Here is a 243793-nt window from a genome sequence, read left to right as displayed (position 1 = left end):
GCCCACAACGCTCCCCGAGCGAGCGCCTCCGAGGACAGGCTGTGCCTGGGTGCAGGGAGCCGGTCCAGGAGCAGAAGCACAGATGGGGAGCCAGTGCACCCCATCTCACATCAGCCTGTGAGCCGGGCTTTCGTCGTCCACACTTTCTAGATGAGGAGAGAAGGGCAGGAAGGCCGGTGACCCACTCAAGTTCAGTCACGGCTCTGCGGGGGCTGGGCCCTCAGGGCCCGGCCGCCGCCTCCGGGAACCCCTCCAGCCGTCCTCCCTGAGAGCCCGGAGCTGCCCCCTGAACCAAGTCTCCCCTCCCTGCCTCCCCCGGCCCTCACAGAGCAGACCCCGACCGAGGCCCCCAGGGACTGCTTCTGTCGAAGTGTTGGCAGGAGAGACCTGCTCGTCTTGCCAACGTGTGTGAAGAATTACAGATCAGCAAATCTGTTAGCGTGTAGTTGGTTTATTAGGGACCCGTTCCCAGGGAAGAGAACGGGCCTAGTTAGAGCGAGGGGTGAAGGGCAGAGTTTCTGGGCAAAGCAGGGCGGCTGAAGACCAGGGTGGCAGGCCGCTGGGTGGCCTGGGGCTGGGTGGCCCGAGAGCCAAGAGCGTCAAGAGCACCCCGACACCCCGAGTCCTTTGTTCTGAGGACTCACACAGTTGGTGGGACAGGAGGGGAAATTCATATTGACTAACGGGTATCTGCGGTGCCAGCTTTCCTGGGGGGACGTGACTACCTAAACTCAGGTATGTGTGGGGGTCTGTTAGCCAGAATCCTTATCTTGCTCCAGACCCCATTTGTCCATCTTGTTGTAAAACAGACATGTGACAGGAGGCAGTTAATTAAAATTGGGGCACTTTCCAAAGTTATTTATGGGCTCTTTCTGTGAGCACCAGGGCCTCTCTGGTAAAACAGACAGTGACCAGAGGCAGGCAATTCACCAAAGTGGTTTTATGGGCTCCTTCTTTGGGCACCGGGGACCCTCTCCCACATTCAGGCCCTGGGAAGAAAGCGCAGTTTCAAGACTTCTTCCCCAGATGGTGGAGATGCCAGGACTTCCCATCTTTCTTGCTAACGCGGTGTTTCTTGTGACGTAGGACATCTGGAGTATTATCAGACCAGGAGTTATCGTGTGAGACTTGTCTCCCTCCTCCTCCCTGCCTCGGTTTACTGTTCACTCTACCTAAGTGCTAAAGGCTGGGCTGGGGACTGCTGGGCCGAGGACTTCGCCTGCCCCACTGTCCCCTGCTCTGGAGATCTTTCCTGGCAACCAGGACACCAGATGCTGGCCGGTAACAGCAGCACAGTCTCCGAGTCCCTCGGCGGCTGGCTCCTGCCTCAAAAGGAAACACCCGTCCCTCCCTTATCGCCGTGTCTGAGTGTGTGTGAGGGCACTGTGTGCCAGCAAGCACGAGCACCAGTGGTGAGAGTGTCAGCGAGGGTGGGGCTCTCCTCTGTACAACCCCACCCCCACCCCAGGAGCCACGGGCACGGGAAGTGGGGGGGGGGTGCTGAAGCGCAGGTGCCAGACTCCCCGAGGCCCTAGCTGTGGACAGCAAGACCAATACAGGGGCGCTGGCCGGGTCAAGACGGCACAAAGCGCACGAAACAAAGTAGAGTCGCCTGTGTCGGCCAAGACGCCTGCCAGTCAGCCGTGCGCCCTAGTTTGAGAGAAACTAGTTCAAGCCAGAGCGGACACATCTGGCAAGGAGACACGCCTACAATACCTGCACATGTGACGAGGTCTGCAGAGCAGGGCCACCCACAGATGGGCTCCTGGGGAGACTCCCCACCCGCTATCAGGGGTGCCAAGACATTTATCAAAAAGGCCCAGAATGGTGGAGTCCACCACTTCCCAGGTACAACTGAGGCAGGCTCCCGACTGCTGCGGAGACAGCCGAGCCCCACGCCCCAGAGTGCGCTCCACACCATGCTGGTGGCCTTTGGCATCAGCTGCCGGAGACTCTGCCCCGATGTCCACCCCCACCCGCAGATCTGTCCTTGCAGGATGCTGACGGCTCCCCCGGCCACCACGTTGTCTCCTGCAGACCGAGACTCTGGGGCTCGGTTCGCTGTCCCCCACTGTTGGCTGTGTGTGTTACACTTGTCTTGGGCTGTCAAGAGCACGAGCAGGACGATGACGCACTTTGCTCCACTCTGAGTGACCCTGCGCTCAGTAAAGGCTGAGGAGCAGCAGCTACCGTGAGTGACTCTCGTCTGTTCCCCGGTGCCAGGCTGCTCCTCGGGCAGCTTGCCAAGCACTGGCCTGGCTGCCTTACAGAAGAGACTATCACAAACCTACGCTGGTGGCACTAGCTCTTTGCTATGTGTGACCTTCGCAGTGACAGTGCTGTGAGACCGTTTCCTGCTCGGTAGCAGGGGTCACACCGCCACCCACGCACCTGTGCTGGGGGCAAAGGCACATCTGCAGCACACCTGGCACTTGAGGCTCAACGAGCAGCATGAGTGACAGGGGCACTGAGAGACCCTTCCTGTGGGCCAGTGGGGGCTGAGCACGTCGCCGCTACGAACCCATTAGCCCTCCCAGGACCCACTGGCACTAGAAACCGCTCTTGTCCGTGCACCAGAAAAGGAAACCGAGGTAGAGAGCTTGTGTCTGAGTCCACGTGGACAGAGCGGGGCCACCGGGGTTCAAGCTCAGGCTCCGGGCCCGTGCGCATAGCTGCTGCCCCAATGGGTCCCTGGTGCTGCTCTGGGCCCCTCCACAGTGAGGGGACACTCAGGAGATGGCCAGCGGCACTTGAAGCCCAATCGGCTCTGGGGTCTGATCCAGGCCCACCCCACAGGGACTGGGCAGAGTCAGCCGGGACTCTGGTTGCCAAGGAGGCACCCCTGGTCTGCAGCAGGAGCAGCAAGGGTCCCCGCCCTGCCTCTGGGGTCAGAGGGGCTGGACACACTGTGCTCCCTGTGCTTGCACACCCGCTGAGCACCCTGTAAAGGCTGTTGTTTTTTAAGGTAGTACCAAAAATACTTCAGTGTCTGCGGTGTTGCAGGGCCCCGTTTGTCAATGGGACATCCAAGGAGAGCGGCGAGCGGCCTCAGGACCTGCTGCCTGGGAGGGAGGTCCAGGCAGCGGGAGGCTTCGAGGGCCCTTGAATTTTGCACGAAGTCCCAGGAGGGACTTCGCTAGTCAGCAGAGCTGCGCCAGCACTGCGGGCTCAGCGTGTCACAACTGCTCAAACCTGCTGCTGCTGCTGCAGCGGCAGCGTGTCCATAACTGTGGTCACCGCCCTGGGCTGCTGTGACATTTAAGGAACGATGGAAGTGTCACAATGCCAAAGTGTCGATCCCATGCGAGGCAGCAGTTCCACTGAGGTCTCCGGACAAACGGGGCAGGCGCGCGCACACACACAGCGTGGTGAGCGGGACACGCGCAGCAGATTATTGCACGAAAAAGCGAACAGGGCAGAGTCGCCCTGAACCGCGGAAACACGTCCTGGGGAGGGTGGGCTGAACCCGGGCCTTCCACGATGGACACGGTGCAGCAGCAGAGGCAGCAGCCGTCCGAAATGACCAGCTGGGTGGCGGTCAGAGCGCGGGCACCGCGCGGACCTGAGGGACCCAGGCGGGTCGGTGGACAACCGGGTGACACTCGCTCCGGGCAAGGAGGTCACGCCCGGGAAGAACAGGTGTGATTCTAGTAACTTCACCCCTCGACCCGGACCCAACAAGTATGAATCCTCGTTCAGCCCCTGATGCTGTGACCTCGGCCGCGACTAGGTCGGCTCCCCGGCGGGAAAGCGCGAGAGGCGTCTGGAAATCCGGGGCGGTCCGTTTACTGGAAAGGTGCTTCCGCAACCAACCTCCCCGTCTCCCTGGCAACTGGCCTCGATCCCGCCCCTCTCGGGCTCGTAAACAGGAAGTTGGAGTGCGCTTCCGGCGTGAGAGGGGCGGGAACTATTGTGAACGGCGGCGAGACGGGCCAGTCGTGGAAGGCGGTTTGGCAAAAAGCCAATCATAAGGGCCGGAGGGGGCGGTACCCGAGGCGGGGCTGCTGATGCGAAGCCAATCGCGGCGGCCCGCGGAGCAGCGTGGGGTGGGCCAGGCCCAAGCCTGGTAGGGCCGGGCCTGAGGGGTGGCGGCGTCGTCTGGGTCGGGTCCTGGTCCGGGTGCGCGGTGGGCGGCTAGCGCGACGATGCTGCAGCTGCGGGACTCGGTGGACTCGGCAGGAACGAGCCCCACGGCGCTGCTGGCAGCCGGCGAAGAGGTCGGGGCCAGCGGCGGCGCGGGTGGGAGGCGGCCGGGCACCCCGCTGCGACAGACGCTGTGGCCGCTCAACGTCCACGACCCCACGCGCCGCGCCCGCGTCAAGGAGTACTTCGTGTTCCGGGTGAGGCCGGGGCCGGCCCGGGGAAGGGGCTGGGGGTGGGGACGGGGGAGCAGGGACGGAGAGTGAGCCCAGCCCTGTGCCCGCGTGCAGCCCGGCACCATCGAGCAGGCAGTGGACGAGATCCGCGTGGTGGTCCGGCCGGTGGAGGACGGTGACATCCAGGGGGTGTGGCTGCTGACCGAGTAAGCGGAGCGTGTCCTGGGTGGGCGACCGGTCCCTGATCCCGCCCTAGCGCTCTGGCGGTCCGGGGCGGAGGCGCGCAGGTGACGCATCCCGGTGCTGCAGGGTGGATCATTGGAACAACGAGAAGGAGCGCCTGGTGCTCATCACTGACCAGTCGCTACTCATCTGCAAGTACGACTTCATCAGTCTGCAGTGCCAGCAGGTGGTCCGGGTGGCCCTCACTGCCGTGGACACCATCTCCTGCGGAGAGTTCCAGTTCCCCCCGAAATCGCTGAACAAGTAAGTTTGGTCGGCAGAGGGCGCGGCACCTGCGCTTCTAAAACCAGCCCCTGCCTTGTCTTGTGTCCTCCGTTACTTGAAAACAGGAAAGCTTCAGCTCCAAAATCAGTTTTTCAGAACGGAAGCTAGTGACTTTGGGCAGCCCATGCGCCAAAAGGAATTCAGGCACAAAAACAGCTTTTAGGTTTGTAGTGGAGACGATCCAGCATGCGTGGAAATAGGCCCGACCCGGACAGTCTCACATGAGGACCAAACAGCATTTTCTCTCTGGCCAGGAATACATGGGTCACGTCAGTTCTGCCGTTTATTTATTTATATTTTTTATTGATGAAAAGACTCAATGCATTTCCCAATTCTTGTCCATTACTCTGTAAAAGCAATTTTGGAAGCCTCTCTACCCCACACTGAAGTCACCTATCTCCTTAACGCAGCACTCACCCAGGGTGTGCAGCATGAGCGCCCGTCGGGTGCAGATGCTGTGACTCGGAGAAGTGCAGTGGTAATGCCTAGGTTGCTGCAGAAGCCACCGTAAATGCTCACCTTGGAGCAGAAAACGGCAGTGTGCCACTGTGACTTACAGACGTTCCTGAAGGGAGGCCAGGGAAGTCGGAAATCGTGGGGTGGCCCACTTTGCAGAGCTGGTCCTCGTGCCCCAGGGGAGTTTCCCGAAGTACCAGAAACCAGGACACTGACACAGCCCCCTGACTGGACAGCTTATGTCTAAGTGCCGGCTTCAGGACAGGGCAGGAGTCGGGGAAGTGCGGGCGTGCAGCAGGCGAAGCCAGGCAAAGCCTCTGGCGCTCGGGGAGATGGACTCACGGTTACCCAAGTGCTGGTCGTTTCGCAGGCCCCTTGGCATGTCTTCCTGCTACCTGTGCATTTCAGGAGCCATGTAAAGGCCAAGTTCAGCTTGACCACGCCATCGTGTTCAGTTTGTCCTATCTCAGAGCACTCAAGACAGCTTCTCTCATGGGGCAGGGCTCTCAGCACTGGGACTTGGCCCCTCTTCCGTTGTGATGCGTTGTCACAGGTCTTGCATCACTCACGGACTAGCTTTTCCACACCACACTTTGTCACTGGGCAGGCCAAGTGGGAGGCCGTGGCCTGCCGGGTGAAGTTCGTTCACTTTTCTGACAGACGGGAAGGCCTGGGGGTTCGAGTCCAGTGGGACAAGCGGAGCCGGCCGGCCTTCATTGACAGGTGGAACCCCTGGTCCACCAGCGTGCCCTATACCACGTTCGTCGAGCACCCTATGGCTGGCGCGGATGAGAAGACGGCCTCTCTGTGCCAAGTAAGACAACCCGCGACAGCAGCGCCACCCCACGGTGACAGAGCTGTCCTGGGCCTGTGCTGCCCAGCACAGTGGGGGAATGTGGCTGCTGAGCACTTGAAGAGTGGCTAGGAAAACAGGAAATGAACTTTTAGTGTTTAATAACTTGTTTATTAAAATATCCCCACATGGCTAGTGGTTCCTGGTCAGTGTAGCTTTGTAACGTGGGCCTTGTGGCCATCACTGTCTTCAAGGGGGTGCTGGGGCCCGGCAGGCGAGCCTGGCCAGTGCCACAGTTGCATTCTGCACGCTCGCCAGGAGAGGGCATCTGGGGCCAGTGGGGAGAGCAGAGTCTGGGCCTGGGGCAGGTCCCCTGCCAGCCAGCCCTGAGAGCCAGCTGTGTGCCGGGCCTGATGCCTGGCTTGGCAGTGGTAAGGGTCAGGCGGTTGACTGTGGCGAGACCACTCAGATCTCCGCAGAGTGGGGCCCCGAGGGCCAACTGGGAGGGTCACACCGCATGGGAGCACGGGTGCTTCCGGAGGGCCCCATGAGGAGGGGCGCTGAGGACTGCTGGGATGTGGCTGCAGAGTGCCCTGGGCCGGCCAGAAAGGGGTTTCCTTCCCTGGAGCCCTCTGACCAGCTCTGCGTTTTCTCTTTCAAGTTGGAAAGCTTCAGGTCTTTGCTGATCCAGGCTGTCAAGAAAGCCCAGAAGGAGGGCCCTGTGCTGGGACAAGCCACCGGCGTGCTGGTCCTGGAGCAGCCCCTCCTCATAGAGACCTACGTGGGGCTCATGTCCTTCATCAACAACGAGGCCAAGCTGGGCTACTCCATGACCAGGGGCAAGATAGGCTTCTAGAGGCCGAGCTGGGCGCCTCCCGGAGGGGCCGGCTCCTCCCCACACTCGGGCAGGGCCATTTCCCTTTACGGGTCCGAGCGCGATGAGGACACAGCCAAATGACCGTGCACTTAGGTGGCTGGGGACATCTGCTCCTGAGCTCCAGGCAGACACAGAACGGACCTGCTGTCACCGGCGGTGGCTCTTCCTCCTTCTGGGGCACCAGGTGCCATCCTCCGCCCTTCCCGCCCTCGAGCATGTCAATAAACCTCGTGCGTGTGCTTGCTCTTGAGTGTCCCCGCTGGCCCTGAGCCTGTCCTCTCACTCGTCCCCTAGGAGCCCCACCTCAGTGCCCACAGTCACAGATGGGCTCACCCTCGGGGTCCAGTGTTGTTTGGGAACCCGATCCCTTTGTAAATACAAAGGAAGCCAGCGGCCTAGTGAGGCCAGCGGCCTCGTCAGCTCCTGAATGAATGGCCACTTTGGTGTCAGTCCAAAGCCAGGCTTTCTCTGTATTACGTCGGTATTAACGTGGCATCCTTCCCAGGCCCAGAAGGTTTGGAGAAAGCAATTTTAAGGCCACTCACTGATTGGACAAAGTCACCGTAGCAGTGCTCCGCCCACGTTCTTCCTGACGGCGCGTCTCGGTCAGAACCGTGTTCATGTTTGAAGAGGGGGCTGCTTGGTCTGCGTGTGAGGAGTGCATGTCTTTGGCTGGAGGAGCCGTGTTGGTTCCCACAAAGCAGCTCCTGCCGTAACCATGCCTGGGCCTGGTGCCCAGGGAGCTCGTCCCCATGGGGACCACTGCCAGCCACGTTGGGCAGTTTCTCCATCGGCTCCAAGAGCCGGTGCTCGGTCCCCTCTTACCCTGGCCTGGTGCGGCTGTGGCCTGTGCAGGACCGGCCACTCCGTCCTGAGCTGTGTTCAGGGCTCCTTGTAGACGTTCAGAAGTGACCGGCCAGGCCCCTTTGGGAGGTGGTGACTGAAACAGGTGGGACAACCGAGAAAGCCGCCTCCTGCAGGGGCGGGTGTGTTTCGAACCTTGAGCTGTTTTGTCCTCCCTTTCTTTGGGGGCCTGTCACCTGCCATCCAGCGCAGTGACAAGGGCCCCGAGGTCCTTGCCTGGCCAGCTTCGACATGACACCCCAGTGGCGCACCCTCCTGCTCTGGCAGGACAAGGAGTCCTGGGTCTGGACCCCACCCACTGTCCGTAGACTCCCAGAGCCACAGGCAGGGCGGCGCCTCCCCAGGAAGCCCACTAGGCAGGTGGGGGCCGACCTGCGGGGGGCCCTCTGTGCACACACCCTGAGGGGCCGAGCTGCTTCCTGCTCCCCAGTGCGGATGCCACGGTCTGGAGACCAGCAGTGACAGGGCGGGGTCTGGGAGCGGGGGTGGGGTGTCTGTCTGGGGTACTGGCTACTGGGGGCTCAGTTCTAAAATTTGGCTGTGACCCAAACCTTTCAAGAAAAGCAGCATCAGCCTTTTAATGAATTAACACATATTTAAATACAAAGATTCTCAGACCATACGTATTTACAAGAACACCTTGCTATGGAAAAATAAATGTAAACCCCTTCACTGGACCATGGCGGTTGGAGCGCGGTCCCGAGGAGCTGGCTCCTTTCTCAGGGCCGCCCCGGCCAAGCTCGCCCCTACCTGCCAGGCCACTCACTCAGCCCTACGTGAGGCTGCCCAGCTGCCCGAAAGCGTTGCCACTCCCACCCTCCGCCTCCAGGAAACACAGGCAGAAGTGGTCCTTGCTGAGGAGGGCCAGCGAGTCCCCATTTGAATGCCAACAGAGGGACAGCACCTGGAAGTCACCTGGAGGAAAGCAGGTGGCCTGAGGTGAGAACAGGAGGCTGGGGCCCCAGAGCCAGCATAGCCCCAGACCCCGTGGGTACAGGGAGGGACCCGGCTAGGGCCCCAAACCGCCTCCAGCCGGGTGGGCCTCCACCCAGTGGAGCTCAGAGCCCCAGGCTCACCTTCCCCGGGCACCTGCACGGACACACAGCCCGCCGGCGACCACAGGTACACCTTGCTGCCTCCTGTGCAGACAGCCAGACGGGGCTGCTGCGGGTCCCACTGGAAGGCACGCACGGGGCCCAGCTGCTCAAGCACCACGAACAGCCTCAGCTTCCGGACGTCCCAGATCCACACGGCGTTGGGGATGTTGTCTGGGGGGAGACACGGACGGGTGTGTGATTGGTCACCCTGTGTGGTCGGTCTCTCAGCCCCACCCTGGCTGGGACACTGGCCTCCGACGGCCGACACCAGGACGGGCACCAAGAGTGAGCCGAGGCGGACACCGCAGTGTGGGCGCCGGCGCTCACCGTTCCTCGTGGCCAGGAAGCAGCTGTCGGGACTGAAGGCCAGCGCGCTGATGCCGATCTTCGGGTTCGCTCGGTCAGCAGCCGGCTTCAGGGTCTGCAGGGACACTGGCACCTCGGCAATCTCGTCTGCAGCGGGAATGGGGGCCCCACACAGCTGCGTCTCGGCACACGCCGGTGCACCCGAGACCCTGCAGTCCCCCGGCCCTTTCCCTCGGTTCAGATGGAGGGACGTGCAACTGGGCCTTGAAAACACGAGGGCAACTGTCCCAAAACCAGGGGGGACCAGAGGTTGGTCACGGTGCTGAAGGCCTGCCTGGGGTGATGTCACCCTCCCCCTCCCCAGCGGGGACTTGGCAGCTCTGGTGCCCTGGTGCTCCCTGTCTCCTCCCACTCCTGGTGCCCGGGGCTAGACCTGACAGCTGCAGGATGCGTGTGCAGCCCTCGGGACACTGGGGGAAGCGCCCTGTGCTGCCCGTGACTGCGTCTGGGCTTCTACTTCAATGTCTGTGTCCCAGGGGAGAGGCACACACAAGGGACTTGCCCGGGCCACACGGCTCAACCCCAAGGGAGCTTCACTACTAAAGTGAGGCCTCGGAGTGCTGGCTGTCAGATTTGGGTCTCCAGGGCTGCTGTTCCGTCAGCAGTAGCCACACCCAGGCGCTGGGGGACTCGCAGAGGAGGGCAGGCAGGCCGGCGGCTGTGGCGCACGCCATGGAAGGAGAGAAGGGCGTCTGAAACCCACATGGACCTAGCGGCCCCTTTTCACAGAATAGGCAAAGGGCTCACATCTGCTCTCGGGGGCCCTGGGTGCAGGGCAGGCAGGGCGGCCCAGTGACCCCCGTGGGCTCTTCTCTGCTTCCTTATACACCACCTGGAAGACAGGGGCGCGCAGGCATAGCGGTGACGCCCGACCCGGACACGGAATGCTGCCTCTGCAGGTCCAAGGGGGTCATGGGGACCCGCGCTCTCTGGGGCTCTTGGTGTGGGTGCCACCTGCGAGGCTGCTCCCTAAGACCGGCAGCGATGGCAGGTGGTGACTGCGTGTTCCCTGGGCCAGTGAGCCAAGGCCAGCCTTTCCGTGGTGGCAGAGACGGGCTCAGGGGACACGGCCTGGGACCTGGAGCCCAACAGGGAAAGGGCCAGCATCCAGGAGCGAAGTCCTCCGAGGCCCACGGGCAGCGCTGCCGCCTGATGCAAGGCTCCCCAGAGGCTGGCGCAGCCCTGCCCCCTCCTCCTGACTTTACTTCCCCACCTGGCCTCCCGGCCCCTGGCCTCACGCTGTGCCCGCCAGCTCCCTCCCTCCTCGCCGCACCTGCCCTATCTCTTACTCAGCTTGCCCACCGTGGGAAAACTTCCCAAGACCAGGGCTTCTGTCTGGGTCCCCTGCTGTCCCCCGGCACCTGCGGAAGATGCACATCCACACCTCAGGACCCTTGCACTTGCCATTCCCGCTGCCGAAAGCACTGCCCCCAGATCCCGCACTGCTCCCTGCCGGCCGGGGCCCCAGCCATCCCTGGGCCGGTGACATCCCTGCTGCCCTGGGGAGACCCCCAGCCCTCGCCCCCTACTCCACAGGGCAGGGGTCCGTCTGCTCCCCGCGTGACCCAGCACACAGCACCTCGCCCTGCCATGGCTGCTCGGTGCTGGCCGGCAGGAGGCCCATAGGGTGTGTAGTGTGCAGGACAGATCTGCAGTGAGCTGTCAGGAAGGGCGGCGGGGATGGGACAGGGGCCCCAGCAGTGTGTCGGGGGACACGGCCAGTCACTTGTGTACAGTGAGCGGAGCTCCTGCGCCAGCCCAGACGACACTGCGAGGGGAAGCACGGCCTGCCCCACCCCCCGCCCCCCTGGACACAGGCAGGGGGACTTACTACTCTGGAGTCGCCGACGGAGGCGGGGTGCCCGAGCTCCACGAGCACCTTCCAGGTCACGTGATTGAGAATGCGCACCTGGGGGACAGCACAGTGAGACCCACGGCAGGGGACATCGCCCGCACCCGTCCTCGGGGCTCCCCACGGGCGAGCGGGTGCCCTGGCCCACCTTCCCGTCGTAGCTGCCGACCGCCAGGAACTGGCTGCTGGGGCTCCAGGCCGCCGCCTTGACACCTAGGGACCACTCATACGCGCAGTAGGCTGCCAGCAGCCGGCCGTCCAGCGAGTAGAGCAGGACCTTGTACTGCAGGCGGGACGCAGCCGTCGTCAGCTGAGGTCCCACCAGGCTGGGCGAGGGCGACGCAGGGACAGGCGGGCGCAGGGGGAGCCCTGTGGCAGGCGCCGCCCTCTGTGGCACGGGCACATGGGGACACTCGCTGGAACTGAGGTCTCACTAGGTGAGCCGAGCGGTGAGACTCAGGGACAAGCAGCACTGGGGCTGCCCAGGGCACCACCGCCTTCGGGAAGCACCAGGGGACACGGGAAGGGCCTCTCCTACCTCCAAACAGGTGTCCCACACCGCCAGCACACAGCCGTTGGGGGCCCACTCGATGCCGGCGAGGTCCTGGGTGCCTGTGTCAAAGTGCTGCCGGCGGGGGGGGGGGGGGGGGGGGGGGTGNGGGGGGGGGGGGGGGGGGGGGGGGGGGGGGGGCGGCGAGACACAGCCATCAGAAAGGGCTGTCCCGGCCAGATGCATGCCTACGCGTGGCTGACGCTCTGAACACTTCCGGAGAGGAGCAGGTGTCTTACACAGAAATGGACAAAGGGCAGGGGTCCGTCCCCCCTGGATGCTGCTGGCCAGAGTGTCAGGGCTTCCGGGGCAGCACTCAGCGTGGCCAGCCCAGTGGACGCTGCCTGTGGCTCCTGCCCACGCACCCTTCTCCCCAGCCCGTGCCTGGTGAAGCCCCCCATGCTCTGACCGCATTCCAGAGGCCTCTCTGCCTCCACCCTGCCGTGCCTGCACCGCCCCCCCCCCGCTGGCATCCATGTGCTCCTTGCAGCGGGCTCTGAGCCTGGTCCCCGGCACCTGGAGGAGCCGCACCAGCACAGGTGCTTAGGGTCAAAGCCAAGTCCGCCACTCTTCCTGACAGATTGACACGGCACAAGGGGGCTGGGGGTGCTGGCTCTGGACACACAGGCCGGGCCCCCACCATTTCCACCAAACGCTTCACCGCTGGTGCTCCCGGAAGCCCCAGGCGGCACGCCGCCCTGGGAGCCCTGAAGTCAGTCACGTGTCCCCACATGACCCGGGAGGGCCCTGAGAGCTTGGAGAAGAGGCACCGCCACACCCTGTCCACCCGGCAGGACGATGGTCCCAGCGGGAGGGGCGCTCACCCGCAGCAGCTGCCAGTCGCTGCAGACAAAGATGCTGACGTAGTCCTTGCAGTCCCGCCTCTCGGCCAAGGCCAGGTAGCGGCCGTCCCGGGAGAAGGTGGTTCCTGCCAGGAGAGGAGAGGGCCTGGCACCGAGGAGCTGAACGGGAGGCCGGCCGGCGGCAGTTCTGCACCTCAACGCAGGGGCGAGGGCAGCGACACCGCTGGGAACCTGAGAGCAACGGGCAGTCACCTGCCCCGACGCCCCACAGACTGTCACTGCGGAACGGAGCACCTCACGGAGCGGCCACTCCTCGAGAGCAGGCACATCACAGGGCAGGCGGCCAGTGGCACGCGTTCACCTTGTGCTCCCATCACGGGGAAGGAGAGGTTCGCCGTGAGGCCAGGGGGGCACTGGACTGTGTGCTCCGGTCTGCACGTGCCTGCCAGGCGCCCACACGTGTGCACGGCACACCCGAGTCACGGAAGGGCCGTCCCCACGCAGGAAACGCACACACCTCCCAGGGACACGCCCCCAGAGTGCAGAAGTGCAGGACCCACGTCAACCACGAGCCCGTGACGCCCGCGTAGGGGACGTGCTCTGGATGCCCAGGCCTTTGGCGCCTACCCCTCGGATGCCCCCACTCAGCTGCGGGAACTCGTGTCATGGGGCCCTGTCTCCTGAGCCGCCAGGGCGTGTGCGCAGACAGAACCTGGGTCTGGAGTGCGCTGCACGGTGACCCGGGGTTCAGGGAACGACCGGCTGGGAGCCGGCGTGCCTGCTCGGTGGTTTCCCAGGAGGAAACGGCCGGCAGACCCAAAGCAACTGCAGAGGACGGACTTCTCGTGTCCCCGCGGACTCACCCTGCTGGCAGGCCTTGGGGTACTTGATGTACGAGACGGACTTTGTGCACAGGGACCAGACTGTCATCCGCAGCTGTCAGGCCAAGGGGCAAGAGTGGGGAAGGAAATGTCACAGCGTCAGATTTTCAGAGACGGTCCCCAGCTGTGAGCCAAGCCAGTGGCCTGAGGAGGCAGGGGCTCTCCTTGGAGGGTCCCGAGACCGCCCCCCCACGCCGCTGCAGCCACTTCAGCATCGATTCGGCACGCTCTGGAGCGCTGTCACGTGGTAACAGGGTTACTTGAGCGACACAAAGTGAAAGGAATAAACAGGTACACGTAAGTGCCCTTTAGTCCAAAGGAGGCATTTCCACGCTGTGAGCAAGGAGAGCGGCTGCCAGCCAGAGAAACACTGTCAGGCAGAAAAGCAGACAGGATGTTCGCTCGGCTGCTCCGGGGCTGGGGGCGGGGGGGAGCGGCAGCCCCGCCCGACCCGGGGGGTGTGCCCTGGCCCTGAAACCTCCAGACGCTGCCCCTTCGGCCACAAGCCCCCCGCGGAGTGTGGTCCACCGTTCACTCCTCCCTCTCGTACCCAGTCACAAGGGGACAGAAAACCTGTCGGGGTCGTGACGGACACCTGCACCTCTGTGTGGGGATGCCCGCCTTGGCCTTCCAACCTCCACCCTTTGACTCAAAACAGCGGCAGCATTTGCACCCAACACCCGGAAGTTCTGGGCCAGGTGTGATCTGCTCAGAAGCCAGTCCTGCCCGTGCTTGCATCGTCTCCCTCGGACCCGAGAGACTCGGGTTTGACCACGTGGGTCTGGCACGAAAGGGCTGTCGGGGCAAGAACCGGAGGGGGGCACTGAGGCACTTTCCCATGAACATCTCGGTCAGAAATGACTGACCTCGACGAGACGCGTGTGAGAACGGAGGCCGCCCCGCCCCCGTCCTTGCGGAGCCGGCGCACACGGTCACCCGTGACCGGCGCTGCTCCACTTCCGTGTCTCGGGCCCTCCCCGTTCCGCCCACCTGTGGCGGCCCCAGAGCCCCGTGCTGCAGCTGCCCCACCAGGTGCAGGGGGAGGCCCCACAGCTGCTCCAGAGGACCTGCTGTGTCAGGGCGGTGACAGTGGCCCGAGACATGACCGATGACAAAGCTGTGACATAGGCTCCGCTGCAGGGGACGAACGCAGGCCGCAGAGCTGCTCTCGGTCAGTCGGGCAGGACGCGCTAGGATAGCAGACGAGGGGCCCCCGCCCGGCACCAGGGTGCTGCCTGCACAGGACGCCCCATGAGGGAGGTGAGGTGGCACTGACCCGTCCTTCTCACACGAGGAACTGAGTCCGGGGACTGTCACTGCCTCTCTGCGCGGCGCACGTGGCACTGGGGGAGAAGGTCTGGAATCACCACCAGCTGCTGCCACAGCCATGTGGCCCCAAGGGCCGGGGCACTGCACTCATGGGGCCGGCCCTGCCTCTGAACGGGGCTCACTGTGGCTTCCGAGCGTAACTGAGAGGCAACGACCCCTGCCCCCAGACCTGTCACTCAGGGCTTACCTGTGACACCCACCCCAGCACCCCCGGTCTGCTGGCCCCATCTCAGCGCTGGTCCACACGGCCGGCCCACGGGGCAGGCACAACACCCAGGAAGCCGGTTCCCGAGACGGGGGCTCCACAGCGGGGCCTGGGTGCAGTAGGGGCACACCGGGCTGTCTCCGCTGCTCTTGTGGCAGAGGAGACACGGAGCACTAATAGCTTGGTTTTTACCCGCCTGCCCCCATCACAGAAGATTTTTAAAAAACTGACTGTTTGTAACTTGAACCAAGAGGCGGAAATTCCAGTAACCCCAGATGCACGACACAGGTGGGGCGCGCTCCCACGAGGACGGGCCCCGCGCTGGAGAGGAGCGCGGCAGGCTCACGCGGCGGGCATGGGCCCAGCGCTGTCTCCGCGGCCCCGGTTAAAGCGGCGCCGCTGTGCTAACGCGGCCGCTCTGCTCGGGGAGCATGAAGGGCACCCGGGGGCCCTGACCTGGCCCGCCTGCCGGGGGGACGCCACCCCCCCCTCTGTCACCTGCTCTCCCAGGCCTCTCCACAGCCAACTGTGAGAGACCGCTTTTTAAGAAGCTAATTTTCTCCACGACACTTTCAAGGCTGCTTGACACTGAAGACTGTACCTCTTTACTGTCCTGTCATCACTGCTGGCAAAGTGGAAGGTCCCCTGCACGTGGGCAGAACTACTTAAAAGGACGTTTTCAACGCACAGTGTTTGGGAAATCAACAGAAATCTGGCGAACTGAGCGCAGCCCCGGGGGGTGTGTACCACGACGAGTGTGAGTGGTCTCGTGTTCTGCTGCAGGGCGTGGCAGGGTGGGGGAGACGGGACGCAGACTGAGAGGCCGCCACGGAGCGGAGCGGAGCCGAGCGGGACGTTTGGTTGAGTGCGTGCGAGCCCTCCACAGCGAACACGCTGTCGGAGACACGCTGAAGACTCCAGCGGAAAGACGCCCGCGTTCACCGGCCCAAAGACTCGATTCTGGCCGACAACAGCCGCAGCTGGAAATTCCGGGAGGGGCCGGGAAGCGCGCACCGGTTTTGGGCGTGGAGACAGACAAGCGGACCACTGGAGCGAGGCGGGGCCCAGACAGAGGGCCCCACACGGACGGCGACGGCCCCGCACCGCGGTGCAGAGTGTGAGGAGGGCACAGTTCACAGCAGCTCACGCGTCTCAATGCAGGAGCCAAACCACCAACTCACAGGAATAAAACAGAGTAACTGTGACTGGGTGTGGCTGGGGTTTCTTTTCTGGGCCTTTAAAAATTTTTTACCTTTGGCCCGGGGGGAGGGAGGGGGGAGGGGACAGTGACGTGAGAACACGGATTGGCTGTCTTCTGTCCCCGTGCCGAATGGCGACAACCTGCATCCCAGGCTTGTGCCCCTACTGGGTGTCCAACCGGCGACCTCTAGGTCTGTGGGACGACACCCCACCAAGGCACCCTGGTGGGGGCGGCTAGGGACACCCCGCCACGTGTCAGGATCTGGCCCAGAGAACTCTGAGAACCGAGGCTACATGCAAAGCTGCCACAGTCTTCTCCGAAGACATTAGTCGAGGGCACCTTCTGCGTGTCATGTCCCACCTTGCCCCCACCGCCCATGCCGGTGGACAGGGGTTCCACGTGTCTAAGGACCCAGATGGGGACAGTGTGAAGCCAGAGCTGCCTGAAGCCATTCACATGCCAACCCCTCACAGCTGGATAGAGAACCTGTCACGGGGTGACTCCCAGGGCCCCCCAGGAATCACCGCGCCCCCGCAGAGCCCTTGGTCAGGCCACCACCATGCAGCCCGCAGCCCTGAGTGCCGACAGCGCTTCGGGTTTCTGCCGGAACCACGGGGGCCCGCGTGGCGCCTCAGAAGGCACCCGGAAGGGACTCGTGTGGGTCTCTTCACTTGAAAACCCGCCGTGGGCACCAAGGACCCTCCCATGGGCCTTGCGTGTGCGGCAGACGCACACCGGCCCAGCCACGGCACCTGGCGGACTCACCCAATGTCAGTCATGAGTCCCCAGACTTCGCGCTCCCGCCCGAGCCCACAGGCCAGTGAGCACGAGCGTGTGAAAGACGAGCAGATGATGGCCGCCCTTGCCCACACCAGAGAGACATGGATCGGCTCAAATCAAAGCACATTTGCAGCTGTTGAATCACAGGAGCCGTTTCACCCTAACGTGTAACGTGGTGCTTTTCAGAGACCTATTCGCTGTCCTCCCAAACGGGACAGAAAGAGTGTGACGCACGCAGGGCTGACGGGGCCCCGACGACCCACAGGAGCAAACCCCGTCTACAGACCATCTGCTTTCGGCCCCCGAATCTCAGGTTCGGGGCGCACAGAGTCACCTCCCTGGATTAAGGGGGGCTGAGGGGCCACTTGCACAAACTCGGTGCATCTCCAGGTTGGAGGGCAAGGCCCCCCCCCCCGGGACGAGGGGGCTGGGCTGGGCATCACTTACATGGAACTCAGTGGTGTTGAGGATGTGGCGTCCGTCGGGGCTCCAGCAGGAAGCCACCAGCCCTGCGGAGCCCTCGTCGATCCTGCAGTGCCACTCGGGCTGCTCCAGGGACCACACCTGGACGACAGAACAGATACGCGGGACAGCCCCTGGTCAGGGGGGCAGTGAGCCTTAATGACAGCGGAGTGCCAAGTGTGGAGGGAAACAGGCCCTGCCCCTCCACCCGTCTATCCACGACGCCTGGTGCCCAGGCCCCGCACAGGGCCCCACACTGCTGGGGTCATTCTGTCTGGTTCTGAGAGGCGTCGCTACCCCTCTGCAGTCCCCAGAGCCTCAGTTGGTCAGGCCCCGCCACACACCCTGCAGCCCAGCGCTGCCCTGCCTGCCGGCAAGTGGCACGCTGGGGCTGTCTGCAAACACTCCCTGTGCCGAGCTGCATCTGCTCACGGACTGAGAGCCCTGAGTGTTCTCCCATCTGTAAAGTGCTACAGCCATGAGAGCACAACTGCTATTTTCAAAGGGAGCCCCAGGGGCCGCCCTCTGCAACCGGGATGGAGGTCAACGACACGCCGTCAGGCTCCCTCTCGGGACGCTGCCCGGCCCGGCCCCGGCAGCGCACCTGCACCAGCCCCCGTTTGTACATGGCGCACAGGAGAAAGAGGGAGTCGGCCGACCACTCGACGTGCTGGATCTGGTCCACGCAGGTGTACAGCTGAAGGATCTGGAGGCTGCTGGCATCCCGCACCACGAGGCGGTACTGCACGCAGGAGGCCTGAGCAGGGGAGGAGCCGTGAGACAGGGGCCGGCCCGTCAGCGCCTGCCCCACACCCCCACCCGATTCAGGGACTCTGCTTCCTCTCCTCTCCGACACGCTTTCTACCTGGACGGCTCCCTGTTCACCACCAAATTTATAGCCCATTCTGAAAAATGAGTTAATAAAAAGGTAAAGTTGAAACATACAACCTAGGTGTTGAAACTGTTACAGTCCAGCACAAAGCAGTTTGAAAACTCTAAGTAACCGCCTGCTCCTGCCGTAACTGCACAACTACCCCGAGTGGGCAGAGCCCGCCCTCTCCGGGCGGCGGCGCACACAGCCAGTGAACGGGGGCTGGCTCCAGGCCGGGCGGCCACTGCTGCGGATGACTGCCAGGACGGCTGTTCTCTTTTTTATTCTTTAAAGATTTTATTTATCTGTTTTTAGAGAGCGGGAAGGGGGGAAGAAAAGGAGAGAAACATCAGTGTGTAGTTGCCTCTGGAACGCCCCCAACTGGGGACCTGGCCCAAAAACCCAGGCAAGTGCCCTGACTGGGAACAGAACCAGTGACCTTTTGGCTTGTAGGCCGGCACGCAGTCCACTGAGCCACACCAGCCAGGGCCAACAGTTCCTTTTCGTACAAAACCTACTTGGAGTCTTTAAACCCACTGGAGTCAAAATGTGTTTTACAGTTTACGAATGGAAAGGTGCTTCATAAATGCTCATTCACCTCCTGGGACAAAGTAGAAAACAGACACTTGTCCCTGCCCCTGCAGTCCTGGTCCCTTGTAACCCCCTGGTGGTAGGAGCACCTTTTGTCCTAATGAGGAGACTGGGGCTCCGGGTGAGGGCTGGTCCCTAGAAAGACCAAGCCCTTAGAAGCTGGGGGCTTGTAGCCCTGCCCCCAACTCCCTTGCAAAGGAAGAGGCTGAGAATGGATTTAACAACCAGACGTGAGAAAACCTCCAGGAGAACTGCAGTGACGCGGGTTCAGAGAGCAGCAGGTGGGTGAACACATCCGCAGAGTGAGAGCCGGGCTCCCCGACCACACGGGGACAGACGCCCCTGCACTGGGGACCCTCTGACCTCACCCCGTCTTCCTTCGGCGGGCTGTGCACCTGTGTCCTTCCTCGTTCCCTTTAACAAAGCGGCGACATAAGCCTACATTTCCCTGAGTTCCGGGAGCTGCTGAGCAACTTAACCAAACCTGCAGAGGGGTTGTGGGAACCCCCACTTGTGGTCAAGTCAGAGAGCCTCTGGGGGTAACCCGGGCCCCTGCTGTTTGGGACCGGCATCTGAAGGGGGCACTGTTGCGGGACCAGGCCCCAGGCGGGCAGCACCCAGTGCTCCCCAGGAAGGGTGCCAGGATCAGGGGGAAGGGCAGGACGCAGAGCTGCTTGGTGGGGGGGACGCCACGTTTGGTGCCTGGACGTGCTGAGTGTGGGTGGCCGTGTGGCCACGAGTAGAGGACAGGAGGCATTCCATACACACGCTGACTGACCCCTGGTAGGGACAGTAAAGCTGCTTGTGCCCCTGGGGTCCCCGAGACATGCGTCTCCCCACGCCCAGTCCGGGTCCACGTGTGAGCCCACAGTTTCCGCCTGGACACGCAAATACGCTGGCTCGTCCGCTGGCTGCGGGCTCCAGCGCAGTGCGGGGCCAGGAGCTGCTTTCTGGCTGTAACTCCTTCACGTCTGTGCTTCTCAGGGCTAGACGCGATGGCTGGTTTGTTTTACGAGTTCCCACTGAGAAGAGCCACACGAGTTCTCCGTGGAAAATGGAGGAGGGCGGGCCCCTGCAGACTGGAACAGGCGTGTGTCTGTCTCTTCACACTGTAGCTCTTTGTCAGTTACAAGGAGTTCCCATGAGATGGAATACTGGAGAAAAGGCACCAAATCTGGGCAAGATACTAAAAATGGCCACAAGGCCCTGCCTCCCCCGACAGGTAAGACGGGGCCCTGAAGAACAGGATTGCACGAACATGACCACCAGGTGTCTCACAATATTTTGACCAGAGTGTAAAAATCAAAGAAATACCAAAATTAAGCAAGGAAATACAATTTCCCTCTTTATGATTCACTGGAATTTTCATAAATGATTTTTTAAGAACTAATTTATAGAGGACACTTTGAAAAANTGGCCACAAGACCTTCCTCCCCCGACAGGTAAGACGGGGCCCTGAAGAACAGGATTGCACGAACATGACCACCAGGTGTCTCACAATATTTTGACCAGAGTGTAAAAATCAAAGAAATACCAAAATTAAGCAAGGAAATACAATTTCCCTCTTTATGATTCACTGGAATTTTCATAAATGATTTTTTAAGAACTAATTTATAGAGGACACTTTGAAAAATGGTCACTTCAGGGGTTTTGGAGTGACCCCCTTTTTAATCCTAAAATGAGGATAGGTGTATTGATTTTAGAGTGAGAGGAAAGGGGGGGTGGGGAGAGAGAGAGAATCAGGGATCAGTTGCCTCCCGTTCACGCCCCAACTGGGGATCGAACCAGAAACCTCGGCATGCGCCCTGACCAGAAATCCAACCCGCAGTCTTCTGATGGGCAGGACGACGCTCCAACCAACAGAGCCACTCGGCAGAGACGTGCCATGTAAGGTAAAAACGTGTTGCCTGTTGTAGCTGAATGCTATTGTATGTGATGTTGAGTGATGCTTCCAAAAATAAGGCAAACATGTAACTTGGGAGATATATTTTCAAAGACCTAGATGAGAATAAAAGGATTGGTAACAGCCCAAACTGAAAAAAGAACCAGAAGTGTCAGTCAGGAGAAGTTTAAGGGACCTAGGAACACTGTTCAGGCCTGGCGGGTGTGGCTCAGTGGCCTGAGTGCCAGGCGGTGATAGGAAGGGTCTCCGGTTTGATTCCCAGTTGGGGCACAGGCCTGGGTTGCTGGCCAGGTCCCAGTGGGGGGCGCTGAGAGGGAACCACACATTGATGTTTCTCTCCCTCCCTTCCCACTTTAAAAGTAAATAAACAAAACCTCTTTTTTAAAAAAGAACACTTTTTGTAAAGCATGATTTTTTTTAACAGGCTGTGCCACGGAAGTTAGCTGCGACCCGCCACCTGACACCCCCCAACCCCTCGGCCTCGGGGACAGGCACTGGCCTTATCCCTGAGTTTTGCACATCACCAGTCCGCTGCACAGGGCAGCCCCGCGAAGTCCGCACCGCTCTGCCACCCTGGAATGACCAGCTCAAGTCCCCGCAGCGCGGGCAACTCACTCCATCTGGACCGGGAACGCTGGTTAGTTAGGCCAGTTACTGGGCACGGGATTAGAACCGGCGTCGAGGCCGGGGAAAGGTGTCCGGACCCAGCGGCCCCGCTGTCCCCGTTCCCAGACGACAGAACTGCGTCTTCGCCTTTTGGCGACAAAGTGACAACCTCGAGGAGCAGACGTCTCCTGCGTCCTCGAATGAGTCAACATAGCACTGCTCGGCTCTGCCGTCGACTGATGGAAGCCCAGGCGCAGGGAAGCCGGCCCCGCGCAGGGCCCCCGCCCGCGTCCCGCCCCCGCGGACCCCCAAGCCGCCTGCAGCCCGGGCTCCGTGGCGAGGTCTCCGCCGCCCATCGCATCCCGCGAGGGCCCGCCCTCCGCCCAGCCCCCGCGGCCGCTCACCAGGTACTTGCCGTCCGGGGAGAACTTGCACAGCTGGCTGGAGAGCTTGAACACCTCAGAGAAGTTCATGGCGACCGCCGCCCGCCGCGCCGGACCCCGCGCAGCAGGGCTCTCGGGCTCGGCCCCAACCGCCTGAGCCGCGCCCGGAAGTGACGGACGGCTGGAAACAAGCTGCAACTTATCAGGACCAGGTCTCTCCCGCGCGGCATTATGGGACTTGTAGTTCGCGCTGGAGGCCCACCCGGCTTCTTGCGACCCGGGATTTCCGTGGTGCGTCCCTCCAGCCTGGGTGGAAAGATAAAACGCCGGACGCGCGCTTATACCTCAGATAAACAACGAACCCTTGGCATAAATATGTTTGGTATAAATATGTTCCCAAGGACTGCACGGGACATACCTACACTAAAGAATTACCTGCTTATCTGAAATTTCAATTTTAACTGGGCGTCCTCTGCGCTGGGTATTTATAGAAGTATTTACACTTACTGTGAACGCGTTTATGCGTAAATGAACTGACGCAAAACATGGATGTGCATGTAAATATATAATACCGTATTGCATGCGCATATATTTTGTGCGCGGTGTATAAACATTCGTTTCTCTCTCTCTTTTTCTTTTGGCTGAGTCGGGCTGCCCGCCGGCAGCGAGTCCCCGCCTGGCGCGCGGGTGCCGCGGAGATCCGCGGAGAACGAAATTGACGCTCACTCGGCAGGAAGAGCGCGTGGACCGCGCTCACTGGCCCGGCCACCGCACTGGCGCCCCTGAGCTGGGACAGCGCCCGCCTGCCTTTGCCGACTTTGTGACCCACTCCTCTCCTCTCGTCTGTCCACTCGGGCGATTTACCCCCGGCCCCCACCGGAGCGCGTCCCCGGAGAGGCCCAGACAGAACCTCGGAAGCCTGCCAGACCGCGCCCACCGCGACTCCGCGCCCCACCTTGCGGCCTGCGAACCGAGACCCGTCCGCGTCCTCCAGGCCTTCGCGCGGCCACCTGCTCCCACCCTCAGCTTCTCGGAATGAACGCGGGTAGGGGACGCTTGCTAGCGTTGTGCACCGCAGTGCCGACCTCCTCTGTCCCCGACCTTATGCACATGTGTGTGACATTCGTTTTTGTGTCCCCACCCTCCGCGCCTCGCGAAGAGTAGGTGAACAATAAAGGTGTGTAGAAGCCAGCCAGGCACACTAGGTGAGGTGCAGACCTCATGCGGCGGCTAGAGAGCTCGCTCTGTGCCAGCCGAGCGCGCACGCAGTTCCACCCGGGACACTGCCGTGAGCGTCACCTTAGCCTGGGGGCATCGGTTCAGAGGCAGAAAACGGGCCACAGGAGCACCAGAAGTCAGTGCACCGCAGGTGCCCGCTGCCGAGGGTTGCTGGAAACTAGCTGTACTTGTGGGGCTACTTGCCCTACGGGGTGGGGGTGGGGGGCGGGAAGAGAGGGTCTCAGCCTTGAAACCGCAGGCGTGGTGGGCCTAGGGAAGCCTTGGCCTGAGGCGGTTTCTGCAGGCAGAGAGCAATTCCGGGTGCCCGACCCACGTGTCGCGGTGGACGCAGCGTGCACCTGCGGAAACACAACAGAAACCTACAACCCCAGCCAGGAGGGGTTGCCCCGGGGAGGGAGCAAAGTGCAGGATGTGACAAATGAGCATTGGCGTAGGAAGTCACTTTGTAGGTGCCACGGGGCACAACCCCCACCCGGGAAGAGCTGAGACTGGGGCGGAGAGAGTTGTGCCCGGAGGGTCGCCGGCATCCGCAATGCCTCGCAGGGCGGCGGCTCCGCCATGCCCTCGGCTCCGTGAGCTGTGTGGGTGGCGCGTTCTCCTCGGCAGAGGAGACCCGCTGGGGCCACCCTGGCGAAAAACGAGTTCCCTCAACTCCCGGCGTTGGGGCCTGGACCCTCACCCCTGTGTCCAGCAGGCTACAGACAGGGGGCCACTGCGAGGACCGGGGTAGTACCTCCTCCCCAGGCGCAGCGCGTCCCCTGCCCGTGGACTCCAAGCGCCGCGAGTGCAGAGGAGCCCAGCACTGCCAGGGGCAGAGAGGAGAGACGGCGTCTCCGGGAAAGAAGGGCGTCGCGACGCGGAGTCTGCATCTCCGCCTCCCTCCCCGGCTTTGCCTCGGCCTCCAAGCCGAGGAGGGTCCAGTCTCACCAGCTGGAGGACCCCGCGCCCGACCTTAGTCCAGCCTGGTGTCCAGGGCCCTGCAGGGGTGACACGCGCCAAAAGGCGGCGGGAAGGCGGCGGGGAGGAGCCGGCCCCAGGACCCCTACTCCGACGCGGCCAGCTGGGGGGGCGGAGCGCCGGTAGGCAACCCTGGCCCGGGCCAGGCCCCGCCGCCCCGCGCTCCTCCCGCTCAGTCGGCCGAGGAAGGCGCTAACGCCCGCGGCCGCCCTCCCCGCGCCCATATAACCCTCCTCGACGGGTCCGCTGCCCGCCCTACCTCCTCGCTTTGCGCCCCGCGCCTGGTGGGCTCACCGAGGAGTTACGTGGCGGCAAAGCCTGGGCCAGCGCCGGGTAGACTTGGGTGTAGATGCCCCGGGCTCCGACGGCACCAGGTAGGCAGTTCAGGACCTGGGGGTCACCAGGGGGACCTGGTGCGCGTTCGGCTCAGCCTGCGGGGATCGAAACGCAGGACGGCAGGCGCTTCAGCTCGCGGCTCTGAACCTGGGAGTTGGTGGCGTGAAGGCTGGGCATGAACTAGGGGAGAGGGTGCCGGGTATTATCCCACCGCCTCCTGGAACTTGGCTCAGGGGCAGGGAGCCAGAGTCAAGCCTTGGAGTGGAGGAGGGCTGGGGCCCCAGTGGGGTCCCGATGGCGGGGGGTGGGGTGGGGCGGTGGTTCTTGGGTTCAGGAGCGGCCTCACTGAGGTTCGGGAGGGCCTTCATCACCCCAGCTTCTGAGGCAAGATTCCTAATGTGCTCAGAGAGGCGGGGCGGGGTGCAGGGGCAGGTGGAAGTTGGGAGCCTGCCATCCCTGACAAGCTCCTCCCCGCAGCGGGTCCCCACTCACTGCATCCGAGAGCATTGCTGTTTCCCCGCCCCCCCACCATGTGGAGGCCTTCGCCCCACCCCCAACGCTGGGGAGGCCCAGGTGTTGGGTCCTGGGGAGCCGGGCATGACCACCCACAGGCTTGATCCCGGCCTGGTTACTAAGGAGCTGGGTTCCAGAGGGACGCCTGCGGTGGCTCCAAGTTGGCCTGCAGGGGGAGGTGGTCTGCTCCTGGTGGAGAAAGGACAGGCCTGTCTCCGGGTGGGAGGCAACCCCTTTTTCCAGGCTCCCTCCCGTCCTGCCCTCCCGCTCCCCACCCCAACCTGGGTCAGGGTCCTTTTAGCCTTGAAACCAAGGGGAGCTATTATTACCTTCCCACTCAGCCTGTCTTTCCGTCTGGTCCCTGAGCCTGCATAAACAGATGGGTGACAGGTAGAACACCGTCCACCATCAAGGGGCTGGGACACAGGGCTTACGGTCTGACCAGAGGCTGTGGGCTTGCAGGTGCTGGGGTCTGTGTGCCCCATGCCCGGGGCTCGGAGATCCTCGGCGCCGTGGCAGTGGTTGGGTCGGCACGCTGCTGTTGTCGCCGTTCATGGGTTTAGCCTTCGCGACTAGCCTTGGGGAACAGGCGCTCTGTAAGCCCAAATAAAATCCATCACCTCTCTCACGCCTGCAGCAGCCCAGCCGCCCCTCCTCAGATTTCTTCAATAAAAGATTTTAAAAAGCAGTGCATTGGGAACAAGAGGACAGTGTGCTTGAAAATCTGCAACAACACGAGATTCTGTGGACTGTGCGTTACCCTTTTAAAAAGAGATAAGCCCCGACCCGTGAGGCTCCGTGGGTCGGGCGTCATCCCACGAGGTGAAAGGTCACGGGTTTGATCCCGGGTCCCGGCGCCTGCCTGGGTTTCGGGCCAGGTCCTCCTTCGGCGGGGCGCATGCAAGAGGCACCTGATAGGTTTCTCTCACCCGTCGATGTTTCTCTCCCTTTCTTTCTTCCTCCCTTCCCTGCTTTCTGAGAATAAATATATAAAATCTTTTTAAAATAAAAATGAAGTAAAAGGCGGGAACCAGAGCTGTAAAGTCCTGTCCGTGTGCCAGTGGGGGCTCCGGAGGTGACGGAGAGGCAGGCCTGGCTGCGGGCACTTGTGGAACGACACAGGTGCTTAGCGCCATCTTGCAGACCCTCCAGTGAAGGCTCTGGGACCAGGGTAGCTGTCCCCAGGTTCTGCAGGGTGGCGCCATGGAAAAGCCCGCCTGGTGTGGTGGTTCATGCAATAGATGTGGCGTCAGACGCTAGGGTTCAAGCCCTTCTTCCCCACTGACTAGGCGTGGCTAAGTTACTCAACCTCTCCAAGCCTCAGTTTACCCATCTGCAAGGAAGGGCGACAATAGTCCCTGCCCCGGAGGGTCGGGAGAACAGCGAAGAGAGGGCATATCTGAAGTGCTCTTTGCACAGTGCCTGGCGCCCCCAAAGTGGGCCCCAGAGGGATGGTGGCTGGTCCTCGCTGCCCCTGCGTCGTCTGCAGAGGTGGGAGCCCTTGGTGGGGAGGGGCGGGGGGGGGCCACAGCCCCAGGTCGCAAGCAGGTGTCCGCAGGGGCTGGAGGGAGGGAGCCTTAGTTTCGTGTTTATTTATAGAGTATGCCCCACCCACAACCAAGAAAGGACTTGTCTCACGGAACACAGGCAAACAGCACAGTCGAAGCAGAGATGAAAAGGAGACCGAGGACTTAACGGAGAGAGACACACATGTGGGACCCGGCGGAGGTCCTGCCCACGGCCGCGGGTGGCACCCACCAGAGAGGCCAACACCCAGAGGCACGCGTTTCACGGGTGGGTCCCATCTTCGTGTCGACGGGAGGCAGCTTCCGGTCACCGAGTTCAAGGGGGATTTATCATCCAGATACATCTATACAAGGCATGAACTTGGGCTTGCAGAAAGACAGAAACGCTCCTCAGAAGTGTGTTCCTGCCCCCCCAGAAGGGGGGCGGCACGCCCCTTGTTTTCCAATGTGGGCATTTCTGCAGGCACGCCGAGGGGCTGTTTTAAAGAGTGTTGCTCTCTGAGGACTCGGCTTCATAGAGGAAAGAGAAGGAAGAAGCTGAGATGAGTGGACGAGTCACTCCAGCGATGCTTCTATCTGGACGACGCACGCCTCGTCCCTGGGCCCGACTCTGCCCCGCCGCATAGGGTGAGAATCTCAAAGGCTGCCGGGCCCTGCCCACAAAACACAGAAAACAGGCCCGGAACTCGTAGCCCCCATGGGTGTCAGCAAAACGCATTGTCCTTTTTTTAAAAGCTCGCCTTTTCTAGCAGGTTACAGGGCAGAGCTGGGAAACCCCTTCTTTGTGTGACATGCAGAGAAAAAGTGGCTCCGACTTACGGGAAAGCCCCCCTCGCCCCCCGGCTCACTGAGGTTCCGCTTCAGGACAGCTGACACGGAAGCCAGCTCTGAGACACGCCTGACGGTCCCCAGCCTCCCCTCTGTCCCCCACCCTGTCTACCACTCTCGGGCCGGTATTCCGCTGCAGGGCAGGCCGTCGCTCGGGAGAGGTGCCCTGTCGTCCTGGACCTGCTGCCCCACATCAGACACCCAGAGGAGGAAAGTTCAGCCACCCGGGTGTGCACCAAACGCCTCTGAGAGCTAATGCGCCGTCGGTGGGGGCTCAGCTGAATCGTTTTCCCCCCCTGTGATCGTTACAACAGCCCACGGAAGGAGAACCTGCAAGCAGACCCAGTTACAGAGGGGAAACTGAGGCTTCACCAGTTGGCCCAAGTTCACACGCTTGGGAAAGGAGAATAGCCTGGACTCGGAGCTGTTGGGGTCCCCTCTCCCCTGGGCGTGGTGTGAACACCAGACACAGTTTGAGACCCCCAGTACACAGACCATTCCTGGGCAGGGGGGCGCCCTTGGAGACCACCTAAGCCAGGGGTGTAGAATTCAGGGGTGCCATGAACGTGGAGGGGGGAAACGGCGTCTTTCTCTGTGTACCCCTCAAAGGGAATTTCAGTGTTTGTTCCAGCGCCAGCTGCAGGCGACAGACTAGCCTGGTGTGTGCCACTCTGGGGACTTCCCCAGTAGGAGTAGCCCGTGCTCACGGCGCACAGCGGGCACCGCGGGAGCCGCAGGCTCTCGTGGTTACTTGATGCCCGCTCGAATTTGTCGGTGCCGAGGCCTGGCATGGGGCCTCTCACCGAAGGAGTGGACGCAGAGGCGTGTGCTGGCAATTGGCACAAACTCTCTTTTTCAAATGTTACTGTAACCGTTAGCTCTCTGGGGCCGCCCGAGCAGGCGGGCTCGGGCGGGGTGCGGGGCGGCATCCGCTTGGGCCTTCGGAGGCGCCTTGAGAGACTGGGACTGGGAGAGGAGAGCAGAGAGCACCGAAGGCAGGTCTCAGGCCGAGGAGGGGACACTGGGGGCGGGCACTACAGGATCAGTGGTGGGGGACGGCGTGGGCCTTGGAGACCGGATCAGATTTCCCCAAAACGGAGCCAGGGATGAGGCAGCTGGATCTTCCAGGGGCGCTGGGCAAGAAGGGGCAGCCCCACCCACCACTGCTGTCTGCCTTCGGTGTTTGGGGTGTGGGGGCGAGTCAGGCCAGGAGGCGTCCCCACGTGCCTCCCCCCAGGCACTTGCTTGGAGATCCAGGCATCTGGGAGCTCACCCCCACCCACAGAGAGGCGCTGAGGCCAGGAAGCACCACCGATGTGACAGGTCAGGTGTCAGCAAGGCTGCCCACGTCTGACGCCACCGTGGCCATGGTCAAGTCCCAGGCTCTTTCCTCCATGGTTGGGGGAGGGGAGGGGTGGGGGCTGCCTTCCTGTGTTCTGGGACCCCTGTCACCTCTCTCTGGGGAGGCCCCAGACCTTCCCTCAGAGAGTGGCCGTCAGGAGCACACCTGACAGCCTGAGGGTGGCCCTGAGGTACCCAGGAGAGGCTAGGCCCGGCCCCTCTCCCTCCAGGCGGGACCCAAGATCATGGGCATTGCCAATACCCGCCCCACCAGCCAGGGTGCAGGGCTGACCAGCAGGGCCAGGTGTCCTGTGCAGCCTGCGTCACTCTTGTCCCTCACCCAGGGGAAGCACCCGTCCTTGCAGTCCCCGCCCGGTGCCAGCTGGTGAATCGCCCCCAGAGACTACCAGTGTGTGGGGGGAGGGGAACGGGGGCACTAATTGCTGGCCTGATGCTCCGAGGCAGCAGGCCCTGGGGGGGTGGGGCAGGTGTGCCAGGAAGCCTGTGGCTAACTGGGCATGTGGCTTCTCCCAGGGAGAGGGACGCCTGGGTGGCACTGCGTTCTTCAAAGTGGGCAGGGAAGACACCCTTACCACTCCCACCGATTTCCTGGGACTTCAGGGGTGACATCTTGGGCTACATTTTCTCTGTTGGGCTGAAACACGGGAGGAATACCCGGGGTTTCTCTTTTTCAGGCTCTGGCCTCGGGGCTCCCCTGGTCGGTGCCCGCCTGCCAGACAGGCTGCTCCCTCCTGCCCTCCTGTGCGGGACGTGGAGGCGGGCGGTGTCTGCGGCCAGAGAGAGCTTCCACGGAGAACACAGAGGGGGCAGCCCTCCCTAGATGCCCTCGGGCTACCAAAGGGACGGGAGTGCCCCAGGCAGGACCGAGATTTCATAAACGGGTCCCCTCCGGGGCCCTGCTTCCCCGGCTGCCCCCCGCTGCGCCCCAGTCACTGACGCTGCAGGATGCAAGCGCAGGAGGAGGGGCTGCTGATCCTGGCCGGCGAGTGGGGAGGACCGCCTGGGTCTTTAAAGGGCTGAGACCCACTCCCCCTGCTTCCCACGGTCAGTGAGGGCCAACAGCGGCTGCCGACAGGGGTCTCCCACTACTTCCCTTTTTCGGAGGAAGGCGTGCTCCGGCTTGCTCCCCAGCCCATCGTTTTTGATCCGGACCGCCCCTCGCCTGCTTATTTGGCAGTCATGAGGAAGGTGTGACCAAGTTGCAAATGCCTCCCCGAGCTCTTAGAAGGAAGCTGCAAATTAAAGAACCGGGTATGGGTAAACAGGACCTTAGTTGGATTAACATGAAATAATGGATTCTGGTGCAAATAGCAAAATGGCCGAAACCAGGACTGTGAAAATGCCAATCCGAGAGAGAGCCGCACCCCGGGTCAGGTTGGCGGTGTCTTGCTCAGTTCCCTCTCAGGTCTCAGGTCTCGGTTCTCAGTTCTCGGTTCTCGGTTCCCCGGGCAAGGAGCAGAGTGTGCTATGCGGCTGGCCGTTGGTGAACGGGCTGCTTGTCTTCGTGTGCAATTGCATAACCGTCGGTCCCAGTCTCAGGGCAGGGCGGGAACGTACCTAGTACATCCCGGCCGGGGCCCCTGGGAGCGCACCCCAGACCCCGAAGTTCCCGCCCCCCTTTCTTTCCTCTGCTGTCTTAGAACTTTGTTTATCTCCCGACAAACCCACTCTCAGTGGACTTGGGGACAGTGGGGCCTCCTGGGAGGGAGCCAGGGTCGGGGGACATCGGTGGGGTGACACCTGCTTCTCTCTACCTGAACCTTTTTGTGCCTGTTGAGACTTACGCTCTTCAACGACATTCTGCTGACAAAAGTCCACGGTCACTCGGTTAAGAGTGACCGAGTTGTGGTGAGGGTGGCCGATGGCAGGGTCAGCTGAAGGTGGGTGCAGACCCGCCCCAGACCTGCCCCTTATTTGTGGGACCTTTTAAAGCGTGGCTCCCAGAGATGAGGGGAAATGTCTCCCCTGGAAAGAGAGGTTGGGGACGGAGGAGAGCCCAGCACGCAGCTGCGCTGTGGGCCTATGAGGGGTCAGGTGGGGGCCTGCCCCCACCTCAGGGTCCAAACTACCCACAGGCCCACCATCCCTTGTCTCGGGTTTAAAAAAAATACATTTTACCTACTTATTTGTAGACAGAGGGGAAAGGAGGGAGAAAGAGAGGGAGAGAAACATCAGTGTGTGGTTGCCTCTCACATGCTCCCTGTCCTGGGACCGAACCCGCGCAACCCAGGTGTGTGCCCTGACTGGGAATAGAACCAGCAACCCCTTGGTTCTCAGTGTTCAATCCACTCAGTCCACTGAGATACACCAGCCAGGGCTAAATTCAGATTTTTAAAAAGTATTTTAGGCCCTGGCTGGATGTCTCGGTTGGAGCGTCGTCCTGTGCACCAAAAGGTTGTGGGTTCGATCCCAGAGTTCCTGCCTCCGTTCTCTCTCTCAACCCTGCCTTCCTCTCTCTCTAAAATTAATAAACTTATCCTTGGGTGAGAATTAAAAAGTCACTTTTGAAAAGTAATATAGCTCTGGAACCCTGCCTTTTACAATACCCCAAGGCGTCTGGTAGGAGCACCCCACAACCAGGCGCTCCCCCATGTCAGTGGCCACGAATGTGGACCTTACGTGAAATCGGTCACAGGCCATGCTAAGCCTCGAGGAAGGAAATGCCCTGGGAGCTCTGAGCTTTTCCCGTTTCAAAATCCAGAGACGGGGTGAGGAGCTGAGCTAAGGACTTGGTCACTTGCTCCTCATTCCCTCCCAGGCACCCGCAGTCTCCCAGTCCCTGTTCTGGGCGCCCGAGGCCATCAGCCTCGCCTTCAGTGACCTCAGGGCCCAGACAGCCGGAGGGTGAGGCCGCTCGGCAGAGGGCAAGTCCCCCCTGCTGGGGGCTGGGAGCAAGCAGTCGCTAAGTGTGTGTTTGGTTTGGGACCAGGGCTGGGGACAAGTCATGACCACCAAGCTGAATGGACAGTGCTCCGACCTGAGACGGCAGGGCCATCCAAAACCGGGGCACAGCGTTTGGGAGCAGCCAGAAAGCGGGGCGACAGACACCCCGCCGGCACGCCACAAGGAGCTGATGTTTGGGCGGAAGGCGGCTGGCGTTGCCGGGACGTGGTGCCGAGGGCGGTTCAGGGAGGCGTTTCATGCTGTCGGCCGTGGCCGCAGGGTTCTCTGTCTTTATCCGGCCGGGCAGCTACCTGCTGCCTGTGCTTCCTTCCGTGCTCTCGCCTTGGAGATCCAGGCGCGGTTTTCCTCACAGGTGCACTCGGTGGCTGTGCTGCCGGCGGAGGTGCCGAAACTAGTGCCCGGCGCACAATAAGCAGTATTGGCGGTGGGGGGAATGATGGAGGGTTCGCCTGTCTGTGGAGACCGGTCTGCTGTCGGACTGACAAACACATCTTCAGGGACTCATCATTGCTAATGGGGGGCTGCTGGTAAATACCGCGGTGTGGAGGGAGAGCGGCCCCGGGGATGGAACAGTGAGGGGTGGGGTGGCCCCCCACCCTCGCTGTCAGCCAGGAAGACTCCCCAGTCACCAGGCAGGAGCAGGGTCTGAGATGGGCGATGACCCAGGAGCATCTGGGGACCCACCATCTTCACGAAGGTCCTTCGAAGAGGGAGTGAGGGGGGCAGAGGCAGAGGGTGGCGGAGGGGTCTGCCCCGAGGTTTCGGGCGGATGCTGGCGGAGGCGGGGGAATAGCTGCGATCCTGGAGAGTCCAGACAGAATCGGCCCCGCCCACACCCCCGGTCACGGTCCCTGAGCCTCCCACGGGACAGCGGGCCTCCACAGCTGTGGGGGAATAAACGTGGGCTTCCTAAGCCGCTGACCCTGTGGTCATCTGTCACAGCAGCAACAGGGATCGTAGGTGACACACCTCTCTGCCTAGCACCCCTTCAGCTGCCGCCCCATCAGAGAAGCCAGGCCTCACCTGAAGGTCACACCCAGACTTCCCAGCTTAGCCTTGGCGGACCCTGGCCTGGGAGCGGGCTGGTGGGAACTCCGAGCGTTTAGGGCGGCGTCTCTGCCGCCCTCCCAGTGGCAGGGTCAGCCTCCAGCCTCGCTGAGCCCGGCCTTCCTCTCTCTCGGGGGAGAGGGTGGCAGTGGGCGTGCCAGGAGGCACCCCCAGAGGATGCATCCAGTCACTTGAGATGGGCAGTGGGGGCCCCTTTTAGAGGACGGAGCCCCCATCCTGGGTACAGCCTCATTCCAAGTGTGCGCACACGAGGGCCGCGCGTGGCACGGGCTCTCTGCACAGGCCCGTCTGCGTGGTGCCCACAGCTGCCACCTGACACTTTCACCCCGAGCGGCCCCTGAGGAAGAGCCACTTTCCCCAGGTGACGGCACGACATCGACCTCCCCTGGCCACCCCAGGGCGTCGTGGGGGCAGCCCAAGCCTCCTGCCCGCTCCCCCTGGGAGTGCGTGCCCATGTGGCACGTGTGTGTGGGCGGGACACAAGCAGCTGAGTGTCAGCTGCTCCTTGGCTGAAAAGACCAGTCCCAGTTCATGAGAAGCCCTGTGGCCGAGTGACAGGGGAAGGACCCACAGGCCGGAGCCCGGGCTGGGTCAGACTCTCTGCACCCGTGTCTCTCCTTCCATGTGTTTGAAAATTTCTAGGGGGTGGGCAGAAGGAAAGCATGCAGACGGGGGCGGGGGTGGCAACGGCTCCAGCCCCAGCCCCCCGCCTGCAGCTCGTCCCTTCTCAGGGACAGGGCGTCACCACCACCATGGGAGGGCACGGCTCTGGAGCAGGAGCACAGCCAGCCACCAGCCTCGGGCTCCAGGCCACGCTCCGCCCCGCCTGCCCCAGCTCAGCCGGCCACGCGGCTCCAATGTCATCACCTAGGCTACCGGACGCCGCTGCCTCCTCCCGCCAGCCCAGCCACGAGCTGCAGCGGCCGGCCTCCTGGCCCCTTCCCTCGGCTCAGACCCTCCTGGCCCCGTCTCCACCAAGGTAGGCTTGGGTTTGGCCTGGCCCTCTGGTGCCAGGCACCAGCTTGAGGTCCTGCCCTCCTTGCGGCCACCCAGGGTGCAGACCCCTCTCCCCGCTGCCTGCCCCTGGGGCAGTGGCAGCCTGCAGTGGCAGGCTGGTGGCCAGGCCAATTCTGGGAGGCCGGGCCGGCGAGTGTCCGGATAGGACTTGGGTGAGGAAGACCAGCCCCTGCTTCACGGCACTCTGGGGACCCATCTGCCCCCAGGGGGTGCAGGGGCAGCCCACATGGTCCTGGGCTGGGTGCCAACTAGGCACTCAGGTGCCCTGGGGGCAGACGGGCTCTGAGTCTGTGGCCTACGGCCCTTGGACCCAGCAGAGCGCTCCCTGTTTCCTGCCCGGGGGGACCCCGCAATGTCCAGACCCACAGGTCCAGTCTGGGCTGTCCGGGACCCTGGCTTCCCCCGGCTGCCTGCAGGGCACCCGAGTCCTGGACATCGGAAGTCCATGCCCGGCAACTGCCACTGCGGTGCCATCCCCATGGCTGAACTCCTGAGGCCAGAGGTTGTCTGGCCTCTCGCCCTCCAGGGGAGGAGCTGGCACGGGGAATTCGCTGTGAGGGAGGCAGGGGGTGTGTGCACTGGTGTGAGCTTGTGGGCGTGCCTGTGTGTGCAGGTAGGTGAGGGCGGGGCAGAGGGGAAATTGGCTGGCTGGCTCCTGTCCCCGCCCGATGCCCCTCCCGCAGAATGGAAAGCGAGGAAACTGTCCGAGAGGGGATTAAATCTCGAGCTTGCGAATGGGGCCGGCAGACAGGCAGGCAGCCATGCTTGCTCGGTGCCTGAGTTCGCCCAGAAATCCTGCCGGTGGCTTTTGCCCAGATCAGTCCTGAGTGATACATGTGGCCTTCCTGACGCTACAAGCCAGGCAACAGAGCCCCCAACACGCACACAGCCCGCAGGGGGCTGAGGGCGCCCAAACCCGTGGCTGGTGGGAGACCCTCACTCGAAAGTGCACCAGCCAACCTGCTTCGCCGGGGAAGGGGTCCTGAGGCAGGACTCGCACCCTCCCCTATGTCCGAGCCTGTCTCCCTGGTTATTCCCCAACCTCACCCGGACTTGCTGATGCCTGCCCACTCTGGGCTCACCAGGCCCACGGCGTGAGCTCCACAGAACCCACTGCATCTCTCTGGGAACCCAGCCCTCAACTGGCTCCCTGTGGCCCACAGATTCAGAGCCCACCATGGCCGAGACCTCCCGGCCGCCCCCTGACCCGAGGGCCATTGGTGCTTCTGGAAGAACAACTGGGTGGCGCAGCATGGCTGTGGCTTCTTCCCTGGGTGCCTTGGAGGGCCGACGAAGCCACAGAGGGCTCTGGGCTGGGCTGACACAGCAGGGGCACTGTAGATTCTGGGTGACATTCTCGGGAAGACCATCCCAGGGCTGGGGGCCAGGGGTCATGAGCCAGAGAGAGGGCTGGGGTGAGGTCACTCTCTGGACCGCTGACGGATGCTCCTGGAGTGAGGGAGGGGCGCCTGCACCACAGTCACGGCCGCTTGACTTCGGAGCAAGGAAGGAACGCGGTTCAGGGGGCCAGACTGAACATCGGGAAGAAGCATGGCCTCCTGGCTGGGAGTGGGGCTGCGGGGAGCCCAGAGCATGGGGGGATGTCTGTGCAGGGTGGGCACACCTAGGAATGGGGTGCTCCTGTCAAGGGATGTGAGGTGTCCCGGGGAGGGCAGCCAGGTGAGAGCGATGGGCGGGGAAGGAGCACACAGGCCTCTCTGGACAAGAGAAGGTTCCAGAGGCGGAGGGGCCCCTCCCAAGCTGGCTGCTGGCACGTAGAAGTGTGACCCCCTTGGGCAGAAGGAGGGCCAGGCGGGCGGCTGGTGGAGACCGATGGAGGGGTAGGGGTGTCTGGCAACCAGGCGGGCCGGACAAGGCCCCACGGTGACCCCTGCCCCTGTCCACTGCTTGTCCTCCGTCTGCGTGCCCGCCACTCTTGGGCCCTGGGGATGCGCTGTCGACCGAGCCCTCGGGGACTGGCCTGCAGTAGAGGGAGATGGCAGGAAGCAGGGGTCCATCCAAGGCTGACGAGGGCTCCCCAGGGCTTCTCCTGCAGGGGCGCTGGCCCCACACTTGCTGCCCGCGCAGGGGCCAGGGAGGGGCCTGCCCGTGGGTGTTCCAGTGCAGAGCCGAAGCTGGTGGTGGGGGTGGGAGAGCGGAACTGGGGGCTTCATGGGCCAGGACACTGCTTTCTGATTCAGTGCTGGCTGAGGTAGAGCAGGAGGTCCCCAGGGTTAGGGACACGATCCCGCCCAGTCTGGAGTTGTGCTGGGGACAGAAAGCCAGTACAGAGCAGGGGGCCAGGGCCAAGAGGGCTGGGACTGAGGTGGCCCTCCCGGTGGGAGCCCAGGGTTCCTGAGCGGTGCGGAGGCGGGGACGGGGCAGCCTAGGGCGTAGCAGGCGGCCATCGCCCCCGGGGCCACACTGGAGCCCCACCCTCAGCCCCCACCAGGAGGAGCGCACCAAGCCGGGAGCTCAGGCACCGACACCCACTCGGACCTCAAGCTGCTCTCCCGAAACTCCCGCTGTGACTGCCCCTCGTCCCAGCCCCGTTTCCCATTTCCCGCTTCCCGCGCTGATCTGAGCCTCCCTCACCGACACCCACACTTGTGCTCCCATCCCTTCTGCCCCACCGGGGGCCGGGGCTGCTGTGGAAGCCGCCTGAGCGCGTGGTGCTGCTGGCTCCCGGCACCGGGCCATCCACCCTTGACCTGCCCCTGCTCTGCCCCCTTCCTAGACCTGGGACCCTCCGACCAGCATCACGCTCCCCGTTCACCCCACCGCCCCCTTCCTGGAGAGTTTACCTTCACTTACCTTCGTCAGGAGCCTCTTGCCTCTGACCCTGCTTCCCTCCCTCCTTCTCACCTGCCCCAGCTTTCCTCCACCACCCGTGCTCAGGCAGGGGTTGGGGGTCCGGACCTCCGTCCGCTGGGCCCCTCCTCCTCGGGTCCAGCCCTTGAAGCCCAAGCAGGCAGGTCAATACCGCGCTTGGGTGGGCGGCTGGTCATCACCCACTTTGGCAAGGCCCTGGAGTGGCGCATGGGGTTTCTGCTGTGATGGGGTGCTGGGTCCCCGTCATTCTGCAGCTACGTCGCTCCTGGTGGAACTGGGGACGGGGCAGGGGGGGGCCCTTCACAGGAGCCGGTGGCAGTGCAGCCACCAGACTTGGCCTCCCCGCTGTCCTGGGGCTGGGGGCTGGTTTATCCCCCTCAGCGGCTGGCCACCCTGATACTAAGTAACTCTCGGTCCGTGACAACTGGCTACTGTTTCCCGAGCGCGACCCAGATGGGCACCCTGCGGTGTGCACCTCAGGAGACAGGGGCTCAGAACGGGCAGCACAGCTGTGCAGGGTGCCGCGGTGGCAGCGGTGGGCGGTTTGCACAGAGGGGGAGAGGGAGCTGGGGGTTGTGCCGGGCAGCGCCGACCTGGGCAGGAGGCCACGGGACAGGACTGGCGCGCGCGGGACGCGACCGGCACGCTTGGGGAGCGAGGAGGCGAGGAGGTCCGTTATGGCGAGGTCGGCAGAGGGCGGGATGTGGACTGGGCCTTGATGCGTGTAGGTGTCAAGACGGGCGGGCAAGGGACTTCCGGGTCGCGGCGCAGTCGTACAGGTAGGAAGGCAGCCTGGGCAGGGGGGTGGCTCCCGGCTCGCCTCCGGGAGAGAGGGCCAGGTGGAGTGCGGGGGTCAAGAGTAAGGGTTTCGCCCTCTGCCCAGACCCCCTGTGTGCTCTTGGGCAGATGATGTGACTTCTCGGTGCAGTAAAAAGAGACGTAGGGAGTGTTCTCGAGCAGGAAGGGCCGCCAGCCCTCCAGGAGTTAGCGTTTCTTTGTTTCATTTGGCTGCCTATTCATTTCTCTACTGCAGAGCCGTCTGGGGCAGCCCCTGGCACGTCCTCAAGCTTCTGCTCAGCCAAGCGCCTCTCCCAGCAAGGACCCTCATAGCCCCTGTAGCCCCGAAGGTTTGTTGAACCCTTGCTTCTTTCTAGAAGGCTGTGACGCTTGCATGGGCTCTAAGCCAACTGTACGATTAAGGCAGAAACGGCCGGGAAACTTCCGAGTCCTCTAGACAGGGCCGACCCAGGTGCCGGAGGGGACTGCCCACCCTGGGCCGGTGGTGGGGGGAGGCCCTTTGCCTTCTGGAGTCTGGATCCCAGGGTAAGAGGCTGGAGCCCGGGGTAAGAGGCCAGCAGGATGGGTGGCAGCTGGGCTGGGGGGTCCTGGGGCCGCCCCACTCTGCCCCCATTCTGATGGGCTGTGCCCAGAAAGGAGAGAGGGCAGCTGAATCGGGCACCCCCAGCTGTTTTCAGATCTCCCCGCCCCAGGGTGGGGAGGCTATGTTTGTCTCTCGTGGCCTGTGCTGGCTGCCCCCCACCCCCGCCCGGTGCAGGGCCCAGCGAGTGGGCTGCCACCGGAGGGTGCTGGGCGGCCTCAGCCACAGGCCCCTGCCGGCCCTGCAGGCCCCAGTCTCTCCCCAGGACGTGCAGGGCACAGTTCTGGCCCAGGGGCCTGCCCATCCCCACCCGATTGGCCAGCGGCACAGAGGGCGGCCCAGCACTTCCCTGGGAGAAGGCAGGAAGGGTGGATCACGAGGGGCACTGTCCTGCATCCAGGAGGGAGGCCTGGCCCCACCCCATGGGCGAGAGCCACCGCCATTTTGGGGGCCGCAGAGTCCTCTCAGCAGCGAGGGCCCCCGGGAGGTGGCCCCGAGCCTCCCGATGGACATGGGCTGGGCACGGCCCAGGGAAGGTGGCTGCCCACCACGGTGGCCGTTCGACATGCCCACCCAGGTAGGGGACTTCTGGGCACTGTGGGCCCCTCGGGACAGGGCCACAGGGGTGATAGGAAGGCCCTGGGGTCCCCTCCTGTGGTGATACCATTTCCCTGCCACCTTGGCTTTGAGGCCACTGGGGTCTCACTGGAAGAAAGAAAAGTGAGCAGGACCTCTAGCCGGGGCACAGCGGTTGCTTGGCTCAGAAACCCTGACCGCTGGTGTGGGGGTTGCAGGGCCGGGTGGGGCCTCTGGGTCTCTTCTCCGCTGGCCCGACACACCCGGCCCTCCCCGAACGCTGGCGCCCCAGTGGCCAGGGTGGACAGGCGTGCATCTGCCCTCCGTGTCAGGGCTTGACCGGAGGTGTTGTCCCCATGGATGGGGTATCTCTTGGGAGCCCTGGGGAGGGACAGGCACGGGGACAAAGAAACAGAAAGCCCGGAAACCCTGCCTTGTGGGTCACACAGCCAAAGGGGTACCTGTGACAGGGGCAACACAGGGGCTTCCTAAGCCAGAGTCAGGGAGGAAGGAAGGACAGCAGCCCCCCTAGAGGAGGCTGTGGCCCCGCCTGGCCTAGAAGGACCAGGGTGGGGCAGGCGGAGGGGGCGGACCAGGGGTGAGGTGGTCCCCAGCTGAGGTACATGGGGACAGGGAAGGAAAACAGGGAGGAGGCATGTGGGGACAGGGCAGGAGAGCCACCGGAGAACAGGGGGCACATGGGGACAGGGCAGAGGTATAGTGAGGGGACATGTGGGGACAGGGCCGTGGTCCCAGGAGGTGCTGGCTCTGGCCGGGAGGCTGTGGGTGACAAGCTCGGAGGGTGGGGCAGAGCGGTGGAGGAAGGTCCTCAGGTCCTTCAAGGTCTCTGACCCACGGCCCGGAGCTGAGGGACCCAGGGGTTTGGGGGGACGAGCAGCGCGCCCTCCCCGAACAGGGGTGACCTTGGAAGGTGGATCTATCGGAAGCTGTTGGGCCGGGACTTCCTCTCAGACACCCTGAGTCACCGGGGAAGCAGTGGAGTGTGAATCCATGTGCAGGCTGGCGCCACGCCCCCCAGCCCTGCCTGAGCTCTCTGGGTCCTGGTGGCCACAGCGGCTGGGCAGGGAGGACCCTCTGGCTGCCAACCCCAGGACGCTCCCCAAGTGACAAACACGGGCTGGAAATTCCTTGAGTTGAAGTGGGTCGGAGGCCCCGCCCTGGGGACTTGGGGACAGACGGGGGCAGGGTTGGTGGCGCAGCGGCAGAAGCCACAGGACCTGTGAACAGTCTGCTGACCCCATGGAGTCTGGCCACCCCGGGCCGTCCCACCCTCACCAGAGCCCCAGAGGCCGGCTCCACCTCAGCTCCCGCACCCGCCTGCGGGCCTGGCCAGCAGGTGTGCCCCGCCCCTGAGCCAGCAGCTGGGGCGAGGCCAGGCTGTGTGGAATGTGGGGCTTGCCCTCCCCCCCCTCCCCCCACACAGGGGGGCCGCCGCCNGCCCCCCCCCCCCCCCCCCCCCCCCCGCTCTGGTGGGCAGCCGCAGGGCCGGAGCGTGGGGGCAGGGCGGGGCCCCGGGTCTGCGGTCTGCGGGGACATTCCCAGAGCTGGTGGCGGAGGCTGCTGGGAGCCAGGGCTGGGGAGGCATGGGCACGGGATTTTTTAGGCTGAGCGAGTACACGAGGCACGTGCTTTGTGGCCCCGAGATCCCCCTGTGCCGCCCCGGGCTCTCATTTGTAAAAAATGAAAGAGAAGTTTTCGTTGAGGTGAAAGTCACAAGGGATAAAAATCGGCCCTTCTCAGGCGATCAATTTGGTGACATTTAGCACGCTCATGATCACCCCCACCTCCCCGTGCCCCAGCCCCTGGCCGTCACCATCTGCCCCCTGTCCTTTCGGCTTTGCCCACTTGAGACATTTCTGATGGACGAAGGCACAGGACAAGGGGTCCTTGGCGTGTGGCTTCTCTCGCCGGGCGTCCCGTCTCTGAGAGCCGTCGACGGTGCAGCGTGTGCTGGCGCTTCCCTCCTTTTCTCGGGCGAGCAGCGTTCTGCCCCGTGCACCTGCCGGCCTTTGCTTCTCCCTGGTGCGCGCTGGGGCTGTTTCCTGTCCTTAGGAACAGTGTGACCAGGGTGGGATGTCGCCGTCCACTCAGGGTGTGACGCCGAGGGGCTGTCCTGACTAGCTGCTGCTCTCCCCAGAGGTCCAGCCCGGGCGAGGCGGGGTGGCCCAGCCTCACTGCCTCCCCAGTCCGCCCCACTCTGGATTCCCCGGGGCCCAGTCCCTGCCCCACACTCAGCCCCACCGGGTTGTGGACAGCCTGGGCCAGTGTGGGGAGACTGCCCAGCACAGGGGTGCCTGTGGGTGCCAGCCAGCCCCTCAGGAAAGCCTTCTGTGGGTCTGTTGGCTTGGGGGTCAGGCACGACTAAGTCAGTTTCCACTCTGAGAAAACCACGTGGCCGTTTCTGCACGCAGAGCCCTGCTGTGTGACCTGGTCAGGCTGCTCAACCTCTCTGAGCCTGCAGGGGAGTTGGTGTGTGGCCCGCCCTGTCTAGGCTGCTTGTCCTGGGCCTCCTCGATTAGCCACGCCTTATTAGTCCTTGAGCCTCCCTTCACCTGTGCCCACCGGGGCCACGTGGTGGCCCTCAGGGCTCGTGCCACCTGGCCAGGGACTGGACGCCCAGCACGTGGCGGCCCTGGGGGCAAGCCGCAGGACTCCCTTGGCGCCTGCCTGCATGGGGACAAAGTGACAGGTTGCGGGGGCTCTCTCCCTCTCCCGATGGCTCCGGGCAGGCCCAGGCCTGCCTGCTCGGGCACTGCCAGGCTGTAGCTGGACTGATTCCCACAGCCCTGCGCCAAGGACCAGGGCATGTCACCTTGGCCTGGGCAGGGGCAGCCGTTTCCTGCCCTCCCCCCACCCTCACTGCGGGGCAAGGGGCTCCAGCTGAGCCCGGCCTGGTGCCTGGTGGCAAAGGCAGCTCCAAGGTGGGATCAGGGTGCGGAAGATCCTGGAAGAGGCACTGGTGGGGACAAAGGCTAGCAGAGCCCTGGGTCAGGGGCCCCAACCCCCCAGGCATCTCCTAGGATGGGGGAGCCGCCAGGGGTTCTTGGCCTTGGTGGGCTTCTTTGTAGGCCCAGCGCTGTGTCCGTATCCGTGTCTTGGGGTGGCCCCCCTCAGAGGGGAAAGGCTGTCTGCAAAAGGGAACAGAAAGACCCCAACCCAGAGCTGGGCTCCCCCCCGTGTGCCCCCACACGCTGCCCCCCACATCCTGGGGCAGCAGGGCCCCCAGGCCTGGCTCCCGACCTGGGCTAAACCTGGAGGCAAGTTCACAGCTACAGTGACCACGTGCCTCCGAGTGCTGACGATGACCAGACCCCTCCCAGGCTGAGGGCCCTGTGGCAGCCCCACGGGGGAGGCTGCTGTCACCCCCACCTTGCGCGTGGCACTCTGAGAAGGCGTCCAGGGCACCCTGGCTGCATTGGAAGCTAGGCCTGTGCTCTGCAAGGCTGAGCTCCCGCCCACTTATCTGAACTGGGAGGCGGGCAGGTAGGGGGTGAGCGCAGGGCTTGCGTGGTGTCCTCAAGTGTCACTGGTGGCCCTGCCTGCCCGCCCCTGAGGATGCTGGGAGAGGAGCACACAGGTGTCTTCCCAAAGCACTCACTGTCCCCCTTTCTCCTCCCAGAGCCAGCCACTCTCGAGGCCGGGTGCGGGGATGATGTCCCGGCCCACCGCCGCCGATGAGGGGGCCACATTCGAGAACCTCTGGAGCTCTCTGTGAGTGTTTCCCAGAGCCCGCTCCGGCCGGCATGGGGGGGAGGAGGCGGCAGGAGGGGCAGCCGAGGCTGCTGAGCACGGACTGAGGACTTGCTGGGGGCAGGAGAGGGAGGCCCCTGCAGTGGGCGGGGGCTGGGCCTGGGCTCTGGGCTGGACACACTGGGGCTGACGACCCGGTCCCCTCCCCCAGGGAGCCCGACAGCACCTACTTTGACCTTCCCCAGTCGGGCCGAGGGAGGCATGAGGAGGCGGGCGGCACGGAGGACAGCATGGATGTCTTCCCCCTGCAGGGCATGGCCGCCTCGTCCGTCATGGTGAGTGGGGTGCCTCTGGGGAGGACTTGGGGGGGAGCAAACGTGGCCTGTCCAGACCTGGGGGCCCATGGAGCTGGGAGCGGGGTGTCGGCGCACAGCTGCCTCTGCATGCTTGCCGGCACATTCCAGTCGCAAAAGAGACAATGTACTGGTGCGAGGTCAGTCCAGGGGCGGGGGTGTGTTCAGGCACAGCTGGATCCAGGTGTCTGAGCAGCTGTGGGCCTTGCCCTGCCTTCCCCATGGTGGTTCTGCTCTAAGGCGGCCCCCTCCTGCACTGAGGGGTACAGGGTCCACCAGCACCCGCTCCAGAGGGGGCAGGACCCCCCCCCGGGCCCGTCATCCAGCAGGGCTGCCCCTCATTGGTCTGAACTTGGTCGTGTGCCCATCTCTGAGCACCCCTGTGTCTCTGGTGGGCCTGGGTCCCCGGGAACAAGTCGGAATGGAATGGTTCAGAGGGCACTGGGCCTGTCCCCCCTCCCTGAAGCCCCCCTCCAGAAATCGGAGCCTCCCCCCGCAACACACACCCTTCCGAGGCACCTTGGGCATCTGGGCTGCGGGGCTCCAGCCGCGTGGACGAGCCAGGGTGGAGCAAGGCTGGGGGGAGGAGGCAGGAGGGTCACACCATGGGGCTGGCAGAGGGGAGCCGCTGGGGCAGGCAAGCCCAGGCCAGGGGGCTCTGGTGGGCAGCGAACCCCCGTGACGTCCAGTCCTCTGAGGACCCTCAGACTAGCCCTGAGGCTTCTGACCTCCTGGCCCGGCCTCCGGCCCCTGCTCAGGGGCCATCGCAGTGGAAAGAGCTTGTCCCGATGGAGCGCCCGCTGTATGTCCATTTTGCAGGCGAAGAAACCGAGGCAGGTGCTAGGCGAGGACTGGCCTTGTTTGTCCCAGAGCGGGGAGGGAAGGGGGGAGTGGCGCCCCCTCCCTCGGGGACATTCTCTGTGCTGCCGACTGCTTCCCAGGGGCCAAGGGTCCTCACCCGCCCGCCCCTCCTGGGCACGGGCCTCCCGAGTGTTCCTGTCACTCTCGGCCTGTGGGTGGTGGTGCTGCCGGCCTGGGAGACACCCTGCGGACCTCTCCCCTTGCGGAGCCACGTTGGTGCTGGGCCCGCCCTTGGGGTCCTCTGATGATGCCACGGCCGGAAAACGTCAGCGAGCTCCAAGAACAGGGCTGTCACTCACGGCGCCTGGCGGGTTCAGGGTTCGCTCCGCACTGCTTTATCTGACTCGTCAGGCCTGGAGGGGGCAAGCAGGGCCACTCAAGCGGGCGGTCGTCTGGGTGACCCCAGGCATTGGGAAAGGGGACCCTGTGGGAGAGGCGGCCTGGCTGTCTACTTGGGCAGCTGGCCGTGTGTGTGTGTGGTTTGTAAAAAGATTTTATTTGTTTATTTTTAAAGAGAGGGGAGTGGAGGCAGAAGGAGAGGGAGAGAAATATTGATGTGTGGTTGCCTCTCGTGAGGCCCCCAGGGTTGTGGGGACCTGGCCCACAACCCAGGCGTGTGCCCTGAGTGGGAATCGAACTGTCTGTGACCCTTTGGTTCACAGGCTGGTGCTCGACCCACTGAGCCACACCAGCCAGGGCAGGCAGTGTGTTCGGGGGATGGATGTCTTTGCAAGATCACAGGCTTAAGGTTAGGCACTTACCTTACAATCAAAAAAGTCAGTTGTCAGCCACTCCCCCTGTGTCCCCTCTGTGGGACATGCTGCGGGACAGGAGCTGCCACGGAGGGGGGCCCCTGAGCGTGGCCTCCTGGGAGGTCTGTCACCAGAGCCCTGCAAGGCGCTCCCACCCAGCCACCTGGCTCACCACAGGGAGGGCAGATGGAGGTCACAGGGGGGTGACCCAGGGTCCAGAGGGGTCCTGCGTTGGGGGAGGCAGAGGAGCGGGGCGCTAGGACCCAGTGGGTGGGGTGCACTCCCCCCGCCCCCGGGGGCGGGGAAGCCGGGGGGAGGCCACACCTCCTCTCACCAGCCCTTGAGGGAGGAGGGTGGGGCTTCCACCTCTGGGAACAGCAGGGGAACACACCCACCAGGCAGCCACACTGCGTGCAGAGTCGGTCACAGAGGTGGGGGGAACCACGCTGCCCCTGCCCTGCCCATTGTAGGAACGTTGTGAGCTCACCACTCTCGGCCCCTTGGGTGGCCCCCCCACGCCAACTCAGAGACTCGCCCGGCGTGGGCCGCTGGCAGCAATGCCTCAGGGACTCTGCCTGCTGCACCCAGGGGCCTGGGAGGGGCTCGGGCAGGCACAGTCCAGGGGTGGGGACACTGGTCCTCTGGGGTGGTGCCTTCACTGGTCTAGGGGCCTTGGGTCAGCACCCTGCTCTGCTGGGAGCCGCAGGCTCCCTCCCGGCTCCAGAGCACTCAGGGTGCGGGCCGCAGGTGTTGGGCGAGGCTCCGCCCCGGCCTTCCAGTGGAGGCTGAGCTCAGGGCGTCCTTCTCTCCCTCCCCCCACTCCTCCAGAGTCCCCGCCGTCCCCGGGCTCCTTCCCGCCTCTCCTGGCGCCTTTCTCTGGTGACAGCTGGTGTGGGCAGGTGGGCCACTTAGGGGCAGGGCTGCAGCCAGCAGGGGCCGCCCACCACCCCTCCTCAGGTGCTAACGGCAAGCTGCTACTACGCAGGGCAGCAGATGAGGAGCTCAGAGACGCCTGCGGCCCCCCAGGGCAACCTTCCTGGCTGGGGAGGGGCCTTTCTGGGCCAGCCCCCAGGCAGGAGACAGGGGCGCAGAGGAACGGAAAGGTGTTCGTGCTCAAGGAGGGTCTGTGGTCCGAGGGAGGGCGGGGGTGGGGCTGGGGGCTGGTGTGGGCCCTGCTCTCCGCGGTCCGACCCAGGCACCTCCGCCGCCCCGGCAGTGAGCCCTTCGTTGGACAGGCCTTGCAGAAAGGGTCTCTGGGCTTCACGGAGCAGAGCCCCCGCCGGCCACCACACCACAGAGCCGCCTGTCTGTGGGTGGTCAAGAGGCTACTGTGAGTGTGGAGGAGGCGGCACACGGGGGATCCCCAGTGAGAAAGGAGGAAAGCCGTGGGTGACGGACGAGGGCAGTGGGAGGTGAGCTGGAGGAGCAGCTGGGAGGAGGCCAGTCCCTGGGAACAGCCCCGGCTCCCCCATCACCGTCCCCAGGGGGCCAGGAGAAATGCACAGGAGGTGGTGCTGCCCTGGTGGCGCTGGACACGTGTGCTTGGTGACCCTGGGGTCCCAGGTGGCCCAGGCTCACTGTGGGGACAGTGCTGGCACTCAGGCCCCAGGGACCCAGCACTGTCCCCTCCGCTGTGCAGGTGGCTGTGGCCCCTCTGCTCTCACCAGGGCTGCAGGGAGGAGGCCTTTCCGGCCTGACACCACCTCCCTCCCGGCAGCCGCCAGTCCAGAGCTCCGGTGCGGCCGGCTCACCCGGGGCCCAGCCTTGTCCCCTGTCCCTGGCAGGCTTGAGCCTCAGAGCCCAGGCAGAGGCCCAGGCCACCCCACGGGGCCCTGGCTCCTGGTCTGACTCCTCACGGTCCTGGTGTGTGAGTCAGCTGTTGCTGCGTAAGAAAGCGCCATATGAAAGCACCCATTGGTTGTCTCACAGCCTCGCTCATCAGAGACCCCGTCCTGGGTTCCCTCGGTGTCATCCAAGAGGACTACCGTCTCCTGCGAGGCTGGCTGACCTCTGCCAGGCTGGCTGATGGAGAGTTCAGTCCCCGGCGGCCGTGGAAAGGAGGTCCCTGTTTCCCGCTGCTGTGGGCTGAGGACCACCATTCTCCGCTACTAGAGGTCACCTGCCATCCCAGGCCATGAGGGCCCTTCACAGCCTGGCCGTTCCTCCCGTGAGGCCATTAGGGGGACGTCGCCTGGCCCCTTTGAGGGGCCCACCTGATTAGGGCAGGCCCACCAAGTTGACCGGCTTGTGGCCCAATCACAGGTGCTGTCCTCCCCTCATAGCCCCTGGCAGCAGGGGCGGGGCGAGCAGGGCCGGCAGCTGGGCAGAGTCCTGGAGGCCGCCCTGGGATCGACCCCTCCCCTGGGCCTCCCCTGGGCCCCCTGGGCCCCCGTGTCCACTCCTGGTGTCTTTCGCCCCGAACTCTTCTTCCTTAGGCTTCCTCCTTCTGCTGCTCTTGAAGGGAAGAGGGGCCGGGCGGGCTCCTTCCCAACCACATGCTCCTGGCAGGAGTGGCAGCAGCTCTCAGGGGCCCGGGAGTTTGCCCCGGATTGCGCATCGCCCTCCAGGGCGTGGGACTTGGACCCGGGGCCCTGCCCCCACTCTTGGACCTGGCTCCACGTCCCCCCTGCCCGTCTGCCCCGCCCCACCCCACAGGAAGCTCAGTGAAGGACAGGCCTGCCCCGGGTGGCATGAGGGGCCCCCGCCCTGGGCCTTGCCCTTGGAGCATCCGGGAGTCCCCACGTGCCTACCTGGGCCCCCACCCCACAGCCCTCCCTTTCCCTGGGGTGTCTGCAGAGACCTGTGTGCTGCGAGCCTACAGCAGTGGCCACTCAGAGTCACTGCAGCGATGGTGGGGCCAGTGCCTGGGGGACTCGTCCCATGCCCAGTTCTCTCTCCCGTCAGCCCAGACGGAGGAGCGGCCCCTCCCAGCTCCCGGGAAACGACAGGTGGTCAGGGACTTGGGGACAACAGGCCTGGGGACGAGGGTGTCCGTCTGTGTTTCTGGCAGCCCGCAGGCTTTGAAGCTCTTGTTGTGGGGTGGCGGGGAGTGGGCATCGAGGCTGAGGGCAGAAGTGGCTGTGCTTGGGGGCTTGGAAAGCTGAGGGTGGCCGTCCACCTCCCTGTCACTGCTGGTGCCTAATAGATGCCCTGGAGGACCCCGGCGAAGCCCCTGCACCAGGGGCAACCTTGTGCTGGAGACGGTTCATCACAGTGGAAACAGACTCTCCAGGAGGGGCGTGGCCGTGACCATCTTGAAGCCCCTGCTAGGCGGACCACCACAGTGGGACCCCCTGTCTGCGCTCAGGGTCTCATGGTCAGCTCACTGACTTGGGCCCCAGGGGTCCTCCTGCTGCACCACTTCCCTCTGTTTCAAAGCAACAGGAACGAGGCCAGCGGCAGCGGGCAGCCTGAAGTGCATAGGCTCTGGGTTCTCTTGCTCAGTCTGCTGCCCGGGTAGCGCCAGCCGCTCGCGCCTTCGCCAGGCTCCCTTGGGGTGCTGGGAGGGGCGCATGGTCTCCTCCAGTGTCTCTCCTCTGTGTTGGGCCTTCAGCGGTACCCCCGGCGCACCACCAGTTCCCTGGGTAGGCGGGAGATGGCTCCGCCCAGGGCGCCAGGGCCTTGGCACATGCCTTTACTTTGGGGGGGCCCGGCCTTGCCTCCTGAGGTTTCGGGGCCACGCTGGCCACCTTGCTCGGCATGGAGGCCGTGGCCCTCAGGGCCTCCCGTGGGTGGCGCCTCAGGGGGAGCGGGCGTGGCTTCCTNCTCCTCTGTGTTCGGCCTTCAGCGGTACCCCGGCGCACCACCAGTTCCCTGGGTAGGCGGGAGATGGCTCCGCCCAGGGCGCCAGGGCCTTGGCACATGCCTTTACTTTGGGGGGGCCGGCCTCGCCTCCTGAGGTTTCGGGGCCACGCTGGCCACCTTGCTCGACATGGAGGCCGTGGCCCTCAGGGCCTCCCGTGGGTGGCGCCTCAGGGGGAGCGGGCGTGGCTTCCTTACGGAGCTGGCCCCCGCCCGGCCGGCGCCCCCTCCGGGCCGCCTCCGTGGTGCGGTCCAGTGTGGCAGTGGGCAAGCCGGGGCCTGCCTGGGCCCTGATGAATAGTCATGAGGAGCGGGGGTGGGCGCTCGTTTTGTTGTTGGATGCAGCGAGTTGACAGGACTCGGGGAGCGGAGAGAGGGAGGATGCCCACGCACTGCCCGCCGGCCCCGCACCCTGGGCTCCTGCCCCCCTAGCCTCGGAGCCTCTGTGCCAGGCCCGGCCCACCAGGCGACCGCCACTCTGCCCCTGGCCCGCCGGCCGCCCAGACCCATGCCTCGTCCAGCCGCACGCCAGCCCCCCCGCGCGTGTGGTCCCCCTGGCGCCCACCATGCTCTACGTCAGTGACTCTGTGCAGCAGCAGCTGGTCACGGTAGGTGCGCCGCCCTTACCCCACAGCTCTGCACGGAGACCTCGTCTCCATCCTTCTCAGGGGGCTTCCACCACGGTGGAGGGCTCAGCGGGGCATTCTCCTGCTGTAGCTCTGGTTGGGCACCTGCTGAGGGCTGGGGCGCCGCCCTCCAGGGTGTGCAGAGGCTGGCAGGAGGCACTGAGGGGCAGGGCAGGTGCTGGGCGTGGAGGCAGATGCCTGCCCTTCCTGCGGTGCCCTGGGGCCCGGGGCCCCACAGGCTGAGCAGGACCAGCCTCTGGGGAGAGGAGGGGTCTGGTCGGAGCCCGGCAGCCCGGCAGCCGCTTCTTGGCGTAGTTTCCAGCCCTGCTCGGCTTGGTGTGGGAGCCCTGTCCCAGGCTTAGGGTCCAAGAGCTGCCCTGCCTGGCCATCCCCTGGAGCCCTGGAGCTCATCTTCTCCTTGGGGCTTGGGCCAGAGGCGGCCACGCCTATCCCCAGCCACGGGCATCCTCACCAGGGAATCTGCTCATTTAATCGCCGAGGCAGGAGGGCACCTCTCTGGCCGAGGGCTGGCGAGGTGGAGGTCCAAGCTCCGGGTCGAGGACCTGCAGCCAGCTGGCCTCTCGGAGGAACAGCCGGCCCGACAGAGGAAAGGGAAGGGACTGCAGCTAGCAGGTGGCCCCTGGGGCCCGATGTGGCTGGAGCCCTGGGGACCTGAGCCCATTTCTAGACCTGTCGGGTCCCCAGGGCCAGGCAGGCACCTGGCTGCTAACTGAGCAGGTGGAGGGCGGGGATCAGCTTAACCGGGGCAGTTTCCCCGCCAGGGAGGCAGACAGAGGGGGGCCATTCGCACCAAGGCCCTGGGGACACGGGATTCTCTGGGGTAACCTTCCCCCTGCACACAGTGAAGTGGGCGTCACAGTGTGAGCCAGGCCAGGCTGCCCAGGCGGCCTCGAGGTGCCTCTTGGGGCCGGAGTGGGAGGTAGGAACCGGGGCTCTGGGCCTTGGCGCATCACCTCCTGCGGGAGCCGCGGGTGGCAGAACGCCGCTGGAGTCCACCCTGCCACCGCCGCCTGTGCTGGGGACGCGCGATGGCGTGAGGCTGCCCTGTAGGGCAGCTTCAGCTTTGCTGTGCTCATTCATTCCCCCTGCAAGTGTCTGGGGAACCCTGGGTGGGGGCGGGGGTGTGTGGGTGGGGGGGGGCCTGGGCCAGGCTGGACTGAGGGGCTCAGATACCCTCCTGTCCTGTTTCTGTCCCAGAGTGCGGACCTGTCCCAGAGAGGCAGTGGCATGGGCCCCCAACACCTTAAGCCCCAAATAGAGAAGCAGGTTGGACTTGAGATAATTGTCTGTCCCCCTTGCTGCCTTGGAGAGCCCGTGGGGCCGGCTGACGGGAAGGCAGCGCGGAGCTGCAAGGTGCTTGCCCCGCGTTCGTGTCCGCTTGTGCTGGAGCAGCCCAGGGGAGGCGGGGGGCACAGTGCTTTGCTCCCGTGCAGCGCCCTCCGCGGGCCACCCTCTGCGCCCAGACAGGGCTTACAGGGCTCCCGGTAGGAAAGCCGGGGACTATTTCCCCGAGCGCCTGCTGCATCCAGAGCCTCCAGAGGGAGGAGGGCCAGGATTTACGGTTAGGAGCCCTCTGCTGCAGTGCTGAGAGCTGGCCACGAGGGGGCAGGGCGGAGGCCGGGAGCCACACCCCGGACCTGATGGGAGCAGAGGCTCCGAGAGCCGTCATCGTTGTACTGGGTGCTTTGCCGGGGGCTGGGTGTGAGGGTGAGGGACTGCAGCCTGTAGGTGGCCCCTGGGGCCCAGTGTGGCTTGCGTCCTGGGGACCTGAGCTCATTTCCTGAGGGTGAGGGTGACCGAGGTTTTGACCTAAGTGGTTGGGTGAAGGGAGTTGACATTTATTCAGATGGGTCCCTGCAGGGGGAGTGTCCGTCGTTTTGAAAAGTGAGCGTTCAGGGTCAGCCGTCACAGGGGTGGTGAAGCACTGCGGGCAGGGAGGAAGGGGGAGGGGAGGTCCGGAGCTGCCGCCGGCACAGCAAAGTGGGCAGGGGGTGGGCTGCGGTCAGAGCAAGGAGGGGGTTTGGAGGTGACGCGCAGATTGAGGGTGGAGAGGGGTTGGAAAACATCGGGGTTTCTTGTCTTGAGCCTTGTAGGGAGGGGAGGAGTCGGGGCCCCACTGGCTGGGCAGCAGGGGTGTGCGGGGCAGGAGGGCTGGGTGGAGGAGACCAGGGGGGAGTCCTGGCATGCATGGGTGCTGTTTACTGCCTGATCTGGGGGTGGGGGCTGCTCAGAGAGAGACCAGAGGAGAGCAGCAGGCCTGGGTCCCGCGGGGGCTCCCCAAGCAGAGGGAGACATGCTGAGAGACCAGGAGAGGGGCAGGCGGGGCTGCCTGGGGAGGGCGGGGGTGGGGCAGGGGATGGGGAAGGGCTGGCTGGGAGGGCGCTGCTGAGAGGTGGGGCACGTGGAGGACAGAAAAGGCACGGGGCCCTTGGGACCCTGCAGGAGTCCAAGGACAGGACTGGACANGGCTGGGTGGAGGAGACCAGGGGGGAGTCCGGCATGCATGGGTGCTGTTTACTGCCTGATCTGGGGGTGGGGGCTGCTCAGAGAGAGACCAGAGGAGAGCAGCAGGCCTGGGTCCCGCGGGGGCTCCCCGAGCAGAGGGAGACATGCTGAGAGACCAGGAGAGGGGCAGGCGGGGCTGCCTGGGGAGGGCGGGGGTGGGGCAGGGGATGGGGAAGGGCTGGCTGGGAGGGCGCTGCTGAGAGGTGGGACACGTGGAGGACAGAAAAGGCACGGGGCCCTTGGGACCCTGCAGGAGTCCAAGGACAGGACTGGACAGCGCTGGGCTGGGGATGACCCAGGGGTGCTGGGCTGAGGAGTGGACACAGGCACAGGGCATCCTGTCCCCACCCTTGTGCCACGGGGGCCAGCCCCAGGGGGCCTTGCAGGAGCCGTGCCTCCCCCTCAGCTGCCCTGGCCTGCTCCAGTGGGGCGGGGTTGACCCTCTGCCAGGGTCCTGCGCAGACCCTGCCCCTCAGCCCTCTCCCTCTGACCACAGGCCCTCCAGCCTGGAGCCTTCACAGGCACCCATGGTGGTGGCATGTCTCCCCTAGGGTGGGTGTCTGCTGCCGTCCTGAAAGCCCACTGCCCTGGGTGCCCGTTGCCTTGTCTTCAACCAGATCTGAAGCCCCTGCCCCGCCCCCTGGAGACTGCTGGCTTGTGGTCTTGGAGAGATGCGCAGGGAGGCTTGGGCTTCATCTGCCAGGTGGGAGGGCTGGCAGGGGCAGCCTGTCTGTCCACCCCAGAGCCCCGAATTGGGGAGAAAATGAGCAAAGCAGGGACTCAGGGCCCGTTAAGTGCAGGGCCACCCCTCCAGCTCCTGCCCTCGCTGCTTCCGCCCACAGGTCCCGCCCCTGGCTCTCTGAGCTGCTCTTTGGGTCCCGGCTCCGTGGTCCCCTTCGCAGAGGGCCATCAGCAGTGGCTGCCAGTGACGCCCGCCTCCCCCTCACCCGCCCTATATCCACTGGTCAGCATCCAAAGCCTCCCTCCAGCCGCCCACTCTCACTGTCGCCCAGAGAGCAGGGCACCACCCAGACCGCCAGACCCCTCGGTGTCCCAAGTCGCATCGGCAGGATGGACAGGCTGATGGACGAGGGAAGGATGGACAGATGAAGGACGTCAGGGTGACGCCCGGGTTGCACGTAGGGATGGAAAGGCTGGCTGCGCATGAGCAGTGCTCATGGGGAGTGGGAGTCGGCACCCGCGCCCCGCGGTGCTCTGCAAGCCGGGCCCTCTCCCACGGCCCGACCCGGAGCGCCTGCCTTCATTCCTCTGCGCCGAGAGGCAGGCTCTGGCCTGGGCCCTTTTCCCGGTGGCTCAGGAACAGCTGTGCATCCCCCGGCCACGGGTACCCCCAGGAGGCTCCACCCGGACCCTGGATGCCCTGGGGCCTCGCGTCTCAGCAGCGCCACCTGTAGGCACAGGTGGGCAGAGCAGCTGCCGTCTGGCTGTTCCTGCCCTGCAGGCGCACGACTGGGGGGGCCCGGGCTTCTGGGGGCGCGTCTCTCCGGGGTGCGGTGTGGAAAGTTCCACATGGTCCTGGCATGGGCTTGGGCGAGGCCTGCCTCAGCCTCGGGTGGGAGGGGAGAGCGTGTGCGCACACTCTCCGGCGGAGCGGGAGTCTTTCCCCGGCACATGTAGGGTCTTGTCAGCATTTCCATCCGTTTAATCACAGGCTCGGAGACGTTGTGGGGACACCCGCGGACGGAGGTCTCGCTCCGAGCGGGACGGGTTAGCTCCCAGCCGAAGCCAGACGGCGTGTCAGTCACTTGCCTCTGGGTGAGGCCGGACCCAAGCCCAGGCATGCCTGCGGGAGGGGATCTGGGAGTTCGAAGTCATGCTCTCCGTCTGGAAAGCGTCTGGTCTCAGTGTTCTCCTGGGCACATGGGGGGCTGGGGGTCAGGCAGACACACGGGGGAGACCCTGGCTGACCCTCCCCGAGAGGCGCCAGGAGGACCCCTCAAGATCAGACCCTGGTTTCCGCCACACAACATGCAATGCCCGACAAGGGGATGCGACAGGCGTGTGTCTGCGCCACTCAGAGCTCCTGCCCGAGCACGGGGAGTGGGTGACGGGGAACACCTGGGGTCCATGCTGGGAGTGGGGGGTGCTGGGCTGGGGCCTCACCCCAGGAGTCCCCACCTGAGCACCTAGCAGGAGGAGGGGAAGTCTGTGGAGGGGCATCTTGGCTTCCAGGGCACCCTCTGTGCCAGGCGCCATGGAGGCCCTTGCCCTCAGCGCCCCCATTCAGATCCACACTCTGATCCCGAGCGGAAGCAATGGCCGAAGCTGTTCACCCTGGTTCCCACAGAGAAGGGGACCACATGGCCAGGCCGCAGTGGAGCGGGGGCTCGAACACCCATCTTCTGGCCTGCGCCTTGCAGCATGGGCTCGGCCCCAGCCCCCAGCCCAGCCCAGAGGGGCCAGTCAGGTCTGGCTGCTGGAGGAGGCTTCCCAGCTCTAGCGGGGCCTGGAGGGAGGCCGGGGGTCGAGTCCAGTGGAGGGAGTGAGAAGGGGCCAGGGTGGCAAGGCCAGGCAGCAAGGGACATGTGGAGAGCCGAGCTGGGGGAGGCCTCGGCTGGGTCTGCAGTGGCGGCCCAGGTGCGGAGAGCACAGAGGCTGGCCTAGGACGGGAGCCAAGAAGACTGTCTGTGGAGACTGTCCCTCGGGGCTGTAATGGGGGCGCATCGGCAAGGCCCTCAAGCAGCACTGGACACACATAGATGCTGCAAGCTGGTGGAGCAGGGGACAGGGCAGACGGGTCTGCAGGGGGCCTGGCGCCAGGACCCAAGGGGGTTAGGAGGGACGGAGAGAGGGGAGGAGCCTGTGGCAGCTGGTGGGTCCCTGGGAGGGTCAGGGTGGGTTTTGCCTGGGGCCGCGTTTGGGCCTCTTTGGCTTGGCTTTGGGTGCCCTCGGTCTACTCTGCAGCTTTGTCAGGGGTCTCTGAAAGGGTGGAGTGCTGGGTCCTGGGGGTCCCGTGTGCTCCTCTGAGCCTGGCTGAGGTCACAAAGCGAGAGGGGACTGGCAGGAGCCCAGGCGGGTGTCCCCTGCTGGGTCACAGGACCTGGATGAAAAGAAACCTGCTTGCCAGGACCTCGTACCTCTGACCTTAGAGATGCCTGAGCCAAATGGTGCCCAGACTCCGGGCTGGGGGCCACTTTCTCTCTCCTCACGTGGGCATGCGTCTCCCCTTCCCCGAAGGATGGAATCCCAGAATCCCAGGCCTTGTCCTAGGTCCCTGGCCACGCCGGTTGCCCGCCACCTGCCCTGGCCATGGGACAGGATCCTTGCTGCTCATTTGAGTCGGTTTCTCACATCCGTCCCGACTGAGGCCCTTTCTCCTGTCTGGGTGTGTGAGGGAGAGTGCATGCCGCCACCAGCCAGCATCAGGAAGACCCACAGAGGGCTTGTGGCCCCCCAAAAGGCCAAGGTGCCCCAGAGGTCAAGGTCTCGTGGAGTCAAAGCCCGAGAACCCGCTCGGAGGGGTTCCCCAGGGCCCTTGGCTGGGGCAGGTGTGTGGCAGGTTTGACACACTAACCACGTGCAAGAACAGTACGAATACTGTGGGTGTCGAATGCAAATGAGAGCAGGGTGAGTGAGCTGGCCACCCCCCCCCACAAAGGGGGAACCAGAGCCCGCCTGTTTCCTCGATAGCCGGCTCTGACGTGGCTCCTGGCGGTGGCCACACGGCCCTCGCCCTCCTGGGGTGGGGCGGGGAGGGAAGGGGGGGCCGGCAGCAGGCGGGACAGACAGGCTCTGCCGGGGTGTGCTCCCGCTGCCCTCAGCTCTTGAGCGGAGTAACTCCCGGACCCTCACAGAAGCCCCTGCAGGGGCAGGAGCCCACGGGGTTTGGTGTGACAGTCGTCACTTAGAGAGGCGGGGGCGGCAGCCCAGGGACATGGAGACAGGTGGAGGGAGCCTGAAGGCTTCTGGGAGGAGGTGAGTAAGGACCAGCATGAGCCAGAGCCCCGGGGAACAGACCTGTAGTGCCCAAGGGAGGCAGGAAATGGGGGCTGGGGGGCAGCTCTCACTGCCCAAAGGTGCAGAACGTCTGTGTCCTTGAGGCAGGGACATGCTGGTGTCTGAGCCCCGTGTTCCCTGGCTGCCCCTGCTCTGTCCCCTCAAGTTCCCTCCACTGGGTGAGCAGGCCCGAAACTGTGCCTCTGGGGACATAACCAGGTCAAGTTAAATTTCATTGACAAGTGTTCCTGTGACTGCCACACCCGGCCCCAACCGAAGGCCCCTGGGCCAGTCCCTGAGCAGGTGGCCTGGGAGGTTTGACCCAAAGGACCTTGACCTTTGTGGGCAGCTTGACCTGCTCAGGCCTCGTGGCAAAACAGGTTCTGGAGTGCAGCCCCGAACAGACGTGGCTCACTCAGAGCCTGGCTTCACTTTCTCAGTCTGTGTCTTCGGAGCGAGGGCTGTGGCTGTGCAGGCGGGGACGCAGGTGATCTGGAGGGAGCTGGTGCACAGATGTCAAACAATGAATCTTCCACCTACACCCCCAAATCACTTGAGATGGTCTGCAGATTTTAAGGAGCTGAACTCATAGAGGGTCAGGCAGCTCACGGTGGGAGGGCCAGCCTAGGGGGCAGGAAGGCTGCTTCCTGAGAGCTCACTGGTGGCGAGGATGGGGCAGGAGAGGGGGCGGGGGTGCCCCACCCTCACAGGGAGGTGGCCTGACCCCGGGGTGCCCAGAGCAGGCGTGGGCATGGTGGGTCCTCATGACTTTCAGGGTCTATTTGAGTTTTGGGGTATACTTGAGTTTTGGAGTGTTTCCTTCAGCCCCGAGTTTCTGAGTGTCCAGTGAGATACTGGCTGCAACATGACAGGTGGGAAGTGACTGTCCCAGGGCCCTTGGCCTCTGCTCTCCTACCCCTGTGCTCTGCTCGCTGCTCGGCGGCTGTCCTCTGCATGCCTGCCCGGGGGCCAGGTCTCCTACCTGCTTCTCTCCGAGGAGACTCTGGCCCGGCCTCAGATTCCTCACCTGCGCCCCTCGTCGAGTTGGGCTTTTGTGCGATGAGGCGAGACGCGTCCGTCGTGCAAGGTGGGTTTCCTGGATCCAGGGGGTCTCCAGGGCAAGGGGCCCTCCTCCTGATGAAAAGTCCCAGATTACAGTGTTTCTGGGCCCTCTTGTCCCCACAGGAGACCCCAAATGCAAGGCACAGCTGCAGGGTTGGCGTGGGATGGGAGCCGGGATGGATCCCCAGGGTGGCACCCTTGGTCCTCCCCCACAGCCCCTGCTGCTCCTGGGGCAGCGTCCTCGGCAGAGGCCAGCTCCCTCGCTTCCTGGAGGGGGGATGCCCAGACACCCCTGTGGGGGCCGGCCTCTGCCCACGGGCTGCACCCAGCAGCCTCCTCCCTCCAGCCCCATCCTTCGTGCATCCAGCCCTGTGTGTGAACACGTGCGTGCACGCTGCTCTGGGGAGACAGCGGTGAGTGCCCTTGGCTGACAGGCAGCAGATATGGCTGCCCTGTGAATCGGCTGAGGAGCGCTGACCCGGGGCACAGGCCTGGGTGCCCTGAGCATAAGCTCGGTGCACAGGCTGCCCACACGGGGGGCGGTTCTGACCCTCTTTGCCTCCACCTGGTGTCACTCTTCCAGCCCGCAGGGGCCACCGGGTGCAGGTGTGGGGAGGAGCGGTTGGGTGGGACGCCTTGTGGGGGCTGCCTGGCCCTGGTCCTGGTGGGAGCGGGGGGGAGTCAGGGGCATCGTCCTGCTCTTGGCAGGACCTGTCGGCCCGGCCCCTCCCAGGGCTGCTGCCCACCCCCCACCTGGCCTCAGAGGCAGGCCTGGTGCAAGTCCGCTCCCTGGACCCTGCTGGGGAGGCCACCCGCTGGCTTCCTCACCCCGACCGCTCCAGGCCCTCCTCGGGTCGGGCGCAGGAGCCCTGCACGCACATGCAGGCACACGTGGGCGCCGCGGGCCGGGCGTGTCCTAATTAGCCCGCTCTCTGAGGAGTTCTTACCGAAAACAAAACAAACCGAAAAAGTCCTGGTTTTGCCTGGCTCCCTGCCTGCTGCCAAGTGGGTATTGCCCGGGGCTTCTGGGGCTCCTGGCTCTGCAGGACCCCCCACCCCACCCAGGGCTCTCCTGTGGCCCTGCCGAGCCTCTGCCCTAGGTCCGGCCCAGCTTCAGTCTGCGGTCCAGTCAGGGCGGGCGCATCAAAGCCCCCAGCCGCCAGGGAGGAAGTGTGGGGAGCTCCCTGTGGGCAGGGGTGGACTGGATAGGCCTCCACGCTCCCCAATCGGTGGGCCCCCCACTGGGCTGGAGCCCCGGCCACACAGACAGGACAGGGATCTGTGCCACCTCCTGGGAAGCAGGACCCACAGAGGGAGCGGTGTCCCCCCTGGACGGTACCTCCTCAGGGTGCCGGTGCCAGGCTCGATTCTGGGCACCGGGACCGCAAAGCACTACAGTGGAGCCCTCCACGGGGAGGGGCTGCAGGGCTGCTGTCGGGGGCACTGTGCACGGTGCTTTGGGCTGTCTCACCAGGCCTGCCAGCTGGGGGGAGCCGCTGCCTCCCACTTCGGGGGCCGCTGGGCGTAGGGATCCCATCCGCCTCTCGGTACAGTGACTAATTCCCTGGCACCCACCTCGGATGGTAAAGAATGTGGACAAGTTAAAATCTGAACAGCGCTGTTGCGAGGCTGCCTCCCGGCTTCTTCTGAACAGAGTGGTGGGGGCCGGGCGGGGGCGGACAGACGTGGAGCCCCCCACTGGGCTATCCCGCATTGGGGGTGCATCCGAGGTCAGGATGCCCAAAGACTACCCGAAGCTCTCTGGCAGCCCAGGACCTCACCCAGCAGGGGCTGGGCTGTCAGCGGGAAGTCAGACTCCAGGGGGAGGTGGTGGGCAGGCTGGGACCCCCACCTTCCCCACCCCAGCACCCGCCAGGCTCTCAGGCCTGTTGGGGTGGGGGCAGGGCCAGCACACAGCTGGTCCTCGGCCCTGGGGGACCTCATGGGGGCGAGCTGTCCTGCGCGCTCACACTCACCTTCACCGTTCACTCAGTCCTTCCTCCGCCGGCTGGACCACTGGCTCGGCAGGCCCCTCACACAGGCACGCAGTAGGGAGTAAGGCATGTTGTGAACCCTCCTACAGGGCACAAACCACGGCGACAATGCGGGGGCTGCCATCCACGCTGGCCTGCGGACACCGGGACCCGGCCCAGCCTGCCCGGGGGAGACGGAGTCGGAGCCTCGTGGCTGGGTTTGCATGTTCTGTAGCCACATTGAAAAGGGGGGAAAGAAACAGGTGGAAAGAATTGACCTGATCTATTCCGAACCACGCTCGTTTCAGTACGTAACCGGCATGAAATGGTGAACAGGAGCCTGTATTTTACGTTCGTTTTGTGGACCAAGGCCCTGGAATCGGGGCGCCCCCACCCCCACCATAGCTCCATTCACACTGGCCCCGTTTAACATGTCTGTGTGGCCGGCCTGCGGCTGCCAGATGGGATGGTCCCAGTGTGGGGACGGTCCCAGTGTGGGGACAGTCAGTGCCAGCAGCGTTCTCGTGGGGCCCGCAGTCCCGCCAGGCAGACAGAAACCGCAGGGCCAAAGAAGCAGGGGGCTCCCCACCCGGGGCTGGGGGACATGGGGCCCCGCCTGCATCTTCTGGGAGGGGTGTGTGGTCCCTGTCACAGTGGCCAGGCTGGGACAGGGAGGACCATCCTCTGCTCCGTGGAAAACGGCTTCATTGAGTCGTTGGTTTTGCGTCTCGCACACAATTTGCCCATTTCACGCACAGACTCCGGGGTTTTCAGTCTGTTCCCGGATCTGTGTGCCCAGCCTGGTGTCCGTTTCAGAGCATCTCAGCACCCCCAAAGGAAACCCTGCACCCCTTGGCCGTCAGCCGCAGCCCCCAGCCCACAGCCACCTGCCGTCTGTGCCTGGCTCTGCGGACCTGCCCTCCCAGGCCCCAGGGGCCCGAGCAGTGCCCGAGCTATGGTCGGCTTCCCCCTCTGGACAGCGTCCGCGGGTCCCCAGACCTCAGCCTGCGCTGGTTATTTGTTTTGTTTTCATGGTGAGGGAAGGATGTTCCATCAAAACCCGCCGTACTTTGCCCCTTCGCCCCTTGGTGTGTGCTCCGCCCGGTTCTACAGGCCAAGGCACAGGAAGGCAGGAGGGCTGTGAGGGGGTCCGCCAGAGTGAGGGCCCCTGTTCCCACTGGTGGACGGGTCCCTGGGTTTACGGCACCGAGATCCATGCTGGGAGGCAGTGGGCCATCCCGGGAGCTGGGTCCTTGGAGGGAAGCCCCTGCCTGGGCTCCAGGAGGCACGGGGGGGTCGTGGCCTTGGGAGCAACCGGTCACCTGGCACCTGCCTCCCCCTCTGCACCCCCCGTTTCCTTTGGGCTGGGAGTGCTCTGGCGGACCATTGTCCCCACTGAAAAACTCCCTCCCCAGGCCAGGTGTGGGTGTGGGCTCTGAGGACCTTGTCAGGGACACGCGGGGATGTGTGCCCTCGGTGGGCTGAGGTGTGGGGGCTCAGGGTAGGAAGCCCAGTCCCCCTTGGATGGAGAAAGACTGGGGTGCAGAGAGGGCAGAGTCCGGGCTGGGCGAGGCCCAGAGGGGCTCTCTTTTGTCTCTGCATCTGGGGGAGGCAGGGAGAGCGCCACCTTCTCCGAAGAGGGTGCGGGGCGACGGGGCCTGCTCTTGCTGCCCAGTCTGGCTCTGCCCCCCGATGGGGACCCCGGTCCCTGTGCCTGCCAGACTAAAGCCCCCCATCTCCATGGGCCCCGAGGTCCCTGCTCACCACCCCATGGGTGGCTGGTCCCCCCGGTGGTCCCCCAGGGCCACTGTCACTGTCACTGCCTCAGTTGCCTCATCAGTCAGACCCCAGGCCAGCAGAGACAGTCCACTCGGACCTGGGGGCCATCCAGGAGCAGCTCTGTCAGCATCTTCGGTCAGTGGCCACCTGCTCGGCCACGCTGTGTTGCCCTACACACCTGCCGCTGCCCGGAGCTTCCAGATCGGGGTGGGGGGTGGGGTCTTCCTGCTGGCCCCCCAGGTGCGGTCTGATCTGTCCCTGGTCCCTGGACCCCACCTGGAGTGAGCCAGGGGACACAGCCACATAGTACAGCCCCTTTTCCTTTGGTGTGTGGCCTGGGGGGGCACTGGTGCCAGTGTCCGGGGTGGGCAGAGGGTGTGGACGGCCACTGAGCACTCGGCAGCCACAGTGGAGGCCACTCTGCTGCAGAAGGAGGCAGCCCGCCGATAGAGCCCGGCCATTGGCCCCCATCCCAGCCCCACCACCCAACATGGGTGGACCTCGGAGCCAGACCTGGTCCCCCAGGGCCTTGGGCGGCCCCTGCATTTGCCCTGCAGGAGGGCGGGGGCACCCTCTGCCCCAGCCCTGTGGCTCCCACTGCCCAGACCCGCAGGCTGGGGTCTCCCCGCCTGAGCTGTTTTGGGGGAGGCTGTCCTGGCAGGCGATGCCCCTAGACAGTCCGGCCAAAGTAAAAGGGGCATCAGTGCGGGGGGCCAGCCCGCGGGCAGCTGCCTCCAGGTGTGGGCCCGGAGCCCCGGAGCCCTGGCGCTGGAAGGCTGACGGAGGGAGGGCGAGGTGAATATGTCAGCTCATCCCCGCACAAGCAGTGACCTGTCGGGGTGGGGGGGCACCGACGAAACGTTTGGGATGACGGAGCGGCTGGCCCTTTAAGGCTGTCCTGTAACAGGACACCTCCCCATCGGGCCGGGCTCCCCTCTCCAGGCTGACTGTGGGTCTGTCTCCCCTCTCTCCTCCCACTTCCCCGCCAGGCCCAGTTCAATCTGCTGAGCAGCACCATGGACCAGATGAGCGGCCGGGCGGCCTCGGCCAGCCCCTACACCCCAGAGCACGCGGCCAGCGTGCCCACTCACTCCCCGTACGCGCAGCCCAGCTCCACCTTCGACGCCATGTCACCTGCCCCCGTCATCCCCTCCAACGCCGACTACCCCGGTCCCCACCACTTCGACGTCACCTTCCAGCAGTCCAGCACAGCCAAGTCGGCCACCTGGACGGTGAGTCGGGGCCCCACCCCTGCACTGGCAGGCACCTGTGGGGCGCGGGACAGGGGGCAGGCACGTCCTGGGCTCGAGCGAGGCCGAGCTGCCCGGCTGTCCAGCTGTCCACACTGGGCTCCCCTGGCCCCGGGCCGCCCCACCGGGAGGAGCATCGGGCAGGAGGCGTGTCTCGGGCTGGGCAGTCCGTGCGTGCCCACCCCTCAGACGTGTGGCCAGAGTGGGCCAGCCTCCTGCGGGGCCCCAGAGGAGATGGACGTGGCTCTCCGGTGTGGTCCACAGGGCAGGGGCTGACTGTCCTCATCAAGACTGCCAGGCTGGCACTCCGGCGGTCAGATGGGGGCTCTGGTCTGAATGCCGTCTTGGGTGGGCAGGTGGCGTGCGGCTCTGCCGCCCGGAGTCGTCTGAGGCGCAGTCCGCAGAGGCCGCCTCCCCCGGGTGGGGTGCGAGGCTGGCCATGATCTTCTGGTGGTTGGTGGGAGTGGGCTTGGCCCTCTTGCATGGTCACTTGGCTGTCACCTCCGAGCACGGATGTGAGACGGGAGCCAGGGAGAGCCGCAGCTCTGAGGATCTGAGGTCCGGCCGTGGGGCTCATGTCCACTCGGGTGGCGCCCCTTGGGCCTGTGGCCGCTGAGGGTCAGGATCTGGGCACAGTCCCATTTCACAGCCAAGGAACCTGAGTCTCGGGGAGGGAAAGTGGTTCGCGTGGAGGGGTGTGGATGGTGGGTGAGGTGCTTGCACGGGAAGCCCGGGGCTGGGCTGCGGCTTGGCGTTCCTCACCGCAGAGCCGCACTGCACCTACTGAAGCTCGGGGAGGAGGGGACTGCCAGCCACACCCGCCGGTGTGAAGGCCGCAGGGACGCGGAGACCTCCAGAGAGACTCGGTGCACCTCCCAGGGTAGGGCACCCAGGGCGTTGGTGGGAGAGGCAGCCCCCAGACCCTCTGGGTCTCCTGCCTGCCTGCAAAAGGAGACCCCTTTTGGAGTCTGGGAGTGGGACAGTGAGCCCCGCCATGGCTCCCACCCTGAGGACAGCTGGCGGTCCCATGGGGCAGCACCGCTGCCTCTAGGGGGCAGCCCACACTTACCCCCACCCGGATATAGGACTCAGAGCAAGAGAGTCCATTTAGGGTGACTGTTCTGCCCCGAGGGGAGCAGTGAGCAGGTAACCTCAGTTCTCTACCACTTTAAGAACCCACTGCCCTGCTGGCCGGGGCTGAGGTTTTTCCCACGCTCCTGGGAGGTGGGGAGATGGGAGGGGGTGGAGCCACAAGTACCCTGAGTCAGGCTCTGCAGGGGGTCAGTCTGGGGCCGGGCCAGACCACGGTGGCCCTGTGGCTGCCTCTGGTCCCTGCTCAGGCGGTGTTCTCCCTCAGGGGCTGGCCCCTGGCTGAGTTAAGGAGGAGAGGGGCAGGGACCCTGGTGGCCCCGGTCTTCCCCGTCTGTAAGTGACCACTCCCTCACTCCTTACAGAGGGTGACAGTCAGGCTTAAAGGAGATGGGTCGGGTAGTACACGGTGTCGGGTGCAGTGCCATCAAGCCAGAGAGTTGTCTTCATTTTTCCCCTTGGCCAGCGGGGCCGGACCTGCGGGTGGGTTGTCTCAGCTCTCTGTTGCCTGTGGGGTCCGGGTCCTCACACCCCAACTCTGAGGTCTGGCTGGGTGATGGGTAGCCAGGTCAGGAGGCCCCCATGGCATCCCGACACTTACACACCTCTGGTGACGACGGGCTCACTACCGCTCTGATTCCACATTCAGACTTGTCTCTCCCTGAACCTTTCTCTCCCCTGCAAGCAGAAGGGTCATGGTCCCTGCCACACTGAATTCTGTCATCAGGGCCTGATGCAGGCACTTTGGGGGTCCTGGCTCCCTTCCTGTCCTCTGCTTGAGGATGCCGGCGGGGTCTCTGCATGTCGGGGGCTCCAAAAGCCTCAGGTGGCCTGAGCCAGTCCCAGGAGGGACAGGACCTGCCTCTCTGCTGGCTGCTTCTGCCATCTGGAGCCCTCTGCCACCCCCCCAGTTGCCTCTGCCACCACCGCCAGCTGTGGGGCTGCGGAGCTTATGGCTTGGTCACAGGTCTCTTGGCCATAAGTGTCCTTGTAGGGGGGTCTGCTCAGAATGGGAGCAGCCCACCAACCACACCAGGGGCAGGGGAGGCTCACCTGTGTGTGTGGGCTCTGCCTCCACACAGCACCCCCACCCAGACTCCCGAGCAAGGGGTCCCTACCGTCCCTCCCTGCCGGGGCCTTCGGAGGCTTCTCTGCTGCAGCAGCTGGGCTGAGGGGGGTGCTGCAGCCGCCGGGGCCCTGGCGCCCCCCCTAGCCCTCATCCAAGCAGGGGGTGGGAGTGGGACAAACATCGATAATGAGATTTTTGGCACCTCGGGCGCCTGGGAGCGGACCCCCTGCAGGCCCCTCTCCTGGCCCAGGAGGGGTGGGCAGGACAGGACTGCCAGGCCGCCCACCGGCTCACGGGTCCGGGGGCTGACTGCGTGGGCGCTGCCCAGGCTTGCTGCCGGGCTGCGCGCCGGCGGGTGGTAACTGATAGGTAACTCACATTTTTCTCAAGTACAATTCCAAGTGGACCGCCGCCTTTGCTCCTCTTCCCACTCAAGAAACACACCCACGCCGGTCCCCAGGGGCCCACAGCTGTTAATGGGGTCTTTGGCCTCTGCCCTGCCGGCCCTGCTGGCTGCCCCGCTGAGTGGAGCGAGTGCCCTGCCGGCTTCCCTCAGCCTTCACATCTCCCGCCCGCGTTCCTGGGTGCTGGGGCCCTTGGATCTCAGATGTGCGCGTGCATGGGCGCACCTGCACACACCACACCACGGGCATGTGCAGCGGGGTGTGCACACACACACTCGTGTGACAAGCAGTGTACACACGTGCATGCACAGGCACACACGGTGCATAACACACATGTGCGTGCACACACATGCACACACACCCATGCAGGCCCCTCTGGTCTCTGCCCAGGATCCTGACTGCCCCCCACAGAGGCAGGAGAAAGGTCTCAGGCCACAGGTGTTGGAGAAGCGGTTTGTGCTCCGGCTCAAGGAGAGAGCCCGCCAGGGCCGGGGCCGGGCTGGGCTGGAGCCGCTGTCCAGGTGGCTGCATGGGGGGTGGGGGTGGAGCACCCTCTATGAGCAGCGCTGGCTGAGGCTTGTCTGTTTCGGGGCCCATCTGGGCTAAGGGGGGACAGACCCTGTGAAAGACCGAGGTTTCAAGCGAAGCCCTTGGGCACTGCTGTTTCTTGGACCCGTGGGTGGTGGAGCCAGGTGTCTTTGTCCCTGTCCCACACTCTCCCTGGGATCCCCCCCCCCGCCGGGGCTGGCAATGATGGGGATGGTGGTGACGGGCTCCAGGGAGCAGAGAGGGGAGCAGCACGGGGGACGGGTGTCTGGCAGCGGTCCAGCCCGGCTCAGCCCCTGCCCGCTCCCAGGGCTATGCTTGGGGTTCAGGAGGTTTGGGGACAGGGCTTGGAGGTCCGGCAGGAAGGCTCAGTGGGGCTGGAGTCCTAGGGGACTTGGGGACCCCTCTGGTGCTCCAACCAGCCCTGCTGACAGCACGCAGGGGCAGGCAGCGCCGGGCACAGTGGTGAGGTCCTGCACCGAGTGACGGCGCAGCCAGCCCTGGGGGTCCAGTATGGACACAGCCCCCCGACCTCCAGCTGCCCCCGACCTGGCATGTGTGCACACATGTCTGTATGTGTGTGCACGTGTGTGTGTCCATCCACGGTGCAGCGCTGCGCGCCCGGCTGCGGGAGGAACACGTGAAAAGCGGCGGGAACCCGGCGGCCGGGATTCCTGGGTGGAAGGTAGCTGAGTCAACGCTAATGGATTCCGGAGGAAACTTTCCAGCCCCTCGGAGGTGCGCAGGCAGGAGAGCAACCGCGGAGGTGCCCCAACACGACCGCGGTATCAGCTGCCCCGTCCTCACAGTCTGTGGAATGCGGGAGTGGAATTAATGCCTTTTACTGGCACTGGGAGCAACTGGGGAAGCATCCTCGAAGTGTTTACTGTGGAGATGAAACGTGGATTGTTGGGGGGAGCAGGCGCACCCCGGGAGAAGTCGCCAAAGTCGTGGGCATTGTCTGAAGCTCTGTGGGCCGGATGAGCTTCCTGCAGGCGCCCCGGGCTGGGATCCGAGCCCCGGGGCTCCTCGTGGCCTGAGCCGGGGGGTCACCCCTCCTCTCTCCACCCTCTGCCACAGCTGGGGCAGCCCCTGGGCCTGGAGGTCACAGAACTTAGCCTTGGAGCCTTGAGTGGGGCCGGGACACCTCAGACCCAGTCCCAGGGGGGTGGCCCCACCTCACACCCCTAGTCCCTGCGGGGGACACAAGGGCCGTCCCCTGGGAGAGAGGAGTCAGTTCCACAGGTTTGGGGCTGTGGGTGGGGTGCTGCAGGGGGGAGAGGGTCGCAGTGTTGACGGCAGCGTGGCAGAACACCCCCACGCCTCCACAGTGGGGACCGCGCCCGGAGCGCCCTGGCCGACTGCCGCCGGAGGTGGAGTTCGCTCCACTTTACGGATGAAGAAACTGGGGCTCACAGGGGGCAGGTCCCTGCACAAGGTCACCATCAGCAGTGGGTGGGGCCACACTCTGTGGGTCAGGTCCTGGCTCAGCAGCCACGCTCTCCACAGGGGTCCCGGGTTTAGAAGCCAGAACTCTGCCTGCCCAGGGCTCTGCTGGGCACTGAGAAGGTTCAGAGAAAACCCCGATTCACCCCATGGGGATTAAAAGCTGAGAAACGACCACCCCGACCCATCTGGGGCACGCAGGCCCTGAGCTCAGGGTGAACTTGGGGCTCCTCTCTCCCTGGACGGGGGTGGAGCGTATTTAAGGTGAGGCAGCAGCTCCCACTGCTTCCTGAACAGAGGGCGGGTCCTGACCTGGGTCCTGACCTGCATCTACCGGGGCAGGAAGGTGGGAGGCGGGGGGCAGGAGGGCCCCCTGCCCAGGGCTCCCCACTGGAGCCCACCTGAGAGCGCTCCGGAGAGACCGCCCTGTGCATCTGCCATGGCTGGCGCCGAGGCCTGGCCTCCCTCCCTCCCTCCCCTCCCCTGGCCCGTGCAGCTGGCCCAGCTCCAGCCGTGAGGCCGTCTGTCCGGGAAGCAGCAGCACGCAGGGAAGGGGCTGGCCCTGCAGTGCCTGTCGCCCTGGACCCGAGGCCGGGCCAGAGTGGTGTGCCACGGTCAGAGGCTCCGGGACTGTCCTGCAAGCAGAGGGTGCTGCTGACCCCAGCACCCTGCCAGGTGGGCGGACCCTCCAGATCACCAGGGCAGACAAGGCCAGGCCAGCTCAGGGGACAGGACTGAGGTGGCCGCGAGGGCTGGGAGCCCGTTCCCCAACCCCTGCCTGCGGCGGACAGGCAGGTCGCCAGCCCGGTGCAGGGCAGTCCTGTGGCCTGGCCCTCAGTCCAGCTCACCGATCCTTGCCAGAGTTTCCCCCACAAGGCCGGAGGCAGACAGGGACCTCTGCCCTGCCCAGGAGAGCTCTGCAGGTCTCCCTGGCAGTCAGGAATGCCTTTCGTGGGCCGTGAGCTATCTTAGGGCCTGACTGAGGCTGAGGGTGGAATCGCCACCTGTGCCCTTGGGGTGGGAGGGGTGGTTGCTGGTGGGGGTTCTGGGGCTTTCTGCCAGCTCCGCGCCACCCCCAGGACACAGATCACACTCAGTCACCCCTTTGTCCTCCCCGGGGAAGCCACAGGATGGGCCTGGGTTACAGAGTAAGGGCCGCTGGAGGCCGTGACCCTGCTGACCAGCACAGCCTCCAGCTGCTGGCCCCACCGCAGCCCCTGCCCCCTCCTCTGAGCCAGGTGGCCACCTACTGCCCAGGCTGCTGCAGTGGGCCTCCGCCCCGCCCCATTGGCACCCTGGGCCTTCGCTCCCCACCACCGACCTGGGCCCAGGGCCTCTCTCCTGGGTCAGTGAAGCACACAGGTCTTAGCCCAGGACTCAGCCCCACAGGTGCTCTTTGCCAGCGTGGCCCCGTGGGACAAGCCAGCCAAGGACAGGTGCTGCCAGGCCCTGGGGACCCCATGGCTCCTGCTCGCCTGTTTGGGGCCTGGCTGGAGGGAGCCTTGGGGTAGGCTGCCTGGCTCCCCAGGCCTGCCTCTCCCCAGTGGGCAGTTTCTTGTCCATCGCCTCTGGGGGCTCCACTGGACAGGGACTGTGGTTGATCAGCCCGTTTCTGCTTCCTGTTCACCCTCCTCTGGGCTTCTGGTCAGGGGACCCCCGACCCTCAGCCTGCATGGGGGTGTCGGCAGACATATCCGTCCCTCCCCCGGCCAGGTGCTCCTGAGGAGTCCCTGCCACCTCTCAGGTCCCGCACGTCCATCGTCAGGCGGGCGCTGGCTCCACAGGCGTGCACGGCCCAGGGCCGGTTTGGGGCGCTGCCTGTGGGTTTCCTTGTACATGCTCTGAGGCGGGACAAGGTGGTTGTCGCAGAATCCCCACATCCTCTCTGGGCTGCGACCCTGACCCCGTGCTCCCAGCAGCTCCCTGCTGTGGGAGGAGACAAGGATGGGGCAGCCAGCCTGGGCAGCCCAGGGTGAGAGTCCCTGGGAAGGGCTGAAGGGGGTCTCCTGCGGGTTTCATCACCTCGGGACCCCTCCTGACCGGGGAGGAGGAGAAGGGCCCCTCACCCGGGGGAGGCAGGGAGCTGGCGATCTGGGCTCCCTGTGTGTCTCGGGTGGCTCTCTGAACTCACGGAGCCAGGGGGTCCCGTGGAGCAGCCGTGGCCCTGTCCCCGGGCGAGCCGGCCTATGCCCTGGGGCAGGGAGGAACATGGCTCTGAACACGCGGGCACACGCACGCGCACGCGCACACACACACACACACGCAGCAGATGGAAGTTGGCTCTGAAAAAATCATTTAAAAATAGGCGCCCCCCGCCACAGCCCCATCTTCCAGAATCTGTTGTAACAGATTCGCCCGAGCTGGTTAACGGTATTTGCGGTTTGCAAGATGCTACACGTCCCTGGAAAATGACAGACACGTTATTATCACCTCTCCACTCTCCTCCTGCCCGAACCTGCCCGCGCCAGGCACCCAGCTGCTGAGCAGTGGGCGCGGGGAAATTAACAGCCGCCGCCGCGCCTCCCGCCACCCTCTCGCCCACCGCCCCTGCTCAGCCCCAGCAGACCTGGGGCTCCCAGCCAGGCCGGGCCCATCGTGAACTTGGGAGGGAGGGGGTCGGAGGAGGGAAGTGGGTGGGGGAGGGCAGGGTGGGCATACCCCAGTGTGTGGCGGGGCAGGCAAGTCTAGACGGCTCTGTGTCAACAGCCGAGGATAAATAAGATTTTATCGGCTCAGAATATGTTGAAACACATCCATCTAGCGGTTCCGGGGAAGGAGAGGCGGATTGGAGGGTTGGGGAGGGAGTGTCTCCACGTGACCTTTTCTCTAGAACAGGCGAGGACCCCGGGCTCCTTCCTGCCAGGCTCCCTGAGCACCCAACCCCAAGCCCGGGGGCTCTGGGAGGAGGGGGCCCCGGCGGGTGGGTGAGAGCTCAGGCCTGCCTCTCGGGGCCGCTACGGGTCACACCCTGCCCCTGCCCCGGGCTTGGCCCTCCCCGCCTCCCCGACTTCCCCCACAGCCGCCTGTGCTCACACCCAAGGCTCGGGGCAGGTATGAGAACAGCAGGCACCTCTGCCCTGGCCTGGGTGGGGGCTGGCAGCTGTCAGTGCCCGAGGGCCACTCCAGCAGGCAGCTGGGGCAGCACCGGCCTGGAGAGCCACCCTGGGGAGTGGGGCCAGGCCCAAGGTTGGTGGTGGCGTCAGGCAGGAAGCAGGAGGGGGTCCTGGGCCACCAAGTGCCCAGGTGTGGACCTGCCCACCCGGGCAGCTCCAGGCTTTCTTCCTCGAGGCTCCCGGAGAGGCAGACTCCACCGGGCGGGCAGTACCAGGGACAGCTCCCCGCGGCTCCTGCCTGAGCCAGGCCTCTGGAGTGCGCCCCACTGCCCTCTGACTGCAGCTGGGCTGCCATGCCTGTCCTGCATTTTCCTGAGGCCTCAGCTGGGGAGTCCAGACCCCACAACACCGCTGGGCCCCCACCCCACCTGGGCTCAGCAGGCGGCGGCCCCGAGTCCCGTCCCTGCTCCTCTCTGCCTGACTGCGGCTGCCTGGGAAGTAGGACCCGGGCTTCCGAGGGGGCAGCAGCGGGCTGGAGGGGCTTCAAAGCAGTGGCCACTGTTCAGATCCCGGCCCGTCAGGGAGCTGCAGGGAGGGCCGCTTAGGGCACCGTCACTCAGCCGCACCTGGGACCCGGCCCAGCCCTGGAGGAACCGGCTAAGGAGCCCAGGCGGCCTCCTGCCCTGGGCCACCCTGTGAGTTGTGTTGGGGCTGCCCAGGAATCGGCCGGCCAGGACCCTGTTCACTCCTGGCCTGGGACGCACCTTGGTGGGCGTAATGACCCCACCCAGGTCATGCCCCCCCACTGGGTGACAGGGCTGATGGGGCTTGTGGGTCGTTAGCGAGAGGAGACTGCCGGCCCACATGCTACTGGGCACCCATTGGCTCCTGATCCCCGTTCTTGGCCAGGGTCCTCTGCACGCCTGTTTCCCTGCTGAGGCGACCTCACTTATGGGACACCTCCCTGGGGGCATCCAATTCCCACCAGTGATGGGGTCTCAAGGGGCACGCCCTCAGCAGGCTCCCAATTTGCCAAGGAGGGGAGACCCTGCCCACTTGTCCCTAACCCCCACTGGACCCCGCCCCAGAGATGGCGATACTTCAGGCAGGGAAGGACCGTCACACTGCCCGGCCCGAGGGCTGGGAGAGACCTGGGGACCCCCGTTCCTGCTCCCAGGTTGGCTCCACCTCCCCAGGTCTCCCCTGCCGTTCTTTCCTGCAGTTGGAGGTGCAGAGGGTATGAGGCCCTGGAGGTCTACCTGATGGCCGGAGAAGCCGCTCTGGTGGCCAGTGGGGGCCTTATGTTTCGGGGTCAGGGTGTCAGGCCACCACTTCCTGGGCAAAGATTAGCCGGGACCTGCTCCTTCTTGGTTCTGCCTGCGGCCCCCTCTTTCGGGTCTCAGTTTCCCTATGGTGATGTGTGACAGGGCACTCTCTGGGGCTGTGGCCGGGGTCACTCTGGGCTGCTGGGGGTTTGTGGGGGTGTGGGGGCATGGGGACATGGGGACAGGAAGTATCCTGTGACTCTCAGACCTGGAATGCCCCCCCCATGGTCCCCTCCCAGGGAGGTGGGCGGGCACTCCATCTGCCCTTAGTCTGAACTGCCGAGAGCCGTCCTGGGTCCTCTCAGGGTACCCTGGACCCCCGGGAGCTGTGTACGGGGGCAGGATGGCCGTCACTGATTCTTTCGACAGGGTCTCAGCAGGTGGCGTCTGGGGCTTCATGGTCAGTGACCCCCACACCCCAGTGGCCAAAACCGAGCCACTGCGTAAAGGCCCTCAGCCTCCATGGCCAGGGTCTCACTCCCAGTGGGCGAGCGCCCAGAGGCCCTGGCCTGTCTAGAAGTGGTGTGTGTCCTGGGAGCTGATGTCAGAGAAGCCTTACTCTGGACTTTTAAACCGGGGCTCTGTGCTGTGAACCTCTGTGGTCGGGGCGGGGTGGGGGCAGGCAGGGGCCTGCAGTGCGGCGGGCTGAAGTTCATAGCAGAAAGAGCCCGACTCGGGGAGCTGGGGGGGCCCGGCTCCCCGCCCCCACCCTCCAACAGCAACTTTTCCCTCCCGGGCTTTCTGGTCCTTGTCCCAAAGAGAGATGTGAAGGAACCTACCCCTCCATGGTGAGACCCACACAGAAAGTGTCTTGGTCTGGCTGCTGTGGGCACAGGGGCTAGTGGCTGTCACTGCGCACAAACCCGTCACCCAGCTGCTGCACGGGTGCCCTGAGGTAGAGGCACTCCCAGGGAAGATGCTCCGAGGGGCGGGCACATGGGGGCTGCCATCAGAGAGCTGGGGGAAGGGACTCCTGACCCCGTGGACAGCCTGGCACTCCCGGCACGGGCCAGCCTGCGAGGGTGTGGCCGGGCCTTCGGCCTCATCCCCGCCCTCTCCCGTCCAGTACTCCCCACTGCTGAAGAAACTGTACTGCCAAATCGCCAAGACCTGCCCCATCCAGATCACAGTGGCCACCCCGCCGCCCCCGGGCACCGCCGTCCGCGCCATGCCCATCTACAAGAAGGCGGAGCACGTGACCGAGGTGGTGAAGCGCTGCCCCAACCATGAGCTCGGGCGCGACTTCAACGAAGGTGAGGCCGCCTGGTCCCAGGTGGGCGGGCAGTGCCCTGGGCGCCAGCAGGGGCCGTGGGGGTGCTGGCGGTGCACTCGGCCTCCCCCTCCCTTGCACCCCCATCTCCCCCAGCTTGTCCTGGGCCCCAAGTGCAGGTGCCGAGCAGAGCGGCACAGCCTGACCTTGAGGCTGGTGGGGGGCAGGGGCAGGCCTGTGGTTCCCAGTCTGCATGTGGCCCCAGCACCCGGGGGACCAGCACCTCTCTGAGGCGGCGCCCCCTCCTGGCAGGACAGCCTGCCCCGGCCAGCCACCTCATCCGAGTGGAGGGCAACAACCTCTCGCAGTATGTGGATGACCCCGTCACGGGCAGGCAGAGCGTCATGGTGCCCTATGAGCCCCCACAGGTAGGCCTGGCCGGGGACCCCCTGTCTTCGCTTGCCCTGGAGGCCCCGCCCCTGCCTCACCCCTGGCCTTGGGCTCTCTCCGGGCACGGGCTCCCCGTCTGCGGTGGATGGGGGCTGACAGCCTCTGAGCTCAGCCCTCACCTGTCCCCTCTTCCGACCTCTGTTCCCACTCATGGGACTCGAGGGAGGAGGGGGGCTGAGGCCCAGAGGACTGGAATTCGGGGTGGGGGTGGAGTGGGTGGGCAAGGGGGTGGAGAAGAGGCAGACGGTCAGGGGGTGAGGGGTGACCGGTGCAAGTGGGGGGGCCTGCCAGAGATGGGCAGAGTGGAGGGACCCTGGGAGGTCCGCTCCTGACCTGAGCGGGGCAGCAGGCCTGGGAGCGCAGCTGGGGGCAGAAGCAGGGGAGGGGCCGGGACAGGGGGTGCTCACTGAGCCCTCCCCTTTCCTCCACCTGGTTCTGAAACCACCCCCTGGACCCCTGAAGCTAGGCCCAGCTCCCCAGGACCCCCCGGGGCCCAAGATCAGCCCTTACCTCAGTGAGACCAGGGCATTGGAGGGGTGGGGCCATCCTGCCCTGCCCTCCTCCTCCTCCAAACAGGCCTGCCTTCACCTGCCTGGACAGCCAGGAAAGCAGGGCTCCTCCGCCCCCTGCTGGCTGTTCTGTGAAAGGCGAGGCTTTCCTGAGCGAGTGTGGGACTTTTACCTCCAGACTTGGGGAGCCCATGGCAACCGCCCCTTATGCAGTGCCCCGTGGTCAGGAGTCCTCCACGCACCCCTGGGAAATGGGTGTGTGGGGGGCTGGGGTCGAGCAGGGCAGGGCTCCCTCCTGCCCAGGAGAGACCGTGCTGGGTGGACCCCCACCCACGCCCCGTCCTCTGGGGCTGGGGAGCCACCGGCAACCAGACGGCCTGCGCCCCCTGCCCCCCAGGGGCAGAGGCCAGCCGGAGCTCACTCAGCCCCCAGGCTCAGTGTTCTGCACGTGTGAACAGATGCCTGGGGGGTGGATGGACAGACGCACGGACGATGGGAGACGGATGGGTGGGTGGGTGCAGAGTGGGTGTGGCGATGAAAAGGACCACAGAGCATGGCCCAGCCCCCCAAGCCTACCCAGAGGCAGGACCTGATGTAAGAGACGGGGGCTTGGAGGGTCAGGAGCCCCCACCGTCGTGGGCTGGGCCCACACGCTGACACCACAGCTCCCCCCCCCGCAGGTGGGGACGGAGTTCACCACCATCCTCTACAACTTCATGTGCAACAGCAGCTGCGTGGGGGGCATGAACCGCCGGCCCATCCTCATCATCATCACCCTGGAGACCCGGGAGTGAGTCCGCGGTTGGTGGGGTGCGGGGCAAAGACCCGGGCTGGGGGCATGGTGTGGAGACCGGGAGGCCGAGGGCAGGGCGTGCTGCGGCCCTGGGCAGGAGGAGGGGGCCTTGCCAAGTGAGCTGCTGGGAGGGTGCGGCCTCCTGGGCTACAGCGGCCGCCAGAGCAGAGCTGGGCCTTGGGGGGACTGGGGGGGACACTCTGCCTGGTCCCTCATCGTGTCACAGCCGGAGGTGGGCGGGGAGGTGGGGAGGGAGGGCAGGGTGGTGGGGGGGCGGAGGCTCAGGGCTCTGGCTATGCTCCCGGACAGTGGGCAGGTGCTGGGCCGCCGGTCCTTTGAGGGCCGCATCTGTGCCTGTCCTGGCCGAGACCGCAAAGCTGACGAGGACCACTACCGCGAGCAGCAGGCCCTGAATGAGAGCGCGGCGAAGAGCGGGGCCCCCAGCAAGCGCGGTGAGAGCGCGGGCGTGGAGGGCGGCCCCAGAGGGTCGGTGCCGGCTGCCCTGCAGGACGTGGGTGAAACGCTGGCGGGGTGCATCGCCTGCCCGTGTCCAGGGCGGAGAGGCCGCCTCACCCACCTGGCCACCCCGGGGTCCACTCCGTGCAGCATGGGGACAGCCAGGTCTCTCGTTGGCTCACATGGGGCGGTGGGTGCCCGCTGGCTTTATCTGCGCTGTCCCGCCTCCTCCCCGTCGCTCACCCGGCCTTCCCCGCCCGGCCTTCCAGCCTTCAAGCAGAGCCCCCCTGCCATTCCTGCCCTGGGCACCAGTGTGAAGAAGAGGCGGCACGGGGACGAGGACATGTACTACATGCATGTGAGTGTCCCGGGTCTGCAGGGCCCAGGCCGGCACCACTGGGAGCGGGCGGGCTGCCCATCACACCCGAGACCTGAGCCCTGAGCCTCTGGCCCTGCAGGTGGCAGGGCCACAGAGGGAGAGCCGGGTCCCAGAGAGCTGGCCCGATGGGCCGGACGGCAGGGAGGCGGGGCTGTGCTGAGTCAGGGGCTCCCCACGCCCCCCGCTCGGCGTTCACACAGCATGCGGGACCACGTAGGTCCTGGTGGTGGGGGTGGGCCGGGGGCGGGGTGGACATCAGGAACCCCACTTCTGGAGTCTGGCGGGCCACCTCCCTGTCACGGGATGTGACCTCGGCAGTCAGTGGACCAAACCACCGTGTGCATGGCCAGGACTGGTCTTCCATTATGTGAGCTTTTTATATTTGAGTCAGAATGAGCTCCTCATTCTAAAACCCCCTATTTGTTGAATTTCTTGTCCCTGAACCCTGAGTGCTGGGGAGGGGAGGGGGGAGGCTCAGAGGCTGGGAGGGGTGGGCATGGGCGTGTGGACAGAGGACACCTGCCCCCCACTCTGGAGAAAGAGGAAAGGAGGGGCTGCGGGTGCCAGGGAACCCACGAGGCTGTGGGCCCAGGGGCCCCCAGGCAGAGGTCCGCCTCCCTGTGCTCAGGTGCGGGGCCGGGAGAACTTCGAGATCCTGATGAAGGTCAAGGAGAGCCTGGAGCTGATGGAGCTGGTGCCTCAGCAGGTGGTGGACTCCTACCGGCAGCAGCAGCAGCAGCAGCTCCTCCAGAGGCCGTGAGTGCCGCCCCTCCGCCCAGGACACGGGGCCCCGTGTGGCGTCCCCTCCTGTGGGAAGCCTTCCTTAACTGCCGCGGTCACGACCATCGCTATGACTTTTTCTCCCACCAAGGGGTTCCCCGAAACATCTCCCCAATGGAGGCCAAGGAGGGGGCCTGCAGTAGCATGAGTGCCCTGCCCCCCACCTGCGGTCCCTGAGAGCAGGCCTGGGAGCTGGGTGGTCGGCTGGGTGAGGGGGGAGGTGCTCCGACACCTCAGCTCAGGGTCAGGAGCCCCACCCGCTGCAGCGGGGTCCACGTGGAGGGGGGGGGGCTGCCTCCTGGGCCCTCTCCAATCCAGCTGTCACTGTCCCAGCAGGAGCCACCTGCAGCCACCGTCCTATGGGCCGGTCCTCTCGCCCATGAACAAGGTGCACGGGGGCGTCAACAAGCTGCCCTCAGTCAACCAGCTGGTGGGCCAGCCGCCCCCGCACAGCTCGGCGGCCGGGCCCAACGTGGGGCCCATGGGTGAGTCGTGGTGGGACCGTGGTGGGGACCAGGGTGGGCAGGGGAGGCCCAGATGCTGGGCTGGGCTCCAGACACATCTGCCCACTCAAGACCCACACAAGGGGCTCGCGGTGGCTGCCTCCCTCCCTCCGTCCCAAAGCCCTGGCCCACGGCCGGAAGGGCCCCTCTGCGGTTTCCACTCCTGCGGGGGCGTGCCTTGCCTCTGACGGTCCTGCCCGACTCTTGGCAGGCCCCGGGGTTCTACCCAACCACGGCCACGCCCTGCCGGCCAACGGGGAGATGAATGGCAGCCACGGCTCCCAGCCCCTGGTCCCAGGGTCCCACTGCACCCCACCTCCCCCCTACCACGCCGACCCCAGCCTGGTCAGGTATGTGGGCTGCAGGCAGGCCATGCCCCTAATCCACTGGCCTCGGCCCCTTTGTGGCTGAGGGTCCACAGGCCAGAGGCTGGGGGCAGTCTCCACCAGCTGCCCGGCCTGTCCCGCCGGTCACTGTACTGCCCCCTGGGGGTGGACAGAGGCAGGGGAACTGTCAGGAGGGGATGTGCGGCTGATGCTGGGAGGCGGGGGAGCACCAAAGCCGGGGGTCCCTTGGAGGCCTCGCCGTGGTGGCCACATGGGCAGGGGTGGCCCAGGAGTCACCCTTCGGGACACGGCGCCCACCCTGCCAGGCCACACGGCCGCCCGTTAGACGTGGGTGCTGTGTCATCTGGTGAACTCTCCCCACAGTTTTTTAACAGGACTGGGGTGTCCCAACTGCATCGAGCACTTCACCTCCCAGGGGCTGCAGAGCATCTACCACCTGCAGAACCTGACCATGGAGGTAGGGTCCCCGCGCCACCCGCCCGCTCCCGTCTGCAGGCGCTGGTGCTCCTCCCTGCGGGTGGCTCTCTGGTCGGCGCCTGTTCTCAGGGCTTGAGGAGGCCGCTGTGACATTGGGGAAACCCTTCTTCCCAAGCCCACCCACATCCTCACCTCTGGCGTTTGTGCCGAAGTCCCCTCCTGAGGGTGGGCAAGCCCGGCTGCGCAGGCCCGGGCAGCTGCACTGGCCACGTGATGTCTGGCCCCCAGCGGCCAGGCTGCCTGCGATGTGAGGGGGGACGGACTCAGTCTAAGGCACACAGAGTTTCGGAAGGCAGAGGCCGGAGGGCCTTGGAGCTGCCGGTCTAGCTCAGTGCCGATCACCAGGGAGGAAGGGAGGGAGGCTCCTACGGGACGTGGGCATGGCCGTGGGTGAAACAGGAACGGGCGCTGGGCCCACTCTGGAGTGCCCTGGGTGGGCAGGCGCCGTCAGCCGGGGGACCCTCAGGCTTCGGGCCCGGGAGACACAGCTGCGGCCTGGATCCTGGGGGTGGGGGTGCGGAGATGCTGTTCAGTGGCCTGGAGCCCTCTGCAGGACCTGCCCCCTGCCCAGTGCCACAGACAAACAGGCCATGGGCTCAGAGGGTGGCCCTGACAGTGTCTGTGTGTCCACTAATGCCAACCCGATGCTGGGCTGGCTCCGTGTTAACCCTCACCTCGCCAGCATGACATGTGCTCTCGGGGCATGCTGGGAGCGTGGGTTGGGGGTAGGAACCGGGTCATCAGCTCCAGCCTCAAAGGGCTTTGGGGCAGGCGTCAGGTCCTCCAGGGCTGGGTGTGGAGGGGCTCCATGGGTCACTGTGACAGTGGACAGGGCCCAGGCCCCACGCAGCCCAGCAGTGACCCCTCTTGCAGTAGCAGATGGGTCACCTCTCCGCTCTCCCGACACGGTCGGGGCCACCAGGCGGGATGTGTCCAGATCAGCCGCACAGGGCGGGCACAGACTCCTGTCCTTGGAGCCCCTCCGAGCTGCTTTATTGCCCCCCCTGTCGAGTTCCAGGATCAGGACAGGCAGTGGCTCCACATACCAGGCTGTCCCTAGGCTCCCTGGTGGTCCTGGGGGCTCCGCAGGAGCGGGTGGCCCCCCAGTCAGGTGCCCAGTGGGAGAAGAGGGGGCAGGGCCTGCGGCTCCACCTTTAACGGGGCTGTGGGGCTCCCGCCGCTTCTGCAGGATCTCGGGGCCCTGAAGATCCCGGACCAGTACCGGATGACCATCTGGAGAGGCCTGCAGGACCTGAAGCAAGGCCACGACTGCGGCGCTCAGCAGCTGATCCGCTCCAGCAGCAACGCTGCCACCATCTCCATCGGCAGCTCCGGGGAGCTGCAGCGGCAGCGCGTGATGGAGGCCGTGCACTTCCGCGTGCGCCACACCATCACCATCCCCAACCGCGGCATCCCGGGCGGCCCAGGGGGCGCGGGCCCCGACGAGTGGGCGGACTTTGGCTTCGACCTCCCGGACTGCAAGTCCCGCAGACAGTCCATCAAGGAGGAGTTCACGGAGGGGGAGGCCAACTGACCGCGGGAGGGCGCACGGGAGCGCGGGGAGCCGCGCCTGCGCCCTTGCCGGCTGCGGCCAGAGAAGCCTGGCTTTACCTCTTCCCTTTTGTCAAAAGCTGCCCCCGGGGCTGTGCCAGGGAAAGGCCAAGTCCAGCCTTCCAGGGCCAGAGAGTCCGTGCAGGGAGCAGCTTGCGCGCAGAGCGTGCGCAGAGCGTGCGCTGAGGGCCAGCGTCGCCCGACCAGCCTGCGGACCCACCTCCTCTCTGCCTCGTCTTCCCCCGGGACTCTGCTGCTCAGACGAGAGCCTTGGGAACAACAGGACGGCCTCTGCTGACGGACCGCCCAATAGTATTCTTTGGTGTCTTCCCCTCTGGGAAGCAACGAGCGGCTTGGGGATTGTGTCCGAAATACTGACTTTCAGGGCAGTGCTCCAGACAGGCCCTGTGCAAGGCTGGACCCTCGGCTGGACTTGAGGGTCAGCTCGTCCCTCACACACCTGACAACCAGTTCCACCCCCAGGGCAGCTGCCCTCCACCTCCTGGGCTTGGAGAAGACAGGGGGGAGGTGTGGCCAAGGACTGGGTCCCTCCTAGGGGGCTTTTGGGCAGTGCCCACCCGCCAAGGCCCCTGCCAGCTCGGTGGGCCAGTCACTGCTCATCTCGGCACACACGCAGTAACACCCTTCAATGACAGGAAGTTGTCGATATTTGATAAAATGATACCCTTTTCTACACGGTGGGTCAGCTTTTTAAAAAAAAACATTTTAAAAATCCCCTTCAAGATTCAACCTCGGGGTGTCCCAGGTCTATGGAAACAAACTGGGCTATGAAAGCTGGGGTGCAAACCCAGGTGGGGGTCCTGGTGTGGCTGGGTGGGATGAGACCCCCACTGAGGGGCTGTCATGGGAGGGCACTGGGTGGGCCGGGAAACTCTCCTGTTCAAACAGCACCCTTGTAAAGCTGGGGGAGGAGCCACGGGAGAGCCCCTCCCCAGTGGAGGGGGCAGTGGGCTGAAAGGTCCACCTCTGGGCCTCAGAGGCGGGCTCTGTGCTGGGAGGGGCCTCCGGGCCCCCATGGGGCTGCACTGAGGCAGGGGGTGGGGTCTGGCCTCTATGAGGGACCCCAAGCCACCGTGGGCTTGGAGCAGACAGCTTTTGCCGCCCACTGATGGGGCCCTTAGGAGCTTGGCCGCAGGGCAGCGAAGAGAAGGCCACAGGGAACGCGGGTGGCAGGGCTGAAGCAGGCAGGACAGGGGTCCTCTCCACCGTGGGGGCTGAGACCCCACCCTGTGGGCAGGTGCCTGGTGTTCCCCAATCGGCTGTTCTGTCCTTTTGCCGGGGTTCTGATGCATTGAGCCTTCAAATCTGGGTGCCCCTTACTGCCACCCCAGAATCAGGGAAGGCCCCCCCAGGCCAGGGGAAGGTGGACCCAGGGTCCGGAGTGCCCCTGGGGTTTGTTGGTGGCAGGACACCCTCCGCCTCCGGCCCCGGAAGGGGCCCTTCTGTGGGGAGCCAGGGAAGGTGTGCTCAGGAGTTGCGCTCCAGCCCTCTCCTTGTGGAGGGGGGGAGGGGGGAGTGGGGTTAAAGTGCCCATTTGTTACATTTTCAGGGCCTTGGGAAGGCTGCTGGGGGGGCGGGCAGCGTCACTGGGGCAAGGTTGACCTCCAGGGCCCAGGGCTGTCCTGACGGGAATGACCCAGGCCAGAGCCACCCCTGTCCCAGACCCTCCAGCAGGGTCGTCTGCAGACCAGGACGTCATCGCAGGTGGTTGCCCGCGCAGACATTGAGAGTCCCGACCTGTCCAACAGCAGCGCTCTGGTGTCGACACTAGGAGTGGCTTCCTTCCCCGTGCGCTCCCCGGGCATCACGTATCGGGGTGGCCAGAACCGGGAGCCTCAGGGCAACAGAACCAGCTCGTCCCAGCTGGCACCGAGCTTTGCCAGTTAGTGGCAAGCGCTCCACTGGGGGTNGCCACCCCAGAATCAGGGAAGGCCCCCCCAGGCCAGGGGAAGGTGGACCCAGGGTCCGGAGTGCCCCTGGGGTTTGTTGGTGGCAGGACACCCTCCGCCTCCGGCCCCGGAAGGGGCCCTTCTGTGGGGAGCCAGGGAAGGTGTGCTCAGGAGTTGCGCTCCAGCCCTCTCCTTGTGGAGGGGGGGAGGGGGGAGTGGGGTTAAAGTGCCCATTTGTTACATTTTCAGGGCCTTGGGAAGGCTCTTGGGGGGGGGGGCAGCGTCACTGGGGCAAGGTTGACCTCCAGGGCCCAGGGCTGTCCTGACGGGAATGACCCAGGCCAGAGCCACCCTTGTCCCAGACCCTCCAGCAGGGTCGTCTGCAGACCAGGATGTCATTGCAGGTGGTTGCCCGCGCAGACATTGCGAGTCCCGACCTGTCCAACAGCAGCGCTCTGGTGTCGACACTAGGAGTGGCTTCCTTCCCCGTGCGCTCCCCGGGCATCACGTATTGGGTGGCCAGAGCCAGGAGCCTCAGGGCAACAGAACCAGCTCGTCCCAGCTGGCACCGAGCTTTGCCAGTTAGTGGCAAGCGCTCCACTGGGGGGGGGGGGCTGCTGTCTGCCCAGGGCACACCACGCCCACAGCTCAGTCCCAAGGCTGAAAGTCAGTTATGACCAGACCCAGGCCGAGGGCTCCTGGGGGCTGGGCACAGTGCCTCCCCATCCTGCACTCACAAGGCCCAGGGCACCTGCTCCCGCCTTTTCCCAGATGGAGAAACTGAGGCAGGGGGTGCTTTCGGGCGGCAAAGAGGTGGGTGGGCCACTGCCCGCCAGGTCCTGAGGACAGCCAGACAGAGAAGGCCTGCCCCCTGAGAAGGTCCCTGTCAGTGAACCAGTCCGTGAGGTTCCCCCCGGGCTGTTCGTGACCGGCTTTGGCTGGGTTCCCCCGTGGGCCGTGGGACTGGGCTGCTGGGGAGCCGCCACCTCATGCGGGTTTGGTTGGCCCCCCAACCCAGGACCTTGACACGCATGGATAGGGACATCGTGTGTAAACTGTCTCTAAGAACATGCCACGCAGACACCGCCACTCTGTTTCGGCCACCGAGGCCCTGTGGTGCTATGGTGTTGGAGAGAGCCCGCCCGTCCGCGCGGAACGCTCCTCCCATGGTGTTCACACTCCGCATCAGCTTCTCTGGGTGCTGTCGTCTCGGGGAAATGGGTTAGTTTTAGCTGATTTGGTGGGGATTTTCATTTTTGTGATTTAATAAAGCACATGACCTGTGGCTGCCCCCTGAGTCAGTCAGACATGAAGACACGTTGGCTCCTAAGAGGTTGGAGGGACCGCAGTGCCCACGCTGGCCTGGGCCACCCCCTTTGGGTTCTCTGTGTTTTCGGCGAGGGGATGAACCCTGGCAACCCCCTCCCCCATGGGGGTGAGGGCTGTCCTTTCCCAGCAGGGCCGGCTAACCACCCTGGACTGACCTTGGCCTTGGCGTGGCCGACCATGCCTCCAGGGGTTCGGGCCATAGCCCGCTTCCAAGCCCCTGAGGCCCCTAGAAAGGCCACAGGTGCTGCCCCGGGGGTGAGATCACAAAGCCCCCTGTGCTGGGCAGAGTTGAGTCAACTCAGGAAAACAAAGGGGGCGGGGCTCTCCCAGGTGCCCTCTCCCAGAGCTGCCCCCAGCGACCCACCGTGGGGGGCTGAGCCCGACCTGCCCCATCCCCATCACAGTGACAGGAACCCAAACCACACGTGGGCCAACAGCTCAGACCTGGACAGGAATCAGGGACTCTGGATGCTCGGCCAGAAAGGCACCGCCACACACAACCCAGAAAACAAGGACCTTAAAAACGCCCTCCAGTGGCCGGTGTGGCTGAGCTGGTTGGAATGTTGTGACCTGGAAGGTCACTGGTTCGATTCCCAGTCGGGGCGCATGCCTGGTTAGGGGCCAGGTCCCTGGCTGAGGGCGTGCAAGAGGCAACCCACCAATTCTCTCCCTCTCTCCCTACCTGCTCCTCTGTGCAGAGTCAGTAACAGAAAGTTAATGCCCTCAAGGAACGAACTCAGTGACACTGAGTCCAAGGGCAGCCTCAGCACCTCCAGCAAAGCCTTTTTAAAAGCAGGATGCAAGCAATGCAGACAGATATTTTCAAACACATAATAGCATCTCCACCAGGTTTGATGAAACCCTGAGCAGAACCTGGGGTGAGGGTGGGTCTGCCACTTTGCCAGACCGTCCCCAGCATGTCACTGCCAAGAACAGAAGATGAGGTCTGCTTCTGACCTTGCTCTGTGGGGGTCGCCGGCCTCATGCCCCCTCGGGAGGAGAGCAGCGTCTCCCTCTTCCTGTCCCCAGGCTCCCACAGAGCAAGGCTGTGCTCAGCCCAGAACAAAAGTGGTTTGTTAATCTGCAATATTTACCGTATTTCTTAGGGAACGGTGCTGCATGGTGTTCTTGTGCAACACAGTCAGAGTCAAGAGAAAATCGTTTGACTTTGAAACACTGTCCTAACGGCCTGAAGGCCAGCGACCCCCACAGCCTGCTCCACACTCGAGGCACCGGTACACCGAGCCCACCCCCCACCCCCGCTCTAACCGCCTCTGGGGGGAGCTGCAGATCCAGGCCCTGCCCCCGGCCTGCGTTCTCCCAAGGACCTCTGCCGAGGGACCTCAGAAGGATGGGCGCCCCCCTTACCAGGCCCAGCTCTGCCCCCTGGCTCGGATGTGGCCCCCAAAACCCTGTTCCGACATTAAAGACACAGACTGAATTTCCTGTGGCACCTCCTCCCTAGGCCCCCAGGACGACAGCATCATAACAGGTCCGCCTCTCGGGAACGGGCACAGAGGGACGGGCCAGCAGCATCTCACAGGTCCTCTGCCTTGACCAGAGGCTGCGGTGGCTGTGTGTCCTGGGCCACCTGCCCCTTAGTGACCGTGGGAGGTTCTTTCCCTGGACAGACTGTTTACAGATTCAGGGCAAAAAACCAAGCCCCCAGCCGGAGCCATAGATGTCACCCCTTCGGGGGGGGGGCGTGCAGAGAGGCCACAGGCCTCCGGGGCTGGTCCCCAGGGGGCGACAGAGGCAGCCCACCCACCTCCAACCTGGCCAGCGCTACTGCCTGCTGGTGTCCAGCCTCCCCCGCCACCCCCTCTGAGGCCGCGGGAGACTCCCCAGCTGGCAGGGATTCCGAAGGAGCCCTCGCTTTGCCCACATCGGGACTAGAGGCGCTTCCTACACTTCACCCAGTGGGGCAGTGTCCCCCAGCCCTGGGGACACATTCACCGGCCGTGGCTGAAGCACGTAGGATGCAGACAATGCTCACACAACCCAGACACATGGAAGGCGCGTCCGAAGTGATGTTCTTGGAAAAGTCGGCACATGCCCAGTTCTTCCTCAGAACTTCGCCCACCTCTAAGGGGCCCGGCAAAGAACTCTTCTCTACAAGCCCGCCGGTGGTGCCCAGCCTGGGTCTGGGGGTCCAGGCAGACGCTGGCTGTGACTGTCCAGTGGAAGGGCCTGGGGAACCACGGCCCGAGGCAGCCGGGGCCAGACGCACCTGTGAGGACAGTGACTGGGCATGCAGCCAGTGGGCGGTGACTCGGAATGGGGGACCACGACCCGCTGCGTCAAGGCCTGTTTCAATCCTGTGCCACAGTGCGCTGTGACCACAGGGGTCTGAAATGGCACCTGGCGTGAAGGAGGTCACCCTGAGGAAGGCCGTGTCCACAGAATGCATGGTTGTCATCTAGTGTGGAGATCTGGGCTCTCGCCGAGAGAGTGAAAGTAAGTAAGGAGTAAGGAACTAGTCACTTGGTGCCTTCTGCCCACCAGGCCTCATGGAGAGGAAGAGCAGTGACAGGCTGTGACCCAGAGGCAGGGGGGCCAGCCAGCCCCAGTCATGCAGGGTAAGCCAGCTGGGACATGTGAAGTACCCACTGTCCGAGTGGTGATGCCCCGCAGGGCTCAGGGGACAGGTGTGGGCACCAAGATGTGGACAGGGGCAGCCAGTCCCACTGGCTGATGGGAAAGGCAGGGGTCTGGTGGGGTCGTCCTGGAGTTCCAGGAGCTATGTCCCCTCCACATGGACACCCGAGGACTGGGACCTAAGGTGGGAGGTGCCCAGAAGATGGGGTGAGGGGTAGGGTGGCAGCTGACGTGCGCCGACAGCACCCTGCAGGGCAGAGCAAGAGCCCAGGTGCAGAGCTGATGTCTGACGGGGGGGTGGCCCGGACCTGGGCGGTCAGCATGCCGGGTCACCAGGATGAGGAAGCAGAGCCTGGGGGGAAGAGGGGACCACGAGGACAGACAGCTCAAGGGTGCTGCTGTAAGGACAAGGCAGGCAGCTGAAGGTCAGAGGCACAAGTGAGGAGGGACCCCTTGTTGAGATGGAGACACCAGCAAGTCCCCACGTGGTGACCTTCCTCTGCCAGAGTCTGGGGTCACTGTCCCAGTGGGCTCCCACACATGCAGCTCCCCCCACCCCAGCTGAGGAAGCCGAGGAGCTGGGGTCCATTCCCTCCTGGTCGCCAACTCCAGTCACTACTCAGGACCTGTGGCTGCCGCCCCCCAAGTGCTTTCCCAGTGAGCGCTGGAGGCCAAGCCTCCCTTCTCCCCTGCAGGGGGCAGAAAGGGGCCCGCGAGCACGTCCGGCCAGCTGAGCTCCCGGGCCAAGTTCAGCTTCAGAGTCGCTTCCAGGCCGCGCCCTGCAAAGCCCTGCTTGCTAACAGAGACAGGGTACAGGGCACGTGTGGGGCACTGGGCAGCACCCTAGACAGTAGACAGGGGGCTTGAGCCTCACTCCTCACTGGCGTCCCGGCTGGTTCCCCTGCCCCAAAGCTGGAGCTCAGCACACACCTGCACATCCTCAGTTCCACCAGCACCTGCCCCCCGGCTGCTTTCTGTCCACTGGAGATGAGCCTCGGGCCTCCTGCACCTTCTGAAAGCAACTGCAGGCTTCTCCAGCTGGTAGCAGTGCCCACTCCAAGCCACAGGAACAGGGCCCTCCTACAATTGGAGATGGCAAGTTCTTGTGCTTTCCAAGAGGCCAACTTTACTCTCACACCCGCACTAGACACACAATTGGTACTCCTCCCCTGAGACTGCAGCCTTGACCAGGGACTGCGATTGTGACTCCTGAACCGTGACCTCGGTGCACAAAGCAGGCCTCCCGGTGCAGACCGTGACTGACCAGCACAGGAAAGTTTAGAGCCTGTGTCGCCCACTCCGCAGTCCTTACGGGGCCAGTTGTGCCCGACGAGGCCCAGTCCCACCCTGGAGGACACCCTCCCTGCCGTGAACACAATGGGGGGAAGCCCCCCTGGAGCCACTCGTGGGTGAAGGGCGCCCCCCACCCAGGCCCGAGTCGAACGGTGGGCCCCCTCAGTCCAAATGCGTGAACGAAGCCCACCAACCGAGGGTCCCGTACCTAAAGCCAATACAAATAAAGCATTCAAGATGTCCCCAAACAGTGGGGTGTCTTGGACCTGAGAGGCCTCTAGCGCCACAGGGAGACAACAGGAGCACAGAGGGCGTGCAGGCGCCAGGCCAGGTGGCTTCAGGACTGTCCCAGGAATCGGGTTGTCACCTCAGAGGCCCACACTGGGCGCGATGGGACGTCAGCTGCTCAGGGTTGGTGCTAAACCAACACTGGCAACAGTCCCCACCTCGGGGTTTGGTGAGGGAGGGACCCTCACTTGGGGCGATGCAGCCTCAGTGCCCCCACCCCCAGCAGGTTCTACCAGACAACTCTGTTTCAGAGTTGTCCCCCAAGTTGGGACTGCCAGCCCTGTCCCCCCAAGCCAGCTCTGCTTCAAGACCAGGCCCCAAGCCCATTAAGCGGGTCCACTCTTCCCCTCCAGGCAGCCTCCACAGAGGGGAGTGATGAAAAAATCCCCCTGCGCTTCAGCTCAACCAAATACCACCACCCCCAACAGCAAAGAGGGTTCCAAATCCTCGAAGTTTGGTTGGCCCAAAAGACACTGTCCTGATTGGTCAGACTACTCAGAGCTGCACAGCTCTGATCGGTTGTGGAAAGCCTCGGCCCTATTGGTGGAAACAGGACTCCCAGAAGTCCTCTATCAGGGCTGCTCAGCTGGTAGGACACCTGCCGGCAGGTGGCTCTGTACAGGCTGCTCCCAGGCGTGCAGTTTGTACGAGACGCCCCTGTGCAGAGATGGCTGTTAGGCTCTGTTTATTTTTTAAATATTTTATTTATTTTTAGAGGGAGGGGAAGGGAAAAGAAAGGGAGGGAGGGAAACATCGATGTGCAAGAGACAAATGGATCGGTTGCCTCTCGCATATTCTCTAACTGGAGACGTGGCCTGCAACCCAGGCCTGTGCCGTGGCTGGGAATCGAACCGGCGACCCTTTGGTTCACAGGCCGGCGCTTAGTCCACTGAGCCACCCAGCCAGGACTGGGCTGTTTTTTAAAAATCCAAGCCCAGTCAGTCACCTGGAACCTTTCTTAGTAGGTGTCTTGTTTTCTCGAGGTTCAGACTATAAGAGTAGTTAAGGACTTCAGACAGAGTCAGGGGTGGGGTATGCAAGCTTGGTCACCCTCAAAGTCAGCCAGCTCTGCTCTGGCACAGCTGGCCGTGGCCACCCCCGACCCAGGTGGGACCACTGCCTGGCCAGTCCGTCTAAGTACTGAGTGGAGACACTGTAACCCGAGCATGAGAGGCTGTGTCCGGCTTGGCTGTGCGTCAGGAAGGAAGCTGGTGCCGAGGGACTCAGCAGGTCTCGGAGGCTCTCTCCTCAGAATCTCCCAAATCTGACCACCCCCCCGCCACCCGGCCTTTCTGGTTCAGGTCTGAATCATAGGCAGGCCCCTATTCTCTAACTGGAGACGTGGCCTGCAACCCAGGCCTGTGCCGTGGCTGGGAATCGAACCGGCGACCCTTTGGTTCACAGGCCGGCGCTTAGTCCACTGAGCCACCCAGCCAGGACTGGGCTGTTTTTTAAAAATCCAAGCCCAGTCAGTCACCTGGAACCTTTCTTAGTAGGTGTCTTGTTTTCTCGAGGTTCAGACTATAAGAGTAGTTAAGGATTTCAGACAGAGTCAGGGGTGGGGTATGCAAGCTTGGTCACCCTCAAAGTCAGCCAGCTCTGCTCTGGCACAGCTGGCCGTGGCCACCCCCGACCCAGGTGGGACCACTGCCCGGCCAGTCCGTCTAAGCACTGAGTGGAGATACTGTAACCCGAGCGCGAGAGGCTGTGTCCGGCTTGGCTGTGCGTCAGGAAGGAAGCTGGTGCCGAGGGACTCAGCAGGTCTCGGAGGCTCTCTCCTCAGAATCTCCCAAATCTGACCACCCCCCCGCCACCCGGCCTTTCTGGTTCAGGTCTGAATCATAGGCAGGCCCCTTCTGCTGTTCTCTGCTTTACTGAGCTCACAGGTGCTGCTTGTTTTTATTTTATTTTATTTTTTTACAAGTTGAAGGCCAGATGTTCCACCAGCAAAACAATTCTGACTCACATTTTCATGATTTGATTCATCGAGAAGGTCAGGAACCGAGCATGCCACACCTTAGGCCTGCCAGTGCTGTGACGCCCCCACCCCCCCCGCCCTGCCCCTAACCTGTGGTCTCTGGCACAGGGGAGGACCTGCTGGAGCCACACGCCCCACACCTGAGTCAGATGCCTCAGCCTTCTGCTCACAGGCCCAGTGGCTTCCCCAGGCTCCAGGCCTGCGACCCGGCCGCCACTCTGACCTCCGGGTCTCCCCCTCAGCCCAGGTCCTCCGCATCCCTGCTAGTCCTGGAGCAAGCCACGCAGGTCACTGCTTCAGAGCCTATGACACTGAGTGTCCTCTCTGCCCAGAGCGGTTGTCCTCAGGCACCCGCATGGCCAGGCCGGCTCATTCAGGTCGCTGGTGAAGCTTGCCCCTCCTCAGGGCTCTCCTCCACCGTCTGTCTCCACCAAATTCAGCCGCATGGCGTTTTAGGTCATGCCCGCCCGCAGCAGTGATACACAGACATCTGCAGGGGACCGAAACCTGCCCCTGGAAACTGGGGACGGTGTCCCAGTCCCGCTCTGGACCCGCCTGCACGCTGGCCAAACCCTGGGGCCCCAGGCTCTCTCCACGCCCCACACCGACCCTCAGCCACGGGGAGCAAGCAGGAGCTGCCGTCCCTTAAACTCCGGACCAGGGTTTGGCTGCTGTGCCCCGCCCCGAACACTGAGGACAGCCAGCTAAGGCTGCTGCCCCGCCGCGATGTCATGGAACCCTCTCATGCCACCTCCCAACGCTGTGGTACTGGAAGCTTCTGAGAGAACTCTCCAGTTGGCCTGCTTGGAGGGGACTGATGGCCTTTTCATCCGGAGGGCGGGAGAGGCTTCGAAGTGGCTGGGCAGAGGTCACAGGCAATAGAGCTGCCTGCCTCTCCCCAGGGTTGGGGGCAGGGAGCTCAAACCTGTGGCAGCGGGAGGGGAGGCTCCAAGGTGCAGACGCTGCGGGGGCGGGCGGGGGGCTGCCCGGGAAGGCGAGTGGTGGCTGCAGTGGCAGGCAAGGCCTGCGCAGCAAGCTCTGGGGCTGCCAGCTGGACGACAGACCCATCCCACACGCAAATATGGCCCCTCTCCGCGTTCCCAGCCCCGCGTTGTCTCTGGCCGCTCACTCTATGACATCGTCAGCACGTGACATAAGGCACTGGTCAGGGAGCTCATCACAGTTCAACAAAACGGACCGCCCACGGCTGGGTTTACTCCCCCAATTAATGAGCGAAACTGAGCAATGATGGGGCCGCCTGTGCACCCAGCAAGTACTCCCCTGCAGGGCACGGAATCCGAAAGCGATAACACGTCCTCGGCCCACTGGGATCTCAGGAAATACTGGTGTCGTGGCGGGGGGGGGGGGTGTGGAGTGCCCGTCCAGGCTGCGGGGCTTCTTACCGGAGACCCGTGTCCAGACTGCCTCTGGAGGAGGGCCCGGGCGCGGGGTGGGGCGGGGCTCTGGAGGCGGGGCGCAGGGCGGGGCCTGGGGGGGTGTCCACCTAGGATTGGCTTCAGCTGCATCTGTCTCTGGGTGCCGGCCGCCCCACACTTCTGGACTTTCTCTGAGCTTGCTGTCCCCACGTGGAGCCCCGCCTACCACCAGACTTCCCGGATCCGAGCACTCCCTGCACTTACAATTGTGGACAGCGGGTGGCGCTATGGGTTGAATTGTGTCTCCCCAAAATTTGCTTCCAAAAGTTTTAACCCGCTTGCGAAATGACCTTATCTGGAAATAGGGTTGTTGTGAATGTAATTGATGAAGATGAGGTCATAGCCCAGTAGGATGGGCCCTAATCCCATATGACGAGTGACCTTATATAAGAAGAATTTGCACGCACGCAAGGAGAATGCCATGTGAAGACAGCGCAGGTGGAGTAATGGGTCCAAAGCCAAGGAACACCAAGGATGCAGCAGCCACCAGGAGCTGGGGGCGGCCTGAGGCGGGTTCTCCCTCCCAGCCTCCTTAGGTTCAAGCCCCGCCAGCACCTCCATCTTGGACTTCTGGCCTCCAGAACTGGCAGAGGAGAACTCTGCTGTGTTTGCCCGGCCCGCGGTGTGTGTTACGGCAGCCCGCCCGGGAACCAGAGCAGTAACAGTCCCCCTTAGGGACCTCGCTGCCTCCAGGAGGCCTCACACCTTCCTAAAGGCTGGCCCCATCACAGGCCCCAAAGAAGTGGCTGCGGCTGCTCTTTGGGCAAGCCGGGCTCAGGCCCACCCCACCTGACGCGCTTGCTCCCGGTGCTAGGAGCGCCCTCCTTCCCCCCATTACTTTTCCTCCCTGTGTCTGCCACACGTCCTCACGGAAGTGGAACCACGCCGTATTTGTCGTCTTGTGTCTGGCCTATTTCCCTTGGCACCGTGCCCTCAACGTTCACCCACATTGTAGCAAGCGTCAAAATTTCTTTTCTTTTAAAGGCGGCGTCACCTCCCCTTGCGAGTCTATCTACCACGTCTGGTTGACCCATCCGTCCATCCTCCACAGCAGGTGCGCTGCTGCCACCTTTTGGCGACTGTGAAGAATGCAGCTGAATCATCGCCGTCGCGCAAGTATCTTCTGTATCTTTGCAACGCCCTCCCGGAGGGGTTGCAGTTATGTAGGGAATGCAACATTACCAAAGAGCCGATCCTTCCGTCCCCCTTCTCCTGCGGTCCCTGGAGCGCAGGCAGGGTCCGTGAGGAGCGGAGGGACCCAGAGGGTGTGAGTTTCGGTGAATCCGGCTGGGACACCGGCGTCGTGGGGAAGGAAGGAGGGAAGGAAAGCTGTCGAAGGCTCGCACGGGCGAGGAGAAACGTTGAGTGTTAAGCACTTCACTGCGTCTTTTCTCGGTCAGTTTTCACGAAGACACTCTTCCAGCGCGACGGCGTGGGAAGGACGCCCGAGACACTGTGCTCCCAGCCACGCTGGGGTGGGGGGGTGGGGGGCTCGCAGGGCTGAAGGCGGATGAGTGAGCCCGTGAGACCGCTTCCCTTCATTTCGCCGAAGTCCCATTAAAAGCCCAGAGTAGCACGTGGCAGGTGTGTGTGGTACTATGACAATTGTTGTTTCTTGTTATTAACATAAAACCCGCCATTGCGAAGTGTGTGATCAGCGGCGGCTGCGCGGCCTGCACCGCCACCTAGCGCCCCGGCGTTCCCCTCCCCGCAAAGGGAGCTGCGTCCGCAGGGGCGCTCGCGGCTGCCCTCCCTCCACCGGCCCCGGCCCGCGTGGGTCTGTCGCTGCGGACTTGCCTGCCCCGGACATGTCACATCGATGTAATCCCACACGGCGGGGCCTTTTGTGCCTGGTTTTGTTTTTTTCTCTTTCACTGCAGTTTGAAAACCGTGGAGTGGCCGTAAAGACACTTCTCAGCGGCCACCCCCCACCCCCCATGCAGAGACTCGCCAGACCGCCTCCTTCCGCCCTTCAGAGCCCGGCGCCTGAGTGCCCGGCGCCTGTGTGTCCGGGCATCCGAGACAGGGAGGGTTTCACAAAATCGCAAGGAGTGTTTCTCAAGAGGCTGTCTCCCCCCTTTCCATCCCCAGTTCTAAATTCTATTTATTTTTTATTATTTTAAAAATCTCACCCGAGGATGCATTTCCTGATTTTAGAGGCAGAGAGAGAGGCATGGACGTGAGAGAGAAACGTGGACGGTCACCTCCACACGCGCCCTGAATGAAGTCCAAATCTGCAGCCGGGGTATCAGGCCTGGACTGGGGATCAAACCCACAGCTTTTTGGTACACGGGATGGCGCCCCAGCCACCCAAGCCACACTGGCCAGGGCCCAATTCTATTGTTCCTAAAAAAAGAGTTACAATATCAGATATTAAAAAACGCTTCTAACTTGTGGGTTTTAACCAGGACATCTAATTTTCATATCCCAGCTGCTGACCCGGTGTCGGGCTTTAAACAAGGTGAAATACTGTTGATGGAAACACAAGAAAAACTCAGGAGAGGGCTGTCAGCGCCTTGGGCCACTCCCGTGCTGGGACCGTCGGCACGCGTCCAGGGGAAGCAGATTCCAGGGCCCCGCCCAGTAGAAAATGAAGATGAGACTCAGGGAATGAAGACGAGTGTCCTGCCCCGTTTCCATGGAGACATCTGTGATGCCATCCACTTCTTCCCAAGCTTCTTCCCAGAGCTTGGGAAGCAGGTCTGGTCGGAGCCCCGCCCAGGGTTCGGCCCCCACTGGGGCCACGTCCCTCTCGACGCCCGCAGGAGCCACCCGCTAACTGGTCTCGCCGGTGGCAAAGCTTTGTCCTCTGTCCCACCCTCCTAGTACTGTCTCTGGGGGCCGGCCGAGGCCCCTGCCAGCTTCATGGAGAGGGGACTGATGATCCTCCGGAGCATGGGCGGCCAAGCCCCAGAATGGAAACTCCACCCCAAAGGGCAATCACTCAACAAGCTGGGCCAGGCCGTCACCTGGTACCACTGGAGGAAGGTACGGGGAGGGGAGGAGACTTGGAGACGACCTCCGGCCTGAGGAAGGCCTCGGGCGGCCTGCCACAGAGCGCTCCGCGTGAGTCCTGGTGAGAAGGTGCGGTGCTGGCCAGAGCCTTCCGTGGGGGCGCCTTGAAAAGGGGCGAAGGGGACAGAAGAGGACGCAGGAAGGGAGCACCCAGGGTCCGTGCGTCTGCCATGAGCTGAGGGAGACTGGGGGTCCCCCGGTTCCTGGGGGCCTTCTAAGTGGACAGTCACTGGGCTTGGCTGCTACAGGTTCTAGAGCCGGGTTCGTCTGTGGGGCTGGCTGTCAGCAAGCTTTCGGTCTGCAGGGCGAGGGGACAGACCGCGGCTGTGGGCATGCGTGACAAGGCCCTGGGTGCCCCAATCTCTTCTCTCCCACCGTGCAGAGTGAGGCCACGCAGGGTGCCTCCCCGGAGGGTAGGAGCTTCGCGTCAGAAGTGGAGGGCCTGCGCGGAATGTTTCTCAGGCGCCCAGACTGCCCTCAGTTCTGCTCCCGGGCCACGTCCGTGTCCAATTACGGTAGGAGCCGCCCCCGAGGGCCCCGGAGAAAACACCCACCTCTCTGTTGGAGTCGGGACCTTCCTGGAAGGTCCACTTCTGAAATCACCGTGTTCATCACTGCACACGGAATAGGGGGTGGGAGGAAAGGACCGCCTGCCCCCGTCACTATCCATTATTATTCCTCTCCCAGCCTCTTGCTTCTCCGTGTCTCGTTCACCAGGGATTCAGCAGGGTTAGAGGTGGGAGAGATGGAGCAGGTGGAAGGTTCTGGAAGCTTCAGGAAAGAGGTCTGTAAGGCCAAACATAACCCATGATGAACCATCCCCTGTGAAATGCAGAACCGAGGATGTCAGGCCCCCAGTCGGCCCTGCTGGGAGCCTCTGCCACAGCCCGATCTGGCCCACGCACTCAGAGGCCTGGTCTGGGCTCCGAGGCACCGTGTCTCGAGAGGGCCAGCCAGGCTGGGCGTCACCCCAGGCTCGCCGGCTCCCACACACGACGCCATCCTGAGAGACGGGGGTGACGAGAGTGATGCCCAGGACCGCACCCACACACCCAGGCCCTGAGCTGTGCCCTGAGGGCCAGGCCTTGGGGAGTGGCCAGTGCTCCAGGACCGTGACCTGTGGGCAGGTCTCAGGGGAGGGCGGGGGCCATGCCCCGGGTGCGGGCTCTGTGCCTGCACAGGCTCACGGGGCTCGGCGGCTGGGGGGTGGGGCTTCTGAAAGGCTTTGAGGAGGAGCCATTTTTACAGAAGGGGGCTCGGTCCGTCCTTCCTGGAAGGGGGTGCACCGATGCGCAGAGATCAGTTGCACCTGGTGTGTTTTGGCGGGCACGCTGGGGGTGGGTAGCAGTCACAGCCATGTTTCCGTTGAGTTCCCAGGGCTCATGCAGCCACTGAGAAGTCACCTTTCACCCTACCTGATGTTTAAAAAGAAAAAAAGAAAGTGCCTGTCCCAGAAGTTTTGGGAAGGTGCGACCAGTCATCCGCCGGCACTGTGACGTCCGCAGGGTCAGCCTCCAGTGTCGCCTTGCCCGGGGTGGCGTGCCTGGGCTCCGAGGCCTGGAAGATGCCCAAGGACTCCCCCTCCAGCCAGCAGGGACTGGATGCGAAGGTGGACGGTGAGGGCAGGGCCCGCTGGGCACCAGGGGCCCTTCCTTGGCACCCAAGCCCTGAGGGCCTTGGCTTGCGCCTACCCAGGCCCTGCTCCCCAGGGCAACCTGCTCCCACTCCATGGATCCCCTCTCCCGGGACCCCCTGCCAGGCCCCACATCCCCCACACAGGGGGCCCTGGGATGCATCCCTCCTGGAGCCGAGAGGCCAATAGGCACCATTCCTACAGACAAATACACTTACTCTCATTATCCAAACACAAAATCCACACCTACCCTGGATGCGAAAACCCCTGGGCAAGTGTCCAGGGCCACCTGTGCACAGGCAGCATCAGGACGGCCATGTCACGCCAACTCCCGGGCTCTGGGAGCCTGGCCGGGGGCTTCGTGCTTCCCTCCACTTTGTCAGCAGACGCACAGGGCACAGGGGATGGAGGGCCGTGTGCAGCCTGGAGACGGAAGGAGGGCTCTCCTCTGGGCTTGCCAGCTGGGCGAGGGAGGGCCTCGGAGGGGTTCTCGGAGGCGGGGGAGGGTGGGTACCGGGGAAGACAGCCGCCAGGGCCGCTCCGCCTGGAAGAGACTGGCGCCCTGCTTCTGCACAGGGTCCCTCCTTCCCGTCAGTAAGAGCGCCTGTGAGTTCAATTACTTGCGGAAGAAGAGCGAGTCCCCAACGTTGAGCCCGGTCCCCAGCAGCCTCGTCCCCGGGCAGAGCCACCTGAGGAAGCGGGTCCCCTGGTACATCTCCGTCATCCATGAGAAGGTACCACCCGCCGACCCCGGCCTGGATACCGGGCCCAGCGGCCTGTGGGAGAGGCTGCCCTGCTGTGCCCGGGGCTCTGTTTTAGAACCCGGTTTAGCCGGGCCCTCAGGGCTCCCAGGTGTGGTCTAAACTGACCTCGGGCCCTTCTTTCTATGTCTGTGAATCAGACCTTTACACACCTCTGGCCCCTGTCCACCATCAGCCCAGAGGGTGGCACTGAGACTGGGGGGACTCAGCCACAGGCATGCAGCCATCTGTACAGCTTGGGCCGGTCATTCCACACGGGAGAAATGGTGATGATCAGCTCGGTGAGATCGGCCGAGGGGTCACGAGGCAGGCCAGGGGATGAGTCCTACCTTCTCCCTGGCCATGTTGGGATCCCTTTGATTTTGGTGTCCGGTATTCCGACCTCGTGGCCAGGAGAAGGTGGGACGCAGCTCCCTCCCGTCTCTCTGTGCCTCTGAGCGAGTCTGCGTGCGGTTGGGGTGGCTTTTGGTTCAGTCCCGAAGAACTCGTCCCTGGGGCATCCGTGTCTGGAGGCCTCTTACGGGGTCAGATTTTACGGTGACAAATTTCATTCTTTTCACGATACTCAGATTTCCTCTCTCCTCTTGCTGCCGTTTGGGTAAGCCATGTTATTTTGGAAATGTGTCCATTCCAGGTAAATTTTCAGACGGGTCCACCTAACCCTGGGCAGACCGGGCTCTTGCTTTCCTCCCCACATGTGCGGGAGGCTCGGCCAAAGATGCCTCTTTTCGGCTCCTGGCGTTGCTGACTCACACCTTCTCTCTTTTTCTCTCCATCCGTCTTGCTCGACGTTTATGGCCTCACAGTCTTTTCTTAGAGTTAGCTTCTGTTTTGTTTTTTTAAAGTGGTGAAGATTTGATGACAAATTGGTGGGTGGCAGCTGGGTCCCCAGGGGACGCTGACCAGGCCGGAGAGTGTGGGTCCGTGAGCACTGGTTTTACGTTGATTCTGTAAAGGCCACCCCTACATTTTGGGGTGGACGGAGTGATTGCAGGAGTGTTGATTGCCCTGGGCCAGCAATGCGACTTTGGGGAGAGAGCCTGCATTGTGGTCAGGCAGAGCCACACCGACACCGTGAAAGGGCGTTCTTTGCAGTACCGACTCACAAGGACTGCAGAATGTGGCCCTCGGCTCCTGTCGGTGAGCCCTCAGAGCTCAAGTGGTGCCCTAGGGTTCTCCTCCCATCCAGGCTGCCTACTCTGAGCTGCAGTTACAGGTGTGGGTGTCTCCCCTGGGGGCAAGAGCGCCATCTGCCGCACTGCACGGGTGTTGCGCCAACTCTGTAGCCCCCATGGAAGCGAGCACCCTCTTCGCGGTGATCACTGTCGGGTTCGTGACACATGCGTGTGTGAGTTGCCATGGCCAGGTGAAGGCGTGATGTCTGCGTGACCATTGTTCACTCTGATCTAATCGTACAGATAATTCCACACACCCTGCAGATTCTCTAAATGTTACAGCATTGCCGTGTGCGCTCTTTCCTCTCCCCTCCCTCCGAGCCGCGCTGTATCACTCATTCTTGCCTGTCTCTGTACTATTGTCTTCCCTCTTTGCTCTCTAAGTTTAATTTGCAGTCTTTTTCTGAATTCTACAGGTGGATACTTACATAATTGTTTTTCATTGCTTTCCCTAATAGATGCACTTTTAAGGCTATCAATGTGTCCTTAGTCACAGCTTTAGCTGCACCCTGCAAATCCCAATGTGTCCAGGTGTTCATCGCTGCTCGGTTTAAGACATTCCCTAGCTTCCTTTGTGATTTCTTCTTTGACTCGTGGCCTGTGTGGGGGCCGTCACGGAATCTGCAAACTTTGGAGGAATTTCTAGTTATCTCTCTTTCCAGAATTCTGTCTGGGACCCTCTGCCTGAAGAATGCTCTTCAGTTTCTCCAAGTCCAAGTCTGCCAGGGACACATCCTTTCTGCCTCTTGTGTGTCCAACCCCCACCTCCCCCATCTGCATTGTGTCTCCAAGTCTGAAGACTCGAGGGCAGTGAGATGCTGAGCACAGAAGGCCGAGGGTCAGAAGGCCCCTAGTTTTGGCCCTCAGAGGGCGTTACTGGTCAGGCGTGGGGCTGCACAGGGGACTGGCGTCCTCAGTCCCAATGGGCAGCTAAGGGGAGGCTGCTGGGAATCTCCCTGGGCGAGGCTGTGAGACCTGTCCTAGTCAGGGTGTGGCTGCATTAAGAGGTTCTGGTCCTGGGCCCGGGATCTGGGGGTCCCTGGGCAGTGGGGGTGCTCCCCCCGGCCTGGGGCTGCTGTCCTGCTGGGGCTGGGGGTGCGGGCGAGGGGGCTGCCGGCACACAGGCTGCCCCCGTTTCCTGCCCAGGACCACTGCCTGTCCACGCTGGGGGCAGAAGTGCAGCGCCTCTTGGAGCTGGAGGTGCAGGTCCGGAGGAAAGACGAGGAGATCTCGGCACTGCAGGAGGAGCGCGAGGCCCTGCGCAAGCAGCTGAGAGACCTCAGCAAGGGCAAGGTCTCTGAGGCGCCCGCGAGCCAGGGCACGAAGGTGAGCAGAGCGTGCGAGCGCCCCCTGGGCCCGGCGAGATGCGGACGCTGCTTCCAGAGTGTCCAAACTTCCCGGCGACCCTCAGGACCCCGGTGTGTGCCCCTGCCCCCAACACCACCCTGGGTATCCTGGAAGGCTGCCAGGCCCTTGGGGGAGCTCGGGCTGGGCCTCAGGGTTTTGAGGCCAGGACCTGAGGAGGGGAGATGGGAATGATACAGAGAAAGAGCACAGACCCGGCCCTGGGAGGGCAGAGTATGGTCCTGCTGTGCCAAGGCTGCAGGTTCGATCCCTGGTCAGGGCACATACAAGAATGAATCAACAAATGCATGGAGAAGTGGAACAGCAACGTTTCTCTCTTTCTTCCTCCCTCTGCCTGCCTTAAATCAGTGAGTAAAATAATTTTAAAGAAGAACCATAAACGAGACAGCTCGTCCTGCACTCTGCCGAGGCTTGCTGTCTCCCCAGGACAGGCTGTGGCTCTCTCTGGCCTGTTTCCTTTCCTGTAAGATGAGGGCCAGCTCCGTCATTGGAGGGAAGGCCCCCTACAGGTGGAGTCCCCAGGCCTGGCTTGGCCGTGTCCCGAGGGCGGCAGTGACTTGGGTTGGCTGCCCTGTTCTGCTGGATGCGGAGCATCCGTGTCCTTGCCTGTCAGGGGGGCTTGGGGACGCTGACTTCCCCAGGCCTGGATGGGGAGTGGAACGAAGCGAGTCTGAGTTGGGGCCCGGTACGCAGTCCCTGGTCTTTCTAAGACCCGATGTTTTCATGCCTGAGGCTACAGCCCGACTTTGTGCTGGGGACACACACGAGTGTGTGTGTGTGGGGGGGTGCTTCAGACCATTGCCGAAGCCCACGGGTGTCTCCACGGAAAATGGCCCAGAAGCTGCTGATTGGGGGGGGGGGCGGTGTTCGGTGGACGGGGCAGCAGGAGTCTGGCAGCCCGACGCTGTCCCGCCTGCGAGGGCTGTGAGTCGACAGAGTGGGGCAGGGACAGACACGCGGGGTGGGCATGTCCCAGGCTGCGACCTCAACCCTTCCCAACAACGGAGCTCACTGAGGCAAGGCTGCCGCCGGCTGCCACCTGCAGTCACCGACCCTGCCTCCCAATGTGGAGCAGCTTCAGTCCCCGCCCCCTGGGGTGGCAGGTCTGCAGGTGTGTCTCCTAGAGAGCCAGGAGAGCCTTGCGAAACCCTGAGGCCCACTCGGGCTCTTGCAGGAGCGGACCTCCGATCTCCTAATGAAGCCCTGGGACAGGCAGAGCTTCCTGCAAACCTGCGTCAGAGACGAGGAGGAGGAGCTGCGGCAGTGGAGGCAGGTGCGGGCTGCCCCCCCCCCACGGTGCACCCCCAGGTGCAGCCCTCGGCTGCCCTGCCCCTCGAGGGAGCCAGTGGTGGGGCCGCTCCCCACAGAGAAGCAGCTCCAGCCACCACCACCCGCCCCTCTGCGCGTCCGGGCTGGGGAGGGTGCTCCCTGACCCTGCACCGCCCCGGGGAACCCACAGCCCAGTGTCCCCTTCCATCCCCAGATGCAGGAGGAGTACGTCAAGGGGCATGGAGCCCGGGGCGTGGAGGCTGCCGGAGAGGAGGAATGGGGCCTGGAAGGGGCAGATGAGGGGGCCCAGAAGGGGGCCGAGCGGGAGGGGGGAGGTGAGGAGGGGGTGGAAGAGGAGGAGGTGGAGCTGGAACTGGACCAGGAGCAGGAGCCGGAGGGCCGGGCGGGCGGCCGGAGAATGGCCTGCTTCCCGGACGAGGACTTCGAGGAGGAGCTGATGGCTCAGCTGCAGGAGTACGAGCAGGTGATCCAGGAGTTCCAGTTCGAGCTCGAAGTCGCCAGGACCAGACTCTCTCTGGCAACGGGTAGGAGGCCACGGGACTCGGAGGCGGGACCGGCCCCACCCCCCAGGCTGGGCAGTGGGGTGCCCGGCCCCGCCCCGGGGCAGCGAACCGAGTGGGGGCGGGTGGCTGGGGTGGGAGTCAGAGCCCTCCGGCCGCCCCAGGTGACCCCAGGCCCCTGCCGGTCTGCGCCCCCCACCCCCTGCTGTTCACCCAGGGGCCTGCATATCTTTACAACGACAAGTGGATCACCAGCAGACCCAGCTGCAGAAGGCCGACACGGAGAGCCAGCTGCTGCAGAGGGAGCTTCGAGAGCGGCAGCGGCAGTTACAGGCCATGACCGACAAGGTGGCTGCCCCCGCCCACTGCTGGGGGTGCCGAACCTGGGGAGCAGCGGTGACTCGCCCAAGGTTGCGTGGCAGACGGAGGCAGGGTGGACTGCCCAGCAGGCTCCCCATAGTCACCCTGCCTCCTGGGCCTCTGGCCACTTCCCAAGCACCTGCTGGCCCCCGAGTCCTGGGGAGAAGGCCCCACCCACGCTTAGAGAGGTCCCCACTCTGCTGAGCCCACCCCCCAGGCATTGTAGTCCATGTTTTTACCGGACTTTTTCACCACAGTAGCTTGAAGAGCCAGACATCCTCAGTCTCATGCGAACAGGAGGGTCCTCTCCTCCCCGCACTGGTCCCTCCCCAAGGCGACCTGCTCTTTAGGAGTCCCTGGCCCTGTGGCCCCTCTCCCCCCCGGGGCAGTGTGGGTGAGTTGACCCTGCACTTACACCCTGGGGCAGGTGTTGGCAGCACACTGGCAGCTGGAACTGGTTTGTGAGACATCACTGTTCATAAACCGCATGTTAACGCTGCCTGGCCCACACCTCCCTCTTTCTCGTCCACACGTATGTTCTCTGAGTGCGTCCTCCAGGCATGTTTGGAGGACAGGTGAGTGGGGGTGAGTCTGGGGGTCGCCGTGTGTCTCCAGTGTCTTTGTTCTATGTGTTAGCGGTTTGGCTGGAGGCAGAATTCCAGCTTGGAAAGTGCTCCCACACCAGGGGTGATGTCCCTGCTCCCTGTCTCCCCAAGTCCAGGGTTGCTGGTGGGAAGCCCAGGGTCACCCCAATTCCTGTGCCGTCCCACGACTTCTTGGTGGCAGCTGCTTCCCCGCTGGAAGGGCACGAGACCCCGTGTTTGTCCCAGCCGTTTGGAAACTTCACGAAGTCCTGCCTTACTGAGGGCTCACTTCCACTGTCGGGGCCCTCGGGGGCCAGCTGGGGACCCTGTCCCTCCGTTCCTTCTGGGGTTTTCTCTGTTCACGCTGCCTTTCACCTCCTCTCCGGCCTCCCTGCCACCCGGGGCTAGCGAGCCCCGCCCCTCTGGCCCTCGCCTTCCCTTCCTCCATCTTCCTCCCACACCTCACGCCTTTGCCACCTGTTTAGGGGCTTCCCTTGGCTGACCCGCAGCCCCTCCCAAGCTGGATTTTGTGATAACATTTGTGATGTCCGAGGTCTCTCTCTTTCTCTCTGAGCGTTCCCTTTTTTCCTCTTTCTCCTGAAAGACCAACCCTCTATTTCTCCGTTAGAGCACCTTCTCTTCCCCCGCCCCCACCCACCGTGCTCCTGGTGTTCATGGTCGTCCTTGGTGTTAACCTCTTGAGTCGTTTCTATTTCCTAGGAGTTCCCTTTGCCAGCTTGTCTGGGTCTCTGTCATTCATGGGAGGACTTGGCTCCCATGTCAGGGCACCTGGTGGCCATTCCGTGCTTTGTGGCATGAGGGTGCCTGTAGGCATTTCAACCGAGAGTTCAGACAGAATTTATGGGTCTTTCTCTTGGCTGGTCAGATTCCCCTGGAATCTGGGAAACTGGAAGAATTTCTGGCCTGGATGTGAGGGCCTCACTGCCCCTGCCCCGGGACCCCAGTGGGGAAGGGGGGGTGTGGCTTTCACCATCAGCACCCACATCCCCCACCTCGGGTCTGGGGTCTCCCAGATCAGACACCCCCTGAGCACCCTGGGCCCCTCGGCCTCCAGGCTCGGGCCAGGTGGGAAAGGAGTGGGCTCCTGGCAGCTCGGCTGGAGGGGGATGTGTCCCAAACTTCCCCCCTCCCAGCTCCGCCTTGGAGCCCCTGGGTCCAATCCTGAGCTCTTGGGGCTGGGGGTGGTGCACAGCCTGCCCTCAGCCCCCGTGCTGTGCGGCTGTCAAGGGTCCCGTCCTGGGATCTGCTTTCCAGTACCTGGGGTCGCGGGGCTCTCCGTCCTCCACCCTCACCAGAAACGGGCCCCAAGGAGGGAGAGGTCTGACTCCGGTGTCTGTGACCCTCCGCGGCCTCCGCCTGCCGTCCCCCGAGCGACCCTGTCTGCGTTCCTTCCAGTTCTCCAGCCTCCGGGAAGAAAAGAAGTGGGAGGAGGTGAAGGGGCTCATTGAGAAGGACAACCTCCTCCTTCGACAGGTGACTGCGGGCCAACCCCTGGGGGGGCAGAGTCGGGGTGGGGGGCACTCATTTTTGGCAGCACCCCACCGTCACTGGGTTCAGGTGTGACTTAGGGAATTCAGAGAGAGTTGGCTGCCTTTGGGGGGGGGCGGGGGGCAGACAGGTGGGCCTACGCCCCCGTGCCCCCGCTGCGTCCCCAGCAAGTGTTGGAGCTGGAGCGTGAACTCCTGAATCGCGAGCGCGCCCTCGCCGAGTCCGACGCCCAGGTCAGCCAGCTGCAGGCCCAGGTGGCCCAGAGCGAGAAGCGACAGCAGACCTGGCAGCAGCTGCAGGAGGTGACTCGGGACAAGGTGGAGGCGGTGCAGCAGGCCGAGCAGCAGACCCGCGTGGCCCTGGAGAGCGCCCAGTCCCGGGTTCGCGCCCCTCCCCGCCCCTCCCCCAGGGCCTGGGGCGGCAGGGCCCGCCTGCCTCGAGTCCAGCGGGGTTCAATGGGGTTCAGGGGGAGGGGGGCCGCCAGGAGTTTCCTTAAATGCCCACTCGAGGGTTGGCCCAGCTCGGCTGGGTCAGGGAGGGTCTTCCTGGGAGGGGGCGGCGCCCAAAGCTCCTGTGGGGAGGGGAGGGTGGCCTGGGGGTCGCTCTGAGTTTTCATGCATTCTTTTTAAAAAACCATGTTCAAGTTCTACTCTTTCACTTAAACAAGTTGGTGAGGCAGAAAGCCCTTCATGTTAGGCACCCCCACCCCCGGCCCCTTCCAGCCTGTGGGCAGATGGCGACCCTCTGCCTCCATCCCTGGTCCCCAAAGCTGGGAGGTGAGGCGGAGGCCACCTACCCGCCTCTGTGAACCCCGGGCCGGGCGGCAGGTGGGCACCTCCACCAAGAGAGGCTGCGGCCACCCACCTTGCCACCAAGGCCAGTGCCAGCATCTGCTGCCCTCCTGCAGCTGGAACGCCTGAGGAACAGGATCATCCAGGCCACCTTCGGGGCCTCAGGGGCCAAGTCCGTGAGCACAGAGATCTCCGACAGCGACATCCTGGAAGCCTTGCAGGTCTGGCCAGGACGCGCCACCCGGGGCCCCAGGTCTCTGGCCACACCCATCTGCAGCCTGGGGCTGAGCAAGGAGCCTAGATTGGGACTGGGGGGGCCCCTGCAGGTCCTAGGCGCATCATTGCTCTGTGACCCCAGGACTGTCCTCTCTCTGCTCAGGCAGAGGGGACCAGGCCCCCCATGGGGCAGTGGGGTCACTGGGCTGGGGAGGCCAGGCTGCTCAGCACCAAGTGACCAAGTGACCAGCCAGGGAAGCAAACCCTCCCAGGGGCGCTGGGCAGGGGCCCCGCTGCGGGCTCCTGGAGCAGGAGCCTGTCCTCAGCTCTGTGCAGCTCAGCATCCTGTGGGTGCTTCCCTTCCCTTCCGGAGCCCCTTCCGTGGCCTTGGCCATGCCAGCCCCTCGCTGACTCCAAGCAGAGGACTCAGAGGGCAGGGGGCAGGGTCTTGTGGGGAGACACTGTGGGCAGCTGCTTGGCTGTGCTGAACCCCAGGGCGCCCTCCACATGGGGAGACAGCGTGCCTGCCCTCAGTGCCTGGGCCAATGCTCGGGGTGGGGTGGGGAAAGAGCACCTGGCTGACTGGGGGTCTGGGATGGCCTGTGTCCTTGTCACCAGAGGCCATTGTGCCCCTGGCCTTCTCTGAAGGATTGGCCCTGTGACCCCTGCAGGGGCCCACAGGCTTCGAGTGCCCGCATTTCCCCTACCCCTGGTTCCTTTCCTCTGGGTACTGGGCGGACCCATCCCTGTTGCCCCTGTGAGGTGGCAGTGGTCCACAGAGGAGAGGCGGACCCCTGCCCGGTGCTGCCTGGCTGCCGTTTGGGCTGAGAGAGGGGCGGGGGAGAGGTGGGGGGAGGGGGAGGGGGAGGGGGCTCGATGGAGGGCAGGTGTTGTCCGGGGCCCAGGAAGGAGACCTAGGTACAGGATGACACAGCCTCCAGGTGTGGATGGACCTCGGGGGACAGACCTGAGGCCCAGGGGCCTCTCTGACTCACAGTGGACAGACAGCTTCAGGGCTGAGCTGCCCCGGAGCCCGCTGCCTGGGGTGGGGGCGCTCAGCACAGACGTAGGCAAAGGCTGCAGACTCTAGCGTACAGCCACTCCCCGTCCCCCGTCCCCCCTCCCCCGGGCTGGGGGGTCTGGCCGGGCCAGTGCAGCTGGACAGCGGTGCTCCTTCCCCCCCGCAGAGGCTGGTCTTGGAGAGGGCGGAGTACTACAGCCAGCTGAAGCAGCGGGGTTTCAAAGGCCCCGCCCCGCCGCAGTCCGAGCTATCCTCGCAGGGCCGGGCCAAGAAGGTGGCCTCCTCCAAGTAGGCCCCCACGCCGTCCGTGTGCCGGCTCTGTGCACCGAGTCCGAATTAAACCTTGTTGTTGACCTCGGCCGTCACCTTCTCCTCCCTGGGGATTCACACCAGGCTGGGGCGGGGGTGGGCTACACCCACACCCCCTTTCCAAAACTCACTCTTTAGGGTCGTCAGCACACCAGCCGGCATCACCGGCTCCATCCTCGGGGGACCTCAATGGAACAGGGTCCCCTCCCGCAGCCCGGGGTTTGGGAGGACCCCCACCTCACTCATGGACCCCACATGGGTCCTTCCTCCCCTGCAGCACCCCTTTGAGGGCCCTGCTCCCCAGCCCCCTGCCTGGGCTCCGGGTGCCATGGCTTCGGAGGAAGGTGGGTAGGAATGGGCCAGTGACAGAGCCCCAGCAGGGCACCGGGTCTAGGCACAGGAGCGCGTGCTGTGTGCGGCGGCTGGGGACCTTTCTCTCCTCTCGGGGCCCCGCCAGCCTACCGACGCTCCTTACCTGTGGGCAGCACCCGTGTGGAGTTCTGCCGCCGCGGCCTCCGGCCCCTCGCAGCCGGGAACCAGGATGGCCGCCCAAGCCACGCAGGCCCCCGGGCGCCCCAGCCCAACTCCTTGTCTTTCCGCTCAAAACCGGGAGCCCCAGAAGCTCCCGGAGCCCTGCTCCAAGCTCGCGCCTGTGCTGGCGGGGTTGGAGAAGGTTGGGCGCCAGCATGGGGCTGCAACAGCAGGGAGGGGGCTCAAAGATCCTGCCAAATCTGGGTCCCGAGGAGCAGTGTGCAGCGGCCCTGAAGCCTGCCCGCAGCCCCACTTGCCCCGCCCCCGCCCCGCCCCCGCCCCGCCCCCTGCAGGGCCCTGCCCCCAGGTCCTCTTCTGGCCAGGACCTCCCCTGCTAGTTCTACACTCCCGACCTGCCCTCGCCCCTCCCTAGACCAGCTCTACTTTCGGAAGCCTTGAGTCTCCCTGGCTCTGCGCGCCCCTCTGTGACGGACAAGTCTGCACCAGGTGAGACGCAAGGTCGAGGTACAGCCTCCCCGTGTATCCGGGGGCTGGGGGCGTTGGAGCCGGTAGGGGTGGTCTTGGCTGCTGGGCCCTCCAAGACCCTGGCCTCCCTGGCCTGGGGGACGGTGGGATTGGTGGGGTGGGGGTGGGGTTGGGGCGTGGGGGCAATCCGCTGTCCCATTCAACAGATCCCTGGGCCTGACCCCCAGGGGTGGCCAGATGGGCGCCACTTGGAGACACTGCAGGGTTGTTTCCTTCCCGACCTCCTGCAGAGTCACTTCTCTTCACCCTTTTTTCCTTTTCTGTCGTTTAAGGTTGGACCGTCTGTGGCACCTCAGACACTGAGCTGCAGGCAGAAAGGGGGTGAAACCCACCAGCTGGCCAGGCTCTGACCACCTGCCTGGGCCCCAGAAGCTCTGCCAGCCCGTCTCCTGGCCAGGGCTCCCCCTCTGTGAGTTATGGGCTCCTCGGAGGAGCTTTGGGGGGAAGGAGTCTGAGGTCCGGAGAGCCCCTGTCCTCACAGGCTCCCAGGAAGCGGTGCCCCGGAGGATCCCAGGGCAAGTGTCTGCTGCCATGCGGCACAGCCCTAGGCCTCTGGGTCACAGGGTGGCCATTGTGCTAGGCTGGACAGTCACCGAGCTGGTGGAGCTTCTAGGAGCTCAGTTCTAGGCACGTCACTAACCCCCTGTGGCTCTGTCCAACTGGGTGGACCGGAGAGCCGCATCTGCCTCAGTTCGGAACTTCAGTTTGGAACAAGTTCCCTGCAGATGATGAGAACCGCTGCCCCACGCTTGGCCAGATCGGGGCTCACCCTCCTTACACTGAGAAGCCTGCAGCGGGGCAGCTGGTGTGGGTTCAGAGGCAGCACCATCGGGCTGGCGTTGCAGGACACTCTGGTGACAAGGGAGCTGCTGCAGCGCCGGCCATCACATCAAGGCAGGAAAGAGGGGATGGCTGCTGTTTCTCTTCTGAGAGTAAAAGCCTCCTCACACCCCACTGCACCCTCCATGTGTCCCCCAGCACCCTGACTGCCTCTGGGCAGCACAGGAAGGCAGGGACCAGGGCTTAAGCTGCTGTCAGCATGAGGCTACTGCTTGGGGCTGGCACACTGCTTCCTGCCTGTGGAACCAGAGGGGTGGGTGTGGGGTCGGGAGTGAGCAGCGCTGGCCCCTCTCCTGGATGCCCCCTGGGGAAGGGGACCCCATACTCTCCCAGCGCGGGCTCCCTCAGGCCCAGGAACTGTTCTGCGTGGCTGCCAGGGAGCAAGGGCCCCACTAGAAGGACAGGCTTTGTGGCCTAGGGGCGGGCTCCCTTCCTCCTCCCCTCCCCTCCCCCCAGACTGGGACATGGCACCCTGGGAGGCCTGGCAGGGGGCTGAGGACAGTGGGGCTGTGACTTCCTGGGCTGGCTTCCTGAAGCTTGGGGCTCTCTGTGCCCCTGTGCCTGAGGTGACCCTGGACCGAGGTCCGAGTTTCTGAGGCTGATGGTGGCTGACCACGACTCGGACCCTAGAAGTGAGGGACCTACTGCCTGCCTCCCACGCCCCAGACCCTCTGAAGACCCAGCTGCCCAACCCCCAGCCCTGGCCTCTTCCCTGCCAGGGTGGTGGGACAGGGACCAGAGTGCCAGAGGACAATGCACAGGGGGTGGGCAGGCCTCCTCCCCCCAGACAGGCTGCCCCAGCCCCCCATCCCAGTCCTTCCAAACCTCCCGGCCCACCCCAGGGCCTTATCTGCAAGCAGTGGGTGGAAGGAGGGAGTTATCGGCCCAGCCAGCACAGCCGGCTGGGAGGCCCCGGGGCCACAGCCTCTCACATTCCTGCGCCAGGTTCTTGGACTTTCAGCCTCCGGGGGTTGGAATTCCCACTCTGACCCCTCCCGTGGGACTCTGGTCCAGGTCACCTCTGGGAACATGGAGGACCAGCCCACTTTACTGCCTCTCTGCCCCCCCAGCCCCCAGGGCGGCCTCAAGCTCAAAGAACCCCCCCTGTTGCCATCCTCCCAAGGGCCTGCGGGCTGTGAGGTCCAGCCCAGAGGAGGCCCCGCCCCCGAGCCAGCATGCAGCCCCAGGACCTCAGCGTGCAGTACAGCAGGTGGGAGGAAGTCAGCGTGGGGGCTGCGTCCAGTACCGGCACGGAGGAGGCCTCGAGCTGGGAGGGGTGAGCAGCCCCCCTGGGCTCTGCCCCTGCGGACTGGGTGCCCACCCCCCACCCCTGCCCTCCTTTCGGGTTCACCTGCCCCCAGCAGCGCCTCCCCCTCCCCACTGAGCTCAGGGCGCTCCTGGGGCTCACGTGCTGGCCCGTCTCACCCTAGGCTCTCCCCGAAGCTGTGCTCGGGCAAGCTGGGTGTCGCCATGAAGGTCCTGGGAGGAGTGGCCCTCTTCTGGGTCGTCTTCATCCTGGGCTACGTCGCCGGCTACTTCATCCATAAATGCAAATGAGTGCTGGCCATAGGCCAGCGGGGGCATGGGCTGGAGGGACATGGGTGTATGAGAGCCCCTTTGTACACCCCCCATATACACAGTCCCTCCCCACAGCCCCAGACCCCAGGGACACACCCAACATGCAGGACACCCGCAGGCACCTGGGTGCACAGTCACAGGCCCCTCCACGGGTACACTGCCAGGGACGTCTGTGTGCAAGGGCACTCGCCCATGACCAGCACAGGCACGCCTTGCCTGGGGCACCGGTGGCCTGGAGACCTGGGACCAGCCCGAGCTGGGGCTGCAGCCGGGGCCCCTGGGACTGGGTGGCTGTTGTCCCCCTGGGGTGGGGTCCTCCCTGAGTGGGCGTAGTGTGGGGCTGGACAGGCCCCTGATCTCTCTGGCCTGGTGACTCCCGTGTGCAAGGACGGCTCTGAGGGAGGCTGAGTGTGACCCTTTGCCCTCCCTCTCAGGGCCTCCACCCCCCTTCCTGGGCTGTGCCTCGTGCAGGGATGCCTTGGGGGGGGGGCATGGGTGCTTGGGAACAGTCATTAAATGTCTGTTGAATGAACATGGATGACGGCCTCTCCCATGGGTCCCCCAGGCCAGGTGTGGCTCAGGTGCTTTGGGAGGCCCGGTGGAGGGAGGGCACTGGACAGCTGCCAGGAGGCCTGTGGGAAGGGCCTGCCTCTCTCGCTTGACCATGGAAGGGTTCCTCCTGGCAGGGCCTGAGGGCCAGGATGTGGCAGGACCTGTTCCTGCCTCGTCTGGCCGCACAGACCAGGCCTGTGGCCCCGCCCCACTCCTGGTCTCCGAGGTGCCCTCCTGGGCCTCTGGCTCAGCCCTGGCCTCTTGCAGACAGATGTCTCAGGCCCTGCAGACCCCTGCCAGCGATAGCTGAGGGCTGAGGGCGGGGAGGAGGGGCAGCCACTGTCCTGGTGGGCCCCGTGTCAAGACCCGGTGTCATGCCAAGCTGGTGGAGGTGGGCAGGGGACAGAGAGCCCACCGGGCTGGTCTGTGGGTGTGGCTGGGCCAGGAGGACATGAGGTGAGGGAGGCCACACTGCCCAGTGACCTCTGGGAGGGAAGCCAGCCCTAGTTCTAGGTCTCAGCACCTGCCTCCAAGGAGACCCTGTCCCCACCTTCTGGCCCATCTGGGGAGGGAGGGGTGGAGCTGGGCCACCTCCATTGGCCACACCCTGCTAGAGGCCCTCCCAGGACAGGCTGCGTGTGGCGGCTGTGGCGAGCCGGCAGGGGCCGCGCCTAGGCAGTAGGCAGCATCCCCCAGAGGTGCAGGGCCCAGGCCCCTCAGGCCTTCGGCAGCCTGGGCTGGGTGGGGGTGTTGGGGGAGTGGTGGCCTGGTTGCCCCTGCCCACCATTCCTCCGACTTCTCTGCCGCCCTTCGGGCTTCGAGGCCGTGGTCCCTGCACAGCTATTGACTATTGGGCTGCTGGGTGCAGCTGGGCCCACCCAAGTGACTACTGGCCTAGAGCAAGGTGGGGCAGGGGGCGGCCCTAGGGAGGTGGGCGGGCAGGGAGGGGAGGCGAGTGGGTGTGGTCCTTGGTAAGGCCCAGAGCTAGGAGCCTGAGGAGGAGGCCGACCCCAAGGTCTCTGCTGCAAAGCCCAGTGGTCCAATGTGGCATGGAGACATGAGGGTGCGCGTGAAAGCCACCTCCCTGGGGCCACCACAGATGTCAGAGGCCAGCACTGGCTCTGGCCAGAGCGGGCTGGTCACACCTCGTGCACCCCACGGTCTGTCCAGTGTTGGGATGGAGGTGGAGGGCAACCTGGTAGGTGTGTACTGCCCGCTTCCTGTGGGCTGTCGGTGCCCTGGCCCGGTCTGCTGGGGGAGCCAGGGGAGCAAGGGGCACACGCAGTCTCTCTGAGGTATGGCCCTTGGGTCCCCAGCTGCACCCGAGTGGCTTCAGTCCCATTGTCCCCAGGGCCATGTACTTATGGCCCTGAGGAGCCCTGCAGCCCTGGCTTCCTGATGGGTTTGGGAAGGAAAGACTTGTAGGGTGTGGGGGGGCTGCAGGGCAGGAAGAGGGGCTGCAATCTGTTACGGAGCAGGTCCTGGACCTGCTTCCTCCCAGACACCTCCACCCCCACCTGCAGAAACCCAGGGAACTGGCGCCGACTGTTTACTAGGTGGTGGACGGGTACACGCCGCCCCAGAGGGGCGGCCGCCCACGAACTCCATTTCCAGCCCCACAGAGTCGAGCTGCTGCCTCCACCAGCATCCAGGTTACTGAGATGATCCAATGTGGCACTGGCCTTGATGGCCCAGGAGCCAAGGCAGCTCGGCTGCCCGCTCTGACCCGAGTGGGCCCCACGCCAGCCACATCGTCAACAGCTGTGCTGATGCCCGAGGGCCCCAAAATGACACCCACACGTGGATGTCGGGGGGGGGGCTGGGGGGCAGCTGTCATTGGCACGTCTCCATGAGCCCAGGCACGAGGATGGGAAGGCTTGGTGGTGACGAGAGGACCGGGCCAGGGTCCGGCCCCACCCCCCACCCTGCAGAGTAAGTGGGCTGGGCTCGGGGAACCACGGTGCTCTGCTCACAGACCCCCACGTGCAGTCCCGGGCCTCACGGTTCTGATGGACAACGACCCCTGCGCCCCAATTGAAAAAACACAACAGTCACCCTTTGCAGGTTACAGACACTGCGTGCACAGCGCCACTGGACAACAGGGGCTGCAGCCCTCTCCTGCCCTCCAGCCAGGCTGTGACCAGCAGCCGCCTGTGCGGCTGCTGGCTCCCTGAGCGGCTGCTGGCTCCCTGACTCCGACCCCAAGGACGCTCTGGCTCCGGGTGTGTGCACGCCCACACCACACGCACGCAGACACAGAGGGTCTGCGGCTGTGAAGCCCAACCCTGGAAGCACCTACAGTGGGACACGCCCTCCACAGTCCCCACTGCTGTCCCTGGTCCTTCACAGGTGGGCCCTGGAGCCTCTCCTGGGACAGAAACCTGCCTCCTCCCCTCCAGACGCCCATCCTGATGTCACCACAGGCTCCTTTGCAAAGTTTTGAAGGGCCAGCCCAGCGGGCACCACGCTGGTGCTCAGGTGACCAGCTGCTTCTGGAAGGCCCCGCACAGCCCTCCCCCGCACCAGGTAGCCACAGCGACAGGCAGCTTACTGAGGGGACGAGTGTTTATGAAGGACCAGAGACGGGGCTGGCACGCTCTGCGGTGGGACGGGGAAAGGTGCGACAGTGCAGGGCGGCCCCATGCAGCCGATGACATGGGCACTGTGCCGCGTGCTCAGCTAGGCGCCCGGCACCAAACCCGGTCTTTTCTATCTAGTGTCTGGTGGGGCCACCTGACTTCAGAACGTTCTCAACAGGGGGCCCTGCCACTCCAAACAACTTCGTCAAAAGCCGTAGTCAGAGCTGCAGACAGAAGAATTTAAGCACGTGACCACATGGCACGCCTTTATGGCAGAATCTTCTGGAAATGGACAGAGAACGCAGAGGGTTGACAGGACGGGGGGCGGGGGGGGGGCAGTGCAGTGGGTGAGCTGCCACCACACCTGGCCCCACGGGAGGCAGAGTTGGCTGTGTCAGCGGAGCACCGTGACGAGGGCGGCAGGGAGGTCCAGGTCCGACTTGGACGGGTACACCACCTTCAGGCGTCCCTCCTCGTCCACCACCCGCACCTGCTCCACCAGCAGGGGTGCAGGCCCGCCCTCCTCGGCGCCGGGGTCTGTCTTGGCGTCCGGATGCTGCCCAGGGAGGGCATCGGTTTCTGTGTCCGAGACCGCTCCCTCCTCTTTACTCTCTAAAGCGTGTTTGTTGATCTCTGCCATTTTCTGCAAATGAAAAATACCTTCTCAACCGGAGATCAGAGGCGACCCAGGGAAGCCGCTCCTGGGTCCCGGACGGCTGCGGGAGGCAGGTGTGGGGAGCGGGGGCAGCCAGCACCGGCGGGGCCCCCAGCGGCCGGCCGCTCGGAGGGTGCCAGGGTCACGCACCAGAATGAGGGCGTCCATGGCGTCTTTGCAGATTTGCAGACTTGTCGCACTCGTTACTTCCAAAAACAGATCGGAAGTCGTTTTCTTAATCTGAAAGGGAGACCAGGAAGACTTCAGAAAAGAGCAAGTTTATCAAACTCAGATGCCAGCAACGATGCATCCGAGGAAAACCTCAGGAAACAGTGTCCCTCGGCCCAGACTGCCACCTTCCCGTGGACGGGCACAGCCCAGAAGGCTGTGCACAGGCTGACGGTGTGGCCCCAGGCCTGGACACCAGACACGCGGACGTTCCCACGTGGCCCACCTTCGTCTTCTCGCTGTTCGTTATGGGAGGGAAGGAAATGACGTCGCCCTCCGCATCCAGCAGGCAAGGGTACTGCTCCTTCCCGTCCAGCAGGTGGAGGTACCTGTGTGGGGAGACCCATCCTGGTGGGGCTACAGCAGCGCGCCCCAGGTCGGACCAGCAAACCCAGGCTCTTTCCGCCGGGACGGTGTGGGGTCCAGGGCACACCCAGTGGGCTCCAGGGAGCAGCGTGCCCTGCACGCTCCGTGCGCTAGGGCAGTCCCAGGGCCTCCAGGCATGTTCCCCGGCTGGGTGAGACCTAGGCCACACGCTGTGGGCTCGGTGGTTCGCCTTCCTGGGGCTGGTGGGTGATGTGGCTGCCTCCCCCCGGACCCCGCGGGAGTAGCATCCACTCCCCGCACGTCCACGACCCGTGGTCTCAGAGTCCTGCCTTCTCCCTCACACAGGAGGGCCTGACTGCAGAGCGAGCAACCTCGGGGGGCTCATGGACGGCAGTTAGGGCAAGGGGGGCCCGTGTCGGACCCCACCTGTGCAGGCCTGACACAGTCTGCCTCTTCCTCTGCTTCCGGTGCTCCTCTGCCTCCAGCTGCAGCTGCCGGACCAGGTCCCTGGCCTTGACTTCTTTACGCCCCAGGGGGACGATCTTTGGGGTGAACACTTCCGGTCAGCCCGTGTGGACACACCCTCGCAGCTACCAGCCCCCGCCCCCGCCCCCCCCGCCCCCCCTCCGGGCCTCTCACTCCCTCTGGTGGTGGCACCAGAGACGCGCCCAACTCTCCCACAGCTGACAGCTCTCCTGCGGCACATGAGGTCACTACGGAAGCCAAACACCCAAACACACTTTTGAAACTGAGCTTGACCCTGAACCTGCTGCCCACACAGCGGCACTTCCAAGGCCCTGGGCTGGAAGGTGGAGGGGGAACGCAGCCGGTGGTGGGATGGTGGGGGGTGTGTGCACAAAGCGCCCGCACAGGACACTGGGACCCTCTGCACCCAGGACCTGCGCTGCACAGAGGCCATCAGCACCAGGCAGGGCCGTGCCCCTGGGACACGAACCACACACTTCCGGTTCCGGGTCAGCGCACGAAGAAAACCCCTTTCCAGGCCCCACCGGCCCAGAAGAGCACGCTTCCGAAGGCGAACGTGACCCCTCCCCGCCCCGTGGTGTCACCAGGGGTGTGCTGGGGGCAGCCTCTGGCTCGTGCGCTTTTTTGAAAACACAAAGGAACACTGCAACCTGCAGACGCAGCAGGACACAGGTCACCTTGAGGTCCTGCGGCGGGCGGGCGGTGTACAGCAGGGGCCCTCGGACGGCTCGGAGCTCGTGGCTGGCGACGGTGGCCGCTGTCCGCTTTCCGCAGAGTTCCTCATGCAGCTTCGTCTGCAACGGGGAGCGGGGGCCCGGAGGGCTGGGGGGGGCGGCTCCCAGCCCACCACTCTCTTTCGGGGGACATTCCCACCGGCTCCCATAGGGGCCGCTCCTTCCCCGAACCCTAGGGCACCACCCGGGAGGCCTCGGGAACCCCTCCTGAACGAGGACGTGTGACTGAGAGAACACGAGTGGGACCTGAAGGGAATGGTGACCCCAGCATGCTTTCTTCTAGAACCCGGGTCTCCGGTTCTACGCCCCAGGCTCTGCTGCTCCCCCTGCTCCGGGGAACACGCTCAGGGGTCCCCCCACGTCAAACACCTGGCTTTTGTTGTAAAGCTGGGCTCACTGCACAGAAACCTGCCAGGCAGGAAGTCTCTGGCTAAAACCTAAACAAATGGTGAGCAGCTCACAGCAGAGCAGGCTGGTGAGAGCTGATTCACTTTTTAACACTCACCTGAGTCCACGCCTACCGATTTTCCAGAGGGGAAGGGGTGGGGAGAGGAACGGCGACGTGAGACACAGCCATTGCTGCCTCTCATACACGCCCCGACCAGGGACCGACCCTGAGACCCAGCCCTGGGCCCTCAGAGGCACTGAACCTGTGATCTCTGCGTGTGGGATGATGCCCACCCGATGGGCCACCAGCCAGAGCTGGAGTTGATGATTCTGGTCCCACCCCGTGGGAGCCTGAGAGTGTAGATCCTCAGAGAAAGGAGAAACTCTGCCCAGACGCAGCAACTGCCGGCACAGGGCTCCCAGTGGCAGCAAAGCCGTCCTCAGAGGTGCGGCTGGGCTGTGAGCGCTGCGGGGGAGGGCAGGAGGGCGGGCCCCTGGCCCAGGCCTGGCCGGGCTCACAGGGTTCTGTCTGCGTGAGGTATCCGCGACACGCCTGGCACACTCTATCTACTGCCGGGCTGCCCCAGGCACTGAGACCAGGTCCCTGCAGCCCGTGGCACGCACACTTCGGGGGCATGCTCACCAACACCCAGAGCCAGGGCCTGCTGTGTGCCCACTTACCAGGGAGGGACCTAGGGCAGGCAGAAGGGACAGGCCTAGGTCTCAGGGCCCTCGGCCTCTCCCTGCCCAGGACCAGCTTTGGGCGATACCCACTGCGTGCACCCCATGCTCTCTCCTGCCCGCCTGCACCCACCTGAGAGGTGAGGAAGCGCTTGAGCGCATTCCCAGCCTGCAGGTCCATGCCCCTCACGACAGCCCCCACGATGTACGGCCGGACATCCCTGACCTCGGGGCTGACCGTGACGGTCAGCGGGGCCGGGTTCTCGGAGACGTGCAGCACCCTGAGCAGCAGTCGGCCGGCCTCGTCCACCTCCTCCTCCTCGCCCTCGCCACTTTCCCTCTTCCTCCTCTCCCTCTTCCTCCTCCGGCTCTCTTCCTTCTCCAGGTCGGCCTTGCCTTTGCCCCTGCCGCCGCCCCGGCCCCCCACCCGCAAGTACTCCAGGATGGACTTGGTCTGGCAGCTGCCGACCATCTTCTCCAGGCGCCGGTCCTTCAGCTGGTTCCCACGCAGGTTGACGTCCTTGAGCCTGGGGCAGTCGGCCAGCTCCGCCGGGATTTCGCTCAGCTGGTTGTTGGAGAGGTCCAGGGTCTGAAAGGGAGAGAGTGCGTCAGACTCCTGGGCTGGGCCTGGCTCTGGGATGGGGACGGGAGGGCACCTGTCAGTCTGCCAGTCCCAGCGACCCGTGTGCCGGCTGGCCAGCACCCCCCCAGCCCCGGACGGGGCTGTCCTCAGCAACCCAGCGGCTTCTTGAGGGGATGGGGCTGGCGATGCTGCCGTGGTCACCACAAGACACGTGTCGTGACCCTCAGCTGCCTTGGCTCACGACTACAGCAACGTTGCAGAAGGACGGTTAGGCCAGAGAGACAGGAGGTGGCCAGAGACAGGGGAGAAGCCATGTGGTCACGAGATGAGTACTTCAGGTGACAAGCAGGCGCCCACAGGCCGGTGTGGAGACGTCTGTAAGTTAAAGGAACTGACTGTTTACGCCTGGAGTCAGCGTGCTCGCCCCAAACTGAAGTGTGGCGCACGCAGGCAGTGCGTGGGCAGGCGTCCCGCACAGGGTCCCCAGGCTCTTGCCAAGACCTGGAAGAGGCATGGGCGTTGCTCAGCACTCTGAACAGGGGCGGGGAGGAAGTGGCCTGGAGGAGGCCAGGCTCCGTCCACAGTCACCAGTGGGCTGCGGGCAGTGGGAGGGGCGGTGGGTGCTCAGAGCCCCACTCAGGCAGGACTGGATAGGGTGGGACCCATGGGCAGGACCGCACTCTCCAAAGGGCCTGGAAGCTTCTCTCATAAGAGGCGGAGCCTGCACCCAGTCCCCAAGCCCCAAAAGGCAGGGGTGGGGCAGTGCGCACTTGGTCCCCAGCCCAGGCGTGTGGCCGGCATGCTGGGCTGCTGCCACCAGCTGCCACTGTGTGCCTCCTGCCCACCCCGAGCCCGGCGGGGAGTGAGGGGCTGATCTGTTGGCTTTGCAGTCCCCTGCACGGTCCAAAGTGGCTTTGGCCAACCAGCCCCCCAGCTCTGCTGCCGTCACCCTCATGGTTGCACCCGAACAGGGCTGGCTGGGGGCTGGGACGTGTCTACCCCCAGAATGAAAGGGCCCAGCCCCAGCAGCAAAGAAGAGCTAGCCGGGGAGGCCGAGGGGAGGAGCCTCAGTGGGGGGCCCTGACTGGAGGTGCCTTTGGGTCTCCTGAGCGTGCTCTGCAGGGGCAGGGGGCTGAGCAGGGCGTCCTCCCAGGAAGCCGAGTCTGGGTCATGTGCAGTGACACTCAGGGCGTGACGCCCCAACTCGCTCCCAGGAACGAGCGCCCGGGGTGACCCACAAAGGACCAGGGCTTGCTCCCTTTTGGCCGCTGGCAACCCTGACAGCAACGCAGGCCAGTCTCTGACCACAGACCACAGTGCCTCCTGGGAACATCGCTTCTGCAGGGGACATGTTGTTGAGAAAGGGACCGCGAACTCTTGGTTGTGTGACCCTGAGACAGCCCCCTGCTCTGGAGGGGTGTAAGGGGCCATCTTCATCCCTGCGGGTGGTGGCTTCTCCCCCTCAAACCCTCTCATCACTGGACAAAAGGTTTTCCCTCGAACATTTTAACTTTCCCGTGTGTGAGGTCTCCCATGCGTGAGTGACACTGGGTGACATAAGTGGGCATGTTGCCTGGCAGGAAAGAGGGAACTTCTGGAAGGTGCTGTCCTGGCCCGTTCCAGCAATTTGGGGGCACATCTGTCTGTCACCCCTCCATCAGACTCCTGACGTGCTACAGCTTGGATGGGGCCCAGCAGCAGCAGGACCCTGTGCCGGGACAGACGCCACCGGGAGGAGCCCACTCGCCTCTCGGGTCTCCCCAGGGGACAGCAAGATGACCGGGCCAGAGGCTGGCGATTGCAAAGCCAGGGCCACCAAAGGCAGGGAGGACTGCGCGGTGAGGGGAGGCAGCCCAGTGTGGCCATCTCTCAGCTTCCTCACCCGAGGCCCCGCAGTGCAGACAGCTCCCCGAGGGTGGGCACCAGGCGGGGGCCCGGGCGGCCTCCCCACACAGGGGCGGGGGAGTGGCAGAGGCTCGTGTGCTGTCACTTCACTGGGGGACGCCTGCCCCCAACTCGGACCGGGCTTTCGGTATTTAACCAAGAGGAAGGGCGCGGTACTGGGGCAGGGGAGATGTCAGAGGCCTGGGAGTCCCGAGCTACCACCAGGGAGGGAGGGGTCCTGAGCTGACAGGGAGAGGAGCCCAGCCACCTGGCTCCCCAGACGAACTGGCCACGCGTGTGTGATCCCCAGCAAGGCAGTGGCCGCCAGTGGAGTCTGAGGCCCGGAACAGAGAACTGTTAGTAAGTGAAATGACTGTGGTCTCAGCACAGTCTAGGGTGGGGATGCGGCCAGGACCTGCCCAGCCCCACCCACTGCTGCCTTCCTGTCTCCCAGGTGGGGGGACTGAGCGAAAACCCTTGCTTTCTGCTTCCCATCTCCTCCACTCCAGCTGGTCTTGGGGAAGGACGGACGCCCCTCTCCGCCAAGCCCCAGCGTGCGCGCAGTAGCGTGGCTCTGCATGGCACGTCTCCAAAAGCCTCCCCCGCCTGAGGGACACCCAAGCCCCAGTGGGGTGCCGCGTAGTCCCTGCACAAGGCTCTTTGAGACACAGGTCTGTTCACGGGACGGAGTCCAATGGAGGTCTAACTGAACTGCAAGGAGCGGACCAGGTGAGGGAGCCCGGCGAATGAGACACGCCCTCTGCAGCGAAGAAGGGCCTTCGCATGCAGTAGGGTGACAGCTTGACGGGCGGCACCACAGAGGGCCCCCGGGAAAGATGCTACAGGTTCAAAGAAGATGTACCCGTACGCTTGCGTGATGCAATATAAAGCCACACACCTGGCACGCCGACCTAATGCAAAAATGCGGGATCAGGCGGGAAAAGGGAGCCGAGTATGTGGCACCTTGGCCATGCCTGAGTCCTAAAGGGACTGCACCCCACAGCATCACCCTGGAAACGCCAGCAAGCCCCTGCCCTGCAGAGCAGGCCGGTCCGGTCCTCCCAACCACACACGTGTGTCGGCACGCACACACAGCATGCAGGTGCAGACACACGGGGGGGGGCTGGCGCTATCTTAAGAGCAATTCCTCCTGCAAAGGGATCCGTTGCTAAGCTGTATGCACATTTTATCGTCTAAGAAAAATCCACATTAAAAGTATGAAAAACAGAAGGACAAATGCAGACCTGCCTTTTAAAGGTAGAACGGGAAAGAGCATTGGGCAAGCGCCCCCAGGCTGGTGTTAGGTGGTGGCTGTGATTTCCCTCCCTCCCACCCCGCCTTTTGAACTCAACAGCCATAATGGAACCCTGTCGAGAGCCAATCACTCCCCCAGGGGCCTGGAGACCCCAGGTGGGTAATGACCCGGGACAGCACAGTCTAGAGGAGAACTAGTTATTTGCCGATTATCTGAGCAGCCCCACTACTGTCCAGGGCTGGGGTCCAGTGAAATATGCCACACACTACGGGCCATCCAGGGCGTTACTCGAGCCCTAGTCATTCTACACCCTCAAGCCGCGTCCGGGGGGCCCCTCCACAGAGCTCATTCCATCGTTTCACAAATAGGAATATTTAGTCACGGCCCCTCCCACCCCAGAGGGAAGCTGTGTTTGTTGACAACTCGGAAACGGTGTCAGGCGTTGAAGCCCAGGTGTGAACAGTTGGTGCGACCGGAGGCTGTAGCCAGGTGAGTGCGGGGGTGGGGCGCTGGGGCAACGATGGGGTGTGGGGGACAGCTTCCTAGCCCCGGCCCGCCCGTCCGGCGCCGCTGACCTTGAGCGAGGCCAGGTGCACGATGTCCGGGCTGAGCTCCTGCAGGCAGTTGTCCGCGGCCGCCAGCTCACTGAGCAGCGGCAGCGCACCGGGGCGGAAGAGCTCGGCGGGGAAAGCGTCCAGGCGGTTGCCGGTGAGGTTGAGCGTCTGCAGGCGCGGGGCGCAGCGCGCCAGGTCCGCGGGCAGCTCTCGCAGCCGGTTGCCGCTGAGGTTGAGGCTCTGCAGCTGCGGCAGGCCCGGCGGCTCGGCGGGGCCCAGGCCCTGGCCCGGCGGCAGCGCCTCCAGCGCGTTGCCCGACAGGTCGAGCACGCGCAGCGCGGGCAGCGGGCCGAGCTGGGGGCTCAGGCCCGGCCCCAGCGCGTTGCGCCGCAGCACGAGGCTCTGCAGCTGCGGGAGGCCCTGCGCCAGGCCCGGGCCCGGCTCGCGCAGGCTCCCGCAGCCGCTCACCTCCAGGTAGTGCAGCAGCGACAGCGTGAAGAGCCGCGGCGGCAGCCGCCCGCCTGCCGCCCGCACGCGCTCCTCCAGCGCGGGCCCTGTCAGCAGCAGCTCCCGCCGCCGCTGCTGCTTCGCCTGCTCCAGCTCGGGCCAGGGCTCCGACACCACCGCCGCCGCCGCCGCCATCGCGCCGCCCTCGCCGCGCGGGCTTCCGGGGCTGGGCGCGTCACTTCCGGCGCGGGCCGGAAGGGGCGTGCGGACGCGGCCCCACCTGGTCCCGGAGCGTCCCGCCCGCCACGCCCCTGCTCCGGCCGGCGCGCCCTCGCCAGGCCCTCTGGGCCCAGTGTCTCCACCCCAGGGTTTTGGGGCGTCTCGCCGGTAGGCTGTGAGACTGAATAGTTTCGCAGCAGCCCGCGCCGGACCCCAGCCAGGTGTCCCTCGGCAGGGGAACGGACAGTAAACCGCGAGACGTCCTTAAAGCAGACGAGCACCCCGGGGCTGCGCGACACTCCCTGGCGCGCGTGGTACCGAGGCCGTACAAAAAGCCGCACACGCGAAGACTGTGCACGATTCCTTTTGCACGGCCTGAACACCTGCCACACTCAAGGTCACGTGAATTTGGGAGCCGTTCACATGTGCTAAGTCTGTGAGGACAGCCAGACGGTGATACATTACTCCTGAAAAGCAAAGCCAAATTTACTATCCTGCAAAGCGAGAGCGATTCGCTTTTCTGGAGGGAGCCCAACTAATGCCCCAAGCCAGCCTTGTGACACAGCGTGGCGTCAGCTTTTTAGGGCTGATGTCAGCTCACAAGCAACTGTGAACTCTCAACTTCCAGGGGCTGTTTAATGGCACAGTCCTAGTGTCTAGGGCTGGCCCCGGGCTGCATCTGCTCAGGGGTCCTGCAGGTGAGGCCTTGGCTGAAGGGCCAGCCCTACCTGGTGGCTGCTGTGCTCTGGCAGTGGAGGGAAGGGATGGGATGGACAGACAGCCCCAGAGCAGACCAAGCATAGAAGAAAACGAGGCCATCAGAGACGTGGGAGACAGGGCATGGACGAGGCAGCTACCAGAGCACAGCCACTGCTTCTAGGATCCTTTTAAAATCAAGTACTGCTGTGGCTGGTGTAGCTCAGTGGATTGAACTTGGGCCTGCGAACCAAAGGGCACTTGCTGGTTCCCAGTCAGGGGACATGCCTGGGTTGCAGGCCAGATTCTAGCAGGGGACCCACGAGAGGCAACCATGCGTTGATGTTTCTCTCCCTCTCCTTCCCTTCCTCTCTAAAGATAAATAAATAAAATCTTTAAAAAAAACCTTTTAACTTCTGCAGCCACAGGCTCCCCTCCCCCTACCGCCCACTGACCCAGGTCGGGTAGAATGTTGGAAGTAATTTTTGCTACTTTAAACTGTGAAGCTCTAAGTTTCAAGTTAATACCTACTTGTGTAGAGAAAAACACTACATTGTAACTTAAAATAGAAACGACTACCAAAGTTGATAAAAGGATAAAACTACTCCACAAATCTATGGATAAAGTGCTGCATATTTCCTCATTTTAGAAGCAAAAAGCCCGGGGGGGGGGGGTTGGCGATAGAAACATCCCCTTTCACGGGGCGAGCGTGCAGGGCACCGCTAGACTGACCCCCCCCCCGGGCGCGGCCGGGGCTCACAGATCACCGGCGCTCCCCACAGGGCAAGACTGATCAGTAATCTTCCCTGATGTACGCGAAGCTTAGAATCTCTTAACTTCTTCAGCAGTAAATTCATTGACAGATAACTTATTTTAGGACCAATTAGAAATCGACCCATTAGACCAACCTCAAAATAAAACTGGCAAGTATTTAGTGATCTTTTTATTGTATTAATGTGTTCCAGGTGAATTAACTAAGTCCTGAAACAGCAACAAAAATATATTACTCAAATTCTATAACTCTGGTACCTGACCTGAAATAAAAACAAATAGAAAACTGTTAAAATATCAAACAGTTGCAAATTTTCATCAAAAGGATTTACCATTGTACTATAATGCCCATTTATAGATACAATTCTTTTAAATTGGATTGATAGAATATTCTGAAGTACGAAATAGAAATAATTGTTAAATACCCACAACATAGTCATGAAAAATTCAATTGTTAATTACCATCCCAAATTCAGACACTTAGTTGTGACTGCGTTTTCAGCCTTTATTCTCAGTTCCTTAATAGTGAAACTGCAGCCACCAGCCACCACCTTGGGTCACGCTGCCACCCTGGGTCACTCCGCCACAAATGTGCAACTCTTTGGTAACCAGCAAGGCTAACCTGTTTTAAATGCACCCAATGTTGTCAACTCCTAAGAACTAAGTATTTTTGCAAATATTTTTAAGTGAAAATATATGGAAAACATGTATGCCTTTAAAGTTTTGACTCGAAAGATCAATCTCTTGGTTAACTTTTGTTATTTTCTGTTTTCAGGTGTTTTATCTGCACCTCAAAAATGGATTAGAAACTAACCAACACGTTTTTGCACCAAAATGGGTTATTTCGTAATTATCTTGGCATCTGAGGAATGGGTGGCGGCGCCTGGCCGCAGGATGGGGTGCAGAGGGCAGCTCGCTCTGGCCTGGGTGGGCGGGGCCCCGCGGCCCACAGGCCCTGCGGGCAGAGGCCCAGCGTGGCCGAGCAGTACCATAGTGTGAGAAAGGGGACAGTCCCAGCTCCACCGCGGTCCTCAGAGGGACAGGGGACAGGTGGACGTCAGACGTGAGTGCTGTAGGGGACCCGTTCTCGGGATCTACTGTTTTTTAAACTTTATTTCTTGTCACAGAGAGAAACGCGGGCTGTGCAGACAGACGCTGCCTGGGAGGGGTTCGAGCACACGCTGGCTCTCCCATCCCACCCCCCTGCCAGGCCCTCCCCGCGGGAGGCCAGGGAAACCGGTATGTGCAGGTCTCCCGCGCAGTTGGCATGAAACAGGTGCCCCTGCCGCATGCCTGCTCGCCCGACCGCCTGCCACCTGCTCCCGGCCCCTCCTGGCAACACATGGCTCCGGAGCTGCCTGGGCTGAGCGCGTCGGAGCCCTGCTTGTTTTCGGCTGTAACACGGAGGTCAGGTCCCAGCTCGGGAGGCCGCTACCCTGGTCATTCCCACAAGGTGCCAGGCGGGGACAGCGGAGCACGCACGGGCCGCCCCCTGCAGGTGGCTTCCAGGAGAGGTGTTCACGAGGCAGGTTTGCTCAGTCCCACGGAGACCATGGAGACAGGGATCTGCCACATCATCGCTTCGTGACGGTCCTGCCGGAGCTCCTGCTCAGGCCCCCCTTCGGGGTGGGGATCTTGCTTCCTGCCTTCGGCCCTGAGCTCCCGGCCTTGGCTGCAGCTGGGCCTCTGCCTGCGGAGGACACGGGCAGGGAGAGCAGAGGCGCGAGTCAGGAGGGAGGCTGACGCCCAGGTTGGAGCGCAAAACCGTGGGGACAGTGCGGGCGGCCAGGCGTCAGCAGACACTGGGGGGGTGGCAGGAGGGAAAAGGACACTCCCGTCACTAGTCTGCTGGAGCCAGCCTGCATGGCGGGGTCAGGAGAGGACAGCGGTGGTGGCTGTCCTGAGGTGGCTGCAGACACGCACGCGCACGCGCACGCGCACGCGCACGCACGCACGCACGCACGCACGCGCGCGATAGCTGAAGGGGACCCGGACCGTTTACCACCGCCCACTTTCTGCTTCGAACCCTCAGCTCTGGAAATGGGGAAGCTGCCTGACCAGAGCCCTATTGCCTGGCTGAGTGGCCTCAGGCAGCCCCTCCGTGAGCCTCCTGTCCCCTCGGGAGCAAGTGTGCACACCCGCCTGTCCCCATGCCCGTCCTCTGCTCACAGCCCTTGCCTTTCTCACACCCTGAGGTAGGGGGCGCCCTGGGCTTTCTGGTCAGCAAGTCGTCTTACAAGAACCACCGCTTTCGGGTAGAACACTCTAAGTCTGAAGTACGTCACTGCTGAGGGCCCAGGCCAGGGCAGAAAGCTGCGGGCAGGACGCCTTCTTCTGGCGGCAGAGGAGGGACCAGATGGGGCGAGTCCTCACCCTGTTGCGGAGGCGGGGCCTTGTGCAGCACATGCGTCCTGCGCAGGTTCATCGTGCAGCCCGCGGGGCCCATCAGGTGAGCTTTCCACGCCTGGAAAGAGAGGCAGCGGGGTGTTGGTGGGGCCTTCCCAGCCCACGCTGCATGCGGTTAAAGAGGCAGCCACACCGAGTGGGGGTCTAGGGGCCTCCACCCCCCCGACTCTGAGTGCTGTGGGCAGTGCACAGGACCCAGCCCTCCTGCCCTCCCCAATGCTGGCACCTTGGCTCCCGCCCCAAACGCAGCAGACGCTGCCCGCAGCTGTGCAGGCGGGTACCGTGGCTCAGGGAGCATGGGGGTGGGCACTGGGGTGGCCTCTAGGTTCTGAGGGTGGCCCCAGCTGACAGCCAGCAAGAAAACGGGGCCTCAGTCCTCGGATGATAAGGAGAAGTCTGCCAGCCCCCGGGAAGGAGCTTGGGGCCCACAGGTGAGAACCTGGCCCCAGGTGCCCTGCCGCCTCTAGGAGGTGGGCAGAGCAGGGCCAGCCATTCAGTGTGGTCCCTGAGGACGCCTCACTTCAGACGTGGGGACCAGACACATGCTCTACCCAGCTGTGGAACTTAATTTTTCAGAGCACTTAAAGTGGGACAGGAAACGACGCAGGTGACCCCAAACGTGTTTTGAGCTGGTGGCCCCACGCCAGCGGGGGACGCGCTCCTCCTCCCGCAGCGGAGAGGACAGCACCTGGAGGCGGGACGAGCAACCAGCCTTGGCGCTCGGCCTCCCTGGGCCGGGGGAGCACGCACTCTGACCCCAAGGCCACGGCCTGCGACCACTTCAGTGGCCGTCTGTGCATGAGGTGATGTGCCATCTGGGAGGGGCACCGGGGTGCGGGTGGGTGACCGGTGTTCAGGAGGCGATGGGACCTGATGGGAGCCCAAGGTGTCCTTTGCTGTGTCCTGTTATGTTTTGGATGTTTTCTGGGAGGACAAGCGGACAAGTAAAGGGCTGGTGGGTCCACCGGGGCAGCCCAGCCGACCTGCCCTGTGGGTCCCCGTGCTTCCTGTGGCCGACAGGAAGCTGCAGGGCAGGGCTGGTCCCCACAGCCTTGCTGGCACCTCGTCTTGGGGCGGGGGCGGGGACGGGGGTGCTGGGCAGGGGTGAGCCTGGGAGGCTGTGGCTCAGAGGCCTGGAGCAGGTCCCAGCACCCACTGCTGGGCACGCAGCAGCTGGACACACAGCAGGCAGCTCTGACGCCCTGTAGCAAGTGTCCCCCCCCCCCCGGCCCCCGCCCAGCCCCAGCACCAGAGGAGCAGGGCAGGGGAAGGGTAGGAAGGAGGTGGGGCTGGAAGGCCCCTCCCCCTACTCCAATCACATGGGGGCCGGAGGAGAATTTCCAAACTGGGTGGGGCCCACTCTCATTAATCACAAGGGACCAGAGAGCCACAGCATCTGGCCAAGGCGCCAGCTGCGGCCCGACACCTGAAGGCAGCCAGGCCTGGGAAACCGGGTCCTGCTGTGTCTGTCCCGGAGGCTGTCAAGGGGCCTGTGCAGGGACGTGCGAACGGGCCGCAAGGGGCGAGGCCGAGATGGCACCAGCAGGCCGGGTGCTCACCTCCTCTCCGGGAGCGAAGTTCTCGTGGCACAGAGGGCACCGGTTGGCCAGCTTCTCTGGTTTGGCAGCTGAAACGGTGTCGGTGAGGCGAGAGTTAGTTACTCCCGAGAAGCTTGGGCGAGGGCAGAGAAGCAGGAGGTGCCCAGGAAGGCCCTTGGCCCACCAGCCTCCTGCCTCGGGGCCTTCCCTGGGGCGGGCCTGGGGACTCACGGTGGCAGTCCTTTGTCCTGAGGTGTCTGGGCAGCTCTTCCTTCAACACAGCCTCACTGCAGCGGAAGCACTTGCCAAACCCGTCCTTGCGGTCGCACTCCGTCAGCAGGTGCTCCGTCAGGCTGGAGATCTCCACCACCTGGCTCCGACACACAGGGCACAGTCACCGTCGGGACACAGGTATGTGTCCGGCCCCAGTTGGCTGGCGCCATCTGCACACCTGTCCCCTGTGCCCAGGGCCGTCAGAGTCCCGGTCATTCGAGGTGGGGGTCAGCACGCACAGCTGTCCTGTCTAGAACCCACTCCACTGAGCTCCCGAGGTCCTGTTCTTACTTGGCCACAGACCCGCATCCTCCTCGGACCCTCAGTGTTAGGGATGCTGAGCCTACTGTACCAGAGAAGGGACTGGAACTGGGGTAGGAGGACATTTGTTACACCGAATGCAAACAGCGCTGGCCACGATAGAGATAAGGTGGGCAGCGTGCAGACGGAAAGCTCTGTCCACTAAAGACCCGCAGGGTGACGCTGCGGCCAGGCCCAGAGTGGGCGGCGGCCCCGCACAGGCTCCTGTCAGGTGTATAAACAATGAAGACCAATGAGGAAAAAAAAATCGGCAACTGACTTAAAAACTGGCAAGAGACTAGAAGGTGCCTCATGGAAGAGGCGGCGAGGCGGCCCAGAGGCCGCTGGGCGGGAGCCCGGTGCTCCGACAGCCCGGTGCTCCGACAGCCCGGCCTCACGTCCCACAGCCTGGCACGGCGCACACGGCACTGCTGCTCTGGCTGAACATGGTCCCGTGCTCCGTGTGAGGGTGGGTGTGCGGCCCTTGGAGCACACGTGTGCGTGCACGGCGGCCAAGCACGGCACGCCCAGCGGCCCACGCCTAGGTGTGCACTGCGGCTGCGTCCTGCATGGAGAGTCGAGAGCAGCGCAGTCTCCAACTGCCCACGGCCCGAGTGCCCCAAACAGGAGGATAGCGGGCGCGTGTGACGAAGGACCAGAGGACACAAGACAATTGTGTGGCCTGTGCCCCGTCGACACATAACTCGGGACTCGCAGTGTCGGCGGTCAAGGCAACTCCGGGCTCCGAGGCCCCCGGGACGGCCTGGGGTCACCACGCAGGTGTCTCCTCTGCAAGGGCTGTCGGCGCCGCGACACTTGTGACGGGCGAGCACTTGTAGCTACGGGACACTCCAACGAGGAGCAGCCCCCCACCCCAGAGGGGACAGACCCCGCCCCCGCGCCCTGACCTGCCGGCAGTGCCCGCAGCGCGTCAGCATGAGGCAGCGCTTCCAGTAGTGCAGGTCCAGCCCCTCCTCCGTGAAGGCCTCGCTCCGCTCCCCGCAGAAAATGCACAGGCTGCGGGCAGGGCAGTGGGCGTGATGGGAGCCCCCCATCGGCTTCCGCGCCCCTCCCCCCGCGTGCGCCTGCTGTCCGGGGAGACAGCGGGCGGCCCCTCGTCACCCCCACGGGGAAGGCCCGTCACTCACTAGTCGAGGTAGTGGCTCTCTGGAGCTTCGGGGGCACAGGGTGGGGCTGCTTCTCTCCTGTGAGCGCCTGCAGAGAGGGAAGGGGAAGCACCCTCAGGAGCTGCCTGTGAAACCCTTCCCAAGCGTTTCGGGAGGACTTTGTTTTTCAAGTTAGTAACGTTTGATGTGAAACATGTTAAAAAAATACATTAGTAGCCCTGGCTGGTGTGGCTCAGTGGATAGAGCACTGGCCTGCAAACCAAAGGGTCGCTGGTTCGATTCCCATTCAGGGCACATGCCTGGTCCTGTTGCAGGCCAGGTCCCCAGTAGGGAGCGCATGAGAGGCAACCACACACTGATGTTTCTCTCCCTCCCTTCCCCTCTGACTAAAAATGAGCCACGCAAGTGAGTAAAGGTGGAAGCGTTCACAATCTGCCCCCAACGTCTGAGACTCAGCAGGGGAGCCACACTCGCCGAGGGGACAGAGGTGGCTGTCTTACGTACCCAGAGTCTCTGCCTCAGCAGCCTCGCTCTCTTGCTCCTAGGACACAAAACCGAAAAGGGTCAGGACAGACGGCTGCAGAGTGTGAGTGCGGGTCTGCCCCTGGGGTCGGTCCCCTGCAACAGTGTGCACCTGAGGGGGGCGTCCCCCTGCAGTGTCAGCAGGCTCCCTCCTTCCTGGCTCTGGTCCCTCGCCCCACGACAGACAGGACAAGGTCACCACCCCTCTAAGCTGCTCACCCACCGCCAGTGCCCACCCGCACCTGGAGCTCCCAGCAGCATGCCACCCCTCAGCCACCCCTCAGCCTCCCCCGAGCCCCAGGGCGGCCGCCCCCTGCCGTCTCCCTGTCCCAGTGCGCGCCCCACGGTCCCAGACTGGGAGCTGCCTCTGCTAAGCTTGCACCGCCTCAGTGACTGGCCACCGGGCTGGGGCTGAGGGGCTGCTGGGACTTGCAGTTTCCATGGGACACTGGTCACCCTGCACCCAGCATTTATGTGATGAGTCACCAGCATGAATGCCGGCCACCACGACACATTTGTGGGCAGTGGGGTTTCACGTGCCGGTAAGTAACCATGCCAGAGAAAGCACGCACAAGAGTAGAACTTCGGACCTCGGGGAGAGCGTGAGGGGCTAACACCACACTTCCACACAGGGCTCTGCGAGCCCCTGGAGACAGCAGGCAGCATCCGGCCCCTCGTGCACTCCCCACGCCCTTGACACTGTGGCAGCAGCCCCGCAAGGGCCGGCTGGGCCCCACGGCCAGGCCCAGCCCGGTGCTGGCACAGAGCAGGCGCTCAGCAAACACTGGCCACGTGAAGAGGCAGCGGTGAAGGCGCTTGAGGGAAGTGTGGACGAGGTGCTGGTCACCGGCACCAGGGCCTCTGTGGGGACAGCGGGTCCCTGAGGCCTGGTGGCAGCCGGAGCAAGAAAGGGGGTTGGCCATTGGGCTTAAGCCCTGATGCGCTCACGACCCAGGACAAGCCACTCAGCTCCCTGCATTTGCCTCCTCACTTGGGGACTGTTAGGGACAGCAACCAACGCCTGCCGGGCCTGTGTCAGCTGGTCGCTGCGGACTCTGTGCCTGAGAGTCTCACTGTCCTGACATTCGCTGTCCCCACCAGGTCCACTGTCTCCCTCCTCTGTTCCCATCCCCGAAGGGGCGCTTTCTCCTTCCCTTTCAGTTACTCTGGCGCTCCGGCACCTCGCTGATCTGTGCCTGCGGCCTTCTGGGCACCCAGCGCGTACACAGCCATACGTTCGTCCCTGCTCTCTGCTACTCTTTTTAAAGAGGAAGTGACTGCGACACTTCACGGGCAACCCGGCCACCTAGCGGACTTCTGGGTGTGCAGTCGGGGGGCAGCTCCAGGCCCGGCAGACGCCCCGCTCCCCCGCCCTTTTCCTCTCTGTCTAAAAGAACCGCCCCCCCCTTCAGGGATGAATCACGAAAACCGGCGTCTGCAGTAACTGTCCCACTGTGCACGCATCTCCGCAGGCGCAGGGCTGAGGGCTTCCCTGGGTGGACTGACTGCCTGAGACCTCGCCTTTTTAACGCGTGGAAAACAGCTCTTCAGACTCAGTTCATTTCCCCATCTGCCCCCAAAGGGGCAGGGGGGCTGCAGCGAGGACGGGATCCCTCCACCTCGCCTTTCACCCTCGCACCCAGAGTCTGCTCTCAGCCTTCACAGCAGTGGGACAGGGGCAGCAGGCCAACGGGCGAAGGGGGACTCCTTCCATTTACCCAAAACAAGTTTAAAAACGGATAAAGAATAGAAACACCCATTTGCGTAATGGGTGAACACCCGGCACCCCGTGCTGTGTGTCTACATGATGAAGTGCGGAGTCATGGGATTCTAACCCAAAGCCCAGGGTGGCCCCATGTGAACACCTGCACCTGGGCCCCACGTGACCCTGCCCACCTGCACCTGGGCCCCACGTGACCCTGCCCACCTGGACTTCAGCCTGCATTTCTCTCAGTGCTGCCAACTGCCCTTGTAAAACTTTAATTTCTTCTTTCTTTTGCTTTTCTGCTTCTTCTGTGGCCGCTTTTTTCTGCGCCTGGCATGAGATTGTCGTTCCATTAGAACAGCTTTCTGGGACAGTCTGAGAGACTGGGGACACAGGACACACGTGTTTCTTGTGCACTGTGAGGGGCACTAAGACTCGTCACGTGACGAGGGCGCAACGCAACCTCACGGCTTCTTTAAGGAACGTTTCGGACACGGATGGGACAGGAAGGGCATCCTGCCACCCACTGGCAGGCACCAAGGCGCAGCCAGGCTCTGACCCCAGGGGCCCGACGCTCTCGGTGTGCTCTCTCCTGCCCACGCCACTCCTCGACCCTCAGCTTGTTCCTGGCAGACCGCTTCATCAGTGCAGGACTGCACCGCAAGGCCGCGAGAGGGGACGTACCCTGATCTCGGCGTCAGTGGGTCTGCCGTCGATTTTCGCGAAGCCCTCAAAAATGGTTTTGTAGAGAACGTTCCTGCGTGTGGCGCTGTCGTCTGCAGGGAGGTAGTCCAGGACGAGGGCCCGGTGCTGCCGGTACATGTCCAGGACCACCCGCACCGCCGTCTCTCGGACCTCGTACACCCGGTGCTCCAGGGCGCGCACTGCGAACTGGACACCGCGCAGGGAGGGTGCCTGCTGTTACTGCTTCTCAAAGTAACGGGTTATTTTGTCCCGCACGAAAGAACTGGAGGCACAAACGTGAAGACTGGAGAAGAAGCAACCACCACAGAACTGCAGCTACTGGACACGGCCCTTCCTCTGCGTGGATGACCCCCCCCCCCCCGCCCACACACGCGGGGGCAGCTGGGCTGGACGTGGAGGGTGCGTTCTGCTTTTGTCTGCTCACTGCACTCGTACGCTGTGGCGGTCAAGCCCTCCCACTCACGGTCAGTGTTCTGACCGATCCCCAACACAGGGGGAAACGGGCCCACCTCTGCGCACCCACCACCCGGGACAGCCAGTGCTACACCGCGCCTTCTGTCCCGTCTCCGTTCTTAGGGATAAAATGCGGGCCACCCCGTGAGCCCCCACATCTGTCTCCGGGCGACAGGTGGGCTCTCCTGGAGCTGGCTGGCATGGCCAGGCACGCCCCTGTGCCTTCCTTTACTATGCAGTGTGCGCACGCGCTCCTAGGTATGTGGGCTGTGCTGTGCGTATTAGCCAGAACTTCCTTTTGTCCTCAATACGACATTTTCAAGTTCCGTGCATTTTAACTGCTTTGTGGCATTCTGTCCCACAAATGTGCCCCAGTGTCTGTGTCCCACCTCAGGCTGCTGTCCCACGCTTGGGAAGGGGCCTGTGGGCACCTGACCTCTCTCCTCCTGGGCTTCCTCACTTCCACGGCCTCCGCCTGCCACGCACCCTGGGCATCGCTGCCAGGCGCGCGCCCACCCCCAGGAGCACTGGCTCATGGGTCCCCCGAGTCTGCCACCTCCTAGCTCTGGCTCGCTTCCTTGTACCCCATTCCCGACGACTCCTCAGTCCCTCCCCACCACCCGCTCCACCTTCTCTGCCTGTCCTCTCCCTCCAGTCGCAGCTGCTCCACGTGTCCTGCCTGAGAGGGCAGTCGGCCACCAGATGGCACGAGGTGGTGTCCACACAGCTGTGACCCCGGGACCCCTTCTCCTGCCTTCACTGGGCAAAGGGGAAGGAGCGGGCAGACTTGAGCGTCCCGCCAGCCGGCTCCACACTGGACTCAGACCGCGATCGCGGGTCCTCTGTGCTGCGCAGAGAGCTGCCCCACAGGGTGCCCTCTGGCTGTGCCACGTGCGGGCGCCGCACCGCTCCCCCTTGCCTCCCAGCCTCTGCCTCCGAGCTCAGCTTTCAGCTGACAGCCTTCGGTGAAGACGGGGACCGGCCCTGCGGCCTGCCCTGCGGCCCCGGTGTGCACTGAGGTTATCGCCCCGCCCCTGGCCTGCTTTGACTCGTCGCTTCTCCCTCCCCTCCATCTGGGCCACCCCCCCCCCCCCCCGGCATCTGGCTACCAGCACAGGGCCCTGTGCTCAGCTGAGCAGCCGCCTGCCCCTCCATGGGCACAGCCATTCCACACACCAAGCTCCTGGGACAGCTGCGCTGACCGCCAGTCCACGCGAGGGCCGCCTCCCACTGCCAGTCCTCTAGTCACGGTCCTCGATGGGCTCGGGTCAAGGGCCGCTTTTCCCAAGGTTGCTCAGTTAATGTTCACTGGACAATCATGACTTGACCCTCACCTGCCCCAGGTGCCTTACCTTCATGACGCTGTCCACGGTGAAGCCCGTGCCGTCGGTGCCCAGGTCCTTCAGCAGCCGGGCCAGCAGGTCCATCTGACTCAGGGCCAGGTGGGCCGAGGCGTTGGCCTTCAGTGGCTGCACCAGGTAAGACGGGATCATCTGGAGAGACTTCACCTCCTTAAACAGGGCCATCTCCTACAAAGACCAACACGCTCTACTCCTGTGTAGGGGAGAGTGCCACACACGCTCAATCTCACCCGTACCCCCACGGCGGCTGCAAAGGGGGACACCGGGCGATACAAGGTGGCGGTGACCTGTAAGCTCACGTTTCTATTTCACACACAGCAACTAGTAAAAACAAACAAAAATAGAGCTGCAAAAGCCATTAGAGAAAGCACAGTCGGTCCTGGCTGGTGTGGCTCAGGGGACTGAGCACAGGCCTGTGAACCGAGAGGTTGCTGGTTCAATTCCTGGTCAGGGCATGTGCCTGGGTTGTGGGCCCAGTCCCCAGTTGGGGGTGTGCAAGAGGTAACCGACTGCCATCAATGGTTTTCTCCCTCTCTTTCTCCCTCCCTTCCACCGTCTCTAAAAATAAATTAACAAAATGTCGAGGGAAAAGCCACAATTGAAGACTTAGGGATTCCCCGCTTGGGATTTCCCAACCTCAAGAAAACGGTTTTCTAAACACTGGAGAATCAGCTGTACCTGTCTGTTGAAGTTCATGTTGACGGCGGAACGTAGATTTTAGAGCCCAAGGCGAGAGGGACCCAGGAAGCACGAGCAGGGTGCCCCGGGGAGACCCGGAGCCCTGCTGAGTGAGTACGTGCAGCCCAGCGTCGGCAAGTTTGCACCCACCACGACTGACCCCAGAACAGGAAGGTCCTACCTGAATGAAGTTCGAAGCCACAGCCCGCAGACGAGCAGACGAGTCTCCAGTTCTCGCGAGCAGAACGGGGATCGTTCTCTCCACACAGTGCGTCGTCTCAAGCTTGCTCAGCCTGTGCTTAGGGATGTACTGGGTGATTATCATCTTCAGCAGCTCCAGAGCGGCCTGGAAGACCTGGGGCAAGCGATGGAGGCAGAAGAGCTGCTGGGACTCAGCAAGCCGCACGCCCCTTCCCGGGCTGGGCACACTCGCCCTTCCTGGCAGAGGCCGAGCAGCCCGTGCACGCAGGCTGGTGCCAGTGCGGGCGCTCACCCCGCGGCCCTGCCACAGCAAGGACACCTGGCAGCGCCTCCCAAAGCCTCAGTCTAGGGACAAGTAAAAAATAAAGTGGACATGCGTGAAGGAGTCACAGGGAGCAGGCCCGGTGCGCCTGGCTCTGAGAAGCATGAGGCAGTGGGGGTGGCTCGTGACCAGAGAGACCGGCTGAGCCACCCAGTGCCTGGCCGCCCCCCGGCTGATGGCATTTCTAGAATTCCCAGGGACAGAGGCAGGAGCGGCGGCGGACGAGGATTCCGGTGGCTAGGCGGCCTCCTGGCTCCTCCCATTCCTGGGGAGGGACAGGGCTTCGCACAGGGACCCTGGGGCACTGGGCGAGGGGACTCACTGGGGTCACCATGTCTTGGACAGCTCTCCTAACGAGGAAGATGGCCGCCCGCAGCGCACTCTTCAGCTCCTCCTTCGGGGTGTCCCCTGGTAAGCCTGTCAGCTGCTCCTGCAGGGCCCGCAGTGCGTCCTCGCGGTGCGACCACGTCTTGGAATAGGCCCCGGCCACCTGCCGACCAGAGTCCGGCTCCCTCACTGGGTGGGTCGGCAATAGCACCACGGCTGTGGGCAAGACCTCCAGTACCAGGACCTCTCCAGAGTAAGTGCATGCGCTCAGTCACTTTCGCAACCTGGAAACCCTAAGACTACACGGAACCACGCAGAGTGGGGACAGCTCCCTGGGGCAGAGGGGCTGCCCTGCTGGGGGCTGGGGCCACGCCCAGGCTGGCGGGATGACAGGCTCTCTGTCCGGTTCTGTTTTACCAGCACCCCCCAGCACGGGCTGGTGTGCACGGGGGCAGGAGGGGCCCGTCTCAGATGGACACTCTGGCGAAGGCTTATATTCGAGCTGCTGTTGCTCGGAGTTAGCAATGAGCTGGACGCTTTCTGGTTGGCTCATGAGGACAAAGCACAGTCACTGTCACACACGGGGCTCTCCCCCTGGGCCCTCCCCTCTGCCCAGCCATGAGAGAACGTGGACAGGTCACGGAGAGTGTGCTGTGGGTGCACCCTTATGCCCTCCGACCCCAGCCCCTGTGCCCCTGTGCAGGAGTCGGACGGCAAGGGGGCTGCTAGGGGCACGGCAGGCTTGTGGGCAACGTGGAACCAAGCTGGGCTCTGCGGAGGCCCCAGACCCAGGACGGACAGGCAGGTCCTGAGCGGGTGAAGCCTGGGGCGTCGGTGGGGACAGGAGCAGGAAGCTGGAACTGCTTCCAGAGCCCGTGATAGACCAGGATCCTTGAGGAGGATGGTGCTGGGGAGGTGGGAGGAGAGGGGCCCGAACCCCTGGCAGACGGAGCCCCTCACAGGGCCATGGGCGGCAGTTGGCTGGCCGAGCGGGGCCACCAGGACAGGACGCTGTGGACGCCACTCAGTCACGAGGCGGCGGGGGTCAGAGGCCAGCAACGGCGCGGGCCACGCACACGCACACGCACACGCACAGGCACACGCACAGGCACAGGCCCCGCTGCAGCAGTCCCTGCTTACCAAGGTCTCCCCCAGCACCTCGATGGCGGAGCTGGCCTCCCGCAGCGCCTTCTCCGTCAGGGGCTCCGGTGCGCCCAGCGCTCCAGCTCTGGGCACCTGGCTGGTGTCCACGTCACTCCTGTCCGGCTCCGCGGCAGCGGCCACGGGCAGCTTGTCCACCGTAGGGAGTGGCCGCTCGTCATAGGGCAGGGGCTCGCGCTGCAGGAGGACGGGGGCTGCCGAGCTCTGTGCGGACACCCGGCCGACCCAGGGCGCCCGCCGACCCCGGTGCTGCCCGGGGAGGACAGTTCAGGTGCGAGGGCAGGACGGACGGGGGGCCATCAGGCCCCATGGCTCTCTGACCCCCTCGCAGCCTCTCGCCGCAATGGCAGCTGCTGCCTCGGCTGCCATGCGCCCTCGTGTCCCGCCCAGCGCAGGACCGTGTCACTAAAGCAAGGACTGGCACAATTTTTCGGGCAAGACCTCTGCCGTTTCCTCGGTCACAGCCAGTACCGCCCCCTGTGGCGGTGGCCGTCTCCCTGTCCCCAGGACTCTGGCAGACGCTGCCTTTGCCCCCCCAAGCCCCTGGCCCGGGCTGGTGCCCCACGGGGAGCCATGTGTGGCAGGGACGTGCCCTCCCGGTCCACGTGTTCCAGGGAGACAGGCACACGGACAAGTGAACAGGAAGCCGACTTTCAGTAACTGAGTGACAACAGAACGGAAGAGTGTCCCCGGGTCCCTTGCTGAGGCGGGGCTCAGGGTGGTGCAGGCCAGGCCAGCACTCCCCCCTCACCACTCGGAGGTCAGAGAGCGTGTGCGGTGAGGCAAGCTCCCTGTCCCAAGATTCGCGCTCAGATGTTACACATGACACGCTAGACGCCAGAGAGGAAGGGTTCCATTAAACCGAGACCTTACACCCGACCGACAGTGAAACCATGACAGGGTGTGCCTGGTGGGGACAACAGGGACGCGCAGGTGGTGCACGGGGGGCCTCCTGCTTCCCCAGGCCTGTGGCTGTGCAGATCCCGGGCGCCCCCCCCCCCAGAGCCACTGGCCACATGGCCACACGTGTCAGCAGAGACACCAGGAAGAAGGGCCATGCAAGCCAATCACATGGTTCCCAGGCACACAGTCCCCTCTGGTCCTCGTCCCCGCTGCAGAGGCTGCACGTGACGGGGGTGACGGCATCAGGTGGACGTGGGGACTCCATTCCAAGGGGGTGGGCTCCCCCCTCGATGGTGCTGGGCACACAGCTCAGGCCCAGGTGACAGAGCAGTGGGGGGGCAGCAGCCAGGCTCTGCGCCCGGGTGGGGCCACGGACCCAGCCCCGGGGCCTAAGGCTCCTGGCACAGAGGCAGCTAGTGTCCTCCCGGCTGGGACGGCGGCAACAGTCGCAGCCCCCGTGGGGCCCGTGCAAGCCCTGTCCCCGCTCTCCCACCAGCGGGGCCCTCCGAAGACGTCTGCGTGCCTTCACACGCAGACTGGCAAAAGCCCATGAGACGCCCCACGCTGGGGACAGGGCAGCAGCAGGTGGAGGCCTGGCCTGTCCGACTGTGGACAGGACCTTCAGCGAGGTATGACTGCGTGCAGGTCACTCATATCACCGTGTTCTGGCTTCAGCGCTGACCTGCCCGGCCCGGAAGCGGAACAGGATGGGTCTGGCTATTTTGCATCCGCACACTCCCCTGTACTGGGACAGAGCCCGGCACGAGGCAGGGGCTCACACGCGTCTGCAGAACAAACCACATACAACCGAACTGTGCTACCTACGTGGGCCTTGAGGCGAGAGTGTGTGGCAGGCAGCGGTGGCGGGCCTGCAGTGCAGGGCTGGGGAGAGGCGTCCGGGGCGTGTGCTGAGGGCTTTTCCTGGAGGGGCGGTGCTGCGGTCCGGTTTTCTGCACCCCCCTCGTCTGGTGGAGGTGGCAGCAGCGTTGGCGGTTGGTGGCGAGGACTTCCAGAGCGGGCGAGGGGCTGCAGTGGCAAGTTGAAAGGCCTCCTCATCTGGGGACAAAGGGACATTTCCTTCCCAAGGCTACCACCCCCCAGATCCCCAGGAGCCCTCGTGCAGGGAGGCAGAGTGGCTGTCTGCACAGCCACCACGTGCACCGCACAGTGACACACATGCAAACCCCAGCGCAGCTGTGCACGTTCCTGCAGGACCACCCCGGTGAATGTGCAGGACACTGAGGTGCAGGGTGGAGAAGGAATGAGCCCAGTCACTCAGCTAGAGGGGGGTGGCAGTAAGGCCCCAGTCCGCTCTCCCCGTCCCCCAGGTCTGGGGCTTGGCCCTGGCCCGCTGCTCCGTACTCAGGTGCACACAGCTGCCCGTGGGGAGTCCTAGGTCAGGACAGTGCTGCCAGCCCAGTCCCCCGAGGTTGCTCTCCCACAGGTTCCCCGGGGGCATGTGGAGCGGGGCTGCCAGTGACTCGTCCTCACAAATGAGGAAACGCAGGGGAGCGAGGTCCCCTGGCCCTGCCTCAGCCCCTTTCTGCTCTACTGTGCATCCTGCCGGTGCCTGGTGAGGCCGCGGACACCCAGGGCAGGCACACAGGAGACGATGTCCCCGAGCACGGCAGGCCCATCAGGTCCGCAGAGCAGCGGCCAACTCTGAGGCTAGCACGGTGACCGCCTCCCTGGCGCGAGCGTGCCTACCGGCTCGGCGTCCACCAGGCTGTGCAGCTCCAGCTGCGCATACGCCCGGCTGCGGTACTGCTCCATCTGCCGCTTTCTGTGCTTGGCCAGGTCGTAGTCCTCCCTCTCCACGGCGCGGCGCTTCTCCACCTCGTACCGGCCCAGCCGCTCCCCGACCTGAAGCACAGAGCCCGTGGTCCCTCCCGCACAGACGGCGGTCACCGTCAGGCATAATCACGGTGGTGCTGGGCCCCTGCGTGTCTCGTGGCAACAGGAGCGCCAGGACAGCGGGAGGCGCGACCACACTCCCCGCGGAGCGTGTGCTGCCCGTGGCCACACCGAGAAACGCCTCGAGTTCGCACCTCTGGTGTCCCCCACCCGGCTCCTGGGCGGTGCCTGCAGAGGGCGGCACGGGTGTTATTTACAGGGTCGTGTGGGTCCGCGCTGGCCAGGACTCTTCCCCAGTCACTGGTGCGCACCGGGTGCTGCCCCGAGAGACCCGTTCACTGCCCAACGCCACGGCCAGCCGCAGGGGCGAGGGGGAGAAGACGTCCTTGCACGCGCACCTTCTGCAGGTCCGCAATGGCCTGCTTCAGCCTCTTGGCGAAGTCGTACCGCTCCTGCTGGACGGCTTCGCGCTTCCGCTCGTCCAGCCTGCGGATGATCTGCGCCACCTCCGGGTCCTGGTACATGTCGAACGCGAGGTCATCCAGTGGGGAGATGTAGTCAGACTTCCTACAGGAGAGGACCGAGCATGAGAGAGCAGGGCTCACTACGGGAGACCAAGGGGAGGGGCCCACGGGCACGGTGCTGACGGCACAGTGGGCACCAGTCCCGGCAGGCCCTGTCTGGGACTCGGCACGGCTTCCTGTTGCCCGGCTGCCCAGGGGCGCCGGGCCACGCAGCACATGCTCTGGCCCTGACTTGGTGGCACGTGCCAGGCTCTGCCCTGGGCCCAGGGGACAGGACAGTGCGTGGTGACTCGATGGCCCACAGTGTCCGTGGCGTCCTGGATGAGATACAAGACAAATTCGCACAGACTACTGAGTCCTGTGGAGGAAAAGGGACAGTGCAGCTTCTCTCTCAAGAGTGTGTCCCAACCCTTGCCTTAACAGACTTTTATTGGCTTTCAATTTGCACAGGAATACAGGTACAGTTCATTAATCATTGTCAGGCAGTAAGGATCAAACAATAGACAGCATACAAAGAACTTCGAGGGCTTATTCTGAGCCAGGGTCTGTTAGCTAAGGCGCTACAAAACTTTGGGAAACAAACTCATTTCCTGCTTGGACCCTTATCATTTAATTGAGAGTGTTCTAAACAAAGCAGGTTTCACAGGATTTTATGCATTCTTTCTTAGGCCTGATTGCTCTAGGGAACCTGCGCTTTCCAGCACAGGGCAGCACCCACCTCCAACACTGATTCAGGCTTAAGGCATTGTTTCAGGCTGAAGTCAGGCAGTGGAAACAAGGCAGCCAAGAGGTTAGGAGACTTCTCGCAGACAGAATGAGGACTCAGGCTGTGTCAAAGCTGAGGGGTGAGGGTCCGACACCCTCCTTTTGCTATAGCCCCCCCCCCGAGTCCTTTCCTGGGGCCTCCCCGTGATCCTGCCTGTCTTAGGTCGTTCCCCTCTTGGGGATCTTACCCGTCACTGGCTAACCGACCCAGCCCTGGGGGCCAGGCAGGGTGCAGTAAAAGGAGCAGAGGCAGCGGCCCTGCCAGGGAGACAAGTTTTGTCTCCTCAGTGGCTTATGGTCCGAAGGTCGCTCACTCAGCCTTAGCCCTGGGGGGTTACAGCTCCTGAAACCAGGCAGGGCGTCTCCCAATAGCATGGGAGTTGGGTGTGGACCGGAGAAAACCAATGCCAGAGTGCACACAGACCAGGCCTCACCCCTGAGCCATGAACCTGGTGGGCAGGGGGACAGGCGTCTGGCTGAAACACATTGATGTTTCTCTCCCTCTATTTCTCCCTCTTTCTAAAATGAAATAAAGTCTTAAAAACAACAACAACAACTGGTATGATGTGTATTTCTCACTTCCTTAAAGAACAAAGTTTTAAAGTCTAGCAACTGTTAAGTTGGGGGAGTTAACACCTTCCATTTTTACCCGTGGATTTGCCAGTACAATACCAAGGATGGCCGGTGGGTCTTTTTTCCAAATGCACTTCAGAAACTGTCTGAAGTGGGTCCCACGCTAGTGGGATCGTGCCCTCGAGCGGCCCTAGAGGGTCGCTGTGTTGGGGGGCAAGCCCTTACCCTGTACAAGTCCCTTCCAGAGCAGGGTCCTCTGCGCTGTGCCCCAGGTAGTGGTCAATCAGCTTCTCTCTAGAGGCCTGTGGGGAGACAAGCTCTGCTTGGTGCCTCAGGAAACAGAAGTGGCCTGGAACCCCGATGAGGGGCCGTGTGGTGCAGAGACGTGGCCTAGTGTCAGTGACCCTTGTCTCGTGGAGGGACAGCTATGACCCTCGAGTAAAAGGAAGTTTACACCCTGGCTGGTATGGCTCAGAGGACGGCATGATGGCCTGACAACCAATGGGTCGCCAGTTCGATTCCCAGTGAGGACACATGCCTGGGTTGTGGGCCAGGTCCCCAGTAGGGGGCGCACAAGAGGCAACCACACATGGATGTTTCTCTCCCTTTCCTTCTCTCTAAAAATAAATAAAAGCTTTAAAAGAAAAAAAGTTTACTCAGTCAATTTTACAAAGATTTTAAGACACTTTTTGTGACAACAAGCACTTCCCTCCTGGTAGAAATAAATCGCCCTCTTTAGAAACAGCGCTTCCCAAACTCACGAGGTTGCTTTCGTCGCCGAACTCTGCAGGGTCCCCAATGATGTTTATCGCCACCAGAGCGACCTTCGAGAGAGGGGCCGACGGAAATGAAGTGTGAGACGCTTGGGACAGCTCGGACCCTTCGTGACAGCCAGCCTGCGCTCACACGGGATGACACATGGGGACACACAGCGAAACCTGCTCCCGGGTAGAGTCACTGACGATGGCTGTTACCAGTCACACAAGCCACTACTCTAACATTGAACCAGGTGGCCACTTCAGTGTTCAAAGAACGCTAAAACAGTAACCAAAACCCTTGTGTGTGTGTTTTTTTAATCCTCACCCGAGGACATGCTTATTGATTTTAGAGAAGGGGGGGGAGGAGAAAGAGAGAAACGTCAACATGAGAGTGAATCGATGGGTTGCCTCTCCTATGTGACCCGACCAGGGACCAAACCTGTGACCTTCGGGTTTATGAAATGACACTCCCACCACGCCGCACCGGCCAGGGCGGACCCTGTTCTAACAGCCTCTCATGGAGCCATCGGTTCTGGGTACGCACGGGTCACACCAATATGGTCTCGGTCCATGAGACAAGGACACGAAAACCAGGTCTTGCACAGCTCCGTCCAAGTCAGACTGTCACTGGAGGGGGAGAAGCCCCTGGCCCGTGGGGACCCCGCGGCAGACCAAGCTGGGCCCTTCGCTCCCCGGCTGGGCCGGCCGGGCCCCTGCCCTGCCCCTGGGCCAGCAGCGCCCACCCTGCGAGCTGAATGCTCCCCCGCAAGAGAGGTTTTGAACACGCCCTCCTGAAGAGACACCGGACACAGCCCACGCCGAGCCGGGCAGCGGCCCGAGGGAGGCGGAGGCCCACCTGGTTGTAGACGTTGTATTTGTTGGCGTGGTTCTGGTGGAAGATCAGTTTCAGAAACTGCCCGGCGGCGTCCACGTACACCGACTTCAGCTCCCGGGCTCTGCACCCCGTCTTCTCGTTGTCACAGAGGGAGACGTACCTGAGGGGACCATGGTCAGGTGTGCGCACAGGAAAGTGTGCTGGTCAGGGAAGGTGGCCCGTCCCCAGGCAACAAACAGGCGGGGTTTCCATGAGCACAGGGGGGTCTGGGCTAAGAACGCTGGGGAGAGAACCCCGATGCTCCTCCTCATTGGTCTCCTTAGGGTGAGTTCTGCACGTGTGAGGGGGGCTGGAAAGCACCACGGTGGCAGCGCCACCGGCTAACACGGGCGCAGGGTGTGTGGCCGAACGGGAGCGCTCTCAGGAGGCCCCGGGCTCTCGGCGCCAGGAGCCCCTACACGTCCCCGAGCGCCCTCAGCCCCGCCTACCCGAGCCTGCGGAACCGCTCGGCCTGGTACGGGGCGAAGTACTCGGGCAGGCTCTCGCTGACATAGAACTCGACCTTGCTGGGGATCATGTACTGGTGAGCCAGCAGCTGCAGCTTCCTAATGCGGCACCGCTCCACCATCTGGACGACGATTTCTTGTGGGAACTGGCAGAACCTGAGAGCAGATACAGGCTGGTTTTCCGCGCGATTCCGGGCTCTTCCTGGGAGGGCACTGGCCCAGCCCCCTCGAAGCCCCAATCCTTGGTGACAGGACACAAGGGGACAAGGACACCTCCTGCCCTTTCCAACTCTGCGCAGTGGGATGGGAAGCCTGTAGTTAGGACCTGACCTGCCTGCGGCCCAGGGAGCAGCACTCTGGGTGCCGGGACGTGGTCGCAGTGAGTCCTGAAGTCGCACTGCAGGGCTTTCTCACCACAAGAGAAACACGTTCCTCTCCGGCGGCCGCACCGGCAGGGGCAGCAGAGCCCAGGGACCTCCCACAGGGGCCCCCTACACACTTTAGGGAATGCCCCACTCGCAGGGCCCGGTCACAAGTCAGCAGCAGCTGCCCGTGTCTAATGTGCCCCCTGCGTCCACGCCGTGTCCAGAGGAGACGCCTGCACCGTCCACGCTGGGGCTTCCAGCTGTCCGGGAGGTGACACAGCGCACTGAACCCTAACCTGGAAGCGGCAGAGCCATCGTGCCGGCACAGGCCTTGCAGGGCGTGGTCACAGCCAGGCCAGGGGCGCCGTGCGGAGCTGGCGGGCTGCAGGGCATCTGGAGCACCCGAGGACGGATGTTGGGGGAAGGCCCTGCCACCAACTGAGTCCCTGCCCTTGGCGCTGCTGCCCACTGGCCACACAGCCCTGTCCCTCACGCTGCCCCTCCCCACCACCAGTCACTCTCCACCAACTGCACGGGGCTTCTGGCTGACCCTCCCACCCGCTGGTGCTCTGCTCCCGACTCGACCAGCTGAACCGCACCGGAGCCAGCGGCCTCTCCCTCATCTAGTCCACTCCCGTCAGGACATGGACATGCTCCAGAAAGCCCCAGTTTGAGAGAGTCCTCCCATGTCCCCACTGGTTTCCCAGCTGCCTGCCTCACCAATGACCTCAGGACTGGTGCGAAGTCAGCAGGGCATCTTCTTGTGCCCCCTCTCCCACCCCCTGCAGAAAGCCTTCTGTCCTGGCCCCCTGGCCTCTGACAGGGCTGCTCCTCCTCCCCAGCCCCCCCCACTCCCGGACTGTGCCCAGGCCCCTCCTCTCCACAGTCTCGGGCAGCCTGTCACCCCCCTGTGGCATCAACCACCCCCTGCACGTCAGGGAGCCCCAGCTGTTGCCGAGGCCCACCCTAGAATCTAGGAGCAACTTGCCATTTCCATATAGAAACCTGGAAGGCGCCAGGCAACCATGGCCCCAGCTATCCCCACCCACACAGCGGCCCAGCCCACGCTGACGCTTCCTCGGGATGGGCAGGCCTCCTCCCGCCCCCAGACTCCTCCTGGGCTCGCTGCTGGGCGATACAGCCTCGTACCAGGCCTGGGGAGCCTTGCTCTGTGGACACCAGGGAGGAGGGGGAGTCAGTGCACAGCTGTGAACCTGGGGCAACCCTCACAGCCGTGGGTAGCGCCGACCCGTCAGACACGGAGTCTCCAGCGCCTGCACGCCCGAGGCGAAGGGCACACACACGTCGGGCCCGGGAGGAGCCAAACAGTAACTGGCAGTGAGCTGGAGCAGTCACGCAGTCCCGTGTGGCCATGCAGCGTGACCGGGGTCCCTGGGTCCGGGTCCCTGCCGAGGTCCTCGCAGAGCCTGGTGCCTTCCGGGGACACGTCGCTGTCTATCGGGACGCGGTTTCCGTCTGTCTTCCACCCACAAACCGAACGTCTCTTCCACTCTGACGAGGCCCTTGTCACGCGCCGTGGCCGGAACTCCTGCAGCCCGAGGCGCCGCAGCAGATGGGCACGGGTTTCTCTTTCCCGCTCCACCGGCTCACGGGCAGCGGACACCTTCCTGTCGTAGGTCTCAGCAGCCCCGGCACAGGATTTTCTTCCCTTATTCGCTGGAGAACTCTCTCCTGTCACTTACAGGAGGCACCTCACGGCTGCGCTCGGGCACGTCCGAGCTGCCAGTGTCACCGCCCTGCGCTCTGGGGCCGTAACTAAGGAACACCAGGGGCGGACACGGGGGCCGAGACACCGAGGCAGCTGCTGAGTGACCAATGGGCAGGGAATGTGCACAGCATGGGGACAATGGACAGAGGGACGATTCATGCCCAGGCAAGACAGAGGTCTGATCACGTGACTCAGAACAGCATAGAGTTTACAACTACGACCTGTTTGTTTCTGGGCTTTTCCGTTTAAATGTTTTTGTTTTGCGGTTGGACCATGGGTACCTGCAGCCACCACCAGGGGGAACCGCTGTGTGCATAACCCTGAGGGACGCAAAGGGGCGAGCAGGTGAGTGGGGGCGAGATGGGGACCAGTGCCTATGGCCGGCTGGGCGGACTCATTCTAAGCGCGCTGGGCCTGGCACTTCCCGACGCTGAGTTTTCCAACGGCACAGTCATCACAGAGGTGCAGCCAGTGGACAGTGGGGACTGAGCCTCCCGTGACACCAACACTCTGCACCTGCCGTGGGCTGTGCACTGCTGTGGACATGCACTGTGCACAGCTGCAGGAGACAGTCAGGGGACAGTCAGGGGACAGTCAGGGGACAGCTGTGGTGAGCTCACTCTAGACACAAGGACTGTCAGTGATCTATGAGGAAAAAACCCTTTGTTGCTAAAAAACCAAAACCTTCAAAACTGTTTAAAGAAAACAGAGACTGACAAAAACGTGAAGCTGTGTCACTTCTAAAATCCTTAAAACACGGTCTGGTGCAGCTGCTCAGGTGCGGACCGCGGAGTTCACAGAAGAATCAAGAGCACCCTTTGACCCGACTGTAAAATGAAACAGACCTCTCTCCCCAGGTGAGCTGACAGCCCCAGCCTTCTCTCGGGATATAAACTTGGCACTAAAGGGATGCGTGCCCCGGGGCCCCCGTTGCTGGTGGAGACAGTCTGCTCTCTCCAGATGCCAGATGCTTCCAGCTCCCAGGTAGGAGGGCATTGGAGGGGTTCCCCTGTGCCAGGCAGGACCCGTGCTGCCCTCCCTCCCTGTAGGGCCGCTCCTGCGGGGGCCCAAGCACCCCCTACCTGGGGCAACAGAGCCCCGCGTCCCCTCCTGCAGGAATGGTAGTCTGCGGGGCACAGGCTGTGAGGTGGTGGCCTCAGGGACCACTCTCTGCCCCGGTCACGAGACCCCACCAGAGCCAGTGTGGGACTCCGTGGCATGCCCTTGCCTGTGCCGTGGCGTGGAAGCTCACCACTGAAACGAGGGCTGGGCAGGCCCTGAAAGGACCCACCACCATGCCCATGCATGAAAGAACGTGTTGGTTACGTCTGCACACGCAACCCAAGCAGTCCCTGTTCACACGGCTGCGTCCCTTTCACCCACACCCGACCGCGACGAGCGCGGAGGGCGACTGTGGAGGGAGGTGTGGGGGGTGGGCCGTGGCAGGCATGTGCACGGCCCCTCGCCCAGGGAAAGGCAGGACTGGGGGGCCTGGAAGGTGGGGAACGCACAGGGGGGCACTGCCGCCCGGTGGGTGCCTCCCGCCCCCCAGCCGGCTGGCCTGGGGCAGGTGAGTGGCCGTGGGCATGACCGGCTCAGCCCTGCAGTGCTTGCTGGCCTGCAGATAAAGCCCTTGCCCCCCAGTATCAGTCTCGTGAGCAATGAAGGGGCTGTGTGCCCCCATCTTCTTGGCTCTCCGCTGTGTTTCAGTTCTTCCCGAACTTGGGCAGGGACAGGAGTCCCTTTCACTGGGTTCCCTCAGAAAGCGCCCAAAGGAAGGTCCGTTGCTGTTTTAAATGGGGTCTATACTCACCTCCTCAGCAGCCAAAGTGAGTGAAAAAAGCCACAGGTGTGGGATGGGGCATTCAGACTGTGACACACAGTCACGAGGGCCAGGGACAGCGAGGGCGCCTGGGCCCTGGGGGAGGACAGCTGGCCTTAGGGGACTGTGAGAGGCCAGCAGCGCATGGGGCCGATCAGGCGCCGGGCTACGTGGCGGCACCGCCTCCTCCGCCCCAGGGTGGCCCCACTCTCGGAAAAGTCCTAACGAGCAGCAGCTGCCCAAGCAGCGAGCACCCCCACGGCGCCGCGGACACTCCAGACGGGCCCGAGAGACCCCTCAGTTGGGGCCTGGGGTCACGTAAACGCAGTCAGACCCCCGCCAGTGCGGGTCTCCGCACAGAGCCCAGACGACCGTGTGAGCCACGAGGGACGCGGGGGACCGAGGTTCAACCCCTGGGAGGGAGGGGTCCACCGTCCTCCGGCTCGGCTGGGTCTGCACGTTTCTTAGGTGCACACGGGTTAAGTCCCGAGGGGACAAGGTCCAACAAACTCTCCTCAAACACATGAGAAGCAGGAAACAAATGCGTCACACAACCCAACAGGCTCGCAGTTGTGACACCTGAGGGGTGACAATGAGGACGCGAGGGCAGCCCCTGCTCCCCCAGCCCCGCCCCCCGCCCGGCCCCGCCCGGCCCACCTCGGTGACCTCCACCCGCTGACGGTCGGGGCGTGGATCATCAGTTCCCGGGCACTGAAGCCGTCCTCATGCCCCGACGAGCTGACCACGACGAACCCGATCTTGTGGGGCATTCTGGGCGCCGGCCGTTCGCGAGAGCAGGAAGCACCCCTTGAAGAGAAAGGGACTTAGTGACGGAACAAGTCACCATGCCTAAATGGCCAGTTCAGGCCTTGCTGACACACAGGGCAAATGGAAAGCCCTGGTGTTTGTTGCGTGCTTCTGACAGGAGCCTCCAATTCTGCTTAGGGCACCTTCTAAAGTCGTTACAGCTTTTCCCAAACACACGTCTAAAAAGTTTAGTCAGTGTTGTGGTTGAACTGTGTCCACCCCAAAACACACATTGGAGCCCTCCCGGGAGTGGGATCTTATTTAGAAACAGGATGTTCGCAGATGCAACGGAAGCTACAATGAGGTCCTCCTGGCGCAGGGTGGCCCTGCTCCTGAATGACTGGTGTCCTTATCAGAAAGGAGACGAGGGCGCGCGCGCACACATGCACACGCATGTGCACAGAGGCCACGTGACAACAGTAAGGCCACTGGATCTCCGGCGCCTGCTGGACGGCACCAGAGGCCGAAGAGGCAGCAGGGATCCTCCCTAGAGCCTTGCGGGGGTGTCTCACCTTTTGGCATTTCTGAGCCACACTGGAAGAAAGAATTGTCCTGGACTGCACGTTACACTGTGACACGTAATCACAAAGACAGCTCATCGTGTTTTAAGTGAATTCACAATTTTGTGTTGGGTTGCGTTCATAGCCATCCCGTCCTGGGCTGCACGAGGCCCGCGGGCGACAGGTGGGGCAGCTTGGCAGAGACCGCAGCCACGCCCATACCTTGATTTTGGACTTCTAGCCTTCAGAATAAAGTGCTGTAAGTCTTTCAGTTTTGGTACTTTGTCATGGCGAAGACAAAATTTTCGGATAATGTACAAAAACAAAGCTTTCGTTTTTTGGCCCCGGGAGGGCCATGTGGGTGGCTCGACCACTGCCAGCCCCACTGCCATTTCTCGGGAGACGCACTCGGTGAGCACAGAGTGGGAACTCGCTGCCGAAGTCCCAGCTGGGACATCTTCCGTGCAGAGCTCACGGCGAAATGTCTCACTGCAGTACAGGGGAACTAAGCTAACCCAGGAAATAATGAACAGCAGCCACGAAAAAATGGATGTGTGAGATTTTACCCACTGGATGCTGTGTAGCCTCACCCTGCGATTCCAGGAAGGGAACTGGTCCTTGAGCCCTCAGCCCCACCCAGGTGCTCAGCTGTCTGCTGGCTGCCCTTCTCCTTCAACCTGGGCCCCTCCCCTCCCCATCCCCCTCCCCTTTCTGCAGTGCCCCCTCCCCACCGCAGAGTGCCTGCCAAGAGAGAAATGTGTCTCTCGGGTCCATCCCGCTGTCTTCCTAGATGCCAATGGCCAGGCCCCTACCAGGAGCACTGCCCATGAACCCTCCCTGAGCCCAGCCAGGGCCACCGCCACCCGTGCCCTAAGTTGAGAACCCGTGACGGCCCTTTGTCCAGGGTTGCAGGGTCAGCTGGGTCCTGACCCCACCTGCTGCTCCAGCCCTCACTCTCTGTCTCGAACTCTAAAGCCCAGCCAGACGTGCTGCAGATGGAAGCTCCTTCCCTGACTGGGCATGCCCAGGCCCTCTGTCACCTCTGCAAGCCAGGTCTGCTACTCCTTCTCCCACCCTGAAGGCGGGCGGCAGCTGTGGAGTCCTCTCAGCTGAGTGAGACTGTAGACCCCGACCCTGCCCAGACCGGAGGTCCTCCTCCCATTGCCCAGTGTGTGCAGACTCCCTTCGTCACCCAGCACTGGTGACTGCATGACCCAGGAGCACTCAGTGTGCCCCCGGCTGTCCTTAGTGCTGACTCATACACACACCTTCATGACAGCTGACCCTGGTTTAGTTGTCACCCCCTCTTTATAGACAAGGAAGTTGAGGCACCGTGAGGCCCAGGCCCAGGGTCACCCAGCCAGTGAGCCACGTGGGCAGGGTTGCTCCTAGCTGGTCAGGCGGCCAGGCCCCAGTAGCCTCTGCTGTGGCGCTAGGACTTAACCGGGACCTTTGACACCCACGCAGACGTGTGTCCACAGTGCTGCGTGGCTCCAACAGAGGCAAAAGGAGTTGCTGGCATTCAGGAGCCAGTGGGAGATGCCGGGGCCCCTCTGAGCAGGATTCCGCTTTGGCCGCTCCACCAAAGCCCTTTCACCTAGTCCCCTAGGGTCCCCTTGTGTACACCTTCCCGTGTTCCTCGGGATACCGGGACCACTGGAGGATGCTGCTGGAAGGCTCCGTAAAGCCACCATTACATTGGGGAAGAAACAAAGCTCTGCGCAGTGCTCAAAGCTCGGCACGTGGGACCCCGACCGCCCTAGTGCAGGACGGAGGTCCTCCCCAGCCAGTGCCAGCCTGCACGTGTCTGGAGTCCCACCCCACCCGCCCTCGGGGAGAAAGCTGCCTCCGAGGGGTTCCTTCCCTGAAGTCGGCTTCTCCAAGCGTATAGGGTGAGGGTAGGGGGACGGGGCTGGCATCTACAAATTAAGGTGAAACATTTTAGCAACTCCTGAACATTTTGCTACAAGACCAGAAGAGACAACTTGTTTCCACTTTTCAAGAAAACATAAATGTTCAAAATTAAGCCATTTTTGGTCAAGTGATCTAAAGAGCCGAGAGTGCCTCTGAGAACATCTGAGACTGAGGACACGCAAAATAATTAAGTAAGTAACAGGAGGCGAATATAACCTGTGCGGGGCAGAGCCACACTCTCGACGCATTTTGGCTGGCCAGCCACGCCTTTCTGGGTCACCATCAGCCTTGCATCCCGCACGGCGAGGTCAGGACCCAGGGAATCCGGCGCAGGCGCCCGCAGGGCCGCTGTGGGCCGTGACGCAGCGCGCGACAGCGCCACCCCGGGCCCCGTGTCCCCGGCCAGCGGCTCGACACGCTCGGGCAGAGAGCGCCCGCACCTGCTCACCCCGCCGCACGCCGGCCCCGCTGTCCAAGTCCGCGCCCAGCCCCGCGAGCCCGGGTTAGAAGCCCGCTCGGCCTCGTGCCCCCTGCCCCGCGCCCGCGCTCCCAGCCAGTCCAGGTACCTGTCAGGAAAGAAGGCCGCGGGACCTCGGCTCCCGCACGACACCCAGGGCCTTCCGTCCACCCCCGGCAGCGCCGCGACTTCGGCAGAGCTCAGGTAGCGCCGACTTCGCAACCCAGGGAGCGCCAGCCCCCGCGGGCCGCAGCATCGGTGGCGGGGGAGGGGCAGTCCCAGCCGCCTCCGCCCAATGCTGTGGCCGCGGCTGCCGCTCTCATGACAACCAGACCGGGCCCAGCCCGGCTTCCGAGTCTGCGCGACCCCGCCCCGCCCCGCCGAACCGCGGCTGCGCAGGAGACGGGACCCCCCCCCGGCCCCGTCTCCGCTTTCCCGGGAATTCTGGGTAACGGAGTTTCCAGGGAATTGCGCACGCGCACAAGAAAGGCTGCGCCTCTCCTTTCCCAGCCTTCTGGGTAGTGTAGTTCCGGGGCGGTGCTCGGCCTTCTTCCCTTCCGCAGAGTCCACCTGGGGTTGACCCCGCGGCCCGCGTGGGGACGCGCCTAGGAGCGGGCCCAGCAGGTGCTTTCTGCGGGGCCAGAGGCCCCGAGGATGATGTCTGTCTTCCGGAAGCCCAAGACGTTCAAGTTGCGAGCCTTGCACAGCCCGCAGAAGTTTGGGGTAGCGGGGAAGAGCTGCCAGGAGGTGGTGCGGAAGGGGTGTCTCCACTTCCAGGTGCGGCGGGGGCTGGGAGTCGGGGGCCCGGTGCCTCCCGTTGCAGGTCCCGGGAAGGGACGAGGGCGGCTGTGGGAGTTTGTCGGGAGGCCCTGGGTGGGATGGAACAGTCTGACCCGCCATCTGTCACCAGCACTGGCGTAGCCTTGTGTCCCCAAGTCCTGACAGGTGCCCCGTGAGGCGGAAAACTTGAGCAGCGGCCGGCCCCGGCCCCGACTGTGCTCCCTACACGGCCTGTCGAGTTCGATCGCTCCACTTCAGGAGCAGGGTGCGGATGGCGGAGACTCGGAGGGCGCGCAGGGTCCTGCAGAGAGGGTGGAACGTGGGTCCTTGGACTAGGGGCGCCTGGGGCTGGCGAAGGTGGAAGCCTCTGCGGGGTGCGCAGGAGAACTTGGGGAGAGGAAAGGGCTGCTTTCCAGGGTGTGTGTGTGTGTGTGAGATGGCCGGGAGTGGAGGCGGGGGGGGGGGCGCGCTCCAGGGAATCACCACTCGTCGCCATTAGGCCCTGGAGACACCCTCAAGTCAGGAACTTCTTCCTCTGGTTCCTGAGTGGGCGTGGGGCGCAGAGCATAGGGGCTCGAGGTGGGGGGTGGTGCGGGGACACCTCTGTCTTCTGATGGTGAGGGTCATGACCGCTCTGAGGCCTTGAGATTCAGGGATCCTGTTTCCAGTGCACACCAGCTAATTCACTGGGGAGTCAGGAAACAGCCACTTGGCGTCCCTGGAACTCAGTTTCCCCTTGTGTAGACTAAGGGGTTGGGCTCGGAGGCCTCTCAACTCCAGGCAGCCCGAATGTTGTAGTTCCTCCACCTGTTATTCTGACTCTTATGGAGTTTGTTTCCGTGGCTGGGCATAGACGCACGCCAGTGTGCATGTGCGTGGGCAGGGCCAGGCCTGGAGTCACCCCAAAAATTCATAAAACTGACCAGTGGGGAGCATTGGACAACCAAAGCTCTGCAAGTGAACAGTGCTGTGTACTGGTCACACTTCTGCACAGAGGCCACGTGTTACCCTCAGTCGGATGTTCTCCCAAAGAACATCGTGGTGGCTCGTGATGAGCTCAGCCAGCGGGTGGGTCCTGACACCTGCCAGGCACCGTGCCCTCATCCATGTGGCTGCACTGACCAGCTTAGTGGCAGCCGTCATACGTTATTTTGGAAAACAGGCTCGGATTCTAAGTGCCATGGAGGAGTGGCTGGAAAGGGTCCGTGTCCCGCATCCCAGGAAGCAGTGACGCTGTGTATGCTTGTATGTGACTTCCTGTTACAGAAGAACTTGCCATGGGTGCCCTGGCTCAGACACATGTGTGTGTCTCAGGCGTGTACCCCGTGTGCCCCACTGGACTTCCTGTTATAGAATGGCCTACTGTGGGTGCCCTGGTTCAGATACACATGCATGTCTCAGGCATGTGCCCCACTGGACTTCCTGTTATAGGACAACCTACTGTGGGTGCCCTGGGTCAGACATACATGTGTGACTCAGGCGTGTGCCCCACTGGGGTGCAGACGGCACGTCGAGCATGATTCTTTTTTTAAATATTTATTTATCTTTAGAGGGGAAGGGAAGGAGAGCGGATAAGAAACATCAATGTATGGTTGCTTTTCGTGCATCCCCTGTTGGGAAATGGCCCCTGCTGGGAACTGGCCTGCAACCCAGGCATGTGCCCTGACTGGGAATCGAACCGCGATCATCCAGTTTGCAGGCCTGCGCTCAATCCACTGAGCTACCCCAGCCAGGTCGAGCGTGAGTCTTTAAAGTGTGCTTCTCTATGGCAGGCCCACCTGGAGCCAAATGAGTGAGCGTCCTGCCCTCTCCCCCTTCTCCCCAGTTGCCCGTGCCCGGCTCCCGCCTCTGCCTCTACGAAGATGGCACGGAGGTGACAGGAGGTTACTTCTGGAGCATCCCCGACAACTCGGAGCTCGTGCTGCTCACCGAGGGCCAGACCTGGGACGGCTGTAAGTGGCGGGCCCCAGGGATGCTGAGGGACAGGGTCTGGTAGACAGTCCTCCAGGCAGGATGTTCCAGTGGTGAACAGGCCCACAAAAAGAGGCTCGATAGCATTCGCCTTCGGGGACACGCAGGTCAAACCCACGGTGAGGTTGCACCTCCTCCCCTACCCCCACCCCAGAAGGACGAGTGCTGGCGGGGACGTGGGGGAACCGGCACCCTCATTCACTGCTGGTGGGCAGAGTCTGGTGGTTCCCAGGACAGGATCACCAGGGGACCCAGCAGTTTATGCCTAGGTGTGCACTCAAGAGACGTGCAAACACAGGTCTGCTCAGAGGTTGCACCTGGGCGTGCACAGAACCTTGTTCATACGGCCTGAAGGTGGAGGGAAGCCCGTGCTCTCAGACGGACAAACGGCCTGTTCCAACGATGGAATGCTGTTCCACCAGGAAAAGGGGGTAAACTTGGACTCTGGCTGTGACACGGACGCTCCTCGAAAACTTCACGTTAACTGAAAAGCCAGTCACAAAAGGCCACATAGAACAAATATGATCCCACCGACACGGAGTGTGCCGAGCAGAGCTGTCTGTGGAGACAGAAAAGAGATGGGTGGTAGGCGGGAGGGAGGGGTGACAGACAGCTAAAGGGGTGGGATTCCTCTTCAGTGCGGAAATGTGCGGAAACAGAAGGTGGAGACACGGTCGCAGGGCTCTGCGGAGGCCCCGGAGTTCATGCAGTACACGCGCAACTCCTAGGGAGTGGAAATTCAGTCCCGGCTTGGCTGTGAAAGACGCAAAGGCCCCACCACACTGTTTCGGGGTGGCCACCCCGGGCTGCACCCCGCCCACCGGCTCTGTACCGGGGGTCTGCGGCTCCTCAGACAGGTCTGTGCTGTTTGTCATTTCGGCCGTGTTGACGATGAGGCGTGGTGGCTCGTGGAGTCTTACTTCGTGTTTCCCCGAGGGCTCTTGGCGTCGACCCTCTTTAACTGGGGCTGTCCCCCATCAGTGCACAGTCCCTGCCACCCCGCATGGTGCTGGCCGAGAGCGTGTGGCCGCGCGGTCCGTCGCCCTGCGAACGTAGCAGCGGGCGCTCGCACAGCCCAGGCGGCGTGCCCACTGCTCACTGCCTGTGCGGCCGTGTGGCCACCACGTCCTCTGTATGCTTGCTGCTGACTGCGTCCTCTCTGGCGGAACGTCTCTGTGTCCTCTGTCCATTTTCTAATTGCTTTTTATGTCTCTGTGCTGAAATTGGAGAGTTTTGTCGTTCCGAGACACTCTGAATGAGAGTCCTCTGTCAGGCAGGGTGTCTTTCACTCTCCTAGGAGAGGAAGGGCCCTTCACCAAGCCACAGCCTTCGTGCTGACGAAGGCCAGTCCACCCTTTTTATTTTCGTTCTACTTTTGGAGTTAAGCCTGAGAAGGACCCCCAGCTGTAGGTGCGCAAGGCCTTTGCCTTCTTGCTTTTTCACGTGGGTCGCTACGACCATGTGACTCCATCCTTTCTCTCGTTGAGGGCAGACCACGGAGGTTGCTTTGCAAACTCTGAGCAGCCTGGCGTCCTGCGGTGGCCCCGCTGGGCCGAGGCTCTGGCTGCAGGTGTGCCGTGGTGTGTCTGTGAGATGCCGTGAGGGCCGAGGCAGACTTCGGCTGCACCGGGCCCTGAGTGCCTAAGGTGTGGGCAGCTGGCCCCCGGCCTCGAGGACCGGAGCCCGGGTCGTGCTGAGGCTGGCAGTCTCCCAGCTGAGCGGGGTGGGCGTGAGGAGCCCTGTCTCCTGGAGGCTGTCGGCAAGTGTCTTCCCAAGGCGGTGCCCCCGAGGACTAATGGCTCTTCTGTGTGTCCCCCCTTCTGGTGGCAGATGTGAGTGACATCAGTCGGTTCCTCAGCGTGTTCCACAAGCCGCACGTGGGGGTCATCCAGGCTGCCCGGCAGCTGCTGTCCGATGAACAGGCCCCGCTGCGGCAGAAGCTGCTGGCCGACCTCTTGCACACCATCAGCGAGAACATCGCGGCCGAGACCCGGGCCGAGGACCCGCCCTGGTTCGAAGGTGCCCCATGCAGTCAGGGCCTGGAGGGCACTGGGGGCGGCGGCGGGGGAGGGCACCAGAGCTGGGCACGGGGCAGGGGAGGCCGGATTCCACTTCCGCGCCCAAAGCGAGGGGCCCCCGAGGTTAGGGGCTTACCTGCTCCCTGCTCATGGGGGGCAGATTCCAGGCAGCCTAGGACCGTGGTGAAGGAGGCTAACACACAGATCGCCATCCTAACCATTGTCAAGGGCACAGCTCAGGGGCCTCAGGCACATTCGCGCTGTCGGGCAGGTGCCACCGCCATCCTCTCCAGCACCCTCCTCCCACTGCATCTCTGTCCCCACGGAACTGTGACTGCCGCCCCTCGCTCAGCCCCTGGAACCTCCCTCTATTCTATCTCTGTGGTTCTGACTCCTCCAGGGACCTCCTACGAGTGCGGTGGTTCTTTGTCTTCTTGTGACTGGCTGATTTCACGGAGCTTAACGTCTGCCGGGTCCATCTGTGCAGCCGCAGGTGTCAGAGTTTCTGTCCTTTTCAAAGCGGAGCCGTCTCCCACAGTGTGGCTGGACCACACCTGCTTTTCTGGTCATCCGCTGGTGGACACCTGGGTGGCTTCTGCCTGTGGCCTGGGTTGTTAAGTCAGTTGGAAGCCCCCTGAGAGAATACATCTGCCTTGAAAAGGTGGCGCCTGGCGGGAGCCCCTGGGAGGCGTTGGAGACCCTCCTGGTGGACCAAAGACCCCACCTGAAGCAGTGAGCAGGGCATGCGTGCATGGCGCCTCAGGAGGCTTCTCAGACACAGCCCCCACCCACCTGCCCCACGAGAGGAAGGCCGGGGGTGCAGGGTCTGCTTTGGTTCCTCCCGCAGGTTTGGAGTCCCGGTTCAGGAGCAAGTCCAGCTACCTGAGATTCAGCTGCGAGGGCAGGATCCGGGGCTACCTGAGAGAGGTAGGGCCACCCGACGGCAGCGTGCTGGGCGGGTGGGCTGTGGGGCCATTTTGACTGGTGCTGCCGACCCGGGCTTCCCGACCGGGGTGCAGGGCGTGGCGCTCCCGCCCTCAGCCACGTCCTTGGTGTCCTCCAGGTGAACGCGCACACGCCCGCGGTGGGCGCACAGACTCGGGAGGAGTTTGCGCGGGTGGTGGACGCCATGGGCCAGAAGCTCCGGGCTGCGCAGTACAATGGCTGCTACTTCGACAGGGGCGCCAAGGCCGGCAGCCGGCTCTGCACGCCCGAAGGCTGGTTCTCCTGCCAGGTGGGCTGCGTGCCCCCGACCCTGGGGCCCCGGTGCCCACTGAGCCGCCTGCCAGGGCCGGGAGGGGTGGGGGGCAGGTCAGCTTCTGTTCCCTGGGAGTCTGCATGGGCCCGAGAACCTGCGTTTCCGACAGGTTCCCAGGTGCACGCCCACTGCTCAGGGACCTTGCCGCTGCTGTGGGTGGGAGGACACAGGTGCCTGAGCAGAGCTGTGCCTTGGCGTCAGGGGAGGATGACATTCCTTTGGGGGTGCTGGTAAGAGAAGGGGTGCTTGGGAGCCTCTGGGAAGCACGTGCGTTGTTCCCTTGGGTTAGCTTTGTGGGTGACAGAGAGCTTGGGGGTTCTAGCGTCTGTGGCCACTGTGACATTTGGGGCACTCGTTAAGTGTGGCTCCTGGCAGATGGCACTGGCTGCAGGCAGCGTTCTGAGCTGCACAGGCAGACGCCGAGGCTTCTCCGGGACGTGAGTGAACCACGGGAACGCCGCATCCCCCAGTGCCACCTCTGGGCCTCGGAGCTGTGACCTTTGGGGGGTGGTGGAGGGTCCTTCCCGCCACCATCCAGCCTTCCCCTCAGAGACGTGTCAGGTGTGGTCCTGCCTCGAGTGGAGATGGCACCGGGGCTTTGGCCAGTGCAGCCCTGCTGAGCGGGGCGAGTGGCAGAGGTGACCAGAGACCAGCAGGTAAGAGGCCCGCTTTGCAGCAGTCACTCCGTTCTCTCTCGGCGCAGGGTCCTTTTGACATGGCCAGCTGTGCGTCCAGGCACTCCATCAACCCCTACAGCAACAGGGAGAGCCGGGTCCTCTTCAGCACCTGGAACCTGGACCACGTGTGAGTCCCCAGTGTTGGCAGGGCCCATCCTGGAAAGCCGCCTTCAGGCCCAAACAGTGCCCTCGGGGCTGCCCACCGGGGCGCCTGAGGCTCACCCGTGGCCTGTGACAGCGCCCTGTGTCCTCTCCTGTCCTTGCCACCCAGCTCCTGGGTGGTTGCCAAGTGTGGTTCCTTTAGAAATCTCGTTTTCCTCTTGATTTTCCTATGTGACCAATCGCCATTTTACGTTTTAGCCACAGCTGCGTCAGAGCTGTGTCTCAGCTGGGTCTGTGGGATTGCAACACCGGAAGTGACCATCTCTGGCCTCCTGTTGCAGAATAGAGAAGAAGCGCACCGTCATCCCCACGCTGGCGGGGGCACTCGAGGACCAGGACGGCAGACAGCTGGACTGGGAGTACTTCTACAGCCTGCTCTTCACCTCCGAGAACCTGAAGTTGGTGCATGTCGCCTGCCACAAGAAAACCACCCACGGACTCAGCTGCGACCCGAGCAGGATCTACAGGCCGCGGACGAAGCCCAGGAGGAGGCGGGCCACTCGCAAGTGCCCATGAGTTGGGTACACACCTTCCACATTGCCCTGGGCCTGGGGACAGGTCGGGGGGCATGGGGAGGATTTTAACAGGTGCTGTTTTTTTAATTTTTTTTTTTTGCTACTGCAATAGCTTCTGAAAAGAGCTACAAAACCTTCCTACAGATTCCAGACCCCAGGACAGGTCTGACTCTGCACCTGAGACCCCACAGCAGAGGGCGAGTTTGGTGCCCTGGCAGGACATCAGGGGCGCTGGTGCCCGGGCGGTGGGGACCAGGGACCCATGCTCTCGGGCCCTACCTGCTTGGGGTGTCTGTGCGGCCCTGCCCGCATGCCCACGCGGAGGGACGGTGCTCTCCTGGCAGCCCCGCTGAGTCTCCCTGCCCTGATGGCAGGAAGCTCTGCCCAGACCCTTTCAGGGAGAGAGGGTCTCACTCCGTGAAGAACACACAGGTGTTCACTCCGTGCTGACGCCTGTGGGCAGGGAACGGCCGCTGTGGCATTACGTCCAACCTCCTGGAATCAAAGGCCACGAAGGTTGGGCAGTGCTAACTTCGTGAGTCACCTGACGTGTGCGGGACACGAAGCGGCGCAGCAGGTCTCCGTGTCTGAGTGGAAATGGGGTGGGCGGTGGGGGGGTGCTGCCTGCCCGACTCACAGGCAGGTGGTGAGCTCCGCAGAGTGCGACCTGCCGTTTACGAAAGGCCTCCGCGTACCGCACAGGTGTTGGCGTGTGCAAACCGTTCGTCTGTGAGCAGCGGCAATCCCGGGGTGGGGTGGGCACGGCTGGCTTTCAAAGGACTAAGTCTGTAAACCTCGAGTTTCATTGCCCACTCGGGCCTCCATGCCCGTGGGTGTCGCGCCATGGGGTGGCGTCCTCGGTGTGGGGGTCCTCTGCGTGCTGGTCCTCACCATCTGTGTCCCTTTGCACCAGGAGTGGGGACATCTTGGGTCTGGGTGTCGGGGGGGGGGGCTGGCCGCAGCCCTCTGGGGGGCAGGCTACGTTTGAAATGTTCAAAACGCGCATTTATTTTGTAACTTTTAAAATTTTATTTTTTTACGTTTTGTAACAGTTGAACTTTCACATTTACTGTAGAATCAGGACACGCAATAAAGATTTTTCATAAACACACAGGGTGGAATAGTTTGCGTTCATTACAGATGATGGCCATGAGGATGGAGTAGGGATCAGAGGGACCTTTTAAACGCTGACCCTTCAGTGGGTGAGCGGGAAGCTCGCTGGTACGACCCTGTCAGGGCACAGGCCTGGGTTGCCGGCCAGGCCCCCACTTTGGGGCGTGTGAGAGGCACCAGACTGATGTCTTTCTCATACGCTGATGTTTCCCTCCTCCCTCTCTCCTCCTCTCTCTAAAAGTAAATCAAATCTTTTTAAAAAGCTGACACAAATTGTCCCATTTTCTTCACAGAAACATGGGACTATCTGGGCCAAGCCACTGGTGTGGAGCACAAGGAACTGCACCCCACATGCGGACGGGGCGCCCGCGCCTCTTCCCAGGCCCCGAGCGCCAAGGGCCACCAGGCAGCCCCGGAGGGCGCCGTGCCGGCCGAGTGCAGGCCCCCAGCTTGTCCTGGTCACATGCTGTCTGGGCAGAGGCCGGTCTTGGGGGAGTTAAGGTGGACGGGCCTTCTCTACCAGTGTCAGAGTGATCCTGCTGCCCGCCTGACAGCTGGACACACAAGGCCACTGCTGTCCCCCGGTGGGCTCTGTGCATGACTGCCTGTCACTTTGCAAAGACCAACCTTCGAGTCTCTGTGCACTGGCAAGAATGCTTCACATCACGTGGTGCTCCTTAAGGCCAGGGGGCTGGGACAGGTGGTCTGCAGGCCGTGGGGCGGCGGGGGATGCTGTGCCTGGTGACACGCGACACTGTGGAGGACAGCTGGGCCCTCGCCACGTGGCCCTCACCACTCGGCTGGCCTCTGCAGACACCCGTCACAGGTTTATTGTCCAAGGTTAGACTTGGCCCGTGGAAGAGGGCCAGGCAGGTGGGAGGGGTAGTCTCCCTCCGCTTCGTCAGTCCCGAGTCAGCCACTGGCCAATGATTGATTCAGTCTCCAGCCCCTTCCCCACCCCTGGAGGTCACCGGGGTGGGGAGGGTCTGAGTGTTCTCACCCTTAGGGCAGGTTCTCCCAGCCCCCCACCCTTGGGGTCCCAAAGTCACCTCATTAACATGATAAGGCTCAACTCAGGAAACTCTAGGGGTTTGCAGAGCTGTGAGCAGAAAACAGGTGAAGACCCCATGAACCACAGGAGGTGCTGAGGAGGAGGAGGAGGAGGGAGGTGCCTCTCACCCAGGCCTGGCGGCAGCCAGTGGAATACAGAGGCCAACCCCACCTTCCAAGGAGGAGGCAGGGCAGGGGTTTGCTTTTCCCACTGAACTCCCGTCTTGTTTTATGTATGTATTTATTTATTTAAATCTTTGTCATTGATTTTGGAGGGAGAGAGAGAGAAACATCCATTTGTTGTTCTGTTAGGCAGGATGGATAGTGGACCCAGACAGGCGGCAGGAGGGAGACGCCCAGTGACTTGGCAGCCCCGGGCCTGGTCGGATGCCAGTGCGGGGGCCCCAGCAGCACAAAATCACCAGGCTAACGCGGGAGGGGTCAGCCCTCGAAGTCCCACGTCTCTCGTCCACACACTCTGGGAAGAAAAGCCTCAGAAACTGGGCTTTCATCCTGAGGCCCGCAAGGCTGGAGAGGGCCCAGAGCCCAGAGGAAGAGGCCCATTGACACCTCTGGGTCTTCACGGGGGGGCCCCCCCTCCTGCAGCCCCCACAGCTGGCACCACCTTTACCCATCAACATGTAACTTCTCCACGCCCACTGTGCCGGCTACATCAGTGCTGGGAACACAGGACCCTGGGCTTGGCACTCTCGGCTTGTTTCCTGCCTGGCCTCCCACCGCCCTTGCCCTGCTCAGCCCCAAACCTATGCCTCCCAGGTCTACCTCTGCGAGAACGGGCCACAAATGAACCCCGCCTGTGCACCAACAGACACACCCATCTGTGATCCTTCATGGCGCTGGCGAGCTGAGTCTCTGGGCGGACACCCCGGAGGGCCCCCTCACTCCTGCACTCCCCAGCTGGTTCCTGTGCCCGCCCTGACCTCGGTGGGCGTGCTCTCTAACCGGCTGAGCTCCCGGGCCAGGGCGCTCCCAGACATCCTGGAAAGGAATACAGCTTCAGGGACACGAGGCTTCTTAAAATATTTCCAAAATATATTTTATTTTTCCCATACGTTTCTTGCAAAGTTCCCAAGACAAACATCAGCTTCATGCACGGGAAGAAAGGCTGCTCTTTGAGAACTGTCGCTGCGTCGGGCCCAAGGACGACCAAATTCTCACCGAGGGACGTGGGCTCGAGCGTCCACCGAGCCGAAGAGCTTTCTTTACAGTCCGCCTCGGTCACAACACGGCCCTGGCCGCCTCACGAACCCCCCCAGCACCAGCGGAGACAGAAGGCGGGCCCTGGCGCGGACCAGCTTCCGCTTCAGGTGGGGCTGCCCCCAGAAGTGTGGTTCAGGACACACCCTCTCGGGGACACATTTAACAAGTCCTGTAATTCGGTCAACTGTCAATCGTTAACTGCACGGAATATGGGAGAAGTCGATGTGCGTATTTGATTCCCTACATCTCCGCGTCCTCTTCCTCCTCCTCATCATCTTTGGCTCTGAAATGCATTTTCCTGAACTCTCGTCGGCTCACTGAAGGACAAGATGAAGACACTGGTGGGAGGTCCTGGGGGCAGAGAACAGCCGCTGTCAGTCACAGACAGTCTGCTCCCTGAGGCTGGGCCCGCACCTGCCCACAGCTCAGCCCCGCCTGCGTAAGGTGGGCGAGAAATGGGGAAAGTGGGAAGGGAGCAAGTCCGGCAGGCGCGGGGCGCTGCTCACACGCACACCGGCAGGACCTCAGGCCCCGGCAGTGGTGTCCGGAGATGCCCGCCCCCGCGGAGGGCCGGAGCGGGAGTGGGATGGCTGGGTGCGTGCCAGCGAGCAACTGTTTCGTTAGCTCCTCCGGGTCAAAGAGGGCGGCGTGTCTGACTCCTGCTGGGGCGGGGTCTGCACGTGGGCGTTGCAGGGAGGGGGCTGAGGGACCCCCAGGTGGGGTGAAGGGGCCGCCAGACTTACCTGCATCAGCTCGACGTTGCCGAAGAACCTGCTCACCGGCATCGGCTGGTTGCTGTCGTCGTCCAGGAAGACGCTGCCGTCCGTGTGCAGTGGCGGCGTCCGGGCCGGCTTGGGCTCCTGCGCGCACTCACCCCCCGCGGTGGGGCTGCTGCTCAGCTCGGCGCCCGGAAGGGCGCCAGACAGGCCGCCTTCTGTCCCTGCTGAGCAAGCGTCACGCACGACCTGGCTGTGCCCGAAGGGGAGGCCCGTGGTCTCCTGTGTGGTGCAGAGGCCGGCGTCCTTTCCTGGGGCCACCGGGCCCCCGTTAGCCAGCTCCAGGGGCTGGTTCTTACCAGGGGCCCCCAGGGACGCTCCAGGCAGGGCTGCGCTCTCGCTCCTGGGAACCAGATTCTGTAATTCTGACTTCACAAGGTGGCCTCTGTCACACCTGAGCTTTTTGGAAGTTCGCCTATCCGTGGCTCTGTGTGACGAGGAAGTCTGTCGGGAAGAACAGCGTCAGGAGGACCGCCCGTCCAGGGCTGCGGAGCTCGCACCCCCCCCCCCCACTGGGAGCCATGGACACGCGGAAGCCTGGCATCTGTGGAAGGGTCAGGGCCGGGTCACTGCCTGCCACGGAGGTTCGGCTGGGGAAGAGCCCAGACCACCCCCAACACCCCACAGCCGCCGCCATCTCTGGGCTGTGGATTTCCTGAGGCAGAGTCAGAAGCGTGGACAGATGACGAACGGGCCACAAAAGCACCCAGTGTCCGTTCCTTCTGCGGAGCGGGACCTGCGTGCGGGCAGGGGCAGGGAGCGGCGGCCAACAATGTCCGCCGGCTTTTCCGGGCCACGCGCCGGGGGAGGGACTCACGGCTGCTGGTGTGGAACCAAGTCCCAGCCTCACTGTGGCCAACCGACCCAACCCGACGGAACTCTGGGACGAGGACTGCTCGGCAGCCACAGACACCCGCGCTGCCTTTCTCCCAAGCCCCCGGGGTGAACAGGACAGCCCTACACCACCGTCACTCAGAGGATGGCATCGAAGGAGATGGGGCCCGAGATGCCCGCCCACAAGCAGACAGGCCCCCCCAGAGGTAGAGCCCTGGATCCACAGGCATAGACAGCCCCCACCTCTGGTGCCACGACAGGACCTCGCAGGGTGAGCCCTGTGCCCACATCCCAGCGCCTTTGTGTGCGAGGCTCACCTGACATACCGTCCTGGCGGACGGGGCGATCCTGGCTTCCTGGGCAGAGGCCAACCTGGCCACGCAGCTCCGGGCTCTCAGGCGTGCCGAGGACCGCACTCCCCCTGCGAGCTGGACCGGAGGCATGGCCATCAGACACTGCTCTCCCGAACCGCGGGCGCCGAGGCAGGGTTTCCTGACTAGGGGAAACCTGCAGACGGTCCCTCCCGCCCCCTTTGTACCATCAGGGCAGGACATCTGTGGACCGCGTGTGTGAGTTCAAACACAACTTGCGGTTTGAGAGGCAAGGTCTGCGCTTCCTGCTGTCCTGGAAGCTCGGCGTGACGTTCCCTCACTGTGCCTTCCTAGGGGCTCATTTATAAGGGGATCGCTGCAGACCAGCAGCACATGGCCTCCCTCAGAAGGCTCTCGAACCTTGGTGTGGAGTGCCTGTTCTAGACACAAAGTAACGGGAACGAACGAGCTGCCCTCCCCACCCAGTCACTCCCTGAAATTACAGTTAGAATCCACCCTAATTCTATCAGTTCAAAGTCACCGATGACATCTGTCTGATCCAACCACAGTGAGAAACGGGTCCACCTCCAGTCCACTCAGAAGGCAAAGGCGAGTCTTCCAACGACGAGAGAGGAGTTAATACAACAGCAAGATGTAAACAGTTTTATTTGGGAACAATGTCAGGGTCTGGGTGCAAGGAGCTCCGCTCTGGGAGAGGCGTCAGCACGTGGCTCTCCTGGCACTTCCCGTCACGGCCCAGGTGCCGGGGCCGAGTGACCGCGCCGCACCGTTAGCAAGCTGCGGATTTTGCTGGGGTTCCAGTGGTTTTTCCTTCAAATTGGTTTTCCTGTTCCAGAATGGACACTATGCAGGTGTAGGAAAGGATGGCAGTGAGTGATAAGGGAAGGGAGCAGCATAGGGACACTGTAGGGGACAGGCCCTGAACAGGTAAGCCACAAGGGGACAGAGGAAAGGCTGAACACTCACAAGGTCGAAAAGGGAAGAGGCCACCAGAGACATGGCCACAACAGCATCTCGTCCACCCCCACCGTGGCCCGCTCCGCTCACCAGGCCGTGGCCGCTGCCCGCCTCCCCTGGGCGCTCAGCTCCTGGGGCAGGGGGGCCCCACTGAGAAGCCCGCCGCTGTCCCAGCTACGCAGAGCCCTGGCTCAGAGGTTCCGCCTGGGGGAGAGGCAGCATCAGATCAGAGAGCTCTTCACCTCTTCCCAAAGAGGTGAAGAGGAAGAGGTGTCTTCCTCTGTGGGGGGCGCGGGGAAATCCAGGATGGCGGGGGGTGGCGGGAGGAGCCCCCAGGGCCCTTCCTTCAGAGAAGCCAGAGCATGAGAGGCTCAGTCTGCAGAAGGTCAGTCACTACTACCTCAGGCCTTAGCTGGAAACCACCGGGCAATCGGCTGGCAGTTAACAGAGCTCCCGGCTGGGGTGTGTGGAGGGAGAGTCCCCCTAAAAGCACTGTCATCCCAGGGCAACTGTGGGCATACCCAGCATTGCCTTGTGTGTGTGTGTGTGTGTGTAACAGACCCCCAGAGAATAACCCAGAAGCTCACTAATCAAATAAACAGTGCACTAAGAAGAGCAATCCCTGGGGCGGGGCTGGGAGATCTGTGCCCAGCATCGCTCCAATGTGCATCTACAACGACACGTTTCAACAACGAATTGTGAAGCCTGCGAGGAAACAGGGGAGCGGATCCACACCCAGGAAAAGAGCTCGGCCCTGCCTGGGAAGGCGACCCAGCCCTGGACTGATCAGAATGTGTTCAAAGGGGCCGTTTTAAATGCAGAAAATGATGAAAAAGTAAGATTTGATGATAATGTTGTATCTAATAGAAAATATCAATGAAAATAGTTATTATAAAAACCAAACGTAAGTTCCATAGTGGAAAAGCAGGACTAAAACAAAACCTTCAGTAGACAGGCTCCACAGTAGGTGTGACCTGGCGGAATAAGAATGAGCGAACCTGAAGACAGGCTGATAGCTACGCAAGCCAAAGAACAGAGAGAGAAAGGACCGAAGAAAATGGAGTCAGAGAAATGCCGGCCACCACTAAGTGAACCAATACATGCGCAGTGGGAGTTCCAGGAAGAGAGCAGAGAGGAGCAGAAAGACAGAGAGAGACGGGAGGGAACTCCCGGACTGACCAAAGACCACCACCTGCACACCCAGGATGCCCAGAGACCCGAATTCGAGCAGACTGAATGCAAAGACACCCACGGACACCTCACTGGGAAAACGCCGAGTCAAAGAGAAGGAGAAAAACCTTAAAGCAGAAAGAAAAGTGACTCCTTACTCACAAGGGAAGCCCAATAAATAAGCCGTGACTTGGCAGCAAACACAGTGGAGGCCAGACCACAGGGGTGCATCCTAATATATTCTAAGTTCTCAACAAACAACCCAACAAAACCCCAAAGCAACAGTGTCGACCAAGAGTCCTATAAGCTGGCAAAGCTATCCTTCAAAAATGAAGGCAAAATAGACACTTGTGGGTAAACAAGAGCTGAACCAAGAGGCAGAAATATTACTGGAAGTTCTTCAGGCTGAAAGCAAGCGATCTCAGATGGCAATTCAAACCCAAAGAAAAAAAAGAGCCAGCACCAGCAAGTGCAATTGTGTCCTTACAGAAGGCAGTTTAATTGAAGACTAACTTCTCCTGAATAGAGACGCAATTACATGCAATAACACGGATACGACGCACAGGAAAACGCTCCCCATTTGCAACACCGGCACCAAGGCGGTGAGCTGGGGCGAGGCGCTGTCGGGTTAAGAACACGGCTGCAGGTGGCAACGCAGTCACACGGAGTGGGTTTGTGGCAACAGTGGAATACTTATAACAACATCCCAAAAAGCAGGCGACGAAACCGGAGCAACAGAGGGGCAACACTGCCGTCCGTGGAACTACGCTGGTGCAAATATGAAGCTGATTCTGCAACTTTGACGGATACATTAAACCTAGAGCCACCACCGGGAAAGAAATTTTCAAAGCTGCTGGGAAGCGACACCCAATGAAACGGTTACATTAGTGCACATTCACTTTAGTCTATTTACAAGAGGACCATAGCGAACCAGAGTATAGCGAATACAAAAATAAAACAACACGTGTGCCTCCAACTATACCCACAGACTCGAATGTGGGTGGGCCAGGTGCACCGAGACGCAGAGACGTCGACGGGAAAAGGCCGCCGCACGCAAGGCCCAGCTACGTGCTGTCTACGGGGGCACTTCAGGGTCAAATCCACGCACGGTTGCGGGAGGTGGGCCCTGCTCAGCGGAAGCGCCAGGGCGGAGGCAAGCCCGCCGGGCCCCGGTGCAGCCCCGCCCCCAGGGGGCGGGCCCACGCCATCAGGGTAGAAGGGGTCCCAGCCCCGTGCCTCAGGTCACACTGTGCGCCGGTTACCAAGCGCCAGAAACTGGTGCCCCTGCATCCGCACCCGCCCTGGGGTGGATTCCCCATCACCCTACTGTGCACGCGGGAGACTGCGGCCAAGCTGAGGTCGCCGAGGCTTGAGTGCTGGCAACAGAAAAACAGGACCCCGTGGCTTGGCAGCGCCAGGACAAAACGCCTGGGATCCAGACCAACCCTGGAGAGGGAGCCCCGTTACAGGGAGCGCGGTCTGCTTCCCCTTCCCGTGGGCGTGGTCGGGGCAGCCCCCTCCAAGGGGGCGTGGCCCGAGAGCGTACGGGGACTCAGCCTCAGCCGAGGACGGCCCCTGGCCCGAGGCGTCGCTCTTCAGCTCCCCGGCAGCCGGCGGCCGGAGCCCCCGCCTCCCCCGACCCTGCTCGTGCCCGGCCTCGGCCCCCTCACCTTCCGACTCCTCATGAGGGTGAGAAGCGCACTGCCGCCCCCGCAACGCCGCCTAGCCCCTCGCTCCGGCCCAACGCTCCACTGCGCTGCGGCAACCCGCGGGTCCTCGGCCCGCGCCGTAGCGTCTGACGTCACCACAGGCTCGACCAATCACAGCCCGGAGTCTTCGGGCTTGTGACCCAACAAAGTGGGCGCTTTACGTAGCGGGCCGGCGGCGGCCATGTTTGTGAGGGGCAGTTCCCTTGAAGTCCCTTGGGCACGAGTCAGAAGAAGGGTGGGCGTTGAGCGTGGTGGGCTCCCTGACCCCTGCTTTGTGAGCACCGTGCGCAGTGCTGGAACCCCCTGGCAGGGCGGCCCGCCGAAACCGCCTTCCCTTGCAGTGGGGACAGCAAGCCCGGCGAGGTCCTGCATTTCTTGCTGGGGGACCTTGGCCAGAGGGGTCATCGCCCTGGCCCTGCGAGCGGCGAGGTTCCGCGGGCCGGGCAGGTTGTTGGTGGGACCTGGACCGGGACCCCAGCATGGCTGCACGAGTGAACCCAGCCTTTTCTCTGAGCTGGGGGGAAAAGGACTACATCAGGTCACTTCCTGTAACCGGCCAACCGCCCCCCACCCCAGCATTCTTCCTGGTGTTAGCCTAAAAATAAAAGCCCTTTCAAAGTGAAAGGCAACCAGCATTTATTTGAGATCAAGGAATGGCTGTTTGGAAGCACTGGTTCAAAGAGCGGTCATATCGGCAACAAATGCCAGGGGTATTTAGGCGAAAGGGAAGGGGAGCCATGACATCCAGAGAAGGCAGGCGTGTCTGCGCGTGCTGATGAGCTGACATAGTGACTCGAAGTCCAAACAATGGTAAACATGTTCAGCCCCCTAGCCGCCAGCCTGGTAGTCATCATTTCTGCTTTCTCGTTATCTTTGCAAACAGTTCTTTGGAACATGAGCTTGGGCCCCTTCCAAAAGTTGATTTGCCCTGTTCTAACGGGGCAAATTCGCAACGGTATGAGACATAAGACTGCAAGGGAGTTTCTCTGTGTTGAAAGGGGTTCCGTTTATATTATTTTTTACACAGGAGTGGCCAACATTTTGGCGTGTCTGGGCAACACTGGGAGAAGAAGAGTTGCCTCGGGCCACACATTAAATACACTTCGACACGTAATCACACACACACGATCTCATAATGTTTAAGCAAATTTACCATTTTGTGTTGGACTGTGTTCACAGCCATCCTGGGCTGCAGGTTGGACACCCCTGTTAGGATGGGGGCCTAACCCCTTCACCCTGCACCCTGTCTGCGTGCCTCCTTGGCCTCTGTAAGAGCAGGTCACGGGAAACCACCCCGTCACCTTCCCAAAGCCCCTGGCAACGTGCTGGCTCTTGTCCACCCTGGGATGTGGCTGCTTCTCCACATTTGAGACTTTCACAAAGTTGAAACCCAGCTTTGCCCTTACACACCTCAGGCCCTGGTTCCTGGACTCCAGGACGTGCCTCAGAAAGGGCACAGTGGGCTACAGACCCCTGCAGGCTGAGGGACGTGCCCCTCCCTGTGACCACAGCCCAGCAGGCTGCTGCCCCGGGAGCCAGCCGTGTGCTTTGCACATTGATGAGCGCGGCCCTTCCTTTGCGATGACATTTTTTGCAGGCGAGAACATTTAAATCGGGCAGTTTTGTCAGAAGCATTAGGTTGTTCAGTTACAGCTGTAAAGCTGGAAGAATGAACCGTGTGGTCTCATGTACTGCCCGGGGATCCCTCTGTGCTTGGTGCAGTGGTGGAGGCGTGATGCACAGTCGATTCCGAAAGCGTTAATGTTCTCTGCTCGTCGGGAATGACTCCCCCCAAGCCTGGAAGAGCAGCTGATGCCTCTTTTTAGTGCAGGAGAAGCCAGCGAGCTCAGGGGTCTGCCAGCGCCTCTGCTCTGCGCAGGGCCCTTCAGTCGGATGGCACGTGCAGCTGCTCTCGGCAGTGTGCGAGGCCCGTGCAGGGTTCGCGTGTACACACGCATGCACACACACGAACACGCAGTCGCCTACCCCGTGGTGGCACCCCGCAGGCCTGTGCTTCTCCTGTGTTGTCTCCCGTGGTGCACGCGGAAGGGAGAAGACAAGTGTGGGCCCGCAGGAGATCCGTTTGAAAAGGAACCGATATACCGCTGGCCGTTAAGAAAAATCCAAAGCGATGCCGGATTAAACACCCGACCCGTTCCGTTTTTCATGGAAATTGCCTTCACAATCAGCTGGGTTGGGTGGTTTCATTTTGGAGCCCTTCAGAGCCCAGAGCTCTCAGAATCCAGGCTCTGGTCGCCACCAGCCCAATGGCTGCTCACAGCGAGTGTCGATGCGCAGAAACGCTGCTCTGCGAGAGTCTGCCGGGCTGCGGCTCTGGCCTCTTGGGGCCCCCGGGGGTCCGACGCCCTGGAGAGGCGCCTGGTTTCTGCTCACAGACACGCCCTGTTTCCCCGCTCACCGCGCTTCCCACCCCAGTTACCTGAGTGGCATTTCCTGCTTCTCAGGCCCCGCACCTGGGGCCACCTGTGATGCCTCTCGCTCTCTGCCCATGTCAGATCAGCAACCGCTCCTGCTGATCATAGAAAGCAAAGCTTCGCAGCTGTCTCCTCTGGCTCCTCGTGTCCCTGGCAGCCGGGTGGTCACATCAGTGGTGGCCTGGCCCCTGCTAAAGCTCCTCCAGGCTTCCCACTGCCTCCAGGATGTGGACTAACGGTTGCAGTAGGACCTGCAAGGCCCAGCACGGTGCCTGGGGCACAGCGGGTGCTCCGTGAGGGCTTGTGCAATGAACATGAACAAGGTCCTAGGCGGTTCCCCCTCCACCAGGGGCAGCTGGCCCCACAGCCCTCTGCCTTCCCCCTCTGCTGTGTGGGCTGTGTCCTGTCAGCCCACGGGGCCGCGGAGTCCCTTCCCACCTTGCACACGCCGTTCCCTCTGCCTGGAAAACCGTTCCTCCTGCCTCTTGTTCTTCAGACCTCAACTCGCCTTTCAGTCTGTGTCCTCAGGGGACGTCTCCAGATCCCCACCCCCAGTGAAATCTGCCCATGTCTGCTTTCTACAATCCCGAGCTTGACCTTCAAGGACGTGGTGGCAGGTGGGCGTTTCTCTCAGATTCGTCCATTCACTCACTCAATGTGCGTGCTGGGCTCCCTCCCGTGGGAGCCACACAAGCTGGGCTCTGGCTTATAGTGGTGGTGGGCCCAGCCAGACAAGGGGCCGGCCTGCTTAGTGCTCTCGTCCTGTGGTGGGGAGGGACAGGCACTGGCGGGGTCATCTCCGGAAGGGATGCAAATCTACAATGGTGATGAGAGCCACTGGGGAGAAGCCACATCAGGGGTGGCATGCACACTGGTGTCAGATCTTGGAGAGGCTGGGCCAGGCTCCTTGGAGGGACAACTGGAGGTGATCGGGGACACGCCTCTTTCCCGTAGGTCCCAGGAGAAAACGAGCAGGAAGGCAATGAGAACCTGCTGGTCCAGTGGACCCCCGCATGGGCAGACGAGGAGGTGGGGGGCCCTGACCTGGTGGGGGAGCTGTTCTGGAATTCTCTCACTGTCCCCCACCTCCTAGGCCACCACGATGGGATGCCCTTGACCCTGAGGGCACACAGGACGCAGAACCTGAACTCATGGCCTGCAGTCCTCTTGTTCTTCCTGGCCAGCTGTACCGCCTGCCCTTCCTGGGTCAGGGCTGCAGGGACGGCTGTCCCCTTACTGGCAGCTGCCTGTGAGGGCCTTGACGGTGGTCGGTCCCCCACGCGGAGTGCAAGCTCTCTGAGAGCAGGGGCTGTGTTTTGCTCACAAGCCCGGTCCCAGAACCCAGCGCAGTGGCTGGGACATTCGGGTGGCGAGAATGCACGCAGGGAAGTCGAGGGTTGAAGATTCTGAGGAACTGGCTTCTTGCCCATGAGACAGTCCCTGGTCACACACCGCTGAGCCCACAGCCCAGTGCCTTCCACGAGCTCCTTAGGGCCATTGGGGAAGTCGGACAGGAGATGCGGTCGTTAGCCGGGGCCAGCTGGGTTGGAGCACGTCTCACTACGGCCAGCAGACCGTGGCCCGCAGCATGAGCCGTTGCTGCTGGTTAGCCGACCCTTTTTATTTAAAAGGAGGGTGTGAGGATAGTTTTTTTAAAAGGAGAGGGGAGTCACAAGCCCCAAACAGCTCACAGGAGGACGTGGACCGGCAGGAGCCTTCCCTACCACGGAAGACCGTCGGACAGGATGGGGGGATGCAGGACGGTGCGGCCGACTCGGAAGACCCTCGGGCAGGTTTTACAAAACGGAACCCCCTCTCGCTGCAGGGTCCGGCAGCCACACCCCCCGGCGGTACGTCCACGCAAAACCCTGCACGCGGATGTTTATAGCAGCTCCATTCAGCATCGCCAACCCCTGGAAGCCACCAAGACGCCGAGGCTGTGACTTTGGTGGGTGAGTGGGTGAGTGAGCGGTGGGGCCTCCAGACCCAGGACGCAGTTCAGCGCTACAAAGACATGAGCTGTCGGGTCCTGGAGTGAGGCGAGGCGCCTCGAGTGGGCGGGGCTGAGTGACGGCGGGCAACCCACGTGATCCCAACTACGTGACCTTGGGGAAAAGGCCGGGCTGCGTGCGGAGCCGGAGAAAAAACCAGTGGCTGTCAGAGGGGTCATCTCCGGAAGGGAGCCCAGGCAGAGCCCAGAGGAACTTCAGGGAGGGAAACTGTTCTGTCGGACCCGCCCACGGCGGACACACATCATCCTAACTTGTCCGAGCCCACAGACTGCCCAGCCCCAAGCCGGATGCCTCGTGGACACTGTGGGCTGTGGGTGTGGGTTTATCACTGAGTCGTGTGTCCCGTCTGCCGGGGGTGTCGACCATGGGGGGCTGTGTGCGTGCGGGGCTTCGGGTACGTGTGGGAGTCTCTGTACCTTCCCCTCCGTTTCCCCGTGAACCTAAAACTGGTCTAAAAATCGAGACCATTAAAAGATACGCGATGAAGCTGGGCACTGATCAGAAACAGAAAACTCGGGCCGCCTGGCTTTTAAATGTTCTTTCAATGGACCGGAATGGAAGTTTCCTCGCTAGTGACCGGCCCTCTCCCTGACCTGTCAGGGCAGCCACGGCCCTGCAGCCGGGCAGACGTCCACTGTGGGAAGGGCCACACGGGTCCATCCCACACCCACCTGCCCAGCTTCCGGTGGGTGTGAGGTGTCTTTGGGACGTGAGTTTGAAGAGGATGCGCAGGCGCAGAGCCAGTGGGGCACTCAGGACACGTGGCCAGCTGGGGCTGTGGCGGTACAGACACGCCAACGTGTTCCAGAGGGACACCAGTGCTGAGCGGGGAATGGTCGCTGTGGAGAGAGGCTGGCAGAGAAGGGTGTTGGAGACAGTGGCGGAGACGAGGAGGGGCAGGCAGAGGGGGCGTGTGGGTGCCTGTGTGGCGGCGGCCCCCGTGGCCCCCTCGTGGAGCCCTGGCTGCTGGCCTAACTCAGGGAGACTTTTGTGGCCTCCTCCGCAGGCGCAGCCCTAGCCCGTGTCATCCCAGTGTTTGGGAACAGTGGGCTGCCCTCTGGTTCCAATCTCTGCAGCCCTCTGGGGACGGGGTTCCCCTGCGGCTCGGCCGCACGTGCTCACATCTGAGCGAATCCGTGACCAGCAGAAGGCTCAGGGGCTTCGGGGACACACGGACAGCGGCTCAGAAGCGAGCACAGACACACTGCGGGGCAGCCAGACTTGGGGACAGCCGCCGTCTCATTTCCCGCACAAACGACACCCCCTCGTGGGTGTGGATGATGCCGCACGGAGGCCGGGGGCTCCCCGGCCAGCGGACCGGCTCCCTGGAGGTGACTGTCCTCCCAGAGCCTCCTGGGTGAGGAGCCCGAGGTGGGCAGAGCCTGGCAAAGTGGGGGAATTACTTCCTGAGGACCCTGGGCAGGCTGGGGCAGGGGCGGGCCGTGCTGATGGGAAGCCCTGTGCCGAGAGCCCCCCGGGTCCCCAGCAAGGTGGGTGGTGGAGGGGTGGGCCCGGGCCCCGCAGACCGGGGGCAGGGTGCGGCCCTGAATCGGCCTCTCAGAGCAGGTTTACTCCGCTTCCCACGCCCACAGGCGTCCGTGCCCTGCCACCCCTCCCGGTTCGTCTGGCCCAACAGCAGCGGCACCTTAGGGACAGCCGCCGAAGGAATGAGTTTTGCCCATGGATGTGACAACCGTTGGCTGGTGGCTGTTTCCTCCTCCTGTGGCCGAGAGACAGCACGTGGTCTGTGTGTGGAAATGGCACGGTCTTCGGGACCGTCTGTGTTTCGGGTGCCACCTTCATCCGAACGCCAGCACAGGGAGGACCCGCCACCGCCGACATCGGGGATGGCCACCCAGGAGAAGGTACGGTGACAGCTGCTGTCACCCGGGACGACCCCTGATGAGGACTGGGGCCTCCCTGCCTGGGGCCTCCTGGAGCACAATTCCATTCGATTTTAAGTGGGAGTTCCCACTCAGTGGCCCTGTGTGCCCGGCTGCTGGTCAGCGGGAGGCCCTGGGAGGGCAGCTGGGGCAGCCGCCAGGGCACAAGGACCCGAGACATGGTCCTCCCAGCAGCCTCCCCCACGTGACTGACAAGCCACTAAGACCCTCATCTTAGGGACATGGGACTGCAGAGGTCAGCGGCCACAGCACTGGCTTTTGGGAAATGAGGCATGGTCAGGGAGCCCGTGTTTCAGAGCCACGTGGCTGGCCTCAGGGCAGGGCCGGGGTACTTGAGGGTGTGTAGTTAACACACAAAATGTAGGGGACATGCGTCTGCGGGTTGGCAGGGGCGGGCTGCTCCGTGTGAACTGGGATTGGGAAGGATGCTGGAGATTTGCCCTGCTCTGCGGGGCTGAGGGCAGAGTGGTCAAGGTGTGACCCTGCTCCATCGGCCGGCCGGCCTGCAGGGGGCATCTCCGACACCCTTGAGGGGCATCTGTCTGCTCAGGGCCCCGGGGCTGGCATCCCTGTCCCGTGGCTCCCTAAGAACCCAGAGCAGACTCACGCTGAAGATGCTAAATGCTGGGAAAACGGCACTATGGGTAAGTGCAAGGGGCACGTCCAGGGCCACCTGTGGTCCCTTCACAGCAGCTAACAGGTGTGAGCCAATGCCGGGAACTTAACCTCGCTTCCAGGTGGGAGCCCGCCGCTCCCTGCGTGCCCCCGGCTGCTGGAGGAAACGCTGCGCCCACCTTGTCTTGCTCTGGCACCTGCGCCCTCCCGCCTTCCCTCTGAGGCCGGCTCACGAGAGGAAGGCCGGACCTGCCCTGCCACCTGCTCTCCACACACGGCTCTGGGTTCGTGGGGTGTTGGCTTGGGGACGGGAGTGGTGGACAGCCTGGTTGAGGGTTTGTGATGGACCCCCTGGAGTTCTGGACATTTCCAAGTTCACACAGTTGGCATGAACTTAGACGTGAAATGCAATTTCCCCTTGGACTTGCCAGTCCTGGGTTATGTCCGAGACCCGGATTCACACCAGATCAGGAAGTTGGGGAGAGATGCTCATTCTCAGTCCCTCCCTCCCTCTCTCTCCCTCTCTCTCTCTCTCTCTCTCTCACTCACGCACATATGCACACAGACGACACGACCCACATGAGACCTCACTTCACTTGCAAGTTCAGGGCCTCCCAGGACCACCCTCGGGTTTCCTGACTCTCTGCGAGGACCCACAGGACCCACTGAAAGCTGCTCCCCTCGTGGGAGCAGCTTCTTCCAGGGTGAGGCCGCAGCTTCAAAGAGGCGCCGGCAGAGTCCTGGAGAAGGGCCCAGAGCACAGCCTCCAGGCGCCCCCCAGAGGTCAGTGCAGGGCGCTCTCCGGGCAGCAGGTGTGACAGGGTGTGGGGAGGATGGCCAACTGGACAGCCTGTCCTGAGCCTCAGTGTCGGCAGGGCTGACACTTCTTGTTTGGCGGGGCTCCACTCCAGAGGCACGATGGACGGTTGATCAATTGATGGTTGGTGGATGATCGATTGCCCACATCACCGAGCTCCGTCTCCAGGTGACTGATAGCTGCGACCCAATGCCCAACGCTAACTCACAGGGCTGGGCTTCCTGGCGCAGCCATTCCTCCCCGAGGCCAGCAAGGGTGGCCGTCTCCCCCCCGAAACCACATCACTGGGCTGCACAAGGTGGCCCAAGGTGCTGGGACGCCAAAGCCACCCAACCAGGCAGGACATCTTCGAGGGGACGAAGGACAGTTTAAATTTTCTGCACCCCCGTCCCTGCGCACAGAGGGGGAAGGAGGTGTTGTCCCGGTGTGTCTGGGCCCCTTTTCCCGGCCTGGCCGGGCACCCTTCTCTCTCCTTCCCGACTGCCGTCGAGTTCCGAAGAACTAATGTCCGTTGCATGTTTGCAAAGCAACGATTTTGCAGAACAGTTTCCCTCGTAGGAAAAAAGTAGGCACCCTGCCCTTTTCTCAGCGAGAGAGAAATGTTCTTTTGAATAATTTTTAAATTTGGTAAAACACTTTTTTTTGATTCTGTTGCTGTGAGGATGCCATCTTCCAGTGGAGAAGCCCGCGGATACCGATGTTTTAATATTGGCGCTGCTCAGGAGCGAGGCCGGAGATGGCCGGGGGCCCCCGTAGAGCCGTGGCGTGTACAGCCACCCCTGCTGCCTCACCAGGACAGGGAAAACCGGTCCCCAGGTGGCGGAGCTCTGCCTGCTCCCTCCCTAGGACCACAGGGTCCCAGGCACAGCTCCTCCCTCGGGCCTGACCCACAAGGACCAGCCACTGGTTCAGACCGAGGCCAGCGGTGCCCGTCTCGGGGGGGGGGGTGTAAATGATCTGTGCCCCCCAAGGAGTGCTGGAGTGCTGTTGTTCTCAGTGTCTGTTCACCGCCAGGAGTTTTAAGGTCTTTCTTTGTTGTTGTTTTTAAAGATTTTATTCATTTCTTTTTAGAGAGGGAAAGAGAGGGAGGGAAACAATGTGTGGTTGCCTCTCGTGGGCCCCCCAACTGGCCCGTGACCCAGGCATGTGCCCTGACTGGGAATTGAACCGGTGACCCTTTGGTTCACAGGCCGGCACTCAGTCCACTGAACCGCACCAGCCGGGACTAAGGTATTTCAAGGTTAATAGTGTTCTGATGGTTCCAGGCACGGCTGGCCCTGAGTTGGGGCAGAGCGCCCGTCCAGGTGGTGCCATTTTCAGCTCCAGGGGGCTCCCTCCGGCTGGTGCTTTTTAAGCCTGGCTGCCAGGGTGCTCGCTGCAGGTACCTCCGACTCGGAGCGGCAGGGCGGCTCCTGAGGTCCGGGTCCAGGTCCGGGTGTCCCGTCTCCTTCCGAGCCGTCCCCAGCCCTGGTCCAAGCCTCTCGGGTGAGTCAGCTCATCTGATCACCACACCAGCTTATGAGGTGGTTCTCTCGCTGTCCCGGGTACACCTGGGGACGCTGAGGCACCGGAGGGCCACAGCTTGCCCAGGGAGCGGGGAGCAACAGCTTCTGGACCTAGACGCCCCCCACTTCACCACCACGGGGTCTCTGCAAGGGAGTGGCCCCCTGTCCTGCTGGGGCGGGGGTTGGGTGCTGGGCAAGGGCTGCCCGTGGGTGACTCGCTGGAAAGCGGGTCCCTCACCTCCTCACCCTGAAGAGCCTGCTGTTCCAGACCTCTGACACCAGGGGGCAGGATGAGACCAGAAATGGCAGCCCAGAGGCCGGGCAGCTGTCTCCAAGGCCAGCAGGGCAAGCTCATCCTGCTCTCGACCAGGCAGGAGGACAGCAGAGGGGCGGAGAAAGTGACTCCTTTTGTGATGCCCTGGGGACCCCTGCTGGGCCAGGGTCAGTGGGAGCAGCTGCCATTTCTTTAGAAAGTGTGCACCTTCAGCTTCCAGATCCTCGACACCTTGGTGAGGGCCAGGAGAGGACACCAGGGTGTTGAAAAGGAATCTGCCCGGGTCTGTGGGAGTCCCCACGGGCTTTGTGCCGGGCTTGCTGGTGAAGTGGGGGCTGTGTTTCTGCTGCCCAGAGGCTCGCCTCTGGCCTGGGGGCCCCCCCCCTCCGCTCTTCGACCTTCGCTGCTGGTTTCTCCCTGCCCCCAAACGGCCCATTGTCCCCTCCCTGAGTCCTTCAGGCAGCGCTCGCTGGTGCAGGTCACCCCATGGCGGGGGTGGGGGCAGCGAGCTGGGCTCCCACACCCACAGATCCTCTGCCTGCTGGGACCCAGGAGGCCCAGTGAGGACTTGGGACTCCAGTCGAGGGTCATCGGACTTTCCCTCTCCCCACCCCACACTCCCAGGGACTTTTTCAAGAAAATCTCTGTTTTTCCTTGGGGTCACCTGGAATCGCACTGGCGCAGGGCTCTGCATGTCCAAACCCCTTGCTCACAGAGGGGAAGCGGAGGCCCAGGGCGAGTCAGCTCCCAGCAGGGCCTGGAGCCCCCCCGCCCCCCAGCCTGGGCCCCCTGCCGGTGCTGGCTCCTGGGTGTGTCTGTGTGTCCGTCCATCTGCCTGTGGGGGGCGGTGGTCTTCCTCTCCCCAGCTTTTCCTCTCAAACCTCATTCCTCCCTCTGTTCCCCTTGGGGAGGCAGAGCCTGGGCCCAGTGGGGGGGTCACAGCCTGGATGTGTTTCTGTGCTGACCCGTTTGGGGACCGGGAGGGGCTGAGGGGCTCCCTGGACAGGCCAGCGGTGACCTAACAGGGACAGTCTCCACAAAGGCTCTGTCTCAGGTGGTGCAGGCACCCTCCTTGGGTGCCCTTGAGGCCATTATCTGGAGCCCCCCATCCCCCAGGGCAGAGCAGGTACGTTGGGGGTGAACACACAGATCTTCCGTCAGAGCGGCCGGCGGGCACCTGGGCCACTCGACCTCAGAGGCAGACCGGGGGCCCCTCTCCGATCTCTGCCCTGATCTCAGCGCTGTTCTTCATAGATCCTCGAGGGCGCCTTTCTGCTCCGACTCAGACCGTCCTCCCTGAACCCGCCCTGAGTCCCGGCGAGGGGACGTCTCCAGTGACCAGAGTCTCGGGCATGATGTTCATGACTCTGCCATCGGACCGTGTCTGGGCCTTGAGTGGCCGCGGGTGGGCCTTTGTCTGTGGAAAGTGGCCGGGAGGCTGCAGGGGGCTGGGGAGCAGGGAGGCTGTGGAGGAAGGGGTCCTCCCGTCTCCCTGAAGTTTGAAACAGGCTCTGTCCTGCCCGACCGTCCTCACCTGACGCTGACCTCTCGCCTCCAAGCTCCAAGGCCCAGAGGAGCCCTTTGGCCCCTGGGCGCAGACAGACACCGGGCCGGTGTGGATGGAGGCTGATGAACTACACTTCTCTTTGTGGTCCTGTGGACAGTGTGTGGCCGCGCCTGGTGACTCCACACCGATACTTCCCCTGAGGCTGCTCGGGCCTCCTGGGCCCGCTCCTGAGGCCCTGGGAGGACAAGGGGGACAAGGGGAACGGGCTGGCGTCTCAGTGGGTCAGTGCTGAGGGGGTGGCCAGCAGCCAGGAGGTATTGTTTGGGGCCCAGCTGGACAGGCTCAGATAAGAGAACGACTCTGAGGTATCGATCACCCACTCATTCAACAAGCCCCCATTGTGTCCCAACGTTCAGGCACACAAGGTCGGGGAGCCGGCGGGGGACGCACCTCGCCCGCATGCCTGCCCCGGTGAAGGTGAGGGTCTGGTGGGGGATAAACAGCGCAGGTACAGCCAACCTCTTCCATGTCACGCGAGGCCACGTGGAGTGGGGTGTAGTCCAGGGGCACAGGGGAGGGCAGAGCCTGGGGAGGTCCTGCAGTGCAGGCCGTCAGGAAGAAACTGTTCAGGCACAGAGCTGGGGTGGAGGGTGGGGCCGGGGGGGCCGCGATTTTCTGGAGCTGACCCCTTCCGTGCACACCATTTGGTTCTGCTCCGGGAGAGAGCGGATGTGTACCAGGGCCGGCCGCCCACCCCGGCTTTCTGAGACAGAGTGGGGAGGGGAAGGTGGCCATTAGGGAAGCGGCAGCCAGGGGGCGCTGCAGAGCGCCCCTCCAGGACCTGGCGAGTCTAGCTAGGAGGCCAGGGCTCAGGAGGGAGTTGGGGCCTTTCAAACACCATTTGGAAGCCGCCTGTTGTTCAGGTGCCTGAGGGAACCCAGATAAGGCCACCCTTGCTCCCACCCAAGTACAGAACAGACAAGAACTGAGTCAGTGGGCGGAGGAGCGAACCTGGCTGTGGTCAGGGGTGGCGGGGGGCAGACCCGGTGGAGGCCCTCCACCCCCGCCCCTCACCCACCCGCCGTGGGAAGGCCCCAGTGGCCCCCAGCCTCACCCCCGAGGGGGCAGAGAGGAAGAAGGTCAGACGGTGGGCCCTGGAGCCTGAAGTCGTGAGCCGGGCAGGCCAGGCCCTGTCACCTACCAGCTGTGTGGCCCGGGGACAAGTGCGAGCCTCTGGGTCCTCGTGGTGAGCCACAGGTCAAAACGCTCCCTCCTCATGGAGGTTTCCAGGGTCCAGCGAGCTAGTTCGGTTGGGGGGGGGGGTCCCCACAGACAGTGGGTGGGGCCGTCTGGCCTCCGCTTCCTTGTATGGGTGGCCCTGGTGGCAGTGTCTGGGCCACTCAGGCAGCTGCAGCCGCCAGACCCCAGGCCAGGGACCACTGAAGAAGGTGTCGGTGCCCGGTCCTGGTGGGAACCCTGGACTCCCGGCGCGCGGTTTGCCTTTCTGTGCGTCTGCGGGAAACAGGATTGAGAACCTCTCTGAACGGGTCTGAACGAGTCCTGTCGGGAACCCTAAAATCCAGCGACACTCGGCAGGGAGGCAGCTCGTCAGCCGTGTTTCCTGCTCTTCCCCGGGGGCCCGCTGGGATGGGATGGAGTCCGTGTGCATTTCGCGCAGACTCGGTCAGACCTGGGTTACCGGCTGGGCCCTGCAACCCAACGGCCGAGTGAACTCGCCCCCCATTGCGCCCCAGCATCGGTCCCTGAGAGTGGGGGTGGGGCACGGCTCTGGGGGGAGAGATGAAGCCACCGAACTGGCTGAAGCCTGGGAAGTGACTGCAGACAGTGCAGCTGCGGAGAGGGCTTGGCCGTGGCCTCTGGTCCGGGTCACTCAGCCCCTCCCTGCCTCCGTTCCCTTGTCACCTGCACACGCACCTGCCGAGGCTGTGAGTGTGTGAGGAGGGAGGGAGGCAAAGCTCCTGGAGCCTTTAGATGGCGTCTGGTGTGGGCAAAGCGCTCAACACGGCCGCTGCCTATTGTCCCAGTGTGCAGCTAAGGACAGTGGGGTACCAGCGTCAGCAACCCGCCCAAGGCCACGGGGACCCCACGCTGCCTGCATTCAGCAGCACTCAGCCCCCGCCTCCCATGCCCAGGGCCACGGCTCCATCTGTGGCTTCTCGGGATCACACTCAGGAGATGGCCAGAGCCTCCGAGCCAGGGCGGGGGCCCACGGGGTCCTCATTCTCCCCGGTGACCTGTCAGGGTTTGGGCCCAACCCATGGACATCACGCAGGCTTGGCCAGAGACAGGAGGGACAGACCGAGGCCCAGACCTGTCACGCGAAGGCGAGCTGGGCTGGGCTGTGTCCCAAGGCAGGGGACAGTGCTCCCCGGACACCTCGCCTTCCGCCTTTCAGAGACACCTGAGATGACCGGCAGCATCAATTCTTTGGGACCGGGGGGTGTTTGGAAGTGCCAGGGGCCCAGCAAGTGGGTCCCTTGTCCGGGATGTAGCCCAGGGCCTGGGCGGAGCCTGTGGGAAGCTGGGGGTGGGGTGGGGTGGGGGGAGCCTCATGTGGCCGGGAGAAGGGGAAGGCCCTGTTCTGGGAGACCTGTGGTCCAGTCCAGTTGGGTCATCTGGGGACAGGCCTGCTCACTGAACCGGGTTTCCCTGGCGACAGACGAGGGTTATGTAAGACTCACAGAGCTGGGAGGGTGAGGAAAGTTCGAAGTCATCGCAGACACTCTGACCGCTGCTGCTGGGTGGGGAATGGGCTTCCGGACAGGCCCTGGTGGAGGTGGCCCTCCAGCGGCCGGGGACTGTGTTGGGGAGGTGCCCCCAGGGCAGCCGTGAGGAGGAGCGGAGCAGCCTGCTGCCCAGCCAAGGAGGGCCGGTCACCTCCTCCTCCTCCTTCCCCGGGGCCTGCCCTCCCACCCCCACCCCCACCGCCAGGGCAGTGGCCCCCGCCAATGCCCTGACAATTCCCCAAAGTGCCTCCGTGTCCAGCAGTGCCCATTGCTGTGGGTGCCGAGGACAGGCAGCTCCCCACCGGCTGTCAGCACCTGGGAAAACCCAGGGGCCCCAGGGAGGGTGGCTGTCCCCACTGGTGGGCGGAGCGGGGTCCCCTTCAGAGAGAGCCCTGGGCCAGCGCAGCCTCCATTGGTATTGTTCTGTCTGGTCTCCCCAGCTCACCCCACGTCGCAGCTTCTGTGCGCAGGATCCACAGGACCCCCGAGTCCAGCCCCAAAGCAAGTCCACGCCCCACGAGAAGCACACACCCTTTGTTCCCTCCCACCCTGCCCAGAGCTCGGCCAAGGGCAGTCGGCCTCAGGCCTCTGTCCCCCAGGTGCCCAGGCTTCCCGCCCTCCCGGCCCTGCAGGGTCAGCCTCCGGCTCCGGCCTGCCTGCCTCCCTCCCTCCCTCCCGAGTCCCCGCCCTGGGTGGGGAGCTGAGCCTCTCCAGACTCAGGTGTCACAGTGAGTTTGCAGCGAGCCATGGGTGCCTGCCCCTGTCTAGTTGACAAACGCCTTTCCTCTCTGGTACCACGCGGACCAGTCCGTAACGGGCCGGGCACCTCGAAGTGGCTTAGTTCAGGTCAACTTAGTTCACACCCACCACCGTCAGTACCGGGCCGTCCCAGGGCACACGATTGTCCTTGTTTCACAAAGGACTCAGGCACCGCCCAGGGTTTCGAGGCAGGGGGCAGTGGGAGGCAGCCTGGAGAGCCCGGGGCTGCACCGACCAGCTGGCTGGGGGCGTTGGCACAGAGGAGGTGGTTGTGCAGGTCCCCATTGCGCCTGTGTGAGATCGCCTTCGAAAACAGACACTTGTCCCCTGACATCTGGGGGCCACACAGTGCATGTGGGGTCTCTGGTTCCTTGGAGGGAAGGGTCCTCTTCTTTGCCTTTTTCAGCCTCTGGAGGCACCGGCCGTTCTTGGCTTGTGGCCCCTTCCACTGTCTGCAAAGCCAGCCATGTGGCTGAGACCCCCTGCCCCCCTCTAAGGACCTTGTGATGGTGTTGGGTCCACCCAGATAACCCAGGGCGATGCCCCTCCCCAAGATTCTTAATCACACCTGCAGAGTCCCCGTGATAGGTACGGTGACACATACCCGGGTTCCGGGGACTGCTGGGGTGTGCCTTCCGCAAATGGGGTGTGTCATTCAGCGCTGTTTGCGGAGGGAGACAGGAACGGCGTGGGGTTCTGAAGCTTTGCCCTCAATGCCTGAGGGTGACGGACCGGCTGCTTTGCAGAGGCTGATTAAACACGGGCGTGACGCTCTTTCCGGCACCACCGAAATGGCTGCAGCTCCTGTCAGGGGCTGAATGTTTCACGCTGCTGTTTATTCAGTAAGTTCCCACCAACAGCACTTGTCTGGGTGCCTCTGGGTGGTCTTGACCGGTGTGCAGGGGGCGACCCCCACTTCCAGCCTCCCCAGTGAGCCTCCTGCTGGGTTCTCAGGCCACCCTCCGGCCCTCGCCCATCTCTGGGTCCTAGGGCTGCAGGGTGGGGGTCCCCCCCGGGAAGCGCAGAGAAGCAGGGAGCAGAGCTGGTGGTCTTGCTTCTCCTGGCGAGGGAAGTCAGGGCCTGGACAGCCTGGAACCAAGCCTCGCGGCTCCTCCCGGCAGATGTGCGGAGGCTGGCGGAGCCCCGCGGGGCGCGCTGTGCTGGCAGCGGGAGCCCATTTGTAACCGTCTGGGTCTGCTGGCTGCGGAGGCGCTTGGACGCGGTCGCCAAGCCCTGCGGGCTCCCCACGCCCCTTCTCTGCTTGGCTTCCTCCCCCCAACGTGCAGGTGTGGAGAGCCATCTGCCAAAGAAACCGCACAAAACGTGTGTCTTCCCCCGGCGTTGGCGCGAGAGACAGACACGCAAGGGGCACAAGACTCCAGCAGCCCGATTACTGCCCTGTGGTGACAGGAAGCCCCCTCCTCACAAGGTCACGGGCAGGCACTGAGAGGGTGGGGCGCAGGGTGGGTTCCGCTCCCCCCCACCCCGAACTTGTGCTGAAGGTCTAGCCCCCAGCATCTCAGGAAGTGACCCAGTTGGGAGACGGGGCCTTTAAAGAGGTGACTGAGGTTCGGTGAGGCCATTGGGGTGGCTCTCGTCCACTAGGAGTGCTGTCCTTCTGGGGAAAATTTGTCACGCACGCATTCATTTGGGGAGGACGCCTGTGAACGGGAAGATGGCCACTTGCTGGGCAAGAGGAGGCCGGGGCAGATGCTGCCTCCCGGTCTTGGGAGGGCCACCTCTGGGCCTCTGACTCTAGCCTCCGGGACCCGGGAGGGTCTGAGTCTGCTGTTAAAGCCGCCCGTCTCTGCTGCTTTGTCACAGCTGCCGCAGGAAACTGAAAGCCCTGAGTATCCCTTCCTGGAGGGGAGGGGGGTGGAGGGAAGTTGTCATTGGTGGCAGTGGGGTGTGGGGCAGTGGGTGGTGTTTGAGCAGTGCCTTTGGGGGCTCGCCCAGCGCTTAGACCCCCTGGCCCTGACGTGGTCCCCACGTAAGTCACACAGGTGGCTGAGAACGCACCCACCGGCATCCGGCTGGTGGGGGGCAGGCCTCAGAATCTGAATGCGGGCAGCCCAGCTCTGGGGGCGGTGCCCTTGCGGGGAAGAGTGGGGAGGTTCACAGACACCCAGGTTGTTATTCCCGAGGGTGAGGTTACGTGGGGGCCCCAGTTCCTTCCCTGCAGGAGAGGTGACCAGCAAGTGCCCTGGTCTGAGAGCCCTGCACACATCCAGGGGACCTCAGCCCACGCGTCTGAGGTCCCCAGCCATTCCCACCTGTCCACAGTGCCATCCCCTGCTCTACTTTTGGGGGAGCCCGCCCAGGAACGAGTGACCTTCCCTTGCATTTCCCGGTTCACCCGCACGGTGGAAACCAGTCCTGGGGGAGAGGACTCTCCTTCAGCTCCTCGCGGTCTGCACAGTCCCTGCGCGCTGCCTGCCAGAGCCCCCACCTGCTATGCCCCCCACAGTGGGGACCGGGCGGCTGCCTGTCACGACAGGATGGGGTTTTTATTACATTGCGGAGGGAAGACAAGGTCGCCTGAGAGGGTGGCATGGACAGACGTGCCAGTCACCCTGTATGAGCTCCAAGCTCCCCAGTGCTGGGGGTCCCCTGGGTGCTGCCCCCCACTGCCCGAGCTGCATCGTCTGTGGGAGGCAGGCCGGGGAGCCCGGGTCCCTGCCACTGGCAGCCGCCTCGTCGCTGCTGAGAGTCCCAGTGTCCTGTTTCACCAGCCGTTCTTGTGTTCTTCTGCTAGCGCACGTCTGTGACGCGGCAGCAGGCTGACATGTCTGCTTGTGAGGAGGGTGATGGCTCGGAGGGTGGATTCTGTCGGTGACGTGGCCACGGAAAGAGAAAGGGGAGGCCCCGTGGGTCAGCTGACGTGCTTGAGGGCATTCCAGGACTGGTGGCAGACGGAACGGGGGCCCTCTGGGTGATACAAGGTCCTCTCCTTTGCTGCCTGGAAACGAGGAAGCATGGGGGGGGGGGAGGGCCGAGTAGGGGCCGCCTGTGAGCCGGGGGCTCTGGGGTCTTTGGCGAACTATCTAGGGTCAGGTTGGAGCCGGGAGCAGGTGGGAAGGTGAGCCCGGAAGTTCATGAACAAGTTGACAGGGCTGTTTCCCAAAGCCTTTCCCTCTCTGTGGCCTTCCTCAGAATCTGTGGTCCTTTTTGGTCCTTCGGTCAAAACCTAGGGCTCTGGGGACTCCGCTCTGATACGCACTCCGTGACCACACCCCCGTCTGGTTTGGATGGTGGAGAAAAACCGGAGGAGAAGGAGGTGGGCTTCCCCACCCTCAGGGGGTGCAGACCCACGTCTGGGCGAGGGAAGGTTCCCTCCCTCGGAGCTGGCCTTTGTCGGTCTGTTGTCATCCGCCTTAAGGGGTGACATGGGGGCCCTGCGTGAGAAAAGAGGGAGGGGAGAGAAGGTGGGGTGTCCACCCTTGCTCTCAGTTTCGGGTGGAGGTGGGTCCTGCTCCTGCCCCTCCAGCCAGACCCAGAGGGTCCCCCTGGAGCTGCCTCTGCTGGTGCCGACGCCCGCCTTTGGGGTGCGAGCCGCGTTCTGTGTTCTGTCTGGCGGCCGGGTGACATCGGAGGGGAAGGCTGAACTCACTGCCCGAGGAGCCACGAGGCTCTGTTCCAGGCTGTCCGGGCCCTGACTTTGGTGGCACTTGGGGAAGATCTGTTTTTTTGTTTTTCCCCAATCTGCCTGCTACTCTTTACTTTTCAAAATCCTCGTGGGACTGTCCTCGCAGATGCCCAGATGTGACACTGCGTTTGGCGGGAAAGACTGGGCACCATGTGCTTTTAAAATTGTATCTGAAGTTGGCGTCCTTGCCTTTATGTTCCAGGCTTTTCCCTTCCATCGTTTAAAGATTCCGACCCACTGCCTTCTCCCGTACGCGCCTGCGTCAGAAATTTGCGGCCATCCGTGTCTCTTTGCGTCCCACGCCCCTTCCCCACGATAGTTCTGAGAGTCCCTCTCTGTCGCGGAGGTGAGTCGGTCCAGCGGCGACGTGCGTTCGTGTTTCGTGTGCTTGAAGTTCGTTGAGCTTCTTGAATCGGTGGGTTTGTACTTTTTCTGAACTCTGGGGTGTTTTCAACCACTGTTCCCTCGAGGAGGTTTTCTGTCTCCCTCTCCTCTGCCCCAGTGTCATGTGCATCAGTCCCCAGCTCGCTGAGGCTCTCAATCTTTAGAAGTTCCTCTTCCCTGGTCTGCTTGGATTTCGGTATTTCCTATTGCTCTGTCTTTAAGTTCACTGCTCTTTCCTCCTGAAAAGGCTAACCTGTTACTAGTGCCATTGCATGTATTTTCCATCTCAGACGTGGCGGTCCTCCCGTCTACAAGTTTGACCTGGCTTCTTTCGTATTTTCCCTGTGTCTGACTGTTTGAATGCATGGGGTACAGTTCTGGCAAGTTTTTCTTCTGTTTAAAAAGACTTTATTTTTCAGAGTAGGTTAAGGAGCAAGGCACCGTCGAGAGGAGGGTCCAGAGAATCCTCACACACTCTGCCACCCCTACGTGTGGGGCCACCCCCATGATCAAAATCACTCACTTGAGTGGTGCTTTTTTCCAAACCAAGGGAGAAACCCCCTCAACACCTCACGGTCAACACCCAAAGTCCGTCGTTCACCTTGGGGTTCGCTCTTGGCCTTGTGCACGCTCTCGTACACACGTGTCATGGCGTGCATCCCTCCCGGTGCCATCGTACAGAGCAGTGTCACTGTCTGGGGCGCCCCTGGGCTCTGCCCGTTCACCCCTCCCTTCCCCCAGCCCGTGACAACCCCGAGCTTCCCGCCGCCCCCCAAGTGCCGGCTTTTCCAAATGTCACGTGGTGTGAATCACCCACATGCAGTCTTTTCAGACCGGCTCCTTTCACAGAGTAAAATCATTTCTAAGTTTCCCCCATGTGTTTCTGTAGCCTGACTATTTATTACTATTTTTAGCTCTAAATACTGTTGGATTGTCTGGGTGTACGGTGGTTTATTTATCCACTCCCCTACTGAGGGGCGTCTTGGTCACTTCCAGGACTTGGCGACTCCGGATACGGCTGCCACAGCCATCTGTGTGCAGGCCTTTATGTGGGTGTCCGTCTTCAAGTCCTTTTGGTAAATGTCAAGGAGTGTGACGGCTGGATCGTGTGGCGAGAGGATGTTTAGTTTTGTGACAACCTGCGAGACTGGCTCCCACAGCGGTGGCGCTGGGTCGCGTTCCCACCGGCAGGGGGTGAGACTCCTGCCTCCCCAGGTCCCCGTCAGCTCTTGGTGTTGTCGGGTTTCCGGATTTGGCCATTCTGACCTCCGCGCAGTGGTGTCTGGTTGTTGCTGTGTTTCGCGTTTCCCTGAGGACATAGCGTGTGCCGCGTCCTTCGGAGCAGCCTTCCAGCCTCCGTGCCCACACTCCGGACGCCTCCGGCTGTGCTGTGTCCCTGGGACGTCCTGCGTTCTCCAGCCTGCGCCCGCCTCGCTCAGGGACTGCCCCGGACGCCGGGCCCCATACTGCTTCTGTGCCCCGGGGGGCAGGGGGCCCTTCCTCTCCGACTCTCTTCTCGTTGCGGCTCACAGGTGAGAAGGTGCTGAGCCCTCTCCTTAGTTTCTGCTCCAGACCTCGGCCCCTCCCGTCCCTCTCCCCCTCCCGGCTCCGCCAGGAGCAGCTGCACCCGCCGCCGGGCCTCTCAAATTCATCACCCCATGAAGGCCTGCAAAAACGCAAATAAAAGCGAGATTATGATTTTTTTTTGTAAATAAGCAATGTGGCAACTCAGATCTGGTTTGGGCTGTGAGCCGAATCCACCAGAGAGAAATTGATGTTGAAATATTTGTGTATGTTCTCATGGAACATTTATTGTGGGGCGTTGGGCTCTAATAAAGCCTCTCTATAAATTATTCATTACCGAATTCAGATGAAATGCCAAAACCCTCCCACCCAGGGGCCGCCGTTTTGTATTTTTCTGTTACCTCCGAGGAACTGGTCTTGGTGAGCACGACTCGCCACAGCCGGCCGGGCGGCGTGCCTGTCCGGAGGGAGGGCTGGGCCTGGCCCCACGTTGCCCGCCTTGGCTTCTGCTCTCCGGGGAAACTCAGCCTTTCTTGGGGGACTCACTCTGCGGGCCCTGTGTCGCTCACAGGCTCTCCTGCCCACTTCCTGAGGGCACTGCAGATGTGTGTCCCTGTCCCTGCTCCTCCTGTCCTTGGGGAGGAACCTGGCTGCTCCCGTGAGCGCAGCGCTGTAGCGCTCCCGGACGTGTCCCCGGGCCCCAGCTGAGGAGGTCCTCCCGTCTGCCCAGGAGCGGAGAGGGTGCAAGGCGAGCATGGCCAGGATGCTGGGGGTCGAGGGGCTGGCGCCAGCCCCCCTGAGTGGAGCCTTACTGGAGAGAGGTCTTTACGGAGGCCACGATCCTGAGAACGGGGGGGGGGAAAGGTGGGCATGAGGCATTCACTCAGGAAAAACTCCCTGCAAGCCGAGTAGGGGGCCCCCAGGAGCAGACAGACCCTCAGCCCCAGCAGGAAGCACCCTGCTGCGGCCTTGACTTTGGACTTGTAGCCTCCAGCAGGGAGATTTTTGCTTTTCAGTTGCCTGGTCATGGCGTGTTGGCAGGACAGCCCCAGGAAACCAACGCAGGGATGGAGGGACTCTCCAACACTCAAAAGTCGTGGCTCGGGGTTTGAACCAGCGGCCTCAGGGTCCAGCACGCCGGGGCTTACGGGTGAGGACAAGCAGGCACAGCCCTGGTACGGTGGCCCGGGAGCCAGCAGGACACAGGGGACAGAGGCTCGGCAGGAGCTCTGCCTTCGCCCTCCCCTCCGAGGGCTCCGTAAGCAATCCGTAAATGTTTTCGGAGTTAATCTCACAATTCTCAGATGCCGAAATGGGGCTCACTCGCTCGGGATGACGTCCCAAAGTCGGTGCTGCGCCCACGCTGGCCTGAGTGCTCGGTGACTGTGCCAGGCCACACCTTGGGAGGCAGAGCCCCCCAGAGACCCGGCGTGGCTGTGGCTCCAAGGGCCACGGCCATGTGTGGCCTCAGCCTTCAGGACAGGCGCGTCTGTCCTCCCGGAGAGCCCTGACCCAGGGGCAGGTTCTCAGGGAGGGGACGTGTCCTGAAGCGACTGTGGCCGGGCCACTGGGGGGCTTGCTTTTCCTCTGCCCTGGGGTAGACCGAGTCAGTCCGCTGGCCCAGGGCAGTCCATGGTGGCCCGGCCGCCTCAGGGATGGGCAGGCCTTTCCCATTTCCACGTTTAACATTGTTAATCGTTTCTTTTCTCTCAGGGAGAAGCAGGTGGTGTGTTAAGGAAACTCTGTGAATTTAGTAGATTTATGCTAAAAATACTCAACGCCTCACGGAGGAGCGTCGGGTGCGGAGAGCCTTCTGGATCCGTGCCGCTCCTGCTCTCACGGCGTCGGGCTGGGGCGCAGTCGCTCGTGGCGCGGCTTGGAGCCAGGCCCATCCCTGCGCGGGGCCCCGCGGGCCTCTCTCCTTCCTTCACGCCCCGCCAGCCCCTCCCGCTGTTGAATCTCACGAGTGTGCGCACTTTCATTTTTACTGCTCGTCGGCGGGTTTTGTTGGTGTCTCCTTAAAAACTGCCCACTTGCACTGAGGACTCCGCCGTGGAATTTTCCGGAGTCCCTTAGGCTTGGCCAAACCCCGAGCTGTCCGCCGGTCGCATCTGCTGCTGTCTCCCTGCAGTGTTTCTGCTCAGGCTGTTCTGTCTCTGGGGGACCCCCTTTCCCTTCACCCCCCCACTTCCCCGAGAGCACCCCCGCCTGGGCTTCCAGTCTGGTCCGGGCTTCGGGGTCCCACCTCGCAGTCTTGGCATCTTCTGATCATCCAGCCGCCCTCCCTACCCCCCAACTCGGGCCCCACGCATGCTGTGCCGGGCTGCTGTCCGCCCGACTATCCCCCTGCCCGCAGACTCCTTGCCGCCAGTGGAGGAGCCCTGGCCCCTGTGAGGGTCCACACTGGGTTCGCTTTGCCACTGTCCCTGGTCTTTGCGGGTGACAGTCCGTCACCCCCCCCCCCCGGTAAACGAATGAGCTCGGGGGACAAGGAGTGACACGGAGAACCCATTCACGCAGAGACGCCTTTTTATTTCCCTGAAACGAACGGCGTCGGTGAAGGGCAGGGTGTGCGTCTGAGGGCAGACGCGCCAGGTGGGGGCTCACCTGGCCTCCTCTACATAACGCAGGGAGGCCCCTCGGGGCCTCTCTCTTCTCCCTCTAGGTGTGGTTGTCCCCCGCCCTCCCTGGCCCCACCTGGGCTCCCCCTCTTGGCTGGGAGAGACTGGGGTGTCTGATGCACCTGCCAGACTTCCTGTTCTTGTCCTGAATACAAAACGGGGTGCAGAAGGAGGCTCTGGTCCCCGGGCCCCTCAACAGCTGCTCCTTGCCGTTTGCACTTGTGTACTCTGCATTTTCACGCCCGGGGCCGCGGTTCCGAGCCCTGCTGGCTGGCACAGCAACAAACAGAGGAAAAGAGCAAGGCGGAATCATGCGAGGCAGACAGTCCCGGCTCCTGGCGCCTGTCCCGGCCCCTGTCCCCAGTGCCGTCCAGAAGCCCCTCTAGGTGGAGAGGCAGGCCACGTCCCCTCCGGAGCCGGCTGCTGTCCTCTGCGTGGCGATGTGTGGTGGCGAGTTCCTGGAACGCATCCTCACCATCTGTCCCGGGAGCTGGGTCACTGCGCAGCTCAGGGACAGGAGTGCGATTTGCAGTTGTAAACCGTTGTCCCTCCTCTTCCTGCCACATGCAGCGGCCCTGGCACTTCAAGGGGCCTTCGTAGGGTTTGCAGCCCCAGGGGACCTTGCGCTGGTTCTGGGGACCCAGGGTCCAGAGCCCAGCTGACAGGCTCACGTGTGCGGTGTGGTGACAGCCCACCCCCCAGTGACATCCCTGCCTCCCGGCCTCCACTGCCGCCCTGTCAGAGCCCTTCCACATGACACCGGCTGCCAGAGGGGCCGTCTGAGGCAGATCAGTCACCTGTCTTTGAGTGACACCCATGCTCCTCACCTCCGCCCTCTGGGCCCTGGGTGTGGCCAACTGCCTGCAGCCCTCCGCCCTCTGTCCCCAGTGTCACCAGCCTCCGCACTATGTGCCTTGGATGCGCCGGATACACACTGCACAGACCTTTCCCAGGTGCTTCACCACTGAATTCTACCAGACATTTAAGTGACGTTATTTTTTAAAATGTGTTTTCAGAGAGAGGGGAAGGGAGGGAGAAAGAGAGGGACAGAAACACCGATGTGAGAGAGACATCGATGGTCTGCCTCCCATACCTGCCCCGACCAGGGACTGACCGAACCCGCAACCCAGGAGTGTGCCCTGACTGGCGATGGAGGGGCCTGGGAGTGGATCCCGGCCTGGCTTTGCCACGGGCAGAGCCCAGATGGCGGCTGAAGCTGCTTCTCTGCGGAGGGAACTGGTGGATGGGACAGCGGCCCGGGACAGCGGCCCGGGACAGCGGCCCATGGCCGCACCTGGTCCTTAGCGAGCCAGCGCTCACCAAACGGAAGTGGTAAAAACAGCGGTTTTGCTGTTTACGAGCAGTTGCTTTGCTTTGTGGTGTCCCTGGCTGGACATTTGGAGCTGATTCTGAGGGCCCGTCTGGGCAAGCAAATGCCCGGCGTTTATTGAATTCATTCTGAGAACGAGCCCGTTTCTCGCCTCCCCTTACAGCTTCGCCTCTCCCAGCAGGCCAGTCCTCCTCCTGCGTTCGCGGCTCACGTGTCTCGCTGAGTGGGGTGTGTTTCAGGCGATGGGACACGGTTGTGGCGTGTGAGGTCCCGGCCTTAGACCCAGTGCAGCCGGCTGGGACCTGCGCCTCCCAGACAGACTCTGGCTCGTCCCAGTCACATCAGCCCCGGGGTCTGGCATGAGGCTGAGTCAGAAGGAACACCGGTGTCTGAGAGGCCGCGTGCGTCTCTGTAGTGAAGATGGGAGGGAGAAAAGGAGAAGGGAGAGAGCCGGGTGGACGGGCGTCAGGCAGAGTTTCTGGAACCTTCTCAGCGGGAGGCTGCGGGACAGATGGAGAAACCTGAGGACGAGGTGTGGGGCAGGAAGCCCCAGACGCCAGGCCCACGGCCGTCTTCACTGGGAGAGGAGAGCGAGGGGCGCAGCGGCCACTGGTGATCCGTGACGCTGCTTCTGCTGCGACCTCCCCCAGAGGCTGGGCCCAGGGCCCCGCCTGAGCCTGGCTTCATCGGGAAGTCGGCCGACTCGCCTGTGGGAAAGTCAGAGGCAGGACATGCTTAGAGACACTGCACCAACCGGAGAGACCTTCTGGCCTGGCAGTGCCATCGTGCGGGACCCCTGTCTGCTGTGTGCCTCCTCCGGTGAACTTGGACGCCTGGTGAAGAAAGTGCGTGCCCATCCTGCTCCCCGGGGGACAAGGACAGGTTTGAAACCTGAGTCTGCTCAGCAGGAGCCGGGTGGGCTCCCAGCCCCAGCCGTGGGGCACGGGGTCTGACCACCTCTCAGCCTCCGCTGTCGCCCCCTCCGCATGGGGAGACAATGGGGAGTCGATGCCGGCTCAGCCCAAGTTTTATGTGTCTTCACCATAAATTTCCGGGACTGCATGGGACTCGGGTGGTCACTGCACAGACAGCCAGTGGTCCTCCGGGCTCCGGAGTCCCCTCCACCCTGAGGCGCTGTGGCCGGAGCCAGCGGTTGAGGCTGGACGCTCCGTCTTCTCCCCGGGCACCAACCCCCCCCCCCCCCCCCCGCTTCAACCTGCCAGGTGCTTCACGGCCTTCCACAAGAGACCAGGCTGGTCGCTCTGACAGCTGGCACGGCCCCTGGGCCCCACGGGGACAGAGGTGTTGGGTCACGATGTCCGAGGGCGGAGAGGTGGCTCGGGGGGGGGGCTGCTGGCCTGGGGCTGTGTCTCAGAATCCCCCTCCCACCCAGCTTTCCCAGTTTTCTCCTATATGACCTGGGCCCAGAACATCCGTTCCGTGCCCGCGGCCTGAGTCCCAGCCGGGAACCCCCCCCCCCCACCAGCAGCGGGGGTGCCCTGGGACCTGTGCGAGGAGACGCGGCTTCACCAACCTGGGGGCAGAGCCCGTCTTCTCCTCACTGGTTGGGAGTGCCGTGCAACCCCCCCCCCATCGTTTAAAAACCTCCTCGTCCATTGGGACCGACAGGAGGAGGGGCCACAACAATCTGTCTGCGCTGCTGTGTCTGAGAGACGCGTTGTTAACGTCCTGATTCCGAGGGGGGCCTGTGTGGATTTCTCGGGTACGGAGGACACAGTTCTGTTTCTATTTCTTCCCCTAAATTAACACAGATGACTGAAATACCCTCGCTTTTTAATTAACCTTCTGCACAACTGTCTGATGAGTACAAAGGGATCATCGTCCCCTTGCATAGGCGGGGCTGGGGCAGTGAGGGGCGTCTGACTGTGGTCACCCCGCCGGCAGCTCTGGGGGGGGACCCTCGGGGGTGGCAGGCGCTGGGCCTTGGTGAGACTATGGGGTTTTGTCCCTGGGAATAGAAAGGGGGTCCCCAGCCCACGCCCCTCACTTCCTGCCTGGGTTTCCCAGGGGAATGCAGTCCCCCAGCCGCGGAAATGTGTACTCGGGCTCCCTGCCTGCGGGGGCACATGGGGGCCAGTGCGCCCCGGAGCCCCACTCTCCTTGACGGGTAAGAGTTGCTTCTGGCCTCAGAGACCTGCTGGGCCTTCAGTCGTGACCTTCATCTCCCAGGCAGGCTGAGCGAGCCGCCTCTCGCCCGGGCAGACAGACGGGCTGTCTCGGGGTCCTTCTGAGTGTGCCGAGGAAGGACCAGGAGACCCCCCCGGGCTGGGAGGCCGCCCTAAGTCCTCAGGCCCCGCTCAGCACGGCCTCCTCTGTGGGGTGAGGGCCTCCCTCTCTCGTTATTCGGCAATGTCCCCCAGTTTACTCGGTTTCGGCTGGATGTCGTGGTGGTGGGCTGAATCGTTTCCCCCAAACTGGTACGTGCAAGCCCTGTCTCCAAGTACATGTGGCTATGGCGTTGCTTAGAAATGGGATCTTTGTGAAGGTAAGCAAAGCTAAGAGGGGATCATTAGGGGGACCCCTGATCTGAGGTGACGGGTGACACCAGCGCGCCCTGGCTGAGGGACTGTCGAGGTGCCTGAAGGACGAGCAGGTGACCACGGGCTCAGGTGGGGAAGGACAGCGTTCCCCCGGGTAGCTAAGACCTGGGACTTAGGCCAGAAAGTGAGAGAGGCTGTGGGGTGTGACAAGCACTGAGGATCCCCCCAACCGAGGACTGGACATGGGGCCCAGGAGGGGCTGTGTAGGCGGCACGAGGCCACAGAGATCGGGGGGGCGCTTGTTGGGGGACCTCGTAAACCAAGGTAAACCGAGGTAAGCCAAGAAATGTATCCCCAGAAAATGGGGGAAATCAATAAGCGTATTCCCGTGTTTTAAATCACCGACTGTTGAAGTCGATGTGAAACCGGGGTGTCCACGGGGCCACTTGCACGTCCATGTCCGGCCTGGGCCGGGACTGTGTGAGCCAGGCAAGGGCGCCCCCCGCCCTCTGCCCTGCGCAGAGGTGGCCACGGCCAATGCGCAAGGTAGAAACGTCACCCGACGCCACCCACTTACAGGGCCAGGGCAGGGGCTGCAGTGTGGAAGATGAATCGGGAGTAAGTAGAGTCTTGGAATCAGGAGGGCCGATGCATGGGGGTGGGGAGGGAGAAGGGGGGAGAATCAATAAAGACGCGTGGTTCTTACTGTATTTGTTTATTTTTTCCTGGCCACTGGTACACTGGAAGGCCTCGCTCTCAAGCTGGTTCGCCCTGGGGGCACGGGGGTGCTGGTCTTCTGGCCCACGGAGGAGTTTAAGAGCGTTTGGCGGGGTGTGTATCCACCTACTCCTCCCTCCGTCATCGGGGGGTGGTCCCTGTGTCGGGGGGCATTCCACCACTTTGGAGAAAGACTTAGGGTGGGAGACCAGGGGCGCAGGGGACACTGGTTTGAGGTGGGATCCCGTTGGGGTGCAGGGGCTGCCCACGAGAGCCCTGCCGACACCAGGCAGGGGTGGGGGTGGGGTGCCTCTGCAGGCCGCCCCGACTCTTCAGACGGGCAGGCGCCTCACGTTCCGTCCGCTCCAACCCAGAAGGTTCCGGGTGGTGGCTGGTGGGTCTCTCAGGCCCAAGGAATTTGTGCAACATCGCTCGATTCGGGCTGCAGGGTCCTTGAAGTCGTCTCGTCTCTTTCCTCCGCCAATCATTCTGGATTCCTCGCCGCCTGCGTGGGCTGTGCTGGCCCCGGGCACTAGTTACTGGTCTGCAGGCAAGGAGGTGGGGGAGGGGCCTGAGGGGAAAAACAGCATCTTATGGGGCTCGTTAGACCTGCCTTTTTATAGTCGCCGATTTGGAGGAGGTTCCGTCTGGAAAAGGGGAGGACGCGTCCTACTCCGTCCCAGAGGGCTCAGAAGGCAAGGTCTCAGGCGCACGCAGCTGAAGGCTCCAGCCCTTGATCAGCGTCCCCCGCCTTCTCTGTCAGTCCTTGACCTTGGCTGTGGAGGCCTGCCAAGGCCATGGACTAGGCACGCTCTCCCGGTTTTTCTGCCCTTCAATTTAATTACCGTCCTGGCTGTGGGCCCCAGCTCCCCTCGGGCTGCAGGAGGCGCCGCCACCTTAAACGCTGCTGCGGACGCTCCCGGCCTCGTTAGCGAGTCCTGAGCCGGTAACTGGCTGACCCGGACGTGCCACTCTCTGGCGTCCAGTTGGAGGCAGTTAGCAGAGCCAGCAGACGCCCCCACCCCCACCAGCGGCCTCAGCCCACGCTTCCCTTCCGTCTGTACCTCAGCCAACACCCTGCAGCTGACAGTTTGGAGCTGCGAGGCTGTCCAACGCCACGGGTCACCACCGTGCCACTTATCTCCCGGGACGGCGGCTTTGCAGCTGTCTTACCAGCGAGCAGTGCCGTTCTGGGGGTCCCCACTTCCCAAGCTGTGTGCGGAGTGTCTCCAGATGCAGGACCTGTGTCGAGGATGGGGCACAGGCACTTTAATGGGGGTGTGACCCCAGGCAGTAGGAGCAGGGACAGTGGGAGGAAAACGAAAGGACAATCTGCGATGGGGATGACCGCAGCTGCATTCTCCCAGGGACCCTGTGGGGCCGTGCGGAGCGACCCCTGTGGTGATTGAGGTGAGGCTGGGACACTTATCCGACAGCTCCCAGGCCCTGTTTTCTTTTAATCCTCCCCCAAGGATATGTTTATTGATTTTTAGAGCGTGAGGAGGTGGGGGAGGAAGAGAGGGAGGGCGAGGGAGAGAAACAGATGGGCTGCCTCCCATACGCAACCTGACCAGGGATCGAACCTGAAATGTGGTGTACTGGACGACCCTCCAACTCACTGAGCCACAGGCCAGGGCTGTGTCCTGGTTTCCTGCCCTGCCCCTCTGGACTGTGAGGACTGGAGGGAGGGCTGGGCTCCCTCCAGAAAGGGAAGCCCAGGTGCTAACAGGAGGCGAGAGCCTGTGATCTGGGGGAACTGTCCACCACCACCGTGCTGAACTCAGTGGGCGGGGCGCTCAGTGGCTGTGTTCGGGCAGCGTAGGCTACACCCAACACCCCACACTCATTGGTTCCTGTTTCGGTACTTCGGCGAGTTGTCTCCTGGGACCTCAGGGGGTGTCAGGACCGGACACTGTTCCCTCTGCCCAGGATGAACAGTGTCTGCCCCCTGCCCCCCTATGTGGGCTCCTGCTCGTTTCCAAAACACTTGTACTCCACGCCAGCCTGAAACCTTGCCTGCCGACACCATGGATTTGCTTCAGAAATCCAATTTCCTTTCCCCGTGGTCCTGGCGTTTCAGCCCAACCTCCTCAGTCCCTGTGGGCTCACAGGAACGGGGCATGCAGCCGCTGCGCCAGGAGGGGGGGGAGCAGTGCACCAGCTGGGGGCCTCTTCACAACTTACGCGTCAACTCTTGTTTGTGCAGGAAAAACCCAGACAGCCAGCTGTTGCGCCGTGGGTGGAGAAAATGTCCCATTGGCTCCTGTTCTTGAATTTTGGTCAGCTGTCTGGGGAGCTTCGGGGGTGTCAGGTCAGGTCAGGACGCTGTCCTCTCTGGCCTGGATAAATAGTCTCCATCCTGCTCTTCTCCATTTGGGCTCCTGGAGACACGCTCCGGCTGTTCCATCAACACCAAAGTGCTCCCCGGTGGCACAGCTGGGACGGCTCGGCGGGGGAGGGGAGCGCTTTTCTTCCACGTCGGGAGCCGGCCCCAGCTCTCTCTGCTGCCCGAGGCACCCCTGAGTTAGAGGCCACCCAGGTCATGAAAGAGACCCGGCCCTGAACAAGCGGCCCAGCGGCGCGCGCTGGGGGCTGTGTGTGGCACTCTGAGCAACGTGTTGCGGCTTTGACCTTGGTAGTTGCAGGTGCCCCATCCCAGGGGGTTGGAGCAGCCAGGACGCAGCAGTGTGCGAAGACCGGGGACAGGGAAAGAGAGCGAGCGGGGCCCCTGGGGCGGGGCCCACTGAGCACCTGGAAGAACACAGGGGTGGTCAGTGGGTCGTGGAGTCTCTGCTCTAGAGTCCCAGGGGACACTGACGAGGACATGTGACAGGGCTCAGGGCTTGAGGTGACAGTGATTCCCAAATCGTCTCCAGCTTCGCTGGGAGCTCAGGGCCCTGGACAGTGTCCCTGGGGGCCAGTGAGTGTTCTGGCATCCTGGCAGCCCATTTGTCAGGTGGTGTGACCTTGAACACGTTGTTAGGTTTCTCTGACAACCTCACCGGAGCCAAGGGCGAAGCCCTCTGCACCTCAGAGGGTTGCCATCAGGATTAACGAGGGGGACAGGTGACCTGCTGGCCCGTAGGGGTCACACAACCGAGGGCCCCCTCTCCCCAGTCCCAGGCTGAAGGTCAGGCTCTGCGGCTGTGCTGCTGGGAAACCCGCAGTTTTGGGGGCGATGAGCCAATGCCGGCGCTGACCTCAGGCTCTCGGAAGAGTGATTGAAAGGGACCCTTTGGATGTTGGAGCCCGGAGAGACCTTTGGTCTGTGCGCTTTGGCGATTCTGCCCTGCAGTGGCCTCACTGGCCTGCTGGCCGATGCCCAGGCTGCAGGCTTTCCCAACCCCCTTCCGACAAAGGTCAGAAAGGAGCCAGCCCTTCACGGTCCCCCTTCCCTGCTGGTCAGCACCTGGCCGAGGTTTGGGTGGAGTGTCCTAGTGACTGGCTCCTGAGAGCTGAGGAGACAAGATCTGGGCCCCCAACCAGCCGAAAACCTGGTCACCTGACCCTGGCTCCGACTCTTCCCGAGTCTCTGAAATGACTGTTGTGCGGGCCTCAACGTTCTGAGCACAGTTCTCAGTACCCCACCTGCACGAACCTGTGTACCCCCATGGTGACCTGCAGGGCAGGTGCTCCAGATGGGGACACTGTGCCACTGAGTGGCGAAGTGCCGTGCCTAGGACCATGCAGGGGGAGGTGGCAGAGCTGGGGTCCGGGGTCCAGGGACCCCGCACACAGCTGCACGCTGCCACACCCAGGCACACCCAGGGCCCACCCTCACGCCCACTGGACGTGCAGAACAAGCCCCTTTACAGTGAATGTGTCTTCCACCCAAGTTCATAGGCAACGCGGATTAGGGCACATTTCTGGGGCCCCGTTCCCCACAGCATCCAGGCGACGCTGGAGCACAGGGCTGGAGTGGGGAGCTTTCCTGGTGCGAGCCGGCCAAGCATTTGCTTACGTGGATGCCACGTTGGTCTGCCCCTGGTGCGGTTTTTATTCCGCCTCTGAAGTTTATTTCTCGTGTGAGGTTGAGACGTGCCAACACATTTTCGGAAGCATTTCTGCCTCGAGTCCCTTCTCAAACCTGGAGGAGGCTCACGCCTGGATCAAAGCACTGGATGAAATTTCAGAAAGATGTCTTTGCAGGATCGCATTTTATCTGGAGGAACCCACCCTCTGGGGCTCAGAGAACGGGGTGCAGGGAGCTCAGATGCCCCCGTGCGACTACGGGTGCCGGGTGACAACTCGCTGCGTTCGTGTCTTTTGTCAACACCCATCTATCGTCTCACTCTGCCCGTGGTCGGGGGCTGGTCTGGGTCCCCTGCTGAGGGTCCCCCTAGGCTGCCATCCCTCCTGGGCCTTGGGGTCCCCCTCCGAGCCCTTGTATTGTCGGCAGAGTCCAGGTCCCGTGGTCGTGGGACCGAGGTAGCCCTTCCGTGGCTGGCTGCGGGCCGGGGGCTGCTCTCAGCTCTGAGAAGCTGCCCCGACGCTTGGCTCCATGGCATGTCTCACCACAGACATGCCTCCCTCTGGGCCGGCAGGGGGTCTCTCCGTGAGCCCTTTCCCCCGAGACTCCGGGTCCTGCTTCGACACTCACCTGATGAGGCCAGGCCCACAGGAAACCCCCTTTCTGGGAGTGCTGTTGGTTAGGGACCTTAACCACAGCGTCCAACACCCCTTTGTAACTAGACATAGTCCCAGGGCCCCCCACACAGGTCCCAGTGTCCCCCTGTGCAACACTCAGAAGGGGGCGTTATACAGGGTGGGGGTAACTAGGAGGCTGTCTGAGCGTCCTGTTCACTGAAATTCCTTTGCGGGGGCTCGGGCGGGCAGGCAATGGAGGGGTGGAGCGGGGCCTGGCCTGTGTCTCTGTGAAGGGCGCTGGGCTTGCTGCGAGAGAGCCCAGAGCTTGGTGGTGGTGGGATGACTACCCACAGCCAGGGCTCCGCCGGGCCCTGCCCCGGCCCCGTGGGTCTCCAGCCGTCCAGCCCAGGGCAGCCCGGTGGTCAGACCCAGACTGGCCGTGCTAGGTCCCGGAGCCCGGGCTCCCTTCTGTCTGCAAACCGCCCCCGGGGGTCCCCAGGGACGCTGGATGCGAAGGTCTCCGCCCTCCTGTAGGCTCCGCAGACAGAAGGTCACTCTGACCTCAGGAGGGTGTTGGACTCGCCCCCTCAGTTGGCTCTGCGGCGTGGCAGGCTGCAGAAACGTCCGTCCCCCGTGTCTTTGTGGCCCTGGGCGACGGGGGAGCAGGCGAAGGGGCCCCTCCTCCTCGCCCTGAACCGGCTCTCCGTGCCCTTTCTGGTGTGCGAAAGTTCCTGCTTTCTGTTGGGAAGGGTGATCCAATCAGGACGAAAGCGCAGCGCAGTGGACAGGTGACAGCATCTCCCGACCGACAGCATCTGTCATGGGCGGTGGTGACGCAGACCCGTGGGGTCGTGGCCAGGTTACTCGGGTGAGGTAACGCTCCACCAACCGCCTCCACTCCCTGTTTCAGGGGCTCAGACGACCGGTTCCCACCAGACCAGGGCGGCAAGGCCAGGGCGGAGCCTCATGCTTCCCACCCGGCCCCAAACGCTGGGTGGAAGGAAACGTGGATGACATTTTGTCTTCAGAAATGACCCCGCGTTTGCACACCCAGCTCTGAGTCTTTGCTTCCGGACCCGGAGCGGAGTTTGCCGCTGGCGGTGGGTGGGGTGGGTCTTCTTTTTCTGTGGGAGTCTCTCTCCCGGGAATTCTGGGGCGAACGGCGCTGTGGCGTTCCCAGCTTTGGGACAGGCCATCTGAGGACACAGACGTTCGTCTTCCCATGGGATAATGGGACACCTGTGCTGGGCCACCGAGGGCCTCCTGGCTGTGGGACCCTGAGCCCGGAGGGAGATTCCAGCGGGGAAGGTGGGCTCCTGCTCCCTCAGGGGTGCAGGGCTGGGCCGGGCAGTGGCTTGGGCCCCTTGGGGCCTCTGGGCGCAGGGCCCCTCGGCTGGCCCTGTGATAGGCAGTTTCTGGGGGTGGCCGCCCCAGGGCCAGGCTCTTCCTCAGAGAGACTGAGAGCTGGTAAGTCTCGGCACACAGACTTAGAGCTGGTCCTTGTGGGGACAGAGGTGGGGGCAGTTGTGTTGAGGCTGGAGCAGACAGGCCACCTGACCGACACTTGGCAGGTGTGTGGCTGGCAGGGCTTGAGAAGGGACAGAGCCCACGATGGCCTTGAGTGTTGGCCAGCAGGCTCTCGGGGACAGCTTCTGTCTCTGGGTCTGAGCACAAAGAAAACTCCTCTGCCCCTCAACGCAGAGTGCATTCCTCCCGGGACGGTGCGGAGTGGGGTTTGGCGATGCCATTCCGACCGGAGCAAAAGGCCTTTGGCAGCTCCGCTCCAGAAGGCGGCCGTGTTCCGGCCACATCGGCTTTTCAGAAATGCCAGACACAGCAGCCACGGCCTCTCTCTGCTCCTGCCCTCCCCCTTCTCCCCGTTTCAGCTCGGAAAAGGGCCCTACAGACCATGGCAATTGTTTCCCATCAGGTGGGCAGGGCTGAGGGCTGGGGAGTGAGGTTCAGAGAGGCTTAGGAGAGAGGCCGGCAGCAGCCGGCAGGAAGGGCCGACCCACGCGCGCGGCCCCTCTCTGTCACTGCACAGCGGGTAACAGCTGTATATATTTCCTCCAAAGCTGAATAAATGGGCCTTTACAGAAATTTAGTAGGAGAATAAACCGCCAATGAAAGAGATCAAACACTTAGAAAAAAAAATCGCTTAATGTTTTTATTTACACCAGATGGGAAAACACCAGCTTGGTTTGGGATTGGAGCAGTTACATAATATATAACCGCAAAACCAGCGTCTAATGCAATGTGCTCTGGAGTTGCAGGTCCCCAGGTGCCCGATTTATATCCTGTCCTGCCTCGGAGCAGGTGAATGGCAGCGGGTGGGGGGGAGGGGAGGGAGCCTCAGAGCCGCAGGGGAAGGCGGCTCAGGGAGGCGGGAGGCGGACGCCGTGCAGGTGCGGTGCGTGCGAGGCAGTGAGGTGGTTGATAGGGAAGGACTGTAATTTATGTCGACACTGATCATGTATTATTCAGCCAGAGTAAAAATAAACCTTATTAGCTGGGAAAATAGATCCCCCTCCTTCCTGCGGCCCTACTCCAACTGCAACTTAATAGTGACGATGAGGACAATGGCGAAGTTTGCAAACATCTTGTCGGCACTCAAAGAATCAAATCCCTCGCTGGGAAGAGATACACAAATTCTCGAAAGCATCTACATAATCTGTTTAATTTCCCCCAGCCCCGAGCCGAGCGGAGCGGAGCCACACTGCGCTGTGGGTCAGGCACTGCCGGGAGCCTGGGCCCGGGTGTCGGTGTGGGTTGGGCTGGCCGCCTGCTCACCCCCTCGTTCGTGTGTTTCTCGATTCCCCACCAGCCCCGTGCCTCACCCCTGAGGATTCTCACCACTCAGCAAAACAAGTACCATCGGTCTTCCTTTTTCAGATGCCGGACAGGAGGCTCCGTGGGCTGTGGACGTGAGACCATGGGACCTCCAGCCCTGAGCCAAAAATCAGCCTTTCGCCTTGCTCACTCCTACAGTTAGGCCAGGCAGTGCTCCCCCAAATTTATATCCGCTGGGAAGTTCGGGGTGTGCTCTCATTGGAAATAGGGTCTCTGTGTGTCATCAACTGTTAAGGAGCCCACACCGCATGGGCGGTGGGGGGGGAGTCCAGTCACAGAGACGCAGGGGAGGAGGCCGTGGGCAGCCCAGAGGGGCTCAGAGGGACGTGTCTGTAAGCCAGGGGTTGCTGGTCCGCGCCATGAGCTGCAGAGGCCTCCACAAGGAAGAGACCTGCCGACACCTTGACCTTGGACTTCTGGCCCCAGAACCAGGGAAGAATAAACGTTGGTTGTTTCATGCCCTCAGTGTGTGATTGTTGGAAAGTGAAAGACGCAGAGTTCGCTCCTGAAAGGACGAGGGGGGACGTGGCAGAGACAGTGGGCGTGGCGCTGCCCGGCACTGGGAAGGATTTTTTAGCAGGACTGTGCCACCATGCAGTGTCCGGCCTGGTGTCCAGCCCAGGGTGGTCTCCAGCTGGTGGTGGGCTCAGGAACAGGTCCCATGCCTGTGAGGACCCAGTGGCTGGACTGGACGGGCTCTTGTGCTGGCTTTGAGCTGAATTCCCAGATGGGATGGCAGTGAGGGACGCTGCAGGCCGGAAGTCCAAAGTCAAGGAGCCAGCGGGGTTGGCAGCCCCGCTGTGGAGGCTCTGGGGGACCACTCCTGCAGCCTTCAGCCTCTGGTGGCCCCCAGGGCTCCTTGGCTTGTGTCTCCACGGTCACATGACCCAGCCCAGAGCTGTTTGGAGACCAGACATCAGAGGGAATTCATACTTCTCGGGAAGGGACTCCCTGTGCTGGGTTTGAGTGTCACCTGCCGGGAGGCCAGCACCTGGGGGGTGCTGGGGAGACAGGACTTTCTGAGGGTCCCTAGCATGTGCGGTGGGAGGAGGGCAGCCTCCATCTCGTCCCAGATCCAGCTCAGCCTGTCCTCCGGGCCGGCCCAGCATTTTCTTCCAAGACCCTCTCCTCCTTGGAGCACCCCTGGCCCCCCCAACTTGACTAGATGTTTGTTAGCGTGTGTTTGCTGAGCACCTAACTGTGGGCTGGGTCCAGCTGCCCCCACCCATGTCAGGTAATGTGAAGTCCAGGAAGGGAGCATTTATTGAGCACCTACTGTGTGCTTAGCCTTCCTCTTCTGAAGGAAATAAGGGGTGGGGGAGGCACCCCGATGCCCAGGGCGAGGCTGCAATCCGAGTGGCCGGCGCAGTTGGAGCTGTGGCCCCTGCCTGCGTCTGTCTCCCAGCTGAGCCTCTGCTCCCCCCCCACCCCGCCCGCTGCCTCAGCAGACTCATCACTCACCCGAACGTCACCTATGAAGGGGTAGGAGGGCTCCCTGAGTGAGCAGGTGCGGTGTTGCGTTGGTGCTCGCTCTGCTTAGCTGGGCGATGCTGAGTCCCGAGGGCCCTGGCTCTTCCCGGGGCGGCAAGCCATTGGAACGTCCCCGAAGTCAGCCCAGGTCTGATCACTGAAGGCAGCTGGCCACTGCCGTGGGCGCATGGCTGACGTTCTCACACTTGTTCAACCTGCTGGGCCTCCACGCTTGCAGGTGGGCCTGGGCCTGGGGGACGATTCTGGAGACAGAACGCTTGTCCCGGTGGCCTGGTGGCTGTCAGGTGGAGGATCAGGCCAGGGGCCTGCTTGGTACAAGTTCCCAGAGGGGCAGCCATGGACCAAGTCCAGTCCCCAGGCCGGCTGGGCCCAGCGGCAGCCTCAGCGTCTTGGCCTTCAGTAGGTTCTCCTGGGGTGAGCTGCACCGGATGCTCCCGGCGGCTCCGAGGATAACAATGTGGGGACAAGCACGGGCCCCAACGGCGGCATGGAGCAGAGACTTGAGTCAGAGGATTTGGACTTCCGCATGCACAAGCTCTAAGAGTACCTTTACTGATTTGTGGTATGTGGGTCTTTCTTTTTATGTGTGCACTGAAGTGAGGGCCTATAAAAACCCCTGTCCAATTAACCCGGAGGCACTCCTTCAATAAGTGTGAGATAAAAGTTAGAAGTGATAAGAGAGCGTCCTGTCAGTTTAATTGGTGGCGTTTTTCTTTCTTAGTGGCAGACAAAGTAACGGAGTATTGTGCCTTTGATGGCATCTTAAATTCAAACACATATTCTAAGTAAAATCCAATAGTTAAGCATCGCTATGTGCCAGGTACAGTTACGTGTGTGCTGAGTGTTTTATCTCGTGCAAGGCTCAGGCCAGCCTCACAAGGGGGGTGCAGAGGAGGGGCATGAACCTGGAGAATTCTGGGGCCTGGGAGGGAGGGCGGACTCCAGAGTGTCCCTGTGCCTTGAGAGGTGACCTTGGTTTCCGTGATAAGGGGTCTGGTGCGTGATGCGCTGCCCTGGTGACCATAACCTGCGTCTTTGTCCCCTTGAAGGTAGAAGCGCTTGTTACTGTTTCTTTATTAAACCAGGAGAAAACCATTTGTGTGTTTTCCTTCTCCCACAAGAAGGGAGGAGAAATCAGGGGAAACGTCCCCTCGTATCCTGTCGGGTTTGACAACATTGGAGTGAGGCATTTGAGAATCTAATTACATTGAAATGAACGACAACTCTATAAAGAAGATTGATTTATTCAATTTTTGGAGCTCATTTCCTAGCTGCTTTATCTGGAGGGGGCGTGGGGACTCCCTGTGGCTGGAGTCGGAAGTTCCCTGCAGCCCTCGTGGGGTTTCTTCGGCTGCGGTGGGCTGGTGCCGCCCCTGCCCCTGTCCGTGTCCCCTGGGCTGTGCTTCAGGGCAGCGGTCTCCGACCTCTTTGGCACCAGGGACCAGTTTCAGGGACTGGGTGTGGGGGGTGGTCTTGGGTTGACTCAAGTGCATCAGAACCAGGCTCGCCCCCTGCTGTGTGGCCCGGAGGTGGGGGCCCCTGTTCCCCCTGTGGACACAGAAATGGGGAGACGTGATCACACCAGTGTGGTCTTTGTGATGAAGCAGAAGCCGCCTGTGGACAAACAGCTGGTTCCTTGCAGCCTCTCTCTGCGGGGGAGGGAGGCCTCTGATTCCGTGAGAGTTTTGGTTAAATTCCTCAGCGGGGCACCTGGTCAACCTAACCAAAAACACCCACCTACCGCCAGCCCACCAGTGTCTTTGTGCGCCGTCTTCTCACGAAAGCCCAAGAATTAGTTTTAAAAAATGGGTGGCCTCCCGCAGGGTGAGCAGTGCACCCAGGTGCTGGGGTGGGGTGGGGGGGGTGCGAGGGGCCCCTCCGCTCTACCTCCACACGTCCTCTCTTGGCAAAGCCTGGTTTCGGAGCCTCCATCCCTGCAATGCCCTGGACCGTCGCTGCGATCTCGATGGGAAACCGCTGAGAGACAAGAAGCCCCGTTCCTTCCTCCGCTCGTTATCACGGCCCCTTCCCCCATGGGGTTCCCGACGTCCATCACAGAGGTTTCCCTCCAGGAGCACGCTCAGCTCGCTCCTCTCAGACGGAAGCCTCTCACTGCTCACACCCCTCCGGGTGGCGTGGTCCTGGGGGGTGAGTTCTGGAGCCACGGCCAACCTCAGGGGCAGAACTCGGTTGGCCTCCCTCTTGGCCCTGGTTCTCATGTCTCGCGGCACTTGGACGCTGGGGTGCCTTTGGATCCTCCATTTCAGTGGGTGGCTGCCACCCGGGGTTGTGGCGGTCACAGGGCCGTGCGGGCAGGGTCCTGGGTGCCAGACTCCATGGGCTGCGTTGCTAGCCCTGGCTGTGGGGCCTCTGGCGAGTGATGAGTGTCTCTGAGCTGAACGGCTGCCAGGTTCTGTAGGTTTGCATGACGGGAGCCTGGTTTTGCAGCGCAGGGCCGTGGAGCCGGCTAGGATCCAACAGTCATTCCGGCTTCTCATAACATTTTAGGTAAACAAGTGCATAGTAACGCATTCTTGCCAAAGGGCACATGAGAAAGGTAGATTGAGCGATGGTCTTACTCTTTTTTTTATCCTCACCCGAGGACATTTTTTCATTGCTTTCTGAGAGAGAGAAAGAGATACATCCATGTGGGAAACGTGAATTGGCTGCCTCCTGTAGGCACCCCAACCCAGGGTCTAACCCGCAACCTAGCATGCACCGTGGCCAGGGATCGAACCTGCAACCTTTCAGGATATGTGACGATGCTCCAACCAACCGAGTTACCCCGTCCAGGGCTGTCTTACTATTTTCATCTTCAGAGAAAGACACGAGATGTCAGCCCTGCTGGTGGGCGCCTGCCCTCTGTGTATTCTGGACACGAAGCCAAGGGGCCCATGCTGCCGGGGACTGGGGGGCCAGCCAGCACTGGCGCCCAGGCCTTCCAGGCCGCGGTAGCCTCTGTGGTTCTGACCCCAGTTCTCGTGTGTATGTGTGTGTGTGTGTGGGGGTTACCCACACCACCAAGCCACTCTCAGACAATAGCTCATGTCCCCCAATTCTCCACAGCGTCAGACCCCACAGGTGCGGGGCCCATGCCAGGTTGTCACCTGTGCCTCTGACCACCTGCCTGCAGACCAAAGGCTCCTCCGGGTTAGTGACCTAGGCAGAGGTGCTCCCTGTGGTGACCGGTTGGCTGGTTTATCGTGAAAGACCATGACTTGGGACCAGCCCGGCTGGAGAGTCAAGGGGTGGGGCTCGGCCTGAGCTGGGGCGTGGGCTTGGTGGTCTCCAAGGGAGCTGTGGCCCTGGCACCCCCGCCGGTCCGCCACCCTGGCAGCCCTCCAGGTCCTCTCTTCCTGGGATTTTAGGGAGGCCTCACCACACAGTCACTACAGATCAAGTCACTCCACCTCTAGCCCCCACCTGTCCCTGGGAGTCCCGACCCTCTAATCCAGAAATGGCTCTGCTGGCACCCAGCCACAGCCCAGGTGCTTTCTGCAGGTCACCTTGTCCACAGAACAAAAGACATCTTCATTGCTCTCCCCGCGGGAACTCCCAGCGTAGTGGGGGCTCGGGGCCAGATGCTGGACGGGGACCAAGCCTCCGTCTCCTGCGATAAATCACAGGACCACAGCCTGCCTTGTGCAAAGCACCCAGGGAACCCGCTTGGGGCGAGACTTTAACTGAGGGATGATGGGGGGCGGCTCGCTTCCTGAGGCCCCTGTGTGAGGACCGCCCGAAGGAGGTGGCAGCGGCCAGGGCGGGTAGGACGTGTCGGGCCAGGGGCCAGGCCCAGGAACGAGCGGTCGGGGTGTAAATGCAGAGTCCCAGGCCCCTCCCTGGATGCTCTTGTCCAGCACGGCTGGTGGGGGCCCCAGGAGTGGCATGTCCTCCAGGCTCCCAGGGCGTTCCCACCGAGGCTGGGGGGTCCGGGAGCCTGGGCCTGCGGACGTTGCCCCGGTGACCCTGGCTCCTTCCCAGCCCCGGGCTGGTGTCACGGGTTGGTCCAGTGTTGGTGCTCTTCCTGGGAAACCACCAAGAACAAAACACATTTCCGAGGTGGTTACTTAGTATCTTCTTTGGCTTGATTTTTTTTTTTTTTTGAAGCCAGTCTTGCTGCAGATGAGGACGCTGGGAAGGGGTGTGGTCTGCAAGGGGCCGAGCTATTACAACCCTCTGCGTGATTCAGATCGGTCACGGCCTGTTCCCAAGGCCGGTTTCCTGGGCAGTGGGCGAGTGACCCGGCAGCTGCAAGTCCTGCCACCCCATCCCTGCGAGGGGGTGACGCATGCGCGTTCCTGGGGCCCGGCTCAGGCAGCTCCGGGCCATGGGTTCTCACTCAAGAGCCTGGGGACCCCAGAGCCCAGCGAGGAGCGCTGGGCACTCACCGTGGGCACTCTGCTCCTCCTCTTCTCTGCTGGCTAACCAACAAGGCAGGACAACTGTTCCAGAAACTTCTCTCCGTGGGGCAGCTGGGCTGCACCCTGTCCCCCCTGTCCCAGAGCTCCTGGCTGCAAATGTTTGTCGCACGGGCCGGCTTCTCTGGTGCAGGTGCGCCCTGTCACTCGCCGGGCATCTGTTTAGACTCACTCCCCCCTCTACCTGGGCCACCCAAGCAGCTCATCTGGGCTTTCATCCGGGAGCTTCTCCCGGGTGGGGAATCCTGGAATTCCGGCCCCGTGCTGCGCTCCCAGGAGCTCCACACACACCTCCCGCTCAGCGGGGCAGGGAAGGGAGGACAGTCAGCCGTGCCTCTCAGAGAGGGGCAGAGGCGCCCTGGCCTCCCGGGTCTCTGAGCCTCCTGCTGTTTTACACACAGGGACGTGAAGGGCAGCACCCGTGTCTAGTCAGCATGTGGTACAGCTGGAGCTCACACAATACTGTCTGCCCGCCAAAAAATTGGGAAGAGGGGCTTTACTATTCTCGACCCACATTCAAATGCACTACACACACCAATATATTTAATCCTCGCGTTTGACGTGGGGAGTTTCAGCATCACCACTTGGATGGTGAGAAAGACACAAAACAGAGTTTAAGGGTAAAAAAAAATCACAGAATAAAAAGAACATTATGTAATCATAAATAAGTAAAGGAGAGCTATTCGTCATTCATATCTATGAACCTAATTGCCTAGCTTCAAAAAAAAAACATCAAGCAAAAAAAGTAATAGAGGTTTGGAGAGAAATTTTAATGAAGGTTTTCGCGATGGATGCAGCAGATACGAGAAGGCAGGCGGCCCGCCGTCTTTGCCGGCGCCGTGAATGCGTTGGGGCTGTGGGGTGGGCGAGCAGCCTGCCCCCGGCGCTCGGAGGGGCGCCCTTCCCCCGTGCGCATGAAAAACCACTACAAAAACGGATCTCAGTTTCCAAGAATTAATATAAGATAAGCTGCATTCTCTAACCTCGCTTGAATGACATGCACATTAACAAAGAAGTTTTTTTAGAAAGCCCAATTTGGGGGGAAGTAATTAACATAGCTCTGAGTAACCCTTGGAAATGATCAAGGAAATTAAGAGAAATGTAGGATGAGCAATAACAGAATTCGAAGTGCCCAAGTCTGCGGCAGGAAGACAAAGAGATTCTTAAAGAGAAACCAACGTTCTAAATGTGTTTCTCAGGAAGTAACAGAAGTTGAAATGAATGAGCAAGACAGACTTCCGCCAAGATGGAGGCATAGGTGGAAACATTGTGCCTTCTCCCACAACCAAGTTTGAATACAACAAAGGTTTGGAGAAACAAAGACACAGCCAAAGGACAGAAAATTGAATTATACGGAAGTCCGACTACATCTAACCGTTCAACGGGGACGGTAAGAGGGGCAGAGCCAGCAGTGGAGCAGGGTCGGGCAGGACAGACCCCCTGACCTAGGCGCGCAGGCGGCCCGGACCCAGTCAGGGTGTGGGGCAGACTGACTGCAGTCACACATTCGCGCACAGTGAGACGGACCACGCAGGCCCCAGGGGGCGAGGGCTGACGGCGGTGGCACATTCGCGTGCAGTGGGACGAAATGTGTGGGCCCTGGTGACGGTGGCAGACAAGACCACCATTGCTCCTCTTTAACCCCGCCCCCACATACAGTGTCACAACCCAGCCACTGAGTTGCCCTGCTCTGGTGAACACCTAGGGCTCCGATCCTGCTACTTAACAGGCACGAACAGCCCAAAAGATGGTGCAAGAAGAACTCAAAGTCCCAGAGCCGATAACTCTCAGCGACCGAGAAATTGCCAGCCCCTCAGAAGCACAATTCAAGACACTATTTATCAGGATGCTCACAGAACTGGCTGATTATAGTCACAAATTAGAGGAACATATGAAGGCTAAACGAATTGAAATGAAGGGAGATGTCCAGGAAACCAATAGTGATGGAAAGGAAACTGGGACTCAAATCAATGGAATGGACCAGAAGGAAGAACTAAACATCCGACCAGAAAATAATGAAGAAATGAGAATTCAAACAAATGAGGAGAGGCTTAGGAACCTCCAGGACATCTTTAAACGTTCCAATATCCGGATTATAGGGGTACCAGAAGGGGGAAAGGAACAGCCACGAGTGGAAAACTTATTTGAACAAATAATAAAGGAGAACTTCCCCAGTCTGGCAAAGGAAATAGACTTCCAGGAAATCCAGGAAGCTCAGAGAGTGCCAAAGAAGTTGGACCCAAGAAGGAACACACCAAGGCACATCATAATTACATTAGCCAAGACTAAAATGAAGGAGAGAATCCTAGAAGCAGCAAGGGATAAGGGGACAGTCACCTACAAAGGAGTACCCATCAGACTGTCAGCGGATTTCTCAAAAGAGACCTTCCAGGCAAGAAGGGGCTGGAAAGAAGTATTCCAAGTCATGAAATCCAAAGACCTACAGCCAAGATTGCTTTATCCAGCAAAACTTTCATTTAGAATGGAAGGACAGATAAAGTGCTTCTCAGATAAGGTCAAGTTCAAGGAGTTCATCATCACCAAGCCCTTATTATATGAAATGCTAAAGGGACTTATATAAGAAAAAGAAGATGAAAAATATGAACAGTGAAAGGAGAGCAAACTCACAGTTATTAACAACCACACCTAAAACAAAAGCAAACCAAGAGGACAGCTAGATCAGGAGTGGAACCATAGAAATGAAGAACACATGGAGGGTCAGCAACAGGGGAGTGGGAGGAGGAGAAGGGGGGAGAAGGTACAGAAAATAGCACAGACGGTAGGTAGAAAATAGATAGGGGGGAGGGCAAGAATAGTAGGGGAAATATAGAATCTAAAGAACTTGAGACACGTGGTTATAAACTAAGGGGGGGAGAATGGTGGGGGAGGGAGTGTGCAGGTGGAGGGGAATGAAGGGGGGGAATAGAACAACTGTAATGGTATACTCAACAAAATATATTAAAAAAGATATTAATGAGCAAGAGAGAGACCCCAGCCCATCCTCCCCCCAGAAATACAGAAGGAAGTAAAAGAGAGAAAAGCAGGAAAAAATGGAGTGCATGAAACCCACAGAGAGGGCAAGCAAACCCCAAACCTGCTGACGAAAATGAACACACTAGACTTCTGCAAAGACCAATTAAGAAAAAGATCGAAAACTCATAAATAAACAAGGTAAGAAATTAGCATCACAAACAGGCACATTTTCCTGAATTTGGTACTTAGATGCAATGGATAAATTGTTAGAAAAAGTGCAAAACGTCAAAACTGGTGTAAGAGAAAAGAGACAACTTGAATAGACAGATACATGTTAAACAAGTTATAACCAGAATCTTCCTTTACAAAACAAAAGCACACAAACAGACAACAAAAACCCAAAATAAAAAACCAACTACACCACAAAAAAAACACAACTCCAGATGACTCTCAGGGGAGATTTCTATAATATTTATCAAGAATAGCTAATTTCCTTATTTAAAATTGGATTTTTAAAAAGATTTTTGTTTAGTTATTTTTAGAGAGGGGATGGGAGGGAGAAAGACAGGGAGAGAAACATCGATGTGTGGTTGACTGTCGTGCGCCCCCCATGGGGGACCTGGCCAGCAACCCAGGCATGTGCCCTGAGTGGGAATTGAACCGGCAACGCTTTGGTTTGCAGGCCAGCACTCAGTCCACGGAGCCACACCAGCCAGGGCAAGAACGGTTAATTTGTGTTTAATACAAGATATTTGACAAAGTAGAAATCAGCAAAGTAGAAATGGCAAAGTGATATTTGCCTGGCTTACTTTATGAGGCTGATGTACTCTGGATTTCATAATCCAATAAAGACAATCAGAGTTTTTTTTAAAAAATTACATGCCCACTTCCATCCTCTCCAGAGATGCAGACTTTTTTTTTTAAACAAAAAGTCACCAAATGAAGCAGACATCATAAGTCAGACATTGGCTAGCTGAACCAGCAGCGTATTGGGAAGGGTGACCCATTAGGAACTTGTGTTTCTGGAACATCTGGCCAGTCTCTCTGATCTGCTGCGGTAACAGACCGGAGAAGGGCCCTGCCCGCCTCTCGGTCAGTGCGGGAAGGCACCCACACGGCCTGCACATCTTTGCCATAAGACAGGAAAAGTCACAGACCAGCGAAACTCATGCACAGCTGGGCCCTGCATGGATGGAAGTCCAATGGGAAAAGCAAAGGTTGAAAGAAGATCTTGGTTGACTGGGTGTGGGGATGCCTCAAATAAGAATTCGAAGCCACAAGGCGACAAATCGATGCGATGGCTGGTGTCCAGATGAGGGACTCTCGTTGCGTGAAGGACAATGTGGATGCAGTTAACACCCAGCTGAGCAAATGAGACAAGATGTTCACCCCGTTAAAACCGACGAGGGAGTAGACCTAGAATTTCCAAGGCGCTCCTGCCAATCAGAGAGATAAGGACAGCAACCCGGACGGGAAAATGGGCAAAGGATGTGGACGGACAGCGGATGGGAAGCCCAAAGAGCTAACAAGCCTGAACAGAGAAGGTCAAAGTCGTTAGTGTCACACACAGGCAAGTGGGGGAGGGGCAGCACTTGACATCTGTCGGACTGGGGGAAATGAACAGAGCCGGCGAAGCCACGTGCTGGTGTGTGTGCAGCTGTGGACGTGGGCGCGGCGTGAAGCGGCGGGACGGGCTTCAACGGCTGCTGGGGTGTCTCGCTGAAGCCGTTCCAGCAGGTGGTGAGGTTGTCGCAGCTGCCGACCTGCACGCATGCACCGTGGGACCCAGAGGGCGGCTGAGACACACCCCGGCCACAGACATTCTCTGGGGACCACCACAACGATGGGCATGTTGCTCAGCGGGCGTGCACGGGGTTTGGGGTGTGGGGTGTGGGAGGCAGCCTCTGGGCGGAGGGGGGCTGTGTGCTGTGGGGGGCGGGGCGGGAAGCGAAACCGAGGACGGGATGCGTATGTGGCGGGAGGGAGGGACTCACAAACCCAGAGGCGAGAGGAAAGGACCGTGCAGTGCAGAACAGGTTGGAGGACTCGGCGTATGTATTGTGCAGGGACACCCACTCTGCAACACTGCTGTCTCTGGGTGGGGGGGTGTGAGTGGGGCCTGGGCATCCGGGGGAACCCCACGTTTCACGAGCCAACTGCACATGGCGCCCCTCGTGGCACTAGAGACCGCGAGGGGCAGAACAGTGCCTTGTCCCGGGGGCGGCAGGGACAGTGCCTGGACAGTGTCCTGCTGGCTGCAGGAGCCAGGAGAAAGCTGTCGCCTGGGCAGGTGCTGCTGGAGGTAAGCCGTGAGGCAGGTGGGTGCACTGGAGGGGCCCCGCACTCCCCCTATTCCCGGGCAGCCCTCCCACCCTGCCTACGAGGCGCACAGGCTCTGGTCTGCTGAGAAGACAGACACCCCACCCCCACCGTCTGAGACTCAGGCCAACTATTACTACACCACAGACCACCCCCGGGTCCGACCTCTGTATGTGTTGGGGTGAAATGTGGGGACTCTCCACTGGGGCTGGGGAGGCCGTCCTGCTCCATCCTCTCAAAGGAAGTTAAACTTCGTGTTCCTGGAATTTGGGACAGCTCTGCTCTCAGGGGGCTCCACGCGCCAGCGCCTCGGTGGGAGGAGGGAGAGGCCGAGTGGGAGACGGGGGGAGAGGGGAAAGCCCCCACGGGCCCCTTCGGGGAAGTGGGGCGGAGGAAGAAAGGTGCTTTGGGATGGGCACGGGGGGTGTCTGAACACGAACATGTGTGGGAGGCATCTTCCAGCAGGAGGAGAGGGGGCTCGGCTGGCACCGGCCGGGCCACCGGTCCTGGGCCTTGGAGAGTTTTGCTCCCTCCTAGCTCCTGGCCTTGGGTCCTGGGTGGGCTCCAGTGCCCCCTCAATCTGCACCCTGCAGCCCCGGTACCTGGGAAGGTGAGCTGGGGGACAGGGGTCCCTCCTGGCACCTGCCACACGCAGCCTGAAAAATTTACGCTCTAGCGACCCGAGTTTCTTTCGGCATCTCATGTTAATTTCATTTCATTTGGGTCTTGATGGATTTTAGTGCAAGATAACAGTGAACCTTTGCTAACCGCGGGCAGTATAATAACCGAAGCCTTTGATTAAAAATGTTAATAGTCTGTAATGAGGGAGCGGGGCGGGGCCGGCACAGATGGAGCCTCTGCCCCTCTCGGGCACACGTGTCCCTGGTACCGGGCGTCTGTTTGCTCACTTTGCTCCACAGGAACCAGCCAAAGAATTTAAGCTCTCTGCAACATGCTTTCCTTGGAAAAATCAGCTTTGACTCCTGCACCGAGGCGGTGTTGCTTTATTCAGGGCTGGCCCAGCTCGGGCCCCACCCTTTGGGCAGGATATGCCAGCCCTCTGGTGCCTTGGGCCACCCTCCCCCCGCCCAGGGCCCCACCGTCATCCTGGTTTCCTGTCAGAAAGGCCACCAACCCGAGGCTTGGGACAATGCAAATGGAGAGCTCGTCAGGGGTGACGTGGTGGGTGGGCTGGAGATGATTCTGGAGGCAGAGGCCCCAGGTCGGAGGCTGGGTGGGGGGCAGAGCCTTGCCCTTAGTGCCCCTCCCGTCAAGTCTTTCTTCTCTACCAAACCATCTCCCACGTCGGGGGCACGGGGACATTTGTACCTGAAGGGAACGAGGACTCTTCAGCTATTACTCCTGAGGGAGCTACCCTTTCTGGGTTGCCTGCCCCCGTCCTCCGTGCGGGGGCCTGTCACTGTGACTCTGACCCACAATGCTCTGGGACGGGGCACCATCCCTGTGGAGACGAAGTCCCATCCCCCTCAAGTTTAGGACGATAGCACGTGTGTCTGAAATTCCACAAATCTCAGATCAGGGAGAGACAGAAATATTTTCGCTGACTCTCAACAACAGCCCACGTGCAGGCGATGGGCCCCGGGACCCCGTGAACTGCAGTTGCCCTCAGCTCTCGCTGGGAAGTCGTTTTCCTGCGAGAGTGCGAAGCTGCACTTCATTTGCGCTGCCTCAGCGCCACGGGCCGGGCAGGGACGGAAGGACAGGGAGGAGTTTAATCCAACTCGAGCTTGGCCTTGGGAACACCTGAAAAGGTGGAATGAAGAAGAGCTGCGGGTGAACCCATCTCCGAGGGTCCTCCAGCCCCTGGACTGGGCGAGGAGGCTGTGGGGGAAGAGCCGGGGTGGAAAAAGAACAGGAGCGGAGCATCGCTTTCTGCCTCCTCCAGCGTGGAGCATGTCCCCACGGGGGGCGTGTGCATGCTCCGAGAACCCCCAGCCACACTTCCGGTGGCCAAACATGGGGCAAGCTCAGCTGGACAAAGCAGCTCAGGGCGTTCACGGAGCTGGAGCGGCATCCCGGGTCCCTCCACGGGGCCCCCACGCGAGCTGACGGACTCCGGCGGCTGCCTCTCACGCCTACACCGCTTTCAAGTTTTAGCCCGAATATCCCTTCGTTGGTTGGGGGGCTCTCACGAAGCCCCTGCCCTGCCTGCACCCTGCACGGAGCTCCCCGTGAGGCCTCCCTCCTCACCTGTCCATCCAGGTCAGCGTCCAGGCCAGCCCAGAGGGTGGCAGCCGTCACAGAAGGAGGATAAGGATGATGACGGTAATAAATGCTGGTTCCTGCCACCGTTGAGGCCCCGAGCACACAGGAGGACTTTTATTTTTATTTTCCATTATTTAAAAAAAATCTGTTCTCCTACCTCTTTCCATGAGCCAAGCTCTGACTGTTTCCATCTCCTGCCGGCCCGCGAGCACCCAGGGCCCTAGGACACAGGGCTGGTGGGCCTGGGGGCTTCGGGTGGCCCTAGATGTGGCCTTGGGCAAAGTGACATGTTTCCCACCGGTGTCCTGTCGGGAAAAGGGGCTGGTGAGGACGCGCAGCTCGGGGGTCATGGCTGGGGCTGTGTGACGCTGGGTGGGGGAAGGCCACCATCGGCCCCATTCCCCGTCTCACCCTCAAAGCCCCAGCCCCCTCCGGTCCAGCCAGCTGGGGCCCCGCAGTGCGCCGCCCGCCGGGAACGCAGCCTGGAGCACGAGACGCCCCTTCGCCGCCTGAATTGACCGGAGAGGCATCCCATCGGAAGTGACTGCAGAGGCTCGATCCACTATCCTCCACGAGGAATTAACCTGTCACACGTAAGACACTTACAAAAGCCGTCCCTTTGCCCAGACGGACCGCACTGGGGACCAAGCTTTGCTCTGGAGCTCGGGGCCCTCTCAGACCACCACGAACTTCAGGTGGGTTTGGCCGCACAGAGGCAGGGTTAGTGTTGGCAGGTCGGGCTCACCTGTGCAGGGCCAGGGACCCGAGGGCCCGAGAGGAGGGGCTCCCCCAGGGGTCGTGGCGGGCTGACCTTCCCAAGGGGCAGGAAGTCCCTTCCCATCCACTTGTTGCACACACAGGCTGCAGGAGCTGAGCCCGTGGTCTGGCTCCTCATGCTCTATGTCCGGGAGGGCAGAGGGCAGAGGCGAGGGCTTAGCACCTCCACAGGCCCCACCCCTCCCCCACAGGTGACTGCTCTGTGTTCTTCTGACTCGGTGACGCTGGACATCTGGGCTCTACCCAGTTTCACCCAAGTGACAGAGCGAAGCCACAGGAGGAATTTCGGTTTGCTGGTGGTCCATGCTGGACACTGTCCTGAGAGGTGGGCTCTGCAGGATTGTGCTCAGGCCACACAGCCTTGGAGGCAGATGTGCCCTTCACCCAAGCCCAGGGCCACGGCTCGTTGCCCCTTGGCCTCCGGGAGATGTGGTCACAGTTTTTAGAAACAGCCACCAGCAGGCTCGGAAACCAGCTCCCCCTGAGGGCCACGGGGAAGGTCACAGGCACCCTGCCCAGGACGGCCCCCTCTCCTGAACCCTGCAGCCCTCTTCACGGGGACAGGCTGCGTGGGGGGTGGTCCGAAAGTCAGGGCAGGTGTGCTGAGGGGCCGAGATGTGTCAGCTGGGTGGTCCCCTCCCCTTTGGGGACCCACAGACCTGTGAGCCCTAGTGCCCTGGGAGTGTCCTGTCCCTAGGCCAGGTGTCGGGATGTGGGGACTCCTACGTCAGAAATACTTTTTGTGATCACCCAGCAGCCCTTCAGGGGCCGGGAGTAATTTGGGTCTGTAAATTCCACAGTTCACATACACATCACTCCTTTACATTTCATGACCCCTTGGCAAAGGGCAACTATCATCATTTATTTAGTTAGTTAGTTATTCTTAAAATATTCTTTCAAAATTATTTATTTTTTAGAGAGAGGAGAAGGGAGGGAGAAAGAGGGAGAGAAACATCAGTGTGCGGTTGCCTCTTGCGCACCCCCTACTGGAGACCTGGCCTGCAACCCAGGCCTGTGCCCCGACTGGGAATCGAACCGGGGACCCTTTGGTCCACAGCCCACGCTCAGTCCGCTGAGCCACACCAGTCAGGGCTCATTGTTTAGGAATGACAGTAAGGACGATTTGTTTGGTAGGTGGTGATAAAATGACAACAGATGTCGGGGATGTGTAGCTTTGTCAGGCCGTTGGGGTTGTCATCGGGGTGCCCTCACCTGTCTTGCCTGTTGCCTGGGCAGGTGCACCGGGCCGGGCAGCCCCCTCTCCCCGCGTAACGCCCTCTCTGGCAGAAACACGCAAAATGGTGGATGCATCACCCGCTGCACACTCCGCACAGAGCAGGCGCCACGCGGCTGCCCACAGGGCCTTTAACTTGACACTGGAATTGATGTGTGTGGATGCTTTTAATAAAGTGGTTGTGATATAGTCACTCTTTAGAATCTGGAGCTGAACAGACTTTTGTCTCTGATCCTGCCACCTGTCCCTGCGCGTCACCGGTGAGCCGGTCATAGTCCTCACTCCACGCACTCGCACGGGGCCTTGGGGGGCTGCCCACAGGGGATGACCAGGGACATGCGGGGGCCAGGCGGGGTCAGGACCCAGAGTGAGTGCACCTGAGACAAATCTGCCCGCACCTCGACCTCTGACTCCCCGACTCCAGGACAGCCTGCAGCCGTTCGCACCGCAGCCGGCACTGACGGACACCGGCCGTAGACACCCTTCCTCAGCCCATTTGAAACAGGTCCCCTTGCCCCTCACTGAAACCTCGAGGGCCGGCTGGGCCCCAGGGGACCCACAGGGCCTCTCCTGGTGGGGCTGGTGGTCAGGGCCCGGGGCAGAAGCTTCCCTGACCTTCTGTCTGTCCAGGAGGCTGATGACACTTCCCCATGCTATCCAAGCACAGTGTGTCCCTCCCTCCAAAGTGCCATGGGGCAGGGGATGTCACAAAGTCATTACAGAGGAGATGGTGACACATCTCACAGTGAGTGTCCCTGTGCTCGACACTCGGGGTGAGGACACATTTTAAGTGGAAACAAGGCTGTGAGTGAACCCCAATCTGCTCCAGACACCTGTGGGGTTGGGGGAAGTGGGCTGTGACGAGGGAGCTCCCACTCGGTGGCACCGACTGCGTGACTGCAGATGAGCTAATTACCCCAGCACGTGGGACCTGGAGGGCCCGGGCGTCAGCCCCCCTCAGCTGCCCACCAGGCCTCAGCCGCCGCGTGGGATAATCCGTGGAAGCTGGCTCCTGCGCTGTTTTGCCAGACCCAAATAACCACCCACTTTCACGACTCGCTATCCCTCAGTCCTCAGGAGTGCCTGGGCTCTCCGAAGGCAGGCTCGTGGGGTTCGCGGGCCCCTGAACGTGTGCTCTCAGCGGTGCTCAGACGGGGCGCTGGCTCTGAATTTAAGGAAGGGGGCTCCTGGGGGCAGGAACCTGCTCCTTCCCTTCTGCAGGGGCGGCCGTGGCTGAGCTTCTGAGAGGCCCCGTGTCTCAACATCGGCATCTTTGTAGCGCCCCCCTCCTGTGGCCGGCAAAGCTGTGGGGAGAGAGGTGGGTGTCCCCGAAGGCACTTTGCTGAAGCCAAATCTCAGAGGTCTTCCTGGGTTTTTTTTTTTTTTTTACTCTGTGGGTTTGGGTTGAGGAAAGACACTCCCAGGAGCATTTTTCCTTTCCCTTAGCCTCCCCCCAAAGCAGAATAGATTGTCTTCATGTTTTATGTCAAGGTGACAACAGCAGATTACCCACGCTGAGTGTCCCCTGCGTCGGCCAGCATGCTACCTGACAACACACATTTCACCTCCATCCCGCGGCGCCCGGCTGGGGGCCACGCCTAGGAGCAGCTTGGGCCGAGAGGAACCGAGTGATTGGTTCCATCTCCCAGCACCAGTGTCAGAGGCAGGGGCACGGGGGAGCCTGTCTCCGGCAAAGCCCCCTCGAGGACGGTTCCCCTGCTGCCTGCGGAGCTAGGAGGGCCTGCCTGGTCCCCGGGGAGAAGGGTGGCCCCCCGGGATCCTTGGAGTAAGTTACACCCACCGGAGAGTGCCTCGTCTCGATCGCAATGGCGGCTAAGGCGTCCAGGCAGCCTTGGTGGTGGCGGATTCTGAGCGCTCAGCGCTGTGTGTGGGGTGTGGCAGCTACAGGGTGTGCCGGTGCCGGGGCGGCGACTTCTGTGCGCAGATTTATTTTTCCCCGGCGACTCTCATCTCTGTCCTTTCTTTCTCGCATGATCCATCATTAGCATAACCTTCAGTCCGTCCTTCCAGCCTCTCTGTGATAGTGACGCGTCTCGGGAAGCTCCTTCGAGAATCCGCCCTCCTGCCGTCTCCCATGAGGTGGGTGGCCCCGAGGATGCTGCGGGGTCCCCCCTGCGGCCCCCTCCCCGGGGCCAGAGCCACCGACCAGGTCGTGCTTCAGTGCTCCCCCCCCCAGGCCCCACCCTCCAGTACCTTTCTGGTTTGAAATCAGACTCAGGCTCACACCCAGGCTGGGCAGGCCGGGCAGAGCCCCAGGCACCCATGAGTGTCCCCGTCGGTGACATTGGGGGTAGCTTGGTCGCAGTTAAGGGATCCTGTGGATACACTATTTTTATCGGACGTCCACACACTTTTTGCTTTGTTTTCAGATTTCCTTAGCTGGCACCGATGTTCTCTCCCTGCCCCAGGGCCCCATCCAGCCCAGTGGGGGACATCTTGTCCTCAGGTCTCCTGACCCCTCCGAGCCGTGACAGTTCCTCAGTCTCCTTGCTCATGGTCACCATGGTAGGGTTTGGAGTCCCGGTCACGTATTTCACACAACGTCCCTCCATGGCGGGCGTGTTCTCTCACTGAGACCGGGCGCCAGGCTCTCCGGAGGAGCCCTGAGGGCCTTGCCGCTCAGCACATTGCGTCCGGGCGCCTGCCGTCCACACAGCTCCTCACCGTGGACATGATCTTGGTGGCCTGGCTGAGGGCCTGTGGGTCAGACAGCTTCTCCACTGCAGTGGTGCTGGGGTCCCCAGCGAGGTTCCTCCCTTTGTTCTGTTAGTTTATTCCCACAGTGGTCCGGCTGAGGCTTCCCAGGGCCCCCTGAGACAGTGTCCCCGGGCCAGGACAGCGGGAGGTGGCACCCCGGCATGAGTTTGACTCTTTCGCACCCGTTTGTGACCGTGGCTTGGTGACGGGTGAGTCCGGTCTCGCCCTCTTCAGCGGACCTTCTGCTCCTCCCTCCTGTGTCCTCTGACCTTGCGTTTGACCGCGGGGCCTCAGCATCGCTGCGGTTGGCGTGTGGGGTCCCGGCCCCTACAGACTGAGAGGAGGCTGGCGCAGGGACCCTCCCCCCATGCAGATGCCAGTTCCCGCAGGGACACCGGCTGCTCCCTTGGGACAGCAGGGGACCACGTGGCTTATCGGGGTGTTTCCAGAAAGACAGCCTCCCACCGGGGAGCCGATGGGTGCTGTTCCTACACCGAGCTAACGGGTCGCAGGGGCAGCTGGGAGCGCTGAGCCCCTGTGGGGTGCCAGGCACTCCCCATGGGGACCCCACCCTCCTCGCAGCCCTGTCAGGTGGGAGCTGGATAACTCAGCACTGGGGAGACTGAGGCTCTGGGAGGGAGTGTCTGTCCCGTCTGTCCCATGTAAGGGGTGGGGGCACTGGACATCTAACGGTCTGGGTGGCTGCAAGGCCTTTGCTCACACTCGAGTGTGAGTGTGAAGGTGTGGGTGTGAGAGTGAGCTCATGCTCCTTCCGCAGCTGTGGGGGCACCGGCCGGACGCTGGGCCCCGAGAGCTGTGGGCCTGCGGGGCCAGTGCAGGTGCTCCGGGCTTGTGCGGGCAGCCCTGGGGTGCCTGGAGCCCCCGCAGCGGGGGAAGGTGGGCAGCCCGCCCTGGGAGGGCGCGGGACCCGGGGGCACCGCTCGGTGGCCGTGCTGGGGAGCTGGGCGTTCCCTCAGGGCGGCAGCATGAGGTGGGACCTCGGGCAGGACGGGAGGGCGGGGCTGCGGGAGGCTCCTGAGAGGCTGCTGAGGCTGGGAGGTCAAGGACGAGGCAAGAAGGCTCCCTCTGTGGTTGGGCTGCCGAGTCAGTCGCTGGGCCGGGAGCCAGGGACAACGATGGGTCCCGTGTGTGCCAAGAAAGCGACATTGCTGGGAGGAAAGTGGCACGGAGGCGCGTGTGCGGTGGCAGAAGAGCAGCTGTCATCCTCAGTGCGGGAAGGCCCACGCGTGCCCGGGCTTCACCTCCTCATCAGGGGTGACAAAGTGACCTCACACACAGGCGGCCACCTGGTAGGACGGTGGGGTGGGCTCCGGGGTCCCAGAGCTGGGCGTGAGTCTGGCTCCATGGCCAAGTGGAGCCCGTCCGAGGCCCAGGCGGCCCATCTGCGGAAGGAGGCAGCTGGGCCTCCCAAGGGGTGTCGGTGTGAAGTGACCATCACAGTGTCTCCTCGGTCACTGATGGGGACCTCAGGGGGGCAGGGCAGCGTGAAGCTGGGGGCAGACCAGCCATGTCCGGCCCTTTTGGCCTGGCTCCCTGGGTGACATTGCTGGCTGACACCCCATCACACTTGTGTCTCAAGGGACAGAACGGAGACACAAAAGTGATCCTGCTCCTCATGTGCCTGGTGGCCAAAGGGTGGGGCAGGGTGGGGCCTGTCCTCACACCTGCCACCCCGGGGGTCCTGCCTCCCCACATGGGGGTGGGGGTGCTCCTCCCCTGCCCATGGTGTTAATGACTGTGGTCTGCCTGAAGGACCGGTGCTGTCCGGGCAGTCGAGTGCCAGAGGGGCGCCCCCTGCCTTTGAGGAGGTGTCTCCTGGCACCTCTGTGGGCCTGGCCCGCTCTCAGCTATGTGTGCTTTCTGGGGTGCAGGGGGGCCACCCGCTCTGGGGAAGTGTGACCCCGTCATCAGGGTGCACGCACCTTGTGGGGCTTCCACGTGGCACCGAGGGGTCGGGTGACTGTGACGTATAAACAAGAGCTGTGTCCGTCCCTCTGAGAAGGAAAGCGGGATCCTACGGGCTTGTGCTCCGGGAGAGCGAGGTCGTTGAACTTGGAGGGGGCTCAGGTGACACCCTCTGAGGTGAGCTCCCCGCCTTGGGACGACCAAAGGCTGGGTCTTGGTGTGGCGACAGGGGGGAAGTTCTCAGCCAGCGACAGCTCCATAGGTCCTGGAAGGAGCAGAAGGCGCCTCCCCGAGACGCTCCTGAAAACACTCAGGGGCGGAGCAGAGTTCCCGTCCACCTTCCTGGTAGGAGAGCAGGTCCCCTCCCCGGCTCTGGATGGAACCCCTCTGGGGGGGCTCAGGGTGTATCCTACGCAGCAGCTGCCTCTACCAGGTGCCTGATGTAGCACGCTGGGGAGGGGTGGGGACACAGAGACAGAGTGGCAGAGACAGAGAGACAGGAGAGAGAGACAGACAGGGAAAGACAGACAGAGAGACACACACACACAGAGACAGAGAGGGAGAGCTCCCAGGCTAATCACTTTGCTGCTGGACATGGCCACCACCCGGAACTCGCAGACTTGGCAAAGGGCGGACAGTTGGTGAGGGGCGGGGCATCTGGACAGCCGGACACTGAGTGCAGAGGCCCAGAGGAGCCCTGGCAGGAGCCACCTGACTGCAGAGTCAGGCACACCTGTCCCTCTGGAACCAATGGAGTAGGAGGCGAGGGCTCGAAGGGACAGCTTGCCATCTTGGCAGGGCTCTGTTTGCTGCCCCTTCCTCTGCTGTGCAGACCTCCCTCAGCGGACTGGACCCCAGCCTGGACCCAGCACCTCCTTCTGCTCCCACCAGGTGTGTCCCAGCTTGCTTGGGACCGAGGACGACACCATTGCATTGTCATTGCACCTGGGGCTTCATGGCCACCTCTCCAGGCAACGGGAGGCTGGTGTAGAAATAATTCAATGGAGGGGCTTCGCTAAAGCCCAGCTCACTGCAAACCGTGCACCGAACGGGGCAGCCGCCTTGCGTCCCACCCAGGGCACTGCTTATGGTGCCCTTGGAGCAGAAGGGACAAGGCGCGGGTCGCGGCCCAGCACCGCCCGGCTTGCCAGCAGCCTCATAAACGTGAAGGAATAATTTTTCACAGTGATAAGGGCCGCAGGGACACAGAAATCACCACAAACGGCTCCTGCCTGGGAGAGGTGCAGATGGGTGGGAAGGGATTTCTTTTCCCATTTTTAATTTGCAAGAACCTTGTAAACTCCTAACGAGAGGCACAGCGGCAATGCAGGAGGCTTGATTCATTAAGCCTGTATTTACCCTTAATGCCTCCAAAGAAAAATAATTTGGTTACTGAACATGAGTTATGGGGCTCGGAGTGGGCCCCTCCCCGCACAGATCTCCGGGTCTGCTTCTGGAGACGTTTTGGGGTATGGAGTAAAGGGGGCGGCCGGTAGCACAGGCCTGGTGTCCTGTTGGGGTCACCATTCTTAGACGCCCGTCGGCTGGGGGTCTCGAGCGAGATGCGTGATCTTCCCACTGGTCCATTCGCATCCACACCCCTTCCCCAATAAGCTTGGAATTACGCGCAGTCCTCACTTGTGAGGGGCAGATCCTACAGGCCCAGGAAATGTGATTTACGACAGGTGAGTGAAGGGGCTTCCTCCTGCTCGCCCCTTGCCCTGGATGTCTGCCAGGGCGGGGTTTCCACGAATACATCGTATCGCTGCACCACGAATACATTGTATCACTGCACCACAGATACATTGTTTCACTGCACCACGGATACATTGTTTCACTGCACGGGGAATGCCTGAGCGCGAGGTCCCGGATGGATAGGTCTGCTGAGCCAGGTGCTGGGCTGGGGGAGAGGTCAGACTCAGCTCTCTAAGCTCGCGGCCCGGTGCACGTGGCCGTCCTCTCAGGAACCTGTGTCTGTGGGCTGATTTGGTGGGTTTTGCATGAGCAGGAGGCGGCCCAGTCAGAGGGCTGAAGGGCTGCAGACACGGACTCTGGAGCGGGCTGCGTGGAGTGTGCTCGGGGTAATGTGTCCGCTCTCCGGTGCTGCGTGATAAGTAGCCCCGAGCTCCACGCTTGTCTCTCTCGGCCCTGTTTCCGAGGTCCTTTCAGGCGTGGGCTAGTCACTCCCTGTTTGGGGGAGGGCGCCCTGCCTCAGGAGGGTGGCATCTGGGCCACAGGGGTGTGGGGATGGCAGGAGAGCAGCTATGACCTTCATCCTGTGGCCTCTCGTGGACCTCATGGTGTGTCACCGTGTCCCTGAGCCTGATGGCAGGTGGAAGAGACGCCCTGCCTGTGGGGTCAGAGGACCCAGCCCTGTCCCCTGGGCAGTGTGTGCCTCGTGGGGACGGTCACCCCCTCTCAGGGTTGCTGTGGGGGCTGAGTGAGGGGGCGCATCAGGCTCCCAGGCTGGCGTGATACACCGGTGCCCCACTTTCTTTCTTGGGGGCGTGGTCCCTTGAATGCGCCCTCGGGAGGAACAGCTGTTTTCAGCCAGCTCTGTCCCCAAGGTGCTGTCTTTCATCGGATTAAGTTATCGCCCCATTTAGTTTAAAGCGTCGCCCCGCCACCTGTTTGTAAGGCTTATGGGGTTCTCGTTCCTTCCTCTGATGCCCCTCAGGCTACTGTGCCACCCACCCACTCCGCCGGAGCTCTGCCTGTGAAGCTCCACGGTAACCGTGGGTGCGGAGGGGCTGCGGGGAGCTGGAGGCTGTGAGGTGGTGTCCATCCTCAGGCCCCAGCCCGTCTCTGCTCCCTGCGCCAAGGCCCGCATGCCCCCCGCCAGGCGTCTGGGGGCCTGGGCCCAGGTTCCGCCACCACCGAGTAGAACCAGATGAGAGAAGCATCTGTGAGGCCACTCCCACTTCTGACCCGGCTGCAGAATCCACGGGTCCCCAGGACGCCCCTAGAGTGTCACAGTTCACTAGAAGGGGGGGGCCCACAGCCCCAAGTGGCCAAGGCTTGTGTGAGGGTGCGGGGCAGCATCTGGTGCAGACGAGGCTCTCGGTGGAAGCCGTCTCCCGTCTCCTGTCTCCCCAGTGGGCCCACGCGTCTGCATCCCTACAAGGGGCCGGGCTGTGTCCTCTGTCCCTGCAAGTCCCACTGAGCTTTGATCTGTCCACGGTTTGGCCTGCGTCCAACAGGAGTGTCCCTCGGGGGCAGAGTGTGGGGACTGGGCGGTCTGGTGATCCCGAGGCCCCGTGGGGGAGGTGAGTCCCCCTGAACAGCATGTCTTGTGGCCGCAGTGTGACCCCCCCCCCCCGCCGGAGGCCGAGTCCATGTTGGACCTGGGAGACCTCACTCACCGAGCTCAGCCCCTCCCAAATACACACAGACACGTGGACCTGCTCCGTGGGAGACCAGCCGGGTTCAAGACGCCTTCCCAGCCCTTCTCCTGGGTACGGCGGCTCTTTCTTCTCTGGTCTGCACGGCTCATGTGCTGAGTGACTGATAGATGTGGCCCGGGGCCCCAAGGCTGGGTATGGGACATGGGAGGGGGTGCCACCCCACCAATCCCTGAGGGGTCTGCTGGTCCTGGAGGGAGGAGTGTCTCCATCCTGGTCCCTTCAGACCCTGTGTCCAAACCCCTGTTCAGTGGTCTTTTCGTGGGGCTGGGGCCACTGGGCCCGGAGCACCTCGCTGGCTTTGGACCCCCGCCGCCTCCCAGGGTCAATGCCCGAGCCCAGGGGTAGGGCGGGGACAGGCTGCTGAGGGACCTGCTCGCTGATGGGTCACAAACATCGTCCTGTGTCTCAGAGGGAAGGAGGCGGCTGGATGGTGGGAAGGGTCTCGCCGGGCCCCCCTGGGTCTCCTGTCCAGGCTCTGCCCTCGCCCCTGGCTCCCACCGGAGTACGGACCCCGGCACTGGTCTCCCAGGGATCCCCAGGCCAGTGCGAGGCGCCTGCGACCACTAATCAATTATTCTTTATTAAGTGCATTTCCTTCATCAGTCATTTCTTTGCCGCTTCATTAGTTGCTTCTCAAGTTTCAGTGGATTTCAGGCGTCAGCGAGTACAAGATAATTTATTTTATTAAGCAATTTATTTTCCGGGTACATCTCTAAAGGTTAATTAATCACTGTACATGAAGGGGGGGGGGAGGTGAGGGATCTCTGCGGCCTGAGACAGAAGTCCCATCCTGGAGGCTTTGTGGGGAGGGAGGTCAGCTCTTCCCTTCTGACTTGGGGAAGAAAACTGGGGCGGGGGGTGGGGGGTGGGGGGGGGTTGGTGCGCCCTGAGCAGGGAGGGGCACCGAGGACCGGGAGGCCCAGCCCCTTCGCTCCCTGGAAGGCGGCGGCTGCAGCAGACTGTGGAGTGAGGGAAGTCGCAGCAGCAGACACCGCCCGGGCTGGCACGGCCCCAGGTCCAGGGACCACGCCTCTGCCCCTGGCCCGGAGCCAGCCTCCCGGAGGGGAAGGGACGCTCCTTGCAGCTGATCCCTTCCACGCAGCCCAGACCAGCCCGTTTCCCCAGCGCCTCATAAATGAGAAATAAAAACACGTGATAAATATTTAACGAGAGAGAAACCTGCTCCAAGCCAAAGTAAACTGCTGCGTGCGAATGGTTTCATCTGCTGCGCACGGCAGATGCCTTTTCATCCCGTTTCACCAGGGACGAGGGAAAAGGGTTGTGGGTTGTGGGGGCTTGTTGGTCGCTCTGCGTGCAGTGACCCCCCGCTCCGCCCTGCCTTCCCAGCCTTTGTTTTTAGGGGGCAGGGGCTGAGCGGGCTCACGAGGTCAGAACAGTGAGTGTTCCCCAGGGCGGGGTGTTTCTCAGGGCCTCGTTTCCGCCACCGTGAGTCTCTCTGAGCGATTAATGTCATTACCAATTGGTTGTCATCTTGTCAGGGATCGAAGCCGCCCGGAGTGAACGCTCGGTCTGGGCGGGGAATTGGTGCACCCGATCTCCTGATGCCCTTTCAGGTCTAAAGTGGGTGGCGCTCCTGGTTTCTACCCGAGGAGATAGAAGCCTGGAGACGCTGCCCCGCTGGCCCGACCTCAGGGTTCGAGGGCGGGAACCCGGCTCTCTACTGTCCAGTGCCCCGGCAGCGGGTCATCCTGGTGCTCCTTGTGAACCCACACTGGATGTTTCTCCGAGGCTGGTCTGCTGACCCTGTCCGACCCTGGCGAAAAGCAGCGAAACGACTTGGTTTACATGTATTTCACAGAAATAGCATTATGCTTGTAATGCTCTGTCAGCTCTTAACGGCTGGGCAGGGACCGCAGGTCTGGGCCGGCTCCCTGGAGCAGAAATTAACTGGAGGCTGATGTTCTCGGGTGATCGAGTGTTTGACAAGGGCCGGGTTACTGCTCAGGTCTGTAAACATCCGCGCTTTTCTGCGTCTAGATTCCCTGTGGCTCAATGGCTGAGAAGTAATCGAGGGAAGTGCGGAATAGTGATACAAAAGGAAACAGGTCCAGCACAGCCTAGAGCAGGGGGTACAATGGAAACCGGTGAGTAACAGAAACGGTGAGAACAGCGGAAACAATGTATACAGGGCCGGGGGCTCCAGAGCCCGGAGGACCGAAAACCTGCAGGCGCGGCTGCCTGCCCAGCAGAAAAGAAAGTTGGCACAAGTACAGCGGAGGCTTTCTAAACGCCGGAATTTACTGGCGCGGGCCTCTGATGGCCCGGAGTCCCCCCCGGTGCGATCTCTTCCCAGGCTTTCAATGGTGACCCGGCGCCATAGAAGCTTTCAGTTTATTTTCAGAGAAGCAAAGTGACGGTCCTCGTCACCCAGGCGAGCTAATCTTGACAAATGGTAAATTACATTTCCCAGCACAAAACTGATAAGTGACAAACTCTGTCACTGAGGATGGAGAGGGGACCGAAAGGACGCAGGCACCGCGCTGCGCTGCACGCCCCGAGCAGCGAGGCGGTGAGGAGGCTGAGAAACCAAGCACAAAGCCAAGGGTCCTAGAAGCTCGGAGAGGACAGGCGAGGGTGGGTGACACTCGTCTGCCCTGACACTCTTGGACATGTGGCGTGTATCAGGACTGTGCATGCCAGGACCCCTCAGAGAATGGCTGGATAAAACCATCAGGGTGTCAATGTGGAAGGCCCTTGGTGTGGGGGCACTTCACTCTGAGGGACAGGGGCTGGGGGCTCCTGGATCCCAGTCACTGGTGACGAGTTTCTGTGCAGCCGCTGACCCCCTGTGAGTTGTGACAACAAATTGGAAGGCGGCCCCAGCTGGTGTCACTCAGTGGATTTAGCGCTGGCCTGCAAACCAAAGTGTTGCCCGTTCAATTCCCAGTCAGGGCACACGCCTGGGTTGCAGGCCAGGTCCCCAGTAGAGGGCGCACGAGAGGCAACTACACATTGATGTTTCTCTCCCTCTCTTTCTCCCTCCCTTCCCCTGTCTCTAAAAATAAATAAAATCTTTAAAAAAAGACTTGGAAGGCGGAACCTGGTCAGCACTGACCAGGTTCTGAGGGTGTGCCAGGTGCGCATGTGCGCGCACTGCATGGGCGCCCTGGTCCCAGGCGGACTGGCCAGAGGGACGGGGCGGAGGGCAGCGCGTCCTGGAAACAGGGAGGCAGAACCCCGGATGTTCGCGTACCAGGAGCCGTGGAAGGAAACGGGTGGGGAACACGGAACTGGCGTTCGCACCTGGCAGGTGAGGATGCAGAGCAGATGTGAGCGCGTCTGAGATGCCAGCCGGGCTGAGAGCTGCTGTGCCCAGTCCTGGTCGTAGTGGGAAGGGCTGCCACCCCACGGCGGCGGCGCCTGAAAGCCAAGAAGACGGCTCCGCGGTGGACTTGCCCGTGCCCGTGCCTGGGGTCCCTCCCCTTCCCACCCGTGGTGATTTCCGCCACTGGCTGGGGCAGGGAACGGGAGTTGAGGGTAGGAAATATTTAAAAACTCCACCCAGCGTGGCATCAGACCGCAGGGGAGCGTCCCGTTGCCCCGTGCAACGGCGCAGCCCCTCCACCTCTCACCAGGTCGGGCCCCTCGGCCCCCAGCTCTGCGGCTCCCGCTGCGATATCGCACAGAGCTCCGAGCTCCGGGCCCTGGCCCTCCACGGCTGCGGCCGCGCTGCCAGGCTGGCTTCGGTCCCCAGCCAACCTGCACAGCCGGCCAGGGCTTCCTGTCGCCGCAGTTGGGGAGAGTAAGGAGACACACTTGTCCCGGGGTGGGGGTGGGGGGCAAGTCCCGGTCCTCAGGCTGGTTGCAGGGGGTGTCTGGGGGCTCTCAGACCCGCTCTGTCTCTCGGCGCCGCCACCAGGGTCTTTCATCTTTAAATACTATGTTTTAGCCCTGGCTGCTGTGGCTGGCTCAGTGGGTTGGGTGTCGTCCCACAAAGGAAAGGGTCACTGGTTCAATTCCTGGTCAGGGCACACGCCTGGGTTATGGTTCGATCCCCAGTGGGCAGCCGATCGATGTTTCCCTCCCACATCGATGTCTCTCTCTCTCTCCCTTCCCCCTCTCTCTAAAATCAATACAAGGAAAAAATTAAATACTATGTTTTGTTTTTATTCAAAAGCTTGCAGAAAGCCTCTGGCTGGTGCGCCTACTACATCGCAAGGACTCTGGGCCGACTGTGGCACTGACGTCAGGGCGGGTGGGCGGGTGGGCGGGTGGGCGGGTGGGCGGGCGGAAGAAGCGTCATTGGCTGCCGGCTGTGGGCGGGGCTCTGGGCCAGGCCGCCGCCTTGGGTCCCACCCCAGGTTGCCGCCCTCAGCTGAGCAGCAGGAACTTCACTTTCAGGGGGAAGCCAGGCTCCAGGAGGTGACCTGGATGTCAGGTGTGCAGTGGCCTCCTCCCCCGCCGGACAATGTCAGGGTCATGGAACAGCCCTCTCTGAGAAGTGGGGACCTGGGTTCTCCTCCCTGCTCCCTACTTGGTGGAGCTCCATCCGCTGGCCTGGGCTTCCAGTTGAACACACATCCTAGTCCCTTTGCGTGTGTCCTTCTTGTCATGCCCTGGGCCAGCTCAAGGGGACTGCGGGGACAGCAAGCAGTGGCCCCTGCTCCGAGGGAGCCTGTGACCCCGGTGGGGAGATAGAGGCCATTAGGTCGCCTCAGACAAGGGCGTGAGGTGGCGGAGTCCAGGCCCTCCCCAGGGCCAGCCAGCTCCTCCCCTGGAGAATTGCCCCACCTCCTGCATCCTGCCAGCTGGCCCAGCACGGGGGGAGGGACCCTGAAGGACCCCCCCTTGGGAACAACGGCCTCCGGCTGCAGCGTCAACCCTGGGCTCCTGCACCAGGAGGGCCTGCCTCTGCTCAGACTCTAGCCTGAAGGGCCCGGCAACAGGCGGCTCTGTCCAGAGTCTCTGTGCCGAGCACACCCCACCCCCAACCCCACCACAGCTCCCTTCAAACCTGATCCGACTGATCCGTGGTCCCAGCAGGCTGCAGAGAAGAAGGCTCTGGAGAGAAATCCAGTTTGGAGCAGCCTCGGCCGTTGCAGGGAGGGTCTCACGTGTGGCTGACGCCACGGTGGGGCCAGGACACTCATCTTTAATGGGCTCCCGGTGAGGCCCATTAGAGGGGGCCCCTGCAGCCTGGAGGGACAGAGCCCCCCAAACGGCCCACTCCGAGGCAAGCCGGTGGCTGCAGGAGCTGGTGATGACTGCGCATTCCGCAGGGAGCTTGCCTGCCCTGGAAGCCTCCCCCAGAATTTTCTGGAAGGGCTGTCTCCTGAAGCTGGTGCAACATTGCCGAGGGGGGTTGAGTAATTAGCCCCAATTTATATTAATGGCATTTTCGATGAGCCACAGCTGAGCCTGGCTTCGGCCCTGCGCACAGGGAACCGGAAGGGGACATGCAGACATATAAAAAAAAGGAAACATAAAAAATGTGAAAAAGACAAAATAAAAGCAGCAGCTGTGAGGCAGGGGTGCGGTGGGGCGGGGCAGGGGGCTGAGGGCATCTGTCCATCTGGGCGCCTGGCAGCTCCCCCAGGCCCCACCCCCGCACAGGGGCCCCCCGCTGGGCAGCCCCCACCCCGAGAGTGGCCTGCTCCACCTGCTGGGAGGGCTGTGCAGATGCTCCACCTGCTGGGAGGGCTGTGCAGAGAGCAGCCAGGAGGGTGTGGGAGCCCTGAGCAGCTTCGGTCCACCCCTGTCCGCCTCCTCAGGGGGCCCCGTGGACCCCAGGTGACGGGAGTGGAGGTGGGGAGGTGACGGTGGCTCCCCGCTGGCATGTGTGGGTTTGAGGGGGAGCTCGGCTGTGACTCCAAGTCCCCGTCAGCTTCTCCAGCTGGGATGTCCCTCCAACTTCCATCATCTTCGTGGACCCGGCTGCCAAGAGGACATCAGAGAATGGGACAACTCAGTGACCCAGGTGACCTTTCTGTCCTGCTTCATCACTGGGTGGCCTTGGGCGAGTGTCTCAGGCAGTCGGAGCCTCAGTTTCCTCTTTTGTAAAGTGCAAGAGAAACCATGTGTCCGCCCATGAGGGCGCCAGGAGGACCCATGGAGCCGAGGATTTGGGGGTGACAGCCAGGAGCCCCCACAGGCTGGGCCCTGCGTGCCATCCCCCCTCACCCCCTTATCTGCTGGGCGGTGGGGGAGAGTCAGGTCTGGGAGCAGAGACAGGGAGCAGGGGGTCACAGGGCCCTGGGACAGCGACCTTTGTATCTCGTCAGTCCTTCAGCGGCCTCGGCAGCAGCACCCAGTGGGCACGGCGCTGCGCCCAGTAGGGCTCCGTGAGGCCCGCTGCCTGGGCTCCTGCCTGACCGTGTGGAGCGGATGGCCGGCTGACCCGGGACTGTTGTTACAACATTTCCCTTCCAGCCGAGCCAGTACCTGCCCTGGGGTCCCTGCGAGGACATGGCCCTGCCAAGCCATGCTACTTTCAGGCTGAAGCAGCGAGTCATTCTTTCCCCAGAGCAGGTGACAGCCCCTGGAACGGTGGACGCAGCTCCAGCTTTGGCGCTGGCGGTGACTCAGAGAACGGCACTCGCCCAGGTGCGAGGGGCCCGCAGGGCACAGGACCGAAGAGACCCAGGTGGAAGGATGCCGCTTCGGAGCCCAGCTCCGCCATCCCTAATTAGCTGGGGGACCTCTGGCTGGGCGCGCAGCCTTCCCGACACCCAGACTGCATTCATCGTCCATGAGACGCGGGCAGGGCAGGGAGGCCCCCCAGGGCCTCAGGGCTCCGGTGGGAGGGCGGGCGGACGCAGCTAATGAGCCACCAGGGCCACGGAAGCGAGCCCTGTGGTCTGTGTGTCAGCCGCGTAACGAGTGGTGCGGAGAGTGGAGGAAACACCCATCCACCTGCCGGGATAAGGGGAGACCGGGCTGAGTATGGGCTCTAAGTCCCGATAGAAAACGAGACCACAGCCGACGGCAAAGCCAGAGAAGAGCAGCCACGGCCGGGGTGGGGGTGGGGGTGGCTCGGTTGGCTTCAGTCTCAGGAGCCACAGACCCACGGATTCCCTTCAGCCGACGCTCGCCGAAGGCCCTCTGTGTGCCAGCCCCGGGGGGCGTCGGCCCTCTGCAGGGTGGGCCTGCAGGCCGACCTGGTGGGTCTTGACAGTGCGTGTGGAAAAAGCACCTACTATGTACCAAGTGCAGGCAGCCCATTCAGCTTTTAGAGGCCTCTTTTAGGTAGATGCTGCCCCCATTGTCCTCAGTTTTCCTGTTGGGGAAAGTGCCAGATATTAACACGGGTCAAAGCAAAGACTCAGGGAGTCAGGTTTCCAGAAGGGGCTTGGGAGGAGGGCCCCCTTCGCAGGGAGGGGGACAGCGACGTGGGGTGACCCTGGAGCAGCCCACTGCTTTTCTGCTGCCTTTGGGATGAACGTCCCCTAGCCCCACCTCCCCGGTCCCTCTGAGCCAGCCAGCTTCCAGGCTGGGCGGGGCGTGGCTGCCCCTCAGGCTCTGCCTCTGGGAAGCTGCAGATGGACCAGGGGAGCTGGAGGCACTGGGTGCTGCCTCCCGCCTGGCCAACCACACCCTCCAAGCCCTGGGCTGCATCAGCGATTCCAGCGGCTGCTGGGAGGCGGGGGCGGAGGTGCAGCCTCTGTTTTAGGCTTTGTGGCCCCACCCTTGAGGGAGGCCCTGAGATACCACCGTCTGGCTTGTTCCCAAGACATGGGACCTGCTGTGAACGCAGCGGAGTCCCTGAGGCCTGATGGGGACTCAGGCAGGACTTGAAGATCTAGATGGGCTTCCGAGGCTGGGCCTGTGGCCCAGAGCCCCACAAAGGTGACTGTGGAGGAGGAAATGGAGCCCACTTGTCACCTGACACTGCCTGTTCCATGCAGTTTGGGGGCACATGGGCGGCAGATGCAGGCTTGGGGAGGCTGGCGCGCCCCACTCCAGGTGCGGGGGACCCTGGGGTGGCAAGACCCACCTGTGTGCCCAATCCAAGTCACCATCAGATAGAGGCTAATGACTGGCCATCCAGACAGTGGCTTCCGGGTCCCAGCACGGCTGCAGCAGGTGACGTCCTGGGGGTGGGGCCTGGGCTGCTTTACTTCTCACCCGGGGCCTGGTCGGGAGGGGACTGGCGAAGGCCAGAACCCGGTGTTCCCAGTGGGACCATGTGTGTTACAAAGGCATGACACCGAACACAGAAATGGAAACGGGAAACCTGGTGTGGTTAGGGGTCGGGTCACGTTGGGCCACACAAAGGTGAGTCACTCCTTCTCACCTCGCATGCCAGGGCTTTGCTGCTAAAACCCTGCGGCATAAATGTACTTGACATGCCATTTACCGTGTAACCATTTTTAAGCGTAGAATCCAGTGCCAGTAAGCCCCTTTGCAATGCTGTGCAGCCGCCAGCGTCGTGATCTTCAGACTTGGCTCCTCGTCCTCAAGCCCAGGCTCCGCACCCCCACCCCCCCAGCCCCCGGTGCCACCTCCTACTTGGTCTCTGTGACTTCGCTCTGGCAGCGACCCCTGCGAATCAGGCCCCCGGCCGGTCCTTCAGGCTCTGGCTGTCTCCCTCAGCACGTTTTCAGGGCCGATCCCCGCTGTGGCGAGTGTCAGAATTTGCTTGTTGAGGCTGATCCTACTCCACTGTATGGAGACCACAGGGCAGGTGGCAGAGACCTTGGCCACTTCCACCGGGGGACATTTCCCAGCCTTCCTTGCAGTGAGTTTGGGCCCACGCGCCACATCTGGCCGAAGGAACGTAGATGTGGGTGGAAGGGGGGATCCTGAGACAGTCTCTGGGTGCTGGGGGCCCAGATGCCTGCGTCCCAGTGAGGGGGGCCGCCAGGTTACCAGGAGATTTGGTTCCCTGTGCACGGCACAGACAGTTGTCACTGATTGTCACAGCAGCCAGTGGGGGTCACCCCCACTCACACCCCCGGCAGAGTCTGCCCTGGGAAGGTGGCAAAGGGAGTCCAGTGATTTGTGTCAACACCCCCGAGACCAGAAAGGAGACCTGGTGTGGGGGCGAGTGCAGGCCGAGGGCTTGGGGGAAAGGCGGGCTCTCCCATTTCTGTCCTTTTCCTTTTATAAGATGTTGTGTATTTATTTTTAAAGAGACGGGAAGGGAAGGAGAAAGAGAGGGGGAGAAACATGGACTGCTTGGTCTCCTCTCCTGCGCGCCCCCAGCCAGGGACTGAACTCAAAACCCAGGCCCACGCCCTGACCGGCAATCGAACCAGTGACCCTTCTCTTTGCTGGATGACGCCCGACCCGCTGAGCCACACGGGTCAGAGCTGGCTCCTCCGTGTCCCGGGAAGTGGGGGGTGGCAGGTCACTCGAGTGTCCCGTGAAGGCCCAGTCCCTTCACTCCATGGTAATGACTGTTCCTGCCTGCTGCCCTACTCAGCGTCCCCTCTGGGGGTCCTGGCAGAGGGTGGAGACAGCGCTGCTCAGCGCCCCGGACTGCGAAGACCCCAGGGACTTGCTGGGTGGCCGCTGGGGTGGAAGGTCTTTTGTCCCCCGATACTCGGTCGCCGCTGTCAGTCATCGCCAGTGGTGATTATTTTAGACAATTAAACACCACTTACACTTTAATGCAGCTGTTTAGTTCAATATGCTTAATTATTTTCCCCCAATTTAAAATGCACATTGATGATTTCTCACTGGTTTGAATGAAATCTCAATGAGTTACCTGGCTTGGGGAGCAGATGATCACTGGGTCCCCTGCATCTGACAGGTTATGAGCTCCCGGGGACCCCGGGAGTCTGGATGTCAGGTGGGAGTAGGGGGGTCCTCCCCCACTGGGTCTGGAAAGAAAACCGGAGAGCGCCCACTGATCTCGGTGGAGGCTGTGACTTGAGGGCCCATGACCGTCCCACCCAAGGACAGACCTGCGGACCAGGGAGTCCCTGCTCTGTATCCATCTGTCACTCACGTGGGATGCAGAAGCCACTACGGCTACGACACAGGGTCACTTCTGCCATGGGGACCTCAGCCTGCTTGCAGCTACGTGGAAGGACCATGTGGGGACTTAATCAAAGAAAATCTTTGCACTCTTAAAGGTCATGGGGCCCCCAAGAGCCTCGGTGTGGGGGACATGTCTACGGAGGTTTACCTGATTAAAAATGAAAAGGAGACATTTTAAAATTATGCATTTATTAATTCTTTTTAAGACCGCAACAATTAACCGAATTGCACATTAATGTAAAGAACCTATTTTGGGAAGACTGATGACATGTTTTCCCAGCACGGAGATGCGGACCCTTCCTTTTCCTTGGAGTGAATCTCCTCCGGGTCTGGCTTTCTGGGGGACAGCTGGGCTCTCAACTGCTTCTGGTTCCAATCTGTCGCAATATGTTGTTTGTTGAAGTGTGTGAAGGAAATACGGCCCCACACAGGTGTGCGGTGGAGAACAGAGGGGCATTTTCACAGCTTTCCCAGAGACTCCACGAACGGCGGCCGCTCTCCTGCTGTGGCCCTCACCCGGCGCCTTCCGGGAGCTGCCAAGTGGGGCTGGGAGCCGCCGGAGTGACGTCCCCTCCGTGTGACATCAGATCCAGGCTTATATTCAGGGAATCACCTTCGCCCTTGTCACCCCTGCGACGCCACCAGCACCTGGCTGCGAGGCGGGTGCTCTGAGCGGTGCCAGCCCCCAGTCCCTCACCAATGCCCTGGGCTCGGAGCTGCTTCGCAGGCAGGCAGCCTGTGAAGCCAGCGATGGGTACCAGCCACACTGTCACTATGGTCACCACAGAAGGCGGGTGGCGAGTGCAGCGGGTCACGGAGAACAAGCCTGTCCCTTCCATCCGGTCACCTGCCGCCTCGCTCTCTCATTCTTCCCCTCCGGGGTGCAAGAGGCGTCCCCTGTGCTGGTGCTCAGGCAGTGAGCCCGCCGGCAGCCAGGCGTGGTCCCAACCCGCATGGAGGTCCCAGCCTGGTGGGTGACAGCTCCCAGTCATCACAGGTGACGGTGGCCTCCCCAGGGGAACCACCCTCGCCAAGCACCGGAGGGGCAGGGGCCAAAGCCCGCCCAGTGTGTAGGTTTCCGGGGTGCACAGAGAGGCATGGGAGAGGAGAGGCCCGGGAGGCGCGGGGCCTCTGTGGGGTCAGGACAAGCATGTCTTGGGCAGGCGTGGACTCTCACGGGCGGAGAAGCAGCACCTCCACCCCGATCCTGCAGAAGATTCGTCTGGGAACCTTGAAACACAGGAGTCCTGATTTCGCAGGGCTGGGTGGGGTCTGGGGCCTCTCCACTGCAGACAGGTGGTCCTGGTGGCCCCGGGGCTGGTGTGGTAAGTCTTGCTGGGGAAAGGCTGGTCCAGAACCATGGCACTTCTGGCCGCCATCTCAGCCGTGGGCAGGGTAGAGAGACACTCGGCCACACTCACCGGAACCCAGCACCCGATTTCCTGTGGCCTGTGTAGCCCCAATAGCTCTGGGGTGGGAGTTGCCGAAACAGTCTGGGTTTCTGTCCACACTCTGGCCCCTCTCTATTTATTTATTTTTAAAAATAAAAAAAGATTTTAGTTATTAATTTTTAGACAGGTGGAAGGGAGGGAGAAAGAGAGGGAGGAAAACATCAGTGTGTGGTTGCCTCTCGTGTGCCCCCAGTAGGGACCTGGCCTGCAACCCAGGCATGTGCCCTGACTGGGAACCGAACTGGTGACCCTCTGGTTTGTAGGCTGATGCTCAATCCACTGAGCCACGCCAGCCAGTCTTCCTCCCTTTTTAAACAGTAGGGGGTTTTTGACATATTTGGGTTGCATTTTCCCTGCAGAGTTGGAGTGTGGCAGAAAGAGATCAGGGTGCTGTCTGGAATAGGGTGTTTATTTCCATCTCAAATTTCTTAATACTTCAGCCGAGAGTAGCGAGTGAAAGCGGTCATTTCCGGGGGGGCCTCTCAAGCCCCGCCCCCCGCCTCCAGCCACTCTCCTGTCTCCTCTTCCCGTCACTCACACGGGCCAGCGCAGGGGGACCAGGGACGACGCTCTGGTGGCGTGGAGCAGGAGCCCCGGACCTTCCGGTGTGCGCGTGGCTGCTTTACAGCGGCGAGGTGCAGCGGGGCGGCGTGTCCGCGGCGACGAGAGGTGCTCTGATCCTTTATGTGGAGCCCCTGGGCCGATGGCCGGGGCCCTGGCTCTGCGCTTTTGCTTCCTCTCCTGGCTGCCCACCTCTGTCTCCGTCTTCCCTGAAACGCGCTCCTGGGTGGAGAGGCCCAAGGCCTGAGTTCGCTTCCAAAGAGGTGTATTGATCTTCATTTCCGAGCCTGAGGGGCGGCCTGTTACCTCCCGAATTCTCATTTACTGTTTCCGTCTCTGAAAGACACGGCGGACGAACCCAGAAGCTGAGCCAGAGGTGTGAAAACGACAGGCCAGCGTCCTCTGGTGGCCTGCCTGCGGACACCCTCCTGGAGGCCCCGGGTCCACCGGGTCCTGTCTCAGCTGCCCCTGCCCCCCGAAGGGCGTGCTGGGGATGCGACTGTCCTGACTTCACAGGGGTGCCCGTCCCAGCAGAGGGCTGCGCGGTGATCTCAGGGGCAGCCGGCCGAGGAGACTGGCTTCGGGGCCAGGACAGGCCAAGGAAGCAGCGGGGTAAGTGGGGGGTGGAGTTATTTACCGTCCCTGACGCTGTGTGGTGGTGGGGGGGGGGCGGGGACCCGGTCCTACTGGAGGTCCTGAGGCCCCGGGACAAGTCCCAGCCTATCCTTTCTCCTTTGCGTCTCAGTGGCACGACCCCTCCCCACCTGCTCTGCCCCCCCCCCCCCTCCACGAGCCCCAGACAGTTAGTTCCTTTTACTTCCTGGTTTAAACCTGCGCAAAGTGTCCCCTCCCTCACTTCCTGAGATGAGTGGGCACACCCGGAGCAACCAGCCCCCACGGGTTTTCTCAGGATGAAGTGACAGGCCTTCTCTGGGTCTCGGGGAAGCAGAGGGTGCCCACCGGCTTCCAGGGGCCCCAGAGTGGGCCTTGCGCCTGGTGTGACAGGTGGGACCCACTCAACCCGGGGACCCTGTGCCTGTCCCCTCCCCTTCCTTTCCCTCCTCCTCTCTCCTCCCTGCCTCTCTTTCCAGGATAAGAGTTTTCATGAGTCCTGCCTCCCAGTGTCCCCACCTGCTCTCCTGTGACCAGTCTTTGGGGACAACATCCTCTGGCCTAATAATGCCCTCTGGAAAAATAGAAAAGGCGCCTGTAAAATCTTGCTCCTCAGGAACATTGATGACAGATGTTTGGTGGGCTGGACTGGGTGGCTGAGGTGTCCTTTTCCTCTTGTTGCTGGCAGCTGTGTCCTGATGTGGCCTTCAGGGTTCTGGGGATGGACGGAGCCTTTCGAATTAACTACATGCGCTGAGCAAGGCCTCCGAGCGGCCCGAGGGCGGCGGAGCCTCATTATGTTCGGGGACACGGCGAGGACCAGGGCAGGCCTGGGAGGCCGTGGGAGTGAATGTCACCGAGTGCCCCCTGGACCGGCCCTCGATGGAACGTGGCCAGGACCTGGGCCGAGGGGGCAGGGCGATTGCATAACCTGATTCATAACCCTCAGCTCCTACTTATCCTAAAATCACTTTCAGCCCCATAAAATGTGAAAATCTGGGCAGCCGGCTGATTTAGGAGCTGACATTTCCGCCTGGCGCACAGACCACGCAGCCCTAGGCAGGGGAGGGACGGGGGGAGGCAATTCCACTCAGGGGGCAGCCAGCCGTCTGACCTGTTCCTGAGGCGACGCGTTCGGGCCGGTGGGCTTTTCGGGGAAGCCTGTGACAGGCGCCGTGAGGGCTGGGCGTGGGTAGATGCCACCTGCCGAGGGGCTGGGGGACAATGGTCGAGCGCTGGGGCATTTCCTCCCAGGCCCAGAATGCTGCAGCTTCTTTAAAAGGGACCTCATTGCCACGTGGGTGCCTGCTACGCTGACACATTGTTTACGGAGCGCCTACTATGTGCCAGGATTGTGCCACGTGCTGGAAGAAGTCACGTGCAGGTGGATGGGGGGCTTGCACCTGCAGACCCCACCCCGACCTCCTGTCCCTGCAGTGCCCAGACGAGTGATGGCAGGTGACGCGAGAAAGGGCCCAGGGGCCACCGCAGACCCCCGTCCCCTGCCCACGCGTCGTCGGCCCCCTCTCCCCTGGATGGGGAAGACCCCGGCCAGGCGGAGGGCCGCAGCACAGCCCACCCACAGCCGCTGAGGCATGGAGACACTGCGGCTTTGAGCCCTGGGGAGGGGCCTGCCGAGAGGCCGCAGAACCAAACTGAGCCTTCGAGGCCCCCCTCCCCCATTCCGCAGGAGCTCACTCCCCGGGAAAGTGCACGGCCCGCCTTCTCCAGCCGCCCCCGCCCCACACCTTCCCTACCACGGGCTTCTCGTCATTAATTTGAGAGGTAGAAAGCCCCAGCCTCTGCGGAACTTCATCTTCTCCTCCCCTTCCCCCATAGTTTATTAAAAAACTAAACACCCAGCAAATCATTTTTATGAGCAATTAAGTGCCCCTCTTGTGTGCACGTGGAGGGCTCCTCTGGCAGATGGATGGCGGCCCCGGTGCGTGGCCGGGGCAGCCGCCCTGGTTCTGCACCAGCCCCGTCCCGCCGTGGTCCCCCCTGGTGGACGAGGTAAGTGCCCCCATCTGTCAGTCTCAGGAGGAATGATGGCTTGTGTTCTGGGCACCGAGCATGTTTATTTGCCAATATTTCCTCCTCTCCATGTGAACTGCGGGGTCATAACTTTCGTTATTGCTGTTGTTATTTACACGTCCCAGTGCAAAGAAAAAACGGCCGGGGAATATTGGTTTGCACCCCCCTCCCCAGCCCCCGTCCAGAACTCTAAATAAACTCTTCTGTGGATTCCGAAGAGAAAGATCCATCAGACTTCGCCCTGCGCGGCAGGGAGAAGCCCTATTCACTCCTGTTTCTGGAACATTCACGGTTCCCTTTGTTGCCTTTGAGAGGAAGCATTCTTCTCACCCATGGCCGGCAGCAGCCGGCACTTGCGGGCAAGACCCCTTTACCTTGACCTAGAAGCTCAGGCTCTACAGAGGTCTCTAATTGCCTGCAGCCCGGGGAGTCTCCAGTTACGTCCTAAGATACTGGTATTATGCAAATTATGTCTGTTCAGCGGCACCTCTTCTGCAAAGCCGTGTCTGTGGGTGTATGTAACTCAGAGAGCAACCTTTTCAGACCGGATCCCTGTCCCCGCCAGGTCTCAGAGTCCCCCTGTCCTGACGGCATTTCCCCTGGTGTTTAAGTTGATTCACACGCAGTCTCTCAAGGGCACAAACGGAAGTCACCTGGGTGTAGACCAGCTCTCTGTAAAACAGCAGAGAGATGGGAGACGGGACTTGTCCCTGGACTCTTCGATGTGTGACCCTGGGGCCCCATTGCACTTCCGCTGTGTGCATTCATCCCAGGAGGCATCGTGGCTCCCCAGACAGCTGACAGATTCTCCTGCTTCACCAGAGTCCTCCTTCGTGGTGGCGGAAGAGTGACTGGGCCTGCCAGTGTCTCAGCTTTATGTCCTCAGTGCGGCGCGGCACGGGCACAGCCCCTGGGGACTGGCCACTCGGGTTGACCCACCCCCCTCTACCTCCCCTGTGGCCGGGCAGCCACACGGACAATGTCTCGTTAGTCCCAACCAGCGGGCCCTTTCTGTGATTTGGTGTCCGGAGCAGAGCGGACGTGGTCCCAGGGGTTCACGCAGGCTCGTTCTGTAGATTGTCGGTCCACAGACATGGGAACCCACCCGGGTCTCAGGCTCGGGTGGTGCCATGCACCGTGGGTGCCACGCTCGGTGGCTGCCGCACGGGCTCCTTCCACAGGTGTGTGTGGGAGGGACGGGAAAGCGAGCTAACGGGCTGTGGGGAGGGGAGTAAGCTGTTGTTCCGGCTCTGTCTCCCGGAGTGTCCGCCTCCCACAGGAGGGCCTGCCGGGTTGCAGGTGTAATGTGAGCGTTCTGAGACACCGAGCCGAGTGACTGGTCTTCTGCCACCCCCGCTCCCCACAGGGTACGGGAAAACAAGCCCAATCTGTCTTTTCTCCCCATTAGGCCCAAGACGCATGGGTGCTGTCCTCACAGTTCACGGTTGGGGGACATTCACGGTTGCTTCCTCATGTGAGTATGAAAGGAGCTGTTACCTAACGGGGAGCAGAACCCAGGGAAGAGCTGGTGTGATTTAGATGCTAAAACTGTAGTTTACAGACTTACACTAAGGAGTCCGGGCTCCCCCCCTCCCCCCACTGACTCGCAGGTCAGAGTGGGGTGAACGGAACTGTGGGGAGCTATACCTTAGAACGTTCCAGCAGGCGGGCCTGTCCCCGACTGGGCACAAACCAAGGCCTGTGGGAGTCCGTTTTTCTTCTCGAAGGCCCGTGGGCACACAAGATGCGGCATCACCAGCTCAGGCTTGGCCAGCAACAGGACTCATCTCTTTGTGGGCACTTCCTCCTCGCAGCAGACCCTTCGCCACCCAGCAGAGACCAGGAAAGTCAGGGCCGGAGGCGTCATGGCCCCCTCTGAGCAGCTCGCTGTGTGGAGTGGGCGTGGCGGCAGTCTTCGGGTTTGGTCTCCTCTCCGGGGCATGCAAAGCCAAGGCTCCGGCTCAGCAGGGAGGCCACTGCGCTCAGGCACTTGGGGAAAGGGACCCGGGGGGCCTGGCCAGTGCGAGAAGGCTCTGAGCCCGGCTGCCCAGCGGAGCCCCAAGCAGGCAGCCGGCCAGGTGGGAGGGCTTGGGCTGGTTTTTAACCAACACGAGCCCTGGTTTCCTCATTTGTAATACGTGTCCCACCTCCCAAGATTGATGTGGGGATGAGAAGAGAGACACATAAAAGCAATGGAAACGGTGTCGCCACTCAGCCAATGCCAGGGACGGTTGGTTGGCTATATTATCATCACCACCGCCATCACCAACATTACCATCACCACCACCATCACCATTATTACCTCCACTCTCAGTTCCAGGGTCTTGCGATGTGTCCTCTGGCTTGGTGTTGGGCACAGAGAGGTGCGATCCGCTGTGACTCTCAGAAATTAAAACGGAAACAGGGGCTGGCAAGTGAGAAGGGGAATCTCAGTACCGCCATGAGGTGCCGTTCTCACTCCTGCTGCCCAGGGGACGACGCCGGGGCACAGAGAGGCGGGGTCGCCTGCCCCCACCGCACGGAGGAGGCGGATTCAGAGCTGGCGAGTCTAAATCGATCTCCGCGCCCTGGAGCTGCGTGAGCCCTGGACGGAGCGTGGCTAGGTGGTTGGCCTCGGAGCCGCTGGGCCACTTCGCACTGATGGCTCCACGTCATATCCATCATTGAGAGTCCAGGATCGCGTGGAGGCTGTGGACTCACGTCACCAGTTCCCAAAGACAGAGGGAGTCAAGTCCGACAGGTCAGAGGTTAGCAAACAAGGATACGGAGGTGCTGGGAAGAGGTCTTTGACTACGAGATAACGGTAAACGGGATGCAGTTTGGAACTCTGAATTGTGGGACGGGCGGAGCCTGGCCCAGCTGCTCACGACGTGGCCCCCAGGACGTGAGGGTGACAGACTGCTGGCAACTGCATCGCTGACGCCTGTCCAGATCTTGCTCATGGGCTCCGCCTCTTGGGGGCAGGCTGGGAGGCACGCCAGGCTGAAGCTCCCTCCGGGACAGCCAGTCCCGGGAAACCAGAGGCGGCCGCCCCCAGCCCCACCGCCAGGCCGAGCCTCTTCCCCCGGTCATATAACACCCATCATCTCCCTTTATCTCCGAATAAGCAGCATCATTTCAACACAACAGCCTGCGAGGAACACACCCCGATGTAATAACGCGAGGACCGAGGATGCGCCGTGTGCTGTCAGGATGACACATGCTTCAATTAGGGGACAGGCCCGTCTCTCCCCCAAATAGATAAAGATTAAATTTTCATGAGGCTGCTCGCTGGTGTGGGTGGCACGATGCCGTTGCAAGCTTTCACCGCGGAGCAAATTGAAACAAAAACTCCCATTTGGTGGAAACCGACCTCTTGCCGGCAACTCTGTATCTCAGAGCCATTGTTCAGCAGGGCCCAGGGGGCCTTTCACCCGGGAGGAGCCCTCCTCAAGGGCTGGAGGTATCGCCCAGGGAAGAAATCTCACCCTGGCATTTCCCCAGTCTTTTCCGAGACGGGAGGGCATGTTTTGAAGCGATCATTTGGCCGGCGCTCGCAGAGACATTTTTTCACATGTGAAATTGTGTGCTTGGTCCAGACTGGAAGTCGAACAATTCAAGTAGAGGGTGGGGTCTGGTTCAGCGACAGGCAGCTCCACCCCCCAGCAGCCCAGCGCCCTCCCCGCACCCCCCCCCCCCCCCCCCCCCCCCCCCGCCCCCCCCCCCCCCCCCCCCCCCCCCCGCCCCCCCCCCCCCCCCCCCCCCCCCCCCCGGAACTGTCGGCCATGCTGGGTTTGGCAGCAGGAAGGGCACCAGGTTCCTTTGGCGTCCTCTGACCCACCACAGCCGTTCCCTGCATTGTCACCCTTCTGAACGAGGTGGGACAGGCACACCTCCAGTTTCTAAAGCTTTTCCCCGGCTCTTCCTCTGTCTCCAGTCCAGCGCTGTTCGCATTCTCCGAACAGGAGGAGCCCACGTTCACTTCCAGGGCCAGAAAAATGCAGCCGCGGTGGGAAAACACACGGAATTCTCTGGACGGGTGCCCGGTTCTGGGGAACGAGGGCTCATGGTGTCACGGAACCCCTCCCGCAGAGAACGGAAGGGAATGCCGAACGGGCTGTAACATTTGAGGAAATGCACAGTGGCGTTTGCAAGAAGAGAAAGGAATGCCCCCGGCCAGAGATGAACCCCCGGCAGGCTTAGGTGCTGCAGGTAGAGCTGAGAGCCCCAGAAAGGGGGCTGGGGGCTGCAGTCTTGGGTCTCAATGGCCATTCCGGGTGGTGGGAGGCCGTGGGGCCCGCGTGGGCTCTGTCCCGTGCACGGAGCCAGGGCCGTTGGGACCGGCTGCCTGCCCAGCCCAGGGGACCACGGGCTCAGGGGTGCCCAGATGGACCAGGGAGGGAAGTTGCAAAAATCGAGACTCCAAGCTCCTCTTGGAATCTGGGCTCCGAGTTTATGTTGCTGATATGATCTCCGCATGTTTTTTTTAAAAAATTCCTATTTTGTTATTATTATCCTTATCCGAGGACATTTTTTCATTGCTTTTGGAGAGAGGAAAGGAGAGGGAGGGAGAGAAACATTGATTGGCTGCTTTCTCGCACGGGCCCTGACCAGGGATGGAGCCGGAAACCCAGACTTGCACCCTGACTGGGAGTGGAACCGAGACCCCTCGGTTTACGGGACAACACGCCAACCGAGCCACACTGGCCAGGGCCGGTTCTCCGTAGTTCTGAAACTGTGTCTATATACAGCAGAAATCGCACATTCCATGGGAATCTTACGAGCCCCGAATTCTGGAAGTTTCCCTCCAGTGGTCTGTGTGCATTATATCACAGCAGCAGCATGGACGTGGGGCCGGGTTCTCAGCCTGGGACGGGCCAGCTCTCCCGGCCCCTGGTCTGGACTCTGGGGGGACCCAGCGTCTGGGAAGGTCGGGGCCTCCCCGGGTCCCCCTGTGTGACACCCGGCACCCGTTCCGGGTGTCTGGCAAGTGCTGTGCAGCGAGAAGTTGCAGGGGTGACTGTGGTCCCCACATCCACCCGCCTCTCAGCTCCACGCCTGGGACTCTACCCCGAGGTCTGAACAGCAACTCACGTCTATTGGGTTAAAACGATGTGAAGAAAGAAGCCTAGGGGAGAACTCCTTTTGTTGAGTTAATATTTTTTAAGGAGAAAGAAAAGAAACAATAGCTGTTTGAAGACATGTCTGCCCCGTGACAGGAGCCTGCCCCTCTCTCCGTGCCTGTGCCGTGTCCTGACGCGGGGGGGTAGACGCTCTTCAGCAAAGGGCTTTAATAAAGGAGATTTATCGCGCCCAGGGCCGCCGTTCCCGCTGTCAGGCCGCCGAGAGCGAGGGGGAGGCGGGAGGTTCCTGCAGCTCCGGTTCCACATGAGATGCGAAGAGATAATTAGAACTTTCGGTGAGGAGACAAGAGTGTGAGATGAGGAGGAAGGAGGGAGAGATGGAACCGGAGCCGATGCGCGGGCTCGGCCCTCGATGTCAGGGCCTGTGAGCCCGAGGGAAAGCCCAGGCGGTCACCTGTCTCCCTGCCGCACCTGGGCCTTGCCTGCAGGGCCAGCGAGGGAGGGTGAGTGTGGGGGGGGGGGCGGTGGGAATCTCTCCCCACATCTCCGTCCTTGTCCTCGTCCTGGACCCGGCAAGGGGGTCCTTCTGCCGAGTCGCAAACTCCTTCCCTCCGCACGGGTTGCGTGTCAGACACACACGTGGCAGGATTTCTTGTTCTGCACGGATCGGCCACGTGCCGCCTGGAGCCAAATCCAGATGGAGGCGACAGGTGCATACCGGCCAGCCCGCCAGGTGCAGAGCCGGAGGGGACCCTGGCTCTGGCGAGAGCGGGTGCTGGGGCGCAAGCCAGCACACGGGGAGGCCGGGCTGGACCCGCCGGGGCGGCTCCCCCCTGGCCTGCAGTGGCCCTGTGGCCTCTGAAGGAGCCTCAGCCTTGCCCTGGCTCAGCGTGGCAGCAGCCACCAGTGTGGTGTGAAGTGACGGATCCTTTCTGTTTGCCAGGACTGAGGACGTTCTTGGGGCCACAGAGCTTTTGGTGTTAAAACTGGGGAAGTCTTTGGGATGACCTGGTCATCCTGGAGGTGGACTGTGGGGGTGGGGCCCGGGGCTCAGCCTGGGCCCCACGAGCCCAGAGGGAGGTGCTGGTGGTGTGCCCCTGCGAGCTGGGCCCGCCCCGGCTCACCGTAAGGCAGGCTTTGCCTGCAAGGAAATCCCAGTCTGATTCCATGATGTCAGAAGGGGGTGGTGGTTCTTGCAAGGACACCAGGCTGCCTTTGTAACCTGGACCCCGAAGACTTGCTTCTCTCTCCTCGTTTCCACCGCTGTTGCCCGTGCCCTCCCCACCCCACCCCGCCCCACCCCACCCACAAGGCAGCACAGCCCTGTCCCTGAAACCCTGTTCGCTGATGCTGTAGCTTGAACTTGAAAAGACAGAGGTTGCTCCCACCTGGAATCGGGGTTGGAGTCCAGCGTAACCCTGAACCTCGTGAGACGCACCAAGGTGACTCAGCTGGAAAGGGGCAGGGCCAGGACTCATCGTCTCCATTTGGCAGGATGGGAGCCACCACGTGCCCTGGGCAGCACCCCACGTTGGGGACCACGAACTAAACGGCCCACGCAGAGAGTGCAGTGGTGCGCAGAGCCCGGGCAGTCCCTGACTGGGGTGCTGGCCAGCTTTAGGGTGAGGGTCACAGTGACAACCGCCCCCAGGGCACAGAGGGCAGCTCCTTAAGCCCCAGTGCTCTGCACCCCTGTCCTTCCCTGCCCCTATGTCCCCAGAGCTGATGGTCTGCCCCAGACAGGTGCTGAGGAAGCCCGGGACGGCTCTGTGGGCTCCACACTGCACACCCCTCATGGAACCTGTTACCCCATATGGACTTCTGTCACCAGTAGGCCCTGAGGGACATCTGTCTCCCTGAGCCACATTAGGCACTGGCTTGGCACTGGAGGCCAGAGCACTGGGTGAGAGGACAGGGCTGGCATATGCCCGTGACAGCCAGGGCCACCCTCAGCAGGGCATGTGTTTGCTGAGGGCTGTGGGAGGGGCCGGGGAAGACGCAGACTGGGGTCCCCTGCCACGAGAAGGGGGTCCTCGATGCTCCCCAGGGCTGAGGCCCTTGGCCGAGGGCTCTCCTGAGCCTGGGGCCCGTCACTGGCAGCAGGCAGGTGGGTGGTTTCTAAGGCTGTGCACACCAAACTCAGGCCATGCCCCACCACCTCTCAGAAGAGCCAGCCACAGAGCCGAGCCCGTGGCCTGGCCAGGAGCCGGGCGTGGTTCTCGCTGAGTGTGCTTCCAGAAGAACGCGCATCTGCATTGCGTCCCGTGAGGTGCAAGCAATCCTCTTCTCACCAGCGGATGGAAGCCCCCTGCAAGGCCGGCCCAGAGGGCCCCCAGATCCGGGGACCCGGCTTCCCAGCGCCGTGCTCACGGTGCGTAGGAAGCTCAGCTTCTCACCGTAGCCGGTTATGTAACCTGCAACTCACCGAGTAGGTGCTGCTCAGAGGCATTTCCGACGCCTGCCGCTTACACCATGTGTGCCCACGAATCCCAGCGGACCGCGTTCTGTTTAACTCCCCTCGCAGAAACAGCAGGGCGCCTCGTGCAAGCCAGTCCTGTAATCCTGCTTTCTAAGAAACCAGGAAACGTAATCAGGGGATGTAATTTGTCTGCTTTTCATCAGACGGTGCAGTGTGGCAGTGACAGGAGGTGGCCGTGGAGGGGTCAGAATGCGTGTGTCAATGTCAGGTGTGCCTGTGTGTGAGGTGCGTCTGTGCCCAGAGCCCCCCACGGGCCTGTGTCGGGTGATGGGGAGCTGGCCTGCCCGTGGCTGTCGGGACCCGGAGGTCCGAAGAGCTTCCTACTCGCGGAGCCCACACACCTAGACCCACAGACCCATGGGACCAGGGGAGGGGCGGGGGTGGGGGTGGGG

At 62.5% G+C, this 243793-nt stretch overlaps 9 protein-coding genes across 13 annotated transcripts; 5 read left to right on the top strand and 4 right to left on the bottom strand.

Moving 5' to 3' along the window:
* The first annotated feature begins 4043 nt into the window (after positions 1–4043).
* On the top strand, positions 4044–7199 carry TPRG1L (tumor protein p63 regulated 1 like). Its single transcript, XM_037062113.1, has 5 exons — positions 4044–4340; positions 4431–4522; positions 4626–4802; positions 5940–6093; positions 6734–7199. The coding sequence occupies exons 1-5, from the start codon at positions 4146–4148 to the stop codon at positions 6926–6928; spliced, it is 813 nt and encodes a 270-aa protein (XP_036918008.1). The 5' UTR covers positions 4044–4145; the 3' UTR covers positions 6929–7199.
* A 1178-nt stretch (positions 7200–8377) lies between these two features.
* Positions 8378–21849, bottom strand: WRAP73 (WD repeat containing, antisense to TP73). The gene is made up of 12 exons (XM_037062112.1): positions 21715–21849; positions 17944–18096; positions 17325–17441; positions 13345–13417; positions 12503–12606; positions 11667–11753; positions 11277–11411; positions 11108–11185; positions 10024–10108; positions 9238–9363; positions 8890–9081; positions 8378–8728 (listed from the first exon to the last, which is right to left on the bottom strand). The coding sequence occupies exons 1-12, from the start codon at positions 21781–21783 to the stop codon at positions 8586–8588; spliced, it is 1362 nt and encodes a 453-aa protein (XP_036918007.1). The 5' UTR covers positions 21784–21849; the 3' UTR covers positions 8378–8585.
* An 11482-nt stretch (positions 21850–33331) lies between these two features.
* Positions 33332–78098, top strand: TP73 (tumor protein p73). Of its 2 annotated transcripts, XM_037062110.1 has the most exons (14): positions 33332–33405; positions 41870–41961; positions 42152–42275; positions 60620–60862; positions 70879–71065; positions 71335–71450; positions 72662–72771; positions 73084–73226; positions 73500–73588; positions 74238–74365; positions 74726–74874; positions 75104–75242; positions 75603–75696; positions 76906–78098. In XM_037062110.1, the coding sequence occupies exons 2-14, from the start codon at positions 41900–41902 to the stop codon at positions 77248–77250; spliced, it is 1929 nt and encodes a 642-aa protein (XP_036918005.1). In that variant the 5' UTR covers positions 33332–33405; positions 41870–41899; the 3' UTR covers positions 77251–78098. The 2 variants fall into 2 exon arrangements, with proteins under 2 accessions (XP_036918005.1, XP_036918006.1); XM_037062111.1 differs by lacking the exons at positions 33332–33405; positions 41870–41961; positions 42152–42275 and adding an exon at positions 48097–48315.
* Positions 78099–90994: 12896 nt separating this feature from the next.
* CCDC27 (coiled-coil domain containing 27) lies at positions 90995–102982 on the top strand. The gene is made up of 12 exons (XM_037062016.1): positions 90995–91087; positions 91497–91916; positions 92541–92730; positions 93324–93481; positions 95830–96009; positions 97223–97321; positions 97532–97862; positions 98056–98186; positions 100199–100276; positions 100459–100671; positions 101199–101303; positions 102486–102982. Exons 1-12 carry the CDS (start codon positions 90995–90997, stop codon positions 102609–102611), a joined length of 2124 nt encoding a protein of 707 aa, XP_036917911.1. The 3' UTR covers positions 102612–102982.
* Positions 102983–103510: 528 nt separating this feature from the next.
* Positions 103511–106571, top strand: SMIM1 (small integral membrane protein 1 (Vel blood group)). Its single transcript, XM_037062109.1, has 4 exons — positions 103511–103606; positions 103918–104054; positions 105609–105761; positions 105916–106571. The coding sequence occupies exons 3-4, from the start codon at positions 105661–105663 to the stop codon at positions 106040–106042; spliced, it is 228 nt and encodes a 75-aa protein (XP_036918004.1). The 5' UTR covers positions 103511–103606; positions 103918–104054; positions 105609–105660; the 3' UTR covers positions 106043–106571.
* Positions 106572–109165: 2594 nt separating this feature from the next.
* LRRC47 (leucine rich repeat containing 47) lies at positions 109166–117640 on the bottom strand. The gene is made up of 7 exons (XM_037062108.1): positions 116990–117640; positions 112826–113281; positions 111568–111684; positions 110831–110946; positions 110304–110406; positions 110000–110089; positions 109166–109837 (listed from the first exon to the last, which is right to left on the bottom strand). Exons 1-7 carry the CDS (start codon positions 117608–117610, stop codon positions 109589–109591), a joined length of 1752 nt encoding a protein of 583 aa, XP_036918003.1. The 5' UTR covers positions 117611–117640; the 3' UTR covers positions 109166–109588.
* A 2571-nt stretch (positions 117641–120211) lies between these two features.
* CEP104 (centrosomal protein 104) lies at positions 120212–146847 on the bottom strand. Its single transcript, XM_037062107.1, has 22 exons — positions 146602–146847; positions 143472–143621; positions 138881–139054; positions 138414–138552; positions 137561–137623; positions 137025–137101; positions 135336–135504; positions 134791–134946; positions 133909–134139; positions 132160–132357; positions 131015–131182; positions 130351–130524; positions 129483–129659; positions 127657–127863; positions 127195–127302; positions 125250–125286; positions 124767–124833; positions 124527–124635; positions 123277–123415; positions 123067–123134; positions 121475–121565; positions 120212–120791 (listed from the first exon to the last, which is right to left on the bottom strand). Exons 2-22 carry the CDS (start codon positions 143582–143584, stop codon positions 120676–120678), a joined length of 2781 nt encoding a protein of 926 aa, XP_036918002.1. The 5' UTR covers positions 143585–143621; positions 146602–146847; the 3' UTR covers positions 120212–120675.
* A 155-nt stretch (positions 146848–147002) lies between these two features.
* DFFB (DNA fragmentation factor subunit beta) lies at positions 147003–154982 on the top strand. Of its 3 annotated transcripts, XM_037062104.1 has the most exons (7): positions 147004–147269; positions 149098–149224; positions 151074–151262; positions 152109–152188; positions 152325–152495; positions 153223–153323; positions 153640–154982. In XM_037062104.1, exons 1-7 carry the CDS (start codon positions 147147–147149, stop codon positions 153872–153874), a joined length of 1026 nt encoding a protein of 341 aa, XP_036917999.1. In that variant the 5' UTR covers positions 147004–147146; the 3' UTR covers positions 153875–154982. The 3 variants fall into 3 exon arrangements, with proteins under 3 accessions (XP_036918000.1, XP_036917999.1, XP_036918001.1); XM_037062105.1 differs by lacking the exon at positions 152325–152495 and having other exon boundaries at positions 147003–147269; XM_037062106.1 differs by lacking the exon at positions 151074–151262.
* Positions 154983–157068: 2086 nt separating this feature from the next.
* CUNH1orf174 (chromosome unknown C1orf174 homolog) lies at positions 157069–163501 on the bottom strand. Of its 2 annotated transcripts, XM_037062101.1 has the most exons (4): positions 162997–163501; positions 159185–159295; positions 158001–158477; positions 157069–157608 (listed from the first exon to the last, which is right to left on the bottom strand). In XM_037062101.1, exons 1-4 carry the CDS (start codon positions 163009–163011, stop codon positions 157498–157500), a joined length of 714 nt encoding a protein of 237 aa, XP_036917996.1. In that variant the 5' UTR covers positions 163012–163501; the 3' UTR covers positions 157069–157497. The 2 variants fall into 2 exon arrangements, with proteins under 2 accessions (XP_036917996.1, XP_036917998.1); XM_037062103.1 differs by lacking the exon at positions 159185–159295 and having other exon boundaries at positions 162997–163499.
* Positions 163502–243793: the final 80292 nt, after the last annotated feature.

Source organism: Sturnira hondurensis, unplaced genomic scaffold (genome assembly GCF_014824575.4).
Source record: "Sturnira hondurensis isolate 20B ecotype Veracruz unplaced genomic scaffold, ASM1482457v3 Scaffold0013931, whole genome shotgun sequence".
Classification (NCBI taxonomy): domain Eukaryota; kingdom Metazoa; phylum Chordata; class Mammalia; order Chiroptera; family Phyllostomidae; genus Sturnira; species Sturnira hondurensis.
Note: the sequence above shows the minus strand (reverse complement) of the source record. Positions and strands in the feature narration are given on the sequence as shown.

What these genes read in the sequence shown, in the direction of transcription:
- SMIM1 (XM_037062109.1), top strand. Translation starts at nt 105,661, where the DNA reads ATGCAGCCCCAGGACCTCAGCGTGCAGTACAGCAGGTGGGAGGAAGTC. An exon ending in GAGGCCTCGAGCTGGGAGGG is followed by an intron (nt 105,762 to 105,915) that starts GTGAGCAGCCCC and finishes GTCTCACCCTAG; the next exon opens with GCTCTCCCCGAAGCTGTGCT.
- TP73 (XM_037062110.1), top strand. Translation starts at nt 41,900, where the DNA reads ATGATGTCCCGGCCCACCGCCGCCGATGAGGGGGCCACATTCGAGAAC. An exon ending in CCAAGTCGGCCACCTGGACG is followed by an intron (nt 60,863 to 70,878) that starts GTGAGTCGGGGC and finishes TCTCCCGTCCAG; the next exon opens with TACTCCCCACTGCTGAAGAA. An exon ending in GCCGACCCCAGCCTGGTCAG is followed by an intron (nt 75,243 to 75,602) that starts GTATGTGGGCTG and finishes CTCTCCCCACAG; the next exon opens with TTTTTTAACAGGACTGGGGT.
- CCDC27 (XM_037062016.1), top strand. Translation starts at nt 90,995, where the DNA reads ATGGGCGGCCAAGCCCCAGAATGGAAACTCCACCCCAAAGGGCAATCA. An exon ending in AGGTCTGTAAGGCCAAACAT is followed by an intron (nt 91,917 to 92,540) that starts AACCCATGATGA and finishes CCTGATGTTTAA; the next exon opens with AAAGAAAAAAAGAAAGTGCC. An exon ending in TGGAGAGCGCCCAGTCCCGG is followed by an intron (nt 100,672 to 101,198) that starts GTTCGCGCCCCT and finishes GCCCTCCTGCAG; the next exon opens with CTGGAACGCCTGAGGAACAG.
- LRRC47 (XM_037062108.1), bottom strand. Translation starts at nt 117,610, where the DNA reads ATGGCGGCGGCGGCGGCGGTGGTGTCGGAGCCCTGGCCCGAGCTGGAG. An exon ending in TGCACCTGGCCTCGCTCAAG is followed by an intron (nt 113,282 to 116,989) that starts GTCAGCGGCGCC and finishes TCTCCCTTTCAG; the next exon opens with ACCCTGGACCTCTCCAACAA. An exon ending in AGCGCTTCCTCACCTCTCAG is followed by an intron (nt 111,685 to 112,825) that starts GTGGGTGCAGGC and finishes TCCCCGTTGCAG; the next exon opens with ACGAAGCTGCATGAGGAACT.
- WRAP73 (XM_037062112.1), bottom strand. Translation starts at nt 21,783, where the DNA reads ATGAACTTCTCTGAGGTGTTCAAGCTCTCCAGCCAGCTGTGCAAGTTC. An exon ending in CCGTCGGCGACTCCAGAGTA is followed by an intron (nt 10,109 to 11,107) that starts GTAAGTCCCCCT and finishes CCTGTCTTCCAG; the next exon opens with GTGGTGTATAAGGAAGCAGA. An exon ending in CTTCCTGGCCACGAGGAACG is followed by an intron (nt 9,082 to 9,237) that starts GTGAGCGCCGGC and finishes GTCTCCCCCCAG; the next exon opens with ACAACATCCCCAACGCCGTG.
- CEP104 (XM_037062107.1), bottom strand. Translation starts at nt 143,584, where the DNA reads ATGCCCCACAAGATCGGGTTCGTCGTGGTCAGCTCGTCGGGGCATGAG. An exon ending in CCATTGCGGACCTGCAGAAG is followed by an intron (nt 134,947 to 135,335) that starts GTGCGCGTGCAA and finishes TCTGTGCTTCAG; the next exon opens with GTCGGGGAGCGGCTGGGCCG. An exon ending in CCACTGACGCCGAGATCAGG is followed by an intron (nt 127,303 to 127,656) that starts GTACGTCCCCTC and finishes ATCTCATGCCAG; the next exon opens with GCGCAGAAAAAAGCGGCCAC.
- CUNH1orf174 (XM_037062101.1), bottom strand. An exon ending in CCGCCAGGACGGTATGTCAG is followed by an intron (nt 158,478 to 159,184) that starts GTGAGCCTCGCA and finishes TCTTCCCGACAG; the next exon opens with ACTTCCTCGTCACACAGAGC. An exon ending in GCAACGTCGAGCTGATGCAG is followed by an intron (nt 157,609 to 158,000) that starts GTAAGTCTGGCG and finishes CTCTGCCCCCAG; the next exon opens with GACCTCCCACCAGTGTCTTC.
- TPRG1L (XM_037062113.1), top strand. Translation starts at nt 4,146, where the DNA reads ATGCTGCAGCTGCGGGACTCGGTGGACTCGGCAGGAACGAGCCCCACG. An exon ending in GGGGTGTGGCTGCTGACCGA is followed by an intron (nt 4,523 to 4,625) that starts GTAAGCGGAGCG and finishes CCGGTGCTGCAG; the next exon opens with GGTGGATCATTGGAACAACG. An exon ending in CCCCCGAAATCGCTGAACAA is followed by an intron (nt 4,803 to 5,939) that starts GTAAGTTTGGTC and finishes CTTTTCTGACAG; the next exon opens with ACGGGAAGGCCTGGGGGTTC.
- DFFB (XM_037062104.1), top strand. Translation starts at nt 147,147, where the DNA reads ATGATGTCTGTCTTCCGGAAGCCCAAGACGTTCAAGTTGCGAGCCTTG. An exon ending in AGGGGTGTCTCCACTTCCAG is followed by an intron (nt 147,270 to 149,097) that starts GTGCGGCGGGGG and finishes CCTTCTCCCCAG; the next exon opens with TTGCCCGTGCCCGGCTCCCG. An exon ending in ACCTGGAACCTGGACCACGT is followed by an intron (nt 153,324 to 153,639) that starts GTGAGTCCCCAG and finishes CTCCTGTTGCAG; the next exon opens with AATAGAGAAGAAGCGCACCG.